The 253,179-nt window shown below is 40.3% G+C and overlaps 8 protein-coding genes and 1 long non-coding RNA gene across 20 annotated transcripts; 6 read left to right on the top strand and 3 right to left on the bottom strand.

The window, feature by feature from the left end:
- Positions 1-16,265: 16,265 nt before the first annotated feature.
- On the bottom strand, positions 16,266-21,715 carry LOC129349269 (uncharacterized). The gene is made up of 3 exons (XR_008602205.1): positions 20,442-21,715; positions 19,664-19,822; positions 16,266-18,724 (listed from the first exon to the last, which is right to left on the bottom strand). It is a non-coding gene; the product is annotated as an uncharacterized LOC129349269 (long non-coding RNA).
- An 8,691-nt stretch (positions 21,716-30,406) lies between these two features.
- Positions 30,407-111,542, top strand: LOC111569168 (galactosylgalactosylxylosylprotein 3-beta-glucuronosyltransferase 1). 4 transcript variants are annotated; one of them, XM_055012403.1, is made up of 10 exons: positions 30,408-30,977; positions 38,378-38,444; positions 65,573-65,800; positions 91,571-91,743; positions 96,372-96,514; positions 98,857-98,928; positions 99,034-99,545; positions 105,265-105,561; positions 108,301-108,407; positions 108,742-111,542. In XM_055012403.1, the coding sequence occupies exons 5-9, from the start codon at positions 96,403-96,405 to the stop codon at positions 108,385-108,387; spliced, it is 1,080 nt and encodes a 359-aa protein (XP_054868378.1). In that variant the 5' UTR covers positions 30,408-30,977; positions 38,378-38,444; positions 65,573-65,800; positions 91,571-91,743; positions 96,372-96,402; the 3' UTR covers positions 108,388-108,407; positions 108,742-111,542. The 4 variants fall into 4 exon arrangements, with proteins under 4 accessions (XP_023126921.1, XP_054868378.1, XP_023126920.1 ...); XM_023271153.3 differs by lacking the exon at positions 38,378-38,444 and having other exon boundaries at positions 30,407-30,977; positions 98,896-98,928; XM_023271152.3 differs by lacking the exon at positions 38,378-38,444.
- Positions 99,660-139,671, bottom strand: LOC111569167 (beta-galactosidase-1-like protein 2). Of its 7 annotated transcripts, none has more exons than XM_055012402.1 (19): positions 139,303-139,671; positions 134,158-134,343; positions 133,854-133,922; positions 133,270-133,365; positions 132,366-132,474; positions 130,291-130,383; positions 130,027-130,108; positions 129,199-129,263; positions 128,810-128,894; positions 125,083-125,226; positions 124,167-124,247; positions 122,456-122,562; positions 120,058-120,204; positions 119,593-119,664; positions 119,161-119,239; positions 118,915-119,002; positions 117,744-117,858; positions 115,303-115,419; positions 99,660-101,602 (listed from the first exon to the last, which is right to left on the bottom strand). In XM_055012402.1, the coding sequence occupies exons 1-19, from the start codon at positions 139,374-139,376 to the stop codon at positions 101,582-101,584; spliced, it is 1,830 nt and encodes a 609-aa protein (XP_054868377.1). In that variant the 5' UTR covers positions 139,377-139,671; the 3' UTR covers positions 99,660-101,581. The 7 variants fall into 7 exon arrangements, with proteins under 7 accessions (XP_054868377.1, XP_023126914.2, XP_023126917.2 ...); XM_023271146.3 differs by lacking the exon at positions 99,660-101,602 and adding an exon at positions 112,485-113,111 and having other exon boundaries at positions 139,303-139,669; XM_023271149.3 differs by lacking the exons at positions 99,660-101,602; positions 139,303-139,671 and adding exons at positions 112,485-113,111; positions 138,230-138,296.
- Positions 138,047-151,621, top strand: glb1l2 (galactosidase beta 1 like 2). Its single transcript, XM_023271197.3, has 20 exons — positions 138,047-138,328; positions 141,656-141,774; positions 142,300-142,485; positions 142,664-142,732; positions 142,857-142,952; positions 143,043-143,151; positions 143,235-143,327; positions 143,432-143,513; positions 143,609-143,673; positions 143,849-143,933; positions 144,188-144,325; positions 144,453-144,533; positions 145,990-146,096; positions 146,606-146,752; positions 146,868-146,939; positions 147,961-148,039; positions 148,385-148,472; positions 148,751-148,865; positions 149,185-149,301; positions 150,124-151,621. The coding sequence occupies exons 3-20, from the start codon at positions 142,322-142,324 to the stop codon at positions 150,232-150,234; spliced, it is 1,818 nt and encodes a 605-aa protein (XP_023126965.2). The 5' UTR covers positions 138,047-138,328; positions 141,656-141,774; positions 142,300-142,321; the 3' UTR covers positions 150,235-151,621.
- A 179-nt stretch (positions 151,622-151,800) lies between these two features.
- ilvbl (ilvB (bacterial acetolactate synthase)-like) lies at positions 151,801-159,266 on the top strand. The gene is made up of 14 exons (XM_023271171.3): positions 151,801-152,163; positions 152,653-152,854; positions 153,103-153,230; positions 153,391-153,641; positions 153,815-153,914; positions 154,076-154,173; positions 154,347-154,483; positions 154,934-155,068; positions 155,320-155,434; positions 156,463-156,632; positions 156,915-156,985; positions 157,081-157,152; positions 157,741-157,846; positions 157,995-159,266. The coding sequence occupies exons 1-14, from the start codon at positions 152,056-152,058 to the stop codon at positions 158,171-158,173; spliced, it is 1,872 nt and encodes a 623-aa protein (XP_023126939.1). The 5' UTR covers positions 151,801-152,055; the 3' UTR covers positions 158,174-159,266.
- Positions 159,267-162,747: 3,481 nt separating this feature from the next.
- fam118b (family with sequence similarity 118 member B) lies at positions 162,748-172,395 on the top strand. 2 transcript variants are annotated; one of them, XM_023271159.3, is made up of 8 exons: positions 162,748-163,254; positions 163,834-163,923; positions 164,126-164,435; positions 168,805-169,032; positions 169,750-169,878; positions 170,079-170,376; positions 171,217-171,282; positions 171,566-172,395. In XM_023271159.3, the coding sequence occupies exons 2-8, from the start codon at positions 163,841-163,843 to the stop codon at positions 171,577-171,579; spliced, it is 1,128 nt and encodes a 375-aa protein (XP_023126927.1). In that variant the 5' UTR covers positions 162,748-163,254; positions 163,834-163,840; the 3' UTR covers positions 171,580-172,395. The 2 variants fall into 2 exon arrangements, with proteins under 2 accessions (XP_023126927.1, XP_023126928.1); XM_023271160.3 differs by having other exon boundaries at positions 162,750-163,254; positions 164,183-164,435.
- A 107-nt stretch (positions 172,396-172,502) lies between these two features.
- srpra (SRP receptor subunit alpha) lies at positions 172,503-179,719 on the bottom strand. The gene is made up of 15 exons (XM_023271157.3): positions 179,590-179,719; positions 179,335-179,465; positions 178,585-178,668; positions 178,281-178,444; positions 177,708-177,868; positions 177,441-177,603; positions 177,080-177,230; positions 176,840-176,958; positions 176,640-176,761; positions 176,472-176,558; positions 175,588-175,760; positions 174,785-174,998; positions 174,488-174,651; positions 173,971-174,069; positions 172,503-173,831 (listed from the first exon to the last, which is right to left on the bottom strand). Exons 2-15 carry the CDS (start codon positions 179,455-179,457, stop codon positions 173,703-173,705), a joined length of 1,953 nt encoding a protein of 650 aa, XP_023126925.1. The 5' UTR covers positions 179,458-179,465; positions 179,590-179,719; the 3' UTR covers positions 172,503-173,702.
- A 1,746-nt stretch (positions 179,720-181,465) lies between these two features.
- On the top strand, positions 181,466-187,172 carry tirap (toll-interleukin 1 receptor (TIR) domain containing adaptor protein). The gene is made up of 3 exons (XM_023271204.3): positions 181,466-182,465; positions 182,891-183,487; positions 185,556-187,172. Exons 1-3 carry the CDS (start codon positions 182,459-182,461, stop codon positions 185,627-185,629), a joined length of 678 nt encoding a protein of 225 aa, XP_023126972.1. The 5' UTR covers positions 181,466-182,458; the 3' UTR covers positions 185,630-187,172.
- Positions 187,173-191,927: 4,755 nt separating this feature from the next.
- On the top strand, positions 191,928-220,242 carry st3gal4 (ST3 beta-galactoside alpha-2,3-sialyltransferase 4). 2 transcript variants are annotated; one of them, XM_035948609.2, is made up of 12 exons: positions 191,928-192,356; positions 198,917-198,984; positions 200,514-200,579; positions 202,527-202,608; positions 202,916-203,005; positions 204,302-204,399; positions 204,777-204,840; positions 205,244-205,339; positions 210,389-210,587; positions 211,074-211,211; positions 219,004-219,153; positions 219,249-220,242. In XM_035948609.2, exons 3-12 carry the CDS (start codon positions 200,558-200,560, stop codon positions 219,336-219,338), a joined length of 1,029 nt encoding a protein of 342 aa, XP_035804502.1. In that variant the 5' UTR covers positions 191,928-192,356; positions 198,917-198,984; positions 200,514-200,557; the 3' UTR covers positions 219,339-220,242. The 2 variants fall into 2 exon arrangements, with proteins under 2 accessions (XP_035804502.1, XP_054868340.1); XM_055012365.1 differs by having other exon boundaries at positions 191,943-192,356; positions 210,389-210,578.
- Positions 220,243-253,179: the final 32,937 nt, after the last annotated feature.

Genomic DNA, 253,179 nt, shown 5'->3' with positions numbered 1-253,179 from the left:
CTTTTTGATATTGTTACGGATGATTACAGCTGTTTCATATTTTGCTGTGCTCGCAGCATATAGTATTGCCTTCAAAACTGGTGCAGATATCCATGGTGCCCTGAGGCAGGATGAATTCTAATAACTTTGGTGTCCTCTGACTTTCCATCCAGTACCATCATCAAGTGAAAACTGTGTACAATACTGTTTATTGGCTGTAAGCTTGCAGTAGAGGCACTGCAACCAGATCTTCGAGAAATGTTTGAGTGTATTTAAGCGTGAGAAAATGAAACGTCTTTGGTGCAACAGCAAAATCTGTGCATTATTTGCCAACATATCTGTTTGTGTATGATTAATTAGCGCAAAATACAAGTATTAATTAATTTTTCATCACTTTTAAAGACATTTTGCTTGTTATATCAATGCATTTTAAGCTTGTGTCATTAATCTTAACAGTGACAGAATTAACATTTTACTAGCTGTAGCCCAGCAAGTAGAGCAGTTAACAGTTCCTGCACACAGCCACCACTTCAGATCAGCATACGATCCAGGGGCAACAACAAAAGTTTGTTTTTAACTTGAACTACAGGCAGGACTAAAGTCCACTGTGCTAAAATTGTGGTAATAATTAATAAATTATTGGCTGGTAATGTTTGCAATTATTGATTAAAAGGATATCATTTCAAACTTGCATTCGTAATGTCCTGCCAAAAATGTGCCCTCCTTTAATGACACCTGTGCGACAACAGACTGAACAAAGGATGTGGTTTAGCTGACACCAACCAATGAAAATGTTCTGATCGGCCCTGACATTAATTTGTTGACATTATCCCAAATGTTTCCAAAAATGTTCAAACACAGAAAATAAGCAATTTCATCCATTGCAATGGTACGTTTAACTTTGGTTCCCCTTTATCTCATTCAGCTGGAAAAACACAATAAATTCCAGATCTTCACTGTGTTTTTTGCATTGCTCACTCATGAATAATTGTGATTGCTTTCACCACAGATAACAATGCTTAGCTAACTCACGACTTCATTGTCAACCCAACTTTAACTGCAGAAGCTGTGTGGGTGGTCGACTCATCTAATGGTAGCAATTAACCCTTACTTGCTTGACTATTGTTCATTAATGTGAATGTGCATGACAAAGTGTTATATGAATTAAACTTTCACACATTACTTCAGCAATGGTGTTGAAGACTTAAAACTCCCAGGGAGCCACGCTACTTCACTACATCATTAAACTACATTCTTTCCTGTTGTTCTGATTGAGAAAGCCATAGTAGCAGAAATTGCACACTCTGCATTCAAGTTCACTTCTCCTAACTTAGAAAATCCCTTGACTGTTACTTCTGAAACCATCCCCTCAATATGTTTGTCTCCCTCGCCTTCAGTCAGGTGTGCTGTTGTTGTAACTGAAGGTGTCCAGTCTATAACAGCAACCATCTGGGATCCTCAGGGTGCTCAGAGGTGAGTCCCTCCGTCTTTTAGAGCAGATGGCAACGCTTGAAGCAAAGCTCTCCGAACATCAAAATCCTGTGATTGTTTTTGCTTCAGCAAATTGTTCGACCATGGTGGGATGAAAGGAAACGAGAAACAACAAAACCAATCTGAAAATAAAACCAAAAGAGGGGTTTAACACCACAACAGGAACCAAAGGGAGCACAGCACCTGGTTTTCATTGATTGCATCTCTGCCAGCTGGATGCAGTTGTGGCACATGACCTCAGCTGCAATCAGACAAAAACAGTGGAGAAGGGAAAGAAAGACATGGTAATGGAGAAGGTAAGAGGAGCTCAGCTCAGGTCATTAAGGGTGGGTTTGGTGGCTGGACATTTTTCCACAGCTCATCATTTCACTCCTTGCATACAACTGTTCCTATTAGTTATACTAAACCTGCTTTTATATGTGTATGTATATTTTTATTTTTTCTGTGATGACGTAATTATTTTTCATATAACAACCTGTTCTGTTAAAGAAGGCAAAAAGCCCTGGAGCTTGTTTCTGCCGATTTGTTTTGCAGAATACAGATGAGCTGTCCTGAGCTCTATCAGCCTTATCTCGATGTCTTTTTGTGGGATGTGTGTAAATCTTATTTGCAAAGGAGGGACTTATCTAGTAGGCTGCAGAAATTAAACGTCTTGAACCCAGGCATTTTTGAACGAGAGGTTCTGAGAGCTCAAAGACAAAATCAGATCTTTGCCTGGTCCTTCCTGCTTTCAAATGTGAGCACTGAAGTCGTGACGTTCGCCCCTCAGAAACATGCAAATTAGACTGCACAGGCTCATATAATCTGATAAACATCCTCTATTGAATAGCAAGTGCCTAAACGCAATTTCTACAGGAAATTATACTGCTGATGAGCAGGGGATACAAATGGAGGTATAAAAGCCCATCAGGGATTTGCAGTCACAGTCTTATTGTCTTTGAAAAATATGCTCACTGTGGCACGTCCCCCTGTTGTGGAATTATGAAAAACTATTGTACAGTCTAATTAGCCAAATATTCTGACCCAGATACGATCGACTGGATTTGGAAACAGAAGACGATACGCTTGCAGGCAACATGTCTCTGAGGACTATCTTATCTGTGAACACAGAATCCCAGTAGAGGCGACCCACAATCAGCTCCCTCTCCTCCTCAGACAGATCATAACCAAACTGTGCTGCCTGCTGAAATCCAACCACCAAAGTCCTTGGAAGCAGAGAGAGGACCAGGAAAAGGAATTTAAGCCTAAAATTAGCTTCGGCTAACTGTGTCTCTTGATGCAGTGGTAAATTACAGATTGAGAAAGTTTATTTAAGAGGGTGTTTAATCTCAGCCATAGAAATTGAGGATCTAATTATTTTTAGAAGAAGACAATAAGAGGACAGATTCCTTTAAATTCAAGAATGAGCGTCTGCTTCAAGAGTAACAAGTTCGACTTTTTTTTTTTTAATCTCACCTTGAAAGTGATGATGAGGATTTGTTCTTTGCAGTATCGATCTGGTCAGAGATGCAGATCACATTTTGAAGGAGTGGCTGGGCTAAGGGGCTGCAGCCGGGGCTGATAAGTGTGACTGTCAGCTGACGTTGGCTGTGTGGACGGTAGCTGAACTCATTAGACTAATGAATATGGGGAGACGAGGGGGGAGTAGGGTGGGTGTGGTGAGCGATGCTTTGGGAGGAGAGTAGAGGAGAGGGCAGGACGGACTGACCTTTTTGAAGACTGAGGAAAGTGAGATATGAGAGACTCAGGTTTGCTCTGTCAGCACTATCTGGAAAGCCGGAGCATTGGGAACTGTGTGTGAAACTATCAAGCTGTAAGAACACTTAAAAATGCTTGTAACGACTGAGATGCAAAACCAGATGTAGAATGCTAACAAGCAACTGTGTGTATACATTTATGTACATTTTCTTATAGTTGCCACACACAGACTTTGGATTTACATGACTACATCCTCTGTGTTCTGCAAAATTTGTATTTTCCGTTATCTTATGTCATTTGCATTGTGTTTTTATTGTGACACTGAAGAAAATCACAGCAACAGAACAGACATGAAAGAAAAAGATTTCACCTACATGGTTACTTCCAGTTAAAACCACGGATGAGATCTGCGCCTCAAAGTTAATGAACAGTTCTGAGCTCTACAGATGCTGCCTGAGTTTCAGATGATTAAAGGTAGACAGTTTATCAAGTGCTGCACTGAAAACAACACCAGTTGAGGTGCACTAATACTCTTCCTAAAGCAGTGCTTGAAACCTAAAATGAAATAGTTTGTCATTTTTGGAAATGTGGCTTTTCACTTTATGGCATGAACTTATTTGAGGAGCTTGCTCTGTTGTCTGTAGGTGAAATATAAAGGTAGAGTCAGCAGGCGATTAGCTTATCATAGCACAAAGACAGGAAACTACAGAGAACACCCACTCATTCTGTTTAAAGGCAGACACGGTGCCATGCTATGGCTTACTCTGGTTTTTACCACTCTGAAATGGAACATCAGGTTGTGTGAAGTGCAGGAGTTGACTCATTCACATCGCAGACAGTTGTTAAACCACAGTTCATGACCAAATAGCTATTTAAATAGATTTTTTTTTAGTTTTTGGTTTTTTTTTGGTTTTTCTCAGTATGCAGCATGGAGTGCACATTTTAGCTCTGTATTAAAGGTCCCTTACTAAGCCTCTACTCAAAATACTGCAAAGATGGTGAATTTTACTATGATTGTACAAGCTCTGGTTTTACTCCTGTTCCTGTTTTAATGTCTGCGTCTTTAAATGCAGCTGAACTACTACTATTCAAAATCTGTTTCCTTGTCCGACTACAATAACAAAAAAAAATTTAAGTGGGGATGGTCTTATTCTGAATTTGACTGTTTGAACATACAGTATCTGTGAGCGCAGAGAGCAGGAGAGAAGGAAACTGATTTAGGTTGCACTGAAACTCAAAAAGTGACCTGAAAACACAGTAACTCACACAATTGTTTGCTGCTGTTGTATTGCTCTTAAAGTTTTCACTATTTCTGACTGTCCCTCAGTTTTGCAATTTCCACATCGTTCTAACCTGTGGGTAAATGATCAAAACTCAGGGTGAAATTAGCCACATTAGTGGTGCAGTGGGCTGGTACTAAGCATTTTCAGATATGTTGACATGACATTTCAAAAATAAAAGTAATCCACTGAATCTTGGGTCACTCAGATGTTGTAAGTGCATTAAGACTCTTGTTGTCACTCTTGCATCTAACAACAGAACATTTGGTTTGTTTTGCTCGTGTCTGAGACGATTTAGAATTAGCAAAAACTCTTCTCTAAACTGTGCGTGGGGATCTGTGACGTGTGTGGGGGTATGTGTGTATTTTAGTTTTGTTCGTTATATTGTTTGGACTTATTTAAACTTATTTATTGCATGTCATGTATTTTTATGTGTTTTTTAGTAGCATGTGTTCTGTTTTATGTGTTGCAGTGCAGCTTGATTTTACCTTTGTCTAAGACAAATTTCTCCCACAGGAGACAGTAAAGTAAACTTGACTTGACTTGAACTTGACTTGCCAAAAGCATCTGGAGAAAATAAATAAATCTGGTGGGCTGTGATACAGCTGATCTTTTGGAATGGCTCACCTGTAAACAGCAGGCAGTGAAGGGCAGGAATACACAAAGTTTTAGCTAAATGACTACTGGTTCCTCAACTGGCACATAGGAGTTCAGTAAAATTCTTACTGGCTTGTAAAGGTGGGAGGCTACATAGTTATGGGGGAGGCCTAACAGCCTAACAGATTTTAATTTACACCTCACGGTTTATAACAACCACAAAAGACAATTAAAATGGATTTTGGCCATATGGGACCTTAGTACATTGTATTAGTGCAGTGTGTTTATTTGAAGGGGATTCTGATTTGTTATGTTTTAAGCCACACTGACTGGAGCTGCAGCAGTATCAATCTACTCATCTGACTCTTGACAAGAATAAGTTTATTCCCCAAAATGTTGAACTTTCTGCGAGAAAGTAGTTCTGTTGTGAGCTGGAGAAACCTCCAGACAGACGTGTCAGAGAAATCAGCGGTACATGAAAATTTTAAAAGATTCAGACTAACTCAGCTTATACAGTATTATGATGTACACAAAAAGCCCTTGAAAGCAATTTCAGTGGAGAGTCAAAAGTCACCAGCCAAAAGGGAAGGTTATTATGCAAACACTATTAAATAAACAGCAGGAATAAAATGTGCAGTATGGGAAAGATATTTAAAATGCATATACACGTATATACTCACAGGCTGCATAAAGGCACTTTGAGACGTTGAACAAAGGTGAGGTAAAAGGGTCCTGGGAGGATAAACTGACTGTCCTGCCACAGGCCTGCATGGGAAATTGCTTCCATAGGGGGGAAGTGACAGTGTGTTTCCTAGTGAAACGCTACACACTGCTGGGGAGAAAGCAGCAGAGACCCAAGGAGAAGTGAGGGTCAATGAAAACATCCCATGGGCTGATATTTTCTGGTTCAGCAGCAAAACTGCACTTTACCAGTAATTTCACTAAAAGGCCTGACAGCAAAAACAGTCCTCATTTTTGTTATAGTTTTTTTTCAGCCCCCTTTAAAGCAGCAACTTTCCACTTTTGGAGATAATGAAAAACCATCCAGCTTGCCAGACGGCCTATAAGATGTGCACCAGCAATCACTCAGATTCAAGCGTAAATGCTTTATTTTGGTATATTCCACTACTTCAGTAGAATATCTTGTGTTTTTTCGTTGTTTTTCTTGTTGCATGTTAAGCAGTGCATTCCACTGCGTACAATATACAATAATCTTGGAAAAGCTGCAGAAAAAAAGTCCAATAACAATTCGTACAGTGAGCTTAAAGGTAAATAAACAGTAGAATACTCTGTTGAAAAATGCATAGAAGAAGAGAGGTGAGTCGTGGAGAGAAAATAGCCTTTATAGGCAGAATCTGTGACCCCTACAGAGACAATGACACTAAATCACTTGATCAACAAATCTCACACTCTTTGACTCCTCTGCCAATCCAGCAATGTCCCCTAAACCCTGCAAAGATAAATATCCTGCAGTATTTGCAGTAGTGAAGGACTTTTACCCAGCAGAATCTCTTAAGTGCAGCAGGCCTCTACAATGTGATCTTTGTTACAGAACATTTATGGTGCATTTGATTTTATTGCGTTTCTCCCCTGAAAACAGAGGAATGCTTTACAGAGGCAATATGGTGGAATATATATGATGTATATAGTGGTCAGTGGAAAGTAAGAAGAAATAGCCAACTATAAAAGACCTGGTACAGTAAGTCCAGTTCACTCATTGAGTTACTTGGAATGTTTAACTGTAGTGCTGTTTCTTGCAAACAATTAAAACTAATAGGTGGAAGGGAAAATAGTTATTCAATAACAAGAAACTGTACTTGAAGAATTTTATATATTCACCGTGATGTCAAACTTTCCCAGAAGGCAGGCAGCTTTTCTAGAAAACCCTCCACTACTCAGACAGCCTTTTGTTTCATATTTATAGCAACAACTGTGAAACAACAGATAGACAAAAACAGTAGAAAATCACCTGCCTTTGAAGCCAAATGCTGTGATTAAGTTGGTGAATCATGCATTAATAGATTTATCACCTTTGTTCCCCGCTGGTGGAGATGTTCTAATTTTTGTTGTGGGTTATGTGAGAACTGAAAGAACAGGACGTCTAACAGTCACGTTTTTTTCAGTTCTCACATAACAGGGCTGTTCGTAAAGCAAATAAAAATCTAGCAATGAATTAACTGTTGTGATGCAATGTGATGATGGTGAACGCTGAAGAGCTCATCGTGTGATTGCAGAACAGGATGTCAAAGAAAGGAAGACAGAATTAGTGATAAAGATATCATTAAAACAAATTAGCTGCACCTGAAATTCCAATTAATGGTATTTAACTATTTTTCCTATGTGAGTTGTTTGTGCTAACATCATAACTAGGTATCTCTTGCTATTCTGACAGAGTTTTATTCTCCAAAGCATACACAATTTAGCTCAGAATATTGCCATTCAAAAACTGTGAAAGCTATAGCATCCAATAGGGAGGAGGCCTCTGGTCAGAACCAGAACATGCTGCGGGGATCATATGTTCTATCTGGCTTCAGAGAACCACAGGATTCACCAAGTTGGATGGAAATATGAGTGAATCATTTAGTGCTGAGGTACTTCAGGTGATTGTAAAAGCTGTGACATTCTGAACCTGTACTTAGGACTTGATCAGTGGCAACCAAAGCAGCAGAAAAATCAATGCAACAATAACACCGGCTTCACTTTTTGACCAAGTCAATATTAGGCTGAAATGGCTTTTCTTTCCACGATTTATTGAGGAAATTCGCCCCTTACTAGTGAGGAAATGTGGTTTTTCCTTAAGCACTATCCATCACAGGGTTTTCACCGGCCTCTACTGTATGCCAACTCCACAAAATCCCCACCACACTCATGCGCTGTAGATTTTTATATGACGAATACGATGAGCTCGCCCCAGTGGAGCGACTGTAGTTTTATTACCTTCGCAGGGTTCTCGAGGCTCGGGGGAGCGGTGTTCATCCTTTTTCATGATTCCTGAGCTGGTTTAACAATTTAAAATGATGATGACTTAGTCAAAACTGGAGTGTTTCTCATCTCTAGACTGAAGTGTTACACCATACCGGGTGCACGGTTGTGTCTTTGATGCATACTGTTTGTTGTTGTGTTCTCATTTCTGCTGCTTCTCGCACTGAAATCTGGTGAATTATAATGTAGACAAAAAAAACGCGCTGACTTGGCACCACTGAGGTTTGGGATACGTGCTCACACTAACTCTCTCGCAGACACATGCGCTATGAACATATTTTTCTTCTGTGACAGAATCGCATTGGTCATAATCAAAATCATTTTGAGAACACATTCATACAGAATACAAGCAGTCAAAGTGTATGACAACAGCAATATTTATGGATGAAAACATATAGCTGTCTTGTTTTCTGCAAGGAATAACTTTCCCCACTACTGAGTGCATCACAGACAGTAAAAAAAAAATCTGTCTCCAACATTTTTCTCAGCGTATTTCTCAATTCAATAAAATATGATACTGATCCTTCACTAAAGCAAACATACAAGTACAGAAATGTCCAGCAGTCATAGTTATACTCAAGTGAAAGCAGCACAGTTCAGTAGTTTTCAACTTAGATAAATCTGAGGAGTTATGAGATGACTAATAATGTCGGAAAGAATAAAAAGTTAATTTCTCATACATATATTTGGACTTATTTCTTGGACAGCTCTCAGATTTTGTGAAACACTGGATGTTTTTTGTATCTCTTTGGGCCCAGTTATTTAAATGATGCCCTGTGAGAAGCTTAGAGGATAAACGTCTCTTTAGAGGAACTGCTAACAACTCAGAGACATCTCAAACATGACAAGGTGCTGCAGCTACACACTTCTGTTTTTTGTAAGAGGTCGCAAACCAAAAAGGCTCGAGGCTACCAGCATAACACCGGAATCTTGGATCAAAGTGTCAGCGTCTGAGTTGCGTCGTACATAATGTAGGCACCACGTTTTCACAAGGAGTTAGAATGCGTGGAATAAAAAGACAAAGAAGTGCTCTCTCTGACCTGCATGGAATTGGAATCTTTTGAAAAGCAGTCCTGGGGCGACCTGATGGCCCCAGTGGTTTTAGGGTGCACACCGCATATATGCCCTGAGCAGAGGATCTATGGTTTAAATCCCAGCTGGAGCCGTTTGCTGAATGTCATTCTGCTGCTCTGCTGCACTTTATGCTCTTCTTTCTAGTGCATTTTTTAACAATATAAGCAAAAATGCCCAAAAATATATCTTTAAAAGAAAAATAGACTCAGTCCGAGGAGTTCACCAATATTATAATGCACAAGTCTGTGATGTATGCTCTTTCAAGTAAAGTACAAAATACCTCTGTTATCCCTTAATGTTAATATTTGATTGACAAGAAAGATACTTAAAATATATCTTCTGAGAATCTCAAATCCACAACCAGAAATCTTCGTAACAGAAGACATTCAAACCAAACCATGGGCACGCTTGGAGGCCTGCAGACTCATTCTAGTTCTTCCACAAACAACATTTGCTGTACAGCCTAACTACTCAACCAGTAAGCAGCTTGTACTTCACCACAGTAATAATGAAAGAAAATGTAAGAAGCTTTGTGTTTGTTTTGGCCTCTCAGGGGATGCAGCAGCTTAAGGCAGTGTTAGTGCCCCACTGACATCAAACTACTATCTCTCTGAAAGAGTAAAATGCGCAACTGATTGGTGGGTAAAACCTTAAATAAAACCAGAGCCATCTAAAAACAGAGAGGTGGGCTTTGCAATGCATTACTTGGAGGTCATACCGTATAAGCTTGGCTTGTTTTCACGGAGTAGCAGATTTAAATTCCCACACGACCTGGGAAAACAAGATTTGAGAAGAAGAAAAAAAAAGAAAAGAAAAAAAAACACAACCTCAGCTCCCTCCTGTACTTGTGAGGTGCCCTTGATCAAGACACCAGACAGCCCTAGGCTTCAGTGGAGCTGCTGAGTGTCGGGCTGTGGTTGCACTGGGAAACCCCCAGACAAGTTGTTGCCTTCGGTGCATGTAATGCCATGAATATGAAGCAGGGAAGTGGAGGAAGAGAGCATGCATGATCACGTGACTTGGATAAAGGTCAGTGTAATATAATGATGTCATGAGCATTTTTGAAATGCTCCTCGATATGTAATTGCTATTTTTTCTTCTTTTTTTTTTTTTTTTACTTTGAGACACAAACTGTCTGGAGACATTTAAAGGTCCACAGAACAGACGTGGCTTGGAGTCAGTAATGTATCGTGTTTAATGCGCAGACAGATGCATCATTTATTTAAGTGCTGAAACATGAATATCTTCCCCTGAACAATTGATCCTCACATCAATAAAGTGGATTGAATTACCTATTTAACCTTGCCATCAATAAACCTTCAGAAAGGGCCACACTGGAAGACAGTGATTCACGTGTGCAGCTTCCACATATTCACATCTTACAGTGCTTCTAGTGGAAGGGGTTGAATGCACTGTTCTTGTGCTTAGTGTGTGTGTTCCAGTTTGAGCAAAGATTCTAAAAATCACAAGATGTGGTAGTTTCTGTGAGTTAGATTCTGTGCAAAACACGACAGTTTCATCTGTTCTGAAAACAGGACTGACTTCTGAGGTCATGACGCAATATCACTGCACAAATCCCAAACTGTTCATGGATAGTGGGAGATTAGTGTTGACATTTTGGACCGGAATCTATATAACATATGTCAGATAAAGTCCTCTAATCAGAGCACATAATTCATCATCTGTCCTCAGCAATGTTCCCTCTAATTTCTCGTGAGTCTGAGCAAACACACAAACTCCCTGAGCGTCCCTTGGACCACTGTGAGCAACATCAGACGTGTGCACTGTGGTCACACCAGCATCACATCCATTCAAGTTACATGGTTCATTAAAAGAATCAAATTACAGCATTTACATTTCTGTTAAAACACTTTGTCAACAGGAGCCAGTTGAACAGGAGCCAGTTGAAGGCTAGGAGTGTGACAATATCTCGATATGGCGATATATTGCGATATTTTGTCTCCCGATCGATTATCGATATGCTCCCGCCAAGGATCGATACTTTTATTTAACGTACGGCCGCTATAAACGGCTCTTTCAATGTTCATTGCTTATTGGGCAATTCCTTGGTGGTCCGCTAGGGGCGCTCCTCCCGGGAGTGGCGGTGAAGTGGGCGGAAGTCGCCAGGCGAAGAAGATATCCATCGAGCGCACAAAGGGAGAAAACATGGCGGCAACAAGCGAGAAACAGAAGTTGAAAGATGCACCGGCAGCTTACAAGTCAAAAGTGTGGGTACATTTCGGATTTTACATTCAAGCGCTGGCGACATCATCAGTGTTCAGAGAAGTATGCTCACTCCTGAACATGCTGACCAGCTGCTCTTTCTCAAGAAAAACATGCACATCCCTGTGTAACACGGACATGTCCAGAACGTGGATCAGTTTTGTAGAATTCTCAGTGTTTAAGTTCTAAAATCTGTGTGATGTTTAAAAATGCACTTTTTGAACTACATCATTTCTCAAGATAAATCATTTTGATATTTGAACATAAGCTTAAGCTGTTAAGTTTTGTGGTATGTTCTCTCTAAATGTGCAGGTAGATGGATGCCTTGCAGTAGATTTGCACTTGGTCGCACTGTTACACAGAAATGGTGTCGCTGTTTAAAAAAGGAACACATACCTTTGTTGCTGAAATTTTGCACTACAATAGTGATTCTTTTAAGAAAGACACTCATTTGTTTACAACAATATTGTAATAGAATAGTGTTACTGTTAAGAAGACACTTGTATTTGTTTACAGAAATGTTACACTGAAATATTCTAAGGCACTAATTTTTGACAGATTGTGTCAGTAAAAGTGCAAAAAAATAAACACTATTTTTTTCATTTAAAAATACCTTGTTTTTGTCATTAATAGTTGTATTGTGGAGTATCTTAGATTGATTTCCTGCCTAATATATCGATAATCGCTGTATCGCCATATCGTGAGATAATCGTTATCGTGAGCCTTGTATCGTGAATCGTATCGTATCGCAAGGTACCCAGAGGTTCCCACCCCTATTGAAGGCTGCAGTGATTTTAGTGATACTACAATGTATAAGAGTGAAGTTATTGAATTTTTGTCTCTCTTTACTGTTGCAGTGGTTTTGCAAATTGCAGATGGACCCTGTTCACTCCATAGACACCAATGTTATTCCTGTAGCTTGAAAGACAGCGACTTTTGATAAAACTGGGCTTGTAGCACATTGTCTGCCTTGCAACAATGGGAAAGAGGTACCGTTTATGTTTTGACAACCTATATCTAATGAGTTATTGATGCTGGAAGTCCGAATCTGTGAATATCTTTCCAACTTTACTGAACTTGGGGCCACTACCACCTAAGGAGTGATATATTTAATTTTGAAAAAAGCATTTAGCCATACTTAAAGCTTTAAGTGCTTTATTAACACGGAACTAAAAATTATGTATTGTTTTATTATCACAGGTTCTGTCTGAAAAGAGGAGGCATCATTTTAAACAGTGAAATCAAACTAACAAAATGTAATGACCAACCAGTGAGCAATACTGGATTTTGCAAAAACATAAACAACTTTTTTAAAATCTAAATCTTATCTTAACACAGTTAATGTATTAACTTATTTTTGTGTGTATGCATGTATTTATTGATTTATTTAGTACTGTTAACATAGAGTTCTCAGTGATTTTTTCTTAAGATAGGCAAAGGCCATTTATTGATTACATATAGGCTATTAAATGTTTCTTAAAAACTAAAAAGCATTTTTAAAAAAACAACTTAGACATTTATTGAGTCACTAAAATACTGTAGAGTACAGACCACATCAGCATGATTATAAGCATCCTCTGGTAAATTAACAACCAGATACTGTTGTCTCTCACCATATGGACTTCAGGAGATGACTGGGGGATGATAAACTGTGACCTACTGGTTGGGTTCTCTCTGTTCTCATGTTTCTTACATGTTTGTCCCTGACAGCCGGGTCCTAATGTTTTTTGAGCAACACACCATACTATGACGTTTTTACAATGATGGTTCTACTATGGAACCAGTTTGACATGTTCAGGTGTTCTTTGTGTGAAAACTCAGAGATTTCAGGTATCAGAAGGTGGTTTTCAACTTTCTTTGTTAACTTTCTGCTTCACCTTTAAATTAAATTTCCTTCACTAACCCCGCCCTCTGGACTTCCAGTAAGCTGTGTTCCTATTGGCTGTCCAGGTGGCTGTGTTCCTATTGGCTGTCCAGGTGGCAGCTTGGTGTTATCAGGAACACCTGAGCAGTTCAGTGTCTTCCTGCTTTATTTAGCTGCAGACAAACATTTCCTCTGCTTCTATTCACCACTGAACCGGGTTTGGCTCCATTGCTATAGTTTGTTCTTTAGGCGTTGGCTTGCAGCTTCCAGCAGTAAAATCGTCTTTAATGTGTTTCTTGGTGTGTTTTAGGGCTTTGTACTGGATAGTTGTCTTGGTAAATGTGGTTCTTTAGCCACAGTTAGCACATGGTTCTAATGTGTGCAGTGATTAGTGGATTTGTTGCAGCTGAGTTGTGTCTTTATCTTGGCTGTAGTGAGTCTTTAGAGGTTTTTGGTCAGACACATTCTGTATTCTTGTTTGAGAACCAACGTTGGCTAGAGTAAGGTAAGAGTTCCTGTCCTGATTCTCTGTTCTCAGAGGTTCTCTGGTAGGCTGCAGGAGACTTTAGTGTTTGGGTTGTACTAGCTTGGTTTTTGTCCGGTTTCATTTGGACAACTATCTTGAGGCCCCTCCATGTGGTTTAGTGAGGTTTTCTGGAACAGTTCTACAAAGCAACCTGCAGCACAAGAGACTTTGAGAGTTTTTAGGAAGTTCTGGAGACCAGACTTTAGAGCAGCAGAAACATTTGTCAGCAGGTTGAGCAGGAGAAGGTGAGCTTCAGAGTAGAAATGAGGAAAAGGAAACCTTCTTGACCCGTGTGGTGAGGTCCTGTACCAAGAGTTTGAGCAGGTTGTGAAGAGTCTGTAGTTCTTTGGTCTGAAAGCACAAGAAGAGTCGACTCATTTAAGGAGAAAACAGGAGATATTGTTGGTTCTTCTGTCACTCTGCAGTTTCCAGTTTCCTTAGACTGAATATAAAGTTTATATTTTAAATGATTTCCCATGTGAGCCCAAGAAGACTTCAATAAACTCCCTCCATCCCCTGGACACAACATATTTTATTATCATGTTAAATCTTTTTTTTTTTTTTTTTTAAATATGTTTTTGAGTTTTAATCATAGTTTTAGCGTAGTTTTTTCTCTTTGCTTGTTTAGTTTTGTCATCTGTGTGAAAGGTGCTAAACAAATAAAGTTGAATTGATAAAGTGAATAATTGACTAAATCATGATTGTGACAACAGAAGTATTTTCATTGTGATTTAAGGGTTTGTTTCATTTTTAAGGTTGCGGTTAAAATCTTGACAAAAAAATAAAGATATAAATTGCATTTAAAAAAGCAATTAAATCAAAGGAAAAAACATTTAATACAATAAAACTTTTAACAAGGAAATTAAACATTAAATACAATTAAATTATATTAATGAGACAAAATATTTAATTAGATAATTAAATGGAAGATACAAAACATGTAATTATGAAATTGAACAAATGTTTTTAAACAAAAATATTAAACATTAAACATGAAATATTTTAGATCATTAAACATTTAAAAAATACAATTAAACAAGAATATTAAACATTTAAAAAAAATACAAAACATTTAATTAGATTATTAAACCTTTAAAAAGACAAAACATTTAATTAAAAAATTAAATGTTTAATTAGAAAATTACATCTTAAAGACAATAAAACTTCAAATAGGAATTAAACAGAAAATACAATGAAGCATTTAAAAAGAAAATTAAACATTAAAAGGTGGTAAAACATTTAAAAAGAAAAACCTTAAAGATTTAATCGAAACATTAAATATTGGGAAAGGAAAAAAAAACCCAAATAAGCCGATAAAACATTTGAAAAAACAATTAAACATTAAAAAGACAAAACATTTGGAAATCAAATCAGACATTAGAAAAGAATAAAAGGTGAGAAAAGAGCAAAACTAAACGTTTAAGAAGAATCAAACTAAAGACAAAATATTTGAAAAGACACCAGTTAAACTTTAGAAGATCAAATTAAACAGAAGAGACAATAAAAGGATGAAAAAGCAAAAACAAATAAAGATCTTAAAGTGTTTTCTAGTCTGAAATGAAAACATCAAGTTGTTTCTTCAAACATTTCCTCTTTCTATGTTCTTGGTTTGATTGTGGATAGATTTACTAAGAACTCATTTCAGAAAACTGCTTTCCAGATAAAGTCTACTAGTAGTTGAAGGCATTTATCAAACTAATGTTACCTTCTGATCTCCACAAACTTCACTGTTCAGTGAAGAGAATCAAAGTTTGTTGAGGATTTCTAAAAAACCCACAGGTGAAGGTCTGAGAAGAACTCAGATTGATGGTCTAAATGTGAAATCAAGACTCATGGTCACAAGTTTTAAGGCTTCTGTTAACCAGAAAGTTCAAACTAACAGAGAACTACTCAGGAACTTAGAAAATTTCAGTCCTCAGACTGTCTGAAGGTTCAAACTAACAGAGAACTACTGTGGGACTTAGAAAATTTCAGCCCTCAGACTGTGTGAAAGCTCAGGTCCTGAGGACTCGGGAGGTGTGGAGGCTTTGGAAAGTCTTGGAACTGAGGGTTCCACCCTCCAACATAAAGGCTGAGGTCCAACCTCCTGAGAAAAACGGTCGAGTCGAGACTCGAGTTAAAAAAAAACTCAAAAACGACAAAAAATAGATGATAAATGCGCAAAAAAAAGAAGAATTAGTATCTGAGCAAGTAGCTCAGGGGGTTAAGAGGATAGACTGCGAAGTGGAAGGTCGCAGGTTCAAGACCCGTGAGTGGCCCTTTTCTTTGTTCGTCTTTGTCAGGATTTTCAAAAAATTTAAGAAGTGTCTGGTCTTGAACCAGCGACCTGCAGCTCCATAGGCAAATCCTTAACTCACTGAGCTACAGATCAGATAAAAAGAAATAAATTCGTCGTCCCTTTGGCATCGTAGTTTCTGAAGTGACCCCATGGGCGGAGCCAGGGCGGAGTCTGGGTGGAGTCAGGGCGGAGAGTAGGCAGGGAGGTGGGTGGCGGCCTCCCCCCTCTACTCCCCCACCTCCCTCCACCGCCCACCACACCTTCCCCCGCCCGACGAGTTCTTCGAGTCTCCACGAGTTCTTCGAGTCTCCACGGGTTTTCCCGAGTTTCTGGAGTTTCCACCAGGTCGGAGGCAGAACAAGTTGTCATGAAGAGGTGTTGAAGTCGGCCAGGATGGACTGACTTTTACAGCGACTAGAAGGAAGACCACTAGAAGAGCAGGTCTTTAACCACCATCCATAAGATCCATGGAGTCGCTCCAGAGAAATGAAGGGAGATCAACTTTTATCAACCTCCATCCACATGTTCAACCTGATATCTTTACTTTGACATTTTTAGCACCACAAACCTTTAGTATCACACTTTATTATCATTTATTAGGACTTTAATGGAATCCACCAGCAGATTTACTTTTTGTTGACAAACTTTATTCTTGTCATCGTGGGACTGCAGTATTTAAAACTGTTCCTTCGATTTGACCTCATGTTTATTAGTTTTAGTGGAGAAAGTTATTTTAATTGTCGATTAATCTCTTAAAAACCAAATAATAAATTGGGTTAGTCAAGAGGTTTAAATTTCTTACTTTGTCATATTTTAAGTATGACAAAAAAATATAAAAATAAAGCGTCTTGAGACAATTTGACCTGTATTTGGCGTTACATAAATAAAATAGAATTTAAATTGTATGTATCTTGTAATGTTGGAGTAATTCAGCCATATATGTTGGAAAACACATTTTCTTTGTCCAGTAATCTGTTGATTGTTTTCTCCAGTAATTCATTTCTTGTTTTGGTTTATAAAATGTCAAACCCAAATATATTCAGTTTACTGTCATAAAAACCAAAAAGATTTACATTCATGATGCAGGAATCAGGCAGTTTTTCACTTTTTATCTTAGTTTAGTCAGAAAGATAGTTGATAATGTGTGAATTGTTGCGGCCTGTGAGCCGTAGAAGGTTTTAATCTTTGGGGCCGATTGTCAAAAAACATTTAGAAACCAACATCAACAAAACACTCAACAAAGATTTGAACATCATTAAAGGGAAATCCAACTTTTGCATGACAATGTCTAATTAAAGGACATTAATTTCCAATGTAAGTGTGTGATATTCATCCTCTGCAGCTTTCTCTTCACATCGTCTTCCACCTGGACTGGTTTGGTCGGGAGAATGTGCAACAAACATTTGAAAAACTGCACTTTAACGTCAATGAATGACACTGAAGTTTAATCGCTACATAAATGAGACTGAGCCTGAATGTGCTGCTCTGTCATTAACTCCTAAGTTTAGGGAAAGTTCAAACAAAAGAGGACAGTTCAGATAAGACTTGAGAATGAGCTTATTTTGAACAAACATCTCAGACTTTCTGAGCTTCAGCACCTCTAGCAAGATATTTTAACAACAAGCAACTCAAGAGATCCAGAAGTTGGAGAGAGTTAGCTTTAGCTGAGCCAAAGAACATGTGGTACGCTAACCTAGCAAGCATTTCAGACTTTCCTCTGTGAATTCAGAGAAATAATTTACTATTTAATGACAGAGCTACACATCTTAACTCAGTCTCATTAAAACAGACTCTAATTCAGTGTCATCCATCCATATTAAAGTGCAGTTACCCAAAATGTTTGTTGCATGAGCTCCAACAAAACCTGTCCAGGTAGAAGGCCACTTTGACAAACAGGAAGTGGAAGATTCCAAGCAGATTTATAGAAGGGGGAACCGGACTGTACTAAGTGTGGTCGAGTATAGAGGGGTGTTTTGTGGGTTTTTAAGGCTGATAATGATTATTACTGAGACATTTGGAGTAGATATTCATTTGCAGTAAATTAAAGTATTTAAAATCTTGGAGTTAAACTTAGAAGAACACAAATTCTAACAGAAAACTTTGTTGATACGTTTTTGTTTTGTTTACAGATGTTAAGTTAAAGGAGTTTTATTCGTTACATATAACCAATCAAATCACTCCAGAAGACAGAGCGACCACAGGTAGATAAAGGTTCAGAGCCAAAGTAGCACCATTTTTAAATGTATTTATTACCGTAAATCAGTAAAAAATAAAATACTGATAATCAGTAAATCAGTCAGCCCACAATTACTACAATTCTACAATGTATGTCTCTTTGCTTTGACTTTTATTTGTACAATATACGATGTATATGATGGCGTTTTTTCATACCAAAGGCTATACTATGATGTTTTCTAAGAGACATATGATGCTACTCTGTTTGTTCTGGCCCTGGGCCACTGCACTCCTTCTCTGTTGTTTTCTGTATTGTACTCAGCTGCATGCCTTCGTCCACCAGGCCTCCGTTGACTCGTCCCGCCTGCCATCTCTGGAGCTGAAGCTGGATTGGAACAGACCAAAGTACAGTCCAATCACGATGCCAGCTGCCTCTCAAAAGGCTCCTTCATCTGGCAGGTGGCGGCACTTCTTCTGAGGGGAAGTTGAGCTGGCCCGGCAGAACTTTGGAGATGTGTTCCAGTGGTTGGTGGATGTGTGGGGAGATAGAGAGGGACCTTTGAATTGTTCAGAAAGGAAAACAGGGAACTCATTGGTAGTTTTAGTTTAGGGTGCTACTGCGGTGTGTTTTTGGGTTTTAAGAGGTGAACAGGAAGAGTTTTTTTTCATATTGATTATCTTTTACTTTGTTCCTGGTTGGAATGCCCAACAATGTCAACGTGAAGTTCACTTTTAGCTCTGTTGATTTATTTTTATTTTACTAACACCCATTTGTTTTTAACCCCCTCAGATGTTGTGTTGTTGTAAACTTACTCTTTCAAATAAATTCTCGTCTTACCCTCTGGAAACCAGCGTTTGGACTGTTTTTGTGTTGCTCCTCATCTACTGACAGCTGTGAACTAAAGGCTATACTATGACGTTTTTAGAGCGACATGCTATACTATGATGTTTGTTGGGCGGCACGCTATACTATAGGCTTTTTTAATTTACATATTACTGTGACTTTTTTTGTATTAGGTTTTTTTTTTTTTTTTAGCAACATATAAGAATTCGAACTGTTTTAAAAGTTACTATACTTTTACTTTTGCAATGAAATTATTATTCTATGGCATTTTTTAGATGACATATTATACTCTGATGTTTTCTTGAATTACATACTAATTTGACAATATACTGCACTATGACATTTTCTGAACCACATATCATACATGACAATTTTAGGCAACATCCTATCATTTTGCACTTTTTGAACCACATAATAATCTATGTTTTGTTTTTTTTTCTTGCCAACATGCTGTACTATGAACTACAGGCCATGCTATGTTATTTTTGAGTAAAGCATACTATACTTTGATATTTTCTGAACTACATCCTATACTATGGGGTTATATACAGAGTGCTTTGGTTACATGTTGATTTATAATCTAGATTTTTTTTCTGTTTTGTTTTTTGACGGGATTACCACAGACCTGACCGTGAACACCGTTGACACCCACCTCAGGGAGACGCTGCCTAAGATCTCAAGGCTGCTTGGTCGTGGTCTTTCTGGCACGTACTCTTCCAAGATGAGCCGGGAAGTTTAACACTGATGGAATGATACCAGGTCTAAGCCGACAAACTTCCAATTCCTCCTCAACCCATAGTCTCTGGGAAACCTACATGGAGTAAGAAAAGTAAACAGAAAAGTAATTAAGTCTGTACACAACATATTAAAAAGAAATCATGCTAATAAATTAAGTACAAAGAACCGAATTCGCCAATATACTGGAGACCAGAGCTATTTAATGTGATAAGTATAACCTTATTTAGTAACATTTCAATTATTTGAGAGCAGTCCTAAAGAACTGCCTGTAATCCCAATCATAAAATGGGTTTGGAGGAAGAACATAGATGGTAATCTGGATATACATGAGTTAGGCTTTATAACTACTATTGGTAGTATTGGTGGTAGTAATAGTAATGCGACTACTACTAGTAGTAGTAACTACTGCTGCTGATACTGGCATTGCTACTACAACTTGTAATACTATTACAAATGCTGATACTACTTCTACGACTCTAACAGCTGTCTATACTACTACTGCTGCTTGTACTTTTAGTGTTACTACTACTGCTTGTACAACTATACTACAGCTACTATTAATCGTCTGGTATTTGGTTGTCAAGCTGCTAGCTCGCCTTAGCGTTTTGCTAGTGGCTAACTAGTTAGCTCTCATAGACTGGAAGCTCTCAACAAGATTTAATACTGGAAAAAGAGCCAAAAACTATTCTTACCTATGAAAAGTCATTCCAAGTTTCCTTGTCTCAATCGTACGACGTAGTGTGTAACTGTATGCAGCACAGTGAGCCGGCATACTTCTTGTTTCCGTTTTCACGCCGTCTAAATCAACAGAATGCACTGAAACTTTTCCCCCACTAGCTTAGCCTCGCTGTAGCACGCAGCTCAAAGGGGCGTGTCCTATCTACTCATTCATATCTATGAGAACAATGGTGGCTGCACATAAGGACGCCTGACGTTGATTAGCTGCGTAAATACCATTATATACAGTCTATGGTAAATACATATGTGAATCGCATCATTGGCTGCAGCAGCCAGTCACCGGTCACTCACTGACTCACATTGAAAAATAGCACAGAATGAATTGTTACGTGTTTATTTTATTTACAATTTAGGTTGGATTTTTTTTTGGGGGGGCGCAGCGCAGATTTTCTGTGCGGAGACCGTGTCAGCAGTGGGCAATTGCGCACGCGCGCAGCTTAGAGGGAACAGTGGTCCTCTGTGAATTTCCGTCACCTGCATTTATTAAGGACGTGAAGTGAGTTGAGCTTTGATCTCAAGATAAAAATTTTAAAAATGTGTGCCGGATTCATTATTTCAAATTTTTTTTGTGTCTGTTCAAGAAACGATGCCGGAAGAGAGAGGACAAAAAAGGGCAGTCTGCCTGTGATTGCTTGAAGCCAGTGCTTCATTGATTACCTCACTGGTTTCAAGGTAGCTGAAGATTTTCCTTTTCCTGCATTTTCTCACAGTGCTTTCTGCAGGTCTCTGAGTGCACTTCAGTAACCTCATCCATAAATTTGAAACAAACCTGCCTTGCAAGCAAATCACGGGCGGGCAAAGCAAAACTGCAAACTCCATTCAAATGCAGAGGCTGTTTGCTGTTTTTATGCTGCGGTTGCTCTTAGCAGTAATGAAAATAATAAACATTCATATACAGCAATGCAAAATGTTCAAAATACTTGCATTTGAAAATGAACTACTTGCTTGCCTTTTGGAATATTAGATTATTTAAGCTCACTCTTATTTGCTGAATAAAGAGGTTTAGCTATATAACTAAACACACACGTGCACATATACACACACCACACACACACACACACACACACACACACACACACACACACACACATATGTACATATATATACATTTTTAACCAAAAATATGGAAATAAAAAAATACAAATAAAAGTAGTCTCCTGATATAAACAGCTACCAGAGGCCATATTGTAACAATACAGTTCTGTCGTTCCTTTCATCATTTGTTTGAATGGGAGGAGAGGATTAATTCTACCCCATCTGTTTCTCCATGCAAGCTCTCAAGCAGGAGATAGGTGTATAAAACTTATGAAAAACAAATTAAAGCATGACTTCGCTGACAAACGCAAAAATGCTGGCTTTGGATTTTATCTCTTCGGGATGGAGGTTGTTATGCAGTGCAAAATCAATACTAAAGAGATATTGCTGTCTAAAAACTGTGTTGAATTTGTCAGATTTGGAAAGCAGCCCCTGGGTCACTGAGCAGATCAGCTAATATATGCAGCAAAAGTGTTGTTGAGCTCAGATTTGAGTCATTTTGCCTGTTTACACCTCCACTTCCACAAGATAATCACATATTTCTTGGACTCTCACGTTTGCTAGCGCATACTGACGAAACCACATTTACTATTCATTATTGTGTCCGACATCGCTACCTGAAATCCCACCTTTCAACACTTTAGCTCTCACATGTCAACCAGTATTTTCCTCGAGAAATGTACACAGACTGCACAATCAAAAGGCAGCGCTGGGTGAGCACACTTGCAAGTAAACACCCATTTGTGTACTGATGCATAATTCCAGGAAGTGTAGTGTGTGAATCTGTCAAGAGACATATACGTGTTTTGGTCCTCATTAACGATGCAGTGTAAAAAACAAACTGTACTTGCGGCTCATGTACTGTAAAGGGAGTTAGGGTAAAAAGAAACGAAAATAGTGTGAAGGAACATTTACATAATCACTGCAAGGTTAAGAAAACATTCTCATGAATCTATGCAGAAAAAGAACAGAGATATGTGAAAAGGTGTTCTATTCATCTGATTTAATTTCTCATCATGCACACAGATGAAACTGCAAATAAATTCTCTAAAATTCCTTTTACACTGGTGTTAAAGTGATATTGATCCACTATTGTTCACACAAGGTACTTTTCCAGCAAGATAGCAAGGAGGGCATGATCGATAATTTTTCTAAATCAAATTCCATCTCAGGTTTGACCTCTGTCACTAGAGCTTGTGATTAAAGGGTGAGTAAATATTTGGACTGAATGGCAGCAGTTAACTGTGTTGGTCAGTCAGCATCCATCCATTATCTATACACCGCTTAATCCTCATTAGGGTCACTGGGGGACTGGAGCCTATCCCAGCTGACTTAAGGTGAAGGCAGGGAACACCCTGGACACCAGCCTATCACAGGGCTACACATAGAGACACGATCGCATTCACAATTTAAAATGATCAATTAAGCATGTTGTTGGATTTTCGGTGGAAACCGGAGCACCTGGACAAAAGCCACACATGCACAGGGAGAACATGCAATTCCATGCAGAAAGATCCCAGCCACAGGCCAGGATGTGAACCGGGACACCTTCTAGTTGCAAGGCAGCAGCGCTAGCCACCAAGCTACTGGTCAGTCAACATGTGCATGAGTCAGTAATGACTAAATACATTACTGTAGCAAGGGCATGAGGTCTCTCTCTCTCTCTCTCTCTCTCTCTCTCTCTCTCTCACACACACACTCACACACCTACACACACACACACACACACACACACACACACACACACACACACACACACACACACACACACACACACACACACACACACACACACACACACAGTGGATGATACTGTGTCAAGGGTCACATTCCTGTGACAACACAGAGATCTTTCATTTAATCAGTCAATCAACTAATCAGGTTTTGCACTTTTCATACAAACAAAAATGCAACACAAAACTTTACAGATAATAAAAAATGGAATAAAACAGTACAAACAACCTCCACTCCTAGCACCTTCCCACCCCATCCCCACAGTCAAGTTATCAATAAAAGACTCTAAAACACAGGGGAACTGATTAACACATGCAATGAGGAAACACTAGATGAGATAAAATGGAAAAAAAAGGTAAAATAGCTAATAACTGAAATACAATAATGCATGAGCAATCAAATGCAATGATGAATGAATAATGATATTATTGAAGATGTCTGTGTAGATTCTCAGTTTTTCAAGTCATGGAAACCCTAAGTGATTCTTTTTTTGGTTCTTGAAGATGTTTCACCTGTTATTCAAGAGACTTCTTCAGTTCTGAATGACAGGTAAGGAGTCCGGGGTATATACTGTCATTCCCAAAATCATGTGGCTAATAACTCATGAAAGACCCAAGACTCACATGCCCTGAAGCATGAAACTACCAGGTGAGGACTTAAGATGTTCACATTCTGGGCAGGGAAGACAAATGTAAACTGTCTGAGAAGTTAAGGATACCATCTTTGTTCAACTGGAACAGCCATGTCTAAACAAAGGAGGGGGTCTACAACACCACTTAGAAATAAAAGTAAAATCTTCTTCAATGCGTTGTCACCTACACAAAAAGGTTTTTTGCTTTCTTTAAGAGGAGCATGGGATGGCACACAGTGAAAGTAATTACTGGAGTCTGACCAATGAGAGCAGCTTCATGGAAACATTGCAGATATAGAAGGTGCGTTTGGTTCAACAACTGGTTTGTGACTAGAAGAGTGGTACATTCCATCACATTTCCTCCCAATTTGTTGAGTTTTTTGGTTTTGTGAACCTCCAGTGACCCAAAAAAAGAATTATTCTCTATGTTTTCTATTGCAATAACTGAAGCAACAATTTGCTAGAGTAGGTCTTCAGAAGTCTATTTAACTGGCGCAGAGTTGAGAAAACACACACTCAGCATTACCAAATTGTTGGTCAGAAAATGTGTCCACAGTTTTCCATCTGTCTGGTTTTTCTACTGAGTTAAAAGCATTTTATTAGGCTGGCTGCGTCCAGCACGGGGCTTGACTGTAAGCCTTAAAGAAGGTTGTTCTTTATAATTTGGATGTAATACTCAAAATTATATAGTAGTATAATTGTGTCATTCAGAGCTGCCAGTCAAAACGTGTGACTGCTATAAGTAAGGGTATATCTGGTTTTCTGTAGGAGCAAGAATACTCACACAATTTTTTTTTTTTTATCCAGACCGCTGAGTGTCAGGAGCTCAGCCCTCTCACAGATGCAGGAGTGTCAACCAGTGATTGGTAGCTGTCTAAGGATTTTCCCTTGAACCACAGGCGTCACATGTCGGTTTGTTGATCCGTCTGAGTTGCTTGTACGCCACTGTCCCTGTCCAACTGATGGCCTGATTCAATGTAAATACAGTCCCTCCTCAGCCTACCTGCTGTTGCCAGAGACAGCTGTTCACCGGGTAGACTTGGCCTCCTTCCACTCCCCTCTGAGCTTTTGAAAACACTGTAAACTACATTTCTCCCATGACTGAGACCATTAAATGATGATCCGAGTTGTTTCCAGTGTTGGTCCTGTGTTAATGTCTTTTTCTCCATTCATGGCAGCAGTCCTATGCATGTGAGTATATGAATTGCAGGGATGTAAAATGTTCCAAAAAGTTGTTTTCTTAGTGAGAACGAGTGTCTTGGGAATTTGTGTCAACACACAAAGTATCATGTGTCCACCCTGACATAATGCTGCCAAGGGACACTCTGAACACTTCACACCCATTTGACATCATTTCCTGCGTAATGGTGAAGTAAATATGACGACGAGTGTCCAACTACCCACAGATGAGCTACGCCCGTCTGGACACATGCTGCGAGGAAGATTCAAATCTTTTTTCAAAATGAACTTTTAATTCAATACTCACTTTTATTTGCTGCTACTAATGAAACAGTTCCTGATTTAGAGGTCAGAGCACTTCTTTTGTCAGTATTATTTCAGTTAAACTCTCATTTTCACAGCTGCTCTCTAATTTTGGCTCCGGGAAGGGCACTCATTTGTTATCAGGAAATGAGGCCAGAGCACCTTCACTATCTATCAGTCTTAGGGACTACCTATGGGGGTCACCTGGCAACACACTACTGGCCAAGTAATGACACAACTCAAGGCCATAGACACAGGGAAGCTATAACAGAGGCTGTTATTGGACTGGCCACCTGCCCATGGATCAGTTTAATGTTCTTTATAACCATCACACACATGCCACTGTCATTCATCCACACCAGGGAGAGTTTATTATAGATGTGTCTGGTTCAGAGACACATAACACTTAAGAAAACGGCATCAAGCTGCCACAGTCTTGTCTATACATACTGTTTTATTGGTCACAAACACACGTTTGCCCTCTTTCTTGTATGCAGCTCGGAGAAATACCATAATTGTATGTGACACAACCCTGACATGAACCTTTCCCATTTTCATTCTGCCGTTTCTCTTCCCTGGTAAGTGTGTGCCTCTAGGCCATCCTGCAAGACATAAAAAAACGCAATTGTGCGAAAGTGTTGGGCACTGCGGACTTAATTCTGAAAGCTTTTGACAACTAAACGTTTCCTAAAAAAAGGAACTCTCAGAAAGATGTTCGTAATTGCTTGGACACCCCAGGGAGTAGTTATCTTTCCTATATCGAGACATGGGAGGCTTGAAAGATGTTTCCTTTCAGATTAACACATATGTTGGCAAGAATTGACAGATGGCATTTGCTTTGAACCCTTGTGTCTGCAGAAAAAGTGTAAACAAAAGACAACAGTGTAAAAGAGACGCTTGTTTTTGAGCATTTTGTTGTCACAGAGCTAAGTTATGATCACATGTTGGAATTCACAGTTTGGTCGATGTGATGTTCAATGTGGAGTGTTAATGTTTAGAATATTGGATGAGTGGTTGTTTTGCTCAAGGCAAGAAGAAAAATATACATTTCACGGTGAAGCTGCTGACTTAATGAAGACTTTTGAATTTTATATTTCAACAGCAGGAGAATAAGAATCTGCCTTTAAGTAAGTAATTCACAGTCCATTCCTAAAATGATTACTTGTAGCTGGACTAGTACTTCACATCACTTTGTGTCTAGTACAGTGAAAATGCTTTTTAAAAGAGGTGTATTCAATTTAAGAGATGTGAACTGATTAATATTTTTACTTTTTTAAAGAAATGCAATTTTATAAATATTCCCACAGTGGTTCTAGTTTGCCAGGCAAAGCAGAGTTACATTGTCTGGATTCAAATTCCCATTTCAAAGTCTGTCAGAACATTAGATATCAATGGACCCCCAATGAGGCCAGTGGGGCCTGCCCACCGGGCCTGGCTCCAGCACTGGCAGCATATGGGGCCCCCTTCCATCTGTTGCCCTTGTCCTGTATATATGTGTGTGTTTGCGTGTGCGCGCTGGCCTACTCAACTCCCATCATTATCATCTGCTGAACTCCAATGCCTCTCTGTTTCCCTTCTTATTAGGCTTGAAAAGCACACCAGATGGCCTGTGGGAAAAAATCAAACTCCTCCAGAACGGCAAGAGGCACCACCCACAGGCATGACAGAGTTCTGAAAGATTTAAGACATACACGACATACTTTTAACACACACACACACACATAAAGTCCTCATTGCTTCATGTTTGACTTGTACAATTGACACACACAGGCAGAAAGGATTGACAGCAGCAGATACATCAGAGGTTTACATGCGGATTCTTGATATATTGACCCAGCACACATGACCTTGACTTGGTGGCTATAAGGTGTGTCAGAATGGGCACTGTGTGAGTAATAGCGCTCTGTTTGCAAACTGAATAGTCGAGTCAAGCTTATTTATAGTCCTTGACACAAGTGTGTTTCAAAGGGTTCATATATCAAACACACTTGAGCTCACGTTCACACTGATGGGTCATTCGGAGTCTCCAGTACACCTGAGCTGTATATTACAGCCTGATAACTTCACACTGAGCGGGGCAAAGCAGGGACTTAATTTGTGGAGTTTTTTGTCATGTGGCAGCAGTTTTAAAGAAGTCCTTTGACATCTTGGGAAATACGCCTATACATTTTTTTGGCAGAGATTTTAAAAATACCAATTTGCTGTTGCAGCAGGGGTTATGTGCTGGATTGTTTTTTTGCCTGTAAGTAGCTGCCACAGGAACTCTTTCCTCCTTTTTCTTGTCCTAGTGCTAAGTTGAATAAGTTAAGTCTTAACGCTAACCTGACCGCTTGCTGTACTCTTAATATTTAGGGACAAATCACTGGATGAACTATCTGTGACGTCACCCACAAGTTTCCTGAACAGCTGTCACCATCTTAGCAGTACCTGACCCAGCCTAACTAGTGGCTAGTCCCTATTAGTCTCACTTTACCAGCCAGTTCTCGAATATAGACTGATCTGGCTGCACTGCAATATTATTCTGCTATAGGGGAAAAAAGCTCTGGCTTGTTTGTATTTCTTTAAACAAATCACAGTCATTGTGGGCGAGGCTAAGTGAAGAATGTGATAGTGGTGTTTCCTCAAAATAGTGATGACTGGAATTGTCGTGGTGAAACATTTGCATGCAGAGGGTTAAGCATTAAAATGGATCATCCAATGCAAAAACTAGCAGAGCTGCCTGACTGCACAATCAAAACTCTCGGTAAAGCTCTCAATTTCACTTTTGTTTGCAATGCTCTTCCTTGCTTACAGCAACTTGTTGTTGTTGTTATTGTTTCCTGTGTTGAAAAAATTTAAATAAATTTAGAAAAAAATGTACATGCAAATAGCAGAAAGGGGGCAGAATCCAGGGTAAATCTGTCACTCCAAGTGGTCACACCATTAATTATGCATATTGTTAAGCCTTGATACAGTGTAAACTGGTGAATTATATGAAAATTCACTCCTCATTTCGTTGTCATGAAGAGGAAAATTTGCTATAGAGACCAAAGTCATTCTTTGTACAGGCATTAAACATATTTATTCCTGCTGGAAAGTTGCAGGTGCATTATATCCTGCGGGTGTATGAGGACTGACTGGCTTTTGAAGTCAGCCTCCAGTGGACATTCAGGGAACTGCAGTTTTGGTACTTCTGTTTTAACTTAGAGTTTCAGCATCAGAGGACACCCCTTAGGACAGACTTAAGTGTAGCATCAGTTTTCTCATCTAACACACAGAATGAATGCAAACTGGGTTTGGTTGCTTGGTTGCCTGGTTTGTCTGCTGGCATTTTCACATTTACATTCATTCCTAAATCCAGATCACCAGCTTTGCAGAAGACATGTCAATAGTATGGGATGAGTACATTTGAATCCACTTCAATATATTAAACCAAAGAGCATAAAGAGTGAAAAGCACTGAATCCTTTGCCATATAAATCTAAACAGAATCCTTTGCAGATTAAGAAGTGCTTTAGTAAGATTACATGATAACAATGATGCAATCTCATTTCCATTAAGCACTAATTTTTATATATCTATAGACACGGTTCTGACCATATGTGCCTCTAAACACTCACTGGATCCTCCTTGAGCAGCTCTTTTTCTTTTTCTACTCTTGATGAAACCCCCCTGAACCACTCATCCCTTCCAGTAAATTGCTGTGTCCAGCGCCTGTGTCACACTCTCGTGTTTTTTGATTCAGCAGCTCGAGTCATGAGAGTTCGAGCCGACCGACGGACTAAAGCTCAAAATACTGCACGACACTTTGCAGTGAAATATAGCACCCAGTCGCTAGATCATCTGAGGGCTTTTTTCCTCAGGTTGTCCAGGCTTACATGCGCACACACCATCATATTAGTGGCTGCGCTCTTAACAGCAATTTAGTGATCTGAATTCCCTCTTGGCTGCTGCCTTCTTCTCTCGCTTTCTCATTACACTGTGAGGGCAAAATGCAAAGTAGTCTGTGAGTTTTAATATATTACATGTAATTAACAACACAAATGTGTAGAGAAGTCTCTGTATGAGGCTGTTCATTGTCATGCATGTGATACATTCGGGGAGGGGGGTGTGTGTGATGTTTTTCTCTGTGTCTTGATCTCTGTGTGTCTCTCTCTCTCTGTGGTCTAGTTTTTCCAGGTGTAATGTCCAACACAGTGGTTCCCTCGAGCAGGGCCACTTCCTCCAGGTCCAGCCCTCCTGGCCGAGCTCCTCAGAGAGCCAGGTCTGGTCTCCAGTCTCAGAGGAGGTGAGCTGGCCAAGGTGGTGCTTCTGATCCTCACACCAGACGCTGTCTCACCTCCACAACAAACATGCTCTTTATTCAGTGACGCCTGAAATTAGACGGTGCTGCTTTTAACGGCATGGAAATGTGGTGGAATTGGCATCGGTGCAGTCTCAGCCAATCGCTGAAGCCACGGCGGCATCTGGAGATGTACAGCGTGGGCTTTCTATTGTTCAGAAATGACTCTTCAATTTTCGCTCATTCCACCCAATTTCCACAATATGTTTCTGCATGTGTGCCACTGTGCAGCCGGCCATGCATAAAGGAATGCTTTATCTGTGACACAATTGCAGCTCTTCCAGAAATAATTCACCGCTGCCAAAAACCAACACATACTGTCTTATATACTGATTCTGCATACATCCAAGCTGCTTTTTGAACGCTTTTATCAAAGATGAGGTTTCATTGCATGGGGTTTATGTGTGCATCAGCAAACTGCAAAGGAGTTACTTATAGACAGTGAAATGACACATGAGAAAACAGGAATGCCTCCTTAATGTGCTTTTTCTCTTCATCTTAGACCACATCTTCTTCTTCAACACTTCTTCTCCCATCTCCCTCTCTCTCCAAGCGACTCCCCCTCTGCTTCTCTCTCCACCACCCTCCCTCTCTCTCCTTTCGGTGCTGCAGCCCACCCTGCTCCGAGCTTTAATGGTACATGCCATTAGAAAGCCCATCTCTGGAAGGGAGGAGGGGAGGGTGGTCTCAGCCTCAGCTAAGAGGCTACTTTAGTCCCCCAACATAAGCACATTCACAGATGTCTCTGCACGCGTAGAGCCGTCTCAGCCGTCACGACAGAGCAGCCTGCTTCTGTGCTGAAGCAACGAGCCGCGAACAGAGAGGAGCACAGAGGGGCAGACAGAGATACAAAGAGAGGTAGTGAGGACAAGGGTGGGAGGGAGAGCAAGAGAAAGAAGAGGTGAAGAGCCACAGAGCAGAAACACATACATCGCTGCCACTCTGACGTCTCCCCTCATGCACCAGTTTCGGCGTGTGTGAGCGCCAGAAGAGGAGAGAGGAAAAGGAGGAAAACAAATCCTGGGAGCTTGGGTCCTCTCTTTGCTTTACATTCTCCTCTTCTTTTTTTTTATCTCCATCATCCAAGGCATGAAGACGGGTTTCAGCTGGCTTGGCAGAATAAAAGAAAGGGATGCTTTGAACGCTGCCTCTCTTTCGACAAGGGACAAGGAAGAGGAAGGGGGGGACAACACACAGCAGGGACAAAAACAGGATTTCTAGAATGAATGGGAGTCCTTCTGCTGCATGCGCTGGGAATAGCAGTCTCACACTGAAGTCTCTAAATGAGGTAAAAATAATGATACCACATTATCTTGATTTTTTTTTTCTCTGTGCCTGCTTGGCCGGCATGCTCAGATATGCATCTGAGAGGCACTTGAAAGCATGCACATGAGCTTGACAGAGATGAACCAATTTCCATGCTGATCAGGTTTGGAACAGCAGTAGGGAGATTGCCATCTTTGTCCCTGGGTCGCTGTATACAGCGGCACGGTGGAAGTGAGAGGGAAAATCTATGCATGTTGGATGCCGCAGAGAGGCAGTGTGAGCTGGTGCTAGAAGAAGAGTCGGTGTCGGCCTGATGAAAAGAATTGCTGATAATCCTCATGATGAGCAGTTGGGTGCTGAGATAGCAGAAGAGATTTTCTCCTAACTGACCAGCAGAGCTGCTGCCGCACATGTTCCAACTGGAATTTAGAGTCAGAGAGTTCAGTCGCTTGACTTCACTTTTTTTTCATAAAATATAAATTTGTCATCCTGTACGCTACGTTGCACATCAATAAGAAATAAAACATATGAGGACTCAGAAAGAAGAGTTGAGGAATAGAACAAAATGCAGTGAGCGATTTCAAAAGCCAAGTCTGAGCACTTTCACTGGTCGCCCTGGGGAGCCATACACTACCTTCCAGACAGAAAATAACAACTTATCCACAGAAGCGAACAAAAAACGGCGCATTGGCTTGAGAAAAGGGAAGCTTGAGCTGAAGTTAAGTGGGCTGTATGTTCTCATTTCTGACACCTACCCAGGAAACCCCAGCCCTTTGAGAAAAGATGTAGTGTTTGTTCTCTTTGCCAGCACAGGTGCACAAGAAACTGCTCCCTAATTCTGCAAAAAAAAAAAACAAAAAAAAAAAAACAGTACATTGTTCAAACCCACGTTGTAGTTATGTGCACTAATAAGACAATGATAGTATGGTTTGGCTGCCGTGATCATTTAAATGCGCATGGCTTAACTCAAAACAAGCAGAAAATAATGCTCCAGTCTAGTGACGGAGGCAATAGAGGCAGCGGCAGTGGAGCACATGTGGGGTGTAGCAGTACCAATATTGGAGGGTTCATTGCTAAATTAAAAGCTTTTTTTTGCAGGTTAGCAAGGATGCTTGGTAGTCTACGTGGAAAATCTTGCACAGTGTTTATCCAGTGCCAAAGGTCTGGGCTCCGGTCCTAAGTCCTTACTCATGTGTCAGGACACATCAACCTGACTGTCCCTGGAAGTTCTGACTGGTCCAGTCACAGCATGCTGACACCCATAATGACATCAGACATACTGAGCAAATATGTTTTCTCTCAAGTTCATATTTTCACAAACAAGCCACAGTGTCAAAGAAAAAGGCCACCCAAAAGAAGACACTATGTTGGACTCCCTCTCTCTTAGCAATTATTGACAGTAAAATGCAATGTTCATAGACAATTCAATTCAATAAACTGAATATATGTATTTCTGGCTTTATATTGAGAAATGAATCCAAAGTTCTAGCCACTCCAGAGCTGTGTGTCTGTTAGTCCACAATGACAAACACAATAAAACACACACTGGCAGAGATCAGTCCACAGATGACTGAACTGGCCAGTTGTGTTTCTCCCGTTTCAAAGTTCCCTTCATCTGTTCCACAGTCTGCATACATGATGGCAGCCACACCTGGCGCCCGTTTCTCAGCCGATACACTCGCATGCGATGAAGCCGTGCGTGTCCCCAGCTGTTTCTCACGCTTGTGTTAGTATGCCTCTATAGCGCTGCACTCGCTGGCCATGTATATATTTAGTTTCTGCTCGGTTTAGCAACGTCAGCAAATAGCATCCAGATCTCATTTATGGAACTGGACAGCTTGTCATTTCATTCTGTGTTCAAGGTTGCCCCTCTCGTTGGTCGCACAGTTCTCAATGTGCTGAGGGGCCAGAAATACATATGAGATACAGCTGCATTTCTGACACTGTATCCCATGGTTCACTGATGAGAATAGCATAGATCACTAATAACTATTTCTCTGTTTTGTAATCTTTTACCACAGTCCGAATAATATTTGTTTGGTCTACCAGTTTGTAAATTTTCAATTGTGAGTCGTTTATGTGCTTTATCAGTGTTTCTCTGTAGCCCTATTAGAGAATTTAAGCTGTTTAATCAGTTTGAAAGAAACCCTTCCAAATCTCTATTTTCTGGAGCAAGGTTGAATGACTTTACAACTGGAGAGCTGATGGGTAATTGTAAAGCAAAAGCACCCGCAACTCTCTGTTTTAAAGCTTTACACCTAATGATAGGCATTTAAATCTGAAGCAATAAATGTCAAGAACTCGCCACATATAACCATATCTACACAGCTTTTACTTTTTAGGATGCATTTCACCAGCAATTGATGAAATCTTTAGAGCCTGCCTTACAATGAAGTGGTATAAAATGTTACCTTTTTACTTAGCTAGGATAAAATAGTACCTAGTGTACAATAAATGTCATCATAATACCCGTATTATACAACATTGTAAGGGTATACATGATCTTGTAGACATGTAGGTGTTGAATGTCCACATGTGAAGTACGCATGTTCATCACCAGTAGCGCAGCAGCATTTCACGCCTCATTGCACGGCGTAATAACATGTATGAAGCCTGGCAAGATGGAGGGATTAGACTCTGAACAAATGTTTTGAAAGCTATTGACAAGGCTGCTCAGGTTTGGAAACAGAGGGCAGCATGTGGGTGCATGTGAAGTACGTCTACCTACACCAAGAGCTCACAGATACAGGTTTTTTGAACCCTACTCCACTGGGCAAAATTCATTTATGTTTGATGTCTGCTCAGTGTGTGTTGTAGGTTTCTCTTTGAAGGTAAGTGAGCTCCTCTGCAGATTCAGTCATGGAGCTGTCCAGCCCTAGGCAACAGAGGACCAGAGCAATAGATGTGAATAAAACACTGTCTTTATCACAAACACTATACGGCTGAACAACAGTGTTACAGTGCAGTATGCGCTTTTGCATTTAGCTGCAGAAGTTTGAGCATGCTCTCATATCGCCATGATCATGAATTTTAAATTATAAAATAAAAAAGCGACTGCCAGCATATTGCCACAGAATCTTTTTGAGGCCACATTAGTTATTCTTCTTCAGTCTGGTTCTGAGGGTTCGCAGCAGGCAAGTAGGATGTAAGTTTGCATGTATCGCACACTATCTGCTGCAAACAAACACAAAAGTACATGTCGGTATTTCCATTTCTGAATTGTAAAAAATTCTATTATTGTGTGAGAAAACTTGTTCTTACTTCTGCATGGTGTAGTGTAAACTGACTGACTCAAACCAAGTTAATAAATGAATGATAAAAGTAAAGCTTCTATTTTTAGCTTTTTGCTGACAAACACCACCGTCTTTTTAAACATTGGTTGAAAGGAGTTCCTCAATTCTGCATACTGAAGTTGTTACATTTAATGAATCAATATCTTGATTATGCAGTGCATTGTATAAGACAATCAAAGCATCTTAGAGAATGTTTTTGGTAAAAGACAGCACCGAGAATTCTGCCTTTGAAAAAGAAAATATAAAAATAATTGGTCCTTAAAGTTCTACTAATCCAATAGTTATCCTCCGCCTCTGCCTGCAAATTCCTTTGCAAAGCCTAGATGTTAATTTTAAACTATTACATTTCTCACATAATGGTTGTTGTCAGAAATTGCAATTATTTCTTCAGATGGTGTGAATCAAAGGCAAAGAAAAGAAAGAGACATCATTTAAATAAAGTTAAGGTTGCTTTTAACAGTAATGTCTGCTCTTTAGCATTAAATATAGATAGTGATTCACTGTGGTTAACAGTGTCCAAAAGCTGAAGTCTAAATTGTATTAAAATATATGAAGGCATAGTTTGATGACGGCCCATGGCGGTCCCAAAGGCAGGGGCTTAAAGCATAGCAGGCACATGCCCTTTATAATGAACTGCTTAGAAGCAAAGTTAAAGCAAAATGACGACTAAGACCAATCTGTTGGGCCTTGCAGTAGTGCTGTTGTACCTCAGTGGATTACACTCCATGGGGCACTTAAAATCTGTCTGGCTGCCCATTAAGACAGCCACTATCCTGGCTCATTAATGTCCTGCAGAGGAATTAGAATAAACTGTGCCCCACAGACTCATGCTGGCAGAGGCTTTCTGCCTTCTCTCCAGCAGCTTTTCTCCCTCCAGGGACAGCAGTTGTTTGCCCGAGGTACATCAGAGCAGCTTGGAGTGACCAGCAACACCGAATAATTAGATGCTCAACTCCTCCAAAGTGCTGTAGCCGTTGAATTCATCCTGACTTGTTTCAGCAATTTCAGTGGGGCTGCCAAATATAATCACTGTGTAGGACACCACCACTCACTTAAATGGGAAATCGGGTTTGAAAAGCGAGGATTATAAGAAGGGGATGGGAAGCTATCTTGGAAGCAGCGAAGCAATGGCGCTCATAATCAAGTGCATTAAAGTCAAAGGATGGGAGTGCTTGAAGTGGATCTTAATACATTTTTTGAATGACATTTTTTTCTCCCGTTTTTCAGCGAGGCCTTTGATTTTGCTGTTTCTTCTCTGTGAGATGTGCTTTAATTTAAGAATACGGGGGATTGTTTGCTAACAAAGGCAGCTTGTGTAATGACGCAGACCAGTCAATAGTAAACCCAGTCAAACTGTAAGAGCTACTCTGCTGGAGATCACTACTCATGCAGTGGAAAGCCAAAAATTAGAGTCAACCCTGTCAAATATAGCATTATTCCTCTTGGCAAGAGTGGAGAACCTTGGGTTAGGTTGTTCTTTTTGTTGATGCTGTCATGCTCCTAGGCTATAAATAAATTGAGTCAGTAGACGCCTACTTCCCTTATATATCATCACTGTCAAATGAAAGCTAATATGCTTTTTTTCAACAACAAAGGAATCATTGTGCCAGTTAGAACAGCAGCACCAGAGTATTTTTTTTTCTTCTTTTGTTCTCGGGAAGGAATTTAATTGCAAAGCATAAACCTATGACATTTTAGGAAATAACTGCTTCTGCTAGCTCATGTTTTGCATCTGATGAACAAGTTGAGTGATAATAAAATGAACAGCATCACTTTCTGTTTTACAGGGATTTGCCGCTAAGGCTTGTAATGCTGTTTACTGCTTCAATCAGTGATGCAGCATGATTCAAATAAGTTTACCCCTTTTCTTAATGAATTTTTTTTTTGGATAATCTCATTCTGTGCATTTGTGGACACCCATGATCCCTGGGGGCAGTACTGCTGTGCTTGAAAAAAGGAAGGTATTAGAGACAGCTGGCAGTGTGGTATCAGTTGTGTTCACAGTCAACGGGCCTGCTGGAGATTAGGAGACGGAGCAGAGATGCTACTGGAGGCCTTTTGTATGTGCAGTCACATAGTTCACAATATATCCAGACACACCGGCACACATAAAGGCGCTCACGGTCTACAATATCTAAAGGCACAAACAATAAGCAAAGCTCCTGACCCAGCCCTCGAGGTTCACCTCCCCCACTGTCAAACCATGTTCCGCCTCACAGTGATCAAGAACGGAGTGGAAAACAGTTCTTTTTCTCTTACCTCTGTCTGGCCTTTCTTCCGATATTTTCTTTGAGGGTTGCAATTACATAACGCGAGAGAGCGAACAGGAAGAGCCCTATTCTGTCCTTCAAGACGAAATGAGCTTAACCTATAATCAGCGTGGCGGAGATGACACAGTTTGCGTCTTTATCGGAGTGTTGAGTCCAGAGGGAGGAGCTGCTGCAGGGAGCCGAGAGTGAAGCTATAGTCCTGCAGAACAATAGGTGTCTGAGATCAGAAGACTGAGATGATCATTTCACATGATGACAGAGGTCTTCCCCTATCATCAACCCATCCATACAACGATAATGTGACCTGACAATGGTGTCGAACAGTGTGTGTTAGTTAAAACACAGCAGCACAGTATATTGCTTTGATATCAAGGATCTACGCTAACATCTCAAACAAAGCAATATCGTTCTCAAGATTAATTGGAGTCATTTGTTTAGGCCAAAATCTGATGTTTAAGATCTTTGCTGTTGTAATATTGAAGTAGGAGTCCATTCACGCCTGACAGTACAGAATATAAATGGTTTTGGCAGTGAATCTTGTGTGGCTTTTATGCTTCTTTGTCTGTCTGATAAACATCCAAGTCCTTCCAGGGGTCAGAGCTGTAATTACTCACAAATTAGGCAACAGCGATGGAAAGCACACATGCAAAAAAAAAGTCTCGGTTTTGAGGCACAAACAAGTTCTCTCAATTACCCTCTTGAGAAAATCCCACAGGCTTTGTAGTAAATCCCTCAGCTTTAACGAGAATGAGTGTCCGTCCACCTCTGTAGGGGGAAAGGATCACCTTATGAACATGCTGGGAGATAATTTCAGCAACGCTGGCCATTGAAAAGCAATCGCTAATGCCCAGTGTTGCTTAAAAAATTACAAATATGAACCTCATCCAACTGCAATGGTTCAAGTCAGTGTACCTTATATAAAATTTGATAAATAAGTCAATGACTGGGGCTGCTCTGTCGCCTCACAGCTAAAAGATCCACGGTTTGCGTACCGGCCTCGGATCTTTTTGCATGGGGTTTGCGTGTTCTCCCTCTGCATGTGCGGGTATTCACCAGGTTCTCTGGCTTCCTTATACAGTCCAAAAAAAATGCTGAGGGTAACTGATGATTCTAAATGGTCCGTAGGTGTGAATGTCAATGTGTTTGTTAGTCTCTATATGTAGCCCTGTGATTGACTGGTGACCTGTCCAGGGTGTCTCCTACCTTCACCCTAAGTCAGCTGGGATAGACTCCAGCCCACCACCACCCTAATGAGGATTAAGTGGTATATGGATAATGGATGGATGGAAATCAATGACTGGATAAAGCTGAATAAAACCTACCTGCAATCAGTGGCTGTAAATCTGTGAAATTATAGTTCCTCAATTCTATTTAAAGAGATCATACTGATTTGTCTTAAGCAGTGAAGATTAGAAATGTGCTCCATCCAAACAATAACAACAAAGAGATTGGCATTTATAGATAAAAGTCTCTTTAGCACCTAACAAATCATACATTGATTGACAAAACAGATTAATAAAAGTAGTAATAGGAGTAAAGTGGACTTCACAGGAGACATGAGACAGATTAAGAATCTTTGCTTGCTGCTTTAGCCTGCTGTTAATCTTGAATAATTGTTCTCTTTAGAGGTTACACTACAACAATATCCAGCTTTCTAACCTGGTTAGTATTTTGATCACTTATATGTTACTTGATAATGGACTTTTCTCCAATCTACTGACATTTTGGTTGACTTTTCCACCAGTATACTACTACATAATGTAAAAATAAAGCTGCTGCAGTATGTTTAGAGCAAGCTCACATGTCCACCAGCATCTCTCTAAAGGTCACCTTTGGTCATTCTCACATTTCTTCTGTAGGAGGATTCTATGCTGTGTTAAAGCTGCGTTGGCTGCTGTGGGTAGATTTGTTGTCTTCTTTGGAGGGGTAGGATTATACTTTTAATATTTCACCTTAGTTGACTGACGTTTTTGAGCTATACAGCAGCACGGATTTGTCATAGCTGTATATGGCTGTATCTTTTCTGTTTACGCAGTGTGCTATGTAAATGCTCAGATGTTATGCAATCTACAACAAAACAACTTGCTCATTATTAAGCAGAGCCTTGGTGTGTTTTGGAAAGCCTCTGTTAGTGCTAATGATGCTGCTATGCCTAAGAATTCAACAACAGTCTCACTTCTGCTGATCTCGATAGTGCTAAAAACAAACAGGATGCGTGTCAGACATAAATTATGTCTCTGGGCTGGATGACTGCTTGTCATTTGAAAGTTGAGTTTATCGAATTGGGTTTACCATAATCCTCTATAAGCCCAGTAAATTCTCAGAAGAACCAGTGAGGCAAGTGGGAAAAGTGGACATTAAAATGGGTGTAAACTAAATCTGTACTTCAAATTGAGAAGCAAACACCCATGGGTGTGACGTACCAAAGAAGATTATATTATGCTCTCCACTGACAGATTCCTCTCCACCTCCTTTCACGATTTTAAGATTTAATAGACCAATTGAGATTCTGCATCTCGATCCAGCAGTGTTGTGTAAGCTGCAGTTCTGGACCTCTGCAAAAAGCTGATGAGGGCAAAATAAGAACAAAACACCAGGGTTAGTGCATTAAAGCATCCATTTTCTAAATGATTTTCTAGTTCTGAGACCAATCTGATTTACTAATCTATCCCATGAAAACACTATTAAAACCATGACAGTTTTTTTTATCCATCAATGCTGAATGTGCTGCACTCATTTTCTGCCATGGTGCAATCATCCTCGTTACACAGTATGAAATAGGATTGGCACAGAGAGAGCTGTCTGGTTTTCCTATTCCGAGTTACTAGAGGTAATGTAGGCAGCAGTTTTGACTGTTTAGACTGAGTGAGATGGATAAACAGTCATTTGCGATAGAGAATTACTCAAGATTAAATATTAATAAATGTTTTTCCTTGTGTGGTATGCAGTGGTTACATTTCCACATCTCCAATACCAACACAGCAAAGCTCAAATAAAAGCAAATCATGAAGGAAATGCAGCGAATCAGGCAGAGGGATCAATTTACAATCCATTTTACTGTTGTTACATTGGGTAGCATTTAGTGGTCTCATAGATCCAACTTTCATCATGGTGGGAAATTGTTTAGAAATGTAAACACTTTAAGGTGTGTTTGTGACAGCAGTGAAATGTAGAAGAATTTGATGTGCAAAAGAAGCAGTTCAGAGCTGCTAAACAGTGTCATGCAGCACGCTGTGGAGAGAGATGACAGGTCTTAACTAGCCTGTTGTTATTGTTCTTGTTGTTGCTTACATGGCATTTCATGTGCAGTAGGTGCCAATTACATCTCACTCACAGTGTCTAAACTCTGAACAACACAGCCACACTGGCAAGTGAATGAAAAGTTTGTCCCTGGTTGGATTCTGAGAAGCTGTCACTAACATGTCATTAAAATCTGAGCCTTAACCAGACCAGTAAGTTTACTTGTGTTCACATGAAATTCTTTCTGTCCTGATCCCTCCCACAGCTGAGAAACGGAGGCCTCCTTGATGCGACGTATTGTGTGCGGCCGGCCACCTAATTTCTTGCAATCGATTTAAAGCCAAAAGTTTTCAAAGACAAGGTGACCTGTTGGATCATCTACCATGCACATTTATCGCCTCTCTGCTCTGAGCTTTAATTAATAGTTTAATAAGAGCAGTGAGCAGCAAGTCTGACCTGCACCGCACCAGCATTAATTTGCAAAGCTTCTCAGCTATAAGAATTAATTACCGTGAACAAACTGTAAAATACAGATACAAAATAAAGAGCTTAAACTGTTCATGCTCATAATCATTTCCATCATCATTCCATAAGTGATGTGTCTCCATACCAAAGAAGACTGGCACGCTATGAAAAAGGTAAACTTTAATGACAGTGATCTTATATCAGAATATGTCACTCCCATTCCTCTGAACTTAATGCTAACCAGCAGTTTTATGCAGTTTACATATGCAGTCCTGAGGGCTGCTGCATGAAGCCCCTAAGGCTACAGCTGCTGAGTCTGTCTGTACCATCTGACTGCAGAGATGATTGCTCGGAATATTATCGCTTAAAACATATCTCGGAATTATTAGAGCAGAATCTGAGCAATGACTTGTGCATTCAGAGAGCAAAATACTATGACATGGGCATTTGTGCATCCTCACAGCATGCCCTCGATGTTCATTTTATTGTAAGGCAAACATTTAAATGCACAGCAAGTAATGTAACTGTGGAATTCCCTTCTTGAAGCATTCTCATACTGCTACTGGGTGACCACTGAAGTGAGCGGCACATGGGCTTTGAGATGCAGCAGGAACTAATGATAGATCTGTGGTTGCTATTTCCAATTAATAAACGGACTCAGGATAACAAAATAAGTCAATAAACTGTTATTTAGAGGGCTTGCTTCATCTTTGTCAGTGATCTGACCCCAGGCCAGTGCATTGCTGGTCGGAACACAATAACATGACTATCAGGGTTTCAAGAAGAGTAATTTCTCTGCAAGGCAGGTAATGTTCGACTGGCTTACCTCGTTTTGTTTTTAACAGATCAACAGAACCGCGCACTGAGGGACCTATTATATCGTCTCCTCTCTAAACTCTAGTACGGTTTGGGAGGATTTCAATAGGAATGAATCAGCATTGTAGTCATTTTGTTCCCATGAGAGACTCAAGGGAATGTCTTGTTTATGTCTGCCTCATTTTTATGAAGTACAGAGGGAGCGGAGCAAAAGTATGTTGCCAGACACACTTCTTTCAAATTATTACTGTGAGCCGCTGCTGAGTAGATAAAGTGGTAGTTCCATTAAATGCAATCTAGGTATCTCTGACAGAATAATAATTGTTTGTGCTGCTTGGTGACGCGTCTGTGTGATTGTGTGGTTTGTCGAAAGCACTGTGGGATGATCAAAGTGGCTCCGTGAAATTGACAAATGCAGGATTTGATGCCCAGCTGTAACCAGCCACAGTTTAATGGTGTCCAGTGCTCTCACATCTGTCGTCCTAACATGGCTCAAGAACAACATTCAGACACTTAAAGCCTGTAAGAAGTACTTTTGAATTTAATCCAAAGTACTTTAAAAAAATATTTTTCACCATGGACACTTAATTTTGTTTTCAGTTTAAATTCAGCAGCAGAGTCTGGTATGATATCACGTCATAAAGTGTAAGAAAATCCATGTTAGCTTAAGCTCTTTAAGATTTTATGAACAAAATAAAAGTATAGTTGAAAGCACATGCAGCAGTTTTCAAACAAAGTGCATCGTGTCTAATAATTCTGTCATCCAAATCACCTAATATATATGGAAATAGTTCTTACAGATTGTGTCAGATAAGACTGATACACACAGATGATAATGTAAAATTGCATCAGTTGTTATTCTGTGCAAGAGTTACCATGATACTCTAGCTTCTGTCAGGATGTTGTCTGGTGAACCTTACGCTTAGTTTTACATTTAAAATGATAAACTGAAGCAACTCGAGGGTTTCTGATAACACTCGACTCATTTAAATGTCATGTTTACCAAAGCTGTTGTGTAAAGGTTGCAATTGCTCATTTTGAATTATTTCGAGAGCACCTGTCAAAGATTAGTCGGCGCTGCTTTAACAATTAAAAATTATCTTTTGTTTATATATGGTGTTTGTTATACCAGTCATTCACATAACATAGCATTGCGGTTCCTCTTGGATAAACTTTCTTTGTGCACCACTTCAATTGTAGCTATAAAAACAGACCCAGTGAGCATCTTGTTAATTACTCTGAGAGTTGGAGTGAGCTCATTTTTTGAGTCCTTTGTAATCATGAGTGTAGGTGTCTGTGTATGTGTGCTCATTTCATGCATACGTTTCTTTTGTCTTTTGCCTCCACCGACACCAAATCACTTAGCGGTCATGAAACAGGATCATTTGAATGAATGCCATGAAGCTGCGCTCGCTTACAAGCAGCTCAATGTGGCGTCATGGCTAAACATAACTGTAGACAGAACAATGTTCACAGTGTGGAGAGGAGTTGAGTTATAATATGTAGTGGGTAGCAGGCCCTAAACAAATGCCCTTGTGTGATTGATTACGCGCTACAAGCTAATGAGATCAACAGAGCCTGAATCGATTCAGTCGGGGAGGAATCATGCCAGAGGGGCATATGCAGCCGTGTGCAATGGCTGTATTGACACGCTCATATTCAGAGACCCGGTGAAAGACACCAAGCTGCAGTTTTGGCTGAGAACAGAGCTGTGTCCTCTTCCGCTGCATGGAGCTGCTTCGCCCACCACTGCAATCAGGGTCGATGCTGCTCAAATCAAACGCTTGTGATGGGATCTGACAAGTCGGCCACTCACTGCTTAACAATTACAGCAAAGAAAACCTTTTTCCAGGCAAAGACAAACAAGACGAGCGCTGTGTAGCGAGCAGCATTGCATTAGTAGATGTGTAGCGGAGAACACCTTTGACTGTAGTTAGCGGCAAAGCAAATTACAGCATGAGCGTGGATGACCATCAGCCCAGTTTAAGGACTATCTGCTGTAGCTGCTGCAGTCTTTGGCTCGCCAGCCAATGACAGACACAGTGATATTCCAAGCGTGTGGTTAACCAATTAAACTCTTCATGCTTCACCAAGATGGCTATAAGAGGATAAGCAGGGCTGGACACCATGCGAGATGTTGAGCATGTCTGAGCTGCACATGGTGACTCAGAAAACAAATGGAGGTCAGAGGCAGCACGGGCCTTAAATGAAGTAATTATGTGGTCTTCTTCTAACCACCTGCCCGTTATGATTACGGTTTTATCACTTCATCGCAATATAACATACAATTTTGTTCTTTCATTGATGTTTACGAACGAGATTTGTGCTCAGGCGCTTCATAATAGTTGTGATGGTGTGTGAGAGAGCACTTGTAGCTCTGAAAGCAGCTGAAATACCTGTCCCAGGCATTTGTCCTAACCCCTAGTGTTACATCTTGCACTGATAAAAAAACACCAACAGAGATATATTTTATCATAGCGTAGCTTATTTTTCTATCAGCTCTGACATTTCTTGAAACATGGATTCAGCATTGTGGATTTTAAACCTTTTTATGCTCTCCGATAAGCTCGACAGCAGGGAAATATGATGGCGCTCCTGGAAGGACATTCAGAGGAGGTGTGTTTAATTGACTGCTTTATGATTGTGTCACTCAAGTCTCGTCTGCACACCAAAAGGACAGGAAGGGGTGAGTCATCAGTCATTGAAGGGGGCGATACAGTAGAGGAGAATGTGGCATTATTTGCACAAAAGGACGGACGTGTCTGTGTGGCTTGTGCGCTACTAAAGGCTGAGTGGGAAAAATTTCATCGGTGTCCAAGTGCATCAAAATTCATTTGTTCAAGTATCTGATCGGAAGACTTTGGGCAGGAGGGCAACTGTGGAGTGACAGTGTTGTTACAATTGCACCACGCACAGGCCTTTCACTGAAAGAGGCTTTTTAATGTGATTCCAGTCAGTTCCAGTGAGGAAAGGCCATTTGGAAAATCAGCCTGAGAGGTTTTCTTTTGAAACGCACGCCAAAAAGGTTGGATGTCTGTCTTGAAGTGGGGCTTAATCAAAATTAAACAGGCAGAATTGTTAAGCGTTTGATGCCAATTCACTGATGTAAAATAGTAAATGGTATGATAGTCTAATGTAATCCTCTACTACATTACACTCAGTTACACACAGTTTTATAGAAGCATTTTTACTGTTAACTTTACAAGACATAAGTAAGGTAAAGCATAAATCTACAAGACATATAGGAAGACCATTACACAGGCCCTTGTTTCAGCTGAAGGAAGAACATGTCCTTCCTCAAGAAACCCTAACAGGACATTGATTCTACAGCATTTGATGACAATTCCTTTCAAATCACATCAAAGTTGCTGATTCCACGGTTCACTGGCTTTCCAATGCGCCAGCCACATTGATGATAATCACCGTATGACTGATGGGCGCTGTGGTCTCAATCATGCTAAATTCAAATACAGCGAGAGAGAAAACAAGCTTTTACACCACATTCAAGGCTGAGAAAAGGGATGAAAATCAATACGGCTCCAGCAACGCCATGCTCGAAATGAAAAGCATGCATGCCACGATAATGGATATGGATTTCTGGGTGTGTGGCTCATGTTTTATTCCCATTATATTTAGCACTACAAAAAATGACTGATGAGTGCAATGGACAACGAGTGCATTACTACGTATTGAGACTTCCTTTACACATGTTTCTTTAGCTGTGTAAAGGGCAGCGTAGTCATCGCTTTGTGCGGATTGAACGTATTTTATTTTCAAGCAGAACATTCCTTTAATCTAGTACAGCTTAGCATACAGTACTGCATGTGAGGTTTAAAAGGCCACTGCCGGAGCCGCCTGCTGCTGCTCTTGTATAATTAGTATCTGTCAGAGGCCAGCTTAGGTAAAGACAGAGTGGATGAACTTTTAGACTTCTGTTTAAATGGTGTGTAGGACGCAGCAAGGAAGCCAAACACTGTGTGGAAAAGGTGGTGAGGAATAAAGAGAGAAAGAGCAACATTACAATATTTACCATGCTGAGAGAAGCGGGATAGCAGCCTTGAGATGTCTCACGTTGTTTGTAATCAGTACGACGCCCGCTCTGCATCTGGCGTCCTGGTGAGCCTTTGTGTGTGTGAGCCTTTCATGGCGGTTGCGTTAGTGCGTGTGTGTGAGGGTCACAACGTTGCATCCCTGATATGTTTGTCTGGTGAACAAGTTGTGTGATATTTGTGGCTTTCTAGAATGTTGTTACCACGGTGATAGTGTGTGGTTGTCATAGAAGCTGTCATACAATCAAGGTGAAACTGGTCGTAAAGAAACTGATTTTTCTTATATTGTAGCTACAAGATGATCCTCCTCTCTTGTTTCTGTCTTCCCCTTTGGATTTTTCGTCATTACTTCCTCACAGGGAGACTGACTGATGCTACACAGGCAGGATGCTGAAATATCAGTTTGATCAGAGCATATTTATTGGCTGATTGATACTAATGGGACGTAGCTGGCTATAAATTTGGGTCTCACCTGCTGATATTTGCTTGGCTGGGATGCAGATGCTGTGTGTGCTGCAGTCAATTACACCTCTTCAAATGGGTTCATGTAATTCTGAGTTGACAAATTATAAAGTTCAAACTTTGAAAATTGAATTTATTTCAGTTGGTCGCATATATTTTGTGTCTGTATTAATTTAGTCCAAATGCATTACCATGATGCAACATCTGCATAGCAAGGCATTAAAAGTGTTAAAATATCACGTTACATGTGGAGGCTAGTTACTGTGTCTAGCAAGCTTCCAGTTTGCAGATGGAATACAAGCAGGGAAAAGGTTGTGTAGCACTGTCTGTAGACTACATGGGTATGAAATCCTGCAGATGTGATCACACCATGGACGTTTATAGCAAGTCTTCTTGTTTACAACAGCAAAATCAGGCATTAGTCTACAACTAAAATGAAAAATGTCCACCCAAAAGGCTTTAGACAAACACTACATCCTCTAATATGTCTTAAAACAGATTTGTCCACTTTTGAAAATTGGAAAAAGAAATGCACAATATCTGTAATATCATTTAAGTTTACATGTCTACAGTTTGATCAAATTTGTTCGTGACTAAGTCTTCTTGCTACTGGATCTGCTACTGGATCATGGTGGAATATGATCTTCTTCAATGTCTGCTGTATGAGCCTGGGATTAAGTGTGGCTTAACTTTCTTCGCACCAAACCAAATGAGCTGAAACGTCGTCCCATAGCTGGTTTGAAAGTCAAATTCTCCTCTGTCGGCTTTCCAGTGAGAGAATTTCGAGGACAATGGCATCACAGGGACAAAGCATGATACTTTTCCTAACACCATATTTCATCCTTCATTCTTGTGAAACGTAAGCTTCAACTGAGAAGTTCCACTTTCAAAATCTCATCAACTTTCACTTCAGTGTGAGTACATTTCTTTTCCATTTGTAACGCTCTCTGAAAATATGAACTAAATGGGAGAATTTGCTATTATGCTTTGTCCCCTTTTTGGTCATGATAAAACCAGATGGCTTGCATGTGGAAAATGAGCCGTCATAGTACACTTTCACCATCCATTGCTTCATCCATCTTAGTACATTTCCATTTTGAATAAAACTAAAATATACTTGTTAAATATGCTAGCACAAAAAAAAAGCACACAGATAAAAAAAAAAAGTTTCAATGTCATTTTATTCCTCTTACCAGATTGAGCTGGTCTCTGTAGAAAGACTGTTACGGGGGCAGCTGGAGAACCCAGGCGCAGACACAGAGAGACTGGCAGACTGGTGAATTATGGAAGGAATTTTATTATACCAGAAAACTAAAACAAGACATAAATGGAGAACTGAACTGGGAGGAAACAAGGCTAAACCGAACTACTGCTAACACACACTATGAATACAAAAACAAAAGATCATAAAACTGAACTAACAAAACTAAGCAAAGGAGGGGTACTTACAAAATGGGGGAACTGAACAGAAGGGGCAAGGAAGCAGGCTCAGGAAATCTGGGGTGAACAGAGATGAGACTGGAGCTACTGGCTGGAGACAAAAGCAGGGCTAGTGAGAATCTGAAAGAAGAACTGATGAGTCCAAGTGAGGGAAATCCAGTGGAAGGGAAAACAGAGTCCGAAAACAGAGTCCATGAAGGCATGTGGGTAACTATGATCCAGCAGGGAGTGAGTGAAATGACAAAGCTTAAATAGGTGGAGGTGAGGTGGAGAACAGGTGAATGGAGTGAACTGATTATTGCAGCTGATACTCATTGCAGTAATTAACTGATGGCAGAATGCAGGCAGGAGAAACAGGGAGAGAGAGAGAGAGACATGAGGGAGAGGTGACAGACAGAGTGAACCAAAGAGAGACAGGACAAAACAGAAACAGATCAGAACCCAAGGGAGAAAGGAGGAAAAATGGGGAAGAAGGGGAAAGAAGGGCAGAAGCTGGAGCAGGATCATAACAAAGACAGTAGAAATAGTATGATAACTGCAGCCATAAACAGCTGAAGTAAGCTGGCAATAACTTCATGCTAGCTACACAAAGTAATTTAAAAAATACAATAAAAATAGAAGAATATGAAAAGGGCTTTTTTTCTTGCTTAATCTTAATAATGTCACTGTCAATCTCTTCCTCCGAGGCGAAATAAAAAAATAAAATAAAATACATTCCAGTCAAAAGTTCATGTGTTACTGCTCAAACAAGCAAAGACAGATGACATTATTCATAAGATCGAAGGTGCCACATATGAGACATGAGGTTTCAGCTGCTGAAATGAAGCAGTTACTGTGGTTGAGTCTTATTCCGTCTTTTGTTCTGAACTCTGTGTAATGAGAGGTTAGGGACACTGCACCCAGTGATAGTGGAGCACTCCAAAAAGGGGCAAATCTTAGTGGGTTTAAGCCATTTAAATGAAGAAGAAAGCCTCTCCTATAAAGTGTGGCTAGTGTTAAGCTTTACACAAATCTGATAAGTGCACTGTGTCCAAAGTAGCTCCACATAAACCTTCTTAAAGCAGCATGACATAGAAAGCTCCTGTGATATCCTCAAACTGGAACATAAGAAAAAGAATCAGTTGTTGTTCCTCATGCATATGCAGTCTGCTTCATTTAGCCAGTATAACAACAAGGAACTAATTTAAGAGGTACGTTGCCGTCACTGGAGACAGCATTCTGCTTTGCTAACCACCCAATCAATACAATCTCATTCATTCTTTTCTTCATTGTTCACAGACAGAGATAATTGTTGGGATCCAAACAAAAGAACATTTTGTATCCAAGACAACCAGGGATTCAGTTTTGTTGATGCGTACATGGAATTCTGAGTGTGAGCCTCACGTAAAGACATTGTTTCTCTGTTTAAACTATTTTCAAACAGAAAAGTAAAATCACTGATGGCTCTTTATTGTCTTCTTTTATGTGACCCTTCAGTTGTTTCTACTTAGTGTTTGTATAATCAAAAAACTCAGTCACGAACACTGACATAAAAGTGATCAAAACATAACTATTAATAAAACTGAAGCAAGCGATTAAATGTACACCTACGTCTCAATCAAGACCAATAAAATTAATAAGCCTTCAAAACTGCCAGCAGTGACTGAATCGAAGCGTATTGTGCAAACAAGGCAGCAGACGATATTCCTTTATCACACTCCCTCACGGTAGGAAAAAGAAAGACTGAACATTTTCCTCCAGCTCAGATTAGCACACACGGCACGTATTGCCCACAGAGATACAAACACTGAGTTTTCTCACAAGTGAAATTATGACAGGAAATGTGAACTCAAATCTATTGGCCCCTGGTAACATATCAAGGTCAAGAGAAACCATGCATGATGTCTTTATTCTCTGACAAAGGACCTGCTCTTTAAGACCACCTGAGCATTTCCCCCCTGCTCCTGGGTCCAAACCTACATCTTCATCTGGCCTTCTGGTGAAATCAGCAGCCTAAGCTTGCCTTTATGGACCTTCATTTTGCCTGAGGGCACTCAGGCTGATTCAAGACACGGTGTGGAGTCCTGCTCATACCGCTGCTGGTTTGAGGTCATTGTGAACACGCAGGTGTTTTCTCACATGGTATCACCTTGACACAGGCACCTCTGATACCACTGGGCCGTAACATAATTGCAACATCGTCTGGTGTTAGAGGATGGAGCTGGAGCAGGCGATGGACTGTCAGGATGAATGGACAAGAAGCAATACGCCCAAACTCCATTACTGTTAATTGAACTGGAAAGAAGAAGGGATGGGGAAGACAGGGAGGCAATAGGGGAAGATAGAGAGAGATAGGGGCATAAGAGGAACCTGAGCTTATCTCCAGATGAACCTCTGGTATGCGAGAGGTTAATTCAATGTCATGCCAGGGAGATGGACAGGGCCCATTCCACTGCCTCATCTGGGAGAAAGAGGCAAGATGGTATCTCGACCCACCTGGGATTGAAAAGGCAATTTGTCTAAGGATTTATAGCTAATTGTAGATACATGAAATCCAAAAGAGGGCTTATGGATCTCAACTTGAAAATGAAATGCCTTTCACTGTAATCCTCTGTTTCAGAAGTTTCAGAATAACAAGCTGACTTTTAAAAAAAAAATGTCTTTGCAATTTTATTAAGGGATTGCTATGCTTGCTGTCTGCAGATTATGATGCATTAATCCAAATCGCATTTACAGTATAATTTCCCAAAGGTGTGAGACACAAGTAACAGAAGCTGGGATGCTCCGCGACTGAAAGAGGGAAAAGAGATGAGAGCCTCATTTGTGCTTCATTGTGTTCCTGTGAGAATACACCTGTGATTCGTTAGGGTTTCTGCAACTGCTGCAGCTGCAAACATACATCTGGGCTCCATTTTTTATTTAAAATGCTCTGTTCTGTCAAAAGCTGTGCACCAACAGTATGCAGCATGTTTACTTCAAGGAAGATTAAATGTGTAGGAACCATCCAGGCCAAAGACCGAGAGATTTTGCACAAACGTGATGTCAGAGCTGTCACCAAGATTCCATCCAAGGACACAAGCCTGACAGAATCTGTACAATTTTCACCTGAGAGCTGGTATTGCCTCCGAAGATATTTTGAGTGACACTTCCCTGAGATAATCAATTCCACTCAACACCTGACATGTGTTTAGAGCTGCTGCAGGCTGAGAAAAGACATAAAACTCTTCCACGGTATATATACAAGTGACACACTTTCAAAACCATCTGTACTGTTGGTGAAAAAATGTCTGCTGCGCTTCCGCAAACAGTAAGCTTCTGAATTAACTTAAATCCTGTCCAGCACAATTGTTTCTTTCTATTCTATAACTTTAATCCTAATCCATAGGCTTCCACGTGTTTAACAGCTGGAACCCGTAGCGCAAATATGACGGTATGATGAGTCATCATGACATACAGTAGGGTAGCACAGTACTGTATTTTGCTTATTTGCAGACAAACACATGAAAAAAGTATCGATAACTAATGTGTCTTCTTTGTGGAAGTGCAAAAAAATAAACCAACAGAAATGTAGCATAAGAACAGACTGCAGGCTCCACTGCAGATGTATGTAGATGTGGTCAAAAATACAATACAGAGGTTAAAGTTTAATCAACCGAGGCCTGCTTTGGCCAGAACCCAACCTGAATCTTTTAAGAGGTGCCATTGATCTCGTACTGGGTGTCAGAACTGTGCCGGAGTTGTCGAGTCTCCCTGGCAAGAGTTGTCTGTCTTTAATGCTGTACATCCACAGAAGCTGATGGATGGCAGAGTAAGGACAGAAGCTCTCGCTCCATTCATCAAAACCCGACAACCTCTTGGAGCCTGGTGGCCCCAGTGACAAATGAGGACCAGAGCCCCTCCTGGAGGGTGAGGAGTGGAAGCTTTGGCGAAGGTCCCAGCATGGCTAAAAAGTACAAAGATGCTTTTTTTTTTCCTTCAATCTTTTTTTTATCCATATGTGCTCGTCTAGCAGCTTGCTATGGCCACAGTTTATAAAAAGCAGTTCAACGTTTTGTCTTGAGCGATGAACTGCATGACAAATTGCTCTTTGCACTTTAAGCTGAGTTCAATAAGGTCCCAAATTGGTATTTAAAAGTGTGCAGTGTGAAAGAGACAGATGCGACTGAAGGAGGCTGTGGAGACTTGTGTCGACGTAAATCACATTTTGTATTTGGAACAGCGAGGAGGCAGGCAGCAGGGAGAAGTGATTCCATTTGAAGGCCCGTATCAACCACGGGCTTCACTGCATATTGTTAGAAATCTGCAGAAATGAGAGGAGAGGGTGCATGGTCGGAGAGGAGAAAAGACATATTAACTTGAACATCTTTGCCAAGAAAGAGAAATATACTAGTACAAATGCACATCATTTTTTTTTCTTTTGAAGAATGACTCTTTTCCTAAACAACCTAATTCACCTGTGCTATATGTGTACGCTACAGGTTTAAACTGCAGAGGAGACACTTTTAAACAATTATTAATAGTTGTGTATATATTTTTACGCCCTCGGAGGACAGCTTGAATAACTGCTAAACCCAAAAGAGCTGTCTTTTCTTACAGCTTCACAACACTCATTAAAATGAGAAAAAAAAGGTAATCATCCAACAGAGACAAATGCGACTCTGCCCAGAAATGAGATTATATGTCGTGCAGTAGCAGCACTATCGGCAGCAGAGGTGTTACCCTCTGTGTAACCGCAGCTGTCCCTTCATGCTGCACACTACACATGGCTTTCTAGCACATTACTGTTATACACAGCGAGGGTGAGACCATTAAGACTGAACTGTGTCATGTTCACTTCAGTTGTCCTTCATGTGGGGGACAAGCTCAGAGAGAGAGAGAGGCGGTGTTCTTGATGCTGCCAGAGAGAGTACGTCATGTTCAGTGAAAGCTGCCGAGTTTGAATCTTGTTGGTCTGTCAATATTTGGATTAGACGCTGAGAGATAGAACAGGGCAGAAACAGGGCGTCGCTCTACTTCATTATCATGTCGGGTTACATATCATATTCAAGGGCACCTTGGCTGTGATTGATGAGGGAGCAGCCTGTTTGTTTGTTTGTCTACCTCACTGTTATTATTTCAACTGCTGTAAGTAGATGCGGTGCCCGTACGATATGTGGGGCCTCCTGGTACACACTGACCCCACTCCCCACCCCCCGCTTTGTTTAGGCTGTTTGGTTCCTTCCAGCTACATGATGTAGAAACAGCTGATCTGCAAATTTGCAAATTACTAAGAGCTTCAGATATTACCTTCGGATTTGTCCCCATTTAAACTTGTGAATGCATACATTAAATCATATGGATTGTCAACATAAACGTGTGTTTTAAAAATTAAGTCCTTCGGCAGATTGTGTGATGTTTTGAAGTAGCAAAACAGAATGTCACCTCTTACCACATTTGCTCGTACATCAGATCTGGGATGCACAAACATCATCGTCTCTGTGGCTGATCCTCCTTCCAGTGTGTTTTTCTCTGGTGTAGTTTTGACTCATAATGATCTTTTGCACCTTGATGTCTTTTTGTGTTAGCATTTATAGATTTTCTATGGATTTTACAGACATTCCCATTGGTTGGCATCTGACAGGGTTGACATGTATGCTTTATCGTGTTTAGCATCAGCGGTTAGTGGTAATTAGCATTATGTTGTGAGCATTATATAATTAACTTAATTACCACAGAGAAGAAAGCCTTTAACGAGTATGACAATAAACAGTGACAGTTCACAATTCTGACCTTAAACTCTGAGAAAACAGTCAGAACTCAAATATATATTTATATTACACCGGCCCTAATCCTTTTCTACATGCAGGACTTTTTTTTTTTTTTAAATGGGAGAGCAAATAATTGAACTTATCTGTGAATATAATTGTTGTAGCAAGTAAATTTGTCTTAAAACTGAAACTTTTCATGAAAATGACAATGAGAATGTAAAACTGTGCTCCCTCAGAATAATTTAATGCATGATGTCCTTGCCTGTAAGGATTCTTCACTGTCATTTCTATTTTAGAGTTATTTTTTGACTTTATTAAAGTGCACAGTGGAGAGAGAGAGAGACAGGAAATGCAGGGAGAAGAGTGGGGGAAAGACATGCAGTAAATGGCCATTAGTTGAACTCGAACCCATGACCACTGCGTCAAGACTGTAGCCCTTGTTTAGAGAGACACCCTTCCGTGTCATTTTTAGTTCTATTTTTATATTTTTGCCGCTTTTATACTTCGATACATTTAAACTGAAGGTTACCAGTTGTGTCCATTATGCTCCATGTACCAGAGACACAACCCCATCCATATCACTGGCTGATAATTTGGCTTATGTTGTGTAAACCTTTTCTATTTTTGTATTAAGAAGACACTTTTTGCATTTTTTCCCCTTTAAATTAAAAAATGAATGTCTAGTATTCGCCTTCATTTTTAAAAAAATCCATATTGAGCTACTAGATACTGAACCGTGTTCACCAAACTTTGTCTGCTTGACACAGACAGACAAAAACTGTTAGTGCCTCATTGTCCGACAGTCTGGCCGGTTATTGTACAGTGGACTTATCTGAATTCTGTTGCTGGAAACCGCTTACACCAGGTGTTATGAGAACTGCTTAGACTCAGCAACACAATTTATTTAAAACCCAAACAAACAGAATAGAAGATAAAAAAGCTCCATAGAGCTGCTGGCCTAAAGTTGTGAATTATTTTGGTGCTATTGGTGACCCTCTCAGATTACGCAACCATTCTATTCACTGTCAGCATTGGAACTATTGATTGGTTCATGGTTAAATTTGAATGTGAGGGGTAAAGCTTGTCATTTCCTCTGGCTTCACAAAGCCTGAGCTGATCAGCCTTCATTTAAATGTCAAGAAAGAGAAGCTGTGCAAGTACACACACACGCAAACACACACACACACACACACACACACACACACACACACACACACACACACACACATACACATTCTCTGTCGCTCTCTGTCTTACACACAAAAGGACATACGCAAGCATGAGCCTTGCACACACACAGACACTTTGTGTTAGCTTAATTGTGAAGTGACTTTGACTCTGACTTTCATTCTGCAGCTTAAACCATCCATGCCCCAAATGCAAAGGAATCCATAAAACTCTTAAACTTCCCCGGATAATTCTTATCACCAATGGCTCTGTGAAGTGTCTCAGTGTTTAGAGGATTTTTTTTTTTTAACCCTCTGCATTTGTTTTATGAAGACTGATTTGCAAATCTTGTTTGGTTTGATGTTTGCACATGTTATTGATTTTTGCTGAGTGCTCAGGGTGGTAAATAATCACAGTGGATATATTGCCTCCGATGCAAGTTTCGCTTTGTTTACAGGGACAGGGCTGTTTAATTGCACTTTGTGCTCAGTGCTCAAAGCAGCTTGATATGGAAATGTATTGGATTTTTAGAAAATTTGTTCAGTTTAATTGAATTTATTGCTTGGCTCTGTTTTGTTTGAAAGGGATTATTAAGAAACTGCATTTTAGTTGCTGCATTGCACAGAGTTGAGATCATATAACTTCTCTGACTATAATGTTCCACTTTAGTTTCTCACTGAACTTCAAACAGCAGAGAACACGACTCAGTTTAGAGTCAACATAAATCCTTAATACAGTGGACAAATTTTAAAATGCTGTTCTGGAAACATTACAGTTTCTTAATTAAAACAGTTTAAGTATCGTGACACTTTTGACATGCAGGCTGGATGGATGGAACAGACAGATGGATGGGACAAATTTAAAGCGCTCAACTATATAGCTGAAGAGATATTTCTGGCTGAATTATTTTCTTTCTCTCAAAGTATGTGCAAACTCAAAGCAAAGCGAGTTCTCATCTTGGTTTATTTGCTTTACTTTCTCACAGACCAGATTTCCGCTGCTGTTGTCTCACATCTTTACAGCAACTTTTCGGTGCTTTTGTGTCACCTCTACTTTTCGTCTGCATTCAGTGTGAAGATATTTTACAGTGACAGGTTTGAAGTCAAAACTAATGTTCACTCTCTCGCAACTGCGGCAAGCACAGAAATGCAAAGTACAGGTGCTTCTGAAAACAAAATGTTTAATGCAAAAAAAAAAAGAGCAAAATGTTTACCTACTGATAGTGTTTCTGTGGTGTGCTGCAGGCACGAAAATGTCGGAAATGCAGGCCGTACACTGTCGGCCCTTTGAGATCAGATAAGAGAGTAAGCTTTAGACCTCCATGCCCCTCGATTCAGTGTCAGTCACTCCCACACAGGCCAGTTTTCTGCGGTAACACTGTGAAGAATTCTAGGTCTCTGCTGCAATACATCCTATCAGTCACTTCATGAAGCTGCTTTTTCTTTTTTTTTTTTTTGTCTTTTTTTTGCCTTAAGCAAGTGTTCCGCATGGCTGAGTGTCCACAGGGAGCCTCAGTGAACATGCAGTCTCAGCGTGACAGGTCGGTTCCCAAATAGAGGTTATTTCTACAACACTTAGCCAGTGAAGACATACCTGCATATACCGGCATTAACACAGCAGACTCATGGATATGTGCAGATGTGCATATACATTTACTGTTTGTGCACCTACTGAGTGCTACAGGTCAAAAAAAAACAGCCAATCTCGACACATTCGCATTTGGATCAAGGTAAGAGGCTCACATGAAGCACCCAGCAGATAGGTAATTGGATTCTGCAAGATAGCCAGAACTGGAATCTCTCCCGCCACTAATGTGTTCAGTGAAATATGCAGATGAGTGGGTTTATCTCCTCTAACATCGGCATTTTCCAAATAGATCCAATACCTCTGAAATACATCAAACACACTCAGTTTTTATCCCAGTCAGCAATTATGCCAGACTCCCACCTCCAGTGTTTGTAATGTGATCTGCTATGTCGGCATATCCCTCCCTTCATTAGAGTGGCTGTCTCGCAAAATACTCGCAATTAGAAGAGGATCTTCTTAATGGCAGGAAAACCCACCCTGCAAGTGAGACAGAGGCAGTATCTTCCCCTGGACTGAGCTGACATATTGCAGCTCGGCAGCAATTAAATGGAAGGAACAAAGAAAGTGATACAGAGTCATTTTACCCATGCGGGCTCTCCAGGAAACTGGCAAAGGGAAGGCACTTTTAGGCCCAAATGATGGCCTGTCTCCTGGGCTTGATCACTGTGAGCCTCTGAAGGCTGCCATATGACACAAACCTTTATGCTAATGCCAAGAGCAGAAGTCCAGACTAGCAGTCTCGGGAGTGTATCAAATCAATTAACAACAATCAACAGTCACTGCAGGGTGCATTTTTTATGATTTGTTTACAGATTTTAGAAAGCTGAAGCCTTGTTATGAAATGATAAAAATCCATTTGACAGCTTTGCAAAAGGACTTTCTAAAAGACTTTCAGCAAACAGAGCCTGCAGGGAGCACAAAATGTGCTGGACTCCACATTTTTTTAAAAAAGTTTTTGGGGTGGAATAGGCACTGCAGCCTCCCTCAGTCCTGTCAAATCAGCTATCAGATAAGTGAGCCTGTACTCTGCCTTTGAATCTATCAGTATGGATTCAGTCACAGCCTTTCTGCAGACTGTGATGTTTTCCTTGCTCCTCAGTCGATGGATAGAAAATGTGTCCTTCGCCGAGTGACCACACCACTGTATCAAATTGAGATGAAATGCCACTATAACTCGGAGCAGAGTCATCGCATGACACCCTCTGCAGTCACCAGCGATGGCACTGTGTTGTTGTGACTAAAGGAGGAAACATCATGTAATAGGAATGCAGAGGTCAAAACTCCCTGATCGAATGTGAAGCAATGCCTGAAAGAGCGCTGAGTGCACCAGACAGGGCTCTGTCAGGACTGCTGCTGGCAGATGGGGGGGCGATGCGTCGTCATTTGCTTCTATTCTGATCTGACCTGTCAGTCGAGATTCATCTAGTGAGAAATACGCTGTTTGCTCCCGCAGTTTCTGCCACAAGTACTAAGATAGATAGATAGATAGATAGATAGATAGATAGATAGATAGATAGATAGATAGATAGATAGATAGATAGATAGATAGATAGATAGATAGATAGCATTCATAAATGTTCACATAGCTTGAACCTGCATACTGAGTATTACATGAAGTCCATCGTTACATTTAAACCTGCTCTAGGAGTTCTGACTCTGCTCGCTGCTGCCTTTCAGGCGACGCAGTGAGGCAACTATTAACCTCGTCTTTATCCAAACGTACCACTTTGTCATGCAAGTTAAAGGTATGCAGCAGCGCTCATCCAACCTGGACATCCATGTTCACCTTTAATTCCTCCTCTGTCACTAGGATTACTTAAACCCCCCAGTTTTATGGGTAGCGAAGCCCTTCAATTTCCCCAAGCCCTTGTAATTATGCAGACGAGGAGTGTGAACCATGTGATTGTGTTCTACGGCAGAAGTTATATTACCTTTTTAGGGTGTCAAGGAGAGTTCCTCGGGGAGCGGCATATAATTGCAGCTCACACAGGATTCAATTGTTAGAGCATGTTAGAGGGATTTTCTTATTGTTTGCCTGACTGCACCAGCGCCAGCCGTGCTTAAACTGTCAGTGCAGTTGTAGAAGTGAAATATGTTAGTAACATGATACATAATCAAAGGTCAGCTCTGCCGTAGAGGCATTGCACACTTTGCTGTCCCTAACGGTGGCTAACATGTTTCTTTTTTCTGATTTCTAATGATCCCGTCGACTACCTAAGACTGGCCTTTAATGGCATCACCTAGCAACAGGGGCTCCACACACAGGCAGCTTAAAGCCAGGCGGAGGACCTAAAAAATATCACAAAATGACCTCCCAAAAACAACCCCCAATTCCTCCAATCTGCTTCAAAATTGACACTGCACTTCCCCAGCATTAAACCTGGCAATGGTTGTTGGGGAATGCAAAGAAAGCCCCTCAGACAGAGATTTCTTGATTTAGCAGAGATTCCCCGACTTCCCATTTGCTCTCTTTTATGACAGCTGGGCTCTACAGTGTGCATTTTGCAGCTCATGCAAGTGAAAATGTGACTATTTTGTGTGCTTTCAGCTCTGAAATCCAGCAAAAAAAAAAAAAACCCACAGTGAGCGGAACATTCAGTAGCATCTTCTCATTTTAGGCCAGCACTGACTGTTACTCTTAAAAGTTACAACGACATTTGTCACCTACAGCATATTATATTGCTTTTCTACATTTAATCTATGGTGACCTAATAATTAAATGAAGAAGGGTGCCTCTGCATATTCAGCTCCTCTTTGGAAAAGCTGACAGCATCATTTCAGTTTCCGTGGCTGTATTGTCCTTTCTTTCATATTATGTCTATTATTTTGGTGTATAAGGTGAATAATTTTTAACCAGGACGTGTTTGGGTCAAGGACGTGGTGTGTTTTAGGTTTAGTAGGATACTCGTGTTATGTCAGTGGACGAGATACATGCTGTAGTTAAAGAAAATTGCACTTCTGCTGATATCCATTGATTTTTTAAAATCATATAAAAACATCTTTGGCATGAAAAAAATATTTTGTGTGACTTTAGTTTGATCTTATTTCATTTTCCAGTTACATAGCCTGAGTGTGCACTGAGCTGCTGTGTGACTGAGATGAAAATAGAACCTGACTTTGTCAAAACTCACTGTGAACTTGTTAGCATGCTTCCACCACTGGGCCTAAGTCTCGCCTTGCAGAGTTGCTAGCATGGCTGTGTCCTCCTTAGACACAGGGCAAGTTATTTTACAATGAAATATGATACCTGCATAATATCTTACTCTGAAGTGTGAGCCCACATGCTACAGTCAAGACTGTGAACAAGGGCTGATGAATAGGTAATGACTGCCGTCTTGTTTAATCCTTCACAGCGGTGATGTTTAAAGCTTCACCTGCAGTGATAGAGTTAAAGTCCTTACAATGCTCACTAAAGCGCTGAGGTCAGAAGAAGTGTTGTGAACAATAATCACAAGGAGTACGATCCTGTGAAAGGACATGAGATAAATATTTCAGGCAGCCTGTTGTCTTTCTACAGGGACTGCTAAAGTTGTGATAGTAGCGGCTCATAAACATTCAGCACAGGCAGGCGACTAAACCGGTAGCCTGGAGCATGTCATCACCTTCAAAGTTTCCTAAAGTGTTTGCTGATGCCCGTTTACAGTCTTGCGATTCTGCCAGTGTAATGCCTCCAACCAAACATGAGAGGCAAAGCTGCCAAGAGCACAACAACAGCAGTCACCTACTCGCCAGGAGTAAAAATGAACCCCTTCTCGACTGCCTCTGTGGGGTCAACTAAACCCTCGCAAAAGCTGGGAATGACCATGGGAGATTGAACGACAGAGGAGAAGATGAAAGGTGCGTGGTGAAAGGTTGTGGTTGCTTCACTTTGGAAGTGAATGCACTGTTAGTGTAATGGTACTCAAAGCATCAACACTGGCCTGTCATAGCAGACACTCCAAAGGATAAAGGACTGCAGGGATGCAGTGAAGCACACAGACAGCAGCAATGGGCCAAGTCTGGGAACAGTTCTGAGACTGCTCTAAATGCTCTGTGGTCATCGGAAGCACTAGATATTCATTCAGTATAGAGCTGCCCCTCATCATTACTTAAAACAATATTTAAAGCAGGACACAACCAGGAGCTATTATCTATTTATACCCCAGAGACCGACCGGGATCCTGGTAGTTTCACCCAGCAGCACCATCAGGCTGCTGATGTTATTCCTGTACAGCTCTGCAGCTCCGGCTCAGGCTAGAAATTCTTCACAGGGATCAGCGTATTCCAGAAATGGTGTGGGTGGTAGTGGTGGCGTGTGTGTGTGTGTGTGTGTGTGTGTGTGTGTGTGTGTGTGTGTGTGTGGCAGGGGGAAGAGAGGTAATATTACAGCAGGATTGCCTATAAATCCACAACCTTCTCCTGTCCTCTGGCTCTGAAGTCCTCCCTGAGGGGGATCAGCAGGTAGTGTTGAGAACGCATTTTGGCAGGGAATTTCGGGGGGGTTTCATAAATGGATCTTGCATGCTGGTTTTCCGTTGTCTTCTTGTTTTTGTTTAACAAATACATGGGTTGATTTGAATATGTGAAGATTCTATAATTAAAAATTCCCACCTGCATTGTTGAAGCTAGTGAAAAAATAGGTAATAACATACAACAGTAACTTAAATCCTGTCAAATTTGTCATCCAGTTCAGTGCTCAGTGTTGCCTGCTGTCGCTGTGGCCATAGCTGGGCAGGTTTAATAGCTCTGGCTCAAAGCCAGAACGTGGAGGAGTTGTGGCACAGTTGGAGCCACATGAATCGATGTAGCTTCATTATTACTGAGATTATTGTTATTATTATTATTATTATTATTATTATTATTATTATTATTATTATTATTATTATTATATATGATATTGGTCACAGGGCTGAAACCCTGTAAAGAGATCTGATATTGTCAAACACATGGCAACCACTGGGGCAATTTATTGGAATGTTAAGGTACGAATGTGTGTTATTAATGGAAGTGCTGCATCTTGGAGTCTTGAATGACTAGTACTTTGCAGTATAGCCTAGACTTTGGCTAAATTTTGTATATTTTGTGGTGTAATTATAAATGAATACGTTGAGTTACGGAGTTTGATTATCTTAAAAGCCATAACATACGATATTTACGTCACTCACTCTTACTGTGGGATTTCTCAGTCGTTGAGTCTTTTGGTAATATTGTGTGCATTGTGTGCGATTTCTCAATGAAATGCATTTTAAAAGCAAGGTCTTTTTAAAGCCATCTTTTCATTTTTATTTGTTTAATATTTTGTTATCATTGTAGTTTCCAGCAGGTTCTAAAGCAGAGCCACCAGGCTTCTCTTAACACAGTAAGTAGCATAAAGTCTGACAGCGATAAGGGCAAGACAACAGAGCGAGGTAAATAAATAGTGCTTTTGATTTAACCTGTGCCAAGCTTTTCTAACGCGCCATCAGTCCCAGCTGCCTCGCGTTGCTATGGCAACCTGTGGTCAGGCTGAGCTCAGCACAGTGCATTTTTTGGTCTTGAGAAAAACCATAAACAGGAGGACAAACAAAGACGACTCTCCAAAGCTGTGATGAGGACACACTAGAGGGGTATTGATACCAGCCTGTGTACTGTCATAAGTATGCAAATTGTCTTGGCTTGTGTGAAGACTGCACCGCATCCATCATCCACATCTCATGCTACTTCACTGTGTCAGTGCACGCAGTGCGCAATTAAATTGTATACCTCACAGAATGTATGAAGGTGTCAGGAGATTATTGCTGTAAAATCTTTCAAATAAATCACCTCGGAGATAATTACATCACATCATTGCTATTAAGCCTTTGACATTTCCTTTATTCTTTAATGTGAGTATAATGAAAGGCTAACATTAAATTCAACGTGCTTCTACCCAGCTGATAATCGACTAAATGGGTAATTATGATTTAACTGGATGACTGTGAGTTCTGAGAGCTCGAGGGTGACCTGCACGCTTGATGATTGTTCTTGTAAAAGGACATCCTGTGCTCTGCGGCTTGGCCTTCATTGAGCTGTCAGGAGCTGTGGGGGATGCAGCTCTGTCAGCCCTGCCTGCCCACCTCCACCATCCACGGGATCGATCACGCCGCCGCCGCCGCCTCCTCGAGAAACCCAACCACCACAGCTCCTCCAATTACTGCTGATGGGCCACATCTTTCTATCAGAGTAGGTGTCAGAGTCATACTGCACCTTTCTGAGCCAGGGAGAGACAGAGAGAGAAAGGATAGTGTGGCGAGCTTGAAGTGAATAGAGATGCAGAGGGAAAAAGACAGAGTAAGAAGGGACGTGGTGACAAGCGTGCACAGCTGGCGAAACGCTCTATGTTGAGCTTTGCCAAGACGGATGCTGAACTTAGACCCGCATGTGCATTATTAATATTGACCACTTACACAAGAATAAAGACGCATTTACTCACCAACTGACATGCCTGAATTAATCATGGAGCCATACCCAAAAGGCATGATGAATTCTCTTTCATGACAAACCTGGCAATTTCATTTAAATGACAGATGTCTTCAGACTGAAAAAAACAAAGGCCACCAGCTCTGTCATTATCTGACTCACCATCAAAGTTTCAGCAGAGGACAGTCTGTTTTGTTTTCCCCCAGCAGGGCATTTTCCACTCGCTGAAATGATTCCACGGTGGTGATCGTACGTATCTTCAAAGGAAAAATATTTCTATCACGTACGAGAGAGTCCAAGTGATGTATGAGGGGAGATTGTCAGGAATGGGATTATTGCATGTCTGGGGAATTTGTGTAGAGGAGTCCAGTAAAGGTCTCACCCTCCAAGGACTTATATAAAACACAGTTTCCACAGTGAATCTTGCCGAAAATAAGCATGCGCCTCAGTGGTCCCATAGCACACTGGTTGCCTTTTTTTGCCATGGGCAAGTAAATCTGTATGTGTACTGTATATTGTTGTGGGTCCATATACTTTTACTGTATGCATGCTGTATACTGCTGTCCTAGACATGGCTCCCAATGGGTCCATGATGAGAAGGCTGAACTGGAAAAGATTGTCTTCTCCCTCAGATTCGACCATATTATAAAATATACTGAAAACCATGCAGCAATCACTATATATATATATATATATACATACACATGAATTAAAACATGTTTGAAACCACAGCTTTTTGCACATTCTGTTTATTCCATTCCGGTCTGCAAATTGGACATCTTCTGTATGTGAGCAATTATCGGTTTTTGATAGGTGCAAAACCTGCATGTGTGAAAGTGAGCGCAGGTCCATCCCTCTTCTGATGAGTCACATTAGCAGATCTGAAGTCAATCAATACCAACACCACCCTGTCTGCTCTTTCTCCTCGCTCCATCCAATCCAATCCTCCAACCTTCAGGTTCTGGCCTTTCATCCATCACTGTCAGGTGCAAAGACTGACGTGGTCGCGGCGGTCGGCCCACGTTAGAGCCAACCACAGCCAGCCGCGCAGTAGGAGCTTGTCTGAAAGTGTGTGAATGTGTCTGCACTGATCACCCACGTAAATATACCACAGTGTGTGTGTGTGTGTGTGTGTGTGTGTGTGTTAAAGTGTTTGGTGTCTGGCTATGGAGCAGAACATGACAGAACGATGGTTGAGCAGTGTTCGCTGCAGTCTAGGGTTTGTGCTGTAAAACCGTGAAGGTCCAGAATGTACATTTTTTTCAACACTTACAACAAATACAAAGCTAAATTAAACAGGGAGCTATAATTGAAAACATTCTTTTTATGAACATACAAAGAAAGTATTTGGCGAGAATCAGAAGTCACATAATGTTGTTGCAAAAATACTGGAACTGCCAAATCACCGACACAAACTGTTCATTGTGGTTAGTGTAAGGTGTGGTAGCACTGAGATGTGTTAAGTACTGTGAAAGAACCACCGTTCCCTCTTCATTTTTTAATGAGATGAAACAGCACAGTTGGTCGAAGCACATCAAGGCTGCAACTAGATGTAATGAGAGCAAACAAACACAGTTCAGATTCTCTCTTTTAACGTTCAAATTAGGTTTTGTTGAGTTTGTGTCAGTGGTCAACAATATCCAGACAGCCAAACACAGATGTAGCTCTTGAATTATAGGTATATAAATAAGCCCCAGACAGTCTGTTTTATTATACAGTAAGCAGACACAGAGGTGCAGAGGTTTTGGAGAAATAAATGCATCAGTCTTAATAAAACATTTACAGGACATTAATGCCATCATGAAAACGGTCACTGTCTTTGTGCTCTCACAGTATTAAGCAGCAGCAAATGTATATTCAGTGTAGTAACCATAGCTACATGTGGCACAAAAGACACATTTCAGTGCCTGGTTTATCTTTAACCCCCGATGAGCAGAGGCACAGCATGAGATCCTCGAGCTCCTGTGATTGATCCAAAGCTGACAATTATTGCTGTCTGAGCTTTTTTTTCAACTGAGTCCCACTGCATTGAGACAACCTACTGGGCAAATCCTTGTCCTTTTTTTAAGTATATACTTTTTTACATTTCTTAGGCATTCATTGACTTTAAATCTTCACTGCTAACCTCATACTATGCTCTATTAAGCCATTGTTCAATCTATTCTTTGCTATTATTCTATCATTTTGTCACAGTTTTGTTCATATTGTGTATCTCGGTCCCTTTGTTCATCTGATATTGCTACAGCTGTGGGGTTGTAATAGTGATACAACACAAACAGCTCTTCAGACATGGAATAGCAATGGTTCTACAGTGATATATTGTTCCCTGTCATCCAGGAGGTGCAGGTTTGCAGTCTTTCATCTCCATCATGTCAAAGCACAATGCGACATTGTGTGATGGAGCAGGAGGTTGTGTGTCACGGTGTGGGTTTATCATTGTGTAGACAGTATCTCTCTTTACATTTAGTGCATTTTACTTTTAGGATAGTCTACATGGAAGCGATGTTCATTTCCAATTTCATTCAGCCTGTCTTCACGCTCGCATGCATAAAGAAAACAGCTGTTTTCTTTCTCCGAGTGACCCTGCAGCTTGTTGTTTCCTCGCTTAGCTCCGCATTCGTTTTCCCGTGCTTTCCTTCTTTTGTTGTAATTTGGCACCACGGACTGTGCTTTAAATCCTGCTGCTCAGGTCGAGTATCCGTGAGTCAGCTGGCCCCACAGAAAGAGCATTCCCCACGGTTTTGAGATAATTACATTTTCCTCTTATGATGACCCTATTGAATTTAGATTAAGTCAATAACCAACCTGCAGCACAGCATGCCCTCTGGATTGTATCCTGTCAATAGGCTGTTAATGTGCCCAAGCCTTGTCCTATTTTTCCTCATGTGGCATCAGCTGGTCCCCCTTTACAACCACAGCGGCTGCCCACAGGCGAGTACAACCAACACAGTGGCAGATGAGGCTGACAGAGGAAGTCTCATCAATAATGGAGAGCGGTAGCTGGGGGAGTCATGCAGAGGAATTGTGGTAGAGTGAGTGAGAAGTGCAGCTGGTGTGTTTGTCTCATTTCTTCCAAATGGACATTTTGAAATGACGGTCCCCAGAGGCCATGCTTAAGAGGAAAGCAGCTATTAATAGCTGATAGGCTGAATAAGTTGTCAGACTGCTGTTTAGCTATGGTCATATTTTAGAGCTTATTGGACATTTTCCTGTCACTGTGTCCCCAGGGAGCTGGATAAATAAACTAATTAATACTACAGGAGAATACGAAATTATTGACTTTTTTTTCCTTCTGAATTTTAAAGGCCTGAGCAGTGGTTGTCATACTATATGACAGAAATGTGAAATACCCAAATATGTTTCCAGCTGAGGTCAGCTGCATGGGTGTCGCCCTAAAAGACACACCCCACGGAGGCAAAAAAGAAAAACCTCATCAATTTCCTGCCTGTCAAGCAGCGTGTAACTTTAACGTAGACACCCACAATGACTATCTCTCCTGACAGCTGTCCAGATGCAAACACAAAAGCTGTCACAGAGGTTTTGAGAATGACCCAGTGGCTGTTACAGCTTGGCAGCGTCTCCTCCCAGCTGCCATCCTGCTCATTCCCTTTCTTCAATGCCCCTCATTGTACTGGGAAGAGGAGGCCCATTCTTACTCACAACTCTCGTGCTCTTGTTTCTCCAGGGCCCAACCCTGAGGACGTGAAACTCGTTGGGAGTGTTTGGATGTCACCCGTGCCACAGCTTCTACTACGTCTGACCACCTTCAGTTGCACACATCTGTGCTCTCCAAGCGGCACCAATTAAGAGCAAGCTCGAGGCAAAGAGTATCTGACGACGCCGACGCAAGGAGGAAGGGAATACACTGGAGGAGGGGCCTGTGTACTTGCAGGGGACAGACAGAGTGCTGCTTGTGAGTATCATATCGTTACATACAGCTGACCGGGGCCATGCAACCTATTTGATGTTTTTCTCCAAAGCAGGAAAAAGAAAATGGAGCAATAACCACAGTGAACAATGAATGGAAGATAATATGAATTTTGTCGGCAGCAAATCTATCCAGGTGTGTTATGACAAACATCAGGTTAGTTTTTTAATCTGGGTAAATAGTCTGTGTTGCAGACAGCCAGGCTGACCTTGAATCTTGCTTTGTTGTTTTTTTCTGTCACTGCATCCCTCATCAACAAACACCCAGCAGCCTCATTTATTTCTTTGTTCTAAAGGAAAGCTAAATTTAAAACCCTGAGCATCAAAGGATGCGGTTAACGGTAAAATGAGGATGCAGGTGATAGTACCCCCACCCACGATCCTTCTTACTCTCCGTCTCACTCTATCATGGCTGTCTTTCTCCATTCAGTCTTTTCACCTGGAAATACAGCAGAGGAATTAGGTGGAGGACAGGGGCAAAATTATCTGACAGATCCACTTACCTCCGCTGTCTGCGATCCCCCTGGCCTCTGATATTATTAGAGGTTGATATATATGTAGGCTCAGAGCATGGGAGTGGGAGAAGGTTGGGGAGGGGAGGGGAGGTGTGAGAGCTCAACAGCCAGTGCTTCCGATGAGAAAGCAGAGGAAATAATCTTGAGGTGTGGAGGCAGCAAATGATTAGATGAGGAGGTGGGAGAGAGAAAAGGAATAGAAGAGGTTTGGCTGTTTCCTTGCTTGTAGGCTCAGTTTTATCCTCGCTATAGACATGAAAGAAAAGAGTTCTTACTGGCAAGGCAAGGGTGAGATGAATCCTAACTTTACATTTTTTTCGTGTTGTCTTTTGCATGGTGCAAACACACACAGCAGAGATAGGACAGGTCAGCACAGGGATCTATAGGACTTATATAAACCGCAGTGCACTGGGATCACACCACAGGTCGATAGCAGAGCTCCACACTGCACCAAATATTAAACCTCAATGCCTGATATTAAGATGAAGGGTTTCATTGCAGAAAGAGGCAACCGCCGTTAGAAAAAAGAAGTTCTGAGTGAATGATCATCATGAAAATAAATTGTATTTTTACAAACATCAATTACAGTATCTCTTTATCCATGTTAGTAGCATCTGACCATCATAGCACCAGAGTGTGAATTATAATGATTTTGAGGGTTGTTGACTTTTCTGCTCTCAGAGCCATGAGGTTTTCATTTTTAGCATGAACAGCATATGAATAAAACCAGGAAAATTAGTGCAAATTAGCGCAAGAATAAGACATGAAACTTAACGACTTGTGTATTTTCTGAGTTATGAGTTGATTCTTCTCTACTGCTGTGCTATAAAACTACTTCATGGCATCTTATAATATTGGACAAATTCAGGTTTGTAAGTCTGAACATGTTAACTAGACAAAAAAGAAAAAAAACTTGATATGCGCTGGAGAGGGTCTTTATTAATGAACTTATATTTTATTCATGGGCTCTGTTTCGTGTCTAGTGCTAATTAGCAGACATTAGCATGCTTTTACACAAACAAAAATCTAATCAAATGACCAAAAAAAAAAAGGATCTAAACGTGGTAAACATAGTGTTAGCATTGTCACTGTGATCATTTGTACTCCCTTTACTGTCAGGTACTCAGCACCCACCATGCACTCCTCTCCTCTGCGGGTGTGTGCATGCCATCCACAACAGTTACTGTGTATGTAATTGTGAGCCACTCTCTCATTCATTAGGGAATTGTCATCGCTCATCAGCACTGTAGCGGGTGCCATGCGCTAATCTACAGCACACACAGGAAGACTGCACTAGATCATAAATGCAGATACAGCCAAATGTGCCACTTCTCCAAAATGCAGCCGAATGTGTTACTCCTCTGGTCTAAATATGCTAATGGTGTGTTTTAGAAGAAGGCAAAGAGGAATTGATTAAGCCTATTGTAATGCAGACCAATGAGGCAACCATCAACGAGGAGCCGCTTGTATTCGACTGTTGTTTCAGGCTTTTAGAAGTGTGAGTCGGACAGCAGCTACCATTAAGTAATTGCAGAGATCTTTGCATAACCTGCTGCAAGAAGCATGCAACAGATGTAGTGTAATCAAAAAGGGACCTGCATATATCCTACATTTTTAAAGCTTGTGGAAGAAAGAACTGGACTCAACTCTGATGTTTGAGGATACAGTTCGTTTTACTTGACTATCTTACATACTGCAACCTTTGCACATTTCTCACATGCAACTATCCCCACAGGCCGCCTCGCATTAAGTAGCTGCCAGGCAATCTGTTTGCTCATGTGTGGCTCTAACGTGAAAAAAGCACTATTCCATAACGTTGTCATGGTCATAGTTTTATTTACAGACTCTCCACCAAGCTTAGAGCAAATAGCGTATGTTATGCAATAATTCAGATAGCACTCCCAACCTCTTTAATTGGTGTGAGCTGAATTAACACTGACTAATAATTATAGCAGCTTCTCATCATAGATTTATAGATGCCATGATTGCTGCCAGGGTGAAATTAACCCTCTCTGTCTGCAATGAAGCGTTGGCTGGAAACACACTCCCCCTCTTCACACGCAGACATCGACACATGCACACAAAGACACACATATGCACGTATATGCAGATGAGACTTGTCTGTTCCTTCTGGCTGTCTCTGTAGAGCTGTCACACATGCAGCGTCTTGGAGCACCAGGAGGCCGGGGTTGACTTGAATTAAACTGAGAGGATGTCCTTTCCAGATCTGCAGAGGGCCACAGAGACACATCCGCCCCCAGAGAGAGCCAGTCAAAAAGACAGAGGGAGAGAGAGAGAGGGAGGCAGAGATGAATGGAGGAGGAGAAGAAATAGAAGGGAGGTTGGAGATGGTGTGGTGAAGAGTTAGAAGTTAATAAAAAAAGAAGGCAAGAAGAAATTGCCTGTGAGAGAGAGGGATGGAAGATGAGGTGGACACCAGAATAAGGAGGAGGGAAGGCGGGTAAAATTGTGCGTGTGAGCTCATGACAGAGTTTGACAATGAAAAAGGAGGATGAGAGAGAAAGTGCGGAAAAGCTAAGGCCACCAGACGCACATAGAATATAGTTCCTTTTACTTTCGCCTTGGCCAGCAGATAAAATCACACAGACACTGTTAAATGCAATGCATTCACAATGAACTTACAGCTCCATTAGATGTCATAAGATGAGTAAGTTGGTCCAGTTGTGTGACCTACAGTGTAGAGAGTTGCGCAGCTCCAGCAGGGCAGTGTCTTTTATGCAATTATGTGACCAAAGCAGCTGCTCTGCCCTGTTTGTAGGATTTAACCCTTGAGCCGCACAGTCACACTTAGTGTCCAAATTATTATCCCATCTTTTTTGAATGAAATTAACACTGCATTTAAATGAACATCAGATTAAATCAGTTACAACCCGCATTCAGCTGTGCATCCTTGTCGGAATTACAAATGAATTCATCACTGCATAGATACGTTACTAGGGCCAACATTCATTTGGCTTTCTACCTCTCCAAGTAGGCTAATTTATGTGAACAGTTTACTGAGGAACAAAGCACTTTTTTTTCTTAATTTCTGACTCAGAGTATCCCATCATCAATGTTTTGATATTGCCAGATTCCAAACAACTTAAAAGTAAAAACACAATTTCATATAAGGATTTTTTTAAATTAAAGGCTGTTATTGAACATCTGCAAGGATGTTTTCACAAATTTAAAGTGCTGGAATGTAAACATGCAGTGATTACTCATTTATGAGGCAATAACTTGTGAAGTTATTTAAGTCTTCTCATTGTTCCAGCTTTTTAAAACATGAAATCTTGACACTTTCATGAGTAATAACACAAATGTAAAAGATCTTCTTTGACTTTTGAACTATTTGTAAAACAAAACAAGACATTTTATGACCTCACCATGATGGGAATTTTTTTTTTTTCAATGATTTACATACTAAAACAGTAAACTGTTTCCTGGGGGAATATTTAGCAATTTATTCAATTTGAAAATTCCGGTTAATTGATAAAGATGACCTTCAATAATCTTGTATTGTGGAAATAAGGAGGGTGGAATAACATTAAATAACACTGAATTGATTAAAAAAACATATTGGATTGCAATTTTTGTTTCTAGTTTATTTTATTTTTAAATATCATAGATGTACATAACATAGAGGCTCACGGTGGTTTATGTTATGTTGTCTTTGCTAAACAATTATAAAAACATAGCATTTCAGTGCCTGCTCATATGTTTATGAGGTTTATCTAGCAATCTGAAAATCAGGATTCTGGTAATGAATGCTATAACCATCAATTACAGGTAATTGACACACAAAAACAATAGTGGGTGCACTGTATGTGTTAATCTGCCCCGGCCTTATTATCACAGCTGCAGTATTCAGACTAATCTCCAGATCAGAGGTGCACACCACACCAGCATCCGAACAATCGGGCATATACAGAACAGCGCGGTGTGTGATTAGAATAGATTACAGTAATGTATATCCTGACCTCAGGCTGCAGAACATATTTAGAATAAGCCATCATTTTCTATATCCCACCTCCAGGCATTGTTATTAACAGTAAGTGCATTTTCTATCCTGTTCTACTGTTCTGTGTCTCTCCCTTGCCCTGGATGATAAACACGCTAGGGACCCGGGTTTTTGTAGAACAAGAAATTGGAGCATAAATTATTAAGTGAGAAGGCACCTCCCGAAAAAAAAAAGGCATCCATTGTATTTTCTACTAATGCCTGCAAACTAGGCGATCCCCGAACACCCTGCCTAGATTTCAGCTTGATGATGCAGGGTGAGCTTGTTACTCTTAATGCCGGGAAGGAATCGCTCCTCATCGTCGCTCCACCAAATCCACTGTAAGCTCCTCATAGTATTTCTTCCGCCCTTTGTGGCACCAGCTCTTTGTTCTGTAATGACACAAACCTGCTATGCAGAAATTCTACAGTCTGCGTCTTCTCTTTTCAATTTTAGGGCATTAGCTGCTGAATCATTCTCAGATTAATGATGCAATTCCAAGCATGACACACAATCGCTGCATGTGATTACTTACACAGAGGGGAAATGAGCAGTTCAAAGATAATAACACTTACATTTGGTGGTTTTAGCAAGCCTTTGAATGCAACAATATTTACTTGGTTTTCCCACCTACACTGCAATTACATTTGTGCCCTTGGCAGTTTTCTGTAGTGTTAATTCTTTCAAGGCAAGCAGGCACATAAATGAATAACCTAAAAATCTGCAGTGAAAAAGCAGCTGCCATGAAAATCCTTTATGAATGAGTTTTTGTCACTTTTAATTCATCTTCTGCATATCTAAACTGTTTGGATGCTAAGAGAGACCTCTAAACTTGTCATTTAACTACCCACTGATGTCCTCCCAAGGACTCAGTGACTTCTGTTACAACATGAAAATGTTTACAAAACTATAAAAATGAGTCATTTGAATACTTTGAACCTTCTTGTAAAAACTGCTCAAAGTACCGAGTGCAACAGCAGCTTGCAACGTCTCTGAAATGGGATGTAAAATGTTGAGCACATGTACAAGGACACAGATTTCTCAGATGTGGATGAAGTCGCATTGCAAGGTTAGAAGGAGTAGAAAGTCTAGTACCATGATGCAACTGTTTGCAACTTCATTGTTTTCATGAGAAATGTCTCTTAACGTTTCCCTCTTTAATACTGAATTATTCAGTGCACAGCAACCTGGTTTTGGAGGGTAAACCATTCATAGAGGAACTGTATTGTAACAAATCAGCCACATGCACAATTCATGCAAAAAGCCAAATCATGAAGAAAAACTTTTTTTTTTTTTGTACACTAAAAGCCAAAACGAGGACAGTAGATCATTGAAAGTTCAGCATTTGAACAACTCCATTCCCCCTAAACCAACATGACCCAAATAACTTGCTCAGTCTCCCAGACATTTTGGGATTTATCCACAAGCCAGCTGACTGCAGCGCTGTATGCTACCTGCACACAGTGAGCTCCTGCAAGATTAGATAACTTGAACTGATCCAAGACTCAGAGAGGTACTGGGGAATTGTGAAAGCTGGTGTCGAGTTTTCTGATGAAACTCACACCGTACTGACAACATGAAGCCGTATGCACACACACAGAAACACTGGCATCTACTTGCACGCACTGACAAACCAGAAGATCCTGGAGGCTTTTGAAGACGTCGCATCGCCCCAAAGTCCATCAGTCCACATCAGTGTGTGAATGTTTGTGTCTGTATATAATCAGGCAGCCTGTGGCCATCCCAGCTCGCACCAGTTAACAGAGTAACAACCTTAAATAAAAGCGCCACCCCCCCAAGATCTGCACCATCTCCGTAGGGAGGCAAAATGGGATCTGGTAACAGTGTCTCACCCTTCAGCTGTACGGGCTGCACACTCCCCTCCAAAACAGTCTTGCTCTGTTTTCCAACCCATCATATGACCGCTGTGTGTGCTGCTTCGTGCCCTGAAACACCGAACCTGGCAGGTGGAAGCTAAACTAGTCAATGGACTGTGAGGAACAAGTAACGGTACCACTCACTCTGACTCAAAACACCTTGTAAATATTGAAATGAGGCATTATGCATGTGAAACCACATGAGCTGTAATTCTTAAATAAGCTGCCACTTTTACTTAGATACTGGGTTTTGTAGATGAACTAAAACAAACATATCAGTGTGGCCAGAATATCTGCAAAAGTGGAAACTGGACCCAAAAGAAAACCAATAAAAGAGCCCATAGTGGAGCAGTGTATATTTCATAATTCTGTATAAGCAATCAAATGGCAAGATAGGTTGCAAATGACATCTGAAGTGATCTATACTGCTTGAGCAGTTAAATTACCAACAAATTCTCCACATTCACAACAGGTTTGTAGTGCAAATACGTTCTTAATTTAGTTCCAGGTTGCTCTTATGTCAAACAGTCTCACAAAGGTGAAGACTGATTTATTTTAAGCCTTAAAAAAAAAAAAAAAAAAAAAACTTCCACTCTACGGAGACTAACTCACAACTAAAAGCTACGTTTCCATGGTAACAATCAGTGACACTTCCTGACCAGGGGCACCAGACAAAAGAGGAAAGATAGCTCATAATTTGTGGCTTTCTAACGATGTTGTGGAGCAAGCAATAAAAAGTGAAAGAGCTTTAAGAGAGTGCAGTAACCTGTTGGAAATATACAGCAGCCAGGACACTGCTGACAGTTACTGTCAGGACTCTGACTGATGAGGAAGCAGGACCAACATTAAGAAGCTACAACATCTCACTTGTTCAGCAGGGCTGAACTGTGTTCAGATTTTACAGTGCTGGAAGTTTTTTGCATTGTTACACTCCTCAGTGAATTTCCACACTTAAGTATCTTCCAAAAATCAAACCTATTCTACTAAAGTAAGAACCAAATGACTTGGCTGAGCAGCCGGCTGTGTTTTTAAGTTTGAAAGGGGTCTTGATTTATCCACTATTCAATTCTTTGTGAAACTGGCCCCTGCCAATCAGTACTTTTTTCTGCTTGTAATGGCGCTGCTCTCCTGGTGGGATCGATCACTGCAATTCTGAAAATATTCCTGGAAACCAGTACTGAGATGCATAGTTTCTTTCTTTCTTTTGGTTTTTTTTTCAGTTTTGTCAAATTCACACTCCAGTGTCTGCAGATTGTGTGTGGATGCACAAACAAAAGAAACAAACAAATGGATATATGAAGATTAATAGTAGCTCTCTGATTTTATCGCCGAACACGATCAAAGCAGTGAGGGTGATAATGAACAGCGACATTTGGATGTTCGGAGCTTCCCAACCATGACAGAACAAACGCACCCGCGCTCATCCAGTTTGTGCAGTGGTTAAAGTATAGACTCAGACAAACACAAACACACACACATAGAACTAAAGCAATTTGCAGAAGGGAGCTGTGTGAAGCCTCTTCCTCATGTAGGATTACCATCTGAATGCAGGGATGCGCCGTATGTTTGAGTGTGACTGGAGTTGTTCGTTCCGCCTGAACTCAGGGCTGCATAAATATCTTTCTGTCAGTCTGAATTGGACAAAGAGGCTAATCAATAGTGAGCCTACGAAAATCCTCTCCGATGTTCAACCAGACGTTATTCCATAATGCAACAGCATTAGGAGGGAAGAGGGTCGTTTCTTTGCCCACTGGCACCTCTAAATGCTCAAGACAAATTGAGCATGAGAAAGGAAGGGAACTACATCCCACTCAAAGTCACATTCACAGTCTGTTCTGCAATGTTTCAAAAGGGGATATAATGCTTTTTGTTCAAACAATGTTGCCTCGGTGTGTTTTACATACATGGGATCTTTTTCTTCTCTATAAATTCATGTTAAGACATTTTGTAACAAAGACTGGCAGCGTGTGAGAATGTGAAATTTAACTGTGGATAAATATAATGAGAACATAGCATATACTGAAAACACCCTGGACAATTCAATGAAGTGAAAAATCTTTCAAACGCTGCCAGCACTGTGATGAAGCGCATAATTCAAGTAAACATTCAACATTATTACATGATTACAGCGAGATGAGTGATTGCATTAAGCCGGTGACCTTTCCTCTCGCTTAATGGTTGTACTCCATCCAACTAGAAATCCCTTTTAAAGGTCAAAGGGCTAGAGGGGTCAGTCAAACTTTAGTAGACACATACATCAAACTCATAATTATGTGCCAGCCTCAAGAGGTCATAAAAATACTCTAGTTTTATTAATCTGCTTGTGATCTTCATTTCAGTACATAAAAGGGATCATATTTTTTGAAAGAACAACACATATCATAATCATGAGGATCTGAAGGCAGATGGAGATGTTTCCCAGATGTAATGTGCATATATCAGCATCTGATGTAGCGAAAGCAGTGAAAGCGTGGTGTCATTGTGCTCTAACATAAGTTTGGAGGATTCACAGCACAACAATGGGAGCCTTTGTGAGGAAAAAAATAGCCTTTGATCTGTGCAATCAGCAGACTTTAAGTGGTGCAAGAAGGCACAGGCTGAGAAATGGTATTGAATGCAGCACAGTTAACACCTGATTGCAGCTCAGTCCCATCCATAACCTCCCCTCTAACTTTGTTATTGTCCAACCCTCCCTTCCTAGAGACTTTACAGCTGGATGGCCTAATTGGAGCCATTTCCACATATAATATAGCAGGCCCAAGGGGGCTCATTATAGATATGGGGCTAACCAACCTCGGCTATTCTTCAGCCACCCGTTCATCAGGCACCTACGGTTCAGTCCAGTGACAGATACAGTAGGGTTTCCTTCATGCTGCAGGCTATTGATCACCATTAGGAGGAAGGAAAGTCACGCTGGCTGTGATGTGTGGCTATGTTAGTGTGCATGTGTGTGTCCACGTCACTACAAGCACAATACAGGGCGCTGCAGAAAATGACTCACCTCTCATGCATCAAAACTAAACTGAAAGTAACATAATGGCTGTTGCAGTTGTTGATGGGAGTGTAGATACCATATGGCAGAGCTACAGAGCACGGCAGTGCTGGTTCAACTACTGTGAAAATCATAAAATCTCCCTGCTTGCCAAATATTCCAAAATTTAGGGATTTAATGAGTCATGTGCTTTTATGGTCAGAATTATTCGACTCATCTGACCGATTCCTCTCATGCTTGCGTGGTAAATGTACAGCTATGGCAAGTGTTACAACCCGGCTCCACAGTTGCAACAAAAACTCGGAGACAACCACTGTACGGTGAAAAACAAAGGTTTATTGCAAACTAAAAGCAGTCCACAATGCCGTCAAGGCCAAAACGACGCAAAAACCCACCCGTGAGGCTGGAGCTCCACAGACACCAGCTCCTGTCAGCGAGCCCCTCTCAACTGGAGAAGAGAGCAGTTAAATGCAGCTGAGCCACTGATTGCAGGTGTGGCTCAGTCACGTGACGACCCTCAGCTCCTGATCAGGCACACCTGGTGTCCAGACGAAGGGTCGTCACACACACCCCCCCTTAAGACGATGCTCCCCCTGGAAAATCTCAAACAGCCGCATCAACAATACACAACACAAACTCATTACTTTAAGTTGAATTGGTCACCAATTTCCCACACCCCGGAAACTGTACAAACTCCTATACTGACAAATTTCAGTCACTGGACACAATGTGCAAGCTGTGGTACTCACCAGTCCTACGTAGACCACTCCAGGAAACCCCTCATCTCCATGCTGCACCCAGCAACCTATGGTGGCAGGAGGAGCATTTTTAAGAGTGTAGGAGGAGAAACAAACAGGGACCAAGAGGACCACGCATGAATCCAATGAGCACAGTTTTACAAACCAGGGGCTCTGGACAAACAGCCCCCACATCTTCAGAGCTAATGTGGCGTGTATCCAAACAGTGGGACAGTAAAAGACAACTACAGCCAACATTCAGTCACCAGTTCATGCACCCCTTCACAGGACTGATGCTGCAGGGCATAGGCTTAAACCAACTGATGACCTGGTTAACCTCAGCCTCACGGTCATACCAGCACTTTTCACTCAGAGGAGGGGAAAGCTGGCTCTTCCTTGCTTTAATATAGAGAGACACATCCCGTTTCATGCGAGGCCAAAAGAAGTGCTTACGGATGTACCAGTACATCTTTCGTACCCCCAGATGTCCACACCGACCATATGATGTCCTCAGTACTTCCCCCTGGAACGCTGAAGGAACAACAATCTGAAAAATAGGATCACCAGTGAAACCTTTCCCCTTTGGCACCCATTTTCTTAGCAACAGGTTGTTGTTTACCAGATAACCTGGTGCAGAGTTCTCCTCATGTAAGAGCCCAGAATTAAACATCGCACTGAGGGAGGGATCAGCTCTTTGTTCTGCTGCCAGGTCACTGTGAGAAACTGAAGGAAAAACATCAGGTAACCCCACAGTGAAGGACCCACTATCCTCAGTACCACTCAGCTCCAGGTCTGATTCTGCCTCTCTAGTACACACTGTCTGGGTAGCTGCACCCCCACCAGGAAAACACTCTACAACACAGTGAGAAGCCGTTACCACAGGTTGAGGTGGACCATCAGCCCACACACAGCTACCAGTCAGGTCATTCCCCAGAATAACCTGCACCCCCTGGACTGGTAGAGCCGGTCGCACCCCCATGGTCACCTCACCCTGAACCAACCCACAGTCCAACCTCAGTTTATGAGCTGGAACAGGCAGCACATCCAAATCCATTCCCTTCATCAGAACGTTATCACCACTAGCAGTGAACTGAGAGAACGGCAGCACAGAACTCACAATATATGAGCGGCTCGCTCCAGTATCTCTCAGGATTTTAACTGGTACTTTACCATCAGTACCTACCAGTGACACGTAGCCATCAGTCACAAAAGCTGAGAAGTCAGACTGCAACCTCCCATGGACCACTGCAGATTCCCCTTTAACTCTGCGAGAACAGACACCAGTAGAGAGGACACCAGTTAACCTCCGGCCAGGAGCAGCGAGCGCAACAGGCTCTACCTGCCCACCTTCAGGATTACTTTTTAACGGACATTGAGCCTTCCAGTGTCCCCTACAGTAGTGACAGATGTTCTTCTGGTCCCCCTGTGCATGACTACACACAGACCTATCTGTTCTACTTTTACCAGATTCCGGCGCTCAATAGTCATAACCCCCCCGATGAGTTAATACATAATCATCAGCGAGGGCTGCCGCTTCCTCTGCTGTCTTCACCTTATGCTCACTAATATAGACGGCAATATGTGGAGGAACTGAATCCTTAAACTGCTCCAGAATAACTAACTCACACAGAGCGTCAAATGTATGAACATTTAGTGAAGAACACCACCGATGGAAATGTATACTTAGCTCCCTGGCAAACTCCATGTGAGTCTGGCGACCTGACTTCTCCCATGACCTGAACCTCTGTCTGTAGGCCTCAGGTACCAACTCATGGGCAGAGTTGATACCTCAGACCGCAGATTCGTGGACACATCAAATGAAGGTGGAGGACCAGACGAACCTCCGGGAGTCTGAACCACGACCCCAGCAGATCCCAGGCTTAACAAGCGCTCCTTCACCTCAAGCTTTTTCAGTTCGACTTGTAACATCAGCAACCTCTCACGCTGCTCAAACGTTAAAGCCGATCTGCTTGGAGCAGCTTCACCAGAGTCTAACTCAGTGTAGCAAGGCTACGAGGATTAGATGTATGTTTACTATTTATCACGTGTCCAACAACGCCACCTGGGGGAGTTTCACCCCCAGGAGATCTATTTAGGGAGGACCACCACTCCAATACAAACCAAAAGAAAGGTCACACAGGTACGAGAGACACCGGAGACTGAGGCGATTCCACTTAAAGTACAGAAAAATGAAATTTATTAACAATATTTAAAAATTTACACTCTTTCTAAAACAATCCTTGGTGGCGATGCCAAGACATAACTCGGTAGTAAGTGGCACGGTATTTATCTAATCCTCCAGGGGCCCCTCTGACTTAATTAAGTTAGCCACTGAAACACTGTTGCTAGGCACAGGGCTGAGGGCTTACCAGGCAGAGATGACTAACTGAAGAGGGGAAGGGAAGGGTCCTGATGTACCACACCACACGTGAACAAAACAAAACCATTGACGGACACCCAAGTGCACTACTGTACAGGGAGTGAAGGGACCACCACCGCCAGGGGAATCAGTCAGCCACCAGCCACCTGGCCCAACAGCTCCTGTCCAAGAAAAAGAGGGAAACTGTTAGTCACGGGAAAACGAGGCACATCTACATAAATCTCAAATAAACTGCCCCAACACCACACTAGGCTGGGCCCAGGAGGTCACCACCAAGGCCAATTATGCCAACATGAACCCCTTACTCCCTCGCCCAGTCAACCCAATAAACCAAAAGAAGGAAAACAAAATTTACAAACCCCAAAAAAAGATAACTGGATAACTTAAACACGCAATCACAACAAATAAGTAAACAAACGATAAATAAATAACAAAACTAATAAAGAATCCCAAGATCTATACTAACACTAGTAATTCTAATACTCATAATTCTAATACAAAAAAAATTCTAACACCAATAATAACAACAACACTAATAATAATAATAGTCTCAATAACAGGCGTGGTGGGCAAGAGGCACGCGCACACCAATATCGTTGTTCTTTTTTTCTAAAACATCATACAACAAGGAAACGATAAAACAGCTGCCGATGAGCAGAGAGCTTGCCGCGATGAACCGCAGACAGAACAGCAGTAGCCCGCTTCAGGAGGTAGAGCCGCCAGTCAGTGAAACCGCAGCTTGTCAGGCAACAGGGGAGACAGCCGCAGAAAAATGCAGCTCGATCACCGCCAACAGCAACCAGAAACATAGACCTTTCACGTGCAGCCCAACAAAGACGCATAAGAGCGACAGACAGAAACGAGCCAGCCTACCTCAGGAATTCAATGCAGCGCGTGAATTATTACGCCCGACTCTGCTAGAAAGCAGAAAGCACATCAAACACCACTAATACAGCCCAGCGATGTAGCGATCGCGTCGGCACATACCTGAGGACAGGAAATAGCGAAAGCTCGACAGCCAGCGTCTCAAAACCACCACGCAAATCCACGCCAAACCATGCTACTAATGTAGCCCTCCGGCTCCAGGAACAGGAAAGAGGATGCACGTACGAGACGCGCAGCCCTCTCCTAGATATAACTGGGTGTGGCACCGCCCAGCAAGCCAGGTGCATTAGGAACATTACTCCCAGCTGCGCAGACCTGATCTGATGCACACAATACGAGTGGAGGCGGACTGAGCCGTCCTATCACATCAGCCTCCACAACCGACAGGCTTAATCAGCTGCTCTGTCACTAAGCTCTCTGCAGCGGAAACAGCTGACTGGTCACCATGGCTCCGTCCCTCGAACTGCCTCAACCAGAATCTAGCTGATCTCCCCCCTAGTCTTCAGGTGCTACTTGTGTCGGGTATTTACGCACTGATCTCCCGCAGGCCCGGTGAAGCAACCGAGGATCGGCGACTCCACCTGCAGCCTCGGACGTGCTCCCGAGACAACTGCTCCAACCACGTTCTCACCACACTACCGACCCCGCAACGGACTCCAAGGGAGTTCGCTCTGAAGCCTAACGGGGACAGAACCACAGCGACTTACCACCGCTGTGCCGCTACAGAAACACACGAACTCAGAAACAAACACAGTATCACAGCGAGCACTAAACGGAACTCCAAGAGCTTCCACTCACCATACACGTGTCTCCGAACACCCAGAACGCGCCGTTCCTCCTAAACTGAATGAATGAACAGTCCACACAGCGTCACTCCCGACACTACAAAGCACCTGAGTCATTCACAAAAACACAGTCTCCGCCCACAACGGCACTCACACAGACCAGCTGCCGCTGTTTACACTGGTTGGACTGTTTGGACGAGCCTCCATTTGTTACAACCCGGCTCCACAGTTGCAACAAAAACTCGGAGACAACCACTGTACGGTGAAAAACAAAGGTTTATTGCCAACTAAAAGCAGTCCACAATGCCGTCAAGGCCCAAACGACACAAAAACCCACCCGTGAGGCTGGAGCTCCACAGACACCAGCTCCTGTCAGCGAGCCCCTCTCAACTGGAGAGGAGAGCAGTTAAATGCAGCTGAGCCACTGATTGCAGGTGTGGCTCAGTCACGTGACGACCCTCAGTCCTGATCAGGAACACCTGGTGTCCAGACGAAGGGTCGTCACACAAGCAACTAGTGAGCTTAGCACAGACACAAGAAGAAAGGGCACAAAGCATAGATTTTATATTAAAGATAGATTTGACATGTCTGCATTCTTTCTAATGTCCAGCCGCAATGAAACCTCCAGTTACAAAACATAAGCCCAATTGTGCAGAAGTGTATGACAAAATAATCCAACTTCTCATTTGATATGTCACCTCAGTAAACATTTTCCTAATAAGTTTAGGGTATCAATCACTTTTTTCAAGTCTCCTTCAATACAACATGATCTTATTTTTCTCAATTATGTTTCCATTTAGATTAAACTACAGAATAAAGCAGGATATGTTTTAGGGCGGGGCTACCTTGTGATTGACAGCTCGCTACCATATCTCCATGGATGGTGTCATCCATTCATCCTTAACATTATGTCTGGTTTCAAAAGACTAAAGCCAAGGTGACTGGAAAATGTCAGACTCAAGGCTTCCGAATGGTTGTCCACAAACTAGTGAGTGATGTCTCAGTGGCTACATCGATTTTTTTATGTACAGTCTATAAAAAAAAAGAGCTAGCTACCCAAAGGAAACAAAATCTGCTTATGATCACCTCTCTGAAAAACACTTCATATCTTTCTAAAAAAAAAAAAAGACAGTAAAAAAAAATAAAATAAAAGTTGCGGTTCACGGGGAACATTTTCCTTTCTAAGTTCAGTCTCATGGCTACAACTTAATATTTTTCACACAGGCACAAGAGTGCCATCAGTTTTTGTACCTACTGTACAAGTAAATGAATAAACATGTTTACCAAAAAGTGGAATGACTTGAGGTTTGTTTCTGTCAGCATGTTAGCATGCTGGTATTACTCTTTAGCTCAATACATCGATGTGCCTAACCCGTTCAGTGTTGTGTTGTTAGGTAAGAACTTGTCTGGCTTGGTCGACAAATTGTTGAAACTGTTTAACATTGCACTTGGGATGAACCCTCCATGATGTCATCAATAGGTTTCCTGAATAGCGGTATTGACTGTCTTTGTGGTGGCCCTGCTTATGTAATCCAAAAATGAGCAAAGAGGTGGAGGGTGAGTGAAGCTGAAGTCATGTAAACATCTCTGGACCATGGACTGATAGGTCTCACCTCTCAAAGTGGTCACATCCTTAGTTATGCATAACTTTAAGCCATAATACCATTTAAACAAGCGAGATTTATAAAGTTTACTTAGGTACGGGTTGTCTTTATTGGGGAAATTAGCTCTGTAGACCTGCATCACGTTACAAGGCTGCAAACAAACATGTTTATTTCTGCTGTAAAGCTCAGCATTTTAACATGGGGGTCTATGGGGATTGACTTGTTTTTGGAGTCAGCTTCAAGTGGCCATTTGAGGAACTGCAGTTTCTGGCACTTTATTGGTTTTAATTTCTCAGCCCCAAGGTTGCCGCATGTTTAGGATGAAACAGAAAATTGCCCTTGCATTTGGTGTCAACGTTGTCTGTGCAGATGCACTGTGTCAGTCACCTTCATTCTCTTTATCTCAGCACAGTCATTGCTCCGTTGAGTCAGTGACACCTCTCTAATGTAGCATCAGCAGACACACAGTCGCTGTGTCAACACTGTTCTGTTGGTGTCATCTTTACGTGCCCCCCGGGTGCTCTTTGAATGCAACTGCATAGTTGAATACAAGCAGAGTAGAAGGACAAATAATTATAGTAAGTGATAAGAAATGATTTGAGAGGCCAAAGCGAAGAGCAGATTATGAAACGCTCAGGTTGAAATGTCAAAAGTGCCTTGTTTTTACCATTAAGCTAGAAACTACGTTGACATGCTTTTTCATTAGGCATGCATTCAACGTCATTACTTATTTGACATTTTACCACAGATCTTTAAATGTCAGTGCTTTTACGGTGGCATTCATGGAATACCATTAGTGCGAAAGTTGCGTGTATGTGCTAAGCTGTTACTAATGTAGAATTTAAAATAACAGTTTCAGTTAATGTGTTCAAATTGCTGCTGAAATGTATTTTTGTATATAGTAGAATTGGATAAGACTTTGTTTGCGATATCTTTCTTTTTTTGGTGCATGAGTGCAAGTGCATCATTCATGCGCTGCTTTCACAAAGTGCACCGAGACTGGATTGATTCACATGTGGCAGTTTGGGAAATAATAATAATAATGCTGTATCCACTCATTAGCAAAGCTATTAAACAAGTCTCCACCAATTAGCTGTCTCCTGGGGGATGTGTTTAACTGGCAGCTTGAAAGCTAATGACAGCATCTCAAAGGGAAATCACACACATCAGCTATCAGACTAATTATATACTTAAGGACAAAACTGAGATGGACATAACATAATTGCCATGTGTGAACTTCATGTGTGTGTACATCAGACACATCTTTAAAACTTCTACTTTTCTTTTTGAAGGTTTTTGCTGAGCACGCCCGCTGTCCTCGAACACGTCTCCACTTCATATTCACACATGCAGCTACGTTACACAGCCAGACACTTGACACCTTAGATACACTCAGTTTTATCATGCTGGTCACAGAGCTGCTCCATTTCCTCACTGGCTTGTCTCTTCAACCTGAGGCTTCAAGTATCCACATATGTCATTTTCTATACTATCATCCTAAGCCCCCAAAACTCAGTCTTTTTCTTCAAATATAAAATATTTCTCAGTAGCAGATTTTACTTCAGTTAATAGTGATTTAAATCTCTGAGATCGTTTAGGTGCCCATCGTTTCTGATCCATTGTCAAACAAGCACTTGCGAGGTTCATTTTAAGGAAAGCCTTTACTTGTCTCATCATTCTTCTTTTCTATTTACACCAATTACTTCCCAGCCTAAACAAGACTCTCTGCTACTCTGTCACTACATTGGAACGAATCCCCCAGGTTTAATTAGGGATGATCAGATTCATAATTATATATATTTTCCCTCCACAAGGGCATATAATTGGAGGATTCTGACGCTGGGGAATCTCTCATCAGAGAAGTCCATGGTCTAACCCTCATTAAGGAACTCAGGACTCAGTAGATCTAGCACGGTGAAGTCTGAGAGCAAGAAGGTGCAGCAGAGAGTCGAACACCTAAACTCCCACTCTGGAAGCAGGCTTTAATTAGCTAATGAATCTGGGAGCTCCCTCTGCCAACCTCTGACCTTTTCGCTGAGGCATAACAAGCCTGCTCACTGTGCGAGACATGTCACATGCAGTTGAAATCAATGCCTTGCCCTGTACAGCAAAACCAATTTTAATGAGATAAACGCTTTGCTGTCCCTTTTATTCTGACGAGCTGTTGAAGACAGCGTTCATATATCATTCCTGAAGACTCTCCAAAGGTTGTAATGTATTGATTTAGTGCCAACCAAAGTCTCGCTTCGTGATTGATACGGTTTGTTGATGGCATACAAAGGATCAGGAAGATTTTTCTCATTTACAGTGTTGCCAAACTTTCCGTGGCTGCAATGAGGAAACGTGCGTGACAGCCATGAATTTCTTAATTCCTTGCGGTCACACGTACCCAAAAAAGTGTCTTTGGGTAATCAGGGCTTGGAATTTGAAGAGCGTTGTCATTAGCATTAAAGATCAGAATAAATTAAAGTTGGTCAATGCTGTTCAAGAGCAGGAATAATTGCCCATTTATTAATTATGTATGCAAAGAATAGTTTACAATTTTGGCAAATGCGCGAATTTGCTTTCAGGCATAAAGCTAGATGAAAAGAAACGCTGCTGTTTCTCCACAGTAAATACATAAAGGCAGTTAGCTCATCAGGCAGCTAGTCTAGCTCTGCTCAAAGGTGACAAAACCTGCCTACCAGCACCTCTGCAGCTAATGAACACATTAAATATAATTAGTTTTTTTGCTTTAGAGGGACTTGAGTGACTTCTCTTGGCTGGAACCACTTTCAAGACAAAGTAAAGGCCTCAAAACCTCAGATATTCCCAGACAGGAAATAATTGGGAACCACATGTAAAAGGGCAAACTCTTGTTTTCACACATGTGGTCTTAAACAGACATGATACAACTAATAATCTCACCATAACTATCTTTATGCTAAGGTAAGTTAACTGGTAGCTGGCTTTAGCGTCATGTTGTGTGAATATGTGTAGTAGGAACACTTGTGCTTAGGTGAATTCAGTATTTCCAAATAGCTCTTGAACACACCACCATAGAATTAGTTCGACTTCTACTATAGTTCTGACCCAAAATGAGGATATTTAAAATATCTGTGGCATCATGGCTGTCGTTTGTCTCTACTCGGTGGTTACCATGGGGGCTCCTCTGTGACGCTGAGGTAGATGATGTAGTTAGTTGTTGGCTTTTTTAAAGAGATTATTTGTCTGACGCATTGGTCCGACACTGTCCTGTTTGCCTCATCACATTGGTTTGTTTAGCTGAGGTTTGCAACACAAAAGTTTGTCTGGCCCCCTATAAATCTATTCAACTTGAGGGGTGTTTCTTTTTTAAAAGAGTTGCATTGTTAAACAGTAATGAATATTGTATGAATCCTTTTGGTGCGTTTTATCACATTCAAATCATTTTGAGATGTTTTAGGCTACTCTCTCTTCAGGCATTTATAGCCATCCAGCATTCAATCAATTATTAAATAAATACTTTCTACTGTTTTGAACAACCTCTGTCTTGTTTCAGTTAACAAACTTGTGACCCGTGTATGACCAGGGTGGTAGTCCAGGTTCACTATGATGGTTCCTGTCATGAGTCTCCTCAGGTGGTGTTTTCAGGTTTGCTAGATTCTGGTACAGCTATGCCATGTTAATATCTGTCTAGAAAGAGCAAACAGGGAGTTGTGTAATTGTGCTTGTTAGGCCACAGATTTGTACATACCAAAACGATTCCAATGAAGATGGCTCAAACCTCTGCAAAGTAATATATTCACTTATTTCTTCACCAATACTCACACTCCTGGTTTTCGACTGAGTAAGTCACAAAGTATAATTTGTGACATAGGCCTTCTGCATATCAAAATAAACAGAACTTTTGCATCGGTAATGGTGGTTTATTTGTGCACCAAGTAAAGTGTGGTTTTGAAATTGCGGCAGATAGTGGTGATTGTAGACTTTTGTGGGCCCGGGACAATTTAGCCATTTGGTTTGCCATCTCTGCAAGTACTCTATGTAAACACTTCAGTGAATAAAATAACTTTTTCATAATATGATGACTAAGATAAAAGCAGAAAAGTAAAGCCAGTGAATTTACCTTAGAAATAGCTTATTGCTCATAGAGTCAAATGTATACTTTGAACATGCTGTATTTGATGTACTGATAGTCAAGCACAATTTTGAGCACTAAAATGAATCCATAAGACATGGCTGTCATTACTCTTGTCATTCCCTGTGGTCTCCCGAAGACGCGAACTCCTTTGACTCCTCTCTGATCAGAGCCAAGCAGTGCTGGCCCAACATAGCAGGTCCAGGCCTCGGTGGCAGCTTCTGCAATCCTGGGGGAGCTCCTTCAGTCCGCTCAGCCAGCTGTGAGAAGCTGCATCGTGCTCCCTGGTCCAGCATTGGAAATGTGCCCTGGGTGAACCGGGCCATAAATTAGTCAGGATAAGTTAAGGGCAGACTGCGTTAGGCTATCCCCTGCGGTTATGCGCAGAGAAGAACCTGCCTGAAGGTTGATGCTCTTAAATCTTTTACCACTGCTGAGACAGCCTGATGCACACATGGACTGGGGCCGTCAATCAGGGCCAGAGCTCAGAGCTAATGGGTTATTTAAGTTTTCTGGAAAATAAAACAGCCATGCTTATCTAAATCAAGCATGAGAGGCAGCTAATGATGCCCCGCACTCAAATCACACGGCGTTTACAGTGTGTCGGCTAACTGTTCTCATGTTTTTAGATATATTTTTTCAAACTTTTTCCTGCATTAGTTAATTCTAATACACTCCGTTCAAGTTGGTTAGATTAAAATGACACAATCGTAAACACCATAGCTGTCTTTCCCTCACAGGCAGTCACAGTTTAAATACAGTAGCTGCTGGTCCTCTATGCTATTATTAGCTTCACGCAATGTAGACGCTTGTTTCATGTGGAGAGGATCACATTTTGGAGACACCGACTCCATGACAGGTGTGAATTAGATTTATGGGACAAGTAACACAAAACTTGAGTCACGGTGACCTTTCATTGAACCCATACCCAGAGAATTAATGGCAGCACTGCAAGCACAAGCAAGACAGATCTAAAAGGTATTCCCATTTATATAATTTAAACCAAGGAAATACCTAAAAAAAATTATAGCTTAATGCCCGTTTTAATTTCAAGAACTTTAAAAGTCCTTGTTCACAATTTGAAAAGTTAAATAACTGCCAGCTCTGCTCAAGATTTTGAATTAGTATTGTACAGTATGTCAGCAATTCTCCTTGTGCCCACAAATGAGTGTAATTAGTTTGTGAGGAAAAGATTCTCACAAGCTTCAGTGCACCCTGTTCTTTAAAGCATTTAAAGCACAAGACTGCTCTCAACTACACCAATGAGGCATCCACTAATTGTTTAGTTTCTTCATCTGTGCAGAAAAAAATAAATGGATTAATTGAGTCTATTAATAAAATCACGACTATACTGTAATTCAGTATGCATACACTAATAGCGGTTTTGTATTTTCTCAGAGAGGACACCTGTGCACATGCATTTAAATGCACAAAGACTGGAATGAAAGAAAGTACATTTCCAAAAGGACTGAAAAGATTTTGATCAGTATTACAATAAGGCCTGTTTTGACTACGTGTAAAGGTATGGAATTTATGAGCTACTGTTTTTCATGAAGCATTAAACTATCTAACATTGAAAGCTGTCAGATTACACCAAAATGTAGCAGCATCTCCAAGCTAAGCCCTATACATTGATTAAACAAGCAAACTTTGTGATGTTTTGATGATTCTGTGCCTTTAAATCCCACACTGGAATTATGTGAAAAGGAACTCAATAGAGATCACAATCTCTTGGTTTCCTGTCCTTCCAAAGCAATTAAGCCTATTTGAATCGATGCCCATGGATTCAAAATTCACATTTAATAATACCTCTAGGCGAAAACTGTTTTTTTTTTGGTGGGGGCTGTGACAGCAACATCAATTACAATGATCTATTGCAGTGACTTGTCTAAGGTCCCCAGATATCCTTGAAAACTGTTCTGGGCTTTACCAAGTTAGTCAGAGACCGATGAATTCACAGACAAAAGCGAGCGATTGGACGTACCAAGACGCATTATCTCCAGAGTCTCTCTTCCCTGCCGACTGGAGAGTACATCAAAATGATGCCACGGCAAAGCAGGCAAGGAAAAGATGATGTTATTATTGGTCCTTGGGAACTAGGAGATGTTCAGGGCCAAGAGAGCTCAGGAGTCGGAGGCAGACTGATTACAAACTTGGAAACTTGCCCCCGCTTCGTCTTTGAAGACTCAGCTTTACAAATCTGAGGGAGAGAGCAAAGAGGGAGAATGTGTGAGCCGGCAGCGCTGACCTGATAACTGGGATATACTCTTCACTGTGAGGGCCGCAATAATGAACTATCAAAGTTTACTGTCCAACAACTATTACGCTTTCAAACATATTTCAACATGTGTTACGTTTTTTACAATGTGGGGAAAGTGTCTAGTAATCATAACCATAAAATCAGTGATCATAAAAAGGGACAGTCTGCTGCGCTTCCTACGCTGTGCAGGCCTAGACAAAGTGAGAGCATTAGAGATGTACTGCTGTCCAGCTATTACAGCTCACGTTTTACCTCCTACGGTATTATTTTCTGTGGCACAAGTAAACCCCAGAGAGAAACCTATTGTTTTGCGCTCATGTTTCGCCCTTTGGGGTTAATGGTGTTAGTTCAGCAATCAGTACAACAATTTTCACACGTGGTATTGTTGTTGTAATTCTTTATTAATCAGCAGCAGGTGTTCCCTTCACAGCTGGTTAACTCGTGCTGATGTGAAAGGCTGTCAAGCTTCATTGTCTGCCATTGGCTGCTGCAGTGTGGCACTGACTCTGTAATTTTGCGACATCACACAGTTCAGATGCCACAGAAACAAACAGGGAACCTGGATGCTTGTGGATTGGTCTCATCCCTATCCCTCTTTAGGCTGTTGCTGTTTTCTTGTTGTAAAGACATGGAGAAAAGTTGTATATTACTATGAAAAAATTCAATAAATATAGGTGGTCATGGGGTCTGGGGTCATCACAGCAAACATAAGACGAGAAGTTGGGTGTCCCCAGTTCATTGCAGGGCTTAACACAAAGACAGACAGCCATTTGGAATCTCAATTAACGTACCATGCATGTTTGTTGACTGTAGGGGGTCTTGTAGTCTTGTGGTAGGTGTGTCACCAGAGAAACCCTCTGGTGGGTGCTGCTGGTGTATGGGGTTGCTCAGAGCCATCCAGTACTCGAACAGCTGACATGAGAGCTGTGTTCATATCCTTGGCACAAAGTCAAACACATTTCCACTTGGTGTTGGACTCTGCCAACGTCACCCCTTGCCTGTAATCCTGTTTCTGATGTTCATGGACAGGATCTCAAGGCACAGCTAGGGTTGACGAGGGTGTCCAGTTTGGGAGTCGCATCTCTGCTTGTTGCAGATGACGTGCTTCTGTTGACTTCATCCCAGTGCAAAGCAACCGGAATGAGAGACAGCAACTCCAAGTCTGAGGTCATGGTTCTCTGCTGGAGGATTGTTTTCTCTGGGCAGCGTCAGAAGTAATCCGGGTGTTGCATTAGACTGTTGTGGTTTAGAGAGATTTTCCAGTTGGGTTCCATTCAACCCTTACCTATGGTCATGAGTTTTAAGTGGTGACCGAACAAATGAATTTGATTGAAAGAAATCGCTAAAACTAGTACAATTCTTTGAGAGATTCACGAATGTAGCAAATTCATGGCACCCAGCAGTTACTGAGACATTTCCCAAAAAGGATCCCTTGTCTTTTCAGATTAGGCTGACATGTGATTTCGAAACATGTCAGCCTGGTGCGTCCAGTGATGGGATCATCAGAGTCAGTAGGAATCATCTTCAAGTTACCATAAAGGTGATATTTTGCGGTAACCTGTGTAATAGATCAACATTGTGCAGTAGAAGATTTGTTAACAGGTGTAGCAGTCACTACATACAAGTGTGTGTGCGGTGATGGTTGTATATCATATTGAAGTAAGTGTTTTTCTGAGTTTCTGTGGTGTACTATCAAGATATCAGTCACAGAAGCACCGTATTTTCAGATAGCACAGCCTAACATATGCATACTAATTCCACTTAATGACAAGATCTGCGTACTTCCTCTACCTCTGCTGATGTCCAGTGAGTAACCATATCCAGCAACAGTGTCACCCATCATAGACAGGCAGCTGTGCGATTACTGTCACATATCGGCCTTTTAAAAATGAGTAATGAACAATAAATCCATCATGTCAAGTGCCACATCATCTCCTTATTTTGTAGTTTCTGCAGAGCTTTTTTCTTAACGGGCAGAGTATTATAACCAGACAAGTCTAATTCACCGACTATCCATTTTGACAGGAAATGGAAAAATTTGCCCAGAAAAATCCTATCCCTCTTGACCCTTAAAGCGTAATAGGAAGCATAGCTAAAAATGTCAACAAAAAATTTCAAGTTATGTTTTCCTTGTGCATGGCTCAACTCAGCTCAAATATGTAAACAACTCTGTGCCAAAGAAGAAATCAACACTTTTAATGAATGCATTCATATCGCAGAATTCATTCATATCGCAAAACCCCCATTTCCAGTCATGCATATTCTTTCCACAATAAGCATTATGAGTTCCAGCTCCCGTCAGCTGGCAGCGTTTTCCACGTTGTTTTGTTTCTCCATGTTTTTCTTTCAAAAATGTTTAGCACTGAGACGCTGCATTGGCCTGTTGAAGGGTGTGGGATTTTGGCAGGTTGTTGAACTGTACTGTTCCCTTCTGTTTATAGCTCCATCACAATGTGTAGAAGACGGGAGCGTGTTATACAGAAATCTGGATGACAACACTGTCATTTGGAACTTGCGCATATGACAGTACCTGGCAGCAAATGTAAAGCCTCTCTATTGGTGCTGTTTAGTTGGTGTTTTTTGTCACTACAGCGCTTGCTTGTCGCTGTCTTATAAAGCGAATACTGCAAGAGCTGCACGAACCCATGACGACCATTTCTCTGATTCATTTTTTACTCCTTTTTCCACCCCATGATGTCAACTTTCAGATACATGACCTGTCACTTTGAGAAATTGGATGACGAGTCAGGGCTACCTGAAAATAGATTGTTTTGGAATTTTGTGCCCATCAAGCACAAACATCCCCTACTGCATTACTGGGTCACAGGCAATTTGCCTTTTTTTTTTTTACAGAACAGCGTGTCTCAGTAAAATGATTCTGGGACTCCTGCTGCTAATTCCCCCAAACCTACATATTTGCAGTTTATATGATTTTCTTTCACAAAGCCTCTAAAAATACATTCTTCAGCCATCAAGTTGTGGTGCTGATGCAGCGTGCAGACATCACTGGCTGTGTGAAGCATAAGCCTCCATAGAAACAGCGTTCCCTCAGATGTATTTGAATAAGACATGATGCCAGTTTATTTTTGTAACATCCCCCACCCCAGACTGTTGGCAGGCATTGGAGTTCTGACTAACCGTTTTCCAGCTTCCATATTAGGCATAAAAATAAAAAAAAAATACTGAGCCTGTGTGATTCAGATTGGAATGAATTAAGTAAATCACATATCAATATATTGAATTATACCCATTTCACAGACAAGCAGAACACTGCATTGTAAAACACAGCAGCGGTGTACCACCAGGGCAAGGATTCCTCATGTGAACCTGAGTGACGCACAACTGAATTAGAGTCGCTGCACTTCCAGCCCCAGCTCTGATGTTTAATAATGAATAGATGCTATGCAGCCACCCTGCTCATGGAGGTGTCTGTGGCCAAGAATCTCTGTAAGGCTTTTGACTCTAAGACCTCATCCCTGTTCAGACAGCTTTAAACCTGGGTGGCTGTCCATAAATGTCTTATGCTGGTGTGAGAAGCAGGAGGGAGGCACATGATGGCAAGGAAAGTCAGTCACAATCTGGCATCACTGTGTCATGTTAATCAAAATGTCCTCATCTGCAGGTCTGGAGTTGCCTGTCTGCGTAAGTAGGCACGGCAGAGGAAGAGCAGAAAAGGAGATGATCGGCTGAAGTGTCATGGAGGATGTCACCGCTAGGTAGCCCATTCAGTATGCAGTGTGGTGGCCTTCCCAGCTGCGCATCCCCAGTGGTGCCATGATCCAGTTCTAACTGTGGGTGAGCATCTGCAGTCTTTTTTTGTTTAAATTCATACACAGTAGTTGTAGACTTCAACATTATTAAAGTGGTACTCAACCAATTTTAAACACTGGGATCAATTTTCTGGTAATGAGGGCTAGTTCTCAACCTGTGAAACAGTTTAATGATATTTCCTGTGGTTCTGGATGAGCCTTCTCAAGTCTTAAAAAAAGACAACCTAATTATGACATGGTGACGTCTTTACAATGAGCTTGAGTTGGAATTTGAGATTTAAAATGTCCAACAAAAAGCCAGTGTTGCAGGAGGTGTGCAGGTTGAAAGACATTTTCAAGGCATAGATGATCTAAAGAGAGACGTCATTGAGTGTTGGCCATGCATGTGACCAAACACTCACACTGAGGTGGAATGTTGCCGTGTTTTCTGCAAGTTGGCAGGGACTGCAAAAGACATCACTTTGTCACACCGCTGCACAGTCAGAGTGGAATGTAGGGATGTGTCTTAGATTAGTTTTTCTCCATTAAAACAGCTATTAGTTCATAGCCATCATTATAAAGTTAACAGATACTTCAATTATATATAATGGTCGAAAAGTCCATTTTGCCTAAAATGTTAGCACTAGTAATAATGTCTAATTGGTAAATGTTTGATACTGGAGGGGGTCTGGGCTCCCTGCAGGCCTTCTACTGGAGATTGCACGGTGAATTAATCACAAGAAGCTTTTTTCTCTTAAGAATTTGGTTCTGATAGACATGATTTTTTTCTTTGACTATGATGGTAAGGTCTAAAGAGTTCATTTCACATGTACAAATCTAACGGCAGAATTGACAGTGTCAAATTTTTCTCTTCAATAAGACACACACATTACTTGTTTTACGTGGTGAAAAATGTGCGCCTTCAGAAACATGTCTCAGAGGGAGGCATTCAGTGGATTTATCAGTGAAATTCCAAATACCATTCATTGAAGAACTTGGAATGTGGGTTATGTTGTTTTCTGTGCACCATTACTGTCCTTCTATATAAAGAAGCAGAACCGTGCACAATAATAATTTCCAAAGAGGGTTCCACTCTAACCTCCACTCCACTGAAGAACAAAAAATAAATAAATACAGCTTTGCTGCACCTACTTCTTTATCAGCAGAAAGCATTTGTGTGGTGTAGGGTTTGTGTCACAACTATTCACACAAGGCTTAGGCATTAATGGTGTTTATTTATAGAGCTCAATAAACATAATTGGCATGTGCAATTATGTTAAGCCTCAATATACTGCCACCTTCCCCAGCAGTGGGAGCTGCATCACCGTGGGAAATGTGATGACTTGTTTCCTCATGTGTAAAGCTGAAATGAACACGCCAAACACCTGTGCCCACATTATGTCTGTTTTCTCCTTTGTTTAATTGAGCGGATCACTTAATAACTGCATTTTTCCAGTTAGGGCTCGGCATAATGCCAAAAGCCTGTGAGGAGAGACAGACCCTGTTGAGGGCTGTGGAGGTCTGTTGTCTTTAAAGTGGATGTAAATGAGCAAAGGAGGACAGGGAGCACAGCTAATAACAGACGGAGTCTGAAATGGAATGATGCAATGCAAAACAAACCAACTACACAATTTCTACATTTGTGAAACATAATGTTTATAATGTTTATGGAGACTGTGCCTGAGGTATTGATTCACATCAGTTTTGATTTTCCAAGTTATATACCAGTAGCTGATACTTTAAAACCTCTGGCAGACTGCTGCATAGAATTTATGAAGCATAGCAGTTGTGCATAAGAAGAGGGTAGTTGTATTGCTAGGCAGACCCGTTTAATCCTATCATTTTCATTTGCATTTGCAATCAGCTAAACCCGCAACCTAACAATCACAGCCGTACAAAAACCTCTGCTTCTCTGCTCTAAAGCCACCTGCAAATTAATGCTTACTTACAAGGCAAAAAAATACACATGTAACTAGATAGCTGGTTATTTAGCTCTGAAGTACCCTATTGGCAGACATCGCTTTCTATAAAGAGTCAGCGGTAAAGATGTGACAGTGGTTTCAAGTGTTTCATGTTATTAGTTTGGAGGACCAGTGTGTAGGATTTAAGTGGCTCCATTTGCAGAAATAGAATACAATAATATAATTGGTGCATAATTACTTGTAACTATGAATCACTGATTTCAATAGCTTTGAATGAGCATCTTTATATCTACATAGGAGGCAGGCTGTCCTACACAGAGGCTGCTATGCTGTGTCGCCATATTTGTACAGTAGTCCAGAATGAAAAAGCCAAACACTGGCTCTAGTGAGGGTCCTCTGCACTTTTACGTTGAAATGGCAGCCACTGTAGGTTTTGCTCGCAGATTGTGTATAAGGATTAACAAACCCTCTCTGACATCACCGATAGGTTTCTGAAACCATTGTTTTGAAACTCAGTGTGGTTTTGGCAGTCAACATCTCAACAGTGTCTAATTTCTTCAAACTCCCAGCTAAATAAAAAATTACCAAAGAAGTGAGGCGTGAGAGGAGCTGAAACTCTCAATGCAAACATCTCTGAACCATGAAGTGTCCTGTGAGAGCACACGCCTCACTCAATAAAGCCATTTAAACCATTTAAATACGTGAATTTTGGAAAAAATTCCCTCCCCATACATTCAAGAGCAAAACACTTAGCAATGGAGACAAAAACCTTTTATTGTATCAGGCTGTAAACACATTTATTTCTGCTGTGAAGTTGGGTATTTTAACATGGTCAGTGGGGATTGACTCATTTTGAAGTAGCCTCAAGTGGCCCCTGGAAGAACGGCATCATTTGTCACTTGTGCCTTTGGCATATTTTTTCAGACCCGGAGGTGGTTGTTGCTTGGTTCTCCTACAAGATTGGAAGAGGAGGGTGAGGCATGAGGTGTTTAGTTGGCTACAATCTGCAAACACACCCCTTGATGATTCTAAATCCTGCTCACTGGACCAAGGCTTCTCAAAGTGAAATGTCACCCAGCATGTCCCTCGTGTTACAAAAACTATGTGATTAAGTGTGATGTTTTCTATTGTGTATTTTCAGTATTTTCATTTTTCCCTATCACTGACATTGTTGTCCTTGGCGATATTAACTACTGGAAAGTGTTGTCTGTTGTTGTTATCAACTCCTAAATCTCAGATAGATAAAGTCTCATCTTCTCCAGTAAACAATTTCTACAACTTGTGTTAATGTATTTGTAGAGTCACAAATAACTGTGTGAGGGGCATCTACCTCCTGCTTTGGTATCGTGTGGCCCAGTGGAAAGAGATGTGACATCTTGGTGTAATCACCTATCAGAATTCAGATAAGCTAAAGAGACTTTGTTGTCATTGTGCAGGAGTACAACGAAATTTGTCTGGAAGAACACGACAATTAGAAGCAGTGCAAATAAGAATAAAAATAGATAAAAATAAAAAGAATCAAAGTATTACATACAAAGTAAAGTGGTCAAGTGTTGAAGTAGAGTTCTTATTGCACAGATGAGCCTGGAGGGGGGAATGTCTGGATGATGGGGCAATGGGTGGGGGGTGTGATGGCAGCCACAGCTCTGGGGAAGAAGCTGTTTTGCTGCTGCAGGGGTTATGTATTATGCTCATTGCTTTTATAGGTATTAATATCGTCATTTTAATATTTATGCAGGTCATCTATTTTTCTGTATCATCCTTTGCAGCACTTGCTTGCCTACTGATTACAGGCCATTTCTTCCACCAGGTTTAAGACCCTCCTGACCGTGTGGAACTTGAATGTTGAAAATATCTACCTGACTTGATTAAATGTTATTTTGCTCTCTCTACATGTCCCGGACCTCTAACCTTGAATAAAAATCAGATTCAGACCTTTGAGTAATAAGTTTGAGAACCCCTGCACTGGACCTTTAATGTGTGATTAATGTCTTTTCGTGCTGTAATTACATTTTTCAAAGGGAGACAAAGCTTGAACCAAATGATCTGGACTCAGAGGGAAGGGTGCATTTGCCAGTCAGCCCGCAGTCTGGTGACATCGCTTCCTGCCATTTGGCCGGTGAATCAGCACCGGGCACGAAGTCACTACCCCGTCTTCAGAGATGGCACCGATGAGCTCATCGGGCTGGCAGAGGGCACAAACTCCTGATCCATGGCCTCCTCCAGTGGCTTTGACCTTCCTTTTTGTCGGTTGTTACACACTGCGAATGATCAAACTGTTTTTTCCCCCTTTTAAACTTCTTTTACAGCATTCACCTGGTCTCTCATTTTATTCTTAAGGTCCTCTGGGCTGGAAAATGTGAGGCTGTTATGTCAGTGCATCTGTGGCAAGATGAATTTTTTTATTAGTTTCAATAACACTGAGTAAACAATTAATTCATTTCTGTTTCAGTGGAGTTTTCATTCTTCTCAAAGCCATCTTGATCCTTATAAATATGGGTGTCCTCCACTGCCTGTGTGGTTTCTAATGCAGTTAATATTGGTTAATTCCTTCGGATGTGCTTCTCATTCCCAAGTAATTGAGATTCATCAACATATGTTTGCTTGAATCTGGTGTAGTTTATTTGTGAAAGTGTCTGTGCAAATATATACACATATTTTATGCATTTTACAGTCATTTTACCTGAAATCCTTTGCATTATGAAATGAAGAATAACACATCTGTCTTTTTAAAATTTTTTTTTGTGTCCAGGTAATGCCGAGCCAAATAACCAATCCTGGAGATGCCGAAGAGAAGAGATATTCTTGCCATCGTGTTGATCGTGTTACCCTGGACTCTGCTCATCACTGTTTGGCACCAAAGCGCTATCGCTCCACTCCTCGCCATCCGCAAGGGTACGCAGTACACTGCACTCCACTGGCAATATCGAACTTGAAGTGGGTCCTCGAACCTAACACCGCTCTTCAGGTTTAGACAACAGGCCGTTCGTGTAGAGGCACTCACTTGCCATGACCATCGGCTTCATCTCAGCTCAAGAACACTTGTTCAGTCACTGTAAACCTCATCAGAGCTGGTTGTTTATGTAGATGACAAAGATTTGAAAGTTACCATGATATACCCACACTCATATACTCAATATATTTGTTTCATACACTCAGTGTGTGAGTTTAACTGAATTATTTTGCTGCCTCTGATCAGCATTTAGTTTTTTATGTTAATAATAACTTGCCTAGTGCAGCATGTCTTTTCACTTTGTCCACTCACATGCCTTGACCCATCGAACCATTATTTTCCTCTCGGTGTGACACAGCATGCATTTATTCAGCAGCACGTCAATAAATCGTTGATCCATTTCAGTTTAAACTCTCCCCCATTGTCACTCATGCAGATTCAATACAAATTGTTAATCAGCAATTTCAAATAACATGCATGTCCTCTCAATTAGTGCCATGTAAAATCTTGCGTCCACGTGTGTTATCGTGTTTGCACGCTGGTCTGAGTCATTAATACATGCGGTACTCATGAGTTTCACGACCGATCTCCTGAGACTGCAAACCAACAGTGTAAAATGTCAAGAATGCTGCCGAGTAAACACAGCCAAATTAGAGCGACAGCAGATCAATAGAGCTGTTTGCCCTCTTCTTATAACGGCGGGAATGCACATACAGGGGTTAACAAACAAAACAGGTTTATCTAAGCGACTCGAGGCAGTATGCACTGAAGATAATTTGTACATTATTTGCTCGAAAATAGAAAAATTTCTTTCATGAAAGCAATCACGAGAATGCATTCTACTATTCCCCTCAACAAATAATAAAATATAATAAAGTTGTCCAATATGAACTACACACATCTTTTTATTGTGTCATAGGATACGCTCAAGACACAATAAAATATATTCAAGAAAAAGAAAATAATTTTTAGTCACTGCTATCTGACCAGAGTTGGCCCACAGGCTTCCTTTTGTGTGATCCTAAAAGAGAAGCTAGGGGATTTTTTTTTTTTTGGCACTGTGCTCCCTGGCTGCTTCTGTTGAACATCTGGCCATCAGCAGATTGTGTTAATCTATGTGCTGCAGAAAAATCCTCTTTATGCTGGAGGTGCAAATGGAGCTCGAGCAGAACCGTGACAAAGACAGCTATTAGCTGTGGCACAATGAAAAGAAATTAACAACCTTAGTGATGCTGTACTCATAGTCCTGTCCATCAAGACCAAACAAGGCCAAACCATCACAGCCTTTAACACCGAAGTCAACTCAGAATGCTTCCAACTGACTGCTTCACTCCTGTTTACATGCAGGTCTTCAATAGGGTCATAATATTCAAAATTAGTGTTAAGTTGTTATATAAAGAAAGAAAAGAGTATAACGTGTCATGTAGACAGCACAAACTACAGACTTAGTGCATTGATTCTCTGCTGTACTGTTCTAGCTTTGGTCAGAGGTGAAGCAGAGAAAGGTAGTGAAACCTTTTTTTTTTCAGCCCACTGTTAAGTAACCTGCAACGTGCCCTTAAAACCTACACAAAGTTTCTTATGAAAGTGTTTTCATAAGAAACCGTCGCTTTTCTATTATTATGATACTTTCATGCATACAGTCTGTGGCTCTGGCTGTGCAGGTCATGGATGATACAAAGCACCAACAATAGTTTCTTTCCAGTGTCAAAGTCTTATATATTTTTCAAGCAGATCTCCATAAAAAAGCACTTTCAGAAACTCTAAATTATTACTGTAGCCAAACATTGTAAATCATTACAGATTTTGAGTGGAGTATAGCAAGACTCTTGAGCCAGGATATCTTGGTATCAGAGATCTAAATTGCTTATGTTTAAAATACAATCTAACACCGTGTTATGATGCAACATGAAAGATCCACCTCACAGTGATTACTGAAATTTTACACGTTAAACATCATAGAAACAAAACACATTTTAACTGTGAACATTCAGACTTCTCTAATTCAATAAAACATAGTAACTTCAGGGAAGTATCCCAGCATGCTATAGAAATGGCAGAGAAAAGGCTGAGGAAGAGTCTGTGGTGGAGTCTGGACATAAAAAGAAAGCATGTCCACAAGAGCCACATACCCCCACTTTTTCTCTCTTTACAAAGACAAGCCCAAAGGCAACACTGGAGTAACAGCAGGGCCCATCTCTCCCCTTCCCTCCCTCGTCTTGTGCTGTCTCTCTGTCCATCAGCTGTGTTATCCTCTCACGGTGCCTGCTTTCACTTTTTGCAGCCTGTCACCACCTAGTAAAAGAGATCTTTATCATTCCAGAGAGGCTTGCAGTCCGCCAACACCGGCTCTCAGGTACACTTTACCCCCATTGGGTTTAAGTCACCTGAGGCAAATATACAAAGGGCAGCTCAAGGTTGCACTAATGCCTTACATGTCTTCTTATCCCCGTATCTGTAGATGACGGTGTTGAGGGCAAGAGGGAGGCAGGTGGCCAGGCGCAGGACTCCAAGGAATACTGCGCCTCAGATAAGGACATTGTGGAGGTGGTGAGGACAGAGTATGTGTACACAAGGCCTCCGCCCTGGTCCGATGTGCTGCCTACTATTCACATCATCACCCCCACATATAGTCGCCCCGTGCAGAAGGCAGAGCTGACACGGCTAGCAAACACCTTCCTCCATGTTCCCAACCTGCACTGGATCCTGGTGGAGGACTCCCAGCGGAGAACAACTCTTGTCACGCGACTCCTCCGAGAAACGGGGCTGAACTACACCCACCTCAATGTAGAGACGCCCAGGAACTATAAGCTGAGAGGTGACACTCGGGACCCGAGAATCCCCAGAGGGACCATGCAGAGGAATCTGGCCCTGCGCTGGCTGAGGGAGACTTTCAACGCCAACAGCAGCCAAGCTGGAATTGTCTACTTTGCTGATGACGACAACACATACAGCCTGGAGCTGTTTGAGGAGGTTAGTGCTGATACACCACGTCACTGCTGCTGCCATATCAGTTGTGCTCATTTCATGCATTTTTGGCTAAATCTCTTTAATTGTAAATAAACACACCAAAGGAGGGGAAGAGTGTACAGTCATAGAAAGCACACACACACATATTCAGTTTATTTGTCAAAAGTAAGTACAAGCGTTCTAACTTTAACACTTAATTGTCCTGAATAGGGATGTCACAATAAAGTTTGTTTTTTTTTTTGCCCCAATCCAAGACATGTAATATTTAGTTTCTGCCTATACCTGACACCATTTTCCTAGACAATACACACTTACAGTCTTGTAGATTAGCTGAAGTACGTGCTTGTGTATCTCTTCCTGTTTAATGCTGGGACTAGAGGAATCAGGCAGTTTGGAGTTGACAAACAGAGAGCTTTGTGGAGGATTAGCCAGTAATAGTGCACCATGACCAAGTCTTCTGTGACACTTGACTGAAGCTGGGATCAGCTGCATGTGTTACAGCCACCATTGCTGCCTACACTATGTGCCTACTGATTAATTATTGATTGATAATGCTGCATTTATTACGGGAATTATTTCAATTTATGACATCTGTGTCGGCATCAGGCTTAGGTTTGTAATACCGATTGGTAAAAAAGCGCGTCGAATGGCTCGAAGCGATCAAGACATCCCTAGTCCTGAATGAAATAGACTATGCATTAAAATAAATATTATGTCACACACTCAAGTCACATCTTGATCATGACAATTAAAAGTGCTATTAGTTTCGTTTTTCTTCCTTTTTAAGAAAAAAAATAGGGATGTATGATCATATCAGCATGTCTTTAGTCTCAGCCAGCGAGGCCTCTGAAATGAAATAATAACATCGACCCAAAATTAACATCAGTAGACAGATAAGAGGACGCTAACAATCAAAGCTGGTTGTTGGTGAGCACAAGGCATATTTTATGACTGCATCATAAGAGTAATATGTGTATGTATTGGTATCTGCAATCAGCCAAAATGAGTTGGAAAAGTTTAGCATGCTACATTTCTGGGGGAAAAAAGTACAATATTGTGCATCTCTAAAGAAACTTAGACAAAAATTTCACTGACAAATCTGGCAAAGAACTTTACGAGCTGCTTTGAGTGAAGTGTTGCCACAGCACTCTGCTTAGGAGAAACACTGAAAGTGTGCGGCTGCACTGCTCTGGTGACTGAGCAAATGTAATCTTAATAGCTTTGTAAGTGTTCGCCTTTTCCTGACCTCTAAACTATTTTCAAATGTAACCACCTAAATGCTTCTACCTAAAAGTAACCCTCTTGTTTGGTTGGCCAGTGAATCACAGCACTATCGCCTACTCAAAAATGTTGCCAGCTCTGCACCAGTAATAAAAAACACAAAGTTTCAGTCTTAAGCTCCATCAATCTTTCAAATGCTCCACTTGAGCCTCAGAAAAACTAACAAAGTGCAGAGCTGATGGTGGGTAATTTAGGAGGGGAGGCTACAAAAAGCTTTACAGCTCAGCTAACAGAATTGATCAGAAAATCCAAAAATCTGTGAATCAATACCAATATATAGTCATTTTACGCAATTGCGTTGAGATCAGAATGAATTTAAACAGTTCTGTGAGCAAAGTAGCTTGTCCAATTTGTTGTGCATGGTGTGTGCATTTGTTAAAAGAGGACCTATACACAAATGAAAAAAATCAGTGGTGTATACTGTATAGTGTAGCGGTTGGTTGAGCAATAAATTCTCTGGTCTTGGACCATTTTTTGGCTCTTAACAAGCGTAGTCAGGGATGTGAAACTGGTGTACAGGAGTTTGGGCATGTAATCAGTACATCTCAGGCCATCCATCTTGACATCAGTTGAATTACCCGAGCGGACATGGTCTAGGTCCTCCGAGTATTAGCCTCAAGTCTTGTTAGTAGTGCAGACGGGGTCCCGTAGTAAATGGAGCGCTGGGTATTGACGGGGCCTGTCATTACCTTTCTCTGGGAATCAGCCAAAGTGCTCCGTCTCCCTCAGAGGCCCTCCATCACCTGCAACAGGCCTATTTATGGGCCAGAGTAACGGCCCTGAGGGGCAGAAAAAGAGAGAGATGGAGGCGGAGTGAGGGAGAGCCGGAGACAGAGAAAGATCGAGCGAGAAAGAGCAGGTGACAGTCGGATAGACGGAGCAGAGAAAGTACACTCCATCATTTTTCCATGCTTAGTCCAAAGTAGGCTAGTTCTTTAATTTGAGCAATTGCAATATATTTTAACTGTACAATAATAGCAATTTGAATTATCAAATTAATGCTAATTCAACGTCTATGGCTATGACTTATCCTTGCACCCAAATAAAAATGAGACAATGAACCTTTTTCACATTATTAATGTAGAAATCCCCTCTCAGCATAAATGTTTAACTCAATAAATTAGTAGTCAGTTCATTAGCCATAAAGCAGTTAATAGTACATAAATGTCACAGCAGTCAGTGTTTTTGCAGCCATGCCTCAGTTATGCGCAGTAATCAGATCCTAAGAAATTCAAACAAATTGTGTAATGTTATATGTTGCAGCAAAGTGTCTCCCTGTCACATAACAACGTGTCACTTGCTGAAATGTTTGAGCATAATGGTAGAGAGTTAATAATGCATTAATCGATATTTTTAAAACATATCCTTGAACTGTTTTGAAGCAGTTTGACTGTTGGTTGTTACCATGAAAATGTATGATAATTAAAAATAATGCAAGTAACAAAAACAATAAGCATTGGTCTTATTTCATTTTAATTGTATTATTAATCATTTTATCCTTGCAAATGAAAAATAAGTTAATTAAAATACGTTTCTGAAGATATTCAAATCACACAACCCAGTGTTAGTCTCTTCAACATTTGGAACCATGGTTCAATAATTTAAAGGTTTATCTAAAAGACAATAAAACTCAAAGTCAAATTTTAGTCAAATGTATAAGAACTGTCAATTTCAGGAATCAATGTTGCATTTTTGATGGTGCCACACTAATTAAGCTAAAAATCTATTATTCATTTAAAAGACTGCATCATAGCTAATTACAAACCCCATTCAGCTAGAGTTCTTTTACAGCAGCAGCAGGAATAACGCACATAAAAAGAGCAGCTAGAATTCGCCTCAGCCGACAGTCTGATACAGACACAGTCCACCTCACATCACTTCATACAATATTATACAGCAACAAAAAGAAATGACTCAAGTCATTGTCCTCTGCTGCTAGCTTCTGGTGCAATAGAACACACTGCTATTGTTGCCATCAATTCATATCAGGAATCTCAATCTCTCATTCAGTCTTTCATTCAAGCAGCTGTTGCTATCAGCGATTATTAAATGCATATTTTCTAGGTCAGGCCTTAATGAAAACTGATGAAAACCTCATGGAAAATAATTTTCTCACAGTTAAAGTACATGCATGAATGACTGAAGCCTCATAAGAAATGTTTAGGTTTTTTTATTTTATTTTAAACTTTTTTACTGTTAAGCATGTACTATTTTTAAGACTCCATTCATTCAGCAGGCTGTCAGTCACGAAAATCTATTTGCTTTCACTACCATTAGTAATGTAAATGTCAGGATTTGATCACGATTTAAACTGAATCACAATACTTGTGGGACAAAATACCTAACACATGTTAAAAAACATTACTTGGTATATTTAAGAATAAAGCAATACTTTATATATAGTACATTACTGACTTGTTCCATTTTATCACGTTTAAAATATGCCTAATTTAAAATTTAGATGGACAACTGGCTGTATTTGCAATGCAAATTGTGTTTTGAATTTTATCACTTTTATTTTCCTTATTATTGGTTGTACAAACACATTTTAATGAGGATGATTTAATTAAAAAATAAATAGAATTTTAATAAGGATCCTAAAAACTACATAATTGGACTATTTTTTATTCTTTTTTTTACTGTGTGTACAAAAACTAGAACTGCAGTAGTAGATTATACTTGTGTTTTGTTATGTTCCCTGCACCCCTAAGGACTGATTAATGTACCTGGATTCCTGCTTTCTTTTCACTGTTAGAATTTGGGACTTCTTCTCTCTTTTTTTAAAATTCCCACTGTCTAGTCTTCTATGCTCAAATATAGGACTTTGTCTCTGAAGGCTTCTCACTAAGTGGCGCAGGAAACAGAGCTTAAATGCAACAAAAACTGGAGCAACACTGAACACAAAACACTGCACAAAAACGCAATATTCACCAGTATGGGGCAGGGGGAACTTTGCATTTTTATTTTGCTTTGGCTGCCAGCAAAAGGGGGATTTGTGCTGTTTTACCCCTGCTGATATTCCCACCAGCAGCAGCAGCATCAGCAGGCGGAACACTCACTTTTACATTTTCAGTGTAGATGGGAAAGTGACAAACCTCCTGACACTACCTGCAGAGAGCCTGATTTATCGTCTCATTTTGTTTGAAGACATACATCTAACTGTGAAGGAAGCAGGCAGGTGACGTCTGGGCAAGATGATGGCTAGATTTACTCGTGTCCTGGTAGGAAAAAAAAACAACCTGGCAACCGCTGACACGTCCTTGAGGAAGGAGCTCATTAGAATCCAACAGCAGTTTCTGACAACTAAATACCGGCGTGTTTGTAGGAAAGAATACAAGAGGAAACAAACAGAGTGATGAGAAATGTCTAAAAAGTGTGACCCTCCTTTAAAAAAATTATAGCAGCACTCATATGAACACATGCACAGAAGCATTCTGTCTGTCTTTCACCATTAACACCCAAAACTCATTAAGATAGAACATCCCGCCTCTTATCTGGGTGACTTGCACAGTTGTTTTCCCCAAAGCTCAAATCCGTGGATTCCCATAAGCCCCCGGGCTGCTTCATCCTGTTCAAACTCTGCCCCTCTCTGATCACCTGACCTCACCACACAGCAGCCCATCAGATCAGAAATAAATCTAACACAGCAGCTCATGTGCAAAGGGAAATTTGCATGTGATTTGCACGAAATGCACAACGTATAAACACGTAGCATGCGTACGCATATAGGTGTTTTATTCAGGCTTGCTCTTGCTCCATCTACAGAAGACACACATGCTGGACACTGTAAATGCACTTGCACACACCTTTATTTTAAATAGACCTTCCACTGGCCAGGCATCGGCATCATTATTTCTGCTGCATTGAGTTTGATTAAATGACTCTGCTGTTTCTAAACCTTCCTCTTCCCTCAATATAAAAACGTACCTTTTATGACTGCGGCAGCTCTTGCCAGGATGGCAAAGACTCACCGAGTAGCAGACAAAGGAGAGGGCGGCAAAATCGTTTGATGCTAGAAGATTAAAGGACAGAAAAAAAAAAGATGGTGGTGCTTTACCTTTAAAGAATCTCCTCAGCCAACCAGGACCACAGCCACTTGCTCTAATGGCTTGGCTCCTTCAAACCCTCTTGGCACTGGCCACATTGACTCCCTTTAAAGATGGCTGTGCCTAATTATCTCATTGTAGGGCAGCTGTTGAACAGTGTGTGATCTGCCTTCATCTAACAGTGTGTCAGCTGCACAGGGCACAAAGGCTTGGTCAATATTCACCGTCTTTCAGAATGAATAATAGCAGCAGCTCTAAAAACCCTCCGTCTGTGCTTTGCTGTAACGCTGACAGCAGATGCTCTAATACTGTCTCATTGTCATGTACGCTTTTTCAGATGACTAATTTGCTCTCTTCCCTCCACCATTTTCTCCTCTCGACTCTCCTCTTGCCAGATGAGATCGACTCGGAAAGTTTCAGTGTGGCCTGTGGCCTTTGTGGGAGGCTTGCGGTACGAGTCCCCCAAGGTCAACGCAGCCGGGAAGGTCTACGGCTGGAAGACGGTGTTCGACCCCCATCGGCCCTTTGCCATTGACATGGCTGGCTTCGCTATCAACCTGAGGCTCATCCTTTTCAAGCCGCAGGCATACTTTAAGCTTCGAGGGGTGAAGGGAGGCTACCAGGAGAGTAGTTTGCTCCGGGAACTTGTCACACTCAACGACCTGGAGCCCAAAGCCGCCAACTGCACTAAGGTAATTTCATTTTTCATGTTTACTGATGTTAAGCCGCTTGACTTGAGCAGTTTGTAGTTAAAGGATTTGCTTGCCATGTTGTTAATTCATATCAAATTCTTTTCAGCTAAACATAGTGGAGTATTAGGTAAAATAATATACCGTATTTTGAAATGTAGTAGATGAAGTAGAGTTGCACTTGACTACTTCACATCTCTGGTTTTGAACATTATGAAAGGGTGTTATTAAATTCGTCATTATTTGGTGCTGAACTATCTTTTATGAAACTAATTTTACAAAAGAAAGCAAAAAGAAAGCCACAATCTGCCTTCATAATATTAGATTCGGGCCACTGACTGAATGTCACCCTTAGAAACGGGGGATTATTATTTTATGGTTTCCACAAGTTATGTAATAGTAATTTTGCAGCTTCGAACACCATTGTAAGCAAACTGCCATGATGGTGCAGGAATGAATTACTCATAAACATCACAAAAAGGGCGAGTTAGTTTGACTTCCCATGAATAAATAACTGGATGAAGAAAGTTGGAGGAAGTATTTACAGCATTTCAGCCCAATAAGACAGAGGTTTATGAATTATTAAAGGAAAAAAGTTTGACATTTTGGAGCATTTGCTTCCTCACCTTCTTGCCACTTATATAAGACATTTTAGCAGTGCTGTTTTTTAGAGCTTTTTGTATGTTTCTTGTTTTTATGCTAAGCTAAGCTACTTGTCTGCCAGTCGAGGCTTCGTGTATAGAATAAAAAGTTGAGCAACAAATTGAAGGAGAATGCTTGCTGCCGTTGTTTCGTTGTTTGGGTCCACGTGTCCCCTTGGCGGGAAGAGTCACTGCAAATCAATAGGAAGTTGGTCTGACTGATCATCTTGATCCTATGATGAAACATTTCTGTCCAGATGGGGAGTGGTCTCTTCCAAGATGACAGTGTCTCAATCTGTAGGGCATGAAGGGTCACTGAATGATTTGAATCATATGCTATGACCTTCACAGTTGCCGGATCTCAACCCAATTGAGCAGTTATGGGAGCGATGTGTCAGACAGCACTATCCATCACCACCATGAAAATACCAAAAGATGGATTATCCCCTGAAAGAATGCCATCCAGTAGGGTTCCAGAGACTAGGAGAATTGATGTCAATACCTTACTAAGGCAATTTATGTTGTTTTTTTAACTTTTATTTGTCACACATCTGTAAGATGCGAGGCTATTATTGATCTTCTCATTTAACTCTCAGCAAAAAAGCAACTAAGCATGTTTCCCAAAACATCAAAGTATTCTTTAAAAAAGAAGACGACATGGTATTGAGCCACAGTTTTCTTATGACACAAACAAACCTTATTTAAAATCTCCAGGCAGCCTGGCATAATTGGTGTTTGTTTTTTAGCAACAAAGGAGCTTGTTTTCCTTGATCACCGGTGCAGAATCACTTTTTCATGCCTCAAAGGTAAGGCATCTGAGCTGGACTACGAAGTCTTCTTAAGCATGCACTTGGCGAGAAATCCATGTATTTCTCAAATAAAATTCCACGATGATTTTCTGACGGTCAGAGTGTCAAAAAGTGTAAATTTGATGCTGAAAAGTTGAACAGCATTGATTATATTTCTCACGCTGCCCACATGCACTCTTGTACATTCGCACATGTACTTGAGCAAGATGCTTGAGGGTAGCAACAGCAGCAACAGCAGCAGCAGTAGCAGCAGTAGCAGCAGCGTTCTTCTCTATACCCACTCCACCGTTCCTGCTTACGGCTGTTGGTCTGGGTCACTTCACTAAACCGCTCTCTGGGCAAAGAGGAATCAGCCAGAGGGCTTTAGTTAGCCACACAGGCAAGGAGAGAGAGAGACAGAAAGAAGAAGAAGGGAGAGAAAGAGAGAGACACTTTCAGCCAGGTTTTTCTCCTGCCATTCACAGAGCTAAATGAAAAGAGGGGATTCAGGGAACGGCTGAGAGAGCGGAATTGGAGTTGGTGGGGGAACGGGGAGGCAGGGGCGTCACGCTGATTACAGATGAGCGTGGGGACGGACAGAAGGGCGGGAGGGAGAGAGGAAGGGGAAAAAAATGGAAAGTCGTGCATGAGCATCTCTCTTCCTTATAATCTACCACTTCAGATGCGAGCATGACTATTAACCCCCCCCTTACACCTGAGCAAAGTGGGAGTGGGCTCCTGGCACATCTCAAACACACCACATGAATAATTCATGACCGCCGCCACGGCGAGATGAAAGGAAGGAGGGTTCCAGCACAGAGGAGACGGGGGAAAATGAGCTTGACACTTTTAGTTTTTCTCCCCTCCTCTGCTCTCCTTGCCATCCTTTTCCTGGATGTTTGTCCGCTCTCTTGGGCCAAACCGAGCCAGTGCGGAGGCTTGATAGCACAATAGCGTGCCCAGAAGAGCTAGTGTGCTACCACGAAGGCAGTACCTTTATACATACGACGCAGTGTAGGCTGTCATCTGAAGGTGGCCATTAACCCGCGGTCAGGAGAGGACTCTGCACAGGCCAGGCTAAGAAGGCTGTATCATATTTATAAGATAACACACTGCTGCGGTCCCTCTTTGCTCTCCTCTAATGCATGGTTCATGCTCAAGTAGCTCTTTACACATAGATGGTGCCCTGGATGTTTTGAAGAACATAGGCAGAGTGGGAGCTGACTGGCAGAGCAGGTTGAGTGAGTGCATTAAGGGAACAGCATGTTACTAATGTTGCCGTTGTTTGTGTTTCCATGCTGTTATCTCTCCAGATTCTGGTTTGGCACACAAGAACAGAGAAGCCTGTTCTCGTAAACGAGGGGAAAAAAGGATTCACAGACCCCAATGTGGAGATTTGACCGTTTTTCCTCAGAACACGGTAAATTCTTCTCTAAATCACATAACCCTGAACTTGCTGGTATTACCAAGCTGAACCCTTTATCCATTGACAAATTGAATTTCTGAACGATGTCAATTTATAAGGCGGAAATGCAAATGTGATGGTAATTGTCGCCTAATCTCATCTAGTTAGACTACAAAAGAGCAGGTGTTTTTAATACTCCCTAATACATTGTACAGTCATTTTTAATATCCTTCTGCCGAGTCCCAATTATAGCAGCTGTTGTCCATTATTAAATGTCACCAAGGAAATAAACAGGCTCAATGAACTCAAATTAAGCCTTCTCACTGCATCTTAATCCTTTCTGTTGCAGGTGGTTGGCCTTGAACCTGCAGAGTGGAGAAAACGGTCAAGTTTCTTGATAAGTGCAACCAGCGCTCATGTCTTAATCATCAGAACATTTTAAAAAAAGGGAAGTGCGGGGCCTTTTTGAAGGGGGTTCTAATCCTCTTGACTGAATCTGACATTTTTAAAATAAGGACCAAAAACAGTACAAACGTATTAAAGCACAGATTAGTAAGAGGTGGCGGTGGCTCGTCAGGTCCACCACTGAAGTGCAGAGGAGACGACGTGAAAGGACGTCTCGCTGGGTCGACGTGGACAGCCGTAACCCGCCCCGCCACCGAACGACGGCCCGTTGAAGACCACCCCGAATGAAAGACAGCACAATATGAAAAGCATAGAGCCAGCGGATTCAACCAAACAAGCAGGTTAAAAAAAAATATCCTTCACCTCATATGACAAAGCAAAGGAAATAAAAACACAAATGGGCCTGGATCTGCACACGGCACACCAGAGAAATTCCTCTCGGATTTAGAGACACGGCCGACATCATCAGCCTGGATAAATACATGACTCCAAGGACAAAGATGTCTCATGTGGATTTTCCTTTTGAGCAAACACAAACATAGCAAGGGAAGGAATGTTCTTTTGATAACTATGAAATGTTTGCTTTAATTTAATTTAACCGGTTTAGGCGTTTTACAAACACTTGACTTGCTAGTTCAATACTACTGACTCTTACCTACATTTACTCTTGGGTTATCATCGTCCATTTTATAGTGTCATTAAAACTCATGCATTTAAGTCCACCCATTCACTTGAAGAAAGAAGTCTACCCCTTGTGCTCGGGAGTCGAATTATGTAAACACTAAAATCTCTTAGCACTTGAAAAACACACAAATGTGATGAAAAATGAGAACAATCAGATGAGAAATTTTGACAAATGCATTGTAATTACTGTATTTATATGTAAAAATGATGAAGACTGACACACGACAAGGCACAGGTTCACTCTAGGTTCAGCTCATGGAAAGACTAATAGCACATTAGCAACTTCATTTCGTAAGAACAAGCCCAGTTTGTGACACATTCACAACACAAGAGACGAGAACTTTGAATCGTGGCAGATTCACAAACACCGACCTGACTTCCCTCCATGTTGGTTAATATTTCCCCTGTCTATACACACTGCACTGCACTGGTTACCAAGGGTCAGCTGTGTGTAGTTATGGATTAAAAAAACTACAGCTTTCACATTTGAAATCAGACTATACATGCAACATAAAAGTGACAGCAGGCTAAAGAAAAGCACAATGAAAATAAAACTAATATAAATAAAATAATAACTTGGTAGCAATTACGACACGCCATCCTCAGTACTGAAGCCTCACTGCTTTCTGTTGGTGTACCCATGAGCTGTATACATTAAGCGGATCACTAAAGGGAGTCACTACACCTCTAACGATAAACATCAGTAGCGATGGCATTGTACATTTTAACAAAGTTATTCTGTGCCTCATATAATAGAAACTCTCCTCTGCTTGATAAATCACCCATCTTACGCACATTGGTGGTTCTTATCTAACATTGTCCGGCAAGAAGTAGCTGGAGATAATTCAAACACTGAGCCTCTGTACTGTTGCCAGATTATCTCTGAGCACCCACACCCCACCTACCCCACCTCACACACACACAAAAATATCCCCAAAATACGCTGCTGCACTATTAAAACTTTACAAAGACGCTATATCTTCTCAGGCTCATCAGCCGGAGACAGTATGTTATTACACATTTCACCGGGAATATGATAAGATGGAACATGAGGACAAAAGACTGTTTCATATCTCTCATCACACTGGCTGTTTTCATTGACTGCATGATATTACACTTTCGTGGGGATCAGCCATGGAGATCACCGACTATCCTCCCATTATTTATTCAAAAATCAAATTTAATATATTTATTTATGTATTTATTTCAAGCGTGGATGTGCAATTGAATCACGGCAGTGTTTTCTCGCCCTAAAAATCTCTGCTCTCTTAAACAGCATGCGTACATGCAGTATATACTGTACACATGGATTACCATAGAGATCAATAACAATAGGTACCAACAAGTACTCTAGCACTGCTGATAGCTAAGTTGCACTTGAGTGGTCTTTAATCAAACTAAAAGAATCCATTTGAAACGTTTTAGCACTGAAGCTAATTACGACTTGTAGTCCAAAGTGGGAAAATGCCAGTGTGTATAAAAAGAAAAGACTCTCCTTTAAAAAGCAGCATTATTTGTTTTCAACATGTTGTTTATCATTTCCTCTTCAAGTGAAACTAAATCCCCGCTCTCATCTTCTAAATGTTGCTTTTGTCAAGTTGCCGGCAAACAAATGTCATGTGGTGTACAGAGCAGCATGTGGTTGGACTGGTTAAATAAGAGTCTGTGATGTTTCTCTCTGTGGTGTGTCCTGAAGCAGCAGAACAACAAAAGGGCTTCACCTCTCAAGTGATGCCATTACGTCGCCCTCCATTTGATTTGAAACTTCTCTGATTCCAACAGATGACGCATCGAGCAATATATTAGTCTATTAGAACCAACCTTCCTACGGTATACATCAACTTTAGCATTTAATGTCAGTTAATGAGCTTCTGAGAGTTTCTCTAAGGCACAAAACACACAAGTCCTCCCTTTTTCCTCATCTCCACTGTCATCTTCCAGCCTCATGTGATTCACATTTTATGCATGTGAATGTTAAGGTTGTTTATTTGCCACAGCAGTTCTGTGTCAGAGAAAGATGTTAGTTGAATCAAGAGAAATAAATAACTGAGAAGAACTTCACTTGGCCCTGAGTGTCGCGTCCAGTGGATGTCATGTGTGCTGTACTGTTGTACTATTTACTATTATCCTCAGACCGCACAGAGGCCGACAAAAGCTTCAGACTAGTGAAGAGCATTGCCGCCTTACAGCAGGAAGGTGCTGGATTCAAATCAGCCAGAGGCCTTTCAGCGTGGATGATCTCCCATGTGCATGCATGGGGTTTCTCTTTGTGTTCCGGCTTCCTCCCACACTCCAAAGACATGCATGGCAGGTTAATTTGGAATTCCATAATGGTCGTAGGTGTGAGTGTGACCATGCATGATGAACTGTGATGAACTGGCAACCTGTCCCTACTGGTACCCTACCAGTCGCCCAATGTGAACCGGGAGAGGCTCCAGTTTTCTTGCACACCACGACAGGATAAAGAGGGCACAGCTGATGAATTGATGGGATATTTAGTTCCATAAAATGCATTTTATAAGGCAATGCTATCAAACGTTTTTATCAGACTTTAACATTTTGCATGCCGGTTGTGCCACCGGGTACTCGTAATTTGCCAATTTCAGATTTACTACATTATTTCAGTTAAAATAGTATGTGTGTCTTGAACTAAAACACTTAAGTCATCTGCAAACCAATTTTTAGAAACATCAGCGTCAGAACTCCCGCACCACAAAGAACAGAGAAAGACTAGCTGCCCATCACTTTGTAGATAATCTACTTAATAGACAGCTTCTAATGCAACACTGCAGCTTCACTGTGGCATCAGTCTTTAAAGAAAATAATTGTGGCGGTATCTAGACACAAAAAGATCTTCAAACCCAGTCTGTGGTCGAGATTGCATGTCAAGGTTCACAGCATTTCATCAGAAGGTGAAGTTAAAAAGCACAAAGTGTTCCAAGATGTATTTAAAAAAAAAAAAAAAAAAAAAAAGAGGAAAGAAAGTGCACAAGCGTCCTTGGCCTTGGTTATTGACACAGAGGTCAAACCAGTCTTTATTTGCATGTTCTTTTTCCACAGCCAGGATGTAACCTAAAAATGAAGTATTTTGAGTGAAGTGATCTTATTATAATGAAGATGATCCTTGTTCACAGTCTCTCGGTCTCCAGTTTTGTAGTATTTGAGTACTGATTAAAGGTAGTGTTAGATAAAATAATGAAAAAAGATTCAACGAAATGTCAGAAATAAAAACCTGCAGTGAGGAAGTTGACTGCACTGCTGCATTGTTGTCACATTTTTTGGCTTATGTATTTGGATGTCCAGGAGAGGCCACAGAAGTTGCTAATCTTTCTGGGGCCTGCCATGTTAAAATACCTTACAAACTCATACATGAACCTAAAAGATATTCAGCTTAAGATAATCCCAACATAAGAGCCGTCATTCTAGACACATTGGACCGTCGTCACATTTCAGCAGTGCTAGTTGCAGCGAGGTGTCAGCACCCTTGTAGAAGCAGCTTTCCCATCATCCTCCTCATCTATGCTCCTCTCTCACCTCTTGTTCTCACTGGACATCAACAGTCATGCCGTAGTCTGGGCTGGTGGTAAACTGTATTTTACCATCAGTTTTCTGCTCTTCAAACACTATGACCTGTGACAAAGCAACAAGTACAAGCTTAGTCAAGGTTGCAGAACAACAGGCAGAGTGGGTGGTTAAAGAAAAGTAGAAAAAGGCAAGAAGGAGAAACAGCGATACAGTAGACAAAGCTTAAAGCCTTTTCCAGAAACTGCTGAGGCGTTCAACATCATTACAGTACTGAGTGATGAATATTGGTAACTGTATACTGTAAATCCTGACCTGAGATATGAGCTTAATTTGCCAAATTAATGAAGGTGAGTGGGAGTTAATGAGGCTAAATGCTTGGAAATACATTTTAAAAATACACTGAATATGCAGATTTTTTGACAATGTTAGTATTATTAGGACATGAATTACTGTGAAAGGAAGGACCGTGAATGGATTTCAGTCAGTATCAAGTTAACACACAGCTGCACAAGAATGGAAACAAAGATTGTTGAAACAATAACTGGCAGCTGATTGGATATCTGGTCCCGTGTGAGGATTTGATCATTTGCTCTATTTGCTCTGTAACTGAATATTTTGGAGTTTGCACAGTTGGTCAGACAAAGCAAAACAGCTGAAGACGTCCCCTTAGGTTCAGTGAAACAGAAACATTTGGTTCCTGTTTTAAGGACATCAACAAATGTCAGCTGTGGACTGTATGAAACTGATAAGGCAAATGTGACAAGATGCAAAAAAGACTAAGAATCTACATGCATGTATGGTCTATATGGAATGCTAGTGCAAATGTTATTCCACCCAGTGCAGCAGCAAAGAAAAAAAAATAAAATCAAAAGGTTTTCAGCTCATAAACTTTCAACCATACTGGACTATAGAAAGTCCATTTGCTTTTTAATGTGTCTAATTGTGAAAGCTAACAAATATAAAAAAGGTCTTTCTGTAAAGAGTGTGTCTCTAACTACGTCAGCGCTCCATGTCCCTCTGAGGCCACACTAAAATGTGCTAAACAGACTTCAAGGTTCAAGGTTTAGTGTTTAAGGTAATCTTTATTATCCTAGAGCGGCAATTTGTCCACCACCACAGTGATACAGAATTTTACCACACTCTAAAACCACAGAAGAGACAAACGATTATCCATCCATCCATTATCTACACTGCTTAATCCTCATTAGGGTCACGGTGGAGCTGGAGTCTATCCCAGCTGACTTAGGGTGAAGGCAGGGGACACCCTGGACACCCTGGACAGGTGGCCGGTCTATGCCAGGGCTACACATAGAGACAAACAATCACACTCACACCTACAGACAATTTAGAGTTACCAGTGAACCTCAGCATATTTTTGGACTGTGGGAGGAAGCCAGAGTACCCGGAGAAAACACATGCATGCACAGGGAGAACATGCAAACTCCATGCAGAAAGATCCCAGGAAAGCCAGGGGATATTCTAGGTGCGTGGCAAAAGTGCTAACCAGCGAGCCACTGTGCAGCCAACAAAAGATTATGACAAAATTGATTAAAAGTAATAAAATCATCATTAATCTAAGACAAAAGAAAAATGATGATGAAGTAAAATAAAATAAGAGTAAAATAAATAAATAATATAAAATCACATAGTGCTGTTTAAAAACACAGTGGCAGCAGGGACAGATGAACTTTTAAGTCTGTTGGTCCTGCACCTACACACACGGTATCTGCGATGGGAAGGGAGCAACTCAATGGCTTCTGTCTGCTAGGACTGACTGGGATTTTAAAGGCTCTGACTCTGTGAAGTTCTGAGAGGTTTCTGAGACGAGTCCCTTGACTTTTTAACTTACTTTAGCAAATAATGTTTACAGTTGATAAATGTACTACTGTTCAAAAGTTTGGGGTCACCCAGGCAATTTCAAGTTTTCCATGAAAACTCACACTTTTATTCATGTGCTAACATAATTGCACAAATGTTTTCTAATCATCAATTAGCCTTTCAACACCATTAGCTAACACAATGTAGCATTAGAACACAGGAGTGATGTTGGCTGGAAATGTTCCTCTGTACCTCTATGTAGATATTCCATTAAAAAAAATCAGTTGTTTCCAGCTAGAATAGTCATTTACCAAATTAACAATGTCTAGACTGTATTTCTGATTCATTTAGTGTTATCTCCATTGAAAAAAAATGATTTTCTTTCAAAAATAAGGACATTTCTAAGTGACCCCAAACTTTTGAATGGTCGCGTATCTTCTTAATGTTTTGGCACGTGTGTATGGTCAGGACACCATACCTGATTATTCCCCTTGTGAAGCCAGGGAGCTGGGACATAGAGAGTCTGCTGAGGTCCAACGGTCCAGTAGCGTCCCAAATTCTTGCCGTTGACAAACGCAACACCTTTGGTCCAGCCCTGTGAACACCACCAATTACTGTTAACAGTGCACAAAAAAAAAAAGAAACATGCTGCGGACTACCATCATCACCATTATCTTTTGCTAATTAATAAGAATCTGCTCTGATCATAGCTGTAAAATACACACAGAGAGACAGTAGAGTGATATTTTACAACTGGGTGGGGTAGTGACTGGTCAACAGGCACTTGACTCTTTCAGCTAACTGCAATGTGTAACTGTATAAGAACAGATCATCTAATTCTGCAAAGAACCTTTTAACATATCCTCTGATCTCACTACCAGAGTAAAGGAATGACATTATTGTGTAAATTTATCCAGTGAATTACAAGTGAGCCAGCACTCAATAGAGCTGATCAAGGAGCTGATTCTCTGGGGATGTTCTGCAGATGTGTTTTAACTAGGGCTGGGACTTTAACGCGTTAATTTCGATTAATTACATGCATCGAAAATAACACGTTAAAAGTAATAACGCAATTAATTGCACCCTCCTCAGTTCCCTCATTTCTGGCACGCTGGTAACTCTGATGAACACTCCAGCCCAGTAGGTGGCGGTAATGAACCTAAAGTCTGTTTGTAGCCATGAAGTAGAAGCACAGGAAGTACTGAGTGAAGTCAGGCACTGGTGAACAGTGAAGGAAGACGAGATTCAGCTTGTTGGGCAGAAGTTTTCCTTTTAAAAATGTTCCTGATGGCAGCTTAGATAAAAGCCTGGTTGTGTGCAAATTGTACAACAAAGAGTTTTCTGATCACTGCATCACTTCAAGCTGACGGCATCACCTCAATGTAAAACATGTTGCTGTTAGCACCAGAGCTAACGTTAGCTACGAGTCATGCTAACGACTAACGGTGTAGCCATCCCATAATAGACCACTTTTCTAGACAGTGCTTGAGTTTACAGAAAGTCTTAAAATGTTGAATAAAATCGCTATAATTGCACTTAGATTTGCAGTAATCTGTGAATGTAGCAGACAGATTAAAAATGCAGATATATAGAAATGAAACATTTTTGTGGTTTAAGTTTTTACTCTGTCGAGGCTCTGCTTCCTTGGAGAAGGAATAACCTAAACAAAAATATCTCTTTTAATAACTTAATTATAACATTTTTGTTTATAAAAAAATTACATAAATAAAAATTAATATTCCTATAAAAAAGAACCATAAAAATTACACCATTTATCAGACCCAGAAAAGATGAAAACAGAATGAATCTCTGGATTTTCAACTTTATGAAGCTCCTTGAACTACTTATGCTGATTTTATGTGCCATACAGTGGAAAAACAACTAAATTCAGGCTTTAAGTCATCAAAATCACTTTTTCTATATGACCCATTTTCCTTTTTTAAAATAAATTTTAAATTATAAACACATATGTCTATTCATTGATTCAACTGTCAACCACAATTTTATTTGAATTGAAAAACTTCACTTATTGTGTCAAATATTGCTATTTGACAGAACAGCAAATTGCGATTAATTAATTACAAAGCCTGTGATTAATTCGATTACATTTTTTAATCACGTCCCACCACTAGTTTTAACTATAAATTAAAGACTAATTTCATCATTTAATCAACGTTTATGACTTTAATTATCTACAAACAAGTCAATTGTAACCCTTTCATTTCTTTCTAATAGAGGTAAGATAATCAATAATGTAAAAAATACATATGAATGAATTCAAACTGAAGCACTACTAAAAGCCAGACTGTCTACACTTCATTTCTAGCTGGGTGTCAGGATTCATAACAGATCTACGGAGGAGAGATTCTCATGTCTGCGTGGTGAAGACAGCTTTCAACTGATTGTCAGTTTCTATCAGTCCTGCTTTAGCAACTCTGCCTGACCATGCAAACGAAGACTTGGGCTGATAGAGTGATGCTATCGTGAAGCAGAACTGCCTATTCAATCAGACCTACAATTAAGGTTTCACTTTAAAAATAAGGTATTAAGATTCAGGCAGGGCAAAGACCAAGCTCAGGTAATAATAATATACAGTGTATTATCTTTCAGAGCTTATAAGTATGTAAATGACCAATGACTGTGCGATTTCTGTTAGGTAGAAGAAGTAAGACCTGACATTCATGTTTAATAAATGTCCTAACTTGTAATGATATCCTCCCAAATTTCATTTTCACTGTAAGGTTGAGAAAAATAACAAACACCACTCAAAATGCAAATGCAATGAGTCCTTGTGAGTGTTAATGTTCAGTTTTTTTTTCTCCCCAGTGTTAGCGCTGCATAAATTTCATGCCAGTTATGAAACTGTACGTCATAGTGCTGCTCTACTGGTCTAGAAGCTCTGCTGCCTGTTCTACTCACATCGAGCTTCATGAAGGTGTCTTTAGGAGAGCCGTCCACGTGGAGTTTGGCCTGAAAAAACCCTGGGAAGGAGGGCTGGTGGCGCATCGACATCCAGTGGTCTGAACTCTCAAGTCTGTAAAAGGAGCATAAATATCAGTTATGCTAACGTACACTCTGTTGTGTTGCAAATTTTATTAAAAAAATCTATCAGTCTTGACTTTTAGGGGGCCTGTTTGCCAGCCAGCAGTATATCATGTCCTTCATACAATATTTATTTGCCTACAGTAAATGTCAAGCAAAAGTTTGGAAATGGATGGAAGGGGAAATATTCAGACTATAGTTTATATTTTGCCTCCAAGTAACTGCAAAAGGTTACACTGATAGAAGAGCAAAATTCTTTCTTTTTGTTCGTTCATACAGAGCTTCAGGCCTCGACATTTTCAGAATGGTGCTGAGGTAAAGAAATTTCAGACTAATACTACGTGGGGAGACTCAAAATGGCTTAAAAATACCGTATATCTACAGCAGATAATGTACCACTGCAGGGTTAAATATAAACCTCTGAACAAACTAATCCCAGTAACAAGTCTTTATTATCTGAGGAGAAATGTGTTGCATATAGAGTAGTAAAACACATGAGAAAATACTAGTGTTAATTACAATAATAATGTACAGCAGCGAAAAACGGTATAATCTTGTAATATGGGAATAGCATACGGGGAAAGCACTTGTACCGTGGGGTGTGCTTGGTCCTGCAGAATGACAATTTAATGCTTGACTCTTGTGCTTTCATGTATAGAAATTAACAAATCTAATGACTATTACACCAGAGGAGGCACATTTAAAGTTTCTATATTCAATTACTGTTCCTGTTTGCTTTAAGGCTGTGCTACTTTTCATAACTGCCACATTGAAAACCCCTATAAACACGTGAAATATAGGAACTGAGTCCTTGGAAATGGAAACGGCATATCAACTAACCCACACTTATGTTTATAATTTAAAATGTTTGACATGAGACACTGGATTAGAAGGGTGTGCTTTGGTTCTGAATTTTGCCATCATTTTCCCATTGTAATTGTGTTAAGCAGGGAGATAATCAGCTGGATTGAATCAGAGGCAGGCAGGTGTAATGATCGAGAAACACAAACATAGGGGGGAAACTGGATAACAATTGAAAGACACAAACCTGTTTACAAAGTCGGGCTTCATTTCCAGGCTATGAATAATGAAGTCTCGGAGGATGTGATTGTTTAGCAGAATATCTCCAACAAGACCTGAAAGGTGAGTCAAAGCCGTGTTCACAGTTTCCTTACGACTCTTAAGACACAGTTAATTAGCTTCTTTTAAGGTCTCTAATGGAAACAGATCTTTCAGCAAGACTCGTGCTGACTTCAACATCCACAAAGTCATCGGTTTGTGGATCGGTTTGTACCTTTGCGCTGCTCGTCCAGGACTTTCCCATAATTCACTCTTCCACTGTTCTCCACCAGCAAACCTAGAGTTCTTTTTCCCTACAGTGGCAAAATACATAAAACATGAGAGACATTTCTGACAAACGGTGCTATTCCTGAACATAAAGAATTCACAAAAGACATAGGAGACAGATATTTCTTTCGGCTGATCTGATTTTAGTAATTGATCGAGGGTGATGTGTGTCTGTGAGGCTGAAGTTAACTACTCAAATTTGTTAACATAAGCAGTCATTTGAAGATTTGCTGGCTTAATACTGGAACCTTGCTGCCAAAAACATCCATCAGCACCCCCTAAAGCTTTCAAATGCTGCGTGGTGTTAAATATTAAAAAGCTTCTCCCAGCAGACTGGGCCTAAAATACAAACACGAGGACACACAAGCTCCTAACTTACCTCCCCATCAGGTAGTGCAAATTCATGTGTCTTGAAGTCCAAAACACCGACAAACTGTTTGTCCACAAATACCTAGCGAGAAAAAGAGAAATTAAACTGATATAGCCACTTGAATTAACAAACTCTAACTATTTATGTTGCTATTGTGACCATATAGAAAGCAGAGAATAATGGCTCAGCAGGAGCAACACACTTGTCCAAAGCTTATAGATGCTATGAAAATGACTAAATGTATTTGTCTTTCACTGCACAGTCTTTGACTGAAGTGTGTGGACATTTCTCAAGGGCTGTCCATTCATACCAAATGGTCACAGCTTCATTTTGTTAATTGTCCGCGACAAGTGCTCTGATCAGGGCTGTGATTTTTAACAAGCAGGCTGCGGCTTTCTGAGCACGAATGTTGTCACAGAAAAAAAGCCTAGAGATGTGATTGTGGATGCATTAAGTGTGCCTTGCTGTCCTCACCAGTGCCCTGTCTCTGACATTGTTCTGTGAATTGAGGATTCCTCCAGCGGTGATGGTGGTCTCATACAGCGTGTAGCCATACGACTGACCGTTGTTATTATTGAGGGGGAGGTTCTCCATGTTCACTGGCTTCTCGGACTTAAAAGGCTACAAAAAAAATACAAAAGATAACGCAGACATTTAAACATAAAATATACAATTCACTTTTAAAAATGTGTTTAAATGTAACATTGAAATCCGTATTGTTTTGAAATGACTGCCTACAGTTTGCTGTATTAAGTACAGATGGGATTTTGTGATTTTCCTACTTGCAAGATGGCTGGAACCAAAGCAATGATTTATCAAAGCTAATGAAGCCTTCCTGTCTGGTGTCTTTTATTCAGCAACATTCCCTTTGCATACCCTTGGGAGGCACATTTTCACAGGACAATAAACAGTCCCTGCTATGACAGGATTAACCACATACATCTGAACATGCAGATACAATATCCAAGTCAGACAACCCACTCAGTTTCTGTGAGGCCACCGAAGAGAGAAAGGCTCTTTTTAAACGAGGGTGTTTGACCGGTCAGGGGGAAAGTAATTGTCGTCTCCGAGGGGAAGCAAATTATTGCGATGGGGAGTGAATAATTAATGTTGTAAGCAGCTGTCAGACGTGCTACATCTGGTTTGAATATAAGTGCCACAGAAGAGCATGGTGTAAGTGGCTAAACTAGAGTGGTGGACATGACAGTAAGCAGTCATGACAACACCTTCCAAAGAGGTTGTTTAACAAGTCATTTTCTTTTTTCTTCTTTGGCAAGACAAGACTTTCTGTTGCATTCAGATCTTATTTCCACAGCAATCTGCTTTACAGTCATAAAGCTGCCCACAGTTTGATTACTGCTGGTCCCTGAGCAGGCCACTGGTGTAGTTTGGACAGAATGACTTGCTCAGGGCCTCCTCACTACTGACAGAGCACGGTTACTTATTCATTTCCCCATTCAGACTTTGAGTTGGTGGTGGACAATGGCACCTTAAAGCTTTAAGTCAAATTTTTGTAGATTGGTTGGCACATGTGCCACATGTGATACTGTTTTACCGGACTTAATACAGCAGGTGAGGGGATGCAAATAAGCTAAGTCTGAGGTAATTGTATAAATATAATTAAATTCTGAAAAATTAGAGCAGTATGTACTGGCAACAGACAGAAAATAGTTGGGTAGATAGATGTTTGACAATTTTACTTAAATGTATTAGAATGAGACTGCCACGAAAGTACACAATAAAAATGCAAAGTTCAGTTGCATGAACGAACCTCAGGGTGCTCCCTTTATGGCTCATTAACCGCCAATCATACCCCTTGATAATGAAGCATGTTGCTTTCCGTCACTCATCCCTATTGGTTTCTGTGCAGGTCTGCCGAGGCTCGCTAGTCTGCAGCCACATGGGCCTTTTGTCAACCTCCTCTGTATCCACAGACTTCCTCTAGTGAAGGTTACAAAACACCCACCCCATCACTTCCACCTAAGAGACACCGTCCCAGCAGCCTGCTCCGAGGGCTGACAGACTTCATGTCAGGATGTGCAGAGTTTGGGTTTTGCTTGCTGTATTTTTTATATCTGTATCAAGGTGAGATTATTCCTTTGTCCTGATTTATTTATTTATTTTTGTGTTTTTGCATTGTTGTGTCACCATTAAAATCATTATCTGTGTACCTTGATAAAAAAAAAAAGACTTAAGTGATTACATTCTAGTTAAGAGTTTTTTCTTCTGGCATTCCTCATAAATCATTAAAAATGTAAATTAAAAATTTTTGTCACGTTATGTTTTTCGATTATATCGCCCAGCCTGAGGTAATTTAAGCCAAATTAAAGCACTGACACACTTTGTATAAATCACACATAGAGATAACAGGTGATTACTGTGATAATATACTTTACTGTAAATGAAAATTGGGTTGCTTCTGTCATTTGCAAAATATGCCTAGAGAAGCTAGTAACAAATTCTGTTAAGTGGCAACAGGTAGATGGCAGATTTAATATGTAATCATTTAGGCAAGCAGAAATTCTGCACTGAGCAGGCAGATATGATAAGGAGCTTGTGCTGCAGCTGTAGGTGCTGTTAATACATGCACCCTCAGGCTTGGACAGTCATGTGGAATCCCAGTTGAGAATTTTATGTGCAATGCAAGGCTCACAGAACAGAAAAACAGACAGAACAATTTTAAGTAGAACAAAAGCCATCCCAGGCTGCACACAGCACATTTTCTTTGAGTTTATTTCATGGCTTGGTTGAATTACTTATGAATCAAGTGTTTTATGTATTCCTGTTGTCTCTAAACAACCTTGCAGCTTTGCTACGCTATGCAGATGATCGTGCTTCAATTTTTGCCACTCTCCTTGCGGCTGTGGCTTACCTTGTCAGTGAATTGCAGACTGTCCCACAGAGACAGGTGCTTGTGGATAACAGCAGGTTGGTACGCTTTCCTCTCCTGAAGAGAGGGCAGTTCAGGCAGAGGCTCGGCTGAAAAACAAGGAGGGAAAATGAGCAAAGCTTGCAGTTTGTCTGTCTGCCTTTATCTTCTATTTACCTTGGGGATCCAAAAGAGTAGTATTTTTTTAGGGAAGATTTTTGTACATTACAATCAGAAAATACACATCAATCTATACATATGTTTAAGCACATGCAAATTCATTCACTGAAGGGGGTTTATGATACTAAAACAGATTGTTTTATTTGACTTATCCAAAAAGCTAGTGGACCTCCTACCGGATTATTACAGCAATGCAGACTGTCACACTCTGACTCAATACCAGCCATAACGGTCCCTTGAAAAGTGCTTTAAAAGCTCCTTGGGTGAGCCACTTGCGGCATCCAGTTTGTGTTCCAGTCTACAAAACAGCCTCCTTACAACGATTAACAGTGCTTGCCCATGCCCTCCAACTGCTTTTAAAGGTGTTAAAGCATGCGGAGACACCAGCAATCCCTCCGGAAAAGGCTCGACAGCGTTTCCTTATCACCAAGTGGCAACAGCTGGATCACTTAAGGGAAGCTTTAAGGATAATGGCCAACGCTTTCCTACTGAACAGCTCCCACTAACGCTGACAAACCAGGGCTTTCAGTAGTGACATATGTCACATCTAACATAGGAAGACTGAAAAAAACTTTTGCTTTTAAAAGCCCATGTAATATCAATTTATCTAAATACTTTAATCCTATACTGAGGAGAATCTGTTGCTAGCAGTGTTCAGTTTTCCTTTACTCTTTATCACAGAAGCCTATACGTGATTACAAGAAGGGAATACTGAATTCCTAAACTGCTTCGTGATAAACACGTAACATTAACCATGAGCTAGCTCAAGATGTACAAGTAGCTTGTTTACTATCATACGCTGTCTTTTTGTAATTTCTGACAGCTGTCAAATAATAACAAAACCCTACAGCATCTAGTGTAAGTCACAGGTCTACTACAAGAACCATGATTAGTGTTAGACTTTTGACAGATCAGCCTGAAACCATGGCAACTTCTGCCAAAACATCACCACAGGGCAACGACTAACTGACTCAATATATATGATTTGACAACCGAACAATGATAAAATATCAAGCTGATCGAATTAAAGAATTAGGTCATGTGTTTGTGGCTGCTGAGAAGAACACAAAGCTTTTTCAGAGTAACTCTCATATCCAGGCCACTGCTCATTGTTCAGCAGACTACAAAACATAAGGATGAATCATGCACAAGCAGCCTTTCAAACTATCTTCAATCACTACAAACGACAGGGAAATTATTACTGCGCTGGATTCTATCCCAGATTGCCAAAAGTTACTGCTTCTCCACAAAACATGAGACTTCTGCCCCCGACCACGAAAGCCCTGCCTTTGCAAACAGGGAAACATGCACAAACAATTGACATGATCCAATGATATTTTCAAAGTGGGCAGTAATTGAGGGTGTTTGACTTGGGCTAAAGTCTCATACACACCTAATCCATGCTTGTAATCATATGCAAAGTGTTCCTCTTTTAGTCAACAGAGAACAGGCTGTACAAGTAGAATTAACTTAAGTGGAGAGATGAAAGGAAAAGGAGAGAAAGACAGAGGATGTGAGGCCTATCGACACTCACTGTGGTACTGGCTGAATAAATTCCTCAGAAGATGGTACTTGGTGGTGTAATCCCCAGCCTCGGATAATGGAGCATCGTAATCTGAAAGATAATGCGCTATCAGAACAGCGGGCTCGGGAGCCAGAGAGAGGCACGGATGCCTCTTGCTGTGGCAGATGCTTTCACTGTACTCCCCTATCAAACATCTTGAGACAGCAGCGGGCCGAGACACATTCTGCTCTATCTTGACAGCAAATGGGGCCCCTTTTTTGAAGCAGTAGCGTAAAAGGCATTCGGAGGAGTAAACGCAGGTATGAAGACTGCTGAAGGTCAGAGATGGCCTTGCCTACTGCCGAGCTGTTTTCAGAATACAGAAGAAAGGGGGGAGCCCTTTCAGGAGAATGAGGTCATTACAATGCTAAGCACCCTAGAGGAGGATATAAAACCCATTGTACCATCTTTAATTTACATTTCTCATGCATCTTATTAGGTAATGAATTCATTTGTGTGCACTGCATATTCAAATGCCTAAGCAGCTGTAGAAGGTCAGAGGCTGCTGAGTACGGATAGCGCCATCTACAGACGCTTCAGATATCCTCATTCTGTTTTAATATGCCACATTTGTTGCAAAGCATTAGTCAGACCGGAACAGACTCTATTCCAATGAAGGTATTGATAGATGATTATAGCACGCATGATAATTTAGCCTGCTGTGGTGGAAAATTAGCAGGCTTTGATAATTAGAATAAAACCAGCAGAAGTGTCAGTAATTGTGAGTATGAGTCTGGCTATTAAAATGCAATTTTGTGGTGAATTCTTGCAGAACAAACCTAGTTAAAAGCTGACCAATGCGTCCTGTATAAGCCAGTTTTCCTCCTAAAGTTCTCAGCAGTGTGCTGTGCGAACGCATGAAAGAAAACAGATGCATTATACATACCGTAACTTGTTATGATGGGTTTAGCTACAGGTCTCCCAAAATCAACACCTCCATTCATGAAGCCAAAATTGGTCCCTCCATGGAACATGTAAATGTTGATGGACATGTCCATCTTGAGAATCTCTTCGACCACACCTGCCATCTCTTTCAAAAAGAAAAAGAAAGTGTTTAATGTAGGTAAAGTACTTTTATATGACCAGTGAGTAACACAAAGCTAAATATTAAGACTCTGTAACAGAAAATGTTTCTTTTTTAATAACACAAGGGGGGAAAAAAACCCATCTCCCTCTGGCTATAACAAGACAGAGCCACTTTTTCAATAATCCTACTGCCCTCAATTCCAGTTCAATTGAAACACGGACGGACCTCAGCCACACATCCTATTACAGGTTACGATAATTCATTACAAGGCAGTGCTCACGCCCATAAAATGGCCTTCCTCCTTGCACAAATTAGCTACCTATATTTTGCAGCGAGCATAGCAGAGCGAGTAATTAAGTATTCAAATTGAACTTTAGTCGTCAAATTGGACTGAGTTTAATGATCTGAATCAAGGGCATGAGCTTGAGTGAATAACAAGTGGGCAGGGTGAGTGACAGAGCTGGACTCGGTTGGTTTCATAGTGGTGCCACTAACTGTGACCAACTGCTGGGCCTCCCTGCAGTCTGCAGAGCACTGAACTGTCAAGGACATGAATCCGCTCTGAATATTCCAGTGTTCATTTCATTGCTGTGACACTTTCTGCATGGTGAGGGGGGTCCTTTTCTTCGCTTTTCCCTTTCGCACCGAGTGAGAAAATACATAAGGAAGCAAGACCGCTGGCCCTTTCATTTTCAGAACACTTTTTGTTGAGATGGTGATGGCTGCTGGGAATGACAAGAGTAAAAAGGGGGCTTGAGGCTCTGCACTGTGTGCTTGAAATAAGATGTTTCTAAGAGCACTCAAGATGCTGATAGCAGGGTGTGGGGCTGTCATTAATCATCACAATTGTGAAAAGGGTGCTATCATTTATGTCATGACTATGCATTAGAGAAAAAATATAACCCTCCTGGCTGTAGCATGTGGACAACAGTATATGGCTGATATGTGGGATATAGTGCAGAGCAGATTTTAGTTAGTAAATGGCTCTTTTATATAAATGCTACATCTGGATGTTATATATATATATATATTTATGGCTGACACAAACAGCAAGGACAAGGTGTTCCTGCCTAAGTAGCTTATGACATATTTGCTTGTGACATGCAAGTCTAACGTTCAGGACATGCCAGAATAATGTTGTGTGGATCGTTTCAAGCAACCTTGTATGTATGTACGTTTGTTACAGAGTAAATGGGGTTGTGTACGAAAGTCAGATACTTTTTTGTTTTTTCATAGCAGACAGCCAGCAGTCAGGCAGGAGACTGTACTTGACAAAGCAAGCTCGACTAGAATGGCATGCTCTATTTTTAATTGATTTTTTAGCAAAATGTTACTGGCATTTTTGCACAATAACTGATTGGAAGTTACCAAAGATTAACAGGTTTTGTCTTTTCACATTAAAAGATCTGGCAATCTGAAATAAAATGTTGGGTTTGTGGACAGTGTTGCACAAAACATGCAGTTTCGAGATGCCATGGGATCTGGGATACGATGAAGAGCTTTTTTCTCTATTTTGATATTTTACGGTAAATAATGATTAAATAACTCAAGAGTTTAAACAAAAATGAAATAGCTACTAGTTTAGCCCTACTGAGAAGTGTATCCCAAGTAAACTAAACTGAAATATTTAAGAATAAGAAGCTATGGTATACTGCCTGTGGGAGTGGTAGTACTAAGGAGCAATGTTTGTAAAACTGGATCTCTGTTAGTGCATCCACAGAAATGTCTGGGGGCAGTGGTGGAAAGTAACTAGGAACTTATTTTTAAACTGAACTACACCTCAGAATTTCTACTTTACACTATTTTGTACTTCTATATCAGTACATTTTTGATATAGTACACTTTATTACAACACATTTTATCATGTATAATTACTATTTAACTAATTAAGGTGTCTAAAACAGAATATTTTTTAACCCATCTTTCAAATGGTAATGCACAGTCTATAAGGAAGATCTTATGCTTTATTTACTAAACACTATGTGACGAGAATATTCCCATGTATCTTCATTTAAAGCGGTTTCAGTTTGTTTGTTTTTATTCTGGTGCAACAACACACCTTGTCCTTCTTGTTTCAAGATACAGTAGGTTATTTAGATCAGTTCATTGGAAATAAATATGATGAAATAATACCTGTTTTAAGAAAATTTCTGTAGGTGGAATTATTAATTTGGTAATTTTGCCAGACTAAAAAGGCCAACAGTATATAAATAACATAAATAATAGCTCAACATCGGCCAGTTACAACTGTAAAATCTTAAACGTATGTTGGTGCGAGACCAATAACAATGCAGTTATATAATACACATGATGCAATACCATGAAATAGGCTCAGATTACTGCTACTTTTGATACAGGACTTTTATTTACATTGCACATTGCTATTTTTATTTAAGTAAATACTATGCGTACTTCTTTCACCACTGCACGTGGGTAACATGATACACAATCCTGCCAGCGCTTTCCTGCTATTCCAAAGATTCACAGTTGGTGCAACAAGGAGCCAGAAAATGTACTAATGCATCAACAGAGGCCAAGAAATAAGAAACTGCTGGCAATCACGGATGCTGAATACAAACTGTTCCAAAAATCTTCTCTGCAAATGTTTTCTCAAGAAGGAAGTGCTTTAGCACACTTCTGAAGGCCTTATGGATACAGACAATGCAAGTGTGAGTGTAAACGCAACATTTTCTGTTCACAAAAAGATTTATTGAGTTTAAGTTACATGTTTTGTCAGGTCTTAAGCCCTTAAGCTGGCAGGTAAATACTGCGACAAGCATGCGTCATTTCATTTGCTGTATAGGACTTTGTCACAGGAGTAAAGGTAACTAACGAAACCACATAAGGATGTGCTCACAATTACAGAAAAGTAATTTAATCAAATATGTGGATGCACTTACTCCTCCACTTGAGTTCAGAGAGAGTCAGTGGAGCACATCTTTGAATAATTCGGCATAAGTACTTGAAGATTCAGCCTGTGATTGCCAAATATCCCGAGACAAAGCTAAGAGGATGCACCACAGACTCTGCTTTGGGATACTTAGTTCACAATCTACCATGCATGAAAACTATATAAATCTCTGACAAAGCCGGAAAATAAGTAAGAAATGACCATATGCTCAGCTGTATAACGGGGTCAGTGCCATTTGTGAAGGAGCCATAATTTTAGAGACCGTCTTGCACTCAGCCTGAAGAATTTCTCTCATACAACCCCCAAGCAGTAGCAGCGAGTTTGTCCTTACCCACTCTTTCCCCTGGCACAGAGACGGTTTTATTCTCAGCTAAAAAGGTTTGTCTTAAGCCTTTCATACCCTAAGGCACTGAGAGTCTGTCTTACCCTCCAGACAGTCTGTTTTACCTTCAGAGACTCTGTAGCCGCTTGCAGCACCAAACCTGTCTTGCCTCAGTCTTAAATTAGTCATTATTATCGACCCTCTGCTCCAAAGGAAACTGTTTCACCTTCAATAAAGAATCCATCAGCAGAAATCCCATCTTAACCTAATGTGGACACCTGTCTTGCTCTTTATCAGTCCGTCTACCCATCTTAAGTGTTTGTTACCTTTATGACAAATAAAGTATGACTTACTCTCAGCAGCGAATACATGGTGAAGGCCTTCCCAGGTATCAAACCAGCCAGACCAGTACTCCATCACCATCTTAGGTCTCTCAGGCTAGAGAAAGAAAAATGCTTTAACATTCCTTAGAATTTTGAAAAGCAACACAAACTTAGCAAAGCAAAACATACGTCTGAATGATCTTTCAGTGTCTTTCACTGCCTATGCTGATTGTAACAGCACAAATCTTAAATAAAGTATTTGCAACTTCTTTTTATTATGCTTCTTTCCAGTATTGAGTTTGATTATATCAGAAAACTAGTCATGTCCAACTCTAAAATCTGCTAACATGAATTTGACAGTAATAAAAAAGGTGAAGACCCAACAGTTAGACGTTTTGTGAAACACAAATGAGACTTACTTGTATTTCATCCAGAAACTTGATGTGTTCGGGGTGCACTTTCTGAAAATTGATGGTTTCCAGTGCTTCCATAAAATGAGTAATATGACAAAATTGAGTTAAAAGACACAAAAATAAGTTTTTTTTGCTCAGAAAAACTACTCAAGGACTTCGATTATTCATTCAGTTGTTCCATACACCTCTTGTAGAATCCAAATTCTCCTTTATCAAAATTAAAAAAGCAAGAAGTGCTTCTAATGTAAGTTTCTGCAGGACTGTAGACTTGAGCTACTCATATTGTTGCACATATAACACGCAAGTCAGAAGAATAAGAAACACACTGTAGATGAAAAACAATTACAGAAATACATTAAAATACTTTATGACTTCCCAGAGGACAGTTCACTACAAAGTACCCTGGTGGATTCTGCCCCTTTAATTATGTGATTAACGTTAATGCAGTGCTTGTGTTGATATTAAATGCAGAAAAATAAATCACAGCAGTAACCAGAGTATGGCTTTAAGACAACAGTTACTAATGCATGCACATTAAAATATGAAATCTGTCAAAGAAAAGACAGTAAATAAGACTTATCTTGCACTGCAATATTTTTGTCAGCATGCATGTAAAATAAAAACAAGTTTCTGATACAACACAGGATCCTCTGTGTCTAGGATTTGGTTGTGAACTGCAGTTACATGACACTGAGCTGCCCTTGGCTCAGACCTCTTACCATTGTTCTTGAAAACAGCACGCAGCAACTACCATACTGCATAATGTGTGTGTGTTTGATTGGGTATGTGTGTGTATGCACAGGCTTGTTTGTCCGTCAGCCTATCTGACAATACCTCCTTTCACTCCTCCTCGGCCTTGCCCATCCCTGCCGTCTGAGGTCACCAGCAGCTCTGTGATGCCCCTAGATAATAACGCCTGGAAAGAAAGGGGGATTAAGAAGCCAACTAAACAAAACAGTGGAGGTTCTTTCTGAAAATATAATTGTTTTTTAGGAGAGGAAGGTAGCAAAGGACAGCAGGAGGAACAAAGTAAACAAGTTCAGCCTCATTTATGAGCTATTCATTATTGTTGTAATAATTTACAACCTTGTTTCTTACCTCCTTGGTGAAAAGCATGTATTGTTCATCTGTAGCATAGGCTCCATATTCGTTCTCCACTTGAAATGCTATAATCGGGCCACCCATGGTGTACTGCACATTAATTAGAAGACATATTAGGGCATTGCAACAGTTCTGGACATCGTCAATACAGCTGAATTGTAAAAACATGCGATACGGAAATCAGTCAGTACTCAACGATGCATGGAGTTGATAAAGCAGAATAATATCTACAGCAGCTAGTTGTATTAGTCCTACAACTCTTCATATAAATTTAGATTTAAAACTAATTTCTATTGGACCAACATGATTCGTCTGCCTGGACCTAAACAACTGACAAATGACACTGTGTTAACGATATTTCTGATAAATTGTGTTATTAAGTTGATTTTCTTTCACATTTTTACAACATCATGTTGAAAATCATTCATATACCATTCTAATTGGTTGTACTAAGTTCTAAAGGACACTAATCCCCTATGAATGGATAGCAGTTGATACGGTACTTATCTAGCCAGCTATTAGTCAATTCCAAGTCATGCTTATGCCATAAATCTCAGTGAGCTTAATTTAAGGCTCCGTCCCTGACAGAAAGTTGCGCATTGTGCCTGCATACAAGACAGGAAAAGGCTAAAGCCATCCCCAAGTGTTTTCAAGTGCCAGTGACCACAGTGCAAAGTATAATCAAAAAGTACAAGAACACACTGTGTAAATCCTAAAAGAGTGGGGCCGAAAGCCAAAGATGACCTCTGTGTTGGCAAGATCGCTGGTGCGAGAGGCCAACATGAATATAAGAATCTCCTCCAACATCTCAAGGCACACACTGCAAAAGGCTGGTCTTCATGGATGCCAACCAAGGAGGGACTCCACTTCTCTGAGACTGACTTACAAAAGTCACACCTAATGTTTGGAAAAGCTCACCTAGACAAAGATGAAGGCTTTTGTGATCAATTCCGTAGTTGGTCAAGACAAAATTGGAACTTTTTTGACATAGGGACATGGCTAATGTTTGGAGAAAGAAAATAAAAACATTCAACCCAAAAAACACCTTCCAAACAATCAAACATGGTGGTGGGAATGTAATGCTTTTCAGGGATGTTTTTCAGGCACTGGGCCAAAAGTAAGTGGCATTATAAGATAAAAGAATAATGTTAACATTCTGGAGGAAAACATCAGGCATTAGCCTTGTGCCTTGCAAATTAGCCTTGTGCTAAATCCGGCGTATCTACAGCAACCTTGTGTAAACTATTATGAGAGTGTATGTTCATTAATATGCACTGTCCTGTCCAAATAAATAAATAAAGAAAAGATTCTGTTGACAGACTTGGCCTTGGACAGAATTAGATCTTCTAGCAAGACAATGATCTCCAACATAGAAAAAAAAAACTGTATAAAGAAAACAAAGTCAACATTTTCAAGCCCAGACTTGAATCCCATCAAGAACCTGTAAAGGGAACATATGTACTAGAGTGAGGGCAAAGAATCCTTCCAACCTCAAAGGCCTGGAGATCTGGGCAGGAGAGGAGTGATCCAAAATCCCAGTAGAGACATGTAAGAAGCGTATTAGCAATTATAGAAACCATTTGATTACGCTTGTGGCAAATAAAGACTTTGCCACTGATCACTAGGGAACGGTATGAATAATTTTCAACATGGCATTTTCAGTACAGCACAGAAATCCATCAAATCAATCACTAAATGACTGTTCATTAGTTATGCCATTTCCAGCCAGAAGAAACTTATATACTATAAATCAATGTTTGGTATTGGCATGAAGAATTCTGTTCTTAAGTGTACAAGGACGAGGTAGCAAAATACTCACATATTTCATAAAATATGATTATGGTGACAAAATGTTATTTAATCCCATTGGGATTAGGGTTGGCTGAGTGCTTAAATTTTATGGGAAGATTAATTAGATAACTTTTTATCTGTCCTCTGGATGTCATTTCTCTTACATACACACCTTAATATCTTATTCAAACTTATTTTCCTCCCCTTCATAACCTCTTTGTGTTGATAATTTGATAAGAGCATAAAAGTTTGAATTCAAAGTAAATTAAAAGGAGAACTACCTGAAGTGGAACGACTTTCTTCAAGAGGTGATCAAAGAAGGAGTTAACCGCATCAGTGAATCCCAAGTAGGTTGTTCTCAGTTTCATTTTCTCATCTCGTAGTAGCCAACTGCAAAGAAATCACAGCAGACCTAAAACATGTCACACAAGCTCTTCAAAGCGCTGCGCTGTGAACTCTCTTCAGGTATTTTGGAGATAAGGCACCAACTGAAGCATGACTATCACAAAATGCGGAGCAGAAGAAGTCATGCTTCGTCGTGTGTCCCTGAAAACACAGTTTTGATGATTATCAAATAAATATTACCCCAACCTCACATTCCCCGAGGGCACAACTATTCCAAAAATACCTACTTTCACTCTTTTCCTGCCAAAAATGTACCCGATTATCTGTATGAATCTTTTCTGATTAAAGAAGTGAATGAATTCATCCTTTCATGGAGCTGTGTCTGTCAGATTTAATTTTTGCTCTCTCTGCCAGCTCACTAAAACATTGGTGGTTGTCATCAGCGACTTCCAACCGACTAGTGGGTCACTTACACAACGCAGTACATTTCTTCCTATCCTCAAAATGTTTTGAGATTCTGTTGTATGTAAAATCCTAATAGGAGGCCAACCAAAACATAATCCAGCTGGTGAAACTGGCCAAAGCTGCTACACTTGAAATAATTCACATTGTGCAACTATGAATGATTTCCTGAATTAGATTAGTTTACTGGATTTAGCCTGCAGCAGTGACACCTCTAACAGATTACCTGACTGAACTATCCACTTCCAATTTAATTTAATGGATTACTTAGCACCCTACTGGCTATTTGAGAATAATGCATCACAGCGTTATTATGGCTGCAAGGCAGATACAGAATATCTGTAAGGGAACATTTAATTTGGGCTCTGTGATTGTTACCTGGGTAGTCCTCCTAACTCCCATTCAGAGCAGATGTACGGCCCTGGACGCAGAATCACCCAGAGGCCCAAGTTGGCTGCAAGGCGGAGGTACGCTCTAGAGACAGATGCAAAATGTACTATCAGTGAGGTCTATTTATTACAAATACTGTCAATTTAACATGTTTACCACAGCCAACAGAGAGCGCTGACAGATAATCATTCTCTCTTCAAGATAAAGCCGATGTTCAGTCGCAATTTATAAATTATTCATTCTAAAATATTTCACTCAATTCGTTTTTCAGATTGTATTCTTCAAAGTGTGAGACATGTTTCTAATATTACCTTGACAGCAAGAAAACACATTTGTTGGATCAGTGCCATCACAATAAATAAATCGACAATCAGTGACACAGAAAGTGCAACCCTAATTAATCAAAAACATTTCTTAAGGGTATATGCACCAGCACCATCAAATTATTTCAGTCTGTGGAAAGCTAAGTGTTGTTATTTTTACAATGCAACAGTGCCATCTGCAGGAGTTTAGCTACTATCCAACAGATGATTTGAAATCCCTGCAAGACTTTCCTTCCATCAGTCGCTTACTCTAAATCCAGGTCACCCTCAAAGTTGAAGACCCCTTGTTCCGGCTCATGCAGGTTCCACGGCACATATCTGGAAAAAGAAAGCACGCTTTTATGTCTGTTTATAGTATTTCCATGATTTACACTGTTGCTTTCCTTCAAAAGTATTTCATAAAACTTTGCCTGATGAATTTTGTCTGCCTGCCTTTACTCAGATTTCATTGGATCTATGTGTTGTCTTCTCCAGTAAAACAGCTATCAATCTCTGACATTCCAGTGCTCTGTTGTAGTACACTGATCCAGCTCTGAGTGGCAGTGGGACCTACGTCGTGAGGGTATTGATGCCACAGGCCTTCATCTTCTGCAGGCGATCCTCCCAGTAGGCTCTGGGAACACGGAAATAATGGATGGAGCCTCCCAGGATCCGAAGGGGTTTCTTCTCCAGAGTGAACTGAGGCGACAGCGCCCTCAGACCCTCCACACGGTTCATTCTTCTGGTTTCAGGGAAGCTTCTGAGGAGGAAAACATAGTTTGCAGCTGTGAAGAGAACTTGCTGTACTTGTGCAGCTGGATCAAAGCTCAGTCTACGCAATTTGACCACAGTTCCGTATGCGCATGCGTAAGAGCCACATAACAGGAAGTGCGGCGTGAACTAAATCATGCCATTCCACAACTTGCTTTGCTGCATGACACCGTGAAACAAACTCACACGGTTGTCATTTTCCCCAACTTATGTAGAAGAAAACTCTTTCTTACAGAACAGAATATACTTAAGCTCAAACGTCCTCGAATACATGGAGTTTACACGACTTGAATGAAGACGAGCGACTGCAAGTTTGACGTTTAAAATGCTCTGCTCATAGCAAACAACCCATGTAGATACATTGCTTGGGTTTTAGCGAGAGTACATCTACATGGGAGCGCCTTACTTTTCTGTTTTCAAAGCAGTTTTAGGTCCCACATCTGTCCGAGTCGCTGCGCAGTTGACGCCCACCTGACTTCAACTGTGAGGCGTTTAGGAACATCGGTAAATCGTAGCGTCCATCGAAAAGCAGACGTTCAGCGAGTGAGTTGTTTTGGCTATTTATACTTCTGTGTCTATGATATGCACTGAATTCGGGTGAAAAAGAGCAATTTCTTTTTCAAAGCAGATTTGTACAATACCAGAAATACTGTATGACGCAAAAGCGAAAGTAGTGCTTTCATATTTAAATGTTGATGGTCTCATATGGTGAAAATCCATTTTAATTGTGCTTTGTTGCTGTTATAAACTTGGACATGTAAAGTAAAAGCTATTAAGAAATTAAGGTGCTTATTTTTGCTATTCCTGGAGCTCCCCAGCTTTACAAATGAGTAAGAAGTTGCTACATACCACTACAAACCAAAGTCGTCTACCTCAAACTTTGCATAATTCCTGCCCTTCAGTCCCTGCTGCTTTCAGGTGAAACACTTAAAATGAGCCGTTCCCTCAGTCCATGAAGTTTATTTACTTTATAAAGCTGCTTCTGTCAAAAGTAAAATGTCGCAGCCACGGGCAAAACACACCAAATGTTCTGTTATTAGCTGCAAGAGTGAAGACAAGAGTCTTCACGCACTGCCAGAGTCTGAGGAAATGAAGACACTGGATTGTTTTTATTTTTGATAACATGGCCCCCACAACAATAGGAAAATCCTTAGTGTTTGCATATTGTGTGGCAAATGTGAAACACATGGCGAATGCTACGGTGAGTTTTGACCGTATGCCCACAGGTCAGAGCTCTTTAGAAATTGTAAAGCTGAGGGACATTCAGAGAAGGAAGAAACCCTTAAGGGTGATTTGAAACAAATAAAGAAGGAATGGACTGAGTTAATATGTTTTTAAGGTCATTTGTTGTGCTGAAGTGCAACATACACTTGCTGGTGTTTATATCTGTTTGCCTTTCTCCTGCTCTCTGTGCTCACATTTTTTTGCATTTTAAAACAGCCAAATTTCCCATAAAGCTGTTCTCATTTACATAATTTTCTCTTTCTGTTGTCAGACAGTAGAAAGAGCATGAAACAGTGACAGAAAAGGAGTCCATTTAAACAAGTTGTTAACCAACAGTCACTTCTGAGCTATTTTCAAGCTGCTGCTCTTAACTACTGATTTTATAACCGCATTGTTGTCAGACAAACTCACTGAACACATGAATTAAAAACATCAGCTGTGCTGAGAATTCAGAAATATTTCGATTTAAAATTATTGATCAGAAAGTTAGAAGTGATAGAAAGGCGTAGTTTTACACATTTATTCACGTCTGTGTCACTCTATTATTCACAGACAGAGAGAGTCTTCTTCCTGAAGGGGGTGTGGACAGCAGTACTACAACTGCATTTAAAGCTACAGACACAGTGACAGTCCGTCCAGAACCAGGGGTTACACAGTCATGGTAACATGAACCATCTTTGCAGTATTTTGAGCTGAAACATTGAAATACACATTCTAAGGACATGTGAAACTTCCCTTAATTCATACTGACCTTTAAAGTGCAATAAAAAAAATCTCTCTAAAATCTACATTTAATTGTGATGTACAGGCTAATCATTACCTCAGTACTTTTGTAACTAATCATGATAATCATGTTGGCCATAATTGTGCAGCCCTAAAGGCCTAAAACAGGGGTGTCAAACTCATTTTAGTTCAATGGTCACATTCAGCCCAATTTGATCTCAAGTGACCAGTAAAATCACTGCATAATAACCTATAAATAACCACAATTCCAAATTTCCTTTGTTTTAGTGCAAAAAGTACATTCTGAAAATGTTCACATTTAAGGAATTTTTTTTTACAAAACATTATGAACATCCTGTAATTTCTTAAGAAAAATAAATTCAATTTCAACAAAATTATGCCTCAGTTTATCATTTACACATTACAACTTATAGATCACAGTTTATCTACAAAGGCACAAAACATTTAGTCAGAGGTATCTGGAACTGAATGATATAATGTTTTACTTTTTGATCAAAATGACAAATGCCAGACAACAAAAGACAAAAAACTATGAAAGCAAGACAAAATATTACAAAAATGAGACACAAAATGACAAAAGCGAGAAACAAAGTGATGAACAATGAGACAAATAAACAAAACAAAAAAGCAACAAAAAATTTGTCAAAAAAGTTAAAAAGCAACAAAAAATAGACAAACGACAAAAATTAGACAAAAATGACAAAAGCGTGAAACAAAACGACAAAAATAGACTACCAACACAAGTGGGACAAAATAAACCACGAAACGACAAAAACAATACACAAAACAATGACTAAAGCGAAACAAAAAAATGACAAAAATAAGACTAAAACACAAGTGAGACAAAAAGGAAACACAAAACGACAAAAACGATACACAAAACAATAAATAAAGCAAAACAAAAAATGACAAAAATAGATTAAAAACACAAGTGAGACAAAAAGGAAACACAAAATGACAAAAACAAGAACCAAAATGACAAAAAAATGAGACAAAGAACAAAAGTCAGTCAAAAAAAGACAAAAAACAACAAAAACAAGACAAAATATTACAAAAATGAGACACACAATGACAAAAGAACAATGAGCAATACCGTATTGTACTTTATGTTCAAAACAACTCGTCATGGTCAGTAAATTATTTCAAATTCATAGTTGTACAAATTTACAATTTGCAGTTAATGTCGTTTCTGTAATTTCTACACTTTACAAAGTCATCCCGCGGGCCAGATTGGACCCTCTGGCGGACCGGTTTTGGCTGACGGGACGCATGTTTGACACCCCTGCCCTAAAGGAACTACAACGACCAAAAACAGGTCTTGCATTTGTTGCCACTTCAGGAAGTAGCACAACTAATTTGCTTCACTATGTAAATCAGCACTACAAAGCTCTGAATGATAAATGTGGAACCTGATTTGAATGACATGCAATGCAAATACCTATTTTGGATACCTTTGCCAGCGCCATGCCTTATTAGAAATGTTCCAAACACTTTGCACTCAGAAAGTCTTTGCAGGAAAAACAGAGCTCCTTAAATTAGCTAGTTAAAGCTCCTTTATATTTTACAAAAAACACTTTACAAAAACAACGTCACAGTGTCAGTTTTTCCCAGTATCGTGCAGCCTCTTAAATGGGACACATTTCTCTGAGCTAAGTTTTCAAGACCAGTTGCATTTGTTCTGAAACCTCATAATCATAGTGGTAAAAAGCAGCTCCAACTTGTGCCTCTCACATGTTATCACAGCATCTGAATGTGGTCGTAAAAAGGAGGCCAAACGCTTGAGATAATGGTCGACGTTACAGTCATTTCATCATTACAGATTTATCCTGTAGAGATCGAGGCTACATCAATCAACAAGGTGGCATGATTGTCTTGGAGCAGCAGAAGAGATCCCACGTGAAACTTACCAAGATGAAGATACCCTCAAGACCGAGACAAACAGGTTTAACATAGTGACAGGAACCACAACCTGTTAGGCAATCATGCCAACGTCCACAGATAAGCAGGTGAGAGTCAGTCGTATGTGAAACATCAAGATTAATTACTTAGATAAGTATCAGTACAACACTGTGAAATACTCCATTGGAAGTAAAATAATACAATCCTCCTTAAGTAAAAGTATGCAAGCATGAGTCAAATGTGTAATAAATATAAAAATACAAGTATTAAAGTAGGCTAAAAGTCCTGGTTTGGTCCCTTTAACTGATTTGTAATTGTTAAAAACTTATTATAATTGCTTTATTACCACAGAGGTCTTGTTGTGCATGCTACAGTTGTATCTGCTGCATCAGATAAATCTGTGAGGTCCTCAGGTGATTAACGTGTGAGGAGAGGAGGGAAGAAAAAGTTGCACAAATCTGTTTTCACTTTTTGGACTTGTATCCTCTAATCTCTGACGTTTGGTGAGATAAGCGGTCATTTGAACATCTCTTGAATTGAAACCCCTTGAGGAACTGAGATGGGAATAAAGTCCCCTTTTGGTGGAGCTGTTGACAACTCGTCTGAAATGTGACCCAACTGCAGACCTCTCTTTGTGAGACATCAGAGGCAGAGGAAGAAGCTTGAACTTTGTGTTGGATTTCATAAGCTTGTTGTATTAAAATCTTGATTTTTAAAGTGGCAAAAGCTGCTGAATCATTGTGGCAGAGTGGACAGGAGATTTAAAATCTCTCTTAAATGTAGTGTAATAATAAAATAGAAATGTTCAAATAAAGTAAATGCTTCAAAATTGTACTTAAACTGAGTACTTCAGTAAATGTATTCAATTACTTTCCATCATTGATGAAAGTTCAGTTTGGTTGGTCTCTTAGCAACAGAGCTGAGCAGGAAGTTTTGCATTTAGACACTAACATGAAGAAGATCAACCACAACAAACAAACAAGTCTCAGTGGGTGGTGTGGTCATCCAGGAATTCATGAAGAGTAAACTACTTTTTAGACACTAACTTTCTTAGCTGTTTGTGTTTTGTTTTTGCTCTTACCTTGTTAACTCATAAGTGATTATGGTTACGCCAAGAAGGATCAGGAGGAAGACGTATCGCTGCTTTAACGACATGACGATCGCTCCATACGCTGCAAACACTGCTCCCTGAGCTGCTCTAATGTTCAAGGGAATTGAAGCTCATGGTAGCCGCACTGTCCTCTACCGAAATCCTCTTCCCAGTCTGATCGACCGGCCGAACGAGTCTGTCACACTGTCTTGTTGAAATGATGCGCGGAAATCTCGCAAAACCTGTCAGAGGTGACATGACAGCGTCTGTGACGACGAGTCTCCAAGACAAGTTTCGCGGCCAAATTTGGAGTTTAAAAAGACGGGATCGATGAAAAATGAAAGTCAGTTTGCTATTGTAGTGGTCAATGTGATCAGTGTTTATCTGAAGAAGCTCAGTTTAAAGTATCAGCTGGTAACACGCGACTATTGTGTGGTGCGTATTTAGGGACCGTCGTAAAACTAACAAACGCAGAACTTGAAACTGGTCAAAACGCCCCTTAAACCTTTGACGCCCGAAGGTATTTACAATTTAAAAAGTAATTATTTGTGTTTTTGCTTTCCAGCTGATGCTAAATTAAATGGAGATTGTCACTTTGTCTATTACACATAGAGCAGATATATAATAATATCAAGATACATAATAATTTAAGTCCCACTCTGACTGGTCCTATGAGAAACCGGTGCTTGCAAAAGGTTCCAAGGTATGCACAATGTGCATATGCACAAACCGGCATTGGGGGAATGCATACGCTATCTAGGCTGCAGTCTGAATGAAAGCAGTATGATGCGAATTCGCGACTGGCATCAAGGGGTTAAATTATACTTTTTTTCACTGTATGATGAAAAAAAAATAAGCACTTTCATAAATCCCTTTAATGATTTCTATATATGTAAGAATATGAACTTTTGTTACATTTAGATACAATAATAAATAATTTAAAAAAACAATAATGCTAGTAATATTTTCTCCACCAGGGAGGCGGAGCCTCGGCGGAGTTGTGTGATGATCGGTGTACGTTTGTCTGTTTGTCTGTCTGCTAGAAATATTACTCAAAAGCGGACTAACGGATTTGGATGAAATTTTCAGGGAAGTTCAGAAATGACACAAGGCCCAAATGATTAGCTTTTGGCAGTGATGCGGCTTATACTCATGGATTTGTTAAAGATTTCTGTATCACTGCCAGATAGCATCATGGCATCACTGTAACTATGACTACAAGTGAGCACCATGTCAGCTGCCTGCTGACGATCACAAGATTGTGGTCATTAAATTTACTGGATATGTTTTAAGGAAGTGCAGAATTTATTTAGTCTCCTTAGACTTTTTGTTTGTTTGTTTGTTTTGTTTTGTTAACTGCTGGGTGTACATCCCTCTCTCAAAATCCAGACAATGATAAAGTTCAATAATATTTTATCTTATCTAAAATTCCTAAACTATATTAAATTAACTGAAACTGGTTGAAAGATTAAATAATTAGTTTATATGCAGAAAATTAGCAGTATTTATCATAAACAGCTGAATCTCTAGTGATTCAGAATGGATGTTAATATGGGACGTTATCCCAATTGAAAACCACATGTATAAATTGACCAAAGAAACTTGTAGGGATACGTAATATAAATATTGAAATGCTGTCCTGTCAAATCCCTCAGTCTTTGGCAAATATGCTGGTGACATAGAATATGGCACACACACACACACACACACACACACACACACACACACAGGTACACACATTTATGTATTGCACACTATCCTCACCACACCACACAGTCCCTTGTCTGTATACAGTAATTATATTTAGAACCAGTAGAGGGCATCAGTACTTTCTAGCTCTGATGGAAATCTGGTGACATCAAATTAAGTAAGTCTACAACAACTCTGAGGAGAATCAGCAAAAGTATTCATAGCAGTTTGATATCAAGGAGAATAGAGACACACAACCAGCTGTCATCCAGTTCAGGCTTTATACTTCTCTGGAACTCAGCCTATTCACATGTAGACATCCCTGTAAGGTTGGCATAACCCAGCTCATTTCAGTCTGACGAGGAAAAACATACAAGGTCTATTCCACTGAAATTAGATTCAATAAAGAGAAACTCTGCATTCTTGGTGTGACACAGATGCTGAGTCACTGCATTCTTCAACTAAACTAACTACACTAAATTGCTTTATATCACGAGGCGAACATTATTGTATACAATGTAATGCCTTCCCTCTATGACTGAGTGCTTCACAGTGAGTGATAGTGGTAAAGAGATGGGAGGGAGAGAGAGAGGGAAAGAGAGAGAGCACTATTATATTTTTGTTCTGAAACAACAATAGTTTCCCTTATCCGCAGTGTTTGAGGCCTCCCAGCACCATCCACCCTTCATATGCTTCCTGGTAAACTCAGCTTCAAGGCACTGCACTGGCAATGTTTTTGATGTAACTGCGATTTTCTCCGATCTTCAAGTCTTGGTAAGGTTTTCAATTTATTGTATGTCCATAAAAGTTTATGTATTTTGTATAGTCCATAAAATGGTAGAAAGTCAAATACTGTCACACAGCATTGAATATTATTATACGACAAGTGTGTGGCCTGGAGCTGCAGAGTGGCTCAGTGGTTAACACTGTCACCTTACAACTAGAAGATCCCCGGTTTGCAGCCCTGGGATCTTTCTGTGTGGAGTTTGCATGTTCTCCCTGTGTATGTATGGGTTCTCATCAGTACTCCAGCTTCCTCCCACAGTCCAAAAACATGCTGAAGTTAATTGGTGTTTCTAAATCGTCTGTAGGTGTCAATGTGAGTGTGCTTGTTTGTCTCTATGTGTAGACCTGCGATAGGCTGGCAACCTGTCTTCACTCTAAGTCAGCTGGGATAGACTCCAGTGCCCTGTGACCCTAATGATGATTAATATATGGATGGATGGACGTGTGGTCTGCTTCCAAAGAAGCTTTTTTGTCAGTTACGTTTTATGTTTGTGTTTTCTTCCTGCCCTCCAGACGTCACCTTAAAGTCAAGAGAATGAGTCGTTTGAAGGGTCTGAAGGCCGAATCATCACAGTTTACTCTCGAGGGAAAACCCTTCCGCATTCTAGGAGGCTCCATCCATTACTTCCGTGTCCCCAGGGCCTACTGGGAGGACCGGCTGCTGAAGATGAAGGCTTGTGGCCTTAATACACTCACAACGTAGGCGCCTGCTGCACATTGCCTCAAATCTCATTGTTTTTAATTTTTTTTACTGGAGAAGGTCAAATAGAGATGAATTCCTTATGAACTCTTTATTCAAAAACAGACCACATACCAAGATATTGTGAGGGTGCTGCTTTAAGCCATAAAGAATTACTTCCTTGCTTGTGTTTTCCAGATATGTGCCATGGAACCTGCATGAGCCTGAGAGAGGGATATTTAACTTTCAGGATCAGCTGGACCTCAAGTAAGGTTCCCCTATTCCGTTTTTCTTTTTTTCTTTCTCTTTGTACCAATGCTAAATATTTCACAAAAAGAACCGCAGAGTGGTTATTCTTGAACATAGCTTAAAATGTCTCTGTCTCTCTCAGGGCCTATGTCAGTTTAGCAGCACAGATGGGTCTCTGGGTGATCCTACGTCCTGGACCTTATATTTGCGCTGAATGGGACTTGGGCGGGTTGCCTAGGTAACGCTATCTGCCCATCACTTTAGAATTCTAACATCTCTAAGCGGTTTGCCACCAAAGTTGGTTTCATGTATCGTTTCATTTTTCCAGCTGGTTGCTACAAGATAAAGACATGCAGTTGAGGACAACTTATCCTGGATTTGTTGATGCCGTCAACTTGTATTTTGACAAGCTATTCTCTGTGATCAAACCTTTGATGGTAAGTTCAGATCACTATTTTGTCATTATTTTTATGTCAAAATAATTATGGGGGATTTCACTGAGACATTTTTTGACTTTTAGTTTGAAGAAGGAGGCCCAATCATTGCACTACAAGTCGAGAACGAGTACGGATCATTTGCAAGAGATGAGAAATACATGCCATTTATAAAGAATGTGAGTTTATTAATGCCTTTCTTTGTGTCTAAAATGTTGATATTACAGCATAGTAGAGGTAATTCAGCATCCTCGGTGTATTTTATTTTGCTTTTTTCTGGTAGTGTCTCCAGTCCAGGGGTGTTAATGAACTCCTGCTGACTTCAGACAACTGGGAAGGCCTGAGATATGGAGGGATGGATGGGGGTAATGAACACATAAGAAACTATTGAGCTAAAAAACAAAACAATCCAAACCAAAAAGTTAATTTTTTTTGCCCTTGATTTCATATTATGTTTCAGTTCTAAAAACAATAAACCTTCAGAGACTGTCGTTTGGAGCTATACAGCACTTAGCTGACATGCAGGTAAGTGATTCATTGTTAGTTGCCTGTATAATACACATTAACTCCAGCCAAAAAGCAAAATATTTAGCTTTGTATTTTGGTTATAGTGTATTGGTGGTGTTGTTACTGGCCCTCTAATAACTGACAGCATGATATGTATCCAGTTTGATACATACATGTGTTTTGATCTGTGTAGCCCCAGAAACCTCTGATGGTGATGGAGTATTGGTCCGGCTGGTTTGATGTCTGGGGAGAGCACCATCATGTGTTCCATGCTGAGGGTATTTTAATGAGCACATGCTCCTTTTCAGCATCACTGTCCGTTCCATTCACGTTGTTACCTATATTAACATTCACCAGATCAACAGCAACCAGTGTCTATTTATTTGTGAATTCATGGTAAAATTGCTGCTGAACTTAACAGCACATTCACTGTTATGTGTATGTTGTTCTTTTTGTGATATGTCATATTACATACTTTAATTAAGCAGCTAAATACCACAGTGAGGGATTTTTTTGTGCTGCCCCCCGACAGACATGCTAGCCGTTGTGTCTGAGATCTTGGAAAGAGGTGTTTCCATTAATCTCTACATGTTTCATGGTGGAACCAGCTTCGGCTTCATGAATGGAGCGATAGACTTTGGTACCTACAAACCTCAGGTCACCAGCTATGGTAGGATGTGAATAACCTTGAAGATCATGTATCAAACAGAAAAGAATGCTTTAGACTTTTAAAGAATGTGTTTTCCTAGCCACATATGCATTGCTTCATATTATGTTTGTAAATGGTTTCTTGGCAGATTATGATGCCCCCTTATCTGAAGCTGGTGACTGCACCACAAAATATCAACTCTTGAGGAATTTATTCAGCCAGTACCACTGTAAGGTCTTTCTAAGTCGTGACTGCAGATATCATAAGAAACTATATATAGTATCTATTTTTTTTAAAGTATTTGTCCCTCTTGTATGTTTTCCCTTTCTTTTTGCTTTTTAAACATTGAATCATGGTCAATATAATTTGGCTTTATGAGGAAGAATTAACAAAGAAAGACTCTTTTGTGTCAAAGTGAAGGCAGTTTCTACAAAGTAATGTCATTTAATTAAAAATATAGAACATAAAATAAGTGATTGCAGGAATATTCACCCAAGAAAATGTCCAAGTCACTAATTATCCCTTGGACTACAGTTAAATCCACAATTAAGAAATGGAAGGAATATTGTGGCCAGACCCAGTACAAAAGAGCTGTGCTTTATTTATTTATTTATTTGCCATGTAATTAACATAGAAAACATCTGATGTCTTGCATAGAATGTATAGCATTAAGCTAATTTTCAACTCCCGTCCCTGGTTGGGCTTTTCAGTAAAAGTCGACGGAGGACCAACAGCACCAATAAAAACAGCACAGACAACATTATGAACTACATTACATACACAACATTACACACACACACACACACATATAACGACACAGTCCACAGTCAGTCGGACCTTATAGATGTCATAGGTGGGTACATTCTTGTTTTTCTTTCAGTCAATACTTAGCTTTTGCGATAAAAGTTTTTAAATCTGCTAACATATTAATTTCACTTGGTAATGCATTCCAGATGTGACAGCCTTTGGCTGGAAAGGCTGTCTGTCAAAATGTTGTTCTGTGGCAAGATATTTTGCATTTGTTGTAGGTGTTGTGTGATACAAATGTATAAGAAAAAACAACAACGCCACCTAGGGTTTTCAAGAGCTTAGGACTCTAAAAAGGGCAACATAGTTTGTTAAAATCAGGGTGAGCAGAGTTAAAAACCAGCAGGCATGTGACTGGAGGGCTTGAAAAGACAGAAGGTAAAATTAAGTTAGCAAAGTACAGGGAAATCCTAGAGGACAACCTGATACAGTTTACAAGAGATCTGTGTCTTGGGACAAAAATGTGTTTTCCAGCAAGAGAGTGACCCAAAGCATACAGAGAAAGCTGCATAAAAAATAGTTTGCAAACAACACAGGCACAATGCTATAATTGCTGCTAAAGGTGCATCTACTAAATACTGACTTGATTTTACTAATTTTACATGCTATATTTTCGGTTAATTGACATTACTTTGTAGAAATCGGTTTTCACTTTGTCATAAAATAGTCAGTTTAAAAAAAATAATAAAGCCATTTTTTTTTTTTTTTAAAAAGCCAATATAAATTGACCATGATTCTTTGATGGAAAGCAATTAAAGGGAAAAAACTTTTTACAGGCACTGTATGTCTAGCTACTAATTTGATGGCTTCATTATCCCGAATAACTGATTCAGGCATAATTGGCCTTAATGAAATGTTTTTGCCATCTTGTGTTCCAGCTGAGCCTCTTCCTGAAGTGCCCTCTGCTCAGGAGAAGAGAGCTTACAGCCCCGTCTTCATCCAGCAGCACCTATCACTGTGGGACACCTTGCATTTCACAGACAAGGTAAGCTACAGATGGCAAGCAGCTGTCTGCTGTGACAGCTGATTATATAATCTACAAAACAGAAAATGTTGTATCCAAACTCAACTAGACCATATCATCAGATAAATATAGTGTCTCTCTTGAAGAAGAGCAAATATGCAGCAAGTGTCAGACAGACAGGACATCTCTGTTGTCAATGTATGATTCTGCGTGTGTGGAAATCTAGCAACATGCTGCTTCTGCTCTAGACAGATGTCTCACACCTGACAGCTCAGGTTTGGTCATGCATCAAAGTGTCAACACCTCTGCTTTATTTAGAAGAATCTGTTATATGCTGTCTGGTGGACTCTTGTCATGAAAGTGCACATATTTCGTACGATTTTTTAAAAAGCGACATTGTTCTTTCCTACCTCCAGCGGTGACTGTATCTTGTTCTCTCTGCAGGACTACACATTTACAGGTTTAATCTCATTTCATTGTCTGTCAGATTCTTGATTCTGACATGTTCGAATGCTTGGCTATTCATCCAGCCGCACAGGTCAGAGAGGCCAGTGAACATGGAAAATCTCCCTGTCAACAGTAACAGCGGTCAGTCTTATGGTTATACACTGTATGAAACCACCATCACCAGTGGAGGAGCCCTGAACTCCAGGAACAACATCAGAGACAGAGCACTGGTGAGGGGAAACATACACAGACGCACACATGCATAATACAGTTTCAGTATATGTTTCTGAGGTCATCCAACATACACTATACAATCCTATCATTGTGACTGTTAATATTCTGCAGGTTTTTGTGGACCGACAATGTGTTGGTAGTTTGGACTACAAGACACATGAAGTTGCACTCCCTGATGGCAAGGTACTGACTGTTTTTTTTGTGTGTGTGAAATTTCCTTGCCGTTTAGCTTTGTAAACACAAAAATCTTTAAAATGAAGCACATTTAAGGGGAACGTCAATCATCAACGTGCAAGAACTCATATGTCTAATTCATCTTGCTGATATATTTTTTCATAGGAACTTAATTAATACAACATAAGTGGTTTTGGTCACTGTAGCAGGAATAAGATAAGAATTCTGAATAGAAATCTATGAGAGAATTCATATGACACCTTTTCCCAATAAACCAATCATATGCTTTGTAACAGCTGAACCAGGAAGTGTTCAGCCAATTGTGGTGATGGTTGTGGTGTACCTATGCACATTAGAAGTAAAAATCTAACCTTATTTTGGGACAAACTCATCAAACTTTTAAGATTTGACCGGTTTCTATACATGCATTTTCTGTCCCTGCTCATTTGGATAGAGTCTTGTTAGCCCAAAATAGCTATCTGCTAAAGCTAAAATTGTTGCAGAGTGGTGAGAATTGTCTGTAAAGACTTGAAAAGTAATCAAAGGTGCCAAATTACCATCTGTTTTTTCTCAGATAGTACCAGAGTAGTTTAGTCCAGCTTGAGCAATCAAAGCAAAAATAAATTAATTAAATTACAGTGAATGTTTCCTTCTGCTAACAGTGTAAAATAGGACAATATCCATAGTTCACTTTTTTTTTTAAATTTGTAACTGAAAAACAACCCTATTTATAATTTATCTGCAGCATACTGACTCTTTCAGACAAATATGCAGCCACAGTTAGCAGTTATTATTATGAGACATTATGGGGCATTATGAGGTATGCAAGTCCCATTTTTGGAGCATTCAACAGGATTCAGAGGAACACTAACACAACAAAACAAGACTGTGAAAAGCTGTAAGCACTACAAGTGAGCCCTCTCAGTGCTTTGTTGTTCATTAGTTTAATTTTGTGTATTCAATCAAGCAGAGAAATACATTTCCTCGCTGAATAATTTCCAGAGTAATACTTGTGTTTTGTGCATCAAAGGGACAGAGAACATTGAGCTTGCTTGTGGAGAACTGTGGAAGAGTGAATTATGGGAAAGCTCTGGATGAACAGCGCAAAGGTACTCTGCCTCCATGCATTAGTGTCGTGTGCTGTGCCATGTGCTGGCCGGTGTATCGCTTTGGCATCTGTGCAGTCATCTGAGGCCATGACTTCCCTTTATCCATTTTAACATTGATCAAGCAGAGAAAGCATCACAAGAGTTCATTTTATGTTGCTTTGGACCGTGAAAAATACAATTCCACTCACTCAAACAACACTGTAAACTTTATGTTTCGTTGTCCATCACATCCATGAATAACCCATTGTGTGTACTATAGGATGCAATGAAAAGCATTTGTCTGTCAAGAGTGTTTGGTCAGCTTGTGTGGCTGCATTGCATATTTTTCCTCATTATGTGTTACAGGTATTGTGGGAGACATTGTGTTGAATCAGAGCCCTCTGAGAGGATTTACCACCTTCTGTTTAGACATGAAGCCGAGCTTTATAAAAAGGTTTGTTATTAGAATTTAATTTTCCATCTTGTCGAAAGATAACAAATCTACCCTAGGAGATCTGTTCACGGGCCTTTTTCCTGTATAAGTTAAAGGGAAGATTCACCCCCAGAATAGATGAATTCTGCTCATAAATTGATGGTATTTTTTAGTTATGTGAATATAGATAGCATGGGGATTAATGCCTTTATAAACCTCTTTTACATCATGTTGGTGAAAAGCAATCATAGAAGTGAAATTACACATTGAGTTTTAAATAAATGTCCATGTTGTTCCAGATTAACAAATTCAGGACAGTGGAAAACTGACTTGAAGTCACCCACTGTCCCTGGATTTTTCCAGGCCAGACTCAGTGTGGATGGTCCACCCAAAGACACCTTCATCCGACTCCCTGTGAGTGTCACCACTTGTACAATAAACTGCATCTAGTAGAGGTTGAAGTTTTTGTTGTTTTAAGACAACACTTCTCATTCTTGTTTAATAAGAATACAATACATTATGGACTTTGTTAGGTTTTAAGTTGTAGGCCAAGAACCTGGAGCTGCAATTGACATTTAGATCTGAAAGTTCTCTTAAAATTTGAAGGGCATTTAGTCAGTCGACTATATGCCCTTCAAGCTTTGCTCTACAACAGTGTTATTTGGTTGTTTGGAATTTAAATCATACTGTATATTCCACAGTTTATTAATCATAACAGTGCACTTATCCTCAGGGTTGGGGTAAAGGAGTTGTATTTGTCAATGGGCAGAACCTTGGACGTTATTGGTTCATTGGTCCCCAGCATTTCCTTTATCTCCCAGGACCTTGGCTCAGAAGTGGACAGAATCAGGTAGTATGAATGCTGGAACGTGGCTATTTTGCAATGACAGCTGAGTGGAGATAAAATCTGATCCCTGCTTCTTAGTACCTTTCTTTGACGTGGTAAATCATTTTAAGTTCATTCAGCTTGGAAACAAGTTCAAATTAGCTCAAAGTCTTAACTTATAAGTTGTGAAAATAAATTAATTGAAACTTGAGAAAACAAGCCCAGTAAACTTAAGGTATTAAGCTGAATCAACTGTATAGACAATAGCTACAGACAGAATTGGTCTCTGTTTTAATGACTGAACATTGAAAACTTACAGCTTCAGCTGTTGAAGCAATTTTGACCAGAGTCAGTACAGCGAGACAGATGATAAGTCTAAGGATATTGATTTGCATTCGGTACTAACCTTTGTTATATAATTGTTTTGACTATTATGAAAACTAAAACTTAATTTAACATGTTTTAAAGACACCCAATTTTCTACCGTGTCTATTTTTTTAAACCACATAAGCACGAGTCTCTGGGGAGTCTTAACAAACAATGCATCCTGGCAAGTCTGGTCATATGATATTTTTATTTCTGATACACTTAATTCAATGAATTGAGTGTTCATTTGTACAACTCATCATTTAAAGTCAAAATGCCTGAAGTCATAAGAACTCACATTTTTAAGTTTTAAAGTAGAACAAAAAAATTGACATTTTAAGTTTAATTAACTACAAATAACTTATATATTGACATGAAGCTGATTTGACTTAATTCCTGCACAGTGTTGTACAGTGTAAATAATCTGATACACATAGGACTGTAAAACATATTTTTTAATTTTTTCCTCTTCTCTTCCAGATTATTGTTTTTGAGGAACAAAGAGCAGATGACAGAATACTGTTTGCTGAAAATCCCGATCATGGAAAAACTATTGATGTTTACAAACTCCCCTTTTGTACATTGCTATAAAAACAGTGTAACACACACAACCATATGCACGCACATGAAAGGACAGTTTATTGATACTGACAGTTATTGTAAATAAATGTAAACATAATTCATACTAACTATGACATTGCTGTACATAGCAGAATGATTATTTCATTCAAATGTTTAGCTAAATGTTATTGTCACCGATTCCTTTTACTGATGTATTTTACGTGTAAATACAGTTTTACAACGCAACACTATTCATTCTTCGTGTTTTTCTGGTTTTATCATTTAGTGTGAACTTTACTCTAGTTAGAAATAACTCGGTACAGCCTTTTCACACATTCTAAGCCTCTGATTGGTCCAGAGTCTTGTCCTTTACATGAACGGGGCTCTCATCCTCACAAGGGACAACCAACCACACAACTACACACTATATACACAACTATGTCAATTGATCACACGCACAACCTTGTAACCGCAAGTTAAGCCTCTTTTTTCAAAATAAAGGTAAAATGCTTGTGCAAATTTGTACTTCTTTCCTACCGTAAATATATTCAGAATTACACAGCAAGGTCAAAATCCTAAAGCCAGAATCTTATTTTCGTTCAGTGGGAGTTATTCTATGACATATTTTGAGCACAAATATGGAATATTTTATAGCTTCAGTAGCAACTTCAGGTATTTCAGGTGGGAGGAACAGATAGATTTTTCATGGAATGAAGCATACATAAAAATGGTTGTGCATACTGTATGTATACTGTAAAACCTGAAAATTTGTAGCACTTTTGTTTTTAATTTTTTTTGTTTTGTTTTTTTTAAAAAACAACAACAAACATACTGTGTAGATTTTCTGTGTTTTTACAAAAATTCTAGACATCTACCATAACCACGTTAAAAAAACAAAAAATGCAGATTTCCATCCATTTTACCCCTGGAAAAACAGGCCAAAAACTAAATAATATCCAAAAATGTGTATTTTTGCATATGGTCATTTGGTCATTTTCTGCTAGTCCATAAAACTCCACTTTATTTTATTTTATTTATTTATTTATTTTTAGTGCATTCCAATCAGGTGAACTATCACTTCACATATATATGCCATAATTTGAAAGAAAAATACGTTCATTAATGATTTTCCCCGTTTGGTTAAGTGTATAATTACTTACAATAATTTTAAAAAATATTTTACATATTGACAGTTAACCAAAAAAAGGTCAAAACTGCAATTAATGTCCATGTTAAAAATCTATATTTTAATAATTTGTTCTATTACGTTTGACAATAGTTACACTTTTTTGTTGTATTTATATCAGCTACAAAAGCAAATGTTTTACAGATATTTGCATTTTTTTTTCTTTTTAAAAATGTTTGAACGCTAAATGATTCCACCGTTTTTTAACGTTTTTTCTGGTACTCTTGCAGTCAGTTTACCGCTTTGAACGGATTTTTTAAAAACACTACGGTAAATACATAAACTTTATCAACAGGCATTTATTTTGAAAGATAAATTCTGTGGTCTGGTGCATACTGTCGCTAGCTTGACACGTAAATATGACGGCTACAGCCGCTGATGTTCCTGTGTCGGCGTAGCAGTTGCGGAAAGATCACGAGGTCATTTCAACCTGCAGGAGAGTCGGCTAACTGCCATTTACAGACTTTATTCTGTTACTATTTTATTTCCTCGTTCCTGTACTAGCAAGAAAACGTGTTTTAAATGGGCGTATAGCAGCTGTAGGAGCAGCTCCATAGTACCTTAGCTTAGCCTGAACCAGTGAGCTGCTCAACACGACGAGTTAAAGCAGGTTTCCGTATTAAGTTTATCTTTTTGTTTTCACAAAGAAGGGTTTGCTTGCTAGCATGGAGTCGTGTGGCGCTACAGTTCTCGGGTTTTTAGCGAGCATCGGGCTGGCTGGGCTTGTGTTTGCAGCACACAAACTTGGCTTAGTCTACCAGTTGTTTCACAAGGTAGGTGTGCACGAGTCAACAAGAGCAACCGTTGTGCTTTTCTGTTCCTTAGTCTTTATTCATCATCCTTCAGAGCAGCATTGCACAGCTCAGTTGGTGCAAATGCACCTGTATTATGTGGCCACTGAAGTCACCTGTAGTCTGCAGGCCGTCACAGGTGAAAGGTAAGCTGGGCTCCATTCATGTAACCTTTAACCAGCCCTGTGGTTGGGAGGACAAAGGCCGTCAAAAATCACCTTGGCTGTTAGGATTGCACAAAGCCCCGAGGCCATCACTGCTGCAGCCTGAACAATATGTGGTTATTGTGAAATAAGAAAGACCGCTGTGGTGAGAATACAGGTGACAGGTGACCTGAGGAGCTCAGAGTGATGGCTGTTTATCGAAGACAGAGCTTTTGTTCCTAATGCACAGGATTACTTTTAAAATGGGCACGAAACAAAAAATCTTTTCTCTGCACTAACTTCTATCTTGTGTGCTTACTTGCTTCAGACTGAGACAAAGAGCCCACGGCATGGAGGTGAGAGCGTGGCAGAGGTCCTCAGAGCCCATGGGGTCAAGTTCGTTTTCACCCTCGTCGGCGGGCACATCTCACCCATCCTGGTGGCCTGTGAGAAGATGGGCATCCGCATCGTGGACACCCGACACGAAGCCACCGCCGTCTTCGCTGCTGATGCTGTGGCAAGGCTCTCAGGTGCAGATAAGTAAAGTCATATCCTGTTGACAGTGGATATGGAGAATAAGGAAATGCATGGGTGTGTCTTTTCCCTTGCAGACGTTTTGACTCATCAAAAAGGTGTAACTAATATCATTTATAACCACTGGGTTACATTTAGATGTACTATTATTTGGGTCCCGGTGTATCTTCAGATAGAACCGTCTTGGTGTGTTGTATAGTGTTTTGGAGCTAGCTGATGGCTGCTATGCTCGTCTCTGCACCAGGCACTGTTGGTGTTGCAGCAGTGACTGCTGGCCCGGGCCTCACTAACACAGTGACTGCAGTGAAGAACGCTCAGATGGCTGAATCTCCGCTGCTGCTCTTGGGAGGAGCTGCTGGCACACTACTTCAGGTGGATTGTATTCGAATACTGTCGCAAACATGATGTGCAGAATAAAATAAAAGAGCAAAATCCTCTTCAGTTTGGAGAATCAGCTTGTCTTGTTGTTAAATATGATGTATGGTAGCATTTTACTCGAGCTGTTCTGAGTTGCAGTGTGTTTGTGGTGCAGGGCAGAGGAGCGCTGCAAGATATCGACCAGATGTCCCTCTTCAAGCCGCTGTGTAAGTTCTGTGCCTCCATCAGGACGATCAGGGAGATCGTCCCTACGGTTAGGAAGGCTCTGGCCATCGCTCAGTCGGGAACGCCTGGTCCTGTTTTCATTGAGTTCCCCATAGACACGCTCTACCCCTACCATCTGGTGTGCAAAGAGTTCGCTGTTAAGAACCCTCCCAAAGGCCTGATGGGAAAAATTGTTGCATGGTATGTTATTAGCATGCCCTGGATTTAAAAGCGTATTACTTAGTTTATGTATAGGACAAAATAATAGAATAGAGTCATGCTGTGTGCAGATCATGTTTATATACAATCAAAATGAAGCTTATATTCATGTATTTGTTCACATGTATTTGATGTTGTTGTCTGATGTCTGTAAGGTACCTCAATAATCACCTCATGAACCTTTTTGCTGGAGCCTGGGAGAACAGAGACGTGTCTCCACTTCCTGTTCAAATCCCTCAAGCCACAGACGATCAGGTAAACCTGCTGTTACTGTTTAAAGTTAGATTTTACTTCAGTGCTCTTACTGATGTAATATTTTTAGTTAAATGCCCTTATCAGAGTATTCTGGCATGTACAGTATTAAGAAGCACAAACCAGCTTTAAAGGTTTTCCTACTTTTTTTCAATACAAATCAGGTGCAAAAGTGCATAGAGCTGGTGAGCCGAGCCAAGAAACCTGTTATTGTGCTGGGTAGCCAAGCAACACTACCTCCATCACCGACTGATGACATTAGGTAAAGGACAATGTTTCGCATCTTTGTGATACTCAAAACAGACTTTTTTTTTTCCTGTTCATTGTTGATCCGAGAAATATTGTTGCTTAGAAATCTGTTAAAGTACTGTCGTGCTTTGGCTTCTCTTTGTTTTTAAAACCCATTATATTTGTTACTGATTTCCTGCTTTATAGGAAGGCTTTGGAGGATCTGGGTATCCCCTGTTTTCTTGGGGGAATGTGTCGTGGCATGCTGGGTAAAGACAGCCCCATCCACATCCGGCAGAACAGACAAGGCGCTTTGAAGGATGCTGATTTGGTGCTCTTAGCAGGTCAGTCTTAACAATGCAATAACATGTGCTTTTGATGGTGGATAAATGCTACAGCCAGACTTATAAAACATTCAGTAAATATTCCTTCACCAAGGCAAGAGCAGAGGCAGGGGATAATAAATATATATATATATATATATACCTTCAGTTTCGCTTGTTTATTTGTCTGTTGATTTGACAGTGAGATTATGCAAAAACTACCAAACTGAATTTCATGAAACCTGGTGCAGAAATGGAGCATGTGCAGAGAAAGAACACATTCAATTTTGGTCTGGTTTCAGATCATTCCCTTAAAAACTGCAAGATAAGTTAAGGTTTCAATGATCAACAACTGTTCCTGAAATTATATTAACTAATACTAAAAGCTGTTGTATGTTTTTGAAATACAGTTGGAGGTTGAACTGTAATTTCAAAATAGTAAACGTGCCTACGTTCCCACTGTGTTCTCAGGAACTGTGTGTGACTTCCGGCTGGGCTACGGCAGAACTCTCAACAGACGCAGCAAGATCATCGCTGTCAACAGAGACAAGACCCAGCTGCTGAAAAACTCAGATATATTCTGGAAACCAACTTTAGCAATTCAGGGTATGTTTGCAGTCACCATCCAGGTTGATAAATAAAGTAACAATATGATGTTTTAGGTCATATGAGTGATGAGAATATTCCAATTTTTAAATTTGTTTGTGATCACAATGTACACTATGTATAAAATGTATTGTTTCTGTGTTATGCCTTTAAATGTGTACTTTTTACTATTAAGGTATCCACTTTAGGGTTGGAACTGAGAGCAAATTCACAGACTTAAGTCTAAAATGTAAATATATTGTACATTTCAGGTGACGCTGGTTCGTTTTTGGTGCGGCTTTCCAAAGGGCTGAAGGGCCACCGTTGTCCAGAGGAATGGCCACAGAGCCTCAAAGCTGGAGACACGACCAAAGAAAATGCAAATAGGTAAGTATAGGCGGTGATCTTTGAGGGTTTAACTATGAAGCAAGATGAATGGATTAGTCAGATACGTGGATCATAAAGTCAGAGTTTTCAGTGTCAGAATGGTGGCTTTTTTAACCAGCTAGATCACCAGAGTCTTACGCTGCACCGCCGGTCTGCTCTGGAGGAGGTTCTGCTCAGAATTTAGGATTCAAGCCGACTGTAAAAAGCGCCACGCATTTACCAGTTCTTTTTCTGAAGATATTTTCCGTGAGCGAACCTGTTGAGCCAAGTTGTGCAGTTACAGTAGCGTCAACTGTCTGCACTGTGTTGCTGTGAGAACCTGCAAGCATTCATTTGGTAATGCAGGAAATGCATGAATCCAATTTTATGTTCGGCCCGGATTTGTTGCCAAGTACACTTTTACACTGCTGGTACTGCAGCTGATAGAACACAGATTTGAAAATTGATCAGTTGATTGGTGTTTATTACAGAAAATATTCATCCAATAACATTAATTTCATTCTGATTTGACCAAAAACTAAAGTGATTTTCACGTCTCCTTCATTCTGAGTCCATGTCAGACCTAAATGCACCTCTTGAGTATCATGTTTTAACATGTGGGGTTTAAAGTTTGAAGGCTCTAATGTGCAGCTGTCACATTAGAAATAAGTGGTTGCTTTGAGAGTGCACAGAGTGGTAAAAGAAATATACTAACTTAGACGTTTCACAATTAGTAGCGTTCTTGTCTTTCCATCATTTGTAGTAATAGTGTTTGTTTTATTTTACTGTAATGAAGTTCTAGGTTCGTCCTGACTCTTTATTGCAACCTTTTCCTCCTGACTGTAAGGCAGCATGAGATTGTTTCATTTTGTGCAGAAGAAGTGTCAAATGATGCATCAAATGACACTTTTATGAGAGCACACCCTGTCCTCTCTATTCTGTGTCTCTGTATATATTATAAAAAGTTCAGTGTCACCAAGACAAAACTTCCTCTCAGTTACCACAAAGTCATTTCTCCATCACAAAAGCCAGCATATTTTTCTTTCCAGGGCTAAAGCTGATGAGAAGACTGAACACCACTTGAATCCCTTGAAAGTCCTCCATCGAGTGGATGAGCTCATGGCCGAGGACAGCATCATTGTTGCAGACGGGGGGGATTTTGTAGGAAGTGCTGCTTACATAATGAGACCAAGAGGACCTATGCGTTGGTTGGATCCAGGTAAAACCCCAAAAGCCGAACAATAACAAATTACTTCCAAATTAATCATTTCAAGTCAGTTAATTTGTTTACTTCAGGTGTTTACTGATTTGTTCCTTTTTGTTACCACCTAAAGAGGTCAGAGGGGTACACAGAACACTAAACCGTTGTAGTCAAGTAATTTATGTAGTACTTGTGCAGAATCACTTTCATGTTCATCTGCATCACAGCAATGTATTCTGATGTCAGTCAGGCTTTCTTTGCAGTCATGGTGCAGAATCTTACTGCTACTTGTTCTTGTAGGAGCCTTTGGTACTCTGGGAGTTGGAGGAGGTTTTGCCCTCGGGGCTAAACTGTGCCGGCCTGAATCTGAGGTATAATATTGATTCAGGCATTTGTGAACGCGATTTGTTGAATCACTTATCACTTTTAATGTCTATCAATGACATTATATTTTTGTGCTTTTTAGGTGTGGATAGTCTATGGTGATGGCTCCTTAGGATACAGTGCTGCAGAGATTGATACATTCACTAGACACAAGGTAAAGTCACTAATCACTGTATTTATGTTACATGGATATAAGCAACTCAGTTAGCCAAAAGAAGTACAATATAACAAATAAATATCGCAAATATGAAGCATTACTACCTGTTTTTTTTTTCTACAAGTATCCTCTTACATATAAGAATAACATTGGTGTAAATTGTCCTGTGTTGGCAAGTATAGAGCAAATTAATAAATGTCCATCAAGTATAGTCCACAGGCTTACACAGTCTAGAGAAGAGGTCCAATCATCCAAAATAAGTGAAACTGTTAGGGCGTATTAATGGTGTGTAGTGTCTTTTAAAATCACAAATCCTATGTAATGGAAAGGGGGCAGTGTATAGTGTATATTTATTGTGTGAGCCCTACACATGAGTTGTCTATACTATAGAAGTAATGCAATTATGATGTAATATCATGTTTTCTATAACCTCTATAAGAAACACAACATTACATCATAATGATTGTAAGTTTTTAGTTTGACTAGAGAAATAAGCAAATTCGACAGGTGTACTGCTAAATTGACTGAATAAATATGCATGTCGATATATGTATATTTTTTCTCCTTGTTTTTTTCCCCCTCTAGACACCGGTCATAGCTGTGGTGGGAAACGATGCATGTTGGAGTCAAATATCCAGAGAGCAGGTTCCCATGCTGGGCAGCAACGTGGCATGTGGCCTTGCATTTACAGGTACTTTTTCTGCAAACAGAGTGTGTGTTCATGCTGTGATTGCTTATAATATACACATAGGTTATATCCAATACCCTGATTAGAATTATTTTACATTGGTGTGCACTGATTGGCTGCTTGCTAAATGTCAAATTGCATTCTTTTGCAGATTATCACATCGTGGCAAATGGTTACGGTGGTAAGGGCTACCTGGTAGGGCGTGAGGACGAGGACAGGCTGAGTGACATCATCAGACAGGCTCAGAAGGAGTGCCGGGAAGGCAAGGCCACACTTCTCAACGTTCTGATAGGGAAGACCAACTTCAGAGAGGGCTCTATCTCTGTATAGAGCAGCTGTGCATTTACACTTTGGATTCTTTTTCCTTTAACTTTAGCTTCATAGACTTTCACTATCCAGGATCTATGAAGGATTTTAGCAAATAAGACAACTGAGTAGAGTCCAACCCTGAGCAGACCTCTGCTAATCCCATGTGTCCTTAAAGCCATATATCACTATGATAAGAGACATCGCTTTGCAATATGCTGATCTCCCATAAGAGTTTATTTTCCCATCAGTTGCAGTGTCCCTTATTTCTTTCATCAGACTAGTAAAAAACACTCATAACATGTCTACTGTTATTATTACTTTGTATTTGAGCTATTTCCTATTAAGTTTAATTATATTTTAAACAGCTCCAGACCTGCCGGTCTACAAACTAAAGCTTCTGTTGTGCATCCTGCTACTTTCAGGTTCATGTTGTGCTATTTCAAAGAATCGCTGCTGCATTTGAAAAAGGGAAAGAATGAATAACAGCATACTTGTGCTTTGTTAAGGGATTTTTCCCTCTGGAGGAGGTTGTGGGTGAGATGTTTGACCTTTAAACAGCCTAATGCAACTTTTGCAAATAAACCAGTGACTGGAATCACTCATGAGACAGAGAGAGAGCATTGGTTTAAAGTTATTACATGTAACCAGTATGCCTTTTCTCTTGTTCTGACTTGAACACAGAGCCTTTTTGTGAGGATACATGAAATCTTAGCTCTGTAATATTCTTTAATATTTGATGATTTGGGATAAAAATTTGTTGAATGGGAAATATTTTTTGAATGTTGACGATTGATAAATGGTATGCCTTTTAATGCTTGATTGTATCTTCTATTGATATGTATAGGCTGAAAATGTGTGCTGATTCAGTTATGTATTTAAATACTATTTCATACTAACTTGTATGAAGTGATATGGGCTATCGTTTAAAAATATGCCTGTTATTCCAATACGGATTGCACTATAATTCTAACAGACTTACTCACTTGATGTGGGTCATCTCACTCCAGTGTTTATTACTGTTTGTTTGGTACTTTGAGGGGAGCTATGTCAGCTTTTGATCCTAAAATGTTACTTTGGATTGATTCCCAAATAAATTTTAAAAAAGTAAGAGAAATGAGTGGGCTTTTGAGTTGTCTGTTGTAGGCACTTGTTTGATCTTACAGATTAGTATCTACTTAAAATTACAAGGATTTGTCAGCTTTCTACTGTTCAGTGACCCATCATGACCTGTGGGCGGAGGAATTGCCATTCTGGAAGAGAACACTACCATCAGGATAGAAATGTTTCACCTTAAGACAAAGATGATCATTCATTTGCATTGATTTGCACTGATCTCTTGCTGCAATTGGACAAGTGGACCCAAACTATGCAAAATCCATCATACAGTAGAACAGTGTTTTTGTAGACTTAAATTATGGACTGTGTTTGAAGAAAGTTGTTTAGATTTATGAAAATGAAACCCCTAGGCCATTAAAAAAAAGCATTAGAGCAGTGTTTAGTATAACTAACATTGATGTTCATCCTCATATAGCAGTACTTGTATGCATCAATGAGCGACAGCACCTGGTTATGATTTAACTGTGCTAGTTGCACAAACGTGCACCAGCAAGACCACTAGCAGAGTTCCACTTCACATATCAGTAAAGACTTGACATAGGAGTGTTAACGTACTTGTATGCAGTTATTTTTCTTCCATTTTACCAAACACACCAGGTTTTAATCATGCAAAACACCAAAGTATTTAAATCTATATATCGTCAGGGAGCACTGTTGTCTTGCAGCTAGAAGGATCCCAGTTCATATCCTGACCTGGGCCTTGGATCTGTCTGCATGGAGTTTGCTTGTTCTCCATGTGCATGTGTGGGTTTTCTCCGGGTTTTCCAGGTTCCTCCCACAGTACAAAAGCACGCTGAGGTTAACTCAGACCTGGGCATCGTACGGCCCGCGGGCCACATCCGGCCCGCCGTATGACCCTGACTGGCCCATATGAGGTCATTGGAAAATCTTAAAAGTCAATGCAAATATATATCATCACAATGCATGCAAGCGATACGCCTGCACTGCTTTTACTTTGAAAGATCTGCTAAGGTACCGTTTTTTTCGTACAAACATTTGACTGATGCAGAGCGAGGAGGATGTCTGAAAGTTTGCTGCTAAATTGCTAAAGCAGCAAGGATTTTTTTAACCAAAGCTCACACATAAAGGGATGTCAGTAAACCATTCTCTGATGGAGAGTTTATAAAAGAATGTCTGGTGGACTCTGCAGCGTTTATATGCCCGGAGAAGAAAGGAGCGTTCGTTAATGTGACCCTTTGGAGGCGAACCGTAACGAGGCGAGTGGAAAACATCGCCGAAAATCTGGAGCTTCAGCTGCACAACAAAGTGGACGATTTTGACGTTTTCTCCTGGGCTCTGGACGAGAGCTGTGATGTCCGTGACACAGCCCAGTTACTCATCTTTGTACGTGGACTAACAAAAAAACCTTTGAGATGACGGAGGAGCTGACAGCTGTGCAGCCAATGAAGGGACCACGACGGTTCACTGAGGTAAATACATGCATGAACAAGCTGGGACTAAAATGGGAGAATTTGGTTGGTGTTACAACTGATGGCTGTCCAAATTTGACAGGGAAAAATGTTGGACTTTTGAAACGGATGCAAGATAAAATGACTGAAATAAACCCAGAACAGAAACTGATATTTTTGCATTGTATTATACATCAGGAGGTGTTGTGTAAGTCAGTGCTAAAAATCAACCACGTGACTGATGTTGTTGCTAAAGTAGTTAACTTCATCAGGGCAAGAGCATTGAATTACAGACAGTTTGTTGTGTTTTTGGAGGAGATGATAGTGAACATGGTGACCTTGGTTACCAGACAGCTGTCAGATGGATCAGCCTGGACAAGATGCTGAAACGAGTTTGGGATCTGAGAGCAGAGATTCAAGAGTTTTGTGAGAAGAAAGGCAGGGACATCACCACGCTCTCAGATGCAGACTGGATATCAGACCTTGCTTTTGCTGTTGATATGACTGCACTAATGAATGAACTAAATACCAAGCTGCAAGGCAAGGGCCTCTTTGTGCATGAAATGTACAGCCTGGTGACCGCTTTTATGAGAAAGCTGAAGTTTCTCTCAAACCAGTTGGAGGGCAACATTCTCATCCACATGCACACACTGAAGGAAGTCACACCATCAAAAATATCTACAACTCAATAGGCAGCAATCATAGTTTAAATGAAAAAACAAAGTCTTTCATTAAATAGTTGTGTTTTGTGTTCCACATTTTCATTGTATCATTGTAATGTTTCATTTACTGTTTTTATTGAGATATATATTGAGCAGAGCTGTAAGTGTACTGATACGGCCCTTAACAACCGTCAACGTTTCTCATGTGGCCCCATATGAAAATTAATTGCCCACCCCTGGGTTAACCGGTGTTTCTAAATTGTCCGTAGGTGTGTGAGTGTGCTTGTTTGTCTCTGTGTAGATAGACTGGCTACCTGTCCAGGGTGTCCACTGCCTTCATTCTAAGTCAGCTGGCCCAGCCCCAACGTGACCCTAATGAGGATTAAGCGGTGTATAGATAATGGATGGATGGATCGTGAGGGGCTATGACTTTTGCCCTGAATACCTGTAGGTGCAGTTTTTATTTTAAAACAGGAGATGGCAGTCTAGATGCAGTTTACCAAAGTGGTCTATGCTGACGTGTTCCTGCTTAGCATAAATGATGGAGGAAATACCATGAATGTAGTGAGGATACAAAGGTCATAAACCTGCATTTTGTGTCTTTCAAAATCAGTGCATTGCATTATTGTCAGTTATGAAAGCTGAGAGATTTACTTAAAATAAATAAAAGTAAACGTGTATTAAGCCTTGCTGAGAGTTTAGATTTTTAAAAATTAAATATTGTTTAATCATGTGAGCTGTAAAACAACGACAGATTTATTCATTTCTGAATGATGTGACATATCTGATACAACAGATGAATGACTCAAGTAGAAGTGAGAAATAACGTCTTAGTACTTCCAAGAAGCTGCAATTTGTACAATACTGTCTTTAATAATTTTGTGCAAGTATCCCAGATGCAGTAAACAGTTCAGACAGTCTCATACTGTGCTGGCTGTAGTTTGACGTCTGATCTGCCCAGTTTTACATAACAGAAAGGGTCTGGCCTGTGTTGCTTTCAAATGCTCTTAGTAAATCACCATTTCGTAGCTTTGGAACTATAAATAAGCCCTTTTTTGTTTAGCTGTTGAAATAAAACAAAGTGGTATTTTATGTATGTTGTGTAGTTGTGGATAAACGAAAGCTATATGCACAATATCATCTTCAAATAGTAAGACAATATATGTTATTTAAGAAAAACACATTACGTCCACTGTCAAAATTTCAGAGATTAGCGGTTGTGAAACAAGCTCGAGATTGACATAGCCTGAATAAAGCAAAAAAAAGTAAATTTTCTGACATACAAGCAGTGGGTAGTTTTTCTCTTCAGTTGTCATGAACAATGACGGTGATTATCAGTGAGTTTGTTATCAAACGTACCACGCCAGAGGAGTAGCTATTCGAGCAACATTGAACGTGTCATAAGACCCGGCGAACATCACCGCAGGCGGCGACTTCAACGGCTCCGCTAAACTTACATACACAGACGGCAATGTGTTGGACGGAAGCAACGGTCGACAGCGTTTCTGGTGATAACTGTACATATTGATTAACAACGGGTATACACCGCTTTAATTGCTCTGCCGTCAGCATGACACGTAGAACACATGCTATCCCTGGCTTTTAAAAACCTTCGAGGTAGCAACTTAGCTTAAAGCACAAACAAACTAGGTTTAGCGAAGCGCTAGCTAGTTGTTAGTTAGCGTGAGTTGAGCTTTGTGTGGTGTCCTTTGTCTGCTGGATAACTGTACAGACGCTGACGTGAACTTACCAGGTTAGCACCAACACTCTCAAAAGGCTTAAAGCTCCGGACTCAACCCGATTTCCAAGCTGCTGAGCGGTGCTCAAGTTAACACAGGACCGACTTTGACTTGAAATTTAGAGGATTTCCACTTCAGCAGCACTAAACACTGGACATAACCTCACCTGTACCAAGGTAAGTAATCTGATTGTAATGTTAGTAAACCTTACACGTACAAGTTAGCTTATGAAGTAACGTTTTTACACATTATCTATTATCTATTCAGAAATTAGTGTGAACTCCTGTACTGGGTTAAAGATATTATTGCTAACTAAATATTACACATGGCTTGCAGTTTGATTTAACAGTAATTTAATTTGGAAACTTCAGTTATTCAACAAAAACTAACTTGCTTCACTTCTCAGTTTCCTAGTACAGTTGCTTTACTGTAGCATATGTCATCATGTAAAGTGTTGCCAGAAGGAAATACAAAAGTATTTCCTCGTTTGCTGAGCAATAACAGCACTATGTAGAGCAAGAGGAAGCAACATTTATATAGCAGGACACTGGGAGAGACACATCAGTATTATCTCTATGATTCAGATGTACTCAGATTGTTAGTAGTGAACCATCCTTAGTGAATCACTGTCAACAAACAGATGCAAGTGATAGCCTTTGATATCAAGAACAGCTGTATTGTAGTGTTTGCCAAACTAGTCATCATTTAATATACTCCATTAAATTAACATGCTGTTGTTCATGTTTCTGTTACAGGAGCTGAATGGCCTCTGTTGTAGCAGTGAAAACTGAGAAGCGACCTGCAGCTGATTCTCAGGATGCTGACTCAAATGCCAAAAAGCCCAGGTAAGCCCATGTGCTGTTTCGTAACCAGTTGTACTCTATGCCGATATACTCATTCATCAGGTTTGCCAGCAGGGCTGATTTTGTTGTCTGTGTTCTTGAGTTCCTAATTTTTTAACCAGTCCTAAATAAAGGTAGGTTTTAGTTTCACACTGCATGTTAGCATGCTTGAAAATGGTTTGTTTGACCTTCATGCTGTCGGAAGGGTTTGGGAAGCACCATCCTTGGACCTGTCATCACTCAATCTCTGCCTGCCCCAAAGGAAACTGCTGCCGAGTCTGAAGACTAAGCGAGCCCCTGAGCTTGTCCTGGTGATTGGTACGGGGGTAAGCTCTGCAGTGGCCCCTCAGGTTCCTGCACTCCGTTCCTGGAAAGGCCTCATTCAGGCCTTGCTTGATGCAGCCAATGACTTTGACCTACTAGAAGAGGAAGAGAGTCGGCGTTTCCAGAAGCACATGCAGGAAGATAAGAATTTGGTACATGTGGCCCATGACCTCATTCAGAAACTTTCCCCGGTAAGACTGCCTAAGCCTGTTTTCCTTTCCTTTCTTTTCTACACCACCCTGATGCACATGTATAAGCACATGTTAGACCAGTATCAGCTGATACCACCTGGTATCCAGCTCACTGTCCTTTCCTCAGCTGGGGACAGACTTCACCTTCCATGGTTTGACCTAAGACATCTTAGTCTTATCTCATTTAAAGTCCTGTAACTAATGACATAAGACTTGTTTGTGGGGCTTGGTTTCGGAATAAATTTTGGTTAGTACAGACAAACGCTTTAATCAGTCAATGTGGAACTAATTACACATGCAATAAACAGGCTTTGTTTTCCATCTGTCATATACTGGTGTTTAAGAAAACACCAGAGCTGTCGTCAGGACTCAGGACATCCTAAAAGCAACTCCTGACAAAGGCATGTAAGTTGAACTGCATTAGTCTTATTTTATTTTTAAACTCTCCCTTGCCTTCTTTGTTGATGGTTAACAGTATATTGACAGCATATACACAATAGGGTAGCTTATGCAATCTGGACAGTGACATTTCAGTTTCAACTGCAAGTGTAGCAGCCTAAATTGGTAAGAATGTTCAAAAGTTGTATTTAGTGAAGTAGTGCCAATTTGTAAGTGGTTCTTCTATTTAGTTTTTGTAGTTAAATATCTAGGTAAATTGTATGTGTCAAAATACAGAAATTAAAATTTAAGTGACTTCATATCAAGAGATACAATCATTCTTCATTTCTCCTTAAAGTTGCATCAGCAATAAATTTTGATACACCATGTGAAGGCATAGATTGTGAGAGGAATAATGGTATAAACAAGAGGCGTATAAAGAAGTCAGAATCAAGAAAATCTTTCAGGTTATGATAAGGAAGAAAAAAAACCCTGTTCTAAAAAAAATAATCGCAAATGAGTCATATTCATTAGTGAGTTCATTTTTAAATTGAAAGCCCCTCTACCGTTATTGAGTAGGCCCCTAAAAACACATCTCTGTGTATTAAAATTCCTTATTTACAATTAGTTTTTCCATAAAAATAGTCCTTTCTAGCCTTAAAATGGCTTAAGTGTGACTTTTTACACCTTTACGTCCTCTAGAATTTGCAGATCTAAATTTCTGCCTCCCTCTTCCCTTATCCCTCCATTGCTTGCTGCAGCTCAAGCACACCAGCTTTGCGCTCTGTAAAACTGCTTTACCCTGCACAGTGGCAAATTGCAATAGTTGACCAGAATATAACCAGAAACTGATTCTGAGAATGAAACAGAAAGTTCCACGCTGCAAGGTCAATGGACTGGTTGCTAAGGATTATTATATTTGAAAACCCAGATGTCTGAATCTGTCTTTTTGATACTGTTGTTGATACACTGCAGTTTCAAGGTTGACATGCTTAGCCATGTTGTTGACTTTTTGTGTTTTTCATGGCGTATCTTCCAGCATATAAAAAACACCATATGGGCATGTTTACAAGGTTAAAAAAAAGTAGATTTTCACAGGAAGGGGTCTTTAACAATAATGATGAGAGCTACAAAGAGAATGCTTTTTTTTATAATTGCAGTAATAAAGGGTAATATAACAGTTAATACCACCTTGAAATCTGAGGAACCAATCAAGGCCACCCAAACTGCCAAAAAATCCCACAAAACCACACAGTCATAACAAGATCTTTTCCTAGGGCATTGCCATCCTTTGCAGGGTTTCGTAGGCTCAGTGAAGATAGAGGCAACATTTCTTAAACTGTTTCTTCAAAATTAATAGCAAATGATTCCCCTTTCTTACTAAACCCTGCATCTTAAAACACCATTTGGATTGTAACAAATGAATTGGGAAAAATTTGGTGGATAAAACCATTTTTTGGATCTGACTCAGTCCTCTTGGTATTGAACCAGTCTGGTCTGGCGCGGGGTTGGCAGATGGGAGTCTTAATACCGTTTGCCTCCTGTGTTAGTCATGTCTCATCGCACCTTTGACATTGATAAAACACGCTTTGTTTCAGCCCTCAGCCTGTTGTAACAAAGGGAACAAACAGCGCTTTTATGGCTTTTTATCCGTCGTGTTTATTTCAATCCACAGTCGTGCAGACACCAGCCCACCCCTATTGGCTAGACACAGCAGGGTCTAGCATGCTGAGGAAAAAAACAAGGATAGAATAATGTGAACCAGCAGCCCCCCAGCTCAGATTTTCCATTCAGACAGAGCTGAAGTACCACCCAAGCATACAGTAAGTTACAGTAAAGAATGTGAGCGTATGCCGCAAAAGCCTTTTGCAAATATTTTCCCTTGTGGCACTCAGCTGAGCATGCAAGTTAGCTCTGGATCTGAGTTGATGTACTAGTTGTTTTACTGTCTCTTTGATCCAAGAGAAGGAATGTGTCCAAGTGTGAATCAATGCCAAAGATATGGAACTAAATTTAATTCCAGTTCAACTAGGAGCCTCATCATGATGTTGACCTGTCCTAGTAATTGCTAATATGTCCACATGTACAGTATAAAAGTGTGAGAGACCTGCCTTCTGTCCAGTTAAGTCTAATAACAGTGTGCTGAGAGAGTTTAACCCACTTTCATGGATTTGTGTATCTGCTAGGTCACTGTGGTCTATAATGAGGTAGAGTAGAACTAATGAGGGCAATCTGAAGTTAAAACTCAGAGAAATTGCTTTGCCATAAACCCTGTCACACCTTCAAATTTGGCAACAACAAGGGTAATTACAAGTTAGCTGACTATTCTGTTTGCTCAATTCAGGCAGGACATGTAAACAGTTTGTTTTTTGTTTTTTTCACAGGGTAAGTGGAGGAAACATTCAGTCATCTGTTGCTAGTCATTTTGGTCATAATAGAAATGTATCTTTAGTCAGAATCTTAATGCATACTTAAGACAGAACATGTAATTTGCTGTAATCAGCCCTCTGTTGTGCTCTCAGGAAGATGCTACTGCAAAATCAGACTTCTCCAATTCAATTAGCATTGTAAAATGGCCATAGTAAGTGTCTATGGGAAAAGTGAAACAAACTGCTATATTTCTAATAAAAACAGTTTATTCATTTAAGAACAATATTTAGAACCACAGTTGTTTACTTGTGCCTCAGTTGCTCATTACATAAGTCCTGCAACCGTCCAAGGACACCATGATCAGGAATGGTGCTGTAGACACTAGATGTGGATAATGAGCTTCTTCCTGTGGAAAGGACTCCCGCTGTTTAGCCCATTAGAGCTGTAATCTATGGAAGTCAGCGGAGCATTTCCTTGTGCTAGGATCACCTTGGTCACTGCATCATCTATTCTTAGATGCCTGACTCCTCCTGCCTTTTTCTTTTTTTTTCTTCTTTGTACAACAGGCTCTGCCAGGTAAGAATGAGATTTAGACCGTGTAGTCACAGCTCATAATCTCTCAGCACACTGAGGTAGTATGTGTGTTGCTTCTTGAAGAGCTGGGGACGGGATCAGACGCAGGAATGGAGTGTTTGATACAGTAGTGTGTAAAGTTGTCCTTGAGCAGATGTTTTGAAAACTGGCACACTTCGCTACTCCAACTAAGATGCAAGCTGAAATGGAATTTCTGTGAAGGGGAATACCAAGGGAAGTCTTGTTGAAAGCATGTTAAAGAAAAGAACTAGAAGCATGCTTAAAGCCTTTTTTTGTCATGTCAAAGGCATAAATTATATGACTATGTGAGCCATTTATACTCAAGTTTGGGTCCTAGGGTACTGATTTAGGGATCACAACCAGGCATCTTTCTACTAGCTCTATCTACAAGTAGGAGGCCTGTTTGGGAAATAAATCCATTCTTGCTTTAGTATTATATAAAGGGAATAAAAACTAGATCTATTTCTTTTTGTCTGTTTCTTAGAAGAAACTGTACTTCATGGTCTAATTTCAGAGTAAAACATTAACACTCAGCTGTTGCTCAACGTAGGCTCAAATGCATGTGCTTATTTTAAGCCACTGACTGCTTGTTGAGTGTTAGAGGAAGTGTACTTCACACCGCAGCTGCAGTAATTTGACCAGTTGCCTGTTGATATTTTAGATTTTTTACCATAAAATACTTCTCCAACAGCTAATACAGTAATTGTGTTCATGTTCAAGCAAGTCAAACATGCCATTTGCAGTGAATGTAGGACAGCTCAGGGGCAAATTCACAGCAACGTAGCTGAAGACTGACTGTCAACATTTAGTAGGTATGTGTCTTGAGGGTATTAAGTAATGCAAGAAGCATTACTGTCGTATCAAAACGTGCTGTGTAACTCAGTTATCCATCAGTGTTTCCTGCTGTAATATCACAACGACTTGTCCTTGTGCATTTAAATTAACAGTGCAGGCCCACAAAGCAGTTGTATGAGTATGTCAACCGAATATTTTTTAATCAATTTTTAATTTTTTTTTTTAAAAAAAGAGAACAGGCAATGTGCGATCCACATTCTTCAAAGACTGTCTGTATGAAGTGTTTGACGATTTGGAGTGCAAGATGGAGCATGCAGGGAAACATCTACTGCGGTCAGTGCTGCAGTTAATGGAAAGTGGTGCACTGGTCCTCACTACCAACTTCGACAACCTGTTGGAGATCTATGCAGCACATCAGGGCACCAAGCTGGAGTCTTTGGACCTGACAGATGAGAAGAAGGTAAACAGCGCTTGGATTGTGTTACATTATTGATTGGTCTTGCCTGCCACAATACATGTTGTCAGCATTTTGCCAAACAAGTGCAAAGGTCTCAAAAGCACGTGCTGAAGTAAGTTCTTTTTGTGAGGCCAAACTATACTTATACTGACTCACTGAATTATCAAGAGTTACATTTACAACATTGCTTTTCGGCCAAGTTCCTCGTTGGCTGATTTAGGTGGAAAACAGATAATACTTCAACCTGAAAGAGCCCTTTGTCTCGGACAGGTGGAGGGAAGTTAACGTTCCAGCCATTACTCAGCTGGTGTCGAATTTTATAGATGGAACAATATTTGCTTTTGGTTTAAGACTGACCTGAAGAGGAAGCATGCATTTTCCTCGTACACATACTGTAGGTTTGTTTCACTGGTGAACTGGTTCTCCATGAAATTTCATTTGCAGACCTTTGAGGCCGAGGTTGTTTAAAGTTAACTCGATGATTTGTTAAACAGACCACAAATTCACGAGAATTGATCAGTTTTCTGAGACCCATTGCTTTGCCTCTCAGTCCTGGTATTTATGCCTCGTCTCCATCAGGGCTAATATCCTCTTACTGCTGTTCAGTGATTTTACTCCCTTCCCAGCTAGAACAGGATTTTGTGCAATGGACTGTTAAGTGTGTGTGTGTGTGTGTGTGTGTGCGTGCGTGCGTGCGTGCGTGCGTGTGTGTGTATCTAGGTGTTGGAGTGGGCTCAGGAGAAACGGAGGTTAAGTGTTCTGCATATCCACGGTGTTTACACTAACCCCAGTGGCATCGTGCTGCACCCTGCTGGCTATCAGAACGTACTAAGGAACACTGAGGTTATGGTGAGTACTAACTTTCATTACTTATTTATCATCGTTCTACTTCATGTTTACATTTGTAAAGCATTTAGCACGTTGCAATGCTACATCGCAGTACAGTTAATAGAAAAGACTGCCACTTTGACTGTGGTCTTGCACTGGTTCATTTGAAACTGTTGCTGCTACATGAGAGTAACAACTCATATTATCTGTGATTTCAACAGCGTGAGATCCAGAAGCTGTACGAAACCAAATCATTTGTGTTCCTCGGCTGCGGGCGCACAGTGGACGACACCACCTTCCAGGCTTTGTTTTTGGAAGCGGTCAAACACAAATCAGATCTGGAACACTTCATGCTTGTGCGACGGGAGGATGTGGGTGAGTTCAAGAAGCTGCGCGACAACATGCTGGACAAGGGCATCAAGGTCATCTCCTATGGAGACGAGTATGGCGACCTACCCGAGTACTTTGAGAGGCTGGCCAATGAGATCTGCAATCGTGATGTGTCTACTAACGGCTGGGGTAAGGAGAAGCAGTTTCGCTTCAGCTTTTTGTGGTTATTTACATTTGCAGTAGGGTTTATTTGCATCAGCTGTATGCAACGTATCAAGCAGCCTGGCAAAATTTGCAAAGATGTAGAACAAAAAAAGACAAAGAGGACTGGGCATTTCAAAGGCAGGGAAGGTGTAATAGAAAACACTGTTAACTACAGTTTAGTAATGCAGAATTCCATGTCTTTTGAGTATGACCAATACTAGGAACTAAGTCAGGATAACTCTACTGCTTCAGTTTTGACCGTTCATTATTGAAAGCACAATACAAATTTGCATTAGTACCACTTTAAATGTTTGAAACTGGGGTGTTTTAAAATCGAGTTTGATGTTATTTACCAGTACATACAATACTAATACTGGTAATTAAGGTACAAGGTTTGTTTAACAGTTTGCAGTATATTTTGTCTAGTAATGCTCTTTGTTTTTTAAATAAACAGTTATTTACAAACACAGTATTTGGCTTTCAGTTTGTTCTAGAAAGAGAGCCAAGAAAAGTAGGACATGTTTCTGTTCGGTGGATACCTTATAACACAGGTTGAACCAGATTTGAAGCATTAGAAGCTTGGAAACAGGGACTAAAACCAAGTTAATCTGCCTTATTGCATGTTTGATTCAGGGCTTAAACTGCAGTCAGTTGTCCTGCTTTCAGAAAATAGGTCTTCTGTCAGTGTCTGTCTTGAAAATGTGGGATTTTTAGTTTTAGTGCATTTTAGTTCAACCGACCTGGTAAACTTTCTAGGTTGTTCTTCTCAGTGGAGGTGCTTGTCTTTTTTTTTTTATCATTTTCTGTTTTTGTCTTCATCCACAGGGTCTCCCTCACAAAATGGAGAGGAACAGCAGAATGGCTTTAACACACAGAAAAGCCTCCTTCAAGGTTAGGACTGAATGCTTCTCTTTGACTTCACGCAATGGCCAATTGCAAGAGACATTTTCAAAATAACAAAACCCTGTCCAAGACTCTTATTTTCTTACTGCATGCTGGTAGATATAAAATTCAAGCCTGTTCTTGATTTTCAGTGACAAAAAAACTGCTGGTATTTCTTTATGGAAAGATCCTCCTGACTTTGCAGTATTAATATTGTCAGTGGCAGCATTTCAGTTGATGCTCTTTGTTTTTCAACTTTTCACTTAAGTCCTTCCTTTTCTTTTTGCCCCAGACTATCATTCTTGACAGGCACACAGTCGGGATCAGTATCAGTCATTTTCCTCCACAGCTCCACTGAGAGACCGGTCTGCTCTGAGTGGTACTCAAGTCTGATTTTTTTTGACTGGATTTAAGAATCCATGGGAGGCCTAAAAGCTGTCAGTATTTTTCAGATGACCATTTTATTCACTTTTTATTTAAAAGGGAAAGAAGTTTAGGCAATCAATGCCAATCCCCAACCTCACAGCCTCCATCATCCACTATTTAAATGTTGCTGAAACCTCAACATTTAGGAAGCTGAATACCACTTTGAAGTATGCAGATCATGGAATGGTACGTTCTCACTTCAACTTGACAAAAAAAGATAGATCTGAATCCACTGACAGAAGCTGACTGTGCTGTTTGGATATGAACATAGGGCTACACATTGACCTACCTGCCCTGAAAAAAATTATGTTGTAGGTGCAAAGCTTTAACGCACATCACATGCTCTTCACTGAAAACTGTCTTGTGTTGAAGGCTTGAATCAGTCACGCTCAACCCTGCAACCAGGAAAACTTGTTTTGCACACTACTGGGTGGGGAAAGGGATGGGTGGAAATAATCATCTTAAGTCATAGGTGGTAAATCGATTAACGTTATGATTCTGTCGTAATATGTTAGTTCAAAAGTTATGTTTTCATAACAGAGTATTTCCCTGCCAGTAGCAACCTCTTTGCCACTCCTGTGCTGAAAATAAAACTATGTTCTTTGTAAGCCTTTTTTTGTATTTTTAATACTTGCATGTGTTTTCTGATATAGTATTTATAAGTACTATTTTCAAAATAAAGCTTTTGGTATCCCATTTGTCCTGTTGTCATGTATGCATGTCACATCCCGATCGGAAGGGTGCAGTCTGTAACATAGATACAGCCCATGTGCCTCTGCAACATATGACAGAACAAGTTCCACTTTATAGGCTGTCATAGCATATAGCAGCTTTATTTAGAAATGTTTACATTCTCATAAATTAGCTCAAATCTTCAGTATAGCTCTTGATTCTCTCATATTGCACTACCACAATTTAAAGGGGGTAGACTTATTTAAGACTTACATTTCCTCTCATAAATGAAGAATAAATCAGAGGGGAAAATAAATTAAAGGGCCATAGAACTTCAATTGAAACATAAAAAGTGTATTCTGAAATCTATGGGCGGCCTATAGGAACTAAAAAAAATAATTTACAAAATATCCTTCCACTTTTCATCTGCTATAAACTGAAGGATCAAAGGCTCCACTTTGTAATGAAAACGTGCTGTATTAGATATCCGAGGAGCTGTGGGAGATGATTTTCAAAGAACAATCCAAACTAGTTCCACAGCTGTTAGTGAGTTTAGGAGATATGAATTAATTTATTTTTTGTTTACTGAGGATCGGCCTCCATTGTGCCTGGACTTCTATTTCCTGATGTACTTTTTTTGACAGGAGAACATGTACTAACCTTTTAGGTTTTCGGTAGTTTGCTGTACACCGTTTCCTCTATTAGACTAAGAGAAGTGGTTTCTGATCTGAACTGGCATTGTATTCTTGGTAGGTAACCCTCTGCGTAGTGAAAGTGAAAACTAAGAACACGGGAGACAGATAGGCACGATGGTCACTTAGCTTTCCTCAGGCACAGGCAGCTGGTGAAATGTCACATCCAGCAAGCCATCACAACCTGACCTCATTTACATGAAGAGGGGAAAACTGACTGACAAAATGCCAGGTAGAGAATTTTGAAAGTTTTTTTTACTGTGTTAGCCAGTAAACTGATGACACAGCCTAGGTCCATTTTGTCAGCTAAAACGTCATTTGGATGTGACTTCACCGTTTGAGAACACAAGCTTGTCTGAGGTACTCTCTAATTTGGCCCAAAAGTTCAGAAATAATGCAAAGGGAGGCTCCTCTGGCTTTGTTGCAAAATGTTCCGTCTTTTATAGTGCACACTTGTCCTGCACTGGGAGAACAAAGTCCTGTGTGTAAGATGAGTTAATTCATTCGATGCAAAGTAGACAGGGCTGGCCAGGAACATGAGAGATGCAGACTAGCAGGGCTGGAACATCACGTGGCAACATGGCGAAGGTGTTGTTGGCTTCCTTGCGATGATGAATAAACAGCAGAACATGCGGCCACTTAAGCCTTCATCAGGGCGCTGACCACGGCGCGAGCGTTGAGGCTGCGCAGGTCATTGTAGGTCTGCCCGGTGCCCACAAACACAATAGGCTGGCCTGTGATGTAAGTCATGGAGATGGCAGCACCCACCTGTGAAGAAGGGAGGATGACGCATGAGTGCTATCAGCTTTCCCACTTAAAATTATTCATTTACTGCGTTAACATTTTTTCTAGAGTCCAAAGTCGGATAGTTCAGATGGTGAAGAGCGTAGCAAAAATATGAAAATACCTTGTCATCAATGGTGTCAAACTTAGTGAGTACAATGCCATCGATGAGGCGGGGCTTGTCAGACATGGAGTGGTCTGCTAGAGCCTGGTTGAACTTTACCTGAGGACAAGAGAAAGCTGAGTCATTCGGGAGACAGCTGAGGACAGAGTTAATATGTATAGTGCCATCTTTCAAAGACATCTGTACAAACAGGATGACTGTGGCCATTGGAGCAACACTGACCTCTGCTGGACATAATAATCCACAGAAGGCCATTTTACTTTACAATGTATTTATTAGTTTATAACTGATGGTCTGTTAAGAAATCCCCCTAACCTCCAGCATGAAAGTACAGACTTGTTCTTAAGGTCTATGTACCCATGGCATTGAAAAGAGAGTACCAGGTAAAATCAGTAGATCACACAAACAAATACATTACAATGCAATGATGCAAATGTTACATTATAATTGTTTATTAATTGACAGGTAAGTCATCAATATTTCCTCTATGTAAGCTTAAATTTGTCTGCTTTCTTACCAGCTGGTCAACTGCCTCATTGCCCACCAGAGCCTCCCCAACAAACAACACCAGGTCGGGCATGTTGACTGCAATAAGTTTGGCCAGAGCTGTCATTAGGGGGGCGTTGTCCTGCATACGCCCAGCAGTGTCCACCAGCACTACATCGAAGGCCTGGTTGCGGGCTGCAGGCATCAAATACAGGAGAAGTACCATATAAGTGATATTAATTACTGATGGAAAGAGGTGTAGAATAATTACACCTCTTCTTCACAACTGAGATGCACAACGCTCAAGCACAAGAGGAAAATATTTTACCATAGGCAATGGCCTCCATGGCAATTCCGGCCGCATCTTTCCCATAGCCCTTCTCATAGAGCTGGACTACTGGGCGACCTCCGTGCTTTTCTGGGGGATGCAGAGAGTTCAGGCGGCGCTGATGAGTTCGGAGCTGCTCCACTGCCCCAGCACGAAACGTGTCGCAGGCTGCGATCAGGACAGTGAAACCGTTCTCAATCAGCCAGTAGGAGATCTGGACCAAGACAGGGGGAAGGTCAGTTGAACATTTCCTGGTGTTTCTCTTTGCTGGTTCACTGTCCTATTCATACTCTGGTAGGTAAAACTCTGCTTTGAAAAAGTGAAAACTTTTGATGTCATTTGACCTACAATTTTCAATACTTTCTGATGACATAATTATTTAAAAATTGTTTCATCTGTGAGGCCCAACCTTGATTAAAAAAAAAAAAAAAAAAAAGTAAAATTTCAGACAATTAGGCGATCAGTAATTCTGTCATTTGGGTAAAATAAATAATTCAGCTGTATTATTTCACACAGTTGATGTCAATTTCTTATAGGCTGTGGTGGAAGGAGTTGGGTTAAAAAAAATAGGTCAAATGCTGAACTGAAAGAGCCATAAAAAAAAAAAAAAACCACTATAGGTACAGTGGTTTAGCTACATAGTCTTCATATGAACAAACAGCTATACATGACCACAAACTCTCAACAAAAAAAAGGTCAAACCACCACATTACAGCTTCTGTCTGTGTGAGTAAACGATCAGTTAGGAATCAGGTCAATCAGGAATGACACATGTTTACACATTTTCGAAAAAGTCAACTCACCTTTGCCAGGTTGGTGGACTTCCCAACCCCGTTGACACCACAAAAAGTAATGACAAAAGGCCTCCGCTGGCTCTGCGCCTCCATGACATCTCTCAGAATATCCACCCTGCGCTTGGGTTGCAGGATCTGCACCAGTGAGTCCTGCAGGGCCTGCTTTACTGTTGAGGCCACAGCTGCACACACAGATAAAGGTTTTGTTAGAAAACTATGCGCATAATGTATTTCTTATACGTTTTCTATATGCCACACTGCTATTTACTGACATAGATTATAGAGTAATGTCACAATTACAAGATTACAGTTATTGTATTTCATATTTAATTCCCTTATACTGTATACATAAATTTTAACAACATTAAGATGCACATACAATCACTTTTTAAGGCTCTGCTTGACTTAGCCATAAAAATAATGAGCTCATAGTATCAATATAGACTATGATATTAAATGTGTGCAAGCTGTATGCAGATAGCTTGAAGGCTAGGTGCACAGAATGACAGCTTTGTGATCTTAGTATGAGTTTTCTGCTAAATCTAAAGGGGAGTAATGTAATGAAAGATCTACAGTGCAACATAAGCACATAATCTTACAACATTTATTCCCCTGTATCTTTAATTTATGAGGGACGTCTGTAAGTGCTTGTATAAATCAAGTCAAAGAAAACTTTTATTGCATCCTGTGTATATAAAATTGATGGGAAGATGCTATTTAAATCTATTTGCTGTGGAAATGATACAAACAGTGTTGTGTGGGGGAATGCATTACTGTAATCACATTACTCTTTCCAGCAAGTAGACTGATGTTCTCACAGGAGGATTAGTAATCTAAGAAAGAGAGTGTGGGTCGATAGTTTTTCGTGATTATTGTAAAAAGAAGGGACTTACTGGTGAATGTGCCCATGACTTTGCCCTCCAGTTTTTTGGCTACAGAGTCACAGAGCTGGGAGGCAATGTCGGCTGCTACATTCTTTGCTGTAGGATCATAAATGGAGAAGAATGAATATCACAGCTTGCAAAATGAAGACAGCAAGTGAAAGGGCCATGATGTCATACCGATGAGGTGGTCCCTCATCTTCTCCAGCACTGGCTCCATGTCCTCCTGGGACAAACTCTTGGAGCCCACCAGGCCCTTCAGCATCCCAAACATTCCCCCAAAACCGCCACCTTTCTTGGAGCTGAGAAAAACCAACAAAGCTGAGCACTTTTTCACAGCACAACTTGCATCTTATACTACAGAAGAAACACTGCTTTACCTTGTCTTGCTTGTTTCACTGACAACCACTTCCTCGTCTTCGTCCTCCATCTCCTCTCCCTCGCTGGACTCGTAGTCCACAGACAGCAGGTCTCCCTTCATGGAGCTTGGCTGCATTCCCTGAAACACATCCAAAACTTCGAGTACTTGGCATCAGGCTCTTTTATCATTATTACTGTGACTAATGCAGATGTCTTTTCACCTAGGAACATCTTAGAGGTGAAGATAAGATGGTACATACCAGATCAATTTGTGCTTCCTGGTTCTGTTCGCCACCATTGGTAGAACCATCTCCATTCCTCTCGCTGTAGTCCAGGTCCTTGGTGCTGTTACCACCCATGTCCCAAACACGCATTTGTTTCTCCCGAGGCTTCTGAGGTTTTGGGGACTTACTGCAAGGCAGAAAGCAAAATATCAGAATATTGTGATCAAACATAAGCAGGTAAAAACACTTTACACCTGGGAAGAGAGAAAAAACTCTTAGCTATTCTAAGTGTGACAGTTTAAATGTATGTTTACACTATTTTTATGTGACTGTGTCATGCATACAAACTGCTGAGTCTGCTCTTGTTATATTGCTTTTAGAATGTCAGCTGGCTCACCTGGGCTTTTCAGTCGGTCCCACCATGCGTTTGCGGAAAAATTCCTCTCTCTTCTTTTGCATGATCTCATCAGCAGTCAAGCCCTGGTTACCATTCTCAGGCATTTTTTGGCCAGAGGATGAGGCCTTGCCTTGATCCACCTTGGCAGGCTCAACTGCAGGAGCTGAAACAGATCAGAATGTCAATCGATTGAGCCTGAATTTGAAATCATGTTATATTAGGCATCCCGAATGAGCTTTTTTTAGAACAAGCACAAAAAGCACTCACCCTCCTTTTTGGTATTTTTATTCTTCTTTCCACCCTGTTCCTTGCCTTTGTCCCCACCCTTCGTCTCAATCATCGACTTCACAGTTTTTTGGGATTTCTCAGACTGCTTAAAGGACCGCATTGGGGCAGGGCTTCGAGCCTTACTGCTGTCCTCCGCCTCTCTTGTTGTTATAATTTGGCATTTGTCAGCATGGGCAAAAAAAAAAAATCAATGTGGTCAGTAAAGCACTTTCGGTTTTATATATTTACTTGGTTTAATTTTTTTGGTTGGTTGAAATAAACTTTTGATTCTCACAGTTTCATGAGTTGAAGATTTTACATGACACATAAATTGCATTACCACCAGCACTGGAAAATGTGATATTTCCTGGCAACAGTTGAGACACATTTAATTTCAATAGTTTTTAAAGTTTACAAAAGGTCTTAATTTAAATGTTAAGACTTTACATTTTTAATACTGGTATGTGCTGATAGAATCAATCAGGTACAATGTGTCTCTTGCTGCAGACATGGAGACTAAACAATAATACTGAGAAGCTCGCTATTATGGAAAGTGAAACTTTGTGTGTTTACCGAAGAAGCATCTTGAAGTCATTCTCAAATTCAAAGCTGTTGTTGAGAAGCTTCAAAGCCCCCTTTTGCTCCAGCTCATTCTTGTAACGATCCCTAAAGTGAAGCTGAACGTCATCTATAAACTTGTCCACATATGTCAGCGTCAGGATCTTTTGAAAACCCACCTGGACGGAGACAGGAGGAAAAATAAGAGAATGACCTCAGACATGTAAAAATAATAACAATGGAAACACACACGAGGTCGCAATCTGCACCTCAGTTGTGTTTGATTTTAATTCATTCAGTGTGCAGAGGAGAAACTTACCACAAAAATTAACTCAAACTCATTGTCGAGCTTGTATTTAAGACTCAGGGCCTCATGAGTAAATGAATTGTTCCCACTTCGCTCCTGTAAACACAACACAAAATCAACGAGGAACTAAACACACAAGTTGCTGCTAAACAAAATAATGAAGAAATAATAAGAAAAAGAGAGCGTGGTCATAGGGAATCCAGGAAATCCTTGGATTAGTTTGTTGTTTTTGTAGGATAAACCTTTATTTCTTAATTAGGTTAATCTCTGTAAGTAATAACACTGTAGAATTTTAGCTATAATATTTATTATAGTCAGGCAAAGTTCCATTTTATATATTTCTGTAGGATTTTAACCCTTAGTATTTGAATTACTCAGTGAAATTCACATCATAATTAATACGTGTAGTGTCTCAACATTAATATTGAAACCTGGCAGGTTAATCCATAACGCCAAGTTTAGTTTTCTACGGGAAAGACTTTTTGGCTAACCGGCTGTTGCGTTAAATGTGCTACATAAATACCGGTGATCTGACTTTACTTCTTAGTTATATGGAAGAAGTCACTATAGCACAGACTAAATTCAGCATGGAAACCACGACAGGTTGATTTATTTAAGCCAATTTACATCTCTAAAGTGGCTTGTTTAGTACACTAGCCTTGCGCAATAAGCTAACGTCTACTAGCGCTAGCATTAGCTGTCCGAGCTCAACTAACAGTTTGATACATAGTCACAACAGTCTGACCTGTTTCTGATGCTCACCTGGAGGATCACGGAGCGGATCAGAGCGTTCACCGGCCCCGTGAAGGATTCGGTGACCCCGGCTCCCTGAAAACACCACAACACTATCCCCCCTTTGCTGAAGATGGTGAAGAAGTCTAGCATCTTGCTATCTGGATTTTTATAAAGCACACACACACACGGAAGGGAAACGTGAAACGGAAGGCCAGGGATAAATGAACGTTCCGGAAAACATTCAAAGTGGTAGCGTCCGCTATTCAGATGATTCGATCTTACCAGCTAATACTTCAATCGATGATAAAGTCCCCACGAGTGAAATCCCACCACCACCACCGCAACACTGTTTCAGACACGTCAGATGCAGAGTCAGGAAGTGACGCCGTATTCCGGCTTTTTTTTTTCTCCTGTAGAATTCCGAGCATGCGCAGTTGACATGCACGTTGTCAATGAGACCAGTGTTTCACAGGCTACCACCTCACTCTGTGGATACAAAATATTCAGAGCAGCTTATTATTGTACACTTAAATGTCCCACATGGTAAATGTGTTATTTTTGAATATGGTTTGTGGTTGCTATGAATTTGGAGAAGCTGGAATAGGCTCCAGCCCCGCGACCCTAATGAGGAACCCTTTAAAGGGCACTCATTAAAATATTTTGAAATTCAAAATTTCAACGCAAGAGTGTTATTGGAGGACATAGGACTTTTTTAAAAAACTTTTGTGACTTTAAAAAAAAAAAAGTTTTAATTTTAATTTTGAAATTCAAGGTCAATGAAGTTCCCATATATGGTTCCTTGCCCGTTAGTGGTTAAAAAAAAAAACAAGAAATGTATATATCATCACTTAGCACTACTACTCAACTATAAAATGTGCGAGTTTTGTCAACTAACCGTGATTAGTTTTGCCGTTTTGATGGCAAGTATGGAAGAGGACTGAGCCGTCTGTCTTTTTCCAACTTCGGAGAAAAGAGAAAGGTTGATACATTCCAGGCCTCTGCTGATTGTTCAAATGCCACGATAACATAGAGTGATCTTCGCTGATTGGCTGGGTAAAAACTACATGCTTCTCAACCTCATTGAGAGGCGGGAGCAACACCATATTTAATGAAGTTACCAAATATGATCACTTGCCCGATAAAGGACTACATGGTGTATAGATAATGGATGGATGAGTTTGGAGTTGGAAAGTAAAACCTGTTCATTTATGAAGGCATTTACTTCTACCATTCCTCAAGTATAACAATCAAACAAGACACAACAAGCAAAACACAAAAGTATGTCCTACTGTATGCTGCCAGAATGAACACACGAGTCTTCATGCACACCAAGCATCTGAAAAACTCAAGACCTTGTGCATTACTTTTATTTTTGATATGTACACCACCACAACAATAGGAAAGTCCTTATGTTACCATTAGCTTTGATCATATGCCCACAGGTCAGAGCTCTGTCAAAACTGTATCACTGAGGATCATTCAGAGATGCTGGAACCTTCAAGACTGATTTGAGACCGATAAAACAGGGCTGGATGAGTTATTTTGTGTTGTGTTTTTTTGCAATCTCAACTCAGCCAGCATTTACATTTGTTAGCATCTCTTTTACGCTCTGTGCTCACATATACTGCATTTTAATACAGCTGATATCCCAATAAAGTGGTTCTCATTTCCATAATTTTGTGTGTCTGTTGTCAGACAATAAAACAAAATGCAGAAATTGCAGCTTATTACCCGCAATCTTTTCATAGGCATTTCCCTTCAGCAGTTCTGCACCACTACAATGCTGCGATTTTATTACTACAACATTGTCTAACAAGCTCACCATACACATGAGCTAAAGACGTGGACATTGGAAATATTTCCTTGATAAATGATTGCTCTGAGTGACAGAAGCGATTGATAGTGAAAGTTCCAGATATCACACACTCTTTCAGGTATGCAAGAGAAAAGCCCTTCAAGCCATGACACGTACCGACTTCTCCTTAAAAAATAAAATAGTGGTTTAAAGTCAATATTGACTGACTTCAGGGAGAAACTGCAAATGCATAAATCACTGTGACATGGTTTTCTATCACAGATTTGTAGATACAAATAGGCCCGTAATGTTTTGTCAGTTTGCCCTCTTTCTTTCATTTCCCCCGTGTGAGATCAGTAAAGTTTTTTATGCATATTACTAGTGAAAATTGATTTTGTATTTTAATAAATACAAACTATCATACTTAGAAATGTATCAAGTTTTGATCGTGTGACAGATTCAGAATTCTCACAGTCCGTTCATAATCAGGACGAAAGCACCCAGTAAAACAAGAACCGAGGAACTGAAGAAATGTGATTATAAAAGACTACAGAAGGGAAACACCAGAGGCAGGATAAATCAAAAATTCAGAATAGCAAATTAGGACAATTATAGAAAAGTGAAGTGTTTAAAGTGGGTGAAGGAGCTCGTGCTATTTCAGTGGCAGTTCAGTTTATCCTTGTTTTTTGTATTTATTTTATTTTTGCATTCTAAATTGATTTGACATGTCTTTGGACTATAACAACTAAAGGATGCCTCACTGTGACTTTTTGTTCTGACTGGATCTAATTAGAAGGCACTAGAATTGGATCATTAAAATCTTGTGTATACAGTGTGTGATTGAATGAGTCATGCATACAATAAAATATGTTCTTTGTAGATAAAACACACTAAATGTAAAATTATACAGTTAATTATAAAATTGTGTTTTACATAAGTCGTTTTGGATTCACATACCTCTTCCGGTTATTACTTCTTCTTGACAGAATGCCATGTAATTCTGAAAGTAACCCTATTCTAGCCACTGGAATATTCTTTTTTTTGATGAGAATCACCCGGACTAATTCAGTTACATTTATGTGCCCACATACTTTCTCTTGACATTATAAGTTAACTACATGCTCAGTGAAGTACAAAGACTTTGCATTTGAAATTTGACTGCATATGGCAAGGCGTCTCTTTCAGATGTCAGTAACTTCCCCTTTTTTATGGCTGTGCTCAGTGACCTTGTGTTGCAACAGTTATTTGTTCAGCTGCCGTCTCTGAGTGCTGTCTGTCTTTATAACGGAGCATTAAACATGTGGTTATTGGGAGGATTCTGAACAGGAGCGGAACAGACATGATGATGTTTACAACATGCAGGGTGAGTTAAGGTGCAAGTCATTTTTCTAGAATGCAAACCTCATATTTATCTCTTGCAATATATTGTGAGGATCTGTAACAACTGTATAAGTTGTTGCTCTTCTTGTGAAGACTGTCAGAAAGTCATTACCTTTTTGTGTAATCGATAAAAATAATTCCTGAACACAAAATTGTGCTGTATGCTATGACTAGCTTTTCTCACAGTATTTAGACATTTTTAATATTCTTTTACTACTGTAAATACAAGCATTTTTTGTAAATATAATCTATCTATCTATCTATCTATCTATCTATCTATCTATCTATCTATCTATCTATCTATCTATCTATCTATCTATCTATCTATCTATCTATCTATCTATCTATCTATCTATCTATTATTATTATTGTTATCTAAGTAGCTCTAGTTTGTTCTTTTACTTTCAGGTTGGTTTCAAAAACTCTTGAAATCAAGAGCAACAACACCACGTGAACAAGAATCCAATGCAAGGCAAATCTCAGAGACTTCTGTCAGCAGTGCATTAACACCATCTATGCCTACATCATCGCTGCAGAATTCATCACCAGGGGCAACCCCTTCTAGACAACAGTTTGCTCTGGGGTCTGAGCTGAGATGGAAGCGAAAATATGACGTGTTCGTGTGTCACAGCACTGCCCATCCTGACATTGAAGAAGCCACCCACCTGGTATCGTTCCTTGAGGCTTCGCCCCACGGCCTCAGGTGCTTTCTGTGGCAGAGGGACACCTGTCCAGGAGGTGCAATTTCCACAGAGTATTGTGAGGCTGTGCAGAACAGCCACTTACGGGCTCTGCTTATCACTCCCAGCTTTGTTCAGGATGGCTGGTGCAATTATATGATGCACCAGGCTCTGGCAGAGGGACCTATGTCTCGTAGGATGATTCCTCTGGTTAAGAACTTGTCTATGTCCCAGTATCCAAAAGAACTGAAGTTCTACTACTACATTGACCTGAGCAGAGGCACTGACCGAGGATATATGCTTGTCATCAAGGCTGTGATCAGCTGTAAGTAACGGAACAAATTGGGATATGATGATATGTGTTTCAGCCACAGACTAAACTTAAAGCTGGTTTAGGCAATACGTTCGGAATCATGGGGCAAAAATTCCCGACTAACCTGTTTTAAGTAGTCCCCACATCTGCACCTCCTCCTGACTTTATTTTCAGGCTTTAGAAAATCTAGCCTGTGACAGGAGATTTTCAGCCTATCAAAGGGCTTTTTACTGTAGATGAGTGATAGCAGCACAGAGAGCAGGATGTGGTGGCACACTGGGTTAGACTGAGCATGTTCACTGGGAAGAGTGAGGTTTGAATTCTAGAGAGAGCCACTGATAAATGCTGACTTTATCTCAACTGTCTTTGCAGTTTTGTTTGAAGTGTGTGCTCGTGTGGTGGGAAGGGTTTAGAACAGAAATCTGCAGATGGAGGGTGATATATTTTCCAAATTTTTGTTTGTGCTTTCTCCAGATTTCGTTCCACTGCAGCTTTAACATATGATGAATATACAGTGCTGTGAAAATATATTTGCCTCATTCTTGATATTTATATTTTTGCATATTTCCCACACTTAAATGTTCCAGATTATCAAACTAATATTTATATTTAGTTAATATTAAACAGAGATAACACACAAAAATGCAGTTTTGAAATGACGATTTATTAAAGATTTACTGAAACCCTATATCACCCCTGTGAAAAAGAAAATCTAATAACTGGTTGGTCCACCCCTGGCAGCAACAACTGGAGTTGAATGTTTTGTGATATCCTGTGATCAGTCTTTTGCATCACCATGAAGAAATTTTGATACGCTCTTCTCTACAGAATAGTTTTAATTATGTGGTTTTTAATCATGAACTGCCCTTTGAAGGTCTTGCCACAGCATCTGAATTGGATTAAAGTCCAGACTTTGACTAAGCCATTCCAAAACCTTAATTTTGTTCTTTTTGAGCCACTCAGAGGTGGACTTGCTTGTGTGCTTTGGGCCATTGTCATGCTGCATAAACTATAGTTGTGTTAGGTCATGAACTGATGGGTGAATTTTCTCCAGGTGGATTTTCTGATAAAGAGCAGAATTCATGGTTCCATCAGTTATGACAAGTCGTTCAGGTCCTGTGGAAGCAAAGCAGCCTCAAATCATCACACTACCACCACCATGTTTCACTGTTGGTAGGATGTTCTTCTTGTGGAAGACAGTATTAGCTTTACGTCAGATATAACAGACCCATGTCTTCTAAAAAGTTCCACCTTTGACTCATCAGTCCACAGGATGTTATCCCAGAAGTCTTGAGGTTGATCTGGATATGTTTTTGCAAATGCCGGACAAACCTTTATATCCTTTTTGATCAGGAGTGGACACTTTTGTGCATTTACTTCCTTATTGTGGAATCATGTAGATGGACCTGAACTGAGGTCAGTGAGGCCTGCAGTTGTTTTAATGTTCATCTGGATTCTTTTGTGACTCTTTGATTAGATGTCAATGCACTTTTGGAAAAATGTTGGGAGGCTGATTCCTCCTGGGAAGGTTCACCACTGCTCCATGTTTTCTCCATTTGTGGATAATGCCTCACTTTGGTTCACTGGAGTCCCAGCAGTCCTTAGCAATGGCTCTGTAGCCCTCCAGACTAATAAATGTCAATGACTTTGTTTCACAGCTGTTCTTGAATCTCTGTAAAACATGACCAGGTGCTACTTTTTGAGACCCTTTATTTACTTCACAATGCCAGACAGGTTCTGTTTAGTGATGCTTATGTTCAGCAAGCATCACTAGCCACTTGCCAAATGAATTTGGTCATTTGTTCGATTGGTAGCTAAGGGAGCAATTACTTTTTCACATTGGGAAAGATGGAACTGGACAGCATTTTCCCTTCAATGAATGAAATCATGATTTTTAAACTGCATTTTGTGCTTTCGTGAATTATCCTTGTCTTACATTAAAATTAGTTCGATCATTTAAAACATTTAAGTGTCACAAATATGCAAACATAGAAGACATCTGGCAAATACTTTTTTTTAACTTCCCTTCCAAAAAGGAGGTCCATCTTCAATAATAATATCTTTGTGTTTCCTTCTCCAGACCTGGAAGACCTGGTTAAAAGCGAGATGCAACTAAATTGCAGCATGGGCAGTTCTAGCGGTGGATTAGACTAAGAAGACAGCCCATTAAAAAACAAGCTCATGTGATAGAACAATTCCACTGGGACTTCTATTCCGGTGGAAGTGATGCAGAACAGAAATAAAAGCTCCAATGACATTTGCATTGATCATCATCAACAGTAATAAGATGAAGGTTGAAGGCTCTGGATGGAAAAACACTGCTGCTATTGACTGGACTCACATCATGCAGTGATGTGAGGTACAAGTTAAGTTATAGTGCATTATTTGACTTTTTCTGGCGCATTATAATTGCAGGGTGTGTGAGGAGGATGTTCATGCAGTGAACAGGAAACATTTATTTCCTGGCAGCATCTAGGTTTATTTCCTGTATCAGATTTACAGAAATAGAGATTGTGTTGACTGTTAAACACATACTGAGGAATTCTGTGTCACCCAATATGTAAGCTCAGCGTTTAAAGGAGTTAGAATAAATTATACAGGCTACCAAAACAGGACACAGCGTTTGCCACTAGGTGGTGTCTTTTCCTGTATAGTCCAAGTGAGGAGATGTCAGTCATGAATGTATGAGGGGGGCGGATGGGTGGAGGGAGAGTAACGGTGAAATGGAAGTATCCACCCATAACAAAGTGTTGACAGCTGCATGATGTTTTTTTGTTGAACCAAATATTAATAGATAAAATGTAATTGTCATTGAGAAAAGAAGCATCCTCATGCTTCCTTTTTTTTGGACAAAATATCAGGCAAGGTAAGATATCAGACTGATGGTGTTCATCTACTGGTATTAATATTTCTGACAATCTGCCAATTGGCTGGTTTCTCCCTGTGTGGAGTCTATGTTCTTCCTGTGCATGGGTTAGGCTAATTGGCATCTTGAAACAGTCCATGTTATGGTGAGCTGTCAAGGGCCAGCCCTGTCTCTCTGCCAATGTCATCCTGGATAGCCTTCAGGCCCAGACATCCCTCTAAAGGATGAGCAGGTACAGCTAATGAACGGATAGTTGGAACAAAGTCTGGACATGTTGAAATATTGGAAGTAACACCCTGCCTCCTCCCTCCGAAGAATTTTTAGTTCTCTGTTCATTAAATGTCCTTGGCAGTCCCTTCCCTTGTTAATCAAACATATTTCAGATTGCTGGCATTTGGTTCATTCCTTATAGAATATCATATATTCATTGAATCAACTGGAGTATATGGTTTGTCATTCAATAGCATTATTGAATCATTCATAGCAAGCATGAATTATTATTATGATGATTTTACATAATGTACTTTAAGTTCCAAGAAGTGCTACATGTTCCCTTTTTTCTGTTTTTTTTCCTTTTTTTTATTAATGGCATATCGTCCTCCCATCCCCCTAAACAGCATCTGACATTTAGCACCACAATAAAAGACCTTTGATAATCGCCTCTTTTGTGGCAAGCCAACAATGTAACATAAAATTTAGACTAATCTCTGAAAGGCACAGATGTTCGGTAAGGCTTTTGTTGTTACCATTACAAATCCTCACACACACACACACACACACACACACACACACACACACACACACACACACACACACACACACACACACACACACACATGCACGGTGAGTTATTTGAATGATCCCTGAGTTCAGAGAAAATACATTTTACATGCAGTTGATGTGAAAAACAACCTTAATGTAACTTTTATATCCTTACATCATATTTCTACAGATATTGTGTTTTCTATTCTCAGGTTAAAAGGTGACAATCTGCAATTTACTGACCAAAAAATTGGCATTTGGTTGAAGCAGGATAAAGTTCTGAGTAATGTTAATTTCATTAGCTAAAATTTTGTTCAAAAAGATTCGTCAGCCACCTTTCTTTCCATGACCAAGATGAGAAGTTGCCAAGACTAAACAAGATTTGTTACTGACATAACATTACTGATAAATAAAGATGAGTCAAACATCTAAATTTGTCTTTTTTTTCTTTACGGATAGACTTTTCTAAGCTTTGCCAACCAGCTGCTGACCTTGGATTCACATTAACTGTACAAGTAGGAGAATGGTATCAATATACTAGCCTAACATACAATAAGAAACCTCTCCTTAGGTGTGTATTTACCTATCCTACCAAGAGACAACGGTGTCATGTAAAAAATAAGAATGTTACCCACAGTAACATCTAATGACAACACTGCTTGCATGTGAAGATGTCACCTCATGTAGCTCCATTGCAATTTAGCAAAGTTTCCTAACGTTACCTAACCCAACGTCAAGATCTTTTTGATTACTAAACTTGCTATCCATGGTTAAGCACACAAGATATTGTTGCAGCAAATATTTGATCATCAGATAATTCTATAGATATTGAATGTCTCGATGCAAGATAAGGGTGTAAAGGGTATTTTTGATCTCAGTTGTTATATACTGTAGAACAGCGGTTTTTGTTTTGAATAAGGTCTCCTCGGTTACGCCACGTAGCTTGTGTGGGAAATCTTCCACAGTTGAAATACACTGCTTGGCCAAAAAAAAAAAAGAAGTCATGCCCTGGATTTAACTAAGCAAATAGGTAAGAGCCTTCCATTGGATAATTACTGCAGTGATGAATATGTCGCAGGGCAACAACTTATTTAACTCTAGCTGATGCAGGGAGGAGCTTCTCATTTCTTAAACAACCATGTTGGAAGACATATCCTGTGGTCATGGAAAGGATGTTAATCTGTCTCAGAAGAATCAAATTATTGGCCTGCATCAAGCAAAGAAAACAACTGAGGAGATTTCTGAAATTACTAAAATCAGGTTAAGAACCATCCAACGCATTATTAAAACCTGTAAGGATAGTGGTGAACCATCATCTTTGAGGAACAAATGAGGTCAGTCATGTGGTCTGATGAGTCCAGATTTACCCTGTTCCAAAGTGATGGGAGCATCAGGGTAAGAAGAGAGGCAGATGAAGTGATGTCCTCATCATGTCTAGTTCCTACAAGCCTGTGGGGGTTAGAGTTATGATCTGGGGTTGGTCAGGTTCAGAAATGTTATGTTCCCAAAGAATGAGGTCACCTGACTACCTGAATATACTGAATGACCATGACTTTCCATCAGTGGAGTTTTTCTTCCCTGATGGTATGGCCAAGTTCCAAGATGACGATGCCAGGATTCATGAGGCTCACATTGTGAATGAGTGGTTCAGGGAGAATGAGACATCACTTTCACACATGGATTGTCCTCCACAGAGTCCAGACCTCAGCCCCACTAAGAATCTTGGGGATGTTCTGGATTTTGCACAGCGGTCTGACTCTCCCATCATCAATATAAGATCTTGGTAGAAAATGAATGCATCTCTGGACAGAAATAAATGCTGTGACATTGCAGAAGCTTGTAGAAATGATACCATAGTGAATGAGTGCCACACTCAAAGCTAAAGGCAGTCCAACAAAATATTAGAGTGTGCAACTTTTTTTTTTGGCTGGGCAGTGTAGTAAAATTGTAAAAATGTGCAAACTACTGTAACCCCAGAATGCCACAATCAATGTTATTTTTAGTACCACTTTTTTAACCTGACATAATTAGATGAATTCTAACCTGGAAACAGTATACTAAAGTCTGGCTAAGATGACAATTTCTCAGGGTACAAGTGGTCTGAAGTGTAAAGTGAACTATATCCGGACTTAACACCAAATCTAAAAATAGCTGACAAGATTCACACTGATTCAGAGTGGAAAGCCCCTGAACAGGCATGCTGGGCTGAGGCATCGCAGAACTTTCAACTTGAAGTAAGAAGTGAATGAGAAGAGAAAGTTCAGGCCCCTGAATGGCAAGCTGGCGTGCTTTGGACCACCAACAGTATTTGGAAAAGCATTCAGCTGTTAGTCACCACGGTGGTCTGCACTGGGTGCGGTGGCACTGACCTGGACGCTTCTATCTGTGGTGAGTAAATTCAGCTGGCTGTGCTACAGTGAAGAGCCAGCTGGGTAATTAAAGGAGAGCAGGGGATCCAAACATTTTACTGGGTTTTGAGTGAATGTTGATCATACAGTGCAGTGAGAAATGAGGAAGGCTCCAAGTCATGTTCAGCAGCACAATGATTTTATGAACAAAATGCAAAATGAGCTAAACCCACAGATACTGTATCCATTTTTATGTCTGTACTAAGTCCTGCTCCTTGGCTACCTTCCTCACCTTGAATGGTGGAGAGGACCTGCATACAATTTTTATGGAAAATCATGTGAAAACGAAACTGTAAACAAAGCATGTTAAACTTATTCATTTGAAAAACAAACCAAAAAATCCCCTTACATGTCTCTTCTTCACAGCTACTTTTTCTAAATTAAGATTTAAGTAGGATCCCATGTGTTTAAATGTTTATTTTCTTAATTTATTCCAAAAAGAATTTAAGGTATTTATTGTTTGCCAAATTAGACCTTAGTTATGGATGCTAGAATTTGTTAAAACATGTTGCAGTGGGATTATCCTCCGTGTAAAGCAGGTTGTTTACAGATCCTGAACATTGTCCTTGTTTCTGAGCCAGCAAACATTTGTTTAACATGTAATCTTCAGTTTTAAAATTGTGCAACACAATTTTGTCACCAACTGATAGAGGAGATATTTAATTTAAAATGCATTGTTGATTAAAAATAATAAATATCTCCTCTACATTTGGGATAAAACTGATATATGCTCAGACTGATCTTATCCTTCGGTCTCAGTCCGTTATCTCCTCTACAAACACAAAAATGTACAAAATCACAGCCAACTGCAACAACGCTCTCCAGATGCTGGTATCTCTGGGAAAAATATACAGTCAGACTGAGGAGGGTTTGGGCAAATCATCACAATTTGCAGAGGATCACTGGTGTGGACGAGTTTGTTAACATGTGCACTTGGACACCAGCCCTATCAGTTTCAGGTCACATGAGGGCTGAATTTATACAGCCATGGTATTTGGATGAGTCAAGATCTGCCTGGGTCAAAGTTAGTTAAGAATGAACTATAATAGCAGTGTGCAGCCAAGACACTCCCCAAATAAAGCCCCTTTACGTTGCATTTGTCATGCTAAAAAGCAAAAATATGAGAAAGTGTGGATTTTCGTAGGTAAAAGCTATTTCAGGAGTCAGCATGCGACGCGAGGCTTCTCCTTTCATTACAGACATTCTTGTCTCACAACACAGATGTGACATAGACAAAACAAACCCACAGGAGTTGAGGATGGAGCTTGATAAGTGCCCGCTACAGGAGACTGAACACTTCTCGGCTGTCTGGGAAAATGGAATCACTGGCCTCAACAAGTGGCTAGAAATGTTTTGATCAGAATGTACGATTACTCAGTGTAAAGCATCCATAAATGTCAGGTGAATGATTCGATTCCTAGTTAATATTTAACAGTGGTTAAGATAACAGGAACTTGGATGACTGAAATTCAGGTGAAAGCTCATTTTAATTTTTTATATCTTTCCATACATGAGAAAATAGAAGCTGCAGCTGATCTTGTTCACAGTCAGAAACTCAACAATTACTTTTAGGCACTTCTGCTTTATCTGAATAACTTGTATTTTACACTACTTCCTGTTTCAACTTCACTCAAGAGGCAATTATCATACTTTTTAGCTTGGTTGTTTTTTCAGACAACTTATATTGCTCCTTAGCCTGCTTTGAAGGTTCATATATTCAAATATAGTATAGCTGCTCATTAATAGTTGAAAATAAACCCACCTTTAAAAGTTTCAAAATTGAAGTGAAAGTTATACATTGATGCATAATGAGTGCTATAACAAGAACTATATATTGCTATCAGTTGCTTGTGGCCACAGAAAGACAAAACAAAACAAACAAAAAAACAGGAAGATGCAAGAGGACTAGCATACAAGGGATTTTTTTCTGAGGTCAAATCAAATAAGCATAAAATATCAGTAAAATCAGTGGTGTTGGTGTCTGAAAAAATACAATATGATTATAATAATTAACTCAAGCACCACCAAAACCATCAAACCACTAAAATCCACAGGCCACAGGTGTTCCTGGTCACACTGAGGCTACCTGCAGAGTCAATAGAAATGCAAGTTAATACCAGAACAAGCTTTAAAATAACATATTTTTATATATGCATTTTTTTATGAATGACTTGTAACATCTGTTTACTCTCATTAGTCATAATGAAAGAACCGAGCTCCCTCTTTTAGCCCTGCGTTTCCACTGCTTTCCCTCTGTTATCTGTTGCATTCAGAGGTTTAAAAAAAATCACAGCCAGGAGGAAAGACTTTCCAGATGTTCTTCCCTCTGGGATAAAAGTCCAGTTTGGGGCGGATTGACACGGCCGCAGGACAAATATTCACCACGAGCCATGAAGTTTCGACTTGTCCCTTTTTTTTCTTTCTTTCTTTCTTTTTTTTTTTTGTTGCACTCCTGGAATTTGGAACTCTCCTCTCCAGCGACCCAGTGCGCGCAGCGACGTGCGCATGCGTCCCTGCGCCAGAGAGGAAAGGGAACGCGCTGTAACAGAGAGAAAGCGTTCCTGTAAACCGCTATCTGCATGCGAGAGCCCATGCCCAGTGAGACCGACAGTAAACCGCCACCATGTGATTTGCGTGGACGTTTCGTACATTGTTCAGAGCGATGAGCTTTGATGCCGTCATCACATCACTGCTTCTGCCCGTGTGTGCGCGCCGCGGACAGATTTCTCGTTTTTCCCACGCAGCGAATGTCACCAAAAGCAACGTGAACTTGGTTGCAACATCACTTTACAGTACAACAAGGTCGCCCCACGGGATAAACCTCATCTGTTCGGGCAGGCTGCTGGTAAGTAAGCCTCGTTTTCGAGCACGCATGAAGTGTCCGCTGCGTGTTAGTGAGTTTTGTACGCTTGTTGGGACGCATAAAACAACAGTGATCCGATCTGTGTAACTGGCCTCATTGGATCACAAGATGTCACATTTCATTTGGCTGCTGGGCTCTTTGATTTGTGCGTGCGTGTCAGTGGTTTTTGTTGGTGTCCTGTGGTTAGATGGGCAGGACATGGCATGGCATAGACAAGGAGGGGATTTTGTGCAGCGTGATGACTTGAATTAGTGCATTTTTTTTCAACCCCAGACAGTTATGTGCCCAGTGATCAGTGACATTAAGTTGAAGCAGAAAATAAGTTACAGTCTGGCAGTGTGCCACCAGACTCCTGGTGTAAATGGAATATCTCAGCAGCTCAATCAGGCCCTGATAGACTGGGGAGCTCAGAAGCTCAGGAGCTGCCTTGGCATTGTTAAATTAAGTTACTCTTTTCATCTGGAAATGGGATTGAACTGGTGCTTTTGATGTCCGTGCTGATTATGGCTGCAAATTTTGACGTTGCATTTAAAATTGTACACTTCAGCTATGTTTTTCAACAGCAGAGTTGCAACAGAGTTTTTAATGTTCCATTTAATGATGATTTCTAATATTTTTGGGTGGCAACTCTGAGGAAATTAGTTGGCTGATCCTGTCTTCTCTCTGCAGCAGTGCCTCTGCTGCGAAGCACTTGTCCTTGAATAAGTCCACTGCAGGCTGGCTGAGGAAAGAAAAAACACAACTAATGGCTGTGCTGAACACATCAATATGCTGGCAATTTCAATCAAACTGGTTTCTGTAGGTATTAAGGTGATGAACCACTTCTGTGTAGCAGCAGCAGCAGACTGAACAATATACCCACCAAGAATAGATGCTCATTTAAGAGCTCTTAACCTGAAGATCCTTGTTCCTGTCTGGCTCTGTGCCACTGATCTTCACAGCTGGATCAGGACATCGTTTTTCACACCATAAAAGACAATATAGCAGACGTTTAACCTTTTTGTTGGAGGTGTGGCGGAATGTAAGAAGTCTCAGAAATAAGGTTTGATCTGGGACGTTTGCTGTCATTGCATGAGGCACATTAAACTGACTGTGTTCAAACCGCATAGAAGTGGGGACTGAAGTTGTGTCAGAAGGTTTATTATACAGCGGTTTGGGATTAGTGAGAATTATATGGATTACTGATCCACTGGCACCACTACATTTCCTTGTTGAATTTTTTCCTGTCTTCGTTTTTGTGTGGGCTCTTCGTTATAATAGTGTGTCGCGATGAATAGGAACTCCACGAGGACATAACCTGTCTTCAGGTTATCAGGCGGTGTAGCAGAGGCTACGTTAAAGAGATTTTTATTTGTTTATTTATTTTCCACCACAGATGTTGGATTTAATGGGGCTTAGAGATATTTAGCACATGGCAACTTGTAGCAAATCAGCTGAAACGCATGATATGCACCTTTTTGCAGGAGTGACTCATTCCTGCTTGAATCAATTAGTCTGGCTTGAACAACATGATGAATACACATCCGCCCTCGAAACCTCCATATCAGACAAATGCGATCATGCTCTGACTGTGCCACTCCGGTCATTGTAGTGAAAGCCCACTGGTGTCCGTGAGCCATAGAGGGGGTTTACGCAGATTTTTCAAAACAAATTATTGTCAGTGAATTAGGCCAATTTATCTCCATGACAGGACAGAGTATTTGTGTAGCCCGAATGTAACTGGGCTAAAGTAGACAGCTGGCTTGTGGTCATCTGCAAATTTGAATGGGAATATGCACAAAGTGACAGAAGCAACTAACCCTAGCGCCCTGTTTTGTAGGAGAGTCCTTTCTAAAACAACTGTATTGTAAAAGTTTAGAATGTACTCACTTACTGCATATTCCTAAATAAATCTGCCTAATTTGTTTATGTAAACAAGAGAGGTGGTGGCGATCGGGGCTGTCAGAAGCAGTGAAGCCGTTTACATCAAATTCTGGCTTCTGGTTCCCCAAATGGACCATTACAGCCACTAATATATGGAAGAATGGTTATTCTAATAAGAAGTAGCAGGTGTTCACAATAAAGAAGGAATTTTAGTCTTTTTTTGGGGGGGGTTCACTTTTATTTTCATTTTTGTCTCACTGCAGAACACTCAGATTAGACCTCCCAGATTTTCCTCCCCAAACACAGCACACCATCTCATGGTCAGCACTATAAACAAATGAGGCTTTTTCCTACACCTCAAACCTCGTCAAGCAGCCTTCCACAAGGAAATCTGGCCACTGTTTTCTTTATGCATTTCAATACTCACTGTTATACAGGTTCTGTATTGTAGTCTGCACATTATCTCATGCGATACGTATATTTTTGTCAGCGAGTTGGTAACCATGTCCTCAATGAAATGTATATTCCTTTTATCATGTATTTACAGCTGAGAGCAGCTATCAGCCTTTTTACTGCACCAGCTGTTACTGTGATCAGATGCTTTCTTACTTGTTCTTCCCATGCAATTGTGACACACTACCTTGGTTTACTGTCTGAAAAGGCTGCGATGACCAACTTGAAATGGTGAGTTCATGCCAAAGCTGCGACTTAGGCAAACTTTCTCTTCCACGTAGCTAATAAAGACCACATTGATTTCCAAAGAAGTGAGTAGGACTAATTACTGAGTCACCAGTCTGTGTGTATGCCAGGAAGTGCTACACACACAGACACACAATACTACATGGTTATTTTTATAACTATACAACTGCACTGTTTGCAGTGCCAAGATGATAACATAGAAATCTTTACTTGAATCTTCATTCTGTCTTTTCATCTCAAGACCCATAGCTTATTTAATTTTAACATTCATTTTAGCATGACGCCCTGTTGCCATCATTAAGAACTTGAATCAGACCATGAATCATATGCTGCTGGCTAAAAAAAGCTGTATGAAGATTTGATTTGATAGCATGAGCTGAGATGTAACCTTAATGAACTTGCTGTGAAACAAGGGTTTCCTTATATTGCAAGGCAATTGTATTTGCCTATAATGAGAAATAGAAGAAATAGATAACAAAACAGATACTATTACTCCAAATATTGTAAGATTCCAACCGTTGCTGATGACATTTTAACTATTCAGACTGTTTGTTCATTACCATTCACTACTTGAACCCTTTGTCCAAACTATTGAAATAAATACTGAAAATAATAATAATGACTTTTTTTTATATATATAGCATCCTTAAGAACAGTGTTGACAGTTAAAACATGCAGCAGAGAAAATCAAACAAGATATAGGAAACAAATCAGAGCAGTCAATTAAAATAAATAGTAAAAATGATAATAAATTAAATTCATAATTAGCTAGATTAGCGATCATAAAAAAACAAAGGAACTAGGCAGTTTAAAAAATGAAAGAATAAGATTGAAGGTTAACGTTAGAAATTAAAAATCAAAAAAGTTAGAGAATTAAAGAATTAGAGAGATGACATCACACCAAAGAACCAGACAGCTAAAAGTAAAATAAAACAAATGAGGACATGTAAAATAGACAGGATACAATACAAAATAGAACACTAAAACTAAATAAAGCTAAAAGTAAACCTCACATCAAAGCAACGACCAGAAGGGTCCACCTGAGGATCTAAGACTGTGACAAGGCTCATATGTGGTCAACACATCATAAATGTAGCTTTGGGTAAGACCCTGGCGAACTTGAAACCAACCATTTATCTTTGCTACTTCAACCACTTATCCATTAAATTTGGCTAACTACTTCAACGATTTATTTAGCTAATTATTTCAACCATTAGCAAATGACATTTTGCTTTTTGAAGTGCTAATTCTTTACTTTTAGGTCACTACATGAACAATTTATCCAAGTTACTTAAGCAGTTATCCATTAAAGTTAGCTATTTCACTTATTTAATCGTTAATTTTAGCTACTTTAACCATTGATTTAGGTAGCTAATTCAAAAATGTGCAGACTTTTTGAGCTATTTATTATTTTTCACGTACTCCTTCATTTGTTTGATTCAGCCATATATAAATTAGTCTGCATTTAGACTGCTTGCTTACTTCCACAAAGCCGAACTATAAAATTACACCATAGGGAACCACTGTCCATGAACAGTGCATGTTTATGAGTATCTGGAAGAGAGGCTTGCATATTGAGTAAAAGCAAAAACAGTCAAGTGGTTTGGTCCACTTGTGTCTGTATGTGGAACTGTTGAGAGATGCAGCCTGAATTCATGATAAAATCTTTCACTATTGAAGCAGTCTGCAATCTGGGAGTGTGGAAGTCGACAAAGAACATCAGGATATCGAGAACAAACCACATCCTAGAACCTAAATTGTCCTCACCATGACTGCCACAAAAACCCAGCAGGTCTCATCTACTGTACATTCCACACACTGTAGCTCCCTGAAGGCACATTTCCCCATGCAGATGCTTTCAGGAAGGAAAAAGAGGTTCATTAAAGCCTGCAATTTCTTTGAAAGCCTTTCTCTGTAAATGGGGAAAAAAAATGTTACAAATGGGCACCAGATTTAGTGCTTCTGACTGGATTAAGTTCTAGGATTATGTGTTTTAGAGGTGATTTTCTATTGTGAGCAGAAAGCACATGTGATATTCTTTGCCAGTGTGTCTGTGGTTCAGAGATATCAGCCGGTAGGTGGAGAAGGCTTTCAGAGGAAAGGTCATTTTGACTCATCATTTGTCCGAGCTGACCGTGTTGCAAGGACTTTAGCCATTCACAATCGACCCAGTAAATCTGTGTGGCCTTGTGTCCTGTGTTCAGAGATGATTGATGGCACAGTGACATCATGGTGGTGTCTGTGTGTTTGTGTGAAGACATGTTCTCACAGCAACCCAAAATAAACACATGACACAAACATCATACATTCATTTGTAGGAAATATTGATTAGTGCTGATGAACAGTGATTTTTGTGTATATTTTTACTCAAAATCAGACTATAATACCTTGAAAAACCACATATACCTTCAAAGTATGTCAACATAAATATTTGTCTCGAGTAACTGCCATAATGATTGACGTTAGCTGAAGTCTCCATTAATGCTAAGTACCTACAGCATTGGCCTTCTCAGCTCTCACCTTCCTTGGGAATTTGGGAGGAAGCAGCTTTAACCAGTACATCACTGACAACAAATTTCCCATGGAGTGCCTTTACCGGAATTACTTCCACTGCGTTGTTTCGTGGTAGCTGCCTGACTCATCTTTAATCACTACAGTGTGTTGCTGAGCTCTTTTAGTGGTCTGTCTACATTTCTTTCGTGATCCACGGTTAGACTCGCGGCGATGCTTTGAGAACATCTGTGGTGGCACATCTGACGGGACTAAACCGTACTCTGCCTCTGCTCTGTTGGTCTGTAACAACTTCCGGACTTTTTGTCATGTCAGTCATCCATCCAGTCTGACCCCCCTCCTTCCTTCCATCCCTCTATTCCCACAAACTGTATCTCAGCTATTGTGCTGCTCTGCTCTTGTGTTGCCTGCGGTGTTTGTTGAGGAGAACTTGTGCTTTTTTGTGCTTTATGGTCCTGGGAACTGCAGTATGCCAGCTGTTGTAACTGCTTCATCTTCAAGAGGCGGAAAAGAGCACGCTGGGGGTGATATAGTAATTTAAAATGGATGCTGATGGGTTACATGTTGGGCTGCATGTGATTATTTTCATTAGTATATACATTACCGTTCAAAAGTTTGGGGTCACTTAGAAATGTCCTTATTTTTGAAAGAAAAGCAGTTCTTTTCAATGAAGATAACATTAAATGAATCAGAAATACAGTCTAGACATTGTTAATGTGGTAAATGACTATTCTAGCTGGAAATGGCTGATTTTTAATGGAATATCTACATAGGGGTACAGAGGAACATTTCCAGCAACCATCACTCCTGTGTTCTAATGCTACATTGTGTTAGCTAATCGTGTTGAAAGGCTAATTGATGATTAGAAAATCTTTGTGCAATTATGTTAGCACATGAATAAAAGTGTGAGTTTTCATGGAAAACATGGAACGGTCTGGGTGACCCCAAACCTTTGAACGGCAGTGTATTTTGAGTTACTTTTGTGGTTTCTTAGACTTCTTAGACTTGTTCTGTCCATAAAATCTGCCTGAAATGGAAAATGCATCACCCACGTACAATCACATTGTTCACACCCCAAATATATTCAAAGAGCAGAGAAAAGCAGCACATCACTATATCTCAGAAGCTGGAAAAACAGCTTATGTGTGTCACTGTTGTTTATTAAATACAATATATTCCATAAGACGAAAGCGGAAAGAAGGGCGACTGACATCTGAAGCTTCATCTAAAGATAGCGTACAGTATGTGCATTTTAATGGGGTGTATATCATTAATGATGTGGCTCCGCTGCATCCCAGAACCTAGTTCCATTACCCAATGAACCACCATCCAATGCAGTTTTACATTATGTCTCTCATTAGGTGCAGAGACAAGTGACAAACGAGGAGAATAACATGTTAACTGTGCCGATATTCTACAGCTGCTTTAGTATGTCTGATTTATTTTGGTTTGTTTGTTTTTTACTACAGGGAGAAGCCTGCACCCATTATATCTGAACCACTGGGGATCCAATCTTTTGAAATGAAAGAGGGAAAAGGTGAGATGATGTGAGATGAGTATTTAGCCATGTGATAATGATAAAGTGTGTTAGGGGAATCTGTACTAATTGGATCTGCTAATTTGTAACAGCAGCATTTTAAGAAATTGTAAAATGATTAGCTGCAACGTATGATTATTTTAATAATCATAGTTTTTTTTATTAAATCAAAGATGTGTTGAATTGGGAGTCTGTAAAATGTGAAAATGGCCATTAATAAGTGTGACGTGTTTGGACTGTTTGTTTGGTCTGACCAACAGCTCAAAACCCAAAGTTATTCAGCTGAGAACAGCAGCATATCCTCACATCTAAGGCTGGGACTAGAAGATGTTTTGACATTGTGTTTGGAGCAATTACTAGACTGCCTGTCAGTTGAAGAATGGGTTAATGAACACACTGAACACAACTAAGGCCTCACAGCTCAGCACAACACTGAATCCAGATACCACGTGGACCCTGTGCAGCACAACAGAGGCAAGGAAGAGAAATCATCCTTCTTGTTTCATACAAGAAAAAAAAGATTCATTTGAAGTTTGCTCCTGTCCGCATTCTTCTGTGTTTTCGTCATTTCCTAAACAATAACTTCGGAAACAAACACAGCTCGGCCTCATATCCTGTTCAGGATGAAAACACACCCACTCCATGATAACTCCAAGAAGCTACACCCTGATTCAGGAGGAAGCAGTGTCATACCGCATTTTATGTTGTGAAATGACTATTTAGTTTTACAGGCAGGGGCTGCACTGTCCATATTTCTGCAGAGTAAAATGTGCACAACATCCCTGTGGTGGTGTTAATCGATCATGTGGTTTCACTGTCTCCAAGTCTGGACGAGCATGAGTTACTAATAGATTTACAGCGGTATCGCATTACTGTTCTTGCAATGTAGCAAGTGCACGGACACATTTCTGAAAATTGACATTCAGCTGTGCACTCCTTCAGTTTACTATTGATTTTGAGTGATGTGTTGGTTCCAAAGCAGTGTCAGGCATACTTAGTGCAACCCTTTTTGAAGGCCTCTGCTTGTCACGAACAGGAGAGATGTGGATAAGATGCATTGTGCAATAAATAGTCAGATGTGTGTAGAGTTAAATGCCGTTTAAGCTGATCTAAGCCATAATCTGAACTCTGTAAAGCATGAACCAGGCGCACGGTGCTGAAGCTGATGCAGTATATCCTTCAGTCCAGGGAGCAGTCTGTGTATCAGTGCAACATGATCCTCTTAAACTGATCGGCCTTCATCTGCTGCCCTCCTCTCTCTCAGCTTCTATCTGTATTCCTGTATTGCTCTATACTCTCTGTCTCTTCTGGTTTTAACTTAATTGCTTCTGTTCCAATGAGATTCCAAATTCACTCTTCAGCCTCATCAGCAAGCCTTTTCAATTCAACGTATTTGCATCTGTGTGTGTGAGGGTAGCTGAGGAGCATTTCATTTGCTAGTTGTTCTAGTTTCGGATCATCTTTTCAGAAGCAGAGGATGCTATTTATAGAGCCGTTTTTAAGGAGGTGTTTCTCCTTTCTGTGCCCAGGATGAGGTCTGTGTGGACATGAGAGGACCAAGGAACATGTGAAGATGTCCCAGAAGGCAACTAAAAGTAAGCTTTTTGCTGTGAAAACAAAACATGTGAGATGATTACGGATGCCAAATACACTTTTTCTTTTCAAAACTTAATAATTGTATCAATTACATCAAAACAAGTGTGTTTTCTATTAGGTTATACCACAGAATGATGTCAGTATTAACCTTGAGATCACAGTTTAACATACTCCAGACTCCATCCAAAATGTTTGCATGTGCAACCATTTTTTGAAGTAAAATTTCACATTATTGCATTCATGCCAGTGCATGTGGTCCTTAGGCTGGCAAGGGTAGTAACCACATTAGCCAATGTGGTTTAAAGTAGTACTTTCTGTTCTTCACTGATTCACTCAGTTTCTCCCAACCAGCCTGACGTGAGAAACGGCATTTAGCCGTTTTAGGGTTCCAAAGATGAAGCGGTTTAGGGCCGATTGTTTTACAAAAACAAAATGAGCAGAGATAGGAGGAGGCTGGTGGAGAGGAAGATTCAAGGAGAGGTCCCAGCCCTGACACAGCTGAGGATGAGAGTGCAGGTGCAGGCGGGGAGATATCGCCAAGGCCAGAGAAGAAGAAGAAAAAGTGTGCTGTTTAAGTCTGAAAATGTGAAGTTGCTTGTAGTCAGAGGAGAGTAGTTGCTGAATAAAGGGAAAGTTCAACTCTGTCTCTAACATAGGGAAAAAAAGAGGAACTCAAACTGACAAAAAAAAAAAAAAAAGACTGGTGACGTAGAACGGGTTGATTGTAAAGCCATCCAGTGCATAGTTTATAGGAGGAATATCAGGCAACCTCCAGGGAAAGACTGCTGACAAAATTTCTGTATTTTCCTAATAAAATATTTTGCGAATACAAGACTCGATAAACTTTCAGTCATCAGCATGCAAGACTGGTTAGTACCATCCTGTACTGAGTCTGGAGCCCTGCCACTGTAGAATGGAAAGCATGTCAACGATGTCAGTGAGCTTTAAGGTGCAGATAGATGGATTCTGTTCACTTTGGACTGAGTCAGACTTCCTGTATTCCACTGTTTCCAGTGTCTGTACAAAGCTGCAACTTTATATTAAACGGGCGAATGCATGTGGCATTAATCTTCTTATCTAATCCTCAAAAAGAAAATGAAAGATTTACTCCCCCAGTACTTAAACTGTCCTTTTAGATGTCTATTGGTTTTAATGCTTCATGGCTTAGTATAGATGTACTGGTTGAGGAGGAGTTCATAACTTCTCATTACTAGATTATGTATTATAAGCTTTGATTTGAAATCACAGAGTTGCCATACAGATCTGCCAAAAGTTCAATAGTATACCAGGACCGTAAACATGTTATTGCACAGTATGGAAAAAGAAGAGAGCATGAGTACAGCAGTCTTACACAGCAGGATAATTTAATGATGATATGCTTAAACTTCCTGGCTTTTGGCAACTCAGCAGGGCTTTTCCAAAACTCATTCAGTTGCTCGCTTTTGGTCAAAATTAAATCAGGCTCCCAGCACGAATGGTTACAGTGCACATTAACTCTAAATTCTAATTTGCTTCAATTCTAATCATGTAAGTTTTTCTTAAGTCTTCAGGTGGTATTTACACAGTTTCAAATTCAAATGATTTTCCTTAATTTGTGAGTTTCACTCTTTGTTCTCAAATTGAGACCATTTCTGATGGACAGTTTCCTGTAAACCCGTGCGTTTGTCTCTAAATAGCAAGTGGCACTTGCAGAAATGCTGTTAATATTCATTTCAGTATCATTTTTCAGTACCCACACTGTTACAGGCTGCACACCTGCTTCAAATGGGATGGCAGAAGGTTTTGTTTTTTTGATTCAAAGCTGCCTATTACTTTTTGTCATTTGGTTAGTCAGTGTACATGAAGCTTAAGAAAACTTGAAGCATCACTCGTAAAGTGAAGCCAGGATGTGCATCATGTAAAAACGACGATCCTGATTTTTAATTCTTGTGTTCACCGTCCTGCAGCATGGTGCCTTAGGCTTCTCCCAGTTCTCCTCTTCTTCATCTCCTTCGTCACATACTACTGTTCCAATGGCATACTGCAGAGGTAATTACACAAACACAGACGTTCAGTCTTTCCTGATTGCTCTGATATTGAGGTCACACAATCACAGAAATGCCCGTTTCTGGTAAAGACGTAATCCCCTGAGGTCTGTGCAATGCTGAGTCATTGAAAGTCAGTAAGACAACCCACATTCTGATCATCAAGTGGTCTGAGCTGCTGGTCAACGGAGGCCCTCACACATGCCCATTCTTGCACATTTTGAGTATTCTGGAACCAGTTCCTGGCACGTTGCAGTTTTATAGACTCAGCAGTAGTTTCATGCCAGTTGTGGTAATTGTCTGTCTTTCAGCTATGGAGGCACCAGCAAGTCTCTGAACAGTAGCAAGTCGCTGTGTGGCGGCTGGCTAACCCAGAAGAAGTGGGAGAGCCTTAACTTTAAGTGAGTAATGGCATGTCTGTGTGAAGGGAGTGGGTAGCTTATTAAAGGAGGATGTTGTGCCAGTATTTTTATATGAAATAAGGTGCCAGTTTCCTTGAAAATGGACAGCTCTTTACCAGTCATGAAGAAAAAGCATATTTTAGTGAGAAGAAACAGAACTTATTATTAAAAAAAAGACTTTCCATCTAAATAATGATTATTGTAAGTTTCAGTCACACAAGTGGAATGTCTTAAATGACCGAGAGGGAGAGTTGATATAAAAAACATTGTTTGCTCGGAATGTGCTCTTGATAAAGTTTTTTTGGGAGTAGACAATGGCCTGTTTTGTTATGTAGTCATTGTTCCACATCCCCAAGCCCCCTCTCATTTGTTTTTCCAATGTTCTATTATCAGCTTATTCAGCTGTATATTTACTGATCTTTTTGTGAACTCTGTTCTGTTACAAAATAGTGATATGGTCTCTATCTGGGGTTTGTCTCAACCTTGTCAAAGTTCACTGTTAGACCTGCCACTGCCTGCCCTTTGACCTTTAAAACCGTTAAAACCCATAATCCTTGTCTTTACCCCTTTAAAAGAGCATAATTTGTAGTAAGTTGCAAGTCCGTGCTTGTATTTTCACATCAGTCATTACAGTCACAAGGAGACCTTCCAGGCAATCACAATGACATTTCTCTAATTAGACCCCTCCCCAAGGATTTATCCTGATCTCCCGCGGAGTGCTAGCTGGCACAGGAGTGTAATAAATGTCTGAGAGACTCACTGTCAAAGACAGTAGGTCATAAACAGCTGGAGTCTGAAGCCAGCGAACACAGGAAAGTAACTGTTTCACATATTACAACCTGCCACATTTGTCTCCCTCCACAGGCTCTGTGAATGTTATTGTTTTCCTTCCCCTCTCCTCAGCAGAGAAGTGCCAGCAGAGGCTTTTAATGAGGGAAATTGCTATTGAATGACATAATGTAAATGGCTGATTTTCTTATAATGAGTCTGGTTTACCTGCTTAATGGATACCAGAACATTTGGTAAAGTAAAGGCATCAGTCAAGCATATAAAGCAATTTTTCATGTGTTAGCATGAACGCTGTGCTGTTTGGCAGCACAGATGGTATTGTCTATTGTGTGCTTGGATGGTTATTTTAGCCAAAAAACTCCAAATGGTTTTCTTCATCCTTGCTGTCTTGATTCCTACCCCGGCTCTTCCAGCCGCAAAGCCTCCTGTAATACATCTCATCTATACAGTGAAACCCTGTACAGTGCGGTTTCATGTGTAATTCCTGCTCTGACACTTTTCATGCAGCATTAGCAGACGGACGCAGCTCTTTCTGAAACTGGAGGATTTCTTCTGGCGGGAGCATCTGTCCAAGCTGGCATTACCTTATGGCATTAAGGGCAGTGGTATGTTGATGTCGCTCTGAACATTATCCTCTCCTCTTTCTGTTAAGTTTACTAATTTAATACTGGTTGATTGATGACTGGGATTATGGACACTTATCGCCACATCTTTGCACACTTCCACTAAATTCAATTAAATCGAAAAATGAAATAAAAATAGCTTTTCTACTATCCTGCGTCTGAGTTTTGGATTATACTTTCAGTTCAGATCAGTGATGCTTTCATGTCATTAAAGTGCTTTGATAAGAAGATCACAGGCTTCACTCTATCTGTTGTCATTAGATTTGTGTCACTCAGATTTTAAACTCTTAATACAACCGAAACATTCTCTGTTCTCTGCATTCAAAGTATTCACTCAGTCTTACTTTTTTCCTTCCCAGAGCTGCTGCTATTGAAAGTTCTCGCTGTAACTGCAAATTATCAGGTGCCAGCCAACATTGAAAAGTAAGTGTGAACATGCTTTTGCCAACTTGGCAAATAATACTAAAGCTCAACATTGCATTTTTGCAACCAAGATTTATATTTCATTGCATTTTTTGTTAAAATTTATATCAGTGCACTGATGTAAGTCCATATTGCAGGACAGACATAACTGTCAAATGTCAAGTGAAGTGCAACAAGAAACATTTCTCACACAGAGAGATTGGTCAAAGAGACATTCTGGCCCTATACTGTAGCTATTCCTATTCCTTGTACAGTCAAAACACCACCCTTAGGTGCAGTTCCTCCGTTAATGACGAGTTGTAGGTTATGTTTCTGGAGAGACATTTCATCTCTAATTATGCAAAACACAAGTGTGTCACATTTCAACAGTGTGTGTTTATGTATGTGGTGTTTTTCTCCACAGCCTTGAATGCAGAACCTGTGTAGTCATCGGCAACGGCTTTGCCATTAAAAACAGCTCCCTGGGAAGCATCATCAACAAATATGACGTGGTCATACGGTAAGCCATGGTGACACCACACAAAAGTTCTCATTACTGATTGTTAATGTTATTTTAACATAGAGTAAGAAGGATAAAATTGGGGTTAATGTAAAAAAACAAACAAACAACCAAACAAAAAACTCGGCATCTTTCTGATTTTAGTCCAAATTATGCATTTGTTAAATGGTGACTGTGCCACTTTTTTCATATTTTGCAAACTGTGACATTCAAAGTAATAATAATAATAATATACAAAGCAATATTTAAAACCCAAACCTCCTCATATTCACCTTCATGTTTCAAGGCAGCTAGGATTTGGAAAATACTAACAGATCCCTGTTAGATGACCTTAAAAGGGGAGAGCAGTGATTTGTCCACCAACCACTGAAAGTAGGCTATAAATTTACTTGGGTGTAGTCTAATGATGGACAGTATCCAACCCTGCACCATCAGACTCTGACATAGAGCCGTACTCTGAGCAATTAGCCGAGTTTTGGGTCAAATCAAGTTCTTTAATGGAGAAAAGAAAGCGTTTAGTTTACTCAGGGACAAAGGCACTTTGCAAATCTGACTTTACAGCCTTGGAATGAACACATGCATTCTGTTTTTATAAGCCTCTTTCAAACAGCCAGAATTTGGCCTGGCCACAATGCATTTTTCTCCCCTCACCAGCCCTCCTCCCCCTCCCTCACATCTCTCCTTCTCTTCTCAGAAGTTAATGGTTTCCTGGCCAAGTAGAGTAAGGTTATTGACATTCAGAATTCAGTGCATGCCTGAGAGTTTGACGTCATCTGGCCAGGTTCTGTCATAGAAACACAGCTAGGCTTTTTTTTCTCAAAGATATTTTTATTGAGTTTTTCCACAAATATATGGTACGGATATAAAATAATGACAGGAAGTTTGTAAAATACACAGTTAACTCAAGACAAGAAAGATAATCCTGTCCATACACAGTAGGGAGAGAGTAAAAACACAACACAGAACAAAAAACAAAAACAAAAAACAAAAAACCTTATCTAACCCACCCAACCCACCCATCATTTCCAAGCGAGACTTTTACATAAAATAATCAACAGGACAAGTAGATCAATTGTACTTAATTCCTGGAAGAGTTTTTAGCAGAACCCAACTCTATTGCCACCCATGTAGGGCAGTCAGATCGATTATGAAAATATGACCAAAAAGTAAGACAGCGGATATTGGCTGCCCAATAATAAAAACGAAAATTAGGCAGCACCATACCCCCTTCTCCTCTAGGCTTCTGGAGATGGACCTTATTTAGCCGAGGGCGCTTGCCCTTCCATATATAAGATGATATAACAGAATCTAATGTATCAAAGCATGATTTAGGAATGAAGGTCGGTATTGATTGAAAAATGTACAAAAATTTGGGGAGAATATTCATTTTGATGGAATTAATTCGGCCAACCAAGGATGTAGAAAGGGGTGACCACTGTGTCAGGTACTGTTTTGTGTGGTTTAGCAGAGTGAGAAAGTCTTCTTTGAAAAGGCGCTTGTGCTTTTTCGTGACTGTAATACCAAGGTAAGTGAATTTGTTTTCCACAATCTTAAAAGGGAAGTTGGAATAGTCTGATGCCGGCTTTGAGTCCTCTCAGCTGGTTAGCTAATAATTTCCCCGATTTTTCAGCATGGATATAAAACAAACTCTTACTTCTCAAAAGTTGGCGTTCAATGTGATGAGTTGAGGCCAAATCAAATTTAGTTTGAAGCTCCACTCGCATTTTAGACAAGTCTGGGTTTTTAACTTGAGCATATTGTTTGTCTATTTCCTTAATTTGGTTGGCTAATTCTAATTGTTCTTTGTGGGCGTTTTGTTTCATATTTACAGTGTAGGAAATAATTTGCCCCCAAGGTACGCCTTAAGAGCATCCCAGACTACTAGACTAAAGCGCCGGTGTTTTTTAATTTGAGGAAGGTCAGGTAGCGCCAGAGATATTGCAACAGGAGCATGATCTGATATCACTATGCCCTGATAAGCAGTTCATTGTCAATGAGAAAGTAGTCAATCCTAGTGAAGGTATGGTGGATGTGCAAAAAAAGGAGTACTCTCTCTTATTTGGATGAAGGAAACGCCACACATCAGAAACACCAAAATCAGATAGAAAGGATTGAATGAGCGAGGCAGACCTACTAACTGAGTCTGGGTTGGGAGAGGAACGGTCCAGCACGGGATCTAACCAGCAGTTAAAATCCCCCCCAAGTGTAAGCGAGTATGAGCTCAGATCCGGGAGAGAAGCAACAAAGCGTTCAAAAAAGCCCACATCGTTTACATTTGGAGCATAAACATTGGTGAGCACCATCTTTGTATTATATAACTTACCTGAGACAATGATAAAAGGGCCGCTTTGTGTGAACATTGTGATGCACAAAAGGGATGTTTTGGTCAACAAGGATTGAAACTCCCTGGCTTTTGCTTGGAATGAGGAATGGAAGTGCTGCCCCGCCCACCGCCACATCAGGCGAGCACTATCACAGCCACAAATGTGTGTCTCTTGCAAAAACACAAATGCTGCCTTAAATTGTTTTATGTGTGAAAATACCCTCCTCCTCTTAACAGGATGATTTAAACCCTTGACGTTCCAGCTAGCAAGGTTTAATGATCCATCCACTGTCCGCTAGGCTTTTTTAACGCCTGTCTAGACTGAAGTTTCCAAAGTGCAGACTAATCATTTAGCCAAACAAGGGCTCAGTCTGTGCTGCTGTGTTAATTAATCGGACAAGGATTGAGGTCTGATGTGATTGTAGGAGTTCTTGTGTCAGGAATTTGTAAAAGTACCAAAACATGGTTTGTTTTACAGGGAAGCACATGTTGGATTTTAAACACTCCAGTGTGACCTACTTGTTCTATTTACAGGCTACCTTTTACCAGCATTGTTTTATAGCATGTTTTTGTCCACTCAAGAACATGTGACAGAGCATACATGTGAGGAGACAAATAACCTGTGTGTGCAAATCAACAGACCAGCAGCAGACCACAATACTCATGCAGATGTTTATTACAGTTTTGGTAGGTCTCTGTGCCATTAGCTACAGAAGTTACTTGTGTCTAGTGTTTCCAATGTAAAATTACTCTTGTAAAACTTCACCTAAAACATATCTGAACACTGGACTCTATATAAAAGATAAATGTAGCCTCTGGGTCTGAAAAATGAAGCCTATGTGGAAGTGCCTTAATCCTGCATACCTTCATTCTAACAGCCAGCAGGGGGCGACTTCTCTGGCTACAAAAAGAAGTGCAATTGTACAGAAGCCTGTTAGAGAATCGCCCAACTTCTCCCTTAATTTATTACCTCAATAAGTATTTTACTAGTGAATTTATGGTCTTAATCATTTTAGAATTTATCGTCTCATTTAAAGTAAAATAGACAATAAGCAGGGTGTGCTTTAGGGCATGGCTGCTTTGTAAATGACAGGTCATGACTGTATCGGCATGTGTAGCATCTCGGTCATATCCACCGCTTGCTTGCTGGATGAATTCCAGATTAAAGGCTTCAAAACAGTAGTTCACAAACCAATGGGTGACGTCCACCTTTTGTGTACAGTCTTAACTTAACCCGTCCATGACTCGCCTCTTTTATCAAAGTGGCAGCGGTTGACTGTGATAAAATTGAAGTGAAGTACTGATTAAACATCCACAAAAAAAACATTTAAAAAAGAAAAAAAAACAAGTTTATTGTGTACAACAGAATGCAGAATTACTGGTTCAAGGCTAAATTTGTCATTTTTAATGCTGTTACAAATGCCATTGAGGTTTCTCTTACTGAAATCCTCTTCTTTCTTTTCAGAGAATCTGAGAATTTCAGTCTGTCAGTTCTGTGTTAGGGCCTCTGTTATTCAGTCTTTATGTCAACGACCTTCCGCAGGTGTGCCATGGTGTAGATCTACAAATGTATGCTGATGACACGGTCATTTATACTTGTGCAAAAACTGCTGAGTTAGCAGCTGAGACGTTAATGAATGCTTTGGGAAAGATTACAGAGTGGTTTGATCAGTCATGTCTCAACCTCAAAATATAATCGGATAAACTTTCGGTATATTAGAGGCTGTCTGTCTGTGGATGCTGCAAAGACTTTCATGCATGCTATGATACTGTCCCACATGTCGTATTGTATTGCATGTTGGGGACAAGCTGAGCAGGCAGTCATCAAACTGCTGGAGTCTCTTTACAACCAGACTTTGAAAATCCTGGACAAAAAATCCATGAAATACCACCATTGCAGGATTTTAGATAAGCATCATCTTCTCAGCTTTGAAAATTTGAAGTTATTTTTTAATATGTGTCTTGTTTTTTAAAATTTTAAAAGGTTTGGCCCCTCCTCCGCTGCACCAGTTCGTTCAGTACTGCTCGGCACAATCCATAAAATCCATGAGGATATCTTCTACCACTGACTGTTCAATACCTTTTCGACGCACCACCTTTGGACAGTCAGCTTTTTCTGTAAAAGCTGCAACTCAGTGGAATGCCCTGCCTGATGACATTAACAACTGTATTTCTATCGGCACTTTTAAAAACAAACTGAAAAACCTGCATAAGGACACTCAGAGCTGCAACCATTAATGTCGTTTTAATTGGCATTTGTGTGTGTGTGTGTGTACGTGTGTGCTTTTAAGAATGTGTCTGTGTGCGTATAATGTTTTGTTTCACTGTGTCATGTACTTTTTTGTAACATTTTAATGTTGTGATGTTTGCATTGTGACCTGCCAAGGGACTGCAGATGGAAATTAGCTTAAAGCTAACTCTGGTGCAATACATCAAATGGAAACATTTATGTTTAATATTCTACATGGTCCCTTTTTAAATAAACTACTACTACTACTACTACTACTTCTACTACTACTAATAATAATAATATTTCTGAGTATGTTTCTGGTCAGAATTGAAATCATTTACTAAAGCATTAAAGTTAGAAAGTTATGATTTGAGAATACGATTAAACAAAAAAAAAAAAACCTCTGCATGAATTATTGCAGAAATGTTAATCCTTAATGAAAGAGCCCTGAATATTCTTTGTGTGTCTGAAGTATAGAATTGTGTCCCTGCCTCAGGTTGAATGATGCCCCAGTGAGAGGCTATGAGGAAGATGTGGGGAACAAGACCACCATGAGGTTCTTTTACCCCGAGTCGGCCTCCTACAACCCTGGACTGCACAATGAGCCCGGCACACTTATGGTCCTGGTGCCTTTCAAACAGCAAGACCTGCGGTGGCTCAAAGAGATCCTCTATAATGAGAAGAGGGTACAGGATGTGTGTGAGAATGCATTCTCTCACACAAAAGCACACACACACACACACACACACATCCATCCCTCTGTCTCACTTTCTTTCTATCCCTCTTGGCCTCACATAAACACACTGTTTAGTTTCTTTTCCAGCTCTTGTCAGTCATCCATATCAGGAACAAATACTTAAAAGGTTCGACTTCAGTGACGCCAAGGCCCTTCAGAGTTAAATGTAGTTTCCATCCCAGACATCCTTCACTCTGTTGCTCCCGGCACCTCCGGCCTCCTACTGCTAATAGTTGCAGGGTCATTACCCACTAATTTGCACATCGATTTAGTTGCCTCCAGAGATGAGAGAGTCATAGGTTCAATTGCATCTCTGTTTGGGTAAATGAACTCATTTTGCCAAACAAAAATAGCAATCTTTTGCTTTACTTTCTGTCCTTTTGTTCCTTTCTGTTGCTTAACATCCCGCCTGTTATCTTTCTGTCTGTTTATATGTGCGTTGCAGGTCAGGAAAGGCTTTTGGAAGCCTCCTCCCCAAATCTGGTTGGCTGACGTCAGCAAAATCAGAGTGCTGGACCCACACTTTTTGCAGCAGACTGCAGATAGACTGCTCCAGATCCCTCTGCACCCCAAGAGCAAACAGGTGAGTAACCCTTTCCTCTTGACTGTTTTAAGAATCTTGAGCCTGAATGTGAGGATATCACAATTTTTGAAGCAGAATTGTTGGTTCTAGTTCAAACCAAATTGCAGCCTTATCCCTAATCAAACCAGTCAAATCGTTAGCTTTCTCAATCTATAAATGTTTCTCTGTAATCGCAGTGGCAGTTCTCCTGTGTTGCAATATTGAGCATTTCTGGCATCCTCAACTGCAATTATCCCGACCAGAACATCCTTGCCTGTTTGTTCCTTCTCTCATACCTCCCTTTTTTCCCCCTATTTTTGCCCTTCACTGCTCCCCACATGAATGTTAACAAGGATGGATGGAGCATCCACTGATTAGCCACAGTTCCTCCAGTGATATGTCTTGAGCTCTGTGATAAACAGTTTATTGGAAAAGGCATTTCTCTTGAAATGTAGTAGGTGAAATGTTGAAGGTCAGTAGCAGTTTTGTGGATCCAATTACCACAGAACATGATGAAGATTAGCTTCTGCTTGACATTCTAGCATCTCATTACAAGATAAGTGCCACATGTTTTCTCGGCTGCACAGTAAATCTCTGTGAAATAATTGGCTTTTGAAGGAGAGCCAAAATATTGTATAAATTTCAGTCAGATGCTCTGTTTCTAGACAAACGACAGTCGCAGTGTTCCTTCCCTGCAAAGCTAATTATTGCTGTTTTTTCAGGAAAATGTCCAGAGTTGAGACCTTCACTGTTTTCTCCCGATTTCAAGGTTTACTTGATCCTCGCTGAGCATGTTTTGTGGCTTTTGGCTGAGTGAAATCTGAAAGCAAAGGATAAAGTAAATGAAAGGCAAGATAACTTCATCATAGCACAACAAACAAAAGAGGAAACACGTCCACAAACTAACTCATGACAGAGCAGCGATTGTGCAATGAGAAAACATGATGCATGATTTTGAAACACCCAGGGATTCGACTTGGACTACAGCTCATGCAGAATGAAGCTTTTACTGGCCCGTTGCATCCCATCTGCCAAGAGGGGCTTGTTGCGTGTTTGTTGGGGATCGTCCCTGACGTGGGCCCGAGCCAAGTTTTGTTTTGGTTCTGCTTGTTCCCCTCTACCGAGTCCTTTTTGTCAAAGAGTGACGGGGGTGTTACCCTTTTGGACCGCAGTACAAACACAACTGGTTGGTGCATGAGAAGAGTGAGCAGTGGGAAGGCCGCGGTCCTACAGACAATCAGCGTGCTCACCCAACAGGAGCTCTGCACCATCTGCACCATCTGCACAGACTGTATGGAAAGGGCCAGGGGGAGTGGAAGGTGGGCAGGAGGAGGAGAGGTGGTGGGATTACGGGTTGGGAGAACTGGGGCCTAGAGGCAGTTAAGTTTTGCACGATTAAAACAGAAACAGAAACTGAATTACCTCTATTCAGGGCTCTAACCATCATTTTTCTTAATAGTGAACATACAAGAAAAGGCAGTTTTCTGTCACGCTCTGTCTTGTCATCAATCTTCTTGTGTTTTTTCCTCGTGGCTCTCCTATTGGTATTCCTCATATGCCAAATCCCAGCAGGGGTACTGACCGTAGCAGACCTCCTCTTTGCACACCATCCCTTCGTTAATGACCCTGCCGGATAGACATGGACCCCTTCAACAGATGCAATCAAACCACACGAACTCTAACACATGCAACCACTTCACTCTTTTCCTTCCCTTTCCTTCCTCTCTGGCTTATGTGTGCGCATTCATACCACTAGCAACTACGCTCGCACCGGTTTCCCGAAGCACACGTTTGTGTTGCGCAGTGGCGACAATGTGCAGCCCCCACCTCGCCCCCTCTCACCAAGGATCCACGGGCCGAGGTCCAAACTATGCGCCGGGCTGCTGCAGAGCTCTGGTGTTCGCCTGTATGCTGGCGACCACATGAGGCTAGTACACACAGAATGTCAGCTGTGTCCCATTGCGGGGTGCTCATCTGAATTAAAGGAAAAAAAGCTAGTCATGCTCAGTGCAACGGCAAAAAAAAGCCATTTCAGTTTCTTATCAAGGCTGCATCACTACAGTAGAGCCCGCATTTGTTTACAGAGACCTCTATTTTGCTAAAATTTAACCTTCACTGCAGCGAAGCCGGGCAACATGCACACACAGATAAACACACACGGCCATGTACACATGTGCTTATGCTTTCTTTCACGCATCTCTCAGGGAAGCCAGAAGTAGAGAGCTCTCTTAGTCTCTTCAGCATCTGAGTGCTGCTGCTGAAGTGCTTGCAGTCTTGAGATTCCTTTGTTTTGCACACTTGTATTTGACCTGATACATCCCTCCACATCTTTGCCAAACTGTGCTTTTGTGAAGGTCTTGTAGGTTCAACGCTTGGCCTAATGTAACTGGCATAGATCTGAAAGGGCAGAGCATTGCTATTCTGTATTTTCAAGTAGGCTGCTGCAATGATTCAAATGCAGCTCGTAGCAAAAGACTTGTATTTATGTGGAAATGTCACCCTAAATACCACAGTGCATGCACACTTCATGTGCTTAATTATACGTTTTAATTGTTGGAAGCATAAAAGCCTCATCTCTAGGAGTCTGTAAAACAATAATGCGACACTTCACTTTCTTGCTAAGAGTTACATGAGGAGATTGACACTTCTCTCAAATCTGTCTGAATATGAAGCTGGAGCTTGCAGCTAGCCATCTTAACTTAGCATGAAGACTGCTACTGAAATCTGTCCGATTCACCTTGTTTCTGGTCTTTACATTAAACTGAAGCCTCAAACTAAACAAATAGTTGTGAGAGTTTTATCAGTCATTTTGACAAACGTTCTGAAAGAAAGCAAATATGAGTATTTTGTAAAATGTCAAAGGAAGAAAAAAAAGTTAAAAATAGCTTTGGAGACTGCTGTTATTTGTTTCCAGACAATGTCAAAGACAAATATGGCTGTGGATTTTACCATCACCACTCATTAGGATGACATTAAAATGTAAGTAATTTACATCAGTATCTGTGTTCAAATGACATAGGACCTACAATTTTGGTTAAAATCGGTGGTGTGTGCAACCGGTAAGCTCTAGCTGGAGAAAATATTGGAAGTAGGTCATTATAAACTCTGGTAAATGCACCAGAAATTTCCTTGCAGACAGGGCTCTCACAAAAGAAACTTGATGATAGCATGGAAAGCTGAGGAGGAGTAAGACATACAAAGGCAGTTGGGGAAGTTTACTGCTTTTTGGGGAAGGGATGGAGAAAGTTTTATCTGACTCCAGGTCATGTGGAAATGATTCTTCTTCTTGCCTCTGTGAACATAGATAATCACTGACAGAGTTATATGAGAAGTGGCAAACAACAGAGGGAAATCTCTGAGCACAGACAGAGCCAGCCAGGGACATAACAACAAACATGTCTCATCCCCTTAAATCTTGTGTTACTTTTATTTCTTGTTTTTCCTCAAACAAGAAAAATATGTCCGTAGGGTCAGATAATCTGTTTTCTTTATTGTTTCTGTTTTTTTGCAAAGGGAGATCCTAAGTGACAAGACCGGAAACCATAGGAAAATATACTTTAGAACTATTTTCAGGTTAATAACTATCTATTTCTCTTGTGTAGGGCTTTGCGGGGTAAAAGTCCCTAGTTGTGGGAATTAGTCAGTGTATGTCTTAACCCTCTGATGCATAACATGGGTCAAAAGTCACCCAAATCCAATGGAAAATGGGTATCTCCTGACCCACACTGCACATCGAAGTTTGTTTTATATATGTATATATATATATATATATATATATATATATATATATATACATACATACATACATACATACATACATACATACATACATATACATATATATATATATACATACATACATACATACATACATACATACATACATACATACATACATACATACATACATACATACATATATATATATATAGTCCTCACTTTGGAAGTACATGTGAAGCTGTACATCTGTGATAATAAATACCAGTTACAGTACCAGTAAATATTCAACCCTCCTATTGGACTTTGCCATGTTTATACTACCAACATTGATTTCACCTTTCGCTATAACACACCCATAAGCCTTCATTGTATATTTGCTATTTTCATCACCAACAATATAAATCGAAGAGAGATCACAGGTGTGTTTGAAGGAAGAAAAAAAAAAATGGATCACTATCTAGATGTGCAGATCTTTCCACAGCAAATTAGGACAGTTCTGGGTGCTCAGCAGGCTTCTGCTAACAACAGGAGGAAACATGGATAAATGTTTCATATTTTTGTAGAGACTTGTTTTTACTGGGTCATTTTTCCGTTCATTGTTGTCAGAAAAGACTCACTTGATTCACTGTAATTAGCAAGAGGCCTGAATACTTTAAATAAATAGCCAATTCAGCATCACTGTGGGCTTTAGTCTTGGAACAAGCAGCAATGAATTAGAGTCAGCTAAATTTATCGTGTTTGGTACATAAACTTTGAGGAGCGGAATTTTCGGAGTGCTTTAAATCTGATTCTAATGCTTACAGGCGGCCAATGAAGAAACTTAATTGAGGTGATTTGTGAACTCACTTTATTTGGTTTTGGTCAGGAACATTGCTGCAGTTTTATGAAGTAGTTCCGTCTCATAAATTGTAGGCGTTACCTCCCAGCTCTGCTTGAGTTGAAGGAAGAACATAAAACCAGGTGTTGTTGGTTTGGTAAAGTAAACTATTGCTCAGTGACCTAACTAAGAAAAAGAAGGAAAATATTTTCAAGAAAACAGGGCTGGTAGGCATTGCTAAATCAACAAACCGAATAAAACCAAAAGAGGGCTGACAGAGTTGCAAACTTGCAACATTTTTTGGGATTTTTTGTTCCTGTTGCACTTTTACTTTTCTCTGCAGCATTAAGATCTACACCCAAACAGCACAATCATGGCTGGAAGTGAAGAAAGAAATTGAAAATAATGTATACTTAGAAAAAAAGCCAACCTTGCTATGACAAAATACCAAAAGAACACAACTAAACTCCTCTTCCAAACTTAAAGACATGTTAGCAACACCCCTGCTCCTAGCAGAGCTAACAAAAAGTAATTAAATGGGTCCAGCTGCAATGGACAAGCTAAACAAATGACTGCCTCGGTACAACACATACGCACACAGAGCTACAAGTAATGATTTTCGGTGGCTACAGTAAACATTAGACAACAAGTAACTCATTACTTATGGTTCCAAGCTGTAGGCTGAAGATGCATATTTACGTCAAACACAAGACACCAAGTGGCTCCGAGGCGAGATGGTCACATTGAATCATAGCCCCCCGACTGACAGTTGTGCTCCAGATTTATACTCTGGTGTGGGAATTGCTGCACTCTGATTGGAGGGAAAAACAGGATGGTGGGCCAATCAGCCAGGAAGGCAGTTGGGGGAGAGGAACTAGGGCTGGAGTGTGAGACTGGAGCTCCAGACCAAACATCCAAAATGATAGACAGGTGGGGTCTGGAGATGCTCTATAGTCAGCTATAATCAGAAGTCTACACACAGAGGCCACATAGGGTGCACCACAAAAAATCAGGTACACAGCTACCAGGGGCCGTGACAGTAGACATGTATGTTAAAAGCAAAAGCATTCAGGCAATCCAGATATTTTTGGGGCATTTAATGCTGTCATTAAGTCGCTGACAGTAGAGACATGACAGGAAAGAAGTTGCAAGAGAGATCAGGAATGACATGCATTCGTATCCCCTGGCCGGAATGATTGAGCTAAAGATGTAAACCTTTAGGCCATGAGGAAGCCCCAGTCATGTAGATTTTTTTTCTTGTCAGATTTGTGCAGCTTATTCTGGTTAGAGATGGCATGAGCATGATTTCAGTCATGATTTTTCCATCGTCTGTCAATTGTGTATCACTTTTTTTCACTGCAATTCTGCATCTCCATGGAAACAGAGGAACTTAGAAAAGTCTTTTTGTGCCGTACAGCATAGTTATAATACCATAAATCCTAAAGAAAGTATAAATGAAAGTTTAATTTAGAGAACTTGTAATTCACATAATCATAAACATAACTGAAGTAATCACACGTGTAACCGATAATGCAGAGAAACAAGAAACTTTGGAAAGTTGAACATCTCATGATTCTGTTTTTACAGTTTCTGGCTCTGATAAATGCTGTTATTTTTTTAAAAGATAACATTCCTTTCAATAGTCCTGGTAGTTTCTTTTTCTGATTTAAAGAGTTAATATCATTTTGCCTTTGAATGTTTATGTTTCAGTGTCTCCGCTAAGATGGTCCATCCATTCTCAGAACAGATTTTTAGACAAAATTAATACTTTAAAAAAACAGTTTTTTCTGTGGTGAATAAGTAACAGTATCAAATCAAAACATAGGTGTTGTTGCAAAATTCAGTACAATCATTATTTTTGTTAGTTTTTTTTTGTTTTCTCTGCTTGCTTGTGTCTCAGTTGTGTGCTGTCTCGTCACTGATGCCATTAGTAGCACTTCAGATTTTTGAGATGCCGTCTGCATAACACATACAGAGACAAAAATCGTCTCACTACACTGACCTCACAAGCACAGTAAAAACTTTCAATAAGCAGACAACCTCAAAAGCAGCAGGTTTTTTTGTTCTAGTCTATTCTTATATCTTTGCCTTTGGTATCAGCATTGAAGTGTCTGAGCAGTAGATGTGTCAGGGCACTTTGCTACTGCTCCAAGTGCTCTCTTAAACTATTGAAATCTGAACATGTCAACAGTTTTAGCAGAAGGTAAAACCTTTCTCAAGCACTATTCTCAGCAACATCAATTGTGAAATTGGCCTAAAGTTGTTACTTGTTACTGACATCGAGTGCTTTTATTCAGAGGAGTTTGTGGTGAGTAAGCCTCTGGAAAACACCCAGACTACAGGATGACGCTTACTTGCTTGTCAGAGACAAAGACCTTTAGAATGCTGCTAGTGGGAAGTGCAAGGGTGCAGGTACAGATGGCAACAGAGGATGCTGCTGTGCTGAATGGATTTATTGCACTAAATGCACTGCATTAAAGCAGTAAAGTGACGGTATATTCCACATCATGTTAGTTAACCTTGTCACTGAATATAGCAGCAAAGAATTACATTTAGATGGTGAGAAACCCTCATTATTCACAGTAGAAATGATGGAGATTGGCCTACTGTTGAAAATACAACATAAAGAAATGATTTCATGATAGTCAACTTCTCAATGTTGAGGTTTAGCTATCCGTCCTAAAGCGCCCATTAAGTTAAAGTAAATGTACATTACATTAAATTTAAACTTTGTTGGAACAAGAGGTAGAAATCAAAAGCTGTTATTGCCACAGTTTTGCAAGTATCATAAATGAGGTAATGCAGCAGTTAGTTGACTGAATTCTGCACATGGAGAGTCTTGTTAAGGGAAGATCAGCAGCATTTGTTTGTGTTTCCCTCTGCTGCCATCTATTGGTGAAATACAAGACCTCATTTAAGTCTTTATCATGGACTGTATGGCGTTAATGCCAACTGTAGCTTTTACTACACAGCAGATAGAAAATTTAGCTCTTTTACATAAATGCTCATATCTTCTGTTATCTGACTAGCAGAAATCATAATATGCATGTGCAAATTTTGGAACTCTGTCTATTTATCATCACAGCATACTCAGTAACAGATTTTAATGCAAGAAATATAAATGGGAGTGCAATTTTGTGATTCTGATGGCATATCATTTTGTTTGTAGAAAAATGACAAAATCTTGAAGCTGTTTTTTTGGCATATCAGATGTCAGAAATGCTCAAACCATGCACATAAGTTAGGAGACACTGACAGTATTGTTTGTTTCAGCAGCCAGTGCATCCTACCACGGGTATCCTCGCTGTCTTTGTTGCTCTCAACTACTGTGATGTGGTCCACATAGCTGGATTTGGATACCCGAGCTCAAAGAGCCAACGACACCCCATCCATTACTATGGATACGACACCATGAAGTCTATGAAGGTGTGTAGGAGTCATCTATAGTTTATGTTCAGAAATGCATGCTGGACCAGGTTGGATTCTCTGAATGCTGATGCTCCTGTTTCTCTATGTTGCAGAACTCTTACCACGACCTCAATCATGAAGCTGAAGCCTTAAAAAAACTGGAGGATTCAGGAGCCATTTTGTACCTGCACCCACATCTATGATACACATTGTCCACCGGCTAAGTTCAGTCCAAAAAAATAATTCTACACCAAATTGTGTTTGAATTTGTTTTAGGTCATTTGACCTGTATCAGATCTTAATGTGCCTTCTGTGGTGGAACACGGAACATTGTGCTGTTGCAGTAAATCATTATGTGGTGACACGGCGAGGAACGTTTACCTCTGTGGCACATGGGAAGTGGTTTAACTGCTTTGAACAGGTGCTCCTTTGGCATAAAATTTGGTAATGTGGTTCAACATTTTGCATAACTTTTGCGGTTTTGAGTGACAAAACTGAATTCAGAGGACGCTACTGATGATGCGGTGACCCGGTTGTGTGTTTGTGTTAACCCAGTTCTGGCAAACAAGTTACATCTGTTTACGTTTGATCTTGGACAATTCTAGACTTTGATACTGTTCTTAAGTCCTTGTGATGGTATGGTGGGATTTCTTGCTGGCACATTGCAGAAATCAAGCATTTTATGTTTTCAGCTCAGATGGGGGACCTTTTGTCCAGAGGTACAGTAAGTCTTGATTATTTCCTGTACGCTCACTGTGGTGTGAGGTTCATTTTCCAGTCAGATATTTTATTTCTTCTTTATTTAAAATCTGTTCTTCAGCACAGAGGTATTTTTAGAGGCTGGGGGGATTTGCTTTTACTATACATTTTAGCTAAATAAATGGAAGATGGATTGCTCACAAACGTACGAATTTAGGCTCACTTTGCTTTCAGATTTCATGGACTGGAAATACCTGTATTTTTGCTCATTTGTTACATTTTGATTACATTAATTGTCTCAGTCATTTAATTTATTTCAATGTTTTTTTAAAATACATATGGTACCACTGGATATTTTGTAATGTACAGAATGAGATGCGTTTTTAATTAAAAAGTGACCAACATGAATTGCATTTGATTCTTATTTGACTGATACTTTTTTATCTGTGCTTACGTACATTTGGAAATGTCTGCGCTCGCATCAGCTATTCGGAGTGAACCAGCAGAATATTGCTGTTTGTTTGAGATTAACCTGAGCCTCTCTGTTCACCACTAGATGGCAGAGAGCCTCTACTGCAGGCTTTACGTACAGCAGGTACTGCTGCACATGGTGCAGTCATGCAGCAGCCCGTCTTAAAGTGCCGGGGGTAACATTAACAGTAAAACTAGCGCTAGTGCACATGCTAGGGAACACATGTGCAGTACGAACATCTGGACAACCAGCAAACTGCACAATGCTATTAACTCATTATGACTAACATACATTTGCTGCTGGTGACAGATGTTAATGATGGTTTCTACTCCCTGTACACATGCCCTCTATTAGACTTGACATGAATGGAATTGGGCCTTTGGCATTCATGAACTGCACCTCCTCACATGGTGGTACAGCATCGGCTGTGACGGAGGGCAGCTCATCCTGTGAGGTCAGAGTGACAGTGGACATTTGCTGTATTTTTAATAACAGGGAAGTGCAGTAAATGTTGGAATGCAGCCACTACAGCAAGGACTATTATTGATAATTACATTAATGAGAGCAGCTTAATTATTGCACCACTTTTCTGATATTCTGTTTCGGATGTGTTCTGTTGCTCTGAGCTAAAATCTCAAGTGTTATCACACTTAAGTGCAGCGTTGTCTTTTGAGTCGTGATGTAAATTGTCAAGGTCAGATTGTAAGACAGGCATCTCTAAACTGGGAGTGTGATGCTATGTTGCAATGTTTTAGCCAAACACACTACACGAATATAAGGGGATGCTTTTATTACCACAGACTGATTCTGTTCCTGTACGACTGAGCTATACGTTGTGTTTCCTAAACCATGTGTTTTGACTCCATATTGCCTATTTAGAGGGCAGTTCTGTTTGCAGCAGGGTAAAGACCACAAACAAACACCTTCCTGTCTTATTCAGCTCACTAGAATTGTCAGTTGTTGTCATCTTTTCAGTTCAGAGAGTCATCCATTATGTGTGCCGAGGGGTATTGTCTGTCATTATAAAACCAACCCCCTCCTCATGAGCTGAAACATTTTTTTTAAAGCGCGTAAGCACAAGTTTCACATTCATTATTCACATGATTTCACACATACTGTACATGCACATGTGCTTAATTAACCTCCAGTGTAAAACCACTTCAAACCGGTTTACATGTTGTAGCACCTCAGAATAATAACTAGTCATCTGCTGAAACTATTTGGACTGTTAATATGTATTTGTTTACGCAGCAACATGAGAAGTGTTGAAAGAGTCCTGTCACTTCACGCTCAGCAGCCTATGCTCACTTCCCTTACACAACAGGGAGTTACATAATTGAACAGGGTTTGTGTGGATCTGCGGGCTGTTTATATGACAACTGCAAATCAGGTCAGACTTTTCAGGTGACTCTATTCTACTGTAAGCACACCTTTGAACCCCTCAAGCCCACAGGGTGTTTCAGTTTGCTACCGTGCTGTTATGCACAGTGCTGTTAACCACAAAATCTTACGGTACAATGAGTACATATATTTTTAGCCTGGCTAGCTCCTGTGTGAATTAAACTCCTAACCCTGTTACTGATTACACCGTCCTCTACCAACTGAGCCCTACAAGCCCATTTATGCACATTACGGTGACCTAATGAGCCCGAAGCTGCACTAAACAATAAGATTCATTTGAAATGCATAGCTTTGAACTTTCAGGCAGACCCCCAGCACACCATGACCCCGAAAGCACTGGGTTTGATTTTACAATGCAGCCATTTCATCGAGAAATACGTGGTCCGTGATGATTGCTCTGCCACGATGTAAGTGCAGCCTCATGCAGGCAGAAGCACTGACAGTGTGATTGTTATTACAGTATATCTCATTAGACCATCTGCTCTCTGCACAGCGCTCTCAGTCTGCCAGTGTAACATCTTACTTTAAAGCAGTTGTGTTCTACTTAGAAGTCATGATCCTCTGCGAGATCGCAGGAGAATTTTGCACACGCTGCACAGCAACATGGCAATAGTGTATCTAATACAGCTTTCTATTTCATTTTATGACACTTTGCAAAATGAAAATGCATTGAAATTGAGTTTTTTAAAAAAAAAAGAAGACCTTGGTATGACTCGTACGCCGGTGAGTGTTGCACCAAAGGATCAAGAGCTGGAACACTTTCATTTAATGTGCACATGCCACAACAACAACAAAAAAAAGGCAGAGAAGAAATTGGTGGTGTGAGTTTTCTCCCTTGAGTCACACAGTGATCTAATGAAAACACCTGAGGCTTCCCCCCCCTTTTTCCTGTTGTTGTTAAACGTAAATGAAGACACACAATGTGGCTCTACAGTGTGACGTGTACAGAGGCCAGCGTACGGTTTGTGTGGGAAGAGGCAGAAGAGGTACAGTATGTAGCCGGCTACCTAGGGAGAGGGCATCTGGCTTGGCTCGCTGATAACACCCCCACAGCCCAGAGAGCTGTTGTGAGTCAGGTGCTCATGCAAACACAACACTGCCATGGGAACCGGGAGAATGAGTAGGAAATAAGAAGAGTGAGGCAGAAAAAAAAAAAAGAAGATAAGCGGCTTTTCTCCAGTGTGAGTTTTGCTAGTTCTGCTTTTTCCTACATAAAGCCCCATTTCCTGACTCTCATGTGGGCACAGCCTCCACGTGACGATTTCCACCCGTTCCTCCTCTGCAGAGATGCTTCGGGCTGGAAAAAGCGACATGTAATGCATCATTTTCTTGTGAACAATGGTTAAAAAAAACAAAAAAAAAACCCAACAGTATAACAAAGAACAGACACAGACTAACTCGCAACACTTTATGCTAAGTGGTTCTGTGTATCTGTTGCATAGCCCGAAAGGTCAGCCAGCTCAGCTGATTTAAAGGCTAACATGCCAACACTGTTTCCTCACAGGCAGCCAAAGGAACATTTTATGCTAGTGCAGTATTTGTTTTTGCTGTGAGCTCATTAAAAGTGACACAGCATTATGATTCCAGTGTAAATATGCTGCCACTGTGATGGAAAGGAAAGATGTGAAGAAATGAATGGGAGTTTTTATTATCAGGTTTTATGAAGTTTATGCTTGTTTTTTTTTTTTGTTTTTTTTTTTGCTTTTCATTAGAAGGCTATAAAATCACAGTGGAGTAAACACAGGTAGAATAAGGATGTGTTTTGAGTCCAAGCTGAGTCATAAGTCTGTTGAGGAAGTCACGTATCAAGTCCTGCACAGAAAACAAGCGGAAAGGTCATTGCAATGACATGACACTAGAAGGGGATTGCAACCTTTTTCTTTCACATTTTTGGAAAAGACATTTTAATAATGGTAAAACAACAAAAGAAAAGCGTGCGTCGGTTTGCAGTCGAGACACAAATAGTAATCTCGTATGTTCAGCTGCATGTAAGAAATCTAATAAAGGTCAATAAATGTGCTCCCGTTTTTATCGAGTGGCCTGCAGCAAACGAAAAGGTGGCAGACATCACGCATTGATGCACAGCTCCAGAGCAGATGATGATTTGTTCAATAACACTAAAGAATGCACAATATTTGTTACTACTGCAAACTTTTCACAAGAGCTTGCATCACAGACGTCTGCTGTGTTGTGACTAGTTAGGCAAAATAAACCTGTCAGCTGAGCCCAGACTGGTTAAGCAGAGCCAGTTTCATAATGTGGCAGGTTACAGATGCACAGTTTAGTAGTATATAGACACACAGCTGTCTGGTCTGTGATGTGCTTTGTCAGTGTACTGTAACAGACCGTGAACAGCATGCTAAAATATAAAATACAATTAAATTGACACCAGTCCCTGAAATCGGGGCCCACACTGTAAAAAAAAAAAAAAAAAAAAAATCAAGTAAAATGAATAAATAAGAATAAAAATTAAAAGGGTAAATTTCTGGCAGCTGGGGCACTAAAAAAAGAACAGTAAATAACCATTTAACAAAAACTGTAATTTCACATGAGTAAAATACTTTTTTTTAGGCTTAATTTTACATAAGATCAAGTGAGAACAAAAGTGTTTCGTTTTTTGTTTCTTTGGTTTAATGAAGGATATCTACAAGCATAAAAACATATCTTTATTATATTTTATTTATTTTACCAATGCCTATAGATATTATACATAGAATGAAAACACATTCATTCAGCATTTTTGTTGTGAAATCTTCTGTATTTATATTTGATATCTCACATCAAACAAATCTATGTAAAACTACAGAACTAATTCTTCTTTTTCTGGTAATTGTCATTAATAGCATCTATTTTTGAAAATATATAATTATAGTACTAAACTTGATTTTTAAATGTTTCATCTATTGAAAAAAAAAATGAAATATTTGTGAAATAACTATAAATTTGCAAATAGTCTTTGCAGTCAATGTTTTGAAAAAGAGGAAATGCTGCATATTCTTTCTTCACAGTTACCAGTTTTAATTGTAATTTGACATTTAACATATAAATTCACTGTCTCAATGTTGATATTTTCATGTATTTGGAAAAATATATAGAAAATCTGGAAAATTAGAGAGAGAGAAAAAAATACATTACATTTTTTTTCTTTTTGATTAAATTTTGTATTTGTTTTTACAGTGTCTATACATTGTTATATGTCTTTGTTTTATTTCTGGTCTTTGACTATTTGTTCAACTTAACTGTTATCAGTCAAATACATATATCAGTTGTTTTTTATTATTAAAAAAAAAACAAAAAAACAGTGGTCCCTCGCCATATCGCGCTCACTATTCGCGCTCTCACTGTATCACAGATTTTTCGCTATACCACGGGATTTTGTGGTATACAGGTATTTCATTATATCTATAATTTTGGTGAACTGCACTCAAAAACAGCGCTGGAGAAAGGACATCTATATTTTAAACCCCATACACCTTGAAGATACTTTCTACATGACACAAACATCTAGCAGCACTAGAGAAGATTTGTCAGGAAGTCATCAAATACACTACACTTTACACTCACGATCCTGACAACGTAACACTTAACCAGACTAACTAGGCTGACAAGAACACAATAAAATACAAACACTAATAACACTGTAACACTAACATAAACCCCAACAATGACATTTAAACCCCCAACACTCCAAACTCCCATGGTGCATTGCAGCACAACCATTAAGTCATAGTGACTGGCTCTGCAATTGTTACGTTATTTCACTTATTTTTGCGGTAAAATAAGCATTTTCTGGCCTAAAAAATTTGAAAGCAATATAAAAAATCTATAAGAAATAATAATTTGAGGTGATTGACTCAGCGACTGTTGCATCAATCTCCTCTGTCTCCCGTGTATAACGTGCATTCAGCATCTTGCTTTGTCCATTTCTCTTATCGCTGCGCATGGTGTTGCTCTGCGGTGTTGTGCGGTGTGTGGGGAGGGTTTATAAAGCCTTAAAATATATATGAGTAATAAAATAAACATGGTCGCTACTTGGCAGATTTTCGGCTATTGCGGGGCATCTGGAAGGTAGACGAGGGACCACGGTATATGTCTGACTGAGGTTAAAGGTCAGTCTCCATCTCTGACAGAGAATGAGATAAATAACAAGTAGCATAAATATGCAACACTCTGTCTGATGGCAGCGACACACACAGACATGTTCTGAGCCTCAACTGTGGCAGAATAGTAGTTGTAGTTCAACCACTATTTCTGTTTTGCCAACCGCTGAAGTAGCCCCTTTCTGGATGACCTCCAGACATAGCAGAGAATATAAATCACACCGTGTATGTTTTTTTGTGTATATCTGGACGCACTGATTTGCTCTGGCTGCATGTGCAGATCTCCGGGTTGTCTGGTTGCCGTATAAGATGGTTTCCCTGCTCACTTTGAATGTGACTTGACAATCCTGTTCTTCTTCTGTTGTGCCAAAGAGGGTGGAGTTTTATCTTGGCACCGCTCTGTCTGTCAGTCTGTTGGTACATCTGTCTGCTTGTCCTAGAGGACTGGATGTCTGGAGGCGGCAGTGCGTACAGTTCCTCTATAACACAAGACCCAGTATTTTATTTTATTTTGTGTCACTGGAGAGGACCTCACATGTGCTGCTTGACCTGAATGCTGCAGCGGGCAACTTCACACTACAGTGGCAGAGTGATGTGAATATACAGACAGGGGTTTGTGTGCTGGTTTGTGTGGTGGGGGCAAAAGATAACACGTATAACGCTAACCTTCCAATGCTGAATACAGTAAAAACAATAATCCAACTGTTGGTATGAACAGACTCCAAAAGAGAATAAGGCATTTACTGTTAAAAGCCTTTAAAACTTTTTTCCACATCTTTAGCATATCCCTTAATGCTAATATTAGCTTGATCTAGCGCTCATGTATGGCAGCATTATGTGTATTGGCTGAGAAGATATCTGCAGTATGGAGACATTTTTTTAAAGCAACAAAGACTATAGTAAACCGGACTGCAAGCTCTGCTCTCCTAAAGTCAGTTAAAAAGGCTTTGATAATACTAGCAGCAGGAAACAGCAACAACCAACTTTGCAGCGAACATCAGAGAAACCACTGAAAATGTCCACAGGCGACCTGTGGAAAGTAAAAATAACAGAGACTCTAATGACCAGCCATTGAGGGCTGTTGATAATATGAGATTTTGTCGCCTTCTCAGCGTGCAGAACCCCAAGTGTGAGATTCCCAGCCGTCATCACATCACAGAAGCTGTCTCTCTGCAGGCTGTCCAAACTTTGCCAGAAAGTATCATGATCATGTAGGCACTCAGCTCACAGACTGGTGTCAAGGATTTTAAAGGTCTTAGAGTATATTTGGCCGTATGTGGGAACATTCTCTTGAAGCATATTAAATACAAAGAGTAGACCACAAAGGAAGAGTGAGTGTGAATGGGTAAACAGAATCAATAAATTAATGGGTTTTAAGAAGCGATGAAGGCCTTTGGATTAGCCCTGTTAAGCTTAAGGCATTAGGGTACATAACATTTAACTGTCAATCAGAACACACCATTTTTTATTCTTTTGGTTCATGTTGTTTTTCAGTTCCTACTTATGTGTTCACACTGTAATACGGAAACTAGGGCTACTGTATTTTTACAACATCTAACCAAGTGACCACTTCCAGGCCTGGAGGTGTCAAAGCTGTTCCTCAAATGGCCACTTGAGGCTGCCTCCAAAAGTGAGTCAATCTCCACAGACCCTCCTGTTAACTTTTAAGCAGAAGTAAACATATTTGCAGCCTTGCACAATGAATGGTTTTGGTTTCTAGAGCAAATGACAACTGTACAAGGCAGAATTTGTGTAAAACACACCTGTTAACTTGGTTAAGTTATGCACAATTAAGGGGCGTGACAGGTTTGAGTAACACATGGGTGCCCTCATACAACAATCCATGGTCAAGAGACCATTGCGTGGCCCAGCTCAACTCCACTCACACTCCACCATTTCGCTCATTTTTGGATCAGCCAACCACAAAAACCTTGCTTCAGTAAACCTGTGGGTGACGCCACAGAGGGTTCGTCCATCTTTATTTACAGTCTGCGCATCCACTCTAATAGATGTGCAGTAAAGAGACAACCTTTTACCACCAGAGTAGGATCTAAGACATCATCCATAATACTCTCCACCCCCGGCATCCAATGTTCAGACCCTCCACCTCCACTATAAAATCTTAACATTAAAGCCACTGTACACTACGACTTGATCTATTGTGGGACAGTTAGCCACCTCCTCCTCTTCTTCCTCCTCCTCACTCAGGAAAAAGAGAGATGGAGAAAGAGAGTGATGGATTATAAGGCTGGATTTGCACTCATAATCAATCTCAATCTCTCCTATCTAGTTTTACACAAAACCACTGCTCATTACAGTCTCATCTGACAGCAGAAAAGCTATCATAAAGGACTTCACCAAACACAAAGCCCATTTTCGGATAATATGTACCTTGTTGCCTTCATTCTTTAGTTATGTATTTAAAATGTACACATTTTTCATGGCTGACTTGGTGTCACCAGCAGGCAACAAACACAGACAGTCCCTTATGTCTCTTGCTCCTTTATGGCACACTGAGAGTATTTGTTCTTCAATAAAATTGTTTGCTGTCACATGGGAGCATTTCACTCATCGGGTCGTGTTGACAGTAAATCCAGACGAATGCTTGGAGAAAAGTGATGATAGATCTGTCATGCTGCGTGGGATCTTACTGTTATTGTTATATACAGATAAATAAAAGTCTGCAAGCATGCTAATATTGAAAGCTTCAAGCAAACTTTTTTCCCTCCTCTTTTTCTGCCTCTATCCCTCTCTCTGAAATAGACTCAGAGCTGCTATCTATAATTGCACAGCAGATTGCATTTTTATGGTAACATGTTTTTTTTTGTCTTGTAATGTGCACTTACATAATAAGTTGATGTCGCTTTCTCAATCTCCAATCGACTTTTTGTGAGGAAGCTGAAGCCTTTTGTACCTGTCAACCACCTCTCAATGTGGTAATGCCCACCCACGTTATCAAGAGGTCAATTCTCTCTTTCTCCCTCTCCCTGTCTGCTTGTAATACAGAGGCTTGAATAATGATCATACAAAACAATGTAAAAATACAGCCAGAAGTGGAGTGTTTCATAATGCCTCCAAATTATTTCTTTTTTTTTTTTCTCTGCCTAAATGATATTCACAAGCGAATACCCTGAGTGGGGTAAAAGAGCTCCTTCACAGAATCCACTCGTCAGCACTGTGAGTGTGTCTATTTCGTACACAGGTTGACAGCGAAAATGTCAAATGTGACAAAAATACTTTTTTTTTTTTGCTCAATTTAAAAGAATTTTTACGTTTTCAGATGTTGCACTGGACACATAAAATCAATAAGCAGTAAATGTAGAGGTCGTACCATGACCTCAGAAAGCAGATATTTTTTAAGTTTGTTGTGCTAATAGCCGTATATTTTCTTAAGACTATTTCCTTTATATTGCTGAATTAACAGCTCTGTGTATGTATTTCTGATATTCTTGCCTTTTTGCTTGCCATATATACACCAGAGAACAAGACTCTCACTGTACTGTGGGCCCAGTTTCTGCCATCTGGGGCTAACTTGAGAGTGAGTCAAGCCTTCTTCTCCCTGAGCCTTTAAATGACAGTGATAGATGATGCTGTCATTAGAAGCAGTGGAGCTCATCTGCTGACCCTATTTGCTGATTTCTGTTAACCCCTTTTTTTAGCCTGCTGTATAAAAGTCACAGGCAGTTGTAAAAAGACCGGCCCAGCCCTGCCAAGTCAAGGCAGCTCTGTCATCTTTTGTTTGATTCAAATATGGAATGGGCGTCACGATCTGAGCTGAGACAGATGGTATACAGTCATGCTATTAGGCAGGAATCAGAGGCAAGGTAGAGAAAAACTGGCCTGAGCCAAACATGATAAAAGAAGAGTCAGGGTCTTGGAGGTAACATCAATATGCTCAGTAGAGCAAGCGCCACACATACTTAGCTTGGACAAGTAATCCATTCTCCTCTGAGTGCCTTATTCTACCTCCCTACAGATTATTCAGGAGACCATATCTGACACCACCTGAATTTATTTCATCCTGCTCAGAGAGGGAAAAGTGCTGCAGTAAGCTGAGGAATGGACATGGCCTTGATTAGCTTGGCCCTATGTGAAACTTGGCTATGAAAAGGACCTTGGTCAGAGTTTATCCCCTTTGTGTTTTTTATAGAAAATAAGATAAGATAAAGATAAGATAAAGTTCTTTATTTCTCCCCACTCCAGGGGAAATTTACATTGTTACAGCAGTTTTATTTACAATATATACAAGGGTGGCAAAATTTTTAACAGAAAAAATAAAAATAAAAATAAAGTTTAAAAGTGCAAAGATGTGCAGTGCAAGAATGTCTGTGCAAATTTTATGGTTTGGGGTGGTAATGATGTAGTCCAGTTTATGTTAACATCAGCCAGTGATGCTGATGTTGTAAAGTCTTATAGCAGATGGAATGAAGGACTTGCGATAGCGCTCTTTCTTGCAGGGTGGATGTCTCAGTCTGCTGCTGAAGGAGCTGCTTAAAGACCCCACAGTGTCATGCAGTGGGTGAGAGGGATTGTCCATGATGGATGTGAGCTTTGCCAACATCCTCCTCTCACCCACCTCCTCTATGGAGTCCAGGGAACAGTCCAGGACAGAACCAGCCCTCCTGACCAGTCTGTTTAGTCTCTTTCTGTCCCTTTCAGTGCTCCCTGCTCCCCAGCAGACCACTGCATAGAAAATAGCAGACGCTACCACAGAGTCATAAAATGTCCTGAGCAGAGTCCTGCACACTCCAAAGGACCTCAGTCTCCTCAGCAGGTGGAGACGACTTTGGCCCTTCTTGTACAGGACCTCTGTATTGTGTGTCCAGTCCAGTTATTATTGAGGTGAACACCCAGGTATTTGTATGTGTCCACCATGTCAATGTCCAAACCCTGGATGTTCACCGGTGCAGTCCGGGGTGTCCTCCTCCTGCGGAAGTCCACGATCATCTCCTTCGTCTTACTGGCGTTGAGCTGCAGATGGTTTCGCTCACACCAGTCCACAAAGTCAGAGATGACCATCCTGTACTCCCCGCTCGTCCCCTTCAGATACGCACCCAACAATGGCTGTATCATCGGAGAACTTCTGGAGGTGACAGCTCCCAGAGTTGTAGTGGAAGTCCGATGTGTACAGGGTGAAGAGAAAGGGGGAGAGCACTGTCCCCTGTGGGGCCCCCATGCTGCTGACTACCACATCAGACACACAGTCCTGAAGCCTCACGTACTGTGGTCTGTTGGTGAGGTAGTCGATGGTCCAAGCAGCCAGGTGACAGTCTACTCCCGCTCCTTCAAGCTTCACCCTAAGCAGAGAAGGCTGGATGGTGTTGAAAGCACTGGAGAAGTCAAAGAACATGACCCTCACAGTGCTGCTGGGTTTCTCCAGGTGAGTCAGTGATCTGTGCAGCAGGTAGGACCACTGCATCATCCACTCCAATGTTCGGTTGGTAGGCGAACTGCAGTGGATCCCAGATACTGGCTCACCTGGGGACGGAGGTTCTTGAGGACGATCCTCTCCATGGTCTTCATCAGGTGAGAAGTGAGGGCCACAGGTCTGAAGTGGTTAGGCTCCCTGGGGTTCCTGGTCTTAGAGACAGGAACCAGGCAGGAAGTCTTCCATAACAGAGGAACCCTCTCCAGACTCAGGCTCAGGTTAAAGATGTGCAGCAGCACCTGACAGAGCTGGTCTGCACAGTCTCTAAGGAGTCTGGAGCTGATTCCATCAGGACCTGCAGCTTTCCTGGTCTTGATCTTTTTGAGTTCACTTCTCACCTGATCAGCTGTTATGGAGAGGCAGGGGGAGGGTGGCAGGAGGAGGGGTGATGGTAGTGGAGGGGGGTGAGATGAGGAGGGGTGATGGGGCTGTATGCAGAGTCCGGAGGTGGTAGAAGACGGGGATGGGAGGAGGGGTGCTGTTGGTGGTGTTGGTGGTAGAGAGCTGAGGTGTGAAGAAGGAGCTGGCTGGTCGGTGCTTTGATGAGAGGGGGGAGGAGTGGGAGCAGAGTCGAATCTGTTAAAGAACAGATTCAGCTCATTGGCCCACTCCTGGCCTCCTGCTGCAGCTCCCCTCTCATGGCCTCTGCTGTAACCAGAGATGGATCTCAGGTCTCTCCAGACCTCCCTTGTGTTATTGTCCTGCAGGTGAGATTCCATCTTGGTCCTGTAGCTGGCCTTGTCCGCCTTGATCTTCTTCTTTATCTCCTTCTGCACCCTCCTCAGCTCCTCTTTGTCCCCAGATCCAAAGACCCTCCTCTTCTCCTTCAGCAGGGCCTTCAGTTCCAGGGACACCCAGGGTTTGCTGTTAGAGAAACACCGTACTTTCCTGGTCGGTACGATGATTTGCATAAAAGAGAGAGAGAGGGAAGCGAGCTAAGGGATCTATACACACTCTTATCCTAAAGCACCAAGCTGAATAAAATCTTAAGCCAGCATTGCTTTACTGCCCTACTGGCTTCAAAAAGAAGCCCTCACTCAGTTAAATAGATCATGAAGATCTCTAATGCTATGTCCTGTTCCCCATGTAACCATGAGCAGAAGCAGGGCAACAATAAATAATGCTGTGTTTGTTTACAAAACAACTTCTGCTTACAGTGTGATTCTGGGCCATGATGCAAATGAAGGGTGACCTGCTCTTGTCAGGTGCCAGTGGATCCTCAGTACTTGACTTTGCATTTGAAATGGTTTATAGGTCTAAATAGGTCTACAGGGTTTTACAGTTCAGCACTTAACCATAACTGTGACATTTCTAGTTCCACTGTCGAATTTTATGCTGTTATTTTCCTTTTCCCCCCTTTACCTCAAATTATAAATAACTAACTGCTGTAGGGTTAGTGTAGGTTCATTTCCTCAGTCACAGTACCTGCTTCACTACCAGGTTACACCAAACGTTTGTAGTGAAAACTAGATTTGTAGTCTGCCCTAAAATATATACGATAGAGATGGCTTTGTCAAGCGTATATTTCTCAGCAGCACAGTCCCTACTGGATGATCATAGAACTATTAAAGGAATATTAAAATAAGACTACAGACAGAAATGTGTCTCAATGATCCTCTCAGTCTTCTGCAACTACATGTTATGTCGCGTCACTTTGATCATCGGGATATTGCCACTCTATAGAGTATATTTGGACTACAAAATAGCGCAGAATTGAGTATTTATAGCATTTAGTTGATATATTTTTATATATTATCAACATGAAATTGATTGAAGGGTGGGACAAGCACAGATCTATCTACTACTTCAGCCCAACAGGAAGTGATGACTTCATCAATACACAGCACAGTTAAGCTATTGATAGTTCAGAGCCAAAGTTCGGGCCAAAGGTTAGAACTTCCATAAACGTCCATCACAATAAAGATCGATGAGTCAAACAGACTAGACTGACCTGTTCAACTCAACAACCCCTCTGTGCCTGCACTCTTGCTCCTATTAGGTGATGGAGAAGGCGGTGAGAGGTGAACAAGAGGGATATATTTTAGTCATTTCACATTTCACTTCACAAGGTTGATGGCATTTCCCCTAACCTCTCCACAAATCACTTACTACTAATATACTAGTAGACATTTAAGACACTGGCTGAGAGTAAATTTGCTTTACCCCTTTTTTGATGCATTTGAATACCTCTAAGGCAACATTTCAGCTGTCCACAGGAGTATCCTGGTATTGTTATACATTACCTTCCAATGAGGTGAAAAGAAAATGAGAAACTAGAGTCATTCAGTTTGACATCCCCAGCCACTTTATTGGCAACACACATTCCCTTGGAATTAATTTACTTAAAATCTATTTGGCAGACAATGCCTGTAGGTAGGTGTCATCAGTAGTAAAAATGCCAGTCCTGCCATTACCATTATAATAACGGTTTAAATTTACATTTCTACAGTAATAAAACTACTTTTGGCTACTTGGCAGCTGCTTCAAAACATTTAACAAGACTCTGTGACTGATTTAGATCACCTTTATGAGGAAGATTTTAACATTGAGATGGAAATGTTTAATGAATGCAGATACCTGTGGACACCTTTTGATTGGAGAGGAGCGAAGGGAAGCTAAAGACTTGGAATAAGAGAAGGAAAAGCGTGTCTGTCGTGCAAACAGACATTCCTATGACAACACAGAAGACTGGAATAGATCTTTTTAATTAATCTGCTAGATAAAACCTTTAAGTCTGGTCTAGAATGGCTGTTCAGGTATTATCAGGGAATTATAACAAAGTGCTGTGCAATGCCAGATCTATTAGCCTTAAACCTAGACTCTCAACAACACAAATGAGAAAGAACACACCCAACTAAACACTCAATTTTAAAAAGTCATTCACTTTATGTCCCCTTTAAAAGCACAACGACAATATTTTGACCTGTTTTCAAGGTGAGTAATTGATCTAAACTGCTACCTGGACTGGAAGCCAACTCCAGAGTACCTGATGTCAGATACTCGCCAGTACTGGTGACTACAAGAGAATTGTCAGTCTTACAGTTTGAGCTGTCACCAGTCAGTTAGAAGCTCTCTTGTCAGCATTGTCAGTGTTAATGTCACAGTCTGTTGTAAAGTCATCATCAGTGTCAGAGTTGACAGTATTATAACTCTTTTTCACCAAGGACCTGTGTTCAGGCCGTGTTTTCTAAAGCAGTGGGATAAAGGCTGGGATCAGGCATGTCTTTGCACTACACTCCAGTCAGCTTTACCACATCACGCGCAGAGGTCAGCAGGTTTTAGCTGTTGTATTACAGTATCACTAAAGCTGGAATTATTGCCTGGTGGTTTTATGCTACCGCCTACCAGTTTGAAGTGTGTAAGTTCACTGAGAGAATTGAAGGACAGAGGGTTTGCAGACCTGGTCAATAAATCTGAAACAACAAGTTGTAGCCACAAAGAAGATACAAATGCTAAAATGTGGGTTCTTCACAAACACATCTTCAACCCAACAGCAGTACAGAAGATCCAAACACTCACTACAGTTTCAAGTCATGCAAGTCATGAGTGTCACTAATTCAACATCTAATCAAATGTGATATATGGTGACAATCCATCCTTCTTTTCCTGATTTATGGCGTTCGATAATGGGCCAGAAAAATGCTTATAGACAATGTATCCAGGTTGAAAAATACCACACATGATAGTGTAATGATGTTGGAATAAGGTTTGATAAAATTAGGGATAAAAAAGTGCATTTAAATTAATAATTAAGAATTAACAAATAGCCTACGATAAATAGTTCTAATTAATTGGTTGTTAAAATCCATACATTTCGTTGTGATTAAAATGCGAAGTTCATGGTTAAAATGTTTAATTGTTAATAATTTATTTCATGGTTAAAATGTTTAATTATTATCCTGCTTGTTCTTTGAACTGTGACCCTTTACCTGTGAATGCGGAAGTGACGTACATGCAGAAAGGATTTAAAAAAAGACCGCGGACTGCAGGAGAGACACGCACGTTTTCCGACAGTGAGAGCTAATGCTGGAGTTTTATGCTCATATTACTGTTAACTTTGTTTGCATGTTTCTGTGCTATAGACTGTCAGTGAGCTAGTCTGTGAAAGGACATGTAATGAGGCCGCTGGGTAAGCGACAGATCATTTCTACCCCAAGTTACGTTCTGTTACTTACCCTTTCATTCATTAATAAAGTGAGCGGCTAGGCTAATTAGTGTTACAACCGGACTGTGGCTTTCAGTTAGCTAACGCAGCTAGCCACGTAGCCTATCCTGGATTGTTTTCGACCTGGAGCCGGCGAGAGGGATACCAGATAGCGCTCTGAGTGACCGGAAAAGCTCAGAGTTCCTCTGGCAACGTGGGATAATAAGAGGAGAGCTCCGCTGGTGATGCTGGGAGTCGTGGATCATCTGTTTACAGACTGAGGCTAAGGGACTGATAGGAGTCACTGGACCTTCAAAGTTCGCTGGACAAAGGTATCGCTCTTTATTTTGGTTTTGCTCATTACTGAAGGACTGCCGAGTTTGCTCTGTGGAATCAACGAATCAAGCCAACACCTTGGGATTTAAAAAAAAAAAAAATTGATTTGACATATTGCCGGCTTAGAGACTTAATACTGGTGTGCACACAATAAATAGGTAAAGGGACATTTTTATTTTGAAGTTGGGTTACTGTGAACCATTGTCTTACAATTGTGTTTGTTTTTGCACATTTCCCATTTTAGTAACTAACTGCACCAGTTTTCTGGTGCAGTTAGTTATTTAAATGGTAAATACACTAGTTTATACTTCATATTGTAAAGAATAATTTGACTTAGAGAGTCAAGTAAGACTTATACGAGAGTATGACTGTCAAAAAGAAGTCAGGGTCCTTTCCTACATAATATAGGGATAAGTTGGCTACAACAATATTATAGTGTCACGGTGATGTTAACGTTTGACTTTTTGAATATGCATCATTATCACTTCATATTTCTGTGATGTTGAGCATTTGTGAGAAAGTTTGTCATAATTAGTGGATGAATTGTGGAGTTAAAAATGGCTTTTGTAAGGTCAGTAACCTGCTGCAACTTAAAAAACACAACCAAGCAAAGGCTATTGAGAACACATCTTCACCATTCTCATGACATGTGTGGCATTTAGAAAAGAAATCCTGCAGGTAAGAAGACATAAGCAAATACTGAAAGCGCACGCTGAGTGTTTATCTGACGACTTGTTCAAAAAGCTGAAGTGCAGAATAACACTGACTCAGTGTGGCTGTCTGTGCACAATAAAACAATGATTTTACTACTTCAGGCTGTATGTTCTATACAGACTGACACAACAAACAAAAAACTCTGATTAAAAGGGTCCCCTATTGTACTCCTTTGCAGCAAAACATGGAGGTCTCACATACACTCAGACTGTGTATTTAAAATTTTCAGCTAAACATACTTCTTCTTCTTACCATGTCGGTATAATCCCGTTTTTTTAGCTTTCTTCACACCCTCTTCAGGAAGAAGACTCTCCCTTTATCACTGATTGACAGTGTGCAGCAAAGGAGTACACCACAGCAGCTGATACAGACCTATGAATATGCTAGACCAGGACTTTCTGTCACTTCTAACTTTCTCTCTAAGGGATTTGATTTTACATGACTGACTTCACTGCACAGCTGTTGCTTTTGACTCATGGTGAGTTGGTTATATAATCTTGTTGTTATATACCTCTAATTTTATAATGAATCTGCTATGATTTTATATTCCTCACAGCTAAAAATCAACTAATGAGCTGCGTTTCAGTTACTAATGCGTACTCATTTTGTTATCTGATAACAAAAAAAGAAAAATATCTATATGAGAGCAGCTTTAATGGGAATTCAGCATTATTAAAATGCAGTAGATGTAAGCACAGAGAGCAGGAGATAGGCAAAGAAATGTAAACACTGCCTAAGTTTAGGCTGCAATGAAGCACAGTTGCTGCCGTGAAAACACATTACCCCCTAGTCCTTGTTTACAAGTTTCAAATTAAAGTTTCTACCTTCCCTGATTGTCCCTCAGCATTATATTTTCCAAGTAGCTCTGATCTGTATGTATACAATAAAAGCTATTGGTAATGCTACCCACATTAGTCACACAAAGTGCCAACACTAAGGATTGCTATTATTGTGGTGATGATAGTGCTGTCACAAGTTTGTAGGAAGTAATCTTCTGGGTCTTTATTTGCGCTGATGCAGGGAGTGCATGAAGTCTCTTGTGTTCACTCTTGCAGCTAACAACAGAACATTTGGTTTGTTGAACATTTTGGAGTTCAGCCACTGGAGACAAAGTAAATAAATGTGTCATGTCTTGGCTTCGTATCTTAAAGGCTTTCATTTATACCTCCAAGTTTATATCAACCACAAAACACAAAATAGATTTTCACCATATGGGACCTTAAAATTTCTCCTTTGAGGATTCTCCTTTTTCCCTCAGATATGCAATTTATGAAGTTGATATATTGCGAAGAATACTAAATATTTACTTCACTATCACAAATTTGTATGAACTTATTGCAGTTTCCAAAAAGCTGATAAGAAGACCTTTAAACAATATACACTAAACTGGGTTCCAGTCACTTTCTGCTGGTTATCTTGGGCCACAAGAAGCCCCAAAGTCAAACTGTCATTGATCACTGTGTATTTTAAAGTATTTGGGGAGATTCAAGTGCAGTTTTGTATTCAGTACCAAGCCGCCATAGTAGATTCGAGGGGTCTGTGGAGTTGCAAATGCCACTTCTAACTCTCATTTAGCCTCTTCTAAACCCCATCCTTAACCTCTTGTTCCGTCCTCATTCTCTGACACCTTTTCTCTCTTTTACTTCTTTTTCTTTAGTTGTTGTGTGTCTCCTGTGAACATGTGTGCATGCATGGGTTTTGGTCTCAAGGGAGTGAGTTAACCCAGGGGCACAGAGGTGGGGAGGAGCAGATGGAGATCCACTCTCCCTTGGTTCCTGCTCCAATTAATTAGCATAGTCATAGACATGCGCGCACACACACACACACACACACACACACACACACACACACACACACACACACACACACACAACAAACATGCACCCAGTATATACAATATATAGTAGACTATATAGGATATGATATGACCACAGGGAATGCTACAGTCCAAAAGCATTTGCAAAATCACAACTGAAAACATCTTGAAAAGCAAATAGTTGACTGTTTGAATCGTGGGTGTTTGTCTTCTATTTCTTTGAGCAACAGTTGAGTAGGTTAAAACATCCAAACGCTGACCGTCAACAGAATATATGCTACCTCAAGACCTTTTAGTTACTGCTCATATTAAAGAGGTTGTGCAGTCTTGCTTTCCTCTTTGAAGAAATATCTCCTCAATAGGGTCTTGTTTAATCTCTGCTGCCCCTAAGACAGTTCTCAGTGCTTTTATCTCATTCATTTCTGCGTGAGCAGAGTTGTCTCAACTGAACGAAAATGCAGCCTTAACCAATTGAAGGCAACATTTTATTTATCACTTTTATCTTGGCCTCCTTTCACTGGCTACTGATTAATTTTAGAATCGTTTTTTAAAAATTGATTACCCTCAAGGCAAAACTAGGCCTGGCCCTGAGCAATATAACCCGGGCACTTAAATGTAGGGGGATGGAGGGAAATAATGCACCCTGAAGGTAAAAGAAAAGAAAACATATATACATATAGATCCAGGGATTACTAAATACCGTACATATTGGAAAACATTTATGTGTAAGCCATGATAATGTGTAAAGTGTTGTGCTCACAACTTGTTTTCTGCTGACCCCAAGAGGACAAAAAAATAAATAAAAATTTGAATAGGTTGTCCACTACGAGGTGGAAGGCAAAGCTCTTAATTTGCTAGACTATCTAAGTTTCAGACCTATTGCTGTGATATCTGGGAAGGGATTGAAAGAATGACCATGGATCCAAGCGACCAAAACGACTTTCCTCCACGGAGAGGCTGGGCTCAGGCCTTAGAATGAAGGGTGAGGAGCTTGGACATCCGGAGGGAGCTCAGAGTAGAGTCGCTGCTCATTTTGCCTCGAAAGGAGCCAGCTGAAGGGGTTTGGGCATCTAATTAGGATGCCTCCTGGGTGCTTTCCTTTGGAGGTCTTCCGGGCATGTCCAACTGGGAGGAGACCCCTGGGTAGAGCAAGAATTTGCTGGAGGAATTAGATGTCTCTTCTAGCCGGCAGCAACTTCAAAATGTTGCTGGGGAGAGGGAGATCTGGAATGGCCTGCTTAGCCTGCTGCCTAGTCTGGATAATTGGAAGAAAATGGATGGACGAATGGATATCTATTGCCAGCCCAACTGTAACAGTAAGCTTCACTAATCTTTGCAAGCATCTAGGAATAAGACTAGGGCCTAGCAAACACTTTATGTAATGTTCAGCACCACTACATATACAATCTGAATGTTCAGTAATGTGGTTAGCAGTTTGGAATGTACAGGATGCAGCAAAAATAGCAAGTATACAAAAACTTGTATCATCATAGGCTTATCAATTTTCATGCAAAATTCAAACAACCATCCAAACTTTGGAAACTCCAAATATTCAATCAGTAATGATCTGTGTGAATTCTAAAGTACAAGGAGACGCAAAAATCCCAATGTTAAAAGATGTAGAGATCACTGCATTCAGCATTAGAGTGAATACTAAAAATGCCTGCAGACAGTTTCATGCAAGCCCTTAGCAACTCTTCCAAAAAAAGCAGTGCTATAATGTTGATGCACTACACAGATTTTTGTTAAAAGCCACGACAAAACCTTCTCCACACCACTCCACGAAGGAGCATCAGTAGTCATTAGTAACTTAGTTCCAGTTTTCAGCCGAGCTCATTAGGGCAACATTGCCTGAAGTAACGACCGTGTTGGCACATGCTATCTGCATCTTTTCTTTTGCTCTGCCATTAATTTTGTACTATAACCCTCTGCTGTTCTCTCTTGGAAAGCTGCCTCAGGTGTCTGACAGTCTGTATTACAGCAGTGTCCTTAGTTTTTCACAGCGTTCTAACCTTGCCAGACTCAGTGCTGTAAAAAAGTAAATACTGTATACAGAGCAGAAAGAATCAGTGAGGCGTTTTCCTGGGTAGTTCTCCGGCAGGTATAGTCTGAACGAGCTAGGCTTGGCAATGAGAAATGACTGCTGCTGAAGGTAAACATGAATTTCAATTTTACGCTTGGTTACGACTAAATAAAATGCAGATGAGGAACCATACAAGTTCATTTGCCGTCCTTGCATAAAAAGGGTTTTAAAATCCATTTTCTTAAAACACCATGTTTGATTATCCTATACTTTTGCGAGTATATCTGTACCTCTGTTTTTGTGAATAAGGCTACCGCATGTTTTTTAATGTTGGTGGTAAATACATTATCAGTTATGTTAGACTGTCAGTAAAATGAGTTGTGTAGTTTCGTCTTAATTCTTCAGCTGCTTTTCCTTTTCACTTACTCGTCCACTCGCCAAAACCTGCGATTACAGCTTCATGTAGGCACAGCATACATTCAGAGGTCGCCAAGTGTTACTGGTGGAAAGAATTGACATTGACACACAATTTCAGTCCCATATTTCTGTTTGGACTCGATACAAGCTACCATCTGTCTGCGTGTGATTGGCAGCTGTCGGGGAAAGAAAGAAAGAAATCTGGAGAGAGAAAGAAGGGATCTGGTGCTGGATTTAAAAAGAAATATTAAAATTAAGTAGCTGATGGAAATGGAGAAAATATACGTTGAGTATCAACAGGCGAGGTGTGTGAGATTAGGATGGAGTGGAGGGTGGAAATCAGGGTTATTAGACAGACTCCCTGCAGTGATGCAAGGCCAAAGGAGCCCCTTAACCTCAGCTCAGCTCAGCTCACTATATCAAAACACTGGCTAATAAAAACCCAGCCGCAGGGGCATATTACATTCTGTTAGTCCTGCATCAAAGGGCTGCTGTCAGCTGTAGCTGGTTTATCCATTAATTAGTGCAGGACTGGATAGGCCACTATTAGAAAAATAGAGATAGGCTGTCATTTTCTTTGGCCAGTTGACTTCGTTAGAGGGATGTTGGTGCTGAAATAATCCTTAAATTTAAAATGTGAATAAGTGGAACTGCAGTCCAGATAATGGTGCTGCCATGGCGGTTTAGTCATCTCTATATTAGAGTTCAGCTCTGCAGGCACCAACAGTACAATGTTTGCTGAATGGTAACCAAGCAGCCATTATCCTAATAGGGATGCACCAGGTATTGTACATTTGTTTGTTATATTATACATACATTGAAAAGTCTCCATTGGTAGATTATTTATTAAAACATTTTGACACGACTCAAGCACAGCTGTCAGGCTGAGTAGAGGAAAGAGTGAAACAGACAGGTAGTGTGAACTAACGAGTGTAGCAGAGTGTCAGTTCGGTGCTGTGCACAGTGAACCACACAAGACTGGGATTGTCAGGAGACACTTTATACAACATTCCCTTCTGAAATGTCTCTCTTACATTTATCTCACAATTTATGGAATCTCCCCAATACGAGAGCAGCACAAAACTTACCTTCTTTTCTTAAAAAAAAAAAAAAAAAAAGTGTATTCGGGTTTCACATTTTATTTTGTATCCCTTTCAATGCAAGAAAAAAGGAAAAAGGTGCCACTGCAAGCACTGAATGTATCCTCACCCAAAACACAGCAGGATTATTGGGAAAAAATTTAAGAGCAAAATGTGAAATTTTTATCCCTGAGGCAGCAGTGATTGCAAGCTCTCCTTGCCTTCCCTTGGTCCAGTTCAAGCCTCAGCATGTGTCATTCATCTTGATGAACTGTCCATGTGTTGACAGGGAGTCTAGACTGAGACTGAAGCAGCTCACCAGAATGTATACTGTACCATAACAGGCTGTGAAGAAAGAGATGTCATATGCAGACAATGAGCAGTAAAGCAAAGTATTTCATGTTGATGTTTTCTTTATTTTTTTCCCCCATAAAATCCATCCCTTTGATATATAAACCTTTGGTCGTACACCCACTGACAAGCAGTTTAAAGCCATTTTGCAGCTTAAAGGTGTATATTCGTGCCTACACACTTTAAGAAAAATTGCAGCTTCAATCATTTTAATTAGTGTTCCCCCCAGAAATTAATCATTTTGTGCATGAAGTTGTCACATTTTTAAAATATGGTACAATTTTTGCATTCAGTGTGACAAATGTCTGAATAAATTGGCTGAGAATTTCTGTTTCTTGAGCTATGGATCCTTCCCAAAGCAGATCACACCAGCGCTGCAAGTGGGCATGAATTTCAACCATTTAAAGCTGGCACACTGAGCCAAGCAGACAGCACTGATGGAGAGTATTACCTTTTCAACTGGAAAGAACCGAGACAGTTATTTGATGATTCTGTCTGTGCCAGCAGGAAAGTGTCTGGTTTATTCTCTGATCAGCTCAGAAACAGTTCACAAAAACAAACCCGCAAGCTTTATGCTTTAATACTGTCTACTTGGTAAAACTACATTTCTGAAATAATTTCATATTGATTGTAGTAGAAAGGCCTTTTTCTGAATTATCCTCACACTACAGTCTTCTGTCAATAATCTATTGAAATGAAACTCAAGTCTTGCTGTAAAGAAAGAGAACTTGCAGACAAAGAAGTGGAAGCAAGAACAAGCACTGTGATCTAAATGTAACTTTCATGAAGTAAATAGAGTTTTCATTTCCCAAGTACTACTTTTCAAGTCCAGTTGTACGGCATTGAAAAACAGTGTCCCAGCCTGTCACTAAGGTCTCATATGAGCTCATCAAGTCACATGACGTCTTCCTGATGAATCTGTCACACCACAGATGGCTGACAACCCCTTCACCCGTAACATCTACCCAGAGGGGACGTGTGAGGATTAAGACTGACATTAACAGGAGCCATCAAAAAGCGTTTGTCAGATGGCGCATTAGTATTTTTCAAACGGCAAAATCATGTGACGCCATTGTTGCTTTGTCATCATTCAGAAAACCACCATGATGGAGAGCAGAGGCTGAGACAATTAGCTGTAAGACAATGTCTTTTATAGGAGATTAATTTAAAAAAAATTCTAGTTGAATAGCCACAAGATGATCCCAGATGAACGACATGCAGCGACAGAGGGAAATATGAGGCCTTTCCTCTTTGATGAATACACGGAGAGGCTGAATAAATCTCAGTGAAAAGCAGTTCTCCATTTCTAATTTAGGAAAGCTTGTCCCATTGGAGGTCTGCCTGTGTAAAAGCTCACAATAGCCACAATACAAGGAGCCATCCAATCCTAATTAAAGACCTTTTACAGCTGAGTCCTCACAAAAATGCATGCATGGACACACATTCACAGGCAGCCGTGCACACACAAACACGCACACACATAGGCAAACACTGACGAGGCTTGTTGCCGTCGGTGCCACGCATATACAAGGACTAAAAATGTGAAAACACCACAAACAAGACTTTCCTTTGTCTCAGATTTATTATGTCTTTAAGCACTGCTGTGAATGTAGAGGGACATTTTGGAATTTAGGAATCATTTGAGACATTTCTTGATTACAGATACGATATATGAGAGGACTGACACCACTCTCATATCTGCATGTGAAATATACAGCAACCACCATCAAACTGGATATTTGGAGAAGAGCTTTCTGGCTCTGTGCACAGGTAACAAAATCTGCACCTCCGAAGCTCACAAATTAACAAGATATATTAATACAAAGTCTTTATACTAAACGTACAGTATACAACAGAGATTAGTATAACCCTGTGTAAAATAACTTGAACATCAAATGATTGAAATTATGTCTTCTATTAGTAATTGCATTATTTCTAAGCAGAATGTTTCCTCTTCTGAACAATAAGAAACAAATATTTTAGACAGACTACATTGCAAATGCAGGTCCCCAAAGTAGAAACTCATTGCAACAAACACCTGTGATCACTGATACACAAGGTAAAAGTAAAAACTGAAACAAAATTGAATACATTTAAGATTTTCAATTAGCATAGCTCTTCACTGGGCAAGTCATCATATTTGTTAACTTTCGCACACGTTAAGTATGGCGTTGCTGCCGCTTCTCAGTGACATCGAGAAGCATGTGGTCTTCACCCAGCCAATCAGCGAAGATCGCTCTACATTACAGCACACTACGTTGTGGCATTTGACCAATCAATAGAAGTCTGGAATGGATCAAACTTTTGCTTTTCTCCGAAGTTGGAAAAAGACAGACTTGTGGCTCGGTCCTCTTCCATGTTTGCGGTCGAAACGTCAAAACTAAACGTGGTTAGTTGACGAAACTCAAGCGTTTTACGGGTGAGTAGTTGTGCTAATTGATGATGTATACATTTCGTGGAACTTTTTATTTTTTTTTTACTGTTAACAGGCAAGGAACCATATATGGTAACTTCATTAACCTTGAATTTCAACATGAAAATTAAAAATTTAAAAAAATGTCACAAAAGTTAAAAAAAAAAGTCTTTTGTCCTCCAATAACCCTCTAGGGTTGGAATTTTGAATTTGAGTATTTCAGTGAGTGCCCTCTAAAGGGTTAACTGTATAAACAAGGTTGTAAAATGATCCGTGAACGTTAAAACCTTCTCAGTTTGGGATGTATGGGCTGTGTCTGTCTATCCTTGTGGTGTTACCAGAAGAATTGGAAAAATACTACCACTAATCAGTGCCACAGTGATTGTACTCCTAAATTTATGTCATGGACAGTGCGCTATTTTCACAATCCAGCTGTGAAAAGCAGTTTGTCATATGCTTCAGACTTGGCACAGGGGATTCAGTGGAAACTGGAGTCTCTGTGACAACTCAGACAGTGTGAAGGACACTACATAACATCAACTTCTATAGACAGCATCCAAAACAAAACAAAAAACTTGCGTTTTCTTCAGCCCACAACTACAAGGTTAACCCCACCAAAGAAAACAAAAAGAAGACGGTGAATTCCAGGAGCACATTCTTTAGTCAGATTAAACCAAATTATTTTGTTCAGTTCAGGTGGGAATCAGCATGTTTGATGTGAACCTGGCTAAGATTACCACAGTGAATGTATAGTCTTGACAGTGAAGCACTGAGATGGGATTGTGATGATATGGGGCTGCTTAAGTGAAAAATACTGGCTAACTAAATGACTCCCTGTCTACACAAGCTTTGCAGAAGAGGAAAAATCCAGCACAATGCCAATCCAAAGCACACTGCCACTCAAGAGTTTCTCAGGGCAAATAAAGAAAAACCATGACCTGGGCAAATATACTTCAAACTTGAACTAGCAGAACGCCCTTGGGGTATTTTTACAGAGAAAGGTAAAGCAACACAACCCCTCGAGCGAAGAGCAGCTGAAGAATATTGTCTGAATAGTGGCAGAACATCTCTCTAGAAATGTGTGCAACACTGGTTTCCTCCATGCAGAGGAGTACCAAGTCTGTTGTCAAAGTTAAAGGTGGACATACAAAATACTGAAAAAAAGATTTGAATCTTAGTAGTGAAATTAATTTTGTTGAATTTAGTTGTGGATTCTGCATTTTAACACAGTAAATCTAAAGTTATTCATTTTATATAAAAGCAAATAAATACTATTGAACTTAGAATACAGTTTCTGTAAGTTGGCACAGTTTTGAATCATCTGATATATAGGTGACACCACATATCAGTGTATTCACTAGTGCTGTATACAGTAATCAAAACATTTATTTGATTTATTTGTACCTGGCGATGTAGCTATAGATAAGTACAGTGTTGAGAAGAGATTAACATCAGCTTAAATGAACATCCACCAGTTTTACAATGAAAGGAAAAAATTAATATTTTATGGAGGAACATTGTTTAGTTTAGATGGCACCTTGCCTACTCAACGGCAGAGGTGTTAATCAAGACAGCAGCATGTTACGCTGTCCCAAGAAGCTGATTTTACAGCCCATCACAATTTAGCAGCAGCCAGTAAATGGCACATCAGTGGACTGAAGGATTATTCATCATCTCCTGAGAGCCATCATGCGTCTGCTCGTGGGATTTCTGCTTGATTAGGTGATGTTGAGTGTGGACACGGAATCCATGAGGGAAGAAGGTTCATCATGCAACAAATGTGAAAACTTGGACAGGCAATGGAAATGACCACGGGAGATTTCCAAAGAGTTTTTAGCATAAATTTAACTCGAGTTTATATAGCATTTGATAATATTGCTGTGTGTGAAACTACTTTTTTTGTGGCAAAAATTGAGAAACATGATGGCAAAACAATGAAAAATAACTAAAACAGCTGTAATCAAAATTCATTGTCGCCTCAGATTCATGCACTGTTTTTGACATGTAAAGAAACTGAATCCCTGCCATACAGGTTATCTAGCAAACCGGTAGCTGTCCACAGGGACTGAAAAATTGAAAATGAAAAACTGTGAGAATACATTTTTCTTTTTACCTAAACTCAAGTTTCACATGGCCTTAGGTGTCATGGGTGATATTTTTTTCTAACAAAGCTTTTGCATAAAAGAGGTGTTCCTGCATAATGCTTGACATCTCAATGTTCTGTGGAAAAGCTATTCCTTTCGCCCATACAGGGTCAACAACGGTGTCCAGGAGGATCACATTTCAACAGCTTTTTGAACACGAGCTGATGGAATATGATTCTGCCTGGAAAGAAGAAGAAAAGAAAAACCCAAACCTGTACGTTTTGATCAAGTTCATCCAGTTGCGATATGAATTTAATTACTTAATAGGATTAGAAACAAGATCCACACAATCAGCACTTTTCAAATTAACTGTGGGTTGCAGTTACAGAATTATTATTTATTAATTCAATTATTGGGCATTGCTAAATCTTTAATCTCACTCTAATAAATTATAAAGTAAATTACTGCCTTAAAACTGTCTTAAAAATGAGTCAGCGGCAATGATGTTACTGAACCTGTTCTAAAAATTCTCAGCTGCAGCTCTACCAAATTTGATGCAGCAGAAACGAAGCACAAAAAATGTCACATCCACTTCAGTCGTAGCAGGACCAGACAGCTCCTTCAGTGAATGTGCCACATTTCACAACCTTTGAAAAGTGGCTGCAGGTTGTGTTTTCATAACAGATACAGCCTGATCCCGGTACAGAGACCTTCGGGGAGGATACGGGTTAATTGACCATTGTGAGTCTGAAAATGGAGTGCATTTTCAGCAAAAATGACGCCATCTTTCGCTCACATTACTAATTCTGGATATTTAATAGTTTTTTTTTCCCAACGTTCATTATTTCAGACTAATCCAGATGCTTGCAGAGAATCGATGTCAGAGGTTTAAAAGCTTCCTGAAAATAACTGCCATTGATTTTAGGAATACTGAATGCTGCTTGATTGGAAACAGTCAACAGCTCTCCCTTTCTCCCCTCAACCTATATCCATTTAAGATTGTAATGATAGTGGTGATGCGTTCAGGGTTGATGATTGTCACTGTCCTTGCTCGTTCACATTTCTCCTTTAGCCTAGATTTCAGGTAGCAACTTTCTGATTGAAAACTGCTCCGAAAATAAGGTTAATTATTTTTAGATGAAACAAGAAACTTGCGCTGCCGGTGACTCGTGAGACTGTTTTCTCCTATCATGAGAGGATTACATGAAAGAGGCATGACTTAACAGTCGGATCTGGATGATGGAATTAGCAGAAAAAGGTACATGAGTGTGAGGGTGATTCACCAGGACAGTCAGCACCGTCTTGACAGAGGGCACAATTCTCCATCGCCATCTGAGAGAGCACAGTTACGCAAGAGTCGTGTTTCTCTGGGGGTCTGGTAAGTGTCAAATTAAGCTGCACTTCAGCCACTAATAAACGTGAGAACTCCCCTCACCCTCCACACTCATATCCATGTGAACCAACATCATGTTATGCAACTCCATAAGCATTTTAACAGTGGGATCAGAGTGAAGGAAAAAAAAATAGAAGGTGAGAAAAAAAACAGGGATTTGGGGTAAAGATTATGGACTTGGCAGAGCGTGTGGTGGAGGCTGTCAGATATGCCTTCCAGAAGCTAGGTGCTCATTAGCATACTTCATTCGTCTAAATATAGTCCTAATCCAATGCTGAAGGGCAAACAAACAAATCACAGCATGTGAGTGTGTGTGTGTGTGTGGGGGGGGCACATTAGTAATTCTTCACCCTTGAAATGTTTCATTATGACAACTACATGCGTAATTTGTATAAAAATCATCAAATGCCTGCCTCTGATGGTTGACATACAGTTTATGACCCTTTTGGAAACGTTTACTATGCTGCTTGTGACAGAGCACACTGCAAATGACTGCAGGCTTCAGTGATGCCAGGGGAATCTGTTAAAAGGTCACAGGCAAAACAACTAGCTTGGCTGGAGGGAGGACATGCAGTGACGAGGAAGCACGTGTTGAAGATGCATAAAGCTTCTGGGACTTCAAGAGTCTTTGAGACTCATCGGCTTAGTTTGCATAAAAAGAACTAAGATGTTAGGAGCATTTTTCCCTCAGCGGTGCGTTTTGAGTGGCATTCTGCGAATGCACGGGAGTGTATGTGTGGAGCGGTACATGCTTGATGTGATTACAGTATGAGTCACAAAGGATGGCTGCCTTATGCATGAAGAGTTATATTACAGACCAGTTCACAGATGCATGTTAATGCCAGGACCCAAAGGAGACAATAACCCTGATTGAAAATGCTTCAATTCAGTACAATTCAACACAGCATAGTTTAGTCACATCTATAAATATTTGATATTTCTCTCCAAACCCAAACAGCCCACAGAAGCTGAAGTGACTTTGTACTGTAAAAGCGATGCGATTTGGTGGTATGAGTAATAACCGAGCATGTCTTTTAAGAGGCAAGGATTTGGCTGGCGATACGCTCTCTCTGTCAGCTGGTAGAGTGCTGTATTTTGTAACACAGACGCTTTGCAAAAAAAACATTAAATGGACCATTCTGGAGCTCATGGAGAAGTTGAAAATGTAGTTACAATTTTCCCCTTTGTCTGAAGCGTATGTAGACAATTGTACAGCAACTGCTGCTGAATGACATAGCAAAGAAATGCAGATAGCATGTTGTTGATCCATTCTTTTAGACCATGTGACAGGATCTTTTGTGAAACTCTGGGCATATTCAAACTCTCACAAAAGCATCGTCATGATACATCGTAAATTAACTATTGATTGCAGTCATGTACGTGCAATTGTGTGTGCGGGTTGTGGTGAGTTATTTGTCCTGAAACTGGTTAGTCATACACAGGCTGGCAAGAACCGGACAGCACTCTTTCCTGTTCTAGTATTGTTTTGGTGTGTAGGAGGGAGAGGAGTCATGAGGGTTACCAACTCAATGAGCATGAGAGATGGATGGAAAGAGAGCAAGAGAGAGAGAAATGAAAAGACAAATATAGAGAGTACAAACTTATCTCTGCATGAGGTAATTTGGTTTCCCACAGTTGCCTCTTTCAGACTCTGGTAAGCAGCACAGTTTGCAGCCTAACACTATTTCATGATTTAAATTACTGGTTTGCTTTACACACAGTGTCATCTCTAGTTATTGCACAAAGAGCTATTTGCACTGGCTCTCTTGCAATTCGATGATTTTCTCAGATGAACCCGTAGTTTGTCTTCCTGCAACATTATACACTACCCTCACTGCAGGGGGTACTGAAAGCATGAATAACCTTACTATGATTTAATTTGTATGATTCACAGAAAATTAGGAGGCTGCTGCATTGGCCCAGGTATTGATTCAGACACTGTTAGTTTCTGGTGTTACTTAATCAATAAACCCTTAAACTGACTAAAAGCATTGACTGTCTGCTTCTTTTAGTGTGCTCAACATACATGAAAGGTTGAGTTTTCCTTGAATGGCGGGCTGCTTACTGCTATGAACCTGACTGCCTGCATACAGAAAAGGTCTTGCAGAGGTTTAATATCCATTTGGAACAAAGTGCTTCTTGGTAACAGCGCTCCCAGACAAAGCTAACCGATGACTTCATTTGGAGCCATTGTGTGGAACTATTGATTTATCTCTATCATTGATGTGGGATCTCTCACATCTCACAGACTTCTCTCGCCTCTTCTCCTACACATTCAAAGCTTCTCAAGTGAGCTTAAATCCACAGTGAGTTCAAAAGCATGCATCAGTACTACCCTGTTTTCCCTACACGTACTAGCAATATTTAGATAACAGACAGGGAAGATGTGTTTTATGCTAACAGAATTTAAAAAAAAAAAAAAAAAACTAGTTCAGAAAGTGAGAGGTAATGAAAAAAAAATGTCTGAAGGGGGATGAGAGAGGTTAAAATGACTAAAAGAAAAAATAATTATAATAATGAAGAGATAAACTGCTGTGCTTTTAATTTGAAGTTTTCTTTGAATACAGCATAACTCTAAGGGATAATGTCATCTACCAGCTTGTCATCTGAATGTTTTTACCCCTTAGGCTACTACCCCTGTTCATACTAAAAAAAAAAAAACAGTCATCAAATAAACCAAACAAAAAGCAAAGAAAATACAAAGAAAAGTAAAGAAACCTCTATCATAAGCGCTGTTTTTTTTCTTTTTTCTTTTTAAAATCCCAATCACAACATCTAGTGTTTGCAGTGTTGCTTTCTGCTCCACCAGGATGAGTCTTGCAAAATGATTGCGGATTACAAACTCTTCTCTCCAGCTCACGCAGAAGCTCTAAATTCAGTTCATGTTTCACTGCAGTATTAATGTAGAAGTAATGGCTGATGATGATGGTAAAAGGTCAGTGTTAATTACTCCAACCCTGTATGCTCTATTGGCTTGTACAGTTTTAAATGAGGCCTCGGGTGACAGAATTGGCTCGCAGAGCATTAGAAAAACTGCAACTCCAAAAGTTTCTGACATTAAATGGAACTAATTTTTTAATTTCCATTGTTGTTTTTTGTTAGTTATCAGCACTAGGTAACTATATCATTCTCATATCTTTGCATTAAAGGTGCAATATGCAAGATTTTGAACATAAATATAACATTAACTACTACAACTATCTGATTTGTAAAGATCTAGTTGCGTAATGGCATCCTTAGCAGAGACTCACACTCACTCTGCATGTATGTTACATTCTCTGCTCTGTTTTGGCAGCTGGTCCAGCTGTGCACTCATGTTAGTGCATTTTAGTGCATGTGAGCCCTACCCTTTGAAACGGTTGCACACTGGAAAAGCAAGAGTGCAGTCCAGTGTGAAGCCAGTGCTCCACAAAAACCAAAAAAAAAAAAAATAATTATTTACCTAAATTATATGCACCTGCTTCATTTCAGCTCAGAGTCTCTATTGCTGTTTTGAGGCTCTCCTGTGCTACTCTTTGTCCACTAATGTCTGCTCTGCACAGACTTTTGTGTCTGTTTCCACGCTTGGATCTACTCCTGTCCAACAAACCACAGAAAGAAACACACAGAGTGGAACTGACATGAGTGGAGAAAAGTAGGGACAGGTAAGCTGAAGATAATAGTAAGAAGATAAAAGATGATATTTGAGACCTATTGACAATGACTTGTTTTACAAGGCTAGTGTGGACAAATGGTTGTAGCTGGGTTATTTTTAGCTGGCTCGGTGGACAGAAATTTTCTGACTGAAATTTTTACATTTTGATTTTGTCCAAATTAAAGTTTTAGTTTCATATTTGCCATACCATTCAATCTTCTCCTCATCGAGTGTGTTTTCAATAATGTCAAACTAAGTTTTCAACTTTGGAATCAACTGTGCAGTTCCCTAAATATTTTTGGTTCTCCGTCTTGCCTGCCTGCACTTCTCAGCAGGTGATGCTCAGCCAGCTCAATTTGAAGCCACAGCCACTCTACAGCCATAGAAATCCTCATCAAAGGCTACCATCGTCCAAAAACATCAAAGGGCAGACCTCTGTCTACTGGCTGGGAAAAGGCAAAGGTTTCTCTCTCTGTGTCTCTGTCTGCCCATTCCATTCAATACTCAGGAAAGAGAGCCTTTATCAACCTCCTTTTATGCACAACCCAACAGACTTACCTCGCAGTCTTTCTTTTCATACGTCAGGCCAGCGTCTTTAAAATGTTTGTGTTCACACATGACAGTCTTCAACATGTGTAGTGAGGATGCTGGGTTAGACAGGAGGCTGGTAGCATGCAATGTTTCAGCTCTAGGAATAATGTGGATGGATAAGTAGCCTCTATATGGCTCCCGTGTCAAGTTCTGAAAAGATTTTTTCCTCAGCTTCGCTTACCTCAACTGCCTCAGACTGTTTAACCAACCTGCTCCAAACAAATTTTCACCACGAACAAACAGCAGACCGAAATACGTCACCCCCCAGCTTGTGATTGGTTCATTTGCTCTGTGTGAAGCTGTATTACATAAGGTTTTCTAACATGTTCACTGCTGGATTCTGGATGCTTCCAGCATTTGTTCAGACTAACTGCAGAGAAAGATTCCCAGTAAACTCACCGGATTTTATACACAGCTGCATGTGAAGATGCATGTGCAGAACTGGCTTTAGCCAATATGCAACATGCAGAGGAGGAATTAAACTGCAAGCTTTAAAAAAGAGAGAGAAAAGGAAATAAATGACATACATAAAGCCTTTTTCCAGTGGGAGCTGTGGGGGAATGAAGACAGGGGAACCATTACAGTGCCATGTAAAAGGAGATTTGAATGCTTAATAAGATATAATTGCAGCAGGGAGACAGTTGCTAAAAAGGGGACAATGGGGTTTAGGAGCATGGTTTAGTCTCCGGATGGAAGGCAGAAGAAAAACATCGCTAGGCAGTACATGAAAAATGTGAAAAGCACTTCATCCTGCTCGATTGCATCTGTGTTGGTCAGTCCCCTCTGAATAGAAGACGGGGTCAGCTTGTTCGCAAGAACAGAACTGAGAGAGTCCAAGATGGATAAAGCAGAGATATGGAAAGAGCTCCTAATGTGTTGCACCACCTGATTTTTTTTTTCTGCCTGTAATTCTCTCTCATATGCAGGATGTTTTATTCTGACTACATAG

This window comes from Amphiprion ocellaris, chromosome 7 (genome assembly GCF_022539595.1).
Source record: "Amphiprion ocellaris isolate individual 3 ecotype Okinawa chromosome 7, ASM2253959v1, whole genome shotgun sequence".
In the NCBI taxonomy this organism is placed as follows: domain Eukaryota; kingdom Metazoa; phylum Chordata; class Actinopteri; family Pomacentridae; genus Amphiprion; species Amphiprion ocellaris.
This window is presented reverse-complemented; position numbering and strand designations above follow the sequence as displayed.

Coding starts and splice junctions, on each gene's coding strand:
- fam118b (XM_023271159.3), top strand. CDS start 163,841: ATGGCCTCTGTTGTAGCAGTGAAAACTGAGAAGCGACCTGCAGCTGAT. Junction 163,924..164,125: donor TCAAATGCCAAAAAGCCCAG/GTAAGCCCATGT, acceptor TGCTGTCGGAAG/GGTTTGGGAAGCACCATCCT. Junction 169,033..169,749: donor ACCTGACAGATGAGAAGAAG/GTAAACAGCGCT, acceptor GTGTGTATCTAG/GTGTTGGAGTGGGCTCAGGA.
- tirap (XM_023271204.3), top strand. Junction 183,488..185,555: donor CATCAAGGCTGTGATCAGCT/GTAAGTAACGGA, acceptor TTCCTTCTCCAG/ACCTGGAAGACCTGGTTAAA.
- LOC111569167 (XM_023271146.3), bottom strand. CDS start 139,376: ATGTCGTTAAAGCAGCGATACGTCTTCCTCCTGATCCTTCTTGGCGTA. Junction 125,227..128,809: donor CCATGTATTCGCTGCTGAGA/GTAAGTCATACT, acceptor TCTTTTTGAAAG/AGATGGCAGGTGTGGTCGAA. Junction 113,112..115,302: donor TTCACAAGGGGAATAATCAG/GTATGGTGTCCT, acceptor GCTTTGTCACAG/GTCATAGTGTTTGAAGAGCA.
- st3gal4 (XM_035948609.2), top strand. CDS start 200,558: ATGTCCCAGAAGGCAACTAAAA. Junction 200,580..202,526: donor GTCCCAGAAGGCAACTAAAA/GTAAGCTTTTTG, acceptor ACCGTCCTGCAG/CATGGTGCCTTAGGCTTCTC. Junction 202,609..202,915: donor TCCAATGGCATACTGCAGAG/GTAATTACACAA, acceptor TCTGTCTTTCAG/CTATGGAGGCACCAGCAAGT.
- LOC111569168 (XM_023271152.3), top strand. CDS start 96,403: ATGCCGAAGAGAAGAGATATTCTTGCCATCGTGTTGATCGTGTTACCC. Junction 98,929..99,033: donor CCGCCAACACCGGCTCTCAG/GTACACTTTACC, acceptor CCGTATCTGTAG/ATGACGGTGTTGAGGGCAAG. Junction 99,546..105,264: donor GCCTGGAGCTGTTTGAGGAG/GTTAGTGCTGAT, acceptor TCCTCTTGCCAG/ATGAGATCGACTCGGAAAGT.
- ilvbl (XM_023271171.3), top strand. CDS start 152,056: ATGGAGTCGTGTGGCGCTACAGTTCTCGGGTTTTTAGCGAGCATCGGG. Junction 154,484..154,933: donor TGATTTGGTGCTCTTAGCAG/GTCAGTCTTAAC, acceptor CTGTGTTCTCAG/GAACTGTGTGTGACTTCCGG. Junction 156,633..156,914: donor TATGCGTTGGTTGGATCCAG/GTAAAACCCCAA, acceptor TTGTTCTTGTAG/GAGCCTTTGGTACTCTGGGA.
- glb1l2 (XM_023271197.3), top strand. CDS start 142,322: ATGAGTCGTTTGAAGGGTCTGAAGGCCGAATCATCACAGTTTACTCTC. Junction 142,733..142,856: donor CAGGATCAGCTGGACCTCAA/GTAAGGTTCCCC, acceptor TGTCTCTCTCAG/GGCCTATGTCAGTTTAGCAG. Junction 149,302..150,123: donor TCAGAAGTGGACAGAATCAG/GTAGTATGAATG, acceptor CTTCTCTTCCAG/ATTATTGTTTTTGAGGAACA.
- srpra (XM_023271157.3), bottom strand. CDS start 179,457: ATGCTAGACTTCTTCACCATCTTCAGCAAAGGGGGGATAGTGTTGTGG. Junction 176,762..176,839: donor AGTGAAACAAGCAAGACAAG/GTAAAGCAGTGT, acceptor GGTTTTTCTCAG/CTCCAAGAAAGGTGGCGGTT. Junction 174,070..174,487: donor ATGAGGCAGTTGACCAGCTG/GTAAGAAAGCAG, acceptor TCTTGTCCTCAG/GTAAAGTTCAACCAGGCTCT.